Source organism: Bradysia coprophila, unplaced genomic scaffold (assembly GCF_014529535.1).
Source record: "Bradysia coprophila strain Holo2 unplaced genomic scaffold, BU_Bcop_v1 contig_232, whole genome shotgun sequence".
Classification (NCBI taxonomy): domain Eukaryota; kingdom Metazoa; phylum Arthropoda; class Insecta; order Diptera; family Sciaridae; genus Bradysia; species Bradysia coprophila.
In genome coordinates, this window is record NW_023503493.1 from 12,902,546 (window position 1) to 13,190,903 (window position 288,358).

A 288,358-nucleotide genomic window follows, 5' to 3' on the forward strand; every position below is an offset into this window, starting at 1 on the left:
GAATTTTGACTATTCGAACTTTTTTGATTTTTTTTTATATTCGCTGTTGGACATCGAAGCTGGGAGATTTTATTAGAAACAAAAAAATAACAATACCTGCAAGTGTGGTGGCACAATATAGTGAAAATACAGAAACATAACATTTTCAGGATATTACGCTCCTCAATCAAATACCAAATATGAGCCCGGTGTGTCGATCCCAATGTTGTGTTTTCTTTTGTTGACTCCAACGAATCAAAGAAAAGGCTCGTATTACAGTAGGGGGCTAGTTAATGGCGGTTTTACTTTACTTGACTAAAAAAAATTCTTCACGGAGTTCGTGAGATATAACTGTATCCGGTCTTTGTGCATTGTTCGTTTCTATCACCATCAGTTCTTTGTTTGGTATCTTTGAAAAGCCTAAACTTTAGGCTAAAACATGAGTAGGACATTGTGCTAGAATATGTCTACTGGTACAGCCAACGTTCACCGAGATTATAGCGTATATGGTCACTTTTCTGAAAAACCTTGAAAGACAAATTGACAAAAAAAATTGCTATACAATTCGAAAGGGCACATCAATCTTGTCTAGAATTGCCATTACTTTACTTCGTTAGTCGTTACTTCGTCAAGGAGATATCACCCTTTTCAGATGTTAAAATTTTAACTTTCAGCTGCTATATCACCAAGACTGTAAACTTTGAGGAGATCACGCTTATCGCTATTTCATTAGATACTCGGGAACACACCACTTCTGATGATAATGTAAGAAAAATGCACCATTTCATCACAGTGACGACAATTCAAGGCTGTAAGCATTGGGTAGATCGAGATCGCCATTTTATTAGATACTAGGGAACACTTCTTCTGATTTTTTATATCACAAAATTCACCACCGAGAATCATCACGGGAGGTTAAATTTTTGTAGAAAATATTATCAAATATGGTGTGTCACCCACATTTCTGCATGACCCCTAAGTTTACAGTCTTAGGTATTCCTCCAGGAGGAATATTTTGGGCACGTTAGAGTTTGTCTCTCTACCAAATCCAATTTTAAACACTAGTCCAGAATCGTTCACCGGGCCAGGGCTTTCCAGTTTTTTTTTTGAAATGAAAGGATTTTTTGTTTAAAATTTGTGGATTTGGAGAGTATACTTATAAGCCCCTAACTCAACCATCAAGAAGGGCCATTGTGTCAATAACGGTCGAAAGATTCTAATATGAAGGGTTGTAAAAGTTTGAGTAAAACGATAAGCCCCAAATCGATGATCATTATTCATTAAATTCTCTCTTTTTTGCATAGAAAAAATTAATTTATTGTATCGATACCTACACATTTAGCAGGTGATTTGACAAATTTATAAAAAAAATATTTAAAAATTAAAACCAGTTAGAACGGACCCGCAAATACGATCATTTAAATAGGCAGATGATGTTGATTTTTTTACGTTCAAAAACTAATAAGTGATCATTGAAACTGATGAGAGAGTAAAACACGGTAAAAAAAATGGGTAGTGGTAATAAATTCGGTGGCTAGAATGGGCATGTAACGTAACACCAATAGTAGTGTTGGAAATGGAGTCCGTCTATCACAATATTGTGGTTTGAACATTACCATTCGGGAAGATGTTATTCGAACGCGTTTTTCTATGAAAACTTTTCCTTTTCTCTGATTTCATTCGTTTTTTAAGTTGGTACCACAATTAGGCATAGTGAAAATGAAACCGCGGTTGTGACGACTTGGATATTTTTTTACCGCAGCTCTCTCATGAACTGAATAATGAATACTTGCACCGCACCTTTAACATATCTTCTTTTCCTTGGCTTATTGCTCATATACTTTTTCGTGATTCGTCTGTGTCGACGTTTTGTTGCCAAATATATGTCATTTAGATATCAACGCGAAATTGCAACCGTATCTCTAGTGTATAATTCAATATCTTTAGAACGGTGTTTAAATCGAGTGTACTCTACCTCAATATCGTTAGAACAGTGCCCAAAAAAAGACAAACTAAATAAATTTGCTTAAGTGAACCGGTACTAATATTGAACTATAAGTGTCACTATGTGAATCATGTTGTGTCCGTTTTTTTTTGTATGGTATAGTTGGTAAAGTTAATTCAAAAGAAAATTAAAAAATTTATATCTAAACAAATGCGTGTGACATGTTTGTTCATATGATGTTGTTCATTGACACGTTAATTCGCCGAATATTTTGTGTTGCCAACGTAATGAATTGAATTAGTGAGTCTTTAACTAATTAGGACATTTTTTTCGATCTCATAAGCTTTGTCTTTAAAAAAATAATTTATTTTTGGAAAACGATCGAACATGTACTGAACAAGTGATCCAGGGCATGTTTTATTGAAATTTTGGAACTAAAAAACCTCTCCGTGATAATCAATAACTTCTAAAGATAGTAGGGCGATCAAAGTAGTGCGTTAATGGGTGTCTCATATATTTACGCACTAGTGCGAAAAAGTGATGTTTGTAAAAATGAGGATCCCACTGTTGTACATAAAATATTATTTCTAACGTGTGCCTTAACTGGAATTTTGCATACTGTCAAACTTGACAGAAGAGCAAAATCAAAACTAGAATTAGGTCTCCTTCGCGTTACTTTATTTAAAATTCAAATTTTACGGCGCACTTACAGCGTGAATTGCATCTGAAAAGATGCAAAAATGATCGATCCAAAATGTTTTTAACGAAAAAAATCTCCAAATTTCAGGCAATCACCAAATTTCTCTAAAATAGGCCCTGGCGTGATGTAAAATGTAGATTTTTCATCTCAGTTGGAAAAATGTCATCTGATCGATGACGATTCGGTATTTGTATCATATGGTGTAAAATTCCGTATAGTCATATGACATTTATACAACATTGGATTAGTTGGAATCCCGTTTCAAACACATGCGTTGTTTGGGATCTTAAAAAAATGGATTCCTAGAGAAAGGGATGGCTAGGTTATTCGATCTAAAATTAGGAATCCTTCGTCTGGTTATTTAGGAAATTCATAGACAAACTATGGGAAAGTAATTGTTGAGTATTCAGCGGGAAAGTTTATTTTTGTCGAATTTGTCAAATTTTAATGTTAATCAAATTAACTTTTCTGAAAAAAGGTTTTTATTTTCATACGATCAATGATCGTCGATCACACGATTTAATGTTAATCAAATCAAATTTTTGCACGAGCTAAACAACAAGACAATTATTGTTGTTTCATGTAAATAGTTTAATTAGTTCCCTGTATCTGAATATTTATGTCATTTCTGATACGCATGCATTGGCAAGATATTTTCGTTCATCTCAAATATACTGCCTACTAATCTCTCAATGATGTCTTGAAGTGCTAATACAGTCGTAGGACTTACAGAAGATGTTATTTCGTCACAAGATTTCTCTTCAATCATCACACAACCATAATTACAAAACGATTCATTGAGAATATTTAATTATCATACACAGCGTGATCGCTGCCATTTTTTCAATTAAGTCAGGAAGTCAGGTGATTGTTCGCAGCAATCTTATTTTCTAGAAATTCATTTGCTGATCAAAAAAAAAATAATTCAGTTAAAACTCTTTAGCTTCCAAGAATCAAATTACCGGGACGAAAAGAATCTTAGAAAAGGATGCGGACGTGAATTTTGGCTTCTTGCGGTAGTGTTGTGGCCAAATTTTAATTCTAGATATAAATTTGAAGTGAGATTTACTGTTTCAGATTATTTTTTAGATTGCGAAAACGCAACTGTATTTGCTGCAGAATTGAATTTTTTCCCTTATAAAAGAGATCAGAATGAGTAAGAGTCGTATTTGAAAAAAGGCTACTCAACTAACGCATGCTTGCTATCATTTTGGAAAGTTGAGACTATAGTAATGTAGCAGCAACCATTTAGTTGCTTTGCAACAGGGCCTATTTTTGGGAAATTGATTTCGTAAATTTGTTAAAATTTTCCGAAATTTGGAAAAAAAATTCAAATTTTGTTAAAATTTACTAGAATTTGCCATTAGCAAATTTGGCAAATTTCGGAAAATTTTGGAAAATCTTAGCAATGGTTGGCAAATTGTGGAAAATCGATTTCCCAAAAACAGGCACTGCAATGAAGGGTGAATTGTCTGCATACACTACCGAATGTCTTTTTCGAGGTGGCCTCTTCCTGCATGAGATTGATTTGTTGATTCGTTGATGAGCGAAGTGATAACATCTAGTGACAAAAACAATCCGATTTTGAAACTTGTTGCATAAATAACTAATACTTCATTCGTTTCAACATGTGTTCTACTATAAAAGACGTTTGCCCTTGTTTCTTTGATGAGATGTGCCACTAAATCTATGGTGGTTTCGGTTCACTAGGTTCCACCTTTTGGTCTTTTTTTCAACTCAGTGACGAAAAGTAAAACTTTCATTGTCTTTTTTGAGTAAAACGCTGAATGCAACTCAGTAAAATAGTTACTACGTGTGATGTTATCAAACGAGCGAAGCGAGGTCATTGAAGATTTCTGGTCATATATTCATTCATTTTCAGTCACAACGAACATTTTCGAGTGTTTTATATCTGAAAGAAGACCCTGACTTTCAGTCAACGGAAAAGTTTGTTCACTAATGTTCACTATTGTTACTATTGTAACGATCGAAGATAAAGTCATGCAACGGGTTCGTTCCAACAGGTACTTGGGGCTTGTTTCGGACGAGAATTTGACATTCTACCTTCACATTGACCACGTTAAAAAGACGATACGTCCATTCATTGCGCTCATGTGGAGACGTCCTGACCGAAAAGAGGAAACAACTCTTCAATGTCTACGTCCGAAGTCACATCGTCTTTATGTTTCCTGTCTACAGTCAAGGCAACAAGACAAAACTGGATGAATTGAAGATAATTCAAAACAAGGGCATTAAAGCAACACTTCGACTGCCTATAGAAACACCGACCACCTATCTGTATAGTTGCAACTTGGTGCCTATTCACCAACTGGCCACAGAAGAAAGAGTGGTTCATTTGAACCGGATGCTTAATTCACTCACGAAACATGGATTTGACATTAGATTGAACAGAGATATTTCTTCGCGATCGTCTAGACGACTAAGTCGAGTGCATATCGACAATGATCAATGATCATTCTTCACTCATGAATTCCATCAGGGAATATAATCGACTCATAAAGTACATAATATCCACACAAGGAAGTAATCCACTGTCTCCATGCTTTTATGATTAAACAATTTTGTTTTCAAATCGTTTTCAATGTGTTGCAAAAAAGTTTCACAAAAAAATATCTAATTACAGTGCAGGCCCGAACTGCCAAAAGGCGGTTCGGGATAGAGGACTGAAAACGCTAAAAATTAGTTCTAATATACTGTTCTAGTATCGTTTCAGCTAGACACAAAGGGCGTATCAGGACTTGCCCGATCCGCTCATGTCTCCAGTCCGGTCCTGTAACATTGTTGTACATCGCCATACACTGCGAGCAATGCTTTCCATTGTTTATCGTAATATATGCATGACAACAATCAAACCATTATTTGCTTAATTCTAATGCATTCTTCCGTGAAATCAGTTCACATGTGTGCACTGACAGCGATGATGACATGACACAACGCACTTCAAGCATGAGTAATACTCTAAATAGGGTACTGCAACTGGACAGTGTATCGCACTGCTACAAAACACCATAAAAACAATTTCATACAAAATAGTACTCTATTTGACAGCTGTCAAGTCATGATCATTTTGCTTGAAATGCGTTGCATCACACGATCATCTATTTTAGTTTGTCGCTTGCAACCTGTTCTCAACGGAACTTATTTATTTCGTCAAACTGAAAATAATTCGATGAGAATATACAACCGCGAACGCAAATAAACTTGAATCGTCATCCCAATTTTCTATTTAACTTTCCATTTCTTAATTTACATGTTCTGATGAACTGTTGCGTTTCGTTTCTTTTTTTTCATGGAGCAAATCTTGTGATGCATGAAAATATGATACTTATACAAGAGGGGGCATTCAACAAATTCTGGAGCTTGCAATAACGTTTGCAGTTAATAATGAATGGTACCAACGCACTCTGCCAGCATGAGTGACAGTTAGTGTACTATTTGGTTTGAAAATGTTTTGCAATTTTTTTACAGTGTAAAAATTTGTATGATACACTGTCCAGTTTCAGTACTATACTTAGAGTAATACTCGCTCATCGTTGAAGTGCGTCCATAGTACATTTTGTCGGATGCTTTCACCCACAGTGTATCAGACCGATGTTGACCTTGAACTTCGATCTTCCTTTCTCCTAACATATTAATAGAACATTCTAAGCATTCCATTCTAGTCATCTATTTCATTTCGGCACAAAGGAACAAGGTACGATAGACGATAGATATTGTTCTCTTACTATTACAACAGTAAAAGGAAGGATGGTCCGCTGTTCTACTTTATCAGTATGTTCTACAATCAACATTTCAGTCGCTTACTCTAACATTTTTATGAAATTCGATTGACTTCAGTGGATAAATGTTCTGAACTTTACCAACGTACCCTCGTAGTGAACACAGATTTTTACAACAAATCTAATTCAAACGTAAATTACGACAAGCAAAAACAATTTTGATAAATCTGCCTAGTCACATACATCATCACACAAAACTATTATTATTGTGACGAAACTGGTCAGTTTATCCAATTATGTTCGCGTCTTTGCAGTGTAATATGAATAGATGGAAATTAAGCTTACTCTTGAATTGTACATTTAAATCGAAGTGAAACAGTTCAGGACCCAATGGCCGAAGTAAAGGTTTCATCGAAGCAAAGTATTAGAAATCAATATCTCGCCGCGTTCACAGGTTTGTGCCAATTTCACGTTGTGAACTTGAATTATATGTGACCGCGACGATTGAATGATGTAATTTTTGCTCGATTAAAAAGCGCGCAGTTAAATTTTGTGGAAATGGATTTTGAACTGGAAAATGCTGGAAAAGAATTTGAGAAGTTGTGAGAGTATTCGCGTTAACAACGTGAAAGTAGTGCTGCAGATACAGGACACAGAATCGTGAAAATTACACCCTGATTCGGACTAAGTTTTCCTTGTTTCGTTCTGAAAAGTACTTAACGTGTGCAACGTTAACGTTATGCATTTCATAAAGAAAAATGTCGTGAAAATACAGATATGATGTGTCGGGCAATGCTGGGTGGAGAAGCCGACAACAATCTTATAATTAATTTTTAGAAATTACAAGTTTAGTTCGGTTTTCATTCAATTCCCTGTCTCACTGAATCCAGCTTTTTTGCCAACAAAAATTTCTAATCCGATAGCACTGAGATCACAATTTCACCAAAAAAAAACAAACAGAAATGCAGTCATCCTATCCAGGATGGCCCACATATCATCTCTGACACAAATCTTTCACTAATTTCGATCATAGTATTAGAATACTGGCGATAAATTGAAAAGAAATCTTTTACTTCATTTGTTTCAACAAGACATATGGTAAGACTATCAAATATGAGCCTCTGCTGTAATACGATCCCTCTTTTACTTTGCTTGTATTTGGTAGCTTTACTCTATTCATTGTGGTGATGTTTGGTTTCTGGTTTGAAATTTTTTTACCAAATTGAACCAAAGTCAGAGCAAACTTCGCACATGATATGTATATTTCAAGTTTCAATTGATAATGCATTGCTATTGCACAAGAAAGCATCAATGATATTTTAATCTTTACAAAGATCGTTTTCGCAGTGAGCCTATACCCAACGGCCTTTGGCATTTCGTACGGTTGGGCGAGTCCAAGTACCTTACTTTTAACTTCGGATGATTCACCGTTACCATCCGGGTGGGTTTGAATTAATGCATTTTTTCAACGTCGAAAATTAGATTGTTTCTTGTTTGCCAGGAAAATAGATATCGATGAAGCATCGTGGGTGGTATCACTTGCTTGCCTTGGTGGCTTAGTCGGGAATATCATTTTTGGATTTGCTACATCAACCTTTGGTCGGAAGAAACCTTTAATTTTCTTGGCCATACCGTCAATTGTAAGCCAACGGGATGGAAACAGATGGCGTTAGTCCGGTAGAGTAAATTATTTTCACGGGCAAACGGGCAAATACTTCATCGAAAGTTCAGAATTTTAATTTCTTGTCCAGTAGCGCCTGAAGGACTACCATCTGTTTTCCTATCCCACTGTAAGTTATTCAAAAGTAAATTGCATTACTTATCAAAGTGAGTGGTCAAGGTGTACCACTAGGGCGACCAATTTTTTCTTTTTAAAATTTTAACAATAAATTTTAGATTAGCTGGCTGCTGATTTGGTTTGCTCAAAATGTTTACTACTTGTATGCAGCGCGATTTCTGAATGGAATGACCGGTGGTGGCATGTATGTATATTCACTACCTCTCGAAAAATAAACTTCTTGTTGCACTAACTATAAAAGGAAATATTTTCTGAAGGTACATTCTCATTCCATTGTTCTTAATTGAGATTGCTAATGATCGGTAAATTCCTAATTGAAAATAATTTGACGAGAGAAAAAATGGTTTAAAAACCTGGATTTTTTTTAGGGTTCGAGGTACGTTAGGAAGTCTTGTTATATTGACGACCAATTTGGGACTTTTATTGTCGTTCATTCTGGGAGAATTCTGCGATTACAACACAACACCCAAAGTCACAATCGTGTTGATCATTATCTATGCTATTCTATTCAGCATATTCCCCGAGTCACCATCAGCCCTGATGAAACAGAACAAGATAACAGTAGGACAACTCATATACATCGAACAAGTTCTTTAACCCTTAATCGGTGACCAATCACCTTTTCAGGAAGCGGAGAAATCGATTCGATTCTATCAACGAATACCCGAGTCAGACAAAGACGAGTCACTTCAATTCGAAATGAATAAACTGAGAACAACTATCGGATGCGACAAGATTGAAGAAAATTCATTCAATTGGTCCGATTTGACGAAGAATCCGGGGCGAAGAGCTTTCATAATGGGAGTTGGCCTGGCCATTTTATATGAATTTTGCGGTGTTATTGCGATGTTAAACTATAGCGCCATCATTTTCCAAGAGACGGGTTCTAGTATGTCGCCCAATATGTCGGCAATTGTGATTGGATCAATTCAACTTGTGGGGAGTATTGTGACTACGAACTTAGTTGATCGTGCTGGTCGAAAGGTAATTAATTATGACCTAGCTCATTCATAAGCTCAAACATTAAGTTGTTTTCATCAACAGGTGTTATACGTGGTGTCAACAACTGGAACGGCTTTCGGTCAGATAATCTTGGCTTCATATATGATGCTCAAATCTATGGGATACAATGTAGAAGCCTACAATTTCGTGCCAATTACCTGCTTTTCACTCGTGCTGTTCCTTGCTGCTTGGGGCATTCTAACACTACCATTTCTGGTAATTGCCGAAACGATGCCTGAAAATCTGAAAGATTTGCTCACATCATTTTGTGTGGCTTTGATTTGGGCCCTTGAATTTGCTCTCATCAAATTTCTACCGTTTTTGAACGAGATTCTCGGTTTTCATGGCAGCCTCTTTCTGTTTGCCGGAATTTGCCTAATTGGCACCGTTCTGATCATTTTGTTTGTGCCCGAGACGAAAGGGAAGAGCTATGAGGAAATTATGAAAATGCTTCAGTGAATGTGAAGCACTCATCGTACGGCCTTGGTGAATGTTTAAACCAAAAATGTTGAGATTATTGAACTCAATTCAAATCGTTAAATTTCTATCAAAAATACGTCATCAAGTGAATTTAATAAATTGTCACAATCAAAACAGGTAATCGAAAAATTTAGAATTTCACTTAAGGAACCAACCGCAATGAATGAAATAAAATTTGTAACGAGCTGGAATTTCAAGCAAAAATAAATTGTGTTTTCATATCTATTCTCGTTTCATTGGTATTACGCAAACAATTTGCGCTTATAAAACGTCGAGTTTCCATGCGTTAATCTCATTAACCTTTTTCAGACATATCAATAGTTTCGGATCGACTTCATTTGATCTGAGTGATATTCACGCCGTCGGTGTGCCTAAAATTTGAATTTTAAGTGAACGATTCGATGAAAAAGTGAACCGAAAAATACATATAAACGCTTCATTGTATGAAAATGACGCTACGTTAGAAAGACCTCCGCACTTACGGCGTGAATTGATCTCAAATCTTGTACTTCAATTTTTTTAACATGTTTTTTTTCTGTATAAGACAGCATTATTTCTGACGTTGTCGCTTATTCGATAAGCCGTAACGGTAACAGGTTAAATAGCCAATGTAATGTAGAAAATGCCAATGTAGAAAATCGCGAGGAAAATCGAATAAATGTCGAAGATAATCGTAGTGTGACGTCAGTAACACATGGCTTTTTTTGCACTAATTAGATAAAATCCCTTGCAAATCCTTTATCGCACTAGTGTGATAAAATCTAAGAGTAATTATACCTAGAGATGAAATTTTGAACAAAATTACGTAAAATATGTGGTCCCTACATGAAATGCTAAATGTTTTTTGGTATGTGTTTGTCCGCTTAATGAAGACTGCAAATTGAACTATCAAAAGCGTCAACGTATACATGTATTGGTGTAAAATTATACTAAATGTGTATCTTATACAAACTAATGTTGGAACCACATTTCGTCGTACAAATTTCCTCTCTAGGTCTTTCAACCGAAAAAAGACTGAAAACTCACACTTTTCTTACAGAAATTTCTCGAGGTACACGAAACGTACATGGTCGTGTGAGGTGTCATTAGAAAGGTAATTGCATATACTTACAGGGTAAGTGGAGCTTACGGAAGTTTAGTAGCATCTACGATGCAATATAAGCACTTAAACATTTCAACTTCTCATATTTCGTCGTAGATGCTTCCAAACCCTAATAAGACCCTTTTTGCCCTGAAAGTACAAACAATTACCTATCTAATGACACTCCACACGACCATGTACGTTTCGTGGACGTCAACAAATTTCTGTAAGAAAAGTGTAAGTTTTCAGTCTTTTTTCTATTGAAAACTTCAACTGTACATATCTCAGTGTGGATGAATTTTAAACCCAATGAGACCCTATTTGCCCCGGAATTACCTTTCTAATGACACCCCACACGACCCTATACGGCTCGTGTAGCTGGAGAGATTTTTGTGCAGTTTTTCGGTTTTTGATCACCTGACACTAGCCACACAAGCTAGGAAGAATTGTTTTGAAAGTGGTTTTGGCTTCTGGGGTCGAATACCTTACTGGGTCCATATAAAAAATTCAAATAGAAAATGCGTCCGAGTTCGGTCTTCTGTTTTTCAGAAGAATCCCTCAGATTGACAATTATTTTCAAGGAAAGTTTAATTTAAAGATCGTTAATGAACATGTTTTACGAATAATCGATGAAATTCCACATAATTTTGTTCCAGAAACTGATGTACTTAAAAAGGAGCAAAGGAATTGGGATCTTCCGAAGATCAAACATCAATTTAATGAATTGTTCGAATCTGGTGATCTTAAGACTCGTGCACGATTACTTGCGTCATCAACTAACTAAAGAATCTTCAAAGTGGCTGCAGGTGATACCATCGAGTCAATTAGGATTATTATTGGATAATAATTCTGCTAGAATTGCTGTTGGACTTCGAATGGGTTCACAATTATGTGAGGAACACAAATGTGTTTGCGGCAAAATGGTAGAAAAAGATGCTTTTCATGGTCTATCCAGCGCTAAATGTGCAGAAGGAAAAATAGTCAGACACGATACCATGAATAACATCTTCTTTCATGCTTTCTCTAGTGCTGGTGTTCCGAATATAGTACAGCGCTAAATGTGCAGAAGGAAAAATAGTCAGACACGATACTATGAATAACATCTTCTTTCATGCTTTCTCTAGTGCTGGTGTTCCGAATATAGTACAGCCCCAGGTATTTCAAGAGATGATGGTAAAAGACCATGGAGTCATGGGAGATCACTCTTGTGGGATGTTACCGTCCGGGATGCCATGGCTGCATCATCAATTAATGATTCATCAATGAAAACGCTCCCAATTACAGACAAAGCTGAGAGACATAAGCACAACCATTATATTTCTTTGAAACAGAATTATTTGCTAAGTCCCATTGCGTTTGAGACTTTAGGCTGTATTTATCGACAAACTGGGTTCAATAATGAAAAGGGCTATGGGTGATGTCAAATCAAAGGATTATCTGTTACAAAGAATTTCAATCGCAATACAACGTGGAAACGCAGCCCGCATTTAGGGAACATTAGGGAAACGGAAGATTTATGACTTTTATTTATTGTGGTTATGAAAAGATCGATTTTTTGCTGGCTGCGCCATTATTATGAGCAGTCTTTTTTGTCGCAATTCATTGAAAATAAAAACATTTCATTTTCAAGGAAAATGTTCGGTCTCAGTTCTTCAGATCTCTGCTAATTGAAATCTCAGTCTTCTAATCAAGAATTTGTTCACAGGATGATCAAAAAATGGATAAATAAAGTTTCAGTTCTTTAATTGCTCAGCTCGTGTGCCAGTTCGAGACTGGAAAACAATCGCCACTTCCTCAAAGGAAATGGTTTTGTTACCAAGTAATCAAGCGATGTGTATTAGTGCGTTCACCAGTCCCATATCTATGTAGAAACAATAACTCCGACGACGTTCTTAAACTCTCTGATCCGATATGCCTTTCAATGAATTGGAAATTTTGATAGTTTTGTAATCGCTGCGAAGCTGGATGAAATTCAAAACGACCGACTTGTCCAGGTAGTTCTAAAATCGAAGAAAAAAAAATCATTTTCACGCTTCGTACATGAACGATAATAGGGAAGAGCATACCAAAGTATCGCCACCGCAAACTTCGGGTAGATTTTCGTGTTTAACGAGAAGCAGATTGCACAGAGCATGCAGAATGTCGAATAACTGGATGACGAGGGGACTGTTCAGCACCCTGACACATTTTCGATATTCATTCACATCGCAAATGGCACACATTGCACCTGAAATCAAGGACAAACCGAGTCCAACGAATCCTTAACATCTCATGTAAAAAATGAATTTACCCGCTGTATTGAATTCAAAATGCTGGAAATGTTCCAAAATCACCCGATGGAATCGCACACCAAAGTCCTTCATAATTGCGACCAAATTCTCGCCGTCCATGCACTTTTTCATTTGCAAAATGATTGGCATAACATTCTGAACAACATGCAAGCATGCCGGTGATGCAACCGTATCGACATCTGTCTCCGGACGAAAATCGCTCTTCCGTTGCTCGTTTTGCAGGTAGACTTTTATCCATCCGATCAGTGCGTTTATGGATCGGTCCAGCCCGGTATCCAATTTCGATTCGATCTGGTCGAGCATTATGCGCTTTTTGGACAAACAATCGGCGTATTTAGTGGTCGATCTGGATGCATTCAAAGAGAAATTATGACGACGAGAGCCTTGGGGAAAATAAAATCTGAAGAAACTTACTCAACGCATGGAAAGACACTGGCACTGTATAGTTTCTCCAACAGCACAACAATTGTATTGCACTTCTGTACCACGTCAAAGAAGTAAATCTGCGGGAAATTCTTATTCTCTCCTAATGGAATGGATTGAAGGCCCAAGTCTATAGCATAGTCGACATGTTCGTGCATCAAGTACCGAAGTAGTATGTCAGCCAGACGAATAATGTTGGCTGGCAGTTCGGATTCTTTTGATAACTGTAATGGTTTGAACGAAAATAATGTTGACAAAGAGACACAGATGATGCGGTATGAGATGATTTCCTTACCAGCCTACACCTTCGGAACGCTGCTTTAGACTCTTGCAACAAATTAATGGCCAGTTCTTCGGATAAGAACGTTTCGCCACCGTAATCCTCTATCTGGGCAATATTGATGTTGGCTCTGGTACCGATCAATGCTTGGACGTCTCTCCGCAAATCGTGAAATCGTTCCGCCTGCTTCTTTTGATGCTTCTTCCCGTCGTAATACTTTTTCAATTCGTTGCTGCATTTGGTGTCCAAGTTCTTCCTTTCCGTTTCGAAGTAAACGGCCAAATGTTTGGCAAAAATGTTGGCCGACAATTTGGCCAGAAGATCTTCGTCGCTGGCAACCAAAAATTCAGCCAATTCGGTGCTCAATTTCGTTGTCCTTGAATACAATTCGAACAATGTCTTCAGATACTTGTCCTCATCGCGGCGATCTTCCAGTTTTGTCTGTGCGTACTGGTACAGCTTCAATTGATAGATGTTCAGAATGAACTTGGCCATGACCTGATCGGGACTGGCAAACACCTGTTTTATAACGCCATGATGTAGACGACACATCGGCACAATGCCGACGAAAATGTCTTTGCCGCCGTACGGTGTCATCTGACTCTGTTCGATGTAAGCGTCGATGCATTGAGAATATCCCTTGAATTGGCTGAGAATCGTGGCGATGATTTTCATTTTCTCAATATTTCCATGCTTCTGGGCCGTTGCGAATTCTTCGATCAGACCACGTTCGATTTCATCGTATTTCGCTTCGATTTTCTTTTTCGCATCGCCGAACTTGTCAACTGGTAAATCTTGGGCGATCATGTACAGCTTCTGGATGATGTCGGCCGATTCCAGTAGCTTTGTTTGATCGTTGAACAAATCGTTCACAATCGGACCGGGAGTTAGGAATTCAGTCATGTGGTTCAGTAAGCCTAACGCTTCAACCGTACGACTCCGTGGTGTGTTCACATTTTCTAATTGTTCGCCCAAATGGATAATCTTGCCAGCCACCGAATTGATTTTCTCATCCAATTGATGGAACCAATCGACTGACACCTGATGACGGTCCTGCAAACCATCGATATTTTTGGCGAACAGTGACTGCTCATTCTTCAGGACGTCTTCCAAACGTTCGCATTTCCGTTGCTGTCGTTCCTGCAGAATCTTCAGATCTTGTATCGTTTGGGTGAAAGTGTCGTGCAACAGAACTGGGTCGAAATTGTCCAGACCAATCTCTTTATTCGTTCGCCATGTCAGTCGCTCGATGAATTCAGCTGCATCGAACGGTTCCTGATGAAACGAATGTGAGCAAGGCATAGGTGGATTTTATCGTTGAAATTGTTTACCTGTTCCAGCTCTTCCATATACTGTTGCATCATTTTTGATGGAAAATATAGGCGTAAATCGGATACAGCAATATATCCAATCTGTTGGTCGAAATGTCATAACAAAATTTATTTTTTACGTGATGTCATCATCAGTGTTGCTAGCTGTAACCAAATGTCAATTATATTGAGCGCTAACGAAATGTTTTGCTTTGTTTGATGGAGATTTTCATCTGTGATGAGTCGCAGATAGTTTCTAGATTATGAGCAGGAGTTTTACCAGTAATTTTGTAACTGTGCCGATAGTTGTCTCCAGCCTTGCTCAATAAACTAAACTGGTCTCGAGGACAATGTCAAAATGAGAAGGCTAGTACACAGTTCGTGAAAAATGCATGCAAAATCGACCTCTGCAAAATGCTTGCAAAATATGATACAAAATGTATGAGCTATCTGTCAAATATTTTGCCAGCTCGGTGTAAACCTGATGTTTACTCTGTGCTTGTAAAATTTTTTACAGCTGGCTCATACATTTTGTGTCATATTTTGCAAGCATTTTGCAGAGGTCGATTTTGCATGCATTTTTTACGAACTCTGTACTCATCTAGAGAACCACATTCATGCACAAACGGAATTTTGAAAACCGACACATTTTCTGTTTCTGTGTCTTACTAAAATTTCTGATTTCTCCTTATAAAATGCATGCAAAATTCTCAAAAAACCATTAAACCACGAAACAGAAAATGTGTCGGTTTTCAAAATTCCGCAAGTGTACTTCGACAATTCAAACTTTGAAGTTTCATTTACCTTCATTAATAAACTTGTGACATCGAGGCCAGTTAAATTTAACTGATCGTTGATCTTTGTTAACACTCTATTGACTGTTATGATGAGAGTTGAGCTTAATCCGCACTTCATTCCGTTTTTTACTCATCCTATAAGCTACGACAATGGAAAAAGCAGTGTTGGTTGTTTCTTTTTTTGTAAAGGGACGAAGTGAACTATACGGATTAAGCTTTAAAGAAATATAATTCGCCCGAACTGGGACCAGTTATTTTGACCTGTTTAAAGGTTGTATCAAAATGTGAATATAGTGTTCATTCTTGGAGATCGATTTCATGAATCACACGTCAGAATGAGAGGCATTATTTTCAAATTTAAACTGGGCTTAATCTGAAAGTTTTTTTATTCATTCATGAATTTTTGACAGATGACACTCTCCGTAAACACACCACAAGCTGTTATGATGGAAATATGATTTGGACCAGTTTTTTCAACTAGTCTTGAAAGATGTATCGAGAAGAAGAGAAGACCAATTAATATTGGCTTATCCTTGTATCGCTTGCTTTCACCCGAAGTGAAAAACTACTTAGTTGAGTTGAGCTGAGTTTATGGAGATTGAAATTGATAAATTCAAGTGAAAAATTTGCTAAGTTTTTTGTATTTACTGTTTCTAGCCATGATTATGGTTCGCAAGGGATAAACAATAAACTAGTCACACTGAACTGAGTTTTTCATTTTGGGTGAAAGCAAGCGATACAAGGATAAGCCATTATTCGTCACCAACCCGGCAATACAAAAATCTTGACAATTAATATTGACTGGCCTCGAGGACATTGTCGAAAATTTATCAATGGCAATAAATCGAAATTAGAAGTTAGAATTTTCGAAGTAAGAATTGTGTGTATATTCTGTCATATTGACATTTACTTCCAGGCCAGTTAGGTTAAACTGATACGGAATCCCTCTTTTTTACAATGTTCGTCAAAAGACAAATAGTCATAACAGCCTGTAGTGTTGGAGACTCTAAAAGTGAGTGATTAATTCACGTCAACTGATCTCGGGTCATACAAAAGTGAAACTAAGCCTAGCTCTCACTTTATTTTTCATTCAAAAATTTTGACAGTTTACTTCGAGATCAGTTAAATTTAACTGGTTTTTACTCTACATTCATGATAAGGTAGCTATGATTTTGATCTTATAATAGCTTATGGCAACACTGGCGTGAGTATTTAACAAAATACCGAGGGTCTGTCACGTCTGTCACCAAAATAACAACAAACCAAAACTTAACTCTTGTCATCCTTGTCGCTCATATTTCATAACAGAGATCTCTTCGTTTTTTTGTTTGCATTTTTCGGCATATTTTTATGTAAACATGGGTTACGGCATAGTTGAGACAACCAATTACCTCCTGTTCACGAACCCGGTCAGTGAAGGTGTTTTCACAGGACTATCAGCAGTCGCTAGAGGATTAGTAAGCTTAAATCAGCAAAGAGGATGGATTGATGAAGTGTTGTCGACTAACAAGATTCTCTCAATTTGTAACAGGGAATTACACCGAAGGGCTCATCAGACAAGCAAATGGCGTCGGCTCCAATCAAAGCTGCAACAAAATATCCTTTATACGATTTAGCTGGACATAATTTACTGTTTATACGAATTGCCGGTGTCAGCGGAGCGTCGGCGATAGCCATTAATGCCTATTTCACGCATTATCACAGATCCAATCCACACAAAGACAAAGAACTGAAAAAGATATTTGAAAAGACGAACCAATTCCATTTGATCCATTCGCTGGCACTGCTCGCTGTTCCATTAGTGCGTCGTCCGTGGCTGGTGAGTAAATCAAAAACACTTTTTTTTGGTTTTGGACAATAAACGTTGTCTGGTTCTAGACCGGTTCGATGATGATCACATCGATGGTACTGTTCTGTGGCAGTGGCTACTATCATGCAATCACTGGCAATTCCAAATATCGTAATGTGGCCGTCATTGGGAATTGCTTTTTGTTCGTTTCGTGGTGGACGATGCTGTTTTAATTGATTGAATTTTAAGAGGCGACTGATTTTTTGTAGACCAGCCAGCTAGTCACAAATCGAAACTACTTGATTCTCATTGCAAAAGGAAACTTTTCTTTGTAAATACACAGGCCGAGACAACGGCATAAGCTTTCGAATTATTTCATTTTTCTCGTTCCCTTTCCAACAGCGTCAGCAACATTCCTGTAACCATTTTCCTTCAACAGGCCATTCAACTCCTTTTTAATCTTAGCCACAACCGGAGGCCCATGGTAAATGAACGAGGAATAAATTTGAACAACACTGGCACCGGCCAGTATCTTATCGTACGCGTCTTTCCCGGAAAAGATACCACCAACTCCAACGATCGGAACATTACCACCGGTCAGCTGATACATTCGACGTATCAATTCAGTCGATCGATCAGTTAACGGTGCTCCACTCAATCCGCCAATTTCTTTCCGATTGTCGTTCATCAAACTGAATGGTCGGTCCACGGTTGTATTCGAAATAATGACACCATCGACCACACTCCCCTTTTGTTGGATCACCTTGGCAATTTGATTCAATTCATCGTCGGTGAGATCGGGCGCTAGTTTCAACAGTATCGGTACATACGGATAACCGCTCGCTGTGACTGCATTCCGTTTTTCGATAACATTCGACAGAAGTTGCCTCAATTGGCTCTGATGCTGCAAGTTTCGTAGACCGGGTGTGTTTGGACTGCTTACATTTATCACCAAATAATCGGCAATCGGTGCGAATCGCTCCACGCCCAGAACGTAATCCTTCGAGTTGTCCGTTGATTCCTTATTTTTGCCTAGATTGACACCAATCACTGTGCCAGTTCCTTCTGAACTTTTACGAATTGCCTGAATGCGTCGGTATACCTCTTCATGACCGACGCTGTTGAAACCGTATCTGTGAAATCAGAGCCATAAAAAATGGTTCCAAAGAATGTGAAGGTCGGAAGTCTGGATGGATTACCTGTTGATTATTGCTTTGTCTTCACTTAGACGAAACACCCTCGGTTTTGGGTTTCCATCTTGTGGCAAGGGGGTAACCGATCCAATTTCAACGAATCCAAATCCGATGTCATTCAGTCCAACGACCGCTTCGGCATGCTTATCTAATCCAGCAGCTACTCCTAACGGATTGCTCAAGACATGACCGAAGAATTTGACCGACTAAAATAACGTGGAAATTGGGAGACATATTCGTATGCAGCAAGTGTATTTACAACTCACCAACGAATTAGGATCACTCTGTTTCTCTCTGGGGAACAAACGATATTTACACGCGAACACAGCCATTCGGTGGCATGATTCGGGATCGAATAGGTGAATAAATGGCATAAGCAAGTTGTCGTAGAACTTATCGCTGCCCTTGTAGATATTAATGCCGACGAAAGCACCGGTGCTGAATGTTGCAACAACAGCGGTGGATTTAAGTTTTTGCTAAATAAATGGAGGTCATTACGGAGTTGATTCTGAATGAAAGTAGCAAAATAACTTACGACCAAGGTCATCTTTTGCCGGACACTCATCATGAAAAACTAAAGAAGTATCTTGTAAATTCAACCGATAAAATTAGTAGCTGAGTCTATCAGAAAACAAGTGAAACGTGCGAGTGTTGTTATTGTTTTGATTGACGACAAGTAGCGTAAGTTTAAAGTACTATACTCAGGCTTAAATACACTGCAAAAATCCGATCCAGGTACAAAACGATTTAACCTCGTACGAAGTATCGATGATGTGAACCAATACAGTGGTATATAATTTAACTAGGTTAACACTCTTTTTGACATTATCATTTCACACTATACTATACAGTGTTAAAAGAGCATAAAACAGAAGAAACTTAACTGGTCTCGACGGGTGATCCGTCAAAATTTGAATGGTAAAGTTCAGTTTACAATGAACAAACCAGTTAATTTAACTGAGCTCGATGGGTGAATACTCTTTTTGACATTCTCTTTTAACATTGTATAGACTGCTACGATGGTAGAAAACGAAATATAATTCAGACCACTTATTTTAACTTGTCTTTTGGGACGTGTCAAAGTAATATAGACTATTATGATCAGAGCGAGAAAACCGAAGACTAGTTGATTATAACTTGCCTTGGGGTACTTGTCAAAATATTTGCTTCTCTTTCAACATGTTACGATGCGAGCGAGACGACCGAAGACCAGTTTATTACAACTTGCCTTGCGGTACTTGTCAAAATATTTCTTTCTCTCTCATCATAATAGTCTATATGGAAAAATGCAATGACAAGTTCAACTGTTCCACAAGGCAATTTATAATTAACTGTTCTTCGGACTTCAGACTACAGTCTATATGTTATTTCTGCTCTTTCTACTCTTGTCAGAACCTTAAAAACCTTATTAAAATTAGGATTGAGTTGTTGGACTTTTAGCACACAAGACACAAACAAATTTTCGGTCATTGATCAAGTCAAGATTTTCTGACAAAAGACAATTTTAATCTTTGCGTTGACTAAGGTTCAGTTCAGTCGAGGCATCAGCGGCGTAAATGCATTGTATCTGCTGAGGGAAAGATAATACGTAAAGCTTCAATTGACAATGAAAGGACTTGACACTGAACATGAAATTGACCGGTGTTCAGCTTCAGCCTCATAAGGTAGTCTTGACTGTTAGTCGGTTGAAAATTGACCTGATCCGAGTTTTGTGGGATGGATACAATGGATACGCACTCTGAAAAAATGTTCATTCGAAAAGACGAAATTTATGGGATGAGTGTAGTAAATTCCAATTTAACGTCACTCAGAATAAAAAAAAGTGGAAACTGAATGGGATTTAAAGCTTGTCCAAAACCGAAGACAGTCGTACTCTTCGCTTAAGTAATCTTAACAACCATGTACAATGTTAAACGCATAAACTATAATCCAGGAGACGTCAGAGAAATGTAGACATGAAATTGCTTCAGCTGTTTTTCGCCTGGTACACTTATACAAACAAAAATGATTGTATTTATTTATACGGGCGGGCTAGTCTCATGGACGTGCGTGGCAGTGGTAAAATCTTATAAATACTGAAGGTGGTCTCATGGTCATCCGCACTGACAAAAAAGTTTCGAAAAACTCAACTGCTGCAGGTAACCTTGTCTCCAGGTAATCTACTATAACTGCCACAGCTGTAACGCCCCATACAAAAAATACAGCTGCGGCAGATAATGTAGATTACCTGGAGACAAAGTTACCTGCAACAGCTGAGTTTTTCGAAACTTTTTTGTCAGTGTACGAAAACAGACGAAATCACATGCCGAAAGTTATCCGAAACCATAGTTTATTAGTTCTCTCTGAGCAGACCTCGTAAACAGGTCTAGGGATATAGATGACGTTTTACTCGCATGCGACCTGTTTTGAATTGATGTATACGAAAGCCGAGCTAACTCTCTCACTTTGTTTTTTTTGTTTTTCGTATCATAAAGCGTATAAAATTGTGTTCATCTGGAGAGAACAAACTCAATCACAGTATGTCTGTGAATTCGTATCCCACTAGAATTATGTTTGCATACGTTTGTGTGTTGCGTCTCGACTTCGTCTCGACGAAACATACATACTTAAGCTGTCAGCGGACTTACGCCGTTTAGCACTCCGTTTACGTGTGAACAATGGAAGCTCTTCCCACTTTCTATTGTTAAAACGTAAACGGAGAGCGAAACGGCGTAAGTCCGCTGGCAGCTTTATGCAAAATAGTTCACTCGGCATACGAATGCACACGTATACTGTAATTTCGTGGTTTCTCCTTATGATGAAAATAACTATTGATCCATCCGGACCATCAAAAATTTCAAAATTATCGTTCCCGCTCACCGCTAGTCGATGTCGATGTTTCATCAATCGCGAATTTGACATTTCATGCATCCGCACACATCCATCGCAAAAATTCTATATTCACATCATTCACATCCACGACAAAAACACTGCCGAGACAAAAACAATAAAAAAAAGAATGAATAATACTAAATGAAAAAGGGGGTGGTTGTGCAGTAAGTTTCGTGTCAATAAACTTTCACTTCTATCAAATTTTGCTGTTGTTTACACAAAGGATCATTTGTCGTGCGCTTTTTACTTCGTGAATCATTAAAGTCTGCATGTAACAATGTAGACTATTGGAATTCGATTAGTGTTTTGTATTTTATACTCCAGTTTTGATTATGGCATTGTTTTTCATTGAACATTGGTCGATCGAGAGTAGTACGCTCAACTCAGCGCATGAAGTGATAATGTTTGATTAGTAGAGCAAAGAACCAATGAAATTGATTAAATTTCAACACGCTTGAAAACAAGGAAGTGGATTTTACATTCAAATTCTATTGAAGGTAAGTTTCATTGAACTTGTTAGCAAAAAATGTTTTGTCAGAGTAAGTGAACGAATTGAATTATGAATTAAGGTCTCATGATGTGAGTGTAAGTTTCGCAATCTACCTTCTTGCTGTATAGTTCAAGTTATAGTTAAATTCGCCTTTGACACCGTTTCTTGGCTCTTGTCCAATATTTTGATTAATTTTTCTCAATTTTTATTTTGATTTTGTCACAAAGTATATTTATAATACTGATTGCATGAGAGACCGAGTGACGAGACTGGAATAATAAGAAAAAGTTATAAATAATAGTCAAAGTTTTCAACTGAGTTGCACAATTCTGGGTTGGTTACAGCGGATTGTTTACACGATTTAAGTCCGTGTTTTCCGTCTTACAAATTCGTACGATCGCACTGGAGGTGTTATTAAATATTACAAAACCACTGTAGTGTTGTAGGACACTCATTCAATAAGTAAAAGTGATATTGGAACTGACAAAAGTGACAAATCTTATAATTGAGTGATTAGACGTAAGATGTTATCTTGGTCTATCGACCCTCTCTGTTTTTGTTGTCTACACTTTACACCAATCTCAGATTTCACACCTTCGGTTATTGTGAACTCCAAGATGAGGATCTATCATCAGACGGCTTTTAACGACTTTTTATCGAAAAGTGGGAAAATTTCCCTGATAGAAGTAGTACGGTCAGTGAGTAGGGAACAAAAGATCTTTGATCTCGGTTGCTGCTTTTAAATTGAAGAAGCCTACCAACACTCTAATCCATCTATCTATGGGGACTTATAGTTGGGAAACAGAAGCGATAACTCAAAGTCCGATAGCCAGATGAAACTGAGACCCGAATTAAATTGTTGAAATCCGAGAACCCAATCCCCAAATATATTATTAAGTCGGGTCGGGATGGGTTAGGCTGATTGTACTGAAAATTCGACGACATGAGTATCGACGGAGAAACGGCGTCCTACTGAAGATTGACAAGCAGTCGACGTTTCTTCAGGAAGTTGTCGTTTTTTCTCGCCATTCCATTTACAAAATACATTCCCGATGGAGCATTTAGTGACTGACGTTACAGACGGATTGCCGTTATTTTAGAAAGTCGTGTCAATGCTCACTTCGTCGTTCTTAGACAATGCGAATCTTCGTGTTTGTTTCATTGGAAGACGTTTGTAAAATTTCACTTGCTGTTGCCTATCTTCCAGGCTTATTTTAGACTTGAGCTTCCATTTGATGTCATTTCCCGTTTCAATTTACAGATTTAATGTACTACTAACCAACCGACCATGCCGTCACTAAGGCAGCGCATGACCACATATTTTCGTCAGTTAAGTTTCATTGCCGAACCACGAGACGATTCGCGCATAACTGCCACGCTAAGTCCTCGAAATCGTCCAGATGATGGTTCGTTCATCACAAAGTATCTCGAAGGGTAACATTTTCAAATTCGATTTGCCTCTATTGCCACACCATCTGAACATATTTCTCATCCGTTACAGGAAAATATCGAAAACATGCACAACGTCGTGTGAAATACAACACGGCAAGGATCCGAATGAACTTCCAGACATTAAATTGAAATCTTATGAAACTGGTGCGAGTACAATCACAGCCGCGTGCACTGGTCCTGACGACGGACTGACGGCCGTGAAACGGTCCAGACTGCATCTGAGTGCGGGACCGGACACTGACATTGATTTCATCGACACAAATCAAGATCAGGACTTGGACATTCGCAAAAGTTCCATCACCACAAAGCCGAAGCAATTCTCGCGATTTCGTTCCGATCAGAATGCGAACAAACCATTCACTCGACCGCGTAAGGGGTCGAGAACGCATGAACAGCAACAGGAAGCCATTGCAGCGGATACTAAAAGTGAAAAGAGCGAAAAGGCTACAATCAATGTGATCGTGAGTTTAGTGAGTACAACAACGACGGTGAAATCGATGGATACGACAAAGAGTAAAATCGAAAAATCGTTGAAACTGAGTGGAGGTGATTTCAACCGAAACGACGTTACTGGCACCGACAATGCTACAGTCATAAGCAATAGCAAAGAGAACTTGCCGAATCGAATCTCTAACGACATTAAGGTGAAAGATATTGATGAGGTGAAGGACGTGCCGGTGGTTAATCCAATAGAGTCTGTCGTCGCGGGAGTATCCAACTGGAAATATGAGAACGATCATGCATACGGAATCGCAGTGTCGTTGTACGAAAAAAACTATTTGACAAAAGAGCACGCCGGAAATCCGATTGCCGATTGTTTCGGTCTAGTGGTAAGAGGCAACTCAGCTGCTATGTCAATCGCGGATGGGGTTAATTGGGGTGAGTATTTGTCATCCATCAATATGGAGTGAATAGTAACGTTGACATTAATTAATAGGCGAAGGTGCACGACTCGCTGCTCGCTCTGCCGTTCAGGGAAGCTTAGAGTATCTGGACACAGCTTTATTTGGTCAAGTTCCTGGTAAGAATCGGACTCTCTTCCCCTGATAAAACGATTTTTACTTAACCATGTCGTCCTGAATTTTAGGTGGAATGGCAACTACCACACGAGAAGTGTTTGTAAGCCTCTTGAGGAGCTTCTGGGAAGCGCATGCATGCATTTTAGAAATAGGCGGAGCCTTAACTACACTAACAGTAGCGGTAGTGCTGCCACTGCAAGAAGAACATTCGAATGGGAAGTATGTTGTTTGTGCGTGTAATGTTGGTGATTCCTTCGGCTATGTTTACTCCAAGGAATATGGAGTGCGAGAGATAACCCAAGGTAAAAGCAATGTTCTTCGTCGGTGGTTCCGTGAAATTTTATTAAATTTTCAGGCTCTCATGACATTACGTCGATGCGTGACATTCGAGATGCAATGGGAGCTCTGGGTCCGGTGGACGGAAATAAGCCTGAACTCGGGAATCTCACTCTATCCATGACAGTAGTAGATGCCGGTGATATAGTATTTCTAACATCCGATGGAATTAGCGACAACTTTGATCCGGTTGTTGGCAAATTCGCAGAGCCCTTCACCACCGAAGCTCTACAGATCCCAAATCAACAATTAGCACCCAAAAGACAAAACAAAAGCACATCTGCCATTCAGTCCGGTTCTACCAATCGCTTCAGTCTCCCACCAATCCAAAGCAAGCCTTCGAAGCAACCGAAAACTACAGTACCATCCGCTCCAGTTCGGCCACCGCGTCACAAAAAGCAATCGTCAAACACGCAATCATCGACTGCAGCCACCAATCATGAATCAGTACCATCGTCCAACCGTCCCAAATTTCTTCGTGCACATACGGTCATAGAGCCGCGAAACAGCCTTACGAAAACGCCGGTGATAAAATTTCCGAAATCAGCATCCGGTTTGCCACTTGTAACCGGACCGCAACGACACACTCTGACATTACTCCGGTTGGAGGATCTATTGTGCTACGGCATAAATGGAACGTTGCAACCGTGTCCGTCAGCCCGAAATTTATGTCACCTGTTGGTTGATTTTGCCAAAATGATCACATCGGCCAAACGAAACATCCTTGAGCAACGCGAATTATTTTACCGCACCACGATTGATGCGAACGGAGTGAAACGGGAAGACGAGCTGACAAGAGCGCAGCAAAGATATGCCAGGAAACGGATTGTGGAAGGTACAACCTTTTCATCGCTACCGGGAAAATTAGATCATGCGACCGTAGTTGCTTTTACAGTTGGCTCGCACATTGCCGGCGAGGCTAATCGCAATTCAATTTATAACGAAACCGACTTTTAGTTTAGAACTGAAGTGTGTGCGGGGGATTATAGACGGCTGATTGGTAGAGCTTGCCTTTCTAGATACAACGTGAAATGAGTCCGCAATAAAAACAGAGAATTAAATGAATGTCTATTGGATCAATATATTGTAACGCTTTCAATTGTATGAATTAAAACAAAACATTTTTAAGTCAACCAAATACGTACAAAGAGTTTGGTGCTTTCGCTGCTACGACTAGATGCCACTGCAAAATGACGAGGAAGTCCTAGTCCATAGAAGAGAAGCGCTATCGAGAGAAATAAAACGAATTTAGTGATCTATGATCACACTAATCGAGTGAATGGAACGTCTCAATTAAGTTTTCACAGAAAAAATATTTTCTCGTACAAAATACACTTTGGAAGCAATGACGACTCGTAGTAAGTAAGCAATTAACCGATATTGGGATAAGGATTAGTTCAGGTGAGTTATTTTATTAAAACCAACCTAACTTCTTCTGTGCCTGTCTTCATTCAAAGCCATCAGGCAACACACTCTACTTTTGCATAAAGTGCGTAGCGTCAGGTCAAGCTAAACTTAAATTTTAAAACAGAGCTGCCACGGTTTAAAATGCCTCATATTTTAGGAATTTATGCGGCTTGATTTTAGGAGTTTTTTTTAGACCCGTACGAAGTACTGGGGTCTTATAGGTTTACGCATACGTTTGTAACACGTCGAATTGGACTCCCTGAGTAAGGGGAAACCTATTGTGGTTGTCTAGAGATGCCAAATCCGCGAGAAAAAAAAAAGTCCGTCTGTCTGTCCGTCTGTCTGTCCGTCTGTCTGTCTGCACGATAACTTGAGTAAAACGCATCCGATTTAGAAAATTCTTTTTTTTCCCGTTTGGTAATGTCAAAAGACAGGCTAAGTTCGAAGATGAGTGATTTTGGATCGACCCCTCCCGAGCTGTGGCCCAATAAGTGCTTTACGGTTTTTCGAAGATATCTCCGGACATTTAAACGTTAAACTTGTAAGTGATACGTCAAATAAAAGGTATTTACAATACCGATCGACAAAAAAAAAGTTTATGGAAATCGGATGACCGACTCGTGAGTTAGACCCCTTGGTGTGGAACAGGCACAGGGCGGCAAGCAGTTTTTGCTTGTAGGTCGGCCACATTTGAACATATTTCGTCTGTTTTAGCTTTATTAGATAGGTATTGACCGTACCAATCAGGGAATTTTTTTTTTTATGAAATTATGTTCTCCGGAGCGTGAGCTAGGTCTCTTGGAGTGAGCTCTTATCTGGCTACTCGGAAGTACAGTGAACGTGGTGTATTTTGACAATATCTCGAGTAAATTTTGACCGAATTTCATGAATTTTTTTTTGTTTGAAAGGTATTAACGAATGTAAAGCGTCGGTACTATTTCCGGTCTCTTAACAAAATGGCTGCTGGCGGCCATATTGGATTTTATTAAAAGTGATATATCTTGGGAAAAATGGTACTTAGAGAGTTTCTGTTAACATGGAAATAATTTGTTATGTGTGTGGGGTGCTTCAGGCATTCCATATATGGACATCTATATATACCTATACACAGCTATATTGAGCTATATACAGGCAGATAGAGTTATATAATAGCATATTCATCTGTGAAATGTTTATTTATAGGTAAATATAGCTGTTTAAATAGGAATTTATGAAAGGTGACTTCGTACGGGGCTGTCTATATTGCCTCCGGCAATTTATTTGTGTATGATAACAAGGCAAAGAGTGGATAATGTAAGTAAAACAAATGAAGAGTTTCACATTAAAGGCTTTTGATACGAATAGGTGTTTCGTACGGGTCGGCGTTAGCTATGTTTTTATTGGTAATTCAAGGAGGATTTTAGGAGATTCTGGTTTGGTTTCGGAAATGTTTTAAATATTATTTCGAGTATGGAACTCTGAATAACATTTACAATTGTGAGAGCATTTAAAAATGAAATTTTAAAATGTAAAGAGTTAAGCAATACCTCTACTCTGCAGAGGACAAATTTTATGAGGATTGTTGACAGCAATTATTTTTTAAGTTTCGAGTTCCATTTTAGCAGTTTTAACAGCTTTAAGGATGATATTTTAGGATTGTAAGGAGTTGTAGGAGTTGTGTGTCAGAGGTGTTTGATCTGGTTATTATATCAAGGTTGCAGGAAAACTTAGGTTGAAAACATTACATCGCAAGTTGTAATGTTAACCAAAGTATATAAAACTACTCACCTCCATGGAACCTAAGAATCTTAGGTCCTAAGTTTAGGGGGAATTTCAGTGCAGTGCTCAATCGATTTTTTGTTGCGTTAAGATACTTTTCCAACAATTAAGCAAGAATTCGCACCAATAACTTCGAAAATTCCAATTTGTCTTTCAATTTAATTGTTACGTAATGTTGACTGTATTTGTGGTACACACAAACTCTGCCATGGGTGAAAATAGGTTCAGGTCAACCTGATCTGTTACAACTTTGAGTTAAAATTGCCGGCAAAATAAATGGAAACTTTTGCATGCTATTCGTATTCGAAAGAATAGAAAACACAAAAGACAATTGCATCGAACCCGAGACGGGGAAGGGTTTATACTTGATTAAAAATCGATAAAGAGCAGAACTTATCGTACAACGAAATCTTTTAACTTAAAAATAGAATTGTGAAATGGAAGAACATTCCTTTCGTATCCTCTTCATTTCCCTCGAAACAGTACACAAAACAGGTAGGCAACTTATGTTCAAAAGTAGAATGTTCCATTTACGTGAGTGTCTAAAATAAACCGTCCACGACGTATGCGTATACAACTTTATGCTGAGGGCCTAAAGGCATGAAAATGACTAATACAACCGACTGACTGTTATTTTCTCCATATCATAGATGCCACCTACCGATTTACTAGACAACCTTTTATAGAGTCTTAACAGTGTTTCAGGGGCGCACTTCATTTATGAGTGATACTCCAAACAGGGTACTGAAACTTGAAAGTGTGTCACACAACTGTAAAACACTGTAAAAAAACATTTCATACAAAAAAGTACTATATTTGACAGCTGTCGATTATGAGCACTTTTGCTTGAAGTGCGTTGGATGTTTTCAAGAGTTTTTTCAGAATTAATTTCTTTAAAATTCTTATTCTCAAAAATTCTTGAAAAATTTTCAGATTTTTTCGACAAAGTTCTTAGAAATAGACCAGGACCAACGCACTTCAAGCAAAATTGCTTCGAGTGACAGCTGCCAAATTGAATACTATTTTCTCTGAAAAAATTTTTCAGATTTTTTTACAGTGTCAAAATTGGTTCGATACAATGTCCCGTTTCAGTACTCTATTTAGAGTACTATTCATGCTTGAAGTGCGTTGCCCGGACTGCTATCTTACAAAAGGTTGTTAGGCCTAAACTGTTAGGTTAAATTAAATAAAAATCTAGCACAAAAGCACTCCCTACTGACTAGCAGTGCTAGTACCGCTCGTTCGTAGTTTCATTGATTCCAAGTGGTTTAAAATTGCGATGTTCCAAAAGTACATAATGCAAAAATGATAAGAATTGTTGCACAAATAGCCAAACTGCAACCAAAACATTTACTGGCAATATCCGCAAATGAAGTACTTTGCTTCATCGTCACTTTCTGGAAAAAAATTCAGCAAAATTGTCATAAATTTGCATCTTAATGGTGGATGTGAACGTAAAAAAATTGTGAATTTACAAAGGCAATCATCGCTGCCGTACACAGTAATTGTTCTTCGATAGTAATTTCGGTTCCGAGGTGAATCGTTCCAATGAATTTTTCCGAGCTGTAAACATCAGCATGTGGCATTTGTATGTTACATATTGGACTGGACATTGAATTGGAGCGGTATATCTGCTTGTAACAGAAAACCGTCAATCGATGAATGGATTCTAAGATATACTTACTGCAAATTCTCCAATTTTCAGCGATAGTATGCACATTTGTGGGTGGGAACCATTGTGATTGATTCGAAGACTACCATTGTCGGTAACTTTTATAGTTCCAATGATCCCATTCGGTTGGCTTATTTCAAATGCTTGTACATCCCGAGGTACGTACAGCTCCTATACGAAATACGGATTCATTGTTTTAATTTAGCATTTTGGCTGGTGATATTACCGTCACATTCGCTTCATTTCTTTTGGTGATTGTCATCATTTCCGTTCCATTCACATTCCTCAGCTTTGTGTTAGAATGTCTGTCGACTTCACCTATAGCTTGAACACATCTATGTGAGTCACGGATCACAAAGGAATATCCTGTAAAATCAAGTGTGAGACAGAGTGCAATCGACAAAATATATGGTCCTGAGACTGAGAGTACCGAAATCGACAGAGTTATCATATTCGAAACTGAGCTTCGTGGCACCATTAAAAATACTTGAAGAGGGAAGGGGGACAGAGGCTAAAATTTCACTGTTTGAAGGCTGTTCGTCTTTAATATCGACAGTACATGTAGTTGTAGATGAAGCAACTTCGACTTCAATTGTCGATGCTGTTAAGTGAACTTAGTAAATGGACTATATTTGCACTAATAAACTGAAGAACACGATACAAACCGGAAGACAACATTGCGTTCTCACACTTAAAATGTATTTGCGATCACTTACTGAATGGATTTGATGATCTTAAATAATGTGTTGCTTGGTACATTATTTTTGGGTGTATCTGGCAGGGCCGGACTGGTTGTCGAACGGAAAATTTTGGGCGATATTCGGAAGAGAATTTATAAAAACTATTTAGCCCGGCCCAATGTACAAAAGCAAACGGCACATCGCCCGATCGGTCCCTGGGCACAGTTCGCCTGGTATATGTGATCGGATGAGCCGTGCTATTTCATTCATAAAAAAGCTATTTATATAGTCGAACGTTATTCACGTCTGATAAAATAAACCAACCAATTCCGTTGCTCTTCTGATTTATTTCTTTTTCTTCTTCAATTCGATCAATGTTTATTTTGAATGAAAACCTGCAGCTTAGCTCATCGATTTTTTCTCACTATAATAGCCAGTCATAAAGTGTATCTGAATGTCTATTGTTGGCATAGCACTCTAGCCCCAAGTACAAAAGGTCAGATTTTAGATGACTTCTATAACAGCACTGCTTCTAGCGTAAACACAGAGGCTGATCACAATGGGCATCGCGTTTCTTTTGTGAAAAAAGATGACTCGTTTTCGTTGTATGAGTTAAAACATACAATACAAACAATCCTAAGATATGCTCTTTTCACTAAAGCCTTTGAATCTTTGACGCTTGTCAATTCAGTGTTCATGCTAGGAACAGTGCTATGCTCCCATATATACGAAAGTAACGCATAGTATACTATGATTACCGTAGGAGTATACCTCCAACTATTTCTAGGTTAGTGTTTAGAAGCTATAGTGCTATGCTGTTGGTCATGTTGTCGAAAATATAATTTTAATTTAACTTCGATCCAAAATATTTTTTGCAAAAATTATTCAACTACATTTCCAGCACCCTAATTTATAAATTATAAAGTGATTAGTTTGAATTTTGATTCGCGACATATCGAAGCGTTTTTCTATTGATAAGGTAAAAGAATAGTAGACGATAAAAAATGACTGCCGTAGTACCGTTCCAGATGCTGTTCCAGCTGTAGAGCCCTCAGAAAGAAGGAAAAAATCTGCATTTTGGCACCAACTTTTTTCCAGGACATCTGTGGGATTGCAGCACAAAAGTACATCATTCATTTATATGTGCAACGATAGTGGGTGAGGCCAGCTACAACACCTCATACTCAGTTCCGTGGAACAACGAAGCTGCAGAGAATCCGGACTCTCCGAACATTCACTATATCTTTAGTCATAACTCTCGTGGATGTACTCGCACCAAGCAGTGCGTATACTCTACCTGTAGGTCTTTCCAAGGCCGACATTCGTATAAGATTACAACAATTTAAAATATTTTTTTCTTGAGTTCTTGCCGAAAAACTGTTTTCGGTACCCTCTGACATGTCTTTACTTTTGAGCTCTTTTCACAGAAAACAATTTTTTTTTAGAAAAAGTGTAAGATAGGTGTTTCCTAGAATTGAAAGACGAATCCAACGAGCTTTCACTCATTAAAATCGGAGACCGCTTGTTCCCAAAGTTAAAAAAATCGCCTCCACGACTCAATAATCCCAAATTCTCATTCTTGTTTCCAATTCTGCACTTTTGTCAAGCTTACAGATATCTTAGAATTATCGTCTGTTGGCATTGTATTAAGAAACTCAAATACAAATTAATGAACTCAGACCTACTTCAGTTGTTCTGTATCTGTCACAGACATTTATTGTCCAGTCTATAGACAGACTTTTATTCAAATTTTTTTCAGAAATGCAATGATCTCATCATCTTGAGATTGAGGACTGGCAACCTTTCCAACGATATCAGCTTGTTCTTCAGCTGTTAAAGTACCTTCACGATGACGCCACTTCTTGCCCATAAGTGCCTTGAAGTCGCCAACTGTTAGATCTTTCACTGCCTCGAAATTGAAAGCTAACACTTCGTCAGGACGTACTTTTGGATTCAATTTGACGTCAAGATCTAGACAATTCGTATAAAAATTTCGTTAGTGCCATTCTTACCAAAAACTGTAACGTTAGCATCGCTATACCTGGAGCAACAAAGAAGACCGCAGCGTTTCGTCGAGAAGCGAAAACTTCTCTTCCATCAGTTCGTGTTGTCACAACTCTATGTAACGGGGCTTTGATTATTCCGTTGGAAAGAATAGCGGCCGACCAGCCCCATAAAAACACCACGCCAACAGTCGGTGGAATAGGAAGCCATGATCCGTTGCTGAAAACCTCCAGTCCACCAACAGAGCCGTCCTGGAAGATCAGTGTGAACGTGCCATAGTCTCGATGCTCTCCGCAGCGACGACTCTTGCTATGCACCGGATAATAATCGACTAAACGATAATTGTAATTCATCTGCTGATGAATATTCATGTCACTTCCATTGTTGATTGCCGTCTCAGCCAGTCGGATAAGACGTGGTATGATTTTGTCTTGTACGTTACTGTAAAATGTCAATATGTCACGGAAATCGTCTCCCAGATCGTGTACAAGTTCTGTATCATTTTCAACAATGGCTCGTAGCCGAGCTGGACTTAAGTCAAACGGAACCTTTTGGTCCACATTTTGTAGCGATTTTTGCGAAACATCCTTGAAAATTCCGCGAGCTGGATACACGTCATTCAGACGCTGAGACAATTGGGGATCGCCATATATTTTACGAAAAGTGTTTTTGATCGATTGCATTGGTGCTTCTAGCCCAACATCTTCGAATAAACAGATTCCTTCATCGAGCTCTACGAGCTGTTTACACAACATACTATCTTGGGTGCACCAAGACAGTTTTTCCGGACATTTGTGCACCATTTCCAAATCAAATTCAATATTTTCTTCACTTCAAAAAACGTTCAGCGAAAAAATCGATTTGACACGTTGCTTCTTTGCTCTCTTCGCCAAAATCACAGCCGATTAGGCTGCTAACGTTAACCTGAAGTTGTTGCACTTTCACACCGTTATTGCGCTGAAAATTTGAAATGAATGGAGAGAACGGATGGACTCACGTAGTGTGACTCACGGTTTCAGAACCTTGGTGTGACTGTAGTTCTTCGATGAAGTGAGTGGAGAGTATTGATTTTTAGCCCCGTACGAAGTACTGGGGGCTTATAAGATTAATATGCCGTTTGTAACATGTCGAATTGGAAGCAGCCAGTAAGGGCAAAGCATTTGGTTATGTTCATAGATGACAAATCCGCAATAAAAAAAATGTCCGTCCGTCCGTCCGTCCGTCCGTCCGTCCGTCCGTCCGTCCGTCCGTCCGTCCGTCCGTCCGTCCGTCCGTCCGTCCGTCCGTGACCCCTCTAGCTAGAGTAAATCACAACCTTTTTTCAAAATTCTTGTGATATATCAAATGAAAGGTATTGACGAGTAGAACAAAGTTGCTGAACATTGTTTTTGGGTAAGATGCAATGTGGGCTTGTTGGGATGGCTCAAAGGTCGTTACTCGGCCCTAAGTGTTTTTTGCACATAAATCGAGTAAATCTCATCCGATTTTGCTAGATTTAGTTTTTTATGAAAGGTAATTGAATACCGAAAAGAACGTGGGGAAAAAAGTTTCAAATTCGGGCCCTTGGACTAAGGTCGCTACTCGGCCCTAAGTCGTTTTTGCACATAAATCGAATAAATCTCATCCGATTTTGCTAGTTTTTGTTTCATTTGAGAGATAATTGAATGCCGAATAGAATGATGGCAAAAAAAGTTTCAAATTTGGGTCCTTGGACTAAGGCCGCTACTCGGCCCTAAGGGTTTTTTGCACATAAATCGAGTAAATCTCATCCGATTTTGCTAGATTTAGTTTTTTATGAAAGGTAATTGAATACCGAAAAGAACGTTGCGAACAAAGTTTCAAATTTGGGCCCTTGGACTAAGGCCGCTACTCGGCCCTAAGTAGTTTTTGCACATAAATCGAATAAATCTCATCCGATTTTGCTAGTTTTTGTTTCATTTGAGAGATAATTGAATGCCGAATAGAATGATGGCAAAAAAAGTTTCAAATTTGGGCCCTTGAAGGCCGCTACTCGGCCCTAAGTGTTTTTTGCACATAAATCGAGTAAATCTCATCCGATTTTGCTAGATTTAGTTTTCTATGGAAGGTAATTGAATACCGAAAAGAACGTGGCTAAAAAAGTTTCAAATTTGGGCCCTTGGACTAAGGCCGCTACTCGACCCTAAGTATTTTTTGCACATAAATCGAGTAAATCTCATCCGATTTTGCTAGATTTAGTTTTCTATGGAAGGTAATATAATACAGAAAAGAACGTGGCGAAAAAAGTTTCAAATTTGGGCCCTTGAACTAAGGCCGCTGCTCGGCCCTAAGTGTTTTTTGCACATAAATCGAGTATATTTCATCAGATTTTGCTACTTTTTGTTTCGTTTGACAGATAATTCAATACCGAAAGAAAATTGATAAAAAAAAGTTGTAAATTCGGATTCCTAAAATTACATCGTAAACTTTTGTTTTATACTTGAGAAGTACTTCGTACGGGCTTTTGTAATTGCGCTAAGCGCAATTTTAAAGATGAACGCTTACAGTTTACAATTTGCAAAAATAGACAATGATGTCAAGTACGCAATAAGGTTACGGAAGCATTTTGATATCGGACGAATAAGGGTTACGGGCTTATTAGGGCTATGGACGTATAATGGTTTCGGGCTAAATAGGTTTACGGGTCGTACGGGGCTCAGTCGTAGCAAACGCTCCGACTGTTCTGATGCCTTGTTTGTTATGATTTATGCTGGAAAACTCATTTATGTTCAGTTGTTTTATGTTCAGAATTTTTTAACAGAAGATCGCCCGTTTGTTTCATCCTTAAAATTTAGACGCAGTAACATTACAACATAGTTTATATGAGAAATTTTGACTAGTACGTCGAAGAGGCCTCTATTGAACACTCTAATCTCGTGCTTGGTTAGTCCAGGTACTTCAGGTTAGGTTCTCTGTGGATGATTTTTGACATTCCGACCTTAGATCCTAACTTTAATTTAGAATCATAGCACTGAACTGAACCAAGTACTAGAACGGAAAATCGACCCTCTTCTCATGTATAAAATTGCGACGCAGCAGCAGAGGAATATTCTGCTCTTGTGCTTGGTTCAGTGCTATGTGAGAATGAATATGAATCGAATAAAAGTAAAATTTTTAACATTCATAAAGGTCTTTATTTACTTGCAAAAATAAGTTCTCTTCTTAGGAGTATAAGTGCTCGCATATTCCGAGACAAAAAGCGATAAGTACCTGGTCAGTTGTGCTGAAAACGTTTCTTCCTCGGGGCGTTGACACAACATTAAAAATTCAATAAATAATTGACAAACTTCCCCATCAACACTCTCTGTTTACGTAGTTCGAAAAGCCAGCAGCCTTCCTTCGTAAACAGTTTCCTCGTTCCAAGTGGCTAATCCAAAGTACCACTGCAAAAATGATGAGAATGACAACAGCAATACCCAATCCGTAGCCACACGCTTTACCAGCACAATCTTCCATTGTGGTCTTTCGTTTCATGGCCACTTTCTGTAGGGAAAAAGTGCATTAAGAACAGTGCCATCCCAAATGCAATCTTAATGTAGACGATAAGAGAATGATAATTACAAACGCAATAGCTGCTGCTGTACACAGCAATTGTTCATCGGCGTTAATTCCCGTTTCGCGGTGAAAAATAATCGTTCCGTCATATTCCTCTGAGTTGTAAACGTCAGCGTTAGGCATTTGTATGTTACATATTGGATTGGACATTGAATTGGGGCGGTATATCTGGTTGTTGCAGGAACATAGAGGATTATTTGAATCAACGGACACGGACACTCTAACTCACAGTAAAATCTCCAATTTTCAACGATCGAACGCAATTTTCTGGGTAGGCACTGTTGTGAATTATTCTTAGGCACGTTGAGGCAGGACCATCTACCGTAACTTTTACTGTTCCAATGCTCCTATTCTGGTGGCTTATTTCAAACGTTTGTACTTTCGGTTCCTGCAAAAAAGAAAAACGGATGCGGTGTCTTTCACTGCAATTTCGAATGGTCCCTCTATATCGTCATTACATTCGTTTCATTCCTTTTGGTAATCTTCAACATTTCCGTTCCATTTACATTTTGTAGTTTTATGTTAGAATATCCGTCCACTTCGCCCTTGGCTTGAAGGCACCCGAGTGAGTTACGGATGAAAAAGGAATATCCTGCAAATTTTGAAAGGTATGAACAAAGTCGACGAAACATATGGTCTCAGTGTGTACCGGAACTGTTCGACTTATCATATTCGAGTCTGAGAATGGTTGCTCCGGCAAAAATGCTGGAAGAAAATGTTTCGTCTAGAAGCGGAGCAGAGGTAAAAACATCGTTGTACAACGGCAGGCCATCTTTGGTAAATGTACTTGTGAAAAATGAAGAAAATGCACTTGTTGATGCTGTAAGGTGAATTTATAGTGAATGGATTACATTCATAAATTGAACATAAGATGAGATACCAACCGGAAGACGACATTGTGATTCTTTTAAAAATGTAAAATTTACACAGGACCACTTAATGAAACGAATCGAGATTTTTGTTCAAACATGTTCAATATTGTACAGTTCTTTCGACAATATTTTTGTGAGTAGCGGGTGTGTCGCGCTACTTTATTCAACAAAAAAAAAACTATTTTTAGCCAAACGTCATTCACTTTTGCTCTTATTCTTCTTCTTTTTTCCATTCATTTGTTTCCGTTCATTCAACTCTTGAGTTTTATCAAAATTCGTAGGGTAAAACATTTAAACACGAGCAGTGTCTCTTTTTACTTTCATTACAAGTGTTGCATTACACGATCATTTAGTAAGCAAATCAATACATAATACCAGTACCGGCTTGTCGTTTAGTTTACTTTAATTTATTGTGGCAGGTTCATGCAACGGTATACGAAGGTGTTGCTGGTGTATTCTAATCTTCAAAATTATTCAACTTTTGATAAAGTAAGCCAATTGTGTTGCTTCTTTTAGATTAATAGAGTAAGGCTTAGGGTCAGACTTAAAGCTTACAAAAAATGAAAAATCTTTAAGGCCAGGTGAAGGTGTTTACTATCGCAAAATATATAAGCAACTTACCTAGCAGATCAGTTCATAAGAATAAAAAACTAGGAGTTAACCATAAAAATCGTCTGAATTCTCTGCAGTTCGATAGTTCCAGGAACGGGAAGACAGTGGATCATGACGAGAAATATTCAGCTGATGTCAAAAGCTACTATGACTCTAATTTTCTGGTGAATTTAAGCGGAAAGTCATATTTCGTTAGGTGTAGTGCCAGCCTTTGATGGAATGTGGTGAAATGATGGCATGAATATTGGAGAAATGTTAGCGAAAATTCTAAAGAAATCGAAAGTGCTTCATTGGTAAATCAAGGTGAGCAATCCCTCGAAGTGTCACTGCACTCGGACTCACCCTACGCTTGGATTCTGTGGTTTTTTGCAGATTGCATTACCTTCAGGGGTTGTTATAGTTTTGGTCAAATGAAGAATGAAATCGAAGAATAATTTTTTCTGAAAAACCTGTCGTGTCTGATAAGTCGACAATTTAAAGTATGACCCGTCACGCCAAGTGTACCAACGAAAATTTTTTATGTTCCACCAACATTCTTCATTTGTCTCTAAACCTTCATCTTAAGACCAATGAATAATTTCTACGATCTATGACAGACGGCTGAGGTACCCGTGGCGTAGGAGATGTAGAACACAGTCTTACTCAATAGATCCGCGATATTTTTTTTTCTTTTTCTGCGAAATAATTGCCCAAATGACACCAATGGTGGGCCTTTTTTGAATTGAAATTCCCAAAAAAAGCACATTAAATGGAAACGACTCTTCTCTTTAATTTCCTTTTTTAATGCACTGACTAGCGGCTAGATTTCATTTAAAAATAAATTTGTTTTCTTTACATTATGAACAATACTTAGAAATTAGAAGACTTTATGATACAAAATGAATGGAATTAAATTATTATCGATTGCAGTACGTACGGGTTGTGCTAGGCAACATGTAAACCGATTTAAACATCCGCAATCGGTGCCATGTATGACATCGGATCCGATAAAAACGATCGCAAAAATGACAATCCACTGGGTAGCGCTTTGAATGCATCGGTAGTTTCCCGAAACGGATCGAAAGTCACATTGCCAGGACCGACCATATCAACATTATCGAATTCGATTTTCACCTCTTGCATCAGCAGCTTCTTGATGTCGAACAATGTCTTTTCGACATAGCACGTTCTGGTAATTTGGGAATTTTTTAAATTACGACCGGAACCGTCAAGAAAGAGTAAAAAAAATCTCATTACCCATCCGTTCCCATGCGAACCAATGCACCGTGTCGGATTGTGATTTCATCGAATTCCTTTATTTTCACAATGACGCTCCGGAAACGTTTTTCGATTTCTTCCAGACCGCGGAAAATGTTTTCGCTGCTGGACATTAACGATAATAAGTTGGAGGGCAATAAACTGAACGAATTGTTATGCTTCAGCAAACCTTCCGTTGATATTCGTCTAACTGAAAGTGGGAGTTTGTCGATGAGTGTGGCGCTGTAATATCAAAGTTAAGGAGAAAAATCTCTTCATCCTAGGAGTCAGCAGCGGGCTCTTCGAATTATCGGGCATGGATATTCTGGCGACTGAGTCAACGGGAATTTTTTTCCTCGTAAAATTTTGGTTACCTGCGGTATTTTTATGCCGGAACGACTAGGATAAATTGATACTTACGATGTGTGGGACACTGTTCAATCAAAATTCTGCTGAAAAGTAGCGGCATATTAAACTGCTCCGCTTTCATCGGCGCATCAACTTCGAATTTTATGTGTATTACAATCGAAGGAATGTCGTCGTAACGCAACGCAATGGTACCGATTTGAAAGAAATTGTCGTTGTACTTCCACTGTGGATATTCGCTGAAAAATGTCCGCGGTTTACAAAGTCGAACGAAAATTAGACGAAATGGCACCACTTACGTTTTCATTTTATTGTTCATCAGGTACTTGATGTTCATGCGCATCGGATAGCAAATCAGTGGCTCAGGTACATACACTGGCCGAGGTTCAGCGGTGCTGCAAGTAAAAATTTTCCGGTGAATTTCACAGAGTCGGATATCAAAGTATGAGCTTACGTTTCGCTGCAATTATTTAACAGCCACAATCGGATGTCAGGAGCTTCGACATTTTGATCGACCAGCAACAGATCCTCCATCTCCCTAGCCGCCTCTCGTTTCTTTCGCGCTGCAATCACGTCTCTCATCGTAGGTAATCCTTTGAGCTTTTCATACATGCTGAAATCCAACTTGGGTTTATCATCCGATTCACCCACACCGGCGAACGTTGCATTTCCACCGCCCAAACTTTCACGACAGTTCATACATTTTCGACACCGCGGCAGCTTATGAACATCGGTTGTAGCCTCGGCAGACAACTCGACAATGTTTACTGACTCATCGGTTGAGGCAATCAAGTCCATTTTCGTTTCGCTCAGCATGTCGTTGGACGCGTTTTGAGATAGGTTCATGAAATACTTTTTCGCTGCACTCATTCTAGACTCGACGGGTAGATCGTTTAGTGACTCAAAGTCGATAATGTCAATCGAGTCCGAATTCGTTTCGCTCAGCATGTTGTTGGACTTGGTTTGAGACAGATCCATAAAAGATGGTTTCGCATCATTCGTCTTTTTCAATTGATACGGCTCCAAGTTGCACAGTTCATCGGTGTTATTTTGTAGCGACGTAGCGGAACGCATATCCTGAGACTGTCTGGTGTTTAGGGTTGGACAGTCGTTGAATGTAACGCTGCTGCAGTTGGCCTTCTGATGTGTGTCAATGTTACTGAAGTTCTGCGGAAATTGGTTATTTGGAACGAATCTGGTCGAGCTGAGGGGATCTGAGTGAGCAGCAAAGCTGAATTCAGTCGCTAGCACTTGATCGTGCGAAGTGGAATAGTCCAGAAATTTGGCTTTCGGTAATTTTTCATTTGCCGAATCGTATAGAGCGGTGGGATCGAATGTTGGTAGCAGAGTCTTCTCTCGACAAGCGACATATTCTATCGGATTCAATGACAAATCTTTCGAAATTAGGTTGGTCAAATCTTGCGTATTTTGACCGTGTGAAAGTTGAGCTGAACTATTCGTAAAAACATTTTCTTTATTTGCAGCTCCCGGCAACTCGTTCAACGGCTCACGATTGCTTAGGCTTAGAGGTTTCAGCGAACTATTTTTCGTGCATTCGCTCGGCGATCTCGAGCCAGCCAATTTACTCATCGCACCATCATCAATCTCACCACTAACTTCTGCCTGGAAATTCGTGTCCAAAAAAATGGTCAGATCTTCTATGGCCGGCTCATCCGGATTCAATGAATGTGGTGACAATGGATGATTCTTAAATTGAATGTCCATCGAAATCGTCAGATCTTCTTCCAACGTACGATGACGACTGATACCGCTAATCGATTGAAATGCTGGCTCATTGCCACCCATTTCATGGTCGCCGGCAGTTTCTTTCTCAGTATCATCAAGTTTATCCGCTCCATTCCATCCAGCAGCGTTGTCCTCCTGCAACGGATTCCTTACCGCAAACGTCTGATCGATTGCAGCGCTGATATCTCCACGGCCAAAAATGTGAGTCTTCTGGCTGGTTGGAATGGAAGTGTCCGAGACGAAAGAGGTGATGGATGGCTCATCAATAGATGTCAAGGCAGTAGTCCTCTCGAGCCGTTTTGACGGTCTAACTGACTTGTCGTCGGACAACTATCGAAAATTGGAAAATTAAATTAATTTACCGAAATGGACCGTTCACAACATACCGTGGTTTGAGGCAACGAAACATCCGACATCTCAGCATCATCGAACATCCGTGTCGTATTCAGGTTCACCTGCGATTTAGTTCCAGACTTTCGGTCAGGGCTTGAAACGCTCATATTGACGTGATGTAGAATTGTGTTGTACATTCCCGGCTCCAAGTTTTCGTCATTCATTTTTCGAATTTTCACCGACTTCACGACATCCGTAGCTACCGTCTCCACCGAAATGGTGTCAATTGTTTTCCGTTTGTTAGCATTTCCCACAATTCCGGACATATCCACAAGTTTACAGTTAGTCACCGATGTGGACGATGTGGACACAGTTTCTTCGACGATCATTGTTTGATTGAAAAGTTTCGTGTGTGACACGCTGTCACGCTGTGATATTTCCATCTAAAAAAATGTAAAATAAAATTTCAGAGACCAGTCATGAACCGAGTCGTTGTTCCAAATTACCTCGGCCGAACCATTTTCAATATCAGCGAACAAATCGATTGTCGGTGCAACAGCTACAGAATTCGATGCAGTTGCCACAGAATCCAATGTCGGTATTTGTGATACGGAGCCAGAGTTGCTTAAATTTTTGGCCGTGTTACTCTTTTCGTAGGAATCACCCCAAATGGTTTGATTGTCGACATCGGCCACGAACTCTCTAAAAAATTATCGGTGTCATTTCGGCTGAATAATCTCTGATGCTCAATCGACTTACTTGACATTGTTGACATGTGAAAAGCTAATCCTCTTCGACCGTCGGCTGAACGTTTGTGTTGGACTTTCGTCAGAGGTCACCACATTTTTCAGAATCTGTTGAACAATAAAATTAGAGCTTAGCAGGCAGTTCGAAGTATTTAACATTTTAACGCGAATTCTGAGCCGAACACTGTCTCAATTGGTAGGCTCATTACACGATTTTAATATGTCGTCGTGACAACTAATTTAGTTCAGCGTTCGGTAGCTTCATTTCGACTTTTGTGCAGATCGTTCATCATATACGTCAATTGGGACGACATATCGAATTCGGGGCTGTATTCAACTGTTAGATAGGTAGAATAGAAGGAAATTTGGTTCGACGTAAATGCTATTCTAAATAAATCTGAAAACGGAACCGGTCATCGAATTTGGGCAAAGAATTTAGCGTAAAATTTGACGGTTTATTGAACCGACTAGGACTAACTACTCGAACTTCGCAATTTCATTTTTAAAGCTGCGAGAAGGCCGCTTAGTTCTCTGTTTACGATCAAACAATGAAAACTGAAAACTCATCCCACATTCGATTGTTAAGTAAACAGAGCGGCTGGCAGCTTCAGTACTGCAGGTGGGATGCATTACCATTACTTGAAACACATATTACCCAGAGTTTATCATCATTTTTGTCGGCGTTATCGATAACAGATGAATAGCATCTTTTGCTATTTACTGTTATTTTGGGCTATTGTTTGGTATTAATTTTTAAACGAATACCGATCACTATTTCACACTCACCGATGATATTCGACGGGTTTGTCGCCTGTTTTCTATGTTGTCACTCATGCTATTATTTTTGCTTGTTGTTCACGGAACAAAATTAAATTTAGAAAATTTTCAGCAATAACAACGCGTAAACATCAGTTACAAATTTCTTTTTCTCTGACCTTTCTGACGTTCATTCAAAAGCCGTCGATAACACAGTCCCGATTTTGATTCACACCGGTCGCGCCATCTCTACTTATTTTAGCTGCGTCGGTAAGGCAGTAGAACAACCGGAATATTTTGAAAAAGAAAAAAATTGTGCATCGAATAGATTGTTGTTTCAATTTATATATTTAACAATGTTGTTTGAAGTTTAAATGTTAAGAAACGTTAATATTCTTGTTGGTTCGCTTAGTTTGTTCTTTTATCATCATAACATAATTTTTTGATCAACTCAACAATAACTACACCCACCAAGGTACTGTTAGGTTGCGCAGATCACAACGCAAGATGCAAATGTCCTGACATGCTGTGAACTAGCTGTCAAAAAAAGTCGATTCGCTCGTTTTACGGTTTTCGTTTTTAATTTTTTTATCGCATACGTGTGTGTATTGTTCGCTATATACACGACGTATATACGAGTAATAGTAGATCATTCGCCTTCGGCTCATGCAATAACTTTCCAAGTGTCTAAATAAACATGTGGACAGAGGTGAATAATCTTCTATTACTCTTGCTCAAGGTGAATACGCTATTTTATCTACCAACGGCGAAATGATAGCACTTTTTCACCTAGGTAGATAAACAAATTTACCCTAGAGTGCTAAAGGTTTTGCAAGCAAAATTATATCACTATAAAAAGAGATGTTTGTCTACTGCGATAAACTACCTCACTGATATAAGGCTGTGTATAAGAGACACTTATACTTTCGCAAGCGCTCGTATACGTACACGTCTCTTATATACAGCCTTTTAGCAGTAATGTACTATTATTTATGTCATGTGATCAAACATTCCCTGAACGCAACAGAATTTTTCGAAAGTTCTTTTTTCCTCGAAAGCCTGATCACGTATCAGACCTTTCGTGGAACAATTTGGGTTTTTCAATGAAAAACTGACACTGGAAATTCCTAGACTTGGAAGATGCCTCACCCCCTCACACCAGCAATTCTCAACCGATTTTATTAGTACAAACCATACAAACCGGAGGAAATAGCGAATTCATACACCTATAAAAAAAATATTTGGGTATGGTACCCGTGCAGTTCTTTTTACTACACAGCTGAACATTAGTTTTCAGCATATCTGTATATTGTACGTAATTGCTGAATTTTGAACGTAATGACAGTACTATGTACAGCTAAGATGTACTACTGTTCTGTTACGTTGACAAATATACTGCTACGTTAACAAATGTACTTGTCCCGAATTTGTACAGCAGAGCAGTACATGATTTATGACAGATTCAAAGTACCATTCAGATGGACAACGTACACTATAGCTGAATGAATGCCAGTTTGAATGTAGTGGTCGTGAAAACTTCCATAATGTTAAATGAGACTAAACACTGCACGAACTTTCGAGACAATTTAGGAACTATTTGTAATTAGTAGAGGGGCATTTGGTGTCTAGCCATCCTAAACTATTAGCGAAAATGTTTTGATGGGATTATTTTGAGTATTATTATTAGTAGTCAAAAAAACACTAATTAGAAATTTTTTAGGTCGCGGATCAACAAGGTTTTTTTAACAAACAAAATTTCGACCACCAATATAAAATCGGCGGTACAATATAAACAATCCGTTTCTTCGGCGACATTCCATGATTTTCAAAAGAGATTGTATATAAAATATAAAATTAATTAAATAACGCGACACTTACGTGGAATCCGAAATATGAACGTTCGCGAGCTTTGTTAACGTAAGTACAAGATGCACTTAATGACGATTCTTCTTCTTCTATACGTCGGTTCTTCATTCATGCGTGCATTTGTACATACGAATAAAGAACCGACGTATATGTAGAAGAAGAAGAAGAATCGTTTTTTCGAATCTAGTACCTACGTTAACAAAGCGAAAGTTTAATTTTCGATGATGATTCCACGTAAATGTCGTGTTGTTTAATTAATTTTATATTTTATACACAATCTCCGTTGAAAATAATGGAAGAAATGAAGTGTTTATATTGTACCGCTGATCTTATATTGGCGGGTGAAATTTTGTTTGTTAAAAAAAAACCTTGTTGACCTAGAATTTTTCTAATTAGTGTTTTTTTGACTACTAATAATACTCAAAATAATCCCATCAAAACATTTTTTATAAAATCCATAGGAAGGCAAATCACTTTTTTTTGACGAAATGCCCCCCTACTAAATTCAGAAATTCAAGTTTTGAATAATAACGTATTTGAATAATGAAGGCTCAAGAAATTTTTTCAATAAATGACTTGGTAAATGATTTTGTTACACTATAAACCTATTTTTTGACATTCGTAAATATCAATCTTTCTCTTCTGTTCGAAAGTTAGCACTTAAGGAGCACACGTTATTCCACGAATTTTGTCATAAATGTAGCCGGCGAAAGAACTCAGCCTCGATGCTTGTGAGAAAAAGGCACTGATTAAGTAAATCCACGCAATCGATTCTTAACACATTTTCAAACAGTTTGCTCAAAAATATGAATAAACAGCTTTTCCTAAGAAAAATTTCTCACTTTTAGTTTTCATTCGCATACAAAATCATGAAATGAAAAAACTGAAGTCTGCAAACAAAGGATAACAAATTTGACGTACACATGTGTAGTACTAGTTGCGTTTTAACCGCTTTTGAGCGAGACAGTAATGACGTATTAGTAAAATTGACTATGTTGCTACCCTTAATTTTAATAAGCTTCTGTCAGACTGTTGGGTGTCTAAATAATATGTGACAAAAGCCCATCTGCCGGAAACTTAACTTTTTCTTTCAAAATATTTATTCTTAGAATTATAGAATAGGAGAAGAAGTCTTACAATTTCCTAACAAATAATTTACAGAAAAAAACTTCCTTCTTGAACATTTGGAAATTACATTACCACACAACAGTATTAAAATACGAGAACTTTTAAAGTTCAATTTCATAATACTGATCAATTGAACATTAATGTTCAGCAAGACAGTACAGTGGAGACGTACGATGTATAAGATAGCTTTCACAAAATGGCTTCCAAACACAAGTACTGAGTTGGGACATGGGTAAGGTGGTGGACTGGAGTGTCGGAGGTCCCGAGTTCGAATTGCACGGACGGCGGTTTTTTTTTTTTTTTTAAATAAGTTGACGTAAATAAACGTACTAAATAGTTTAAAGATGAAAATTTATGAACTCTGAATAATATTTTCTGTACAACTTTTATTTTTCGATGAGACAACCAATGTTCGCCCAACTGTACATTGATACAGCTGTACTGTAAATATTACTGCTACGTTAACATAATGTACTTGTCCCGAATTTGTACAGTACATTCGTACAACGACTACAGCTGAGCTGGACAAAATTTTTAAAGGTGTATAAAAAAATCACCTTTCAATCGCTATTTCCTCCGCTGCATACAAATTTTGACATTAGACAATACCTATAGAGTATACGTTCATTGACAAAAATAGCTCAGGATGTTTGGGATGCCTGTTAATAACAAAATTACACCAAAATTCTTATAATTCGATGTTTTACCCATTCCCTCTCAGCGCTAGAACCTGAGGATTTTACGTGTTTTACCGGATTTCTTTTCGATCTTTACTGGATTTTTGTCATTCTTCAGGTTACTACCGATCAGACCCTAACACTTTATCATTCTCTATTGGTCTATTAACTCCAGAGTCCTAGAAATCTGAACTGAAATGTTTTTCTTTGGGGATCATCTAAATTTTTCGGACTTTAGTGATGGTTGAGGTAGCGGCGTGTAGAAAAGTAAACGTTTTCGATGATTTTTTTACCAGCTTACTTGTGGGATTTTGGCATATTCTTTGAATTCTGACTCTTCTGGACTGTTTGTTATAAAGCGTCGGTTTTGGTAACGTGAATCTGGAGGAGCTCTTACTGGATAGCAAACATGTTTTACAATCTTGATGCTTTCTACCTACCTCTTCAACGATTCATAAACTACAATAATGTAAATCCGTTCCACATATTCCACACACTAAATCCAAAAAGCGCCTTACAAAGACACTTTTTCAATTTTCCGTTATTTCCCTCCATTGTACTTTAAAACCATAAAAACGGAAGAATGAAAAAAGGGAGTCGAAAGGGAATCTCAACAGCAAACAGAGGCTTGCTGTAAACTTAATTCGTTGATTTTTTTTTTCTTCTTTTAATATTGGTTCTTGTATCCAACACAAGAAATTATATTCAATTCAATTATATGCAAATATTTTCGCAAAAATAATACCGTCGCTCTACATAGTGAAATGGGGATGCAAGTACTTAGAAATTCATTTTCCTTGTTTTCTTCAATGGTAAACAGATGTTCATGTTAATATAATATGCGCTATGTGTGGATATGATCGTGAGAGTCACGATTCATAAAATAAAGTTGCTCTTCGTCTTCGTGGCTCAAAAAAAAATCTTTTTTTTTATTCTAAAATCAAATATATATGTAGTACACACTCGTACCGCATTTTTTATGTCATACCATGGTCTATAATATGTATATTTAATATTATGCATGGCAAAGTTTCGGTACTACGTTCAAACGAACATAAACCATAGACAAGAGAAGAGGAACAGTCAAAAACAGGAAATGAATTTTCCCTTAGCTTCGGAAAAACATATGCTACGCTGCATATAGATGAAAAATCATTTTATTTTTCATTTTTATTTTCAGATTTTTGATTTTCTTGGAACGAAAAGCCTATTAGAAAAACATTTTTTTTCCTGCGCCATATAAAATATTATTTTTTTTTCTTATGCGAGCGGCGTAAGTAGAGGATGGGAATGAACGAATTGTGGTTAGCATATTTAATCAAATGTGAAAAGATGGTAATTTGGTATGTTTGAGAATTGTGACTTTGATTGAGCAAAATAAAAAAATAAATGGAAAAGGAACGTTTCCCTTCTATCATTCTCTCTCGCTCTCTCTTCGCTTCAATTATGATTGAGTTACATTTCTGCCTTGGGGACGCACTTAAAGCTCTTTCGAATAAAAGTTAAATAGCCCCGTTGTATTGCCAGCCCCAGTATACATTTGGTGAAATAAAAGTTTGTTTTTCGTTAATAGGAATATTGTATGGATGGGTGGAATACGGTTGTTAACAAGAAATAACACATTACCAAGCGACTCCATCAAAAAAATCGCGGATTTAATTTAAATGTTTTTCGCCATTTTATTGATATTTTCTGGAAATTTAATTCTCTTTTTCGTAAATTTTAAATGATTGTTTGTAAGGCTTCGGTACTAAAACGAGAATCGTTATTCGTTAACCCTGGATGGTGAATCCATTTCAGCTTATTTTTCATTTACCGGTAAAAGGTAGAGACCGGTAAATGTGAAAAATATTACCGATAACAGAACCTCTAATGGGTTTTTCATGTAGATGGGTGGAAACCCGGTATTTTAGTGAGTTTTGAAATTAATATTTTCGTTAATTAGTGCTAGGTGAGGATCTCTTTCAACAAACCAAACTGAATAATCTTCTAAATGAAAAAGCTTAAATTTGTCAACAACGCACCGACGAATCACAAAACTTATGTGAAATTGAGATCTTAGAGATACTAACATCCAGTGCCAAAATCCTCAACTTTCTATGCGGCCATTTGATGTCGTTTTTTCTCGCACTACAAATGAGTGCCAGAAAACTCCGCTTTGCCTCATCTACTTGCGACGAAAATTCCTTAATATCGACTGTGTCTTGATTTTCGGAAACTAGACTAGACTAACAACCGAATCAATCAATTTTTGTGGAACGAACCTTACAAATATTCACCAAAAATAAATCCCTTTCGCTGGAGAAATATTTTTTCAGGAAGTGTTTCGTCAATGTCGCAGAAGCCTTTTTACCCCACTGGTAGTCTTTCAATATTGTCTTCAAAGAGCTTCTTTTTTAGGTTCTTACATAAGTTTGCTAAAACAATAAGGCATTGTGATGAGGCCAACACAATAAAACTTCTGTCAAAGCCAAAACGTTGTTGACCGATTTTTACCGGTAAATACGGTTGACCGGTTTTTACCGGTAAATACGGTTGACCAGTTTTTACCGGTAAATACGGTTGGCCGGTTTTTACCGGTAAATACTGTTGACCGGTTTTTACCGGTAAATATGGTTGACAGGTTTTTACCGGTAAATATGGTTGACAGGTTTTTACCGGTAAATATGGTTGACCGGTTTTCATTGACAGGTTTTTATCTGCAAATGAGGTTGACTGGTTTTAACATGTAAATGCAGTTGACCGATTAGACACTATTTCAAATTCGAATAGGGCTGCTCATTGAGCTGTTTTTTGTCCATCTCTATACTTATATTCAGTCAGACCTATCCGATGGTAAGTTTGGATTGCTTCCTATTCTTCCAGTATCCTTAAAATATGTCAATGAAACACGCTGATACCAACAAGAATTTATCATATAAAAAGCTGTATACACACAAAGACGAACCCGTTAGCACTTTTAACATGTTACATAACAATAAGAAACACCAAAATTTTACTCCTTCTATAAACGGAAGCGAAAAAAGTTACACAAAATGTCGGTACACCGTCTTCAATCAATTTCTAAGCTCTGCATTTTAAGCGATTTAACTTCGTTTATCTTTAAATTATCGCTGGCATTCTTAGCGTTATTGTTTCGTTGATCCTCTTCAGCAACAAAATAGTCACGCAAATCATCCAATTCCTTGCGAAAATTTGTATGCATTTCAGCTACGGTTGGCAAATCTCCACCAAAATCGGATGGCAAACACTGCTTCGGTATCCAATTTTTATAAAATTCATCGTAGTCGATGTCGGATGTGTAGGTATACAGCTGAAAGTTATTGTGACAACAAAAGCGATAAAAAGAAATTTTTATAGGAACGCAATTTCAAACAGAACAGAACATACACATTTGAATATTTCAGCTCGCATGAACGGTTTGACCATCGCTAAAATTTTACCAAAAAATGACACCACATTAAGGATGTGAATTTGGCATAGACGGGCCGGTAGGCCTTCTTGAAGATAGTAGAAGAATTTCTTAATGCTGCTGATCCTAACCCGTGTCAGATGGCTGAGGCGCACGTCTCTCATATCAAATAAAAATATTATTCCGGGTGCCGGTCCATACTTGTAAAGACATGCATCTGTGTAAAATGGGAATAAATGTAACAAAGTTTGATGAACAAACTTTAAATTGTATGCGTCTTTAATGCCTAGCTAACACCCAATTAGTTCAAACAAGTTGTCTTAGTTTTCCTCATCATCTGTCGAATAATTTTTACAAAAAAAAAATTGGATTTTATCTCTAGCAATATCATTCATCTTAGAAATTATACTACAAAGACTACGTCATATTTTTCTCGTAGAAATTTTGTTGGGATATCACTCGTTTTGGAAGTTTTAGGTCAACAATTTGACGAAAATCGAAAATTTGACGAAATTTAAAAAAACACGACGAAATTTCACGAATTTTAACAAAATTCGAAAATTTGACAAAAATAGAAAATTTGACGAAATTCGAAAATTTGACGAAAATCAAAAATTTGAAGAAAATTGAAAATTTGAGGAAAATTGAAAATTTGAGGAAAATTGAAAATTTGAGGAAAATTGAAAATTTGAGGAAAATTGAAAATTTGAGGAAAATTGAAAATTTGACGAAAATTGAAAATTTGGTGAAAATCAGCTATGCAATCGATACAGTCGAAGAAAAATAAGAAACTGGCAATACAATCCAATCAATGCTATTTATCCCACATGTATTACCAATGTTACGATATTTACGTATGTATATGTACTATAACTTGTAAATCGCATGTGGATTATATAACATCGTTTGGATTGTATTCGTTGAAAAAACGTAAATCTATTTTTCTTCGACTGTAATGATGAATGAAACTTAAGTTCTAATGGCCTGAATAAGGTTCCTGCAAAGTTTCATGGAGATTGGCTGCGGATTTTTCGAGATCGCCCATCGATAGATAGACAGATAGAAACATACAGAGTAAGTTGAAAGATTTTGATTGTTTGGAGAATGCCATTTTTCATGTATTTGTACTGAAAATAGTGAAAATGACGACTTGGAAAAAGCAATATCTCCGGTTCCCGAGCACTTTGGTAGGCGTGTGATAGCTCGTTTTCTTTGTATTTCAAGTGAAAATATTTAAAAAATAATTTAGTTAAGATATTGGACATTTTGGCGAAAGTAGAATTCTCGCCTATACATAGCGGCAACTAGTCTCAAAAAAATTTCTTCGTTCTTTTTTTTGGGGGTTAGACTGCGTCAAGTCCTCCGCTATCGCTCCGCACATGATAAACACGATTTTATGGCCAATACCAAGTTCAGGGTGAGCCACTAGATATCTCGCTTAAATGTAGGCTTCACAAATTCATGACATTTCGGCTACGTAAACGAGTAGCACACAATCAAAAACATCTCAATTACCCATATAATCAAACTTAAGTGCAACTTAGGACAATTCAGATGCGATATAATTACGAATTTGAATTCGTTACTATATTCAACATCCCTTTTACCCAATCAATTTCGAAATAAAATAATAAATGCTCTGATGTGTGTTGTACGGTTTTTAGAAGAGCAATATGCAGGCGCTCTTCATCTGCTGTTCCGTAAATAATGCTTCTTTGTATTCCAAGTCGTATTTATATTTCTGAAAACAACGTTTCAATTGAAAAATCCCCACAATTCAATTCAAAGGAGCATTCGTATACTATCACTCATCAGGTATTATTTATTATTAAAAATCTTCAATATGATCAACAAGAGTGCTGTTGTAGTTGGTTCAACAATTTCCACGGAATAAACACTCAACCTTACGATAAAATATAAAACGGTTTCTGTACGAAAACGAGTACCAGGTATTGATTCTATGTACGATAGGGAGTCACATATTTTATCGTATATCCATTGCATAACATCATAATCTACATGTATGCCGCCCGTTTCGCTAATAAAAATGCTAGGATATGCATACAATAATATTTTTTTGCACCAAACACATTCTCATTCCATGGTTTATGGCAGAATTGTCGTTACGTATTGTTGGGTTACATAGAAAATAATATAAGCCCCGCAGAAAAATGCATTTGACAAACAACAAAAAAGGCACAAAAAACAACAAAAAAAAACGGAAAACAAAAATAAAATTAAAACAATTCGAAGTTTTGTTGCCATTCAACATTATTTGAATTTATAAAATCGTTCACCTAAATGCTTGCTTTATATACATTGGAATAATGCGATACCTACACCGCCGTCCACCGTCTCCTATAAAATATATATGCTGTGTATTTATCCACATGCCGTACATATAGATATAATGGAATATTTAATCAAATTCAATGCGATCATAAAAATATTATACTTTTTTTGAATTAAAAAACGATTTCACGAAATAGTCCAAATATTCGAGCCAAAACGGCAGGGCCGTAGCGAACGGCTGGCTGGCACGAGTTGATGTGATTGAAAATAATTAAAATATAACTAAAAACAGAGCATTCATCAATATGGTCGCAGTTTTCTTCAACTGATCTCGCCATCACACGTCAAAATGATAGAAATCGAACACAAATCGTAAACTGAGCTTTTAGAACTCAATTTATTTTTTCTTTCAATTTAACTGGTCAAAGCTGACTTCAGAGTTTTCTATCCGCCTTCGGTACGCAAGACTAGTTTTACTGAGGCTGAATGTGAAAAGGTGGTCCGGATGGGTTTATTGGAAACCCAGGGTTGAGTAGTTGTGGATATGATAGAGTTTAGAGTGACTGAGTTAATTTAGCGCCTAAAGATGAAAAATGATTTAAGAACACAATTTTGCTGTAAAGGGTCAGAAGTACATTTTAACTGAGATGAACACATCAAAACGGCCTGCTGAAGTAAAAGCATGTAGCCTTTAAATTGAACGGACAGCTGGACTGGCAAAAATGTGAACATAAACGACAAATAATAGATTTTGAATTGAGTTGCAAATTTCCTATCGATAATATCGCATCGGAAACGGCTTAAAGTTCACTGAAGCTTGTTATGCTCCTGAGTATCCTGGAAGTAGTTAACATATATACTTTAAAGTGGGGGGGGGGACATGGTTTGAGTCTGTGCTAAAAAAGCTTTAAAAAAGAGTATTAGCTTACGTCGAGGCAGTTGAGGAAGGAAACATATAACTACAGAACATTTCGTCGTAAGTCATGTTAAACCTATCACTGCTCCTTATTAAACATAAAATCCCATGTACAGTTATTACAGTTCTTACAGTTATTATGCAGTTATTCTGTTTTCAACAACGACGACAAAAACATATAAAAACATATAGCTTCGTCTTAAAAGCAAACAAAATGTTAAAACAAGTGAAGTCATAGATTCTTATTAAAATCTGCCGAAGATACTGAAGACACTGTTCGTACCATTATCAGAGGAAATATTTGGAGATTGATGTTATCAGAGAAGCTTTGCATTTATTACGTTAGGACAGGAGGAAGCAGTGCTATGCTTAAGACCAAATCAAGTAGTAGATTCCATACATGTTCATCAAATGATATGTCTGTGAAAGATTTTAAAAATATTTCCTGCAGCATGGATTTACATATTCACAAGCACTAGATATTATACGCAGTCTAGCTACTACCCTGTCGGCTTATATATTCCAATGATACGCTCCGCGGGATGTAGAGCTTCGATAACGTTTATTGAACATAATGTAGTTGGTAGTAATGGTTTGTATTCGGTGCAATACACCAGAAGTGTGCTGAATTTGTTTTGATAAAATCAGTGACATTTTTTTATTCTGTATGGGTGGCTCTCATCTGTTATCGACAAAGACTTCAGGAATAATGAATAACGATAAACTCGGGGTGATGAGAACCAACGTATCAAAAATCAGGTGCAAACACATGAAGTAAATGACTTGAAAAACAATCTTTTGAAAATACTTAGATCAAAATGATGTAATAGATTCGATAGTGTAAAGGTGCTCATATGCTTACCCTCTGTGAAAGGTTAACTCTCATAAACAATTGAAACTCTAACTACATTCTACAAAATCAATAAAAATTCGTTAATTATACACGATGCAAATCTTTACCTAACTAAACGTCGTCGCATCATATACACCGCATTGTGAAACCCATTCCATTCATATCAACTGGGAACATTTCTGAAATCTACGGAATGTACAAATTTTTGTACTGTAAATATCATGTCACAGTGACGATCATCATATTTATTGAGGTCATGTGAATGTGAAGGGATTGATTAAAATGGATATTATATACCCTACCACCACGATTGAACGGACAAGCCAATTTCCCTTTTTATTGATTCTGTTTGTTTGTTAAATGTTTTTTTTTTGCCATATTTACCAATCGACATGAAAAACGTTTTGATAGCGTTGTCGAAGCAATAATTCGATGCAGTGGAATTCGACAAACGATGAAATATCACAGGAAAACCGCTTGGTGTCGGTGGTAAATAAAAGTAGTCTCTGCACAAAAAAAAAACGGAAAATAATGAAATTAATGAAAAATCAACAAAATTTATTTGAAAATAATTTTTAATTTACTGATTATTCAGGCACTGTTGAATTTCATCCGTGCGTGGATCACGATTTTCGAAGTGTTCGGGCGATGTTTGCCGCGTACGATAGTAAATTGACATAACACTTTTTGTTTCATCCAAGCTGTCGCAGGCATCAAGGAAAAGAGCTATCTGATAAGTTTGTTTTTGAGTTAACAATTCTTTTGAGAAGATAATTTTAAAATTAACTCACCAGCTTATCGGATATATTGTCTGGTACGTGCGGTATTTTAGATTCTCGAATTGCAACAATATTTTCTTTTGAAATGTTTTGTCTTTTGATAGCATCAGCCAAGTCGAAACCTAATTCATATGCCATTGCAAGATTCTTAAAAATAGAAGAGAAAGAGAAATTCAATTTACTGTAAATAAATTTTCATATGAAAATTGTGTATTGCATCAATGACCCAATATCATACTAATATATAACAGTATGTACATTGGATGCTGCGGAAGTAATTCATTACATGAGGTCAGTTTTGTACTAAAAACAAACTCACAAACGTTTTTTTCGAGCAGCAAGCTGCTGTAACTGTCCTTTCAATAGAGTTTGCATATCCGAGCCGAAGGCAAGTTGATGAAAAACACACGAGTTTATGCTAGTATCATAAAATTGTTTCCTATTGAATGAATTTAACTTAGTGCGACACCTGACTTTCACGAAAGAATTCATGAAAAAAAAGCAAAAATATTTGTCATGTAATCGATCATTTGCGCAGGGTGCAAATTGCTATGTAATAGTCAACTTTCGCATCGGGCATGCGGTAAAATAATAGTATGTTTAGTAAAGTTGGTGTCACCCGCCGATACACGAGGGTAATTGCGAATTAGCGTTACCTTCAATGTTTATTTGCTTTTATTGTCAGGTAAATATCAGAACTTATGACACTATTAGAATGATGTAGAAATATTTAGAAATTGGAAAATTCAATCACCAATCAGTTTATGAGTTTTATTTCCAAGTAAACCGGCTAAGTCTGTGGAGTCAACTCATAATTTCGTAGCTCAAAAAGACTTTGTCTTCTCTAAATAGAACATTAAATTGATAGAAATTTCAACCACAAATGTGAACAACATTTTTGTAAAATCACATTACACCATGATAACAGTGTCGAATGTTAAATGAATCTTTAATGAATTATACCGAAAGCGTTAATTTCTGAAATTACGAAACTCAAGGTTAAATCCATTAAATGTACGTGATTAGACGCGGTCTTTTGTTTTTAACAAAATATACAAAATATCAGTTGTATGGAATTTTCAAGAGAAGTGTGGTTAGTTAACGCTATTTGAAACTACAGCGGCAACTGCTCAAACAAATGTAACGAACTTCCAATGATGTCAAGCGATCTATGTCTAATTTTATCGAAGACAGCCCGTTATACAATTTTCAGTTGTTAACATTTCAAGCGATAAAAGTTGATCCGAATCCGAGACGAAGCAGAGGAAAAATGACTTTTTATTATTATCCCGAGTTACATATACAACATGCAGCCTTACACAACAATACAAAGCAAGAAATACTTGACAACTACAGTGGATTTAAAATTTTTTGTTCAGAAATACTAACTCCATCAAAGTATAAAATATGTTTGAATTATATACGCGAAAAAACGTCGAAACAATTAAATGCCGACACGTTGGAATTAGTCTGGTTTAGTTAAGATCTAACTCTCATTGAAACAACTTTTTTTTCTGTGAAGCGTGAATTTTTCATTTTTTTTTTCAATTTGGTTTGCTTTTCAATTTTAATTCAATTTATCGGTAGCAGTGTTTGCAAACAGAAGAAAATCCACCGGTAAGACATGGCAGTTTTATTTTTAGAATTTAAAAAATTTATGAATAGAAATCCGTAATCCGTTAGAAATGCTCCAGTTAGGTTATCTGTCGCTAGGTGTTTATGAATGGGGCTTATAGCTTATTCAACAAAAACAAACTTGAAACAGGTTATGGTATGAGATGTTGACAACTCAATTCCGTAATGGTTAAGACTGATGTCGCGAAACCTTCAGGTGATTGGGGAACAAGAGTCCTCCGATTTATATGATAGCACGATTCATCATTCAATTCTAGAGAATGCGTATCTTTAATTTTTTCGATTAATTTTGTATTGTTGATGTAAAGCGTTCCTAAGTGAAGGCATATCAGGGAACCTCAGGTAACGTCTATCAGGGAAAACTGTTTTCCGGCAATAACTCAGAAAAATATTTATTTAAAATTATTGTAATGGTGGACTAATGTAGGCCATAGAAAGACCAACGGGTGGAGTATACGCACTGGTTGATGCAATGCATCAATGATGCATGTACATCCACGAGAGTTATGACCAAAAGTTTGGAGAGTCCGTCTTTCCTGCAATATTGATGCGCCGCGGAACAGACTCTGTTCCAGCATAAGAGCCACCAGAAAGAAAGGAAAAATCTGCAATTTTGCAACAACTGAGATCTTTAGATGTGTCAAATCTCTTTTTAATAGCTAGATAGGGCCGAAACTTGATACTGAAATTGCTAACACTTGTTGTCCATACAGGACGTCAATGTGTAAGACTCTCTGTTCAGACGAATTTTGTCCGAATGTGCATGTGCACTATAGACTTCTACGATTTCAACTGATGAGACATCTTATTCAATCATTCAACTAAAATGAATTTGAGATGGGGTATATAAACATTCAAAGACATTTATTTATATATTCGGTATGTTTACAAAGCTTGGATATTTTTCATCAGCAAATTGTATAAACAACGTCCATATTTTGATACATTCCGACGTTATATTTGATTTGACGTCGAATCCATTTAATTTCAAAGTAAAAATGTTTTTAAGTTTTGCTTATTTGTTTGATTTTCTTCATATTTTTTTTATATATTTTGTTACAACACAGCGAGCAATAGTATTTCTAAGTGAATAGTGTGTGCTTTCATCATTATTAAAATTCATATTATACTGCGAGACGATGACATCGTATATAAAAGAAAAACTAATGAAAAAAAATAATAGTCAAACAACTCTATATTAGGGTGGGTCAAATCTGTGTGGATTTTGAAAACATCCTTCGAAACTTAAATGCTCATCACTTTTTTATCACTTTTCGGATTCTGAACAAGGTACATCATTAAAATTCGGTTTGGAGGTGTCGCAACGAAGTCTGTCATTTTTTACCGCCATTTTGAAGTTCCTAAAGTTCAATCTCATTGCAAAGTCTCTAACCATAATTTTGTCGATGAACAGTGTTCTAGATTTCAGTTCAGAATCCCAAAAGACATCCAAAAAAATCGATGAAGTCACATGACGTTCTAATAAAAATGTGAATTTTCATGAAAAATTGACCCACCCTAATTGCAATTTCAGGGACGTTTGTGCGTTTGTTATACCATTTCGCTGATTACAAACAATAAATTACATTTCCAGTCGAAAAGGACTGTAAAATGGAAAAGGGTGTCACCAATAAAATTTGTGTCGACTGATTTATGAGCTTCAATTGACTATACACTTGGTTCGGAGGCATGTTTGTCTATATCGTTCATTAGAAGTCAGATTCGGAATAAAATTCGGTCAACGGCTGCAGTATCTACCCATCATATCTAGCTAACGGAAAATTTTTAACATAAATTTATCATCCGTCTCCGAAATGAGATCAACACATTGATAATGACAGTTTGTTGTCTTTTAGTTCTTGCACTACGACACACAATTAAAAGGAAATTTTGTGAAGAAATTTTGGTAGTCATCAAGGCCACACAAATTTAGCGCAAACAACTTGTTATTGTTTTACCAGATAGTTTTCTGCACAGTTTATCCTTTGTTTCTATGCGATAAGATGTTGGAACGACACGCTGGTTCACTGTATTATAGCAAAAAAAATCCGAGAAAATTCACACAGAGTACAATTAACAAAATCTACAATCACTGCCACTAAATAGCTACAAACTGACTGGACAAAATTTGTTAGCCAAAATATTAACACCGAAAACAGCTCAACGGCCCAGATTTAACAAAAAAAGCACGGTTGCAATAAGCCATACAACTAAAGTGAAGAAAAAAATATGAACAATTTGTACTTTAATACTTACATACACGATAGACCCAGGTAATATACGCGAGTGTGTATATAGGAGAACGAAAAATACGATTGAAACTATCTAACAATAGTCATTGATGTGATATTGCTTATACTTGCACTTTCCCTCAATTTGATCTTGTCGTCATTCACTTCGTTCGTTATAAATATTTATGTGTGCCATAATATATCCATCCATTTCATAACAAGTATTTTGTTTTGAAAAAAAAGCATTGATTGCGTACAGTGTGAGCCGATAGATGTTGGCTGACAATGAATGAATTGATCGAAGATGTGGCGTAGAAGAAGAGTGGTAATGTTAGACATGTTTAGGTAGATACTAATTGATTTGGTGAAGGTTAAAGACATATTTGCTGTGAATCGTTTCTAGTTTTCGAGGGACATTGTTGCCGAATTTGCTTTCATTTTATTTTACTTTAATCAATTTTAATGTGGTAAAAGCATAATCACCCGGTATGATTATCATATTCCCCTTTGATATTAGTAGATTCAATGGATTCACACGAACTTGGGCAAAATTTATGTGTCAGTTCGGTCCTGGATATAGAACAGTTCGTTTGGTGGTCAACTTCTGCGACCATTGGTATTTTTGCAAAGAAAAGTTTTTTTTTGTCAAGTTGGATATTCTTTGTAAAACTACTAAATGGTCCCAGAAATTTACACAGTGCTCCAAATACGCCCCTCATTAACCTCATTCATTGCTTATATTTGACGCCGATGTAGCTGATGTCCTAGCCTGTCGATACTTGTAAAACATTTATTTATTCGTCGAAAGACTTCGGAATTAAGTTGACGCAAACAATTTATTTTTAATCGATGTGAAACGTTGTTCTAGGCAAAAAATTGTTCGAAACGGTCAGCCGCTCATAAAAAATTACGAATGGCGGTCTAACATTTTTGATTCTATACCGTTTTAAGATTGCTTGAAAATGCTTCATATATGTCTTTCTAGCTACCTAGCTAATATAAGATTATGCACCTCTTGCGAAAATTGTTGTGTGGGACGTGTGGGCATAGCTGGTAGAACCGAAGACGAGAACCGTAATGACCACACGTCAAGATTACAATTTTGGCAAGAGCACATATACGAGATAAACAAAAATGTTCTAGAAATTATTGGTTTAGGCAGATATTAGTACTTTGTTTCATATGGAGTGGGATCCTCAAGCGGCAGCGAGAATCCCACTACACATGAAATACAATGCTTTATTGCATGAGAGAAAACGCGACAACAAGTGAGACATTTCGACCACTGTTTCAATCTGTGGGAACATTAAATACGTCTGTCGACGTTTTGCGTTAATATGCAGTTCAAAAATACCATTTCTCATCAGACCATGGCGACAGTGGTACTCGATACAGTGCTCTATAGAACACTATACCGATTTGCACACAAATAAGTCTAGCGAATCACAATTGAAATAACATTTCAATTTGTTCCTAAACTCAACCATTCGTGGCCAGTGTCTGTGTGTGGTTAGCCACCACAAAGCTGGACATACCAAGTATCGTACAAATACACGTGCTGAAACTTGTGAAAGTTTTTTTTCCAAAACTTCATAAGTCACACGGATACATGTAACGTGGGTGATTCTGTTATAGTATGACGTTTTTCTTTACGAAGGAGGGAAAGACTTTTCCCTAGGGATGGAAAGTCCATTTTCCTTCCCTAGTAAAGTAAAAAACAATTTTTATCTATCGCGAATATGAACGGCCTCAGTGAAGATTAAAGCGGCTGACAAAATGCGGTGTTATATTGTAACAAATTAGCTGAGTATTTTAGAGACATATCACCTTTTTTTGCTTCAAATAACACTTTGAAATGGTTTTAAAATTGAAGTACCGACAAATAGATCAATTGTTCTAAGTCGTCCAAAATTTACAAAAATCAATTATCGGAAATGATATCGGTAATCACTGACTTAATAGCAAAACAAATGAAGTACAAGATTTTGCATCAAACACTTTGTCATACATTGAATTATAGCAATACGATTGCCGTCTCTAACTGATTAAACGTGTTCAAGGGCTGGATTTTTTTAAAACTCCTCTTACTTCTCCATCAGTTTATTAAATGGACACCACCGAAAGTGGATTTGTAAGCCGTTGTGCTTACTGCAAAAAGCTATAAGCTTAATTTGTCAGACATATATTTCCACGCAACTGGTACTCAATTTGATCTTTAGATAAATTTTTTTTCGCAATTCAGTGACGAAAAATGCAACTTTCTTTGCGCATTATTAAGACAACTGTTGTTCGTAAATCGGTGATCAATGTTCTTAATTGTATTGTACAATGCCGGGCAGAGTAAAATAAACCAGGCAGTAGTGCTTGATTTGAACCTGAATTATCAAGGAGCCTTATATTTTGCGAATGAAATTAATTCAATATGTGTTCATTTGAGTTCATTTCCGTACAGTGTATTACGTGAAAATAAACATGACAATGCCTCAAAACGCAGTTATCGCCGAGGTGCATACAACGTTTTTCTCATGGTGAGCCTAATAACTTTCTTTGCATAAAACAACGGAGTTTTAAGTTTGCGAACATTATGATGCTGAGTTGCATAAATAACTATTTTTCGATGAAATTGTTTTTTTAAATACAAATAAGTTTTGAATTGAAAAGTTTTATGTTTTAAAAAAAGAAAAGCTTAGAAGTAGAATATTCACATGATTTTATGGGTTAACTTTTCCCTTTTTATAACAAAAAAAAAACTTTTTTTTTCAATTCGTTTTTTTTTCATCTATCGAATAAATTTTAAAACGATTACACATTACTCAAACGCTAGAATGTAAAGAAAATATATGTATATGTGAAGTTCACTTACCGAAACATATAGAGCCGAATAGGTAAATGGAATAATAATAAAAAAAAACGAAAAGTTCATAAAAAGGTTAATACACTTAAATCCACATTAAGAAGTTTTATTGCACAATCGATGTAATGAATGTGATTTAATGTGTGGAATTGTTATTGGATGAGTTGTAGCGTGTTAGTTTTCCGGAAAGTTTACGTTTCGGTAGTGCAATGCGATGAAAACTTTAATTGTCGAGTCATCGTCGATGCTATAAGAAATTAAATCGAAATGACTACAAGTACCCTGATGCATATATAAATGGACAACTCATTCAATGCTACCAGAATTCATCTGCTGAGTTGTGTGACTGTAAGTATTATTACTACACAGGTCCTATTGTTGGAAAATTAATTTGCAAAATTTACTAACATTTTCCAAAACTTGCTGAGATTTTCCAAAATTTTACAAAGTTTAGTAAATTTTGGAAAGTTTAACAAATTTTCTAAAATGCTCCCTGATGCTAACATTAATAACATCTAAAACAATTCAGTAAAGAGAGTGTAAATGATGTAATTTTGCAGTTTCACGAAATAAATGGCTGTTTGTTTCCATTCAGAGGTTGGATTTTGTTAAACAATAATGAAAGTATCGAATGAAATCATAAAAAAAGTCTTCAAGACAATTGGATGCACCTAAGAATAAGCGTTGGAGTTGTGGAACATATCTGATTTTCGTCTTCAAGGCGCGCTGACAGTAAAGGAGCTAAATATCTACCTAACATTGGAGCTTTAGATAACTTCTATAGATCATCTTTAAGGACAAAAGAATGAACGAAACATTTAACGAAACTTAAGTGGGGTTACGTCTGAAAGTACAGTAACGTGAAGATGATCTATGATCGCTAACAGTAATATCAAATCAATTGTTTCAATTTTAACATTTAGAAAATCAAAGCTGAAGTTCTTATTTCCATTAACACCAAAAAACAACCAAATAAATGGCATATGAGTTTCAATCAATTTATGGAACTGTTCGGTTTCGCAAAGTTTTTTTTTTCATTCGATAAGATACACCACATGACTTTTGATATGTTTGACCTTCTTCCCCTCGTCTGAACTCATTACCTATAACATGACGAGTCCATGTTGACGTCCTTTTTGAATGGATTCGATGGAGGAACGAATTACCGGCTACGGATTTCTATATCTGCATTGAGACTAAGTAAAAGTTAAATGTTCAACTCACCTGTTGGCATTTTTTGTTTGATTTCTCGTTCCTTCTTTTTTTGATTAACAATTTTTAGTTGTGTATATGTGTGCTGTACATTAAGATTGCTTGCGCTTTTATGCAATCGATTTTATTTAATCGACTCAGCTACAATTTTAGAAAGATCTTTTCCTCGTAACGCAAATATCGAAATTATTCAACTTTCGCTTGTAATTGCATACTGCTTTTGCAACGAACGAATGGCATTGGTATTGGTTTGTTCAATGTTTTATGATTAGCAAGTCAATGAAAAGTTTTGTTTTGATGTTATTGCCGACGTTATTGCATGCGATGAATATGGTTCTCACAGTCTTTTCGACTTGAATATAGTTATCATCAGCAACCAAAATTCTTAATTCATTGCTCCATAGAGTAACCATTGTTTTGCCAATTGTGTAAAAGTTTAAGGGTAATATTCGTAAATTTCAAACTTTGGAGCTTTGGACAGAAGTTATTTACCGTTTAATGAAAAATACTGAAAGACTGTTGGTGCTTTTTTGCCATTTTTCGCGAAAACTGATGAAAATGCCGTTGTTCAGTTTTCAAAATCAGTGTTCACTTTATGTTATTTTCCTAACGTATGCTAAGGAGCGAGGTTTCCAGCACACGCCGGATGCGAGTTCTGGAATCAAATTCGCTAAAAAAGCCTTTTAGCATAAGTTATGAACAACGTTTTTTCTGAACGGCTAGTTAGGAAAACCCCTATATTCACTTCATGGAAATAGTTCATTACCGGATGACATTTGCAGTAATGGTCATTTCCTCTGGGTTTCGCGAGTAATATTAGATTATAGAATACTCAGCACAAGTGTGTATGGGTGTCAACAACTACCGAGAGTTCCATATAAGGAGGACAAGCAGGCCCGCAACGAGATGGTGATCAAAATTGGCATTTTTTCGGAACTCACTCACAATATTCAAGTAAAGTAAACGCGAACACCTAATGAAATTTCTACGTTTTAACCACAGGTGATGAAGACGTCAATTTGAACTTAATCTTGTAATGACGTCTGCTAACGATGTCAGCTAATTTTTATATAATCATCTTGTCTTCTCAATTCATTGCTCTCGCTTTTTGGACTTAAATCCTGTAATAGTTCGGAAAAGTTTACAGAACAATTCATAAATATTTTGCCGGAGGAAAAACATTACCTCCTTCATTATATTCGCTGTGCCGGGCAACTGAGATGTAGTTCTTGCATTTATTATTGAAAAACGTGCAGATGGGAGATTTCTTACGCCAAGAAGTGAGTTGACTAAGTTAGACGATGATTTCAATCAGAATATAAAAACATGGATGAAAAATTTTTTTCTTCTCGCAATGAGCGTGTAAGAGAAACGAAGGCCAAGTAAAGTGCTTTGTGAATGAGTTTTTACAGAAGTGTCAGACACACGCTAAAAACCAGCTTTCCACCTTCGTAAACTCAAAAGTAAAAATTTAAAAGCTTTTCCCAAGATATACTTTTCTAATAGACTGACAACCTGCATGTAACGTTTTACCATCACAATGTTTATACCTTAATTTTCTCTTAAAGAACCGTAAAATGTACCAATTCTCTTGAAGATTTAACTTGTATATCTTTTGTTTCGTTTCTTTCTTATATACACATCAAACAATTTCAAGCAGCAACGGAGAATACACAAAAAAAAAATCATAAAAGTGTTTCCCGAAGAAATTATATTTGAACGATTTGATTCTAAAAACATTTTCGTTGAAATAAAAGTTTTCAGAAAGCTTTCAACTCGACCACAATATACGAATCTAAAATGGTAAATTAATAACGAATTCAATTTTACATTTATTTTCTTCTATGAGTATATCTATATACACCGTATACCACCCATGTGTACCTTACTGAAATGACTGAAATGTTTTCGGAAAACTGTTTTTGGAAAGACAATATAAATCTCACTTAAGAGCAACAAGAACATTGTTAAAGTAATGATGGTTTTACGTTGAAGAGATCTCTTGTTTGAAATAGAGAATCCCTAAGAGGCCATCCCTGAAGTACGTCCATATTTTCTTTAGACTTTTTAGTAATTTCTCGTTCCATTCAAATCCGTTCGCACTATACATGTATACCAGAAAGAGCGAGTAGTATCCGTTTTCCCAATTTTTCCACCCGGAAAGACAGCAGTCATTATGAGTGATTCCTATGAGCATTCGCAGCGTAAAGTAAGATTCAGCATTGAAGTTACACTGCAAAAAAAAGTGTTGAAAATCTTACCTGTTACAGGTAACTCTGTCTCCAGGTAACCTACAATTGCTTCCACAGCTGTAGATTTCCATACAAAAAATACAGTTGAAGAAGACAACCTAGATAGATTACCTGTAGATAAAGCTATATGCAACAGGTAAGGCTTACAACTTTTTTTGTCAGTGTATGCTTTTGTATAAGCTCAGCTGGCCGTCTCATCGTGTCATGGGGCACATCGTATGTAATCTTGTTTCTTTGTCCACACGAAAGACCGAAGAAGAACAGAGAAAGCGCGCCTATGCACTGTTATGTGAAGACCAGCTGATCCGAGACGATGTTGAATGCCCTTATTAAAAACTGCATCCCCGGAAAATGGATCCGGCTACAACCCTTGCATTTAGCAATAAATAAATAATCCGTCTATTCAGACGTATTCTGCTATTGCATCAAAATAGAACAAACGAATAACGGAAGAGTAGCAAAAAAGAATACTTTCTACGTCCATCACAAAATTTTATTTCATTTTAAAAAGTGCACATTTGATCCAAACATAAAAGTTTCATTCAAACACTCGCGGAAAGTAACGTCCGACATTTTTTCTGATTTGTAAGTTGTTTCGGTTTGTAATTTTTCCCACGAAAATTTCGTTTAACAACGGTAAACCTAGATTTTAATTTTCTGAACTTTTGCTGGTAACTTGCACTGCACGCGACAACAACACTGAAGCCAGACTTTGCTAGACTTTTATGTGGAAGAACAATTACCGTCCACAACGACTCCTAATCAGAAATATGCCGGAAATATTTCACTTTTCTGCGAACATAGACTGTGGATCTGAGCACTATTTCACAGGACTCTCAATGATTGACGCTGTCGGCAAGTCGGTCAGTTCTGTCACTTTATCGAACAATATTTTCATGGACAATGTGATCGAAAATTTTATTTCCTAACAAATGCTTTTGATTTTTAAATTTCGTATCTCAAAAGACCGACTTGAAGGCAGTGCCATCGCTGATTTTTGTGGTAGTGACGATAACAATTTCCACAATCTATTGCGTTTTGAATGGTAAAATCCTCTGCGACGGATAATAATAGAACTTTAATGCCAGTCGCAATAAAAATCAATTATTGCATTAAATTTAACATAATTTTTTTATTGATAAGGCTAGTCATTTGTTGTCAACAGCGAGGGCTAAGGACAAACTTGCAGTTTAAGAGGTTAGTGTAATTGGTTTCCAAATTTGACAGCGTAATTTTTATCTAGAACACTAACCTCCACAGTTTGGACAACTTGTAATAAGTACAAGATTTGGAAAGCAAGGTTTCTTGATTTAGGAAAAATATGAATGACATTTCAGTTTGCCGTACTGTCGTTTTCAACAGATTCTATTCTACATAAATTCTAGATCCACAAATTTGACAGTCTTGATATTAAATGGTTCTTATCCCAGTAAACTTGTCATTACATACGTGTGAGACAGAAAAAAATTAAAAAATAAATTCACAATTTTCTCCACGGCAGAGTAAAATAAACCAGGTAGGAGCGGTTCATTTGCGAATCTAATACACTGTATGAAAATGAACTCAAATGAACATAAATTGGAAAAAATTATTCGCAAAACATATAGGGCTACTAGATTATTCAGGTCTCTAGTCAAATCAGCGCTCCTGCCTGGTTAACTTTACTCTGTCGTGATTTCTCTCAATATAATAATAATTTTTACTTTACTAGTGAGGTAATGTGGCCTTTCCCTCACTAGTGAAGACCCTTTCCCTCGCTCGTAAAGTAAAACGCCATACTTTACACGTGAATTAATTTGATATCTCATATCACGATGAGTAAAAGTACCTCGGGCTGAAGCCCTCGGATACGAGATACGGATCTGGATACGAGATTTCAAATTACTTCACTGGTATAGTAATGTACTATTTATATAATAATAATATAATTTAGAAAATGTTTATATCTGTCACTCTTTCATTGGTATACAATTCGTCAATAATTTAAACAAAAGAAGTAACAGATTATTTTATACACTTTTTGATCGTAATAATATAATGAGCTGACGTTTATTGCGAAAACTCTGAATGGAACGGACTAATGCAATGTTAGTCATTTCAATTCCAATATATTGAGAATGAGCAGCAAGGTTCAGAACTTTGATGAGAACGACATGATCAGTTTAGTATAGTAACAAATCGAAACGTGATTGAAAGAATTTTATATAGGGACACGAACAAGAAATGAAATCTATCGATGTCATGGTCTGTAGAAAATTTACAGATAACCTTTAACATGCAGCTCATCAAAATAAACCGGAAGATTTTGCAAATAATTTCATACGCTGTCACTTCTACGCTTCGTTGAAATCATTCTTCTTTTTAAGAAGCCTAACTTGTTTATAATGGAAATCCATATATTTCGAGGGGAAAACAGCTAGATAGAATTCTGTCCGACAACCGTTGGATATTCCTTTAGACACAAGTAAAAAACACTTTCAATTTGGGAGACAGTTCCCGTATTTACCCAAAAGTCAAATGCTAATTGGACCAAGGTTGTTTTTGAAGATGTTACACAATCAGCCAATATTTTACTAGAGTTGTTTCGAAAAAAAAGTATTTCATAACAAAATTTCAACTGAACGGAAATTGTAGTAACATTTTTGTACAGTTCAGCGGATCTTTAGTGATAACGGCCCCAGCGATCGGCGTAGCCTCTTCATACACAACCTCTGCAATTTTTTTTACTTATGTTCCCTCAATTTACCAATGATTAGACGTACTTTACGGAATATTCAATCAGAGTTGTGACCGGTTTTAACCAAATGTTCCCTCGTTGATCAGACAGTAACTTGAATCTTCTATCTGTTCAAATGGAAATGAAGCCCCTTCCACTGTCTACCCAATTTGCTTCCCGTTAGAAAATTTTCATTGTCTGCTGTAGCAGTTTAACAATACCATGGCACTGCTCCAGGAGACAGGAGACAGTGGAACTTATTTCTTAAACGGCTAATCATTTGTTACAGACAGCAATGATAAGTCGATAATCATAGGTAAACGTGTTTTTATATGGTTGCAGATGTACGTTAAGACTTATGAAGTAAAAGATTTTGTACTCTATGAGATACTTTAAACAAAAGAAGACCTAAGGGATCATGGGAAACATCGACATAATTATAAATCGTTGGACACCATTGGAAACAGACGAGTATTGCAGTTTTTGCCATCTCCTACAACTAGGTGAAACTTTATATTCAATAAGGGGAGTGTGTAACTGGTTCAATTAAAAAACCATCATACGTCTTCCTGAAAATGCTACACTAAATGAACGAACTAAGCAATTACACAATAAGAAATAAAAATCCAAATAACACAACGAATTTCTCCATCCATTCCGGTTGTTCAAAGAAATTCACTAATAAAGAAATTTTTTTTTTTTTTCTTTTAAATTGAAAAGAGTTTGATCATAAACCATTTAATGCTCCATCGTTCGGTAACCAAACTATTGACTGTCCATGAGTCCATAGATAATACGCCTCTTCTTTGGATATACGAACCTAGTTTGCAAAGTGTTTTTGCTGAACCGTCTACGGTAAAATATGAATGTTAACACTGGTACATAAGCAAGTTAAAATCATCGAAGTTAGTTGAAGCGAAAGTGTACGTATGTACAGACGTTTCTTGGAAAATATCGTAAATCTTTTTTTTGCATTAACAAGAGCCGTAGTTTCTTGTTTATAGTTTTTTATTTCGTTGTTGTCTTGCTGGTGTATGTTTTAGTGTTAAAAAACTCATTTCTGTTCAGTGCTGTTCGAGTGAAGTCAACAAGTGAAAGTATAGTACGTTTACGAAGCATTTTTTTTCTCTACAAAATATTTTCTGATATAAAATGTTGCAAAATAGCAAGTATACAAACGCTATCAAAGTGCTGGGACTGAGTTTTTTTTGTCTTCCATTGATGTTAACAATGAAGTGCAATTGCAATTGCTTTGAATGTGACCTAGATCTTATGTTTGTAATCTCTTCTATTGATCTTATGTTCTATGTCATAAGCAATAAACTTTGCAACGAGTTTACATTAACAATGTTTTACACAAGAAGTAATCTCTAAAGAAAATAATCAAAGAAATTACCGTCTCGTATGCATTAATAATCAAAGAAAAATTCTTAGAACTGCATTTCAAGACTGTGTCATGCTTTGCTACATCCAATATTGCATTTTTTTCCATTCTGTTCGATGGTTTTCCTTCGTTCATCAAGGTTGTTTCAATTTATATTCACTCAACTGACATACAGTTAAAATTTACCCAACTAAAGGCAGAACTTGTTGTCATAATTCCAATTACCATACGTCGTTCGTTCGCAACAACCTGTCTATGTATCAAAGTAAATGTTAAATCAAATGAAGTAAAGTAAATTTCGTCTAAGCTGTTGAAAAATAGTTCGATCAAAACAGGTAAAATACTTGATATGATTATGTCGAATAGCATAGATAGAAGCTCTGAAAATGCATCACTCTCACACACCGCTATGTCATCATTATCAAAGAAATCGTTCTGTTTTCCAATTTTCAAAAACATCCACAACTCAATTTCATCGATTATTGCAATAATAAGTTGAAATAATTTGAAATTGAAGTGGGAAAATGACATCGGTTATATAGTTAAGTGAAAGGCTAAACAAATGAAGTAAAAGATTTCGCACACATTTTTTGAGAAAATTAGTTAGAAGTAAAAGTGACCATTTTGATATGTTAAACAAATACTTGTCGTCGTTGAATTTCGTACTCGGTCCCTACAAACGAGTGGTATTCACTCCACAAAAACCACCGCTCACATAAGCCTTTACGTCCACATTACCAGGATAAATAATTTTGTTTACAATGTCACAAGTTTCAAAAACATCCACAACTCAATTTCATCGATTGTTGTTGAAATAATTCGAAATCGGAGTGGAAAACTGACACATTCGGTATCATTTTTCCGATCATTTGCGAAAAGACAACGTCCAGTCACTATAAAGTAATTCAATTACATATGGCGTAAACACTTCGAGCAGTGTGCAAATTTAGCTGACTGTATCTGCTGCATTCCAGTTTCGGAATTATTTCGCTATAATAATGTCTCGTGCAATACGTTCCAAGAATATAACGTGTTTTATTCCCAGTCAGGGCATTTATCACGTTTAGATATGATTTTTACGGAGAGAGACAGAGTGGAGTGTACATGTATAGTGTTCAGTTATAGCGACATTAGTCAATAGGGAAATTGTAAAAAAACGCAGCATCAGAAATAAAGCATAGACGAACTGAAAGTTGGAAAATTATTTTTCCAAGCGCAGGCAATATTTCACTGGGGAAAAAAATTTATTGCCATACCACTTTTGAATTGGGTAAAAACGAAACGTTAACGATATTTGATATATAAATGCAATTGCGTTCGGCTATTTGCATAGCTCTTCTTTTCTTGAAACGAAAAATTTTCGAACAAAAAAATTTCTTTTAACCTGAAATAACATTTTACGTGTGGGCAGAAATGGGTCTGGCAATATCGTTAGTGATGATTGTGATGAACGATGCCATTCCATTGTACCTTTATTCCAATAGAGCAAGTATCATTTCAAATCCATCAATCGTACAGTTAAAAGTGTGGATTTGTATCGAGGGGTACTCACTTCCTGTTTATCATTCTAAATGAGTTCATTAAGAAATGCTACGATTTGAGCTAGATTTTCTTGTAAAAACGCCAAGCGAATTTCCAGACTGAATGTGTTGTTTGAAGTGGATAGGTAATGTCATTCAGACCCTGAGCACATTAGTTCGATGCTTATGAAACCTATTTTTAAAGTGGTTGACTTGTCCAAAATGGATGGCCCGCGTTTATATACATTTTCTTACTTATTACGATAATAAGAGATGGCACTGCTGTCGTCGTCCCAGTGAAACATCATCACCTAACATAATTTCTAACTATATCTCGAAAATGATATAGAAGAAGATTCCTTCGCCATGATATAACTCATTTCGCGGGAAACTGCGTGTTCTTGCTGCTGCTCATATAATTTGATGATGAATAACATTACCTCCCCACTATAATCTACCTTGATTTTTTCTTTGTTTGTATGACATTTAAACACGAAAAAATTGCATTGAACCTTGACCATGTATTTCGATATAGGCACAATATTCTGTCAAACACAAACTCATAGTCAGCCATTTCTATTAAAGGTGTCATTAGCATCGAACTAATAGCCTCTTAATGACATTACCTATCCACTATGTCTTTCTTGGATTTTAGTACGAGTCGCCATTTGCTTACGTTGCTTTAGGGATTCATTATGTACTGAGTTTCAGCGATGAAATTACCCGTTTTATACTTTCATTGGGATTCTTTCCAAAATTTGCATCATTTCCCAATTAAAGAAGATCTGATTCGACAATGCCATAAGCTAACATTCCAACATTGGTATAGTAATTACCCCTTGATATCTCTTGCCCTATTCATTTCATTTACATACAGAAGTAGTTTGGAACCGATATTCTGTACCAATATTCAATTCAATATTCGCATACCTATTATGGCAATTTCGCTAAAAAAAACGAAAAATGAAAAATTTCATCTTGTACGAACTTTGTTCTCTAACACCACTTATCAGCTTTGGCGATCAAACTGCACCCTATATATGCATATGGGAAGCCATTGAATGGTTTCCATCGCATAAAATCATAATTAAAATTAATTTCCAATCAACTGATATAATGAGCTATTCGATCAATGGTAGTGTGTGCATGTAAATAGAGTTGCTGTCAATTAACTCTTCGGCGCAAAGAGATGCGAGATCAACAAATTGAAATTTAAATTGGAAAATTGTACGGTGATTCAGAAAACACTCAACGGATTTTGTTTTTGCACTTCGACAGGCTCTCGTTACGCTGCTGACCCATATAACAGTTTCAGAGTCCTTTTTTTTCAATTTACCGTGATACCCATTGACATCGTGGTTTTTTCAGGTAGTTCGGGAACAAGAATTCGTTCATTTAAACGAGCGATTTTTCATTCAATCCGAAAGACCAACAATATAGATTTTAGGTTTGATGTCCGACCTCTGATGAGGTTGTCTCACCTTCAACCCAGTTTCTGTTTTCAAAAGGTGAATTGTAGCTTACCGCCATAACAGACTATCTGAGTTGCGGAAGCAAATTTCTTTATTCCTATCCTTTCACAATACAATCTTTTTGAAGAATACAACCGTCGGTACCTGTTCGAAGGTAACCTTCATTGCACTGACACCTTCTGCAATCGCGTGAATATGCTTCGGTGCATGGATATACGACTGGAGTGCATTTCGATTCACATGAACACGGTACACAAGTCTCGTTTGGCCCACATTTTCCTATAAAAAAATTGATTTTGAGATAATTGTATCCGAAGATTTGTATTCTACGTTTACTGTCGCCACACAATTTCGAGCATCCGCATTGACTTTCGATGGATAGGATCACAGTAAAAAGAATCAGAACTGCAAAGGCAAAACGCATTTTGGATGTTTCTTTTACAACAAAATTACAACTTAATAGGGCAGTGGCTGATTTAAAACTGAAAATTAATAAAAGTCGCTAAAAACGTCGACGTTGGTTGAGACAATAATTGTTTACGTTGAATACGGAAATTCGGAAATGTTTGCTGAACGTTTCTGAACTGTGTAGCGTTCTACATTGTGCAGCTGTTTAAATAATACTTTGGACGACAAGGTTTTATTGCTTTAACCAGCTCACTTCAAGCATGAGTGGTACCAACGCACTTCAAGCAAAAGTGATCATAGTGGTCAGCTGCAGAAAGTACTCTATTTTACATGAAAATTTGAAGTACCACTTATGCTTGAAGTGCGTTGGTGGTACTATAAATAGGGTACTGAAACTTGACAGTGTATCACACAAATGTGAAACACTGTAAAAACCAAGGTTCTGAAACAGGTTAAGACACTTTCGCGAAGGCGGTGGCATCGGTTGCATCAAAATTTTCCTGTTTCCAACTAGGTTTGTAAGACTTTATAGGACGATTTGAACCACTACAGAGTAAAGTTAACCAGGCAGGAGCGCTTGTTTGACTAGGGACCTGAACAATCTAGTAGCCCTTGATATTTTGCGAATAAAATTTTTCAATTTATGTCAGTGTTCATTTGAATTCATTTTCATCCCATGTATTAGGTCCCTTATTTGACGTTTCGAAAATGAACCGCTCCTGCCTGGTTTATTTTTTTTTTTTTTAATAAATTTATTCAGTTATCATTCCTTAGACTATGCCCGTGTTTGAACTCAACAAAAAAATATTTTCTTTTCACACAATGAGTGTTATGTATTAATCTGTTCTTTCAGAACCTTGGTAAAAACTATTTCATACAAAATAGTATTCTATTTGGCAGCTATCGACTATGATCAATTTTGCTTGAAGTGCGTTGATTTAACTTAAACTCCTTAAACTCCACGATGACAAATACGACAGCCAATCGATTCATTCAAATCAATTCATTTAAATCAATTCATCGTCGGGTCTCCTTTCTTTTGCATTACTCGAAACGACAACTCATTCTTTCCGATAAGAAATTGCTGTTCTTTTCATTTAATTTGAATGTGCATTCCAGACTACTTTTCAGTACACTTCTCTGAATTACTTCTTCTGCAGCACCATTAAACAAATATTTGCAAACATTTTTGATGTGCAGATAGAGACTGTTGCCGTCTTTCACATTTTCTGATTTTTTTTTTAGTGGAGTGATAAAAAATGTGAAGGGTGTACATCGCGATATGGCTGGATGGTAGTTTCTCTCACGTGTTATTTTTTACCACTGCAAACTAAGTTATTTTGATTTTTTGTTGTTTCCTTTTTTATTAAAAACCAAACCACTGTGGATGCTCTTACATGTGCCTCATGACAAAACGTGTTTTCCTATTGACGATGTTGTAGCGCGTGTATCATTAATACCTATTTGGCTATTAAATATTCAATAAACATTTTTTTATATATATAGGCAATGTAGGTTCTCAATTAGAATTTACAGAACTGATGTCTTGAATTTATCAAAATCATACCTCACACGTTTTGCTAGGTACTTTGCAAAATTAGAATCCAACTGTTTTACTTACACTTAGAGCACTACTATATTGTAAACGAGTGAAACGCAAGAGATTTTAAGAAGGATTGGAGAAATACACGTATAGAGCTAGACAGGCAACAAATTATATCGTCATCAATCCGAAATTATCCAAATACCTTCTCTCTCTTCAAACATGAACAATATTAAAAGGTTCACTAACGCCCTAACAGCTCACTGCTATCTGAATCACCACATAAGATCAATAGGCTTCAAAGACTCACTGTGTCTCACCCACTTTCTACTAATCCTTATCCTAATACTTAGATCAACAATATGCACCGAAATATTGTGGCTTGGAATGTAAATCTATCGATCACCCAATTCACCTTAAAAAACGTCACCTAAAATCTATAATTCATTCATCTTTCAGAAACGATAAATCATTTGTTATCGACACTTACGACAAAGATAATCCATGGCCTACCTAAGGTTAATATGGTCTTATATAGCAAAATGCGAGATAAAATGGGTGGTGTAACAAATGAAGTACAAGATCTTATATAAAGCACTAGGTGATACTTTGAACAGCAGACGTGCTACGATATTCTTTGACATTTCTATATGGTTATCTGATGAGATTTGTCGCTTTCACTTCTCTTTATCTTTCCCTTTCAATTGGTTCATAAAAGTATAACAAAGATGATGGCTGACAATTCTTTGCTGAAGAATGTATCTTTTTGGAAAAATTACAGTCGGCGACTTTGCCATACACGACGTGTTTCGTTTCAGCTGTTTTTCAGTTGACCCACTTATTCAAACAATAGTAGATTACCTTGGATCCTGCGAAAGTAATTCATTACATGAGGTAACAATTTTGTGATGAAAGCAAACTTACAAGAGTGAGTATTTTGAGCAACATCTACATTTGTCGAGTTACCGAAGCAAGTTGCTCAAAAACACACGAGTGAGGTTGCGAGCATCACAAAGTTTTTTCCGAATGAATTAATTACGTAGCAGCATCCAAGGTATTCTGTTTTACTACCTGCCCCATGCGAAAGTTGATTTACACAAATAAAAATGAAAAAAAACCGAAAATATACCACCATGTAATGGATCATTTTTGCAGGGGGCATATTGCTATGTAATGATCAACTTTCGCATGGGGCAGGTAGTAAAAGCATTTTTGAGTTTTTCACCGGTTTTTATCATACTCTTGTTTGTATGAGTGGATCAGCTGAAATGATATGCGCCCTTTATTTCAAAGTCGCCGACTGTAGGGAAAATATGACAAAAACTAATAAAATGTAAGAAAATATTACTGTATCTGGCCAAGTAATATTTGAAGTTGGGAAAAGATTTGTTTCCATGTGTTATTGTTGTTGTTGTTGTTGTTGTTTAATTAATCAAAAAATTAACCTTGCAATAAAAGCCAAATAATTTAAACAGAGGTGTTTGCCGTTATTGAAATTAATTTCACCTGCAAATTATCAAACATGAATTATTGGCAAACATCTTCCATTGTTTGCGTGGCAATAATTTAAATTTTGTCTGAACTAAAACTGGAAATGTGTGCATAAAGTTGATGGTGGAGAGGAACTTATATAATCGTCGAACTTGATATAAATACCATAAATCGATGAGAGAAGCGTCAGAGTTGGGTTTTTCTTTTCGGGCAGCATTAAATTATTCGACTCACACCTCGTCGTCAACCGTAACCGTTAAGTTTGTGGTTAAAATCAAATTAATTTAAAATGATAAAATATTCAGCATGATAATATATATATGGGCATGGGCACCGCAACGTAAATGTGTGGATGTGTGGCATATTGAGAATTTACACAAATTTATTCTGAAGTGAAAGTATGACATTGAAAATAATTACAATACACCGAGAGTTTTGCTTGAATATCGTACATCTGAACTTAATGTTATGCGATATGCAAATTAGTAAAAACTGAATCTGAATTAACCGTCAAAAATCGTACGAAGATTTACGCATTCATCTTTTATGGCGGTCACATATATATACGAGGTGACTGTTTTAGAATGTGTCTGAAAATATGATTTTATATCGGTCGAAAACCTCCCATTTTGTCTGCGAAAATAATGTACGGGTCAAGACAGCCCAACAATGATTCTTAATAAAAGTGAAGATGGAGAAGGAAAAAAATGCTTCAGAAAAAGCGACAATAAAAATGTAACATCATTTTCGTTATGAATAAGTTAAGTATCGTCGGGCATCATAGATTCCATTTACATTACAGACGGTGACATGAATTGCTATATAATAATAGGCAGACGAGACGATGGTGCATACCTTTTGAATTTTGGTAAATGAAAAAAAAAATGTAATCAATAAACTGGGACGCCCTTAACAGACGCATTGCAAAAACTCCCAGAGCTACAAATTTTAAATTCCGTTTTTTTCGTATTGAAAAACATTGTCGCTGTGCCGGTCGATAATAGTAATTTATGCAACCGAGGTTGCATACAACGTTTTATGCCACAGAGGCATCTAAAGTTTGCAAATTTTGCATATTATGATTCTGAGTGGCATAAAAGTGCTTTTCATACCTAGGACCCGAAATCCAATATCTATCCAATATGAAAAATAAATCGCCTTCGGCTCTGTCTGGAAACTCTCACACGCTAAAAAAGACTTTTAGTCCTAGGTACGAAATGTACTATTTCACAATGCAAGTGAGAAATTAGTCATTTTTCTCAACTCAGTGACGAAAAGTAAAACTTTCGCTGCCTCGATTGAGAAAAACGTTGTATGCAACTCAGTGATATAACTGTTTTACCGAGAGATAGATGCTTTTTAGACGTTATATGTGTAGGTACTTGATCAAAATTGTATTAGGCACACTATGTGTATTGTCACACTCGGCCTTGATTCACAATCTACACACCTCTAGTGCGTAAAAAGCAGAAATATTCTCACGTTAGCTGAAACTTCAGATGCCGTTGTATACGAGAAATAATTGTATTATTATGGTATTAATCTCGAGAGAAATACCTATGTCAACAAATGACTACTGCGTTATCTGCGAGTACACTCCTACACCATACAGGTCTTTTTCTAAAGAATATAAAAATGATCAATCGTTTGGAGAGCTGTATGTTCAAACTAAAATCCGAAGAATAGTGCGTTGTGATTTATGCAGTGATTTTAGCGTGGCTAAATAATCCGTCTTAAGTGAATTGTTATTTGCATGAAATGATGAGGTGTGGGGTGATCTGTCAATTTTTGTGATTGTAAAATTGGCAAATAGACAGAATAAGCTCGATGGCAATTTAGAAATTGCTTTCTAATTTATTAGAGTTAGGTCAGGCCCACGAATTTCCAGTGCCGGACTGGCCCTATGAGCGTTCGGGCGATTCCCGAAAGACCTTTTGATTTTTGTATGGATAAACGGCAAGGAAGGGATTTTTGAAAAATTTCTTCATACAACGCCCGAATGGCTTTTTAGAGCCAGTCCGGCACTGCGAATTTCTACAACATCTACTACAAAATGTACTTTACAGAAAGAGTGAGGTGTGAGGTCAATCCGATAAGCGACAATAAACAAGCAACTTTAACTAACTATTAATAACAATAGCTATTAACAAACACTTAGCGTACCCATTGGCCGAATGGAACTGGGCGCACCTGTGAAGAGTTAAGATATATTTCATTTCGTAACGTTTTGATGATATATTGCGATTGAAATTAATACTCAATGACATACGTTTCATACGTATCTAAGGCTCGGAACGGGTCGGGTTCGGTCAGACCGGAACCCGAACTTGATTTAACCCGAACCTGAAAAATTATTTCGGGTTCAACCCGAACTTGACCCGAACTTGAATTTTCGATTTCGGGTTTAACCCGAACCTGATCTGAAGCTGAAATTGTTCAACCCGAATTTGACCTGAACCTGAATTTTCAATTTCGAGTTCGACCCGAACCTGAAATTTTTGACTTTTTTTAGTGTAATAAACGCTCAAAATTTCGGGTTACCCGAACCCGACCTGATTAAATTTAAAATTTCGGGCTCAGTTCAGGTTCGGGTCGAACTCGAAATTGAAAATTCAGGTTCAGGTCAAATTCGGGTTGAACCATTTCGGGTTCAGGTCAGGTTCGGGTTAAACCCGAAATCGAAAATTCAAGTTCGAGTCAAGTTCGGGTTGAACCCGAAATAATTTTTCAGGTTCGGGTCGTGAATCCGGTTCAGGTCAACCTGAACTAAAACAGGTCAACCCGAACCCGTTCCGAGCCTTATAACGTATCATGATATAATCTATTACGTTTTCTGTTTAACGATCGCCTGGAACAACATCTTTTGCTTCATTCGATTTACCATATATTTGAGGACTATATAAGAAGGCGCTAGGCGGATCACATAGCTTACTTTTTGGTGTCATTGTCGATAACAAATTTCTAATATCTTCAAATTCCAATCAAAGTATTTACAAAGAAACATAAAATAGTAGAAGCCCCACAATTCTTTTCGGTACTTCCTTTGCGCTCTATTTTCAGGTGATGTACTCTGGTAAAATATACATGAAATGTCATGACTGTGAAGTTGGTTGACTAAAAATAGATCGCTGACATTAGTAATTTACGACTATAGATGTATGTAATAGAATTATACGAAAATCTATTATATTTGAGCTTTGGTTTCCAATGATTTATTTGATCAACTTAATGAAATTGTTTTCAAAATTGTATTTTCGCATCATGACGCGTCTAATCAATAGGTCAATGTCAAATAGCGGTTTCTTCTCTCAAATAAGCTGTCAATTTTGCAAACCTAACCTCAAAAAATGAAAGCATCATGAATGTTTTTTGATATTGTCGTCATCGTCAGTCTAATGCTTGACTTCTACTTACCAAAAAAGTACTCCGTGTGATAGACAAAATTGATTTTTTTTCAATTTTTGCATTATTTCCTTGACAGCTTGCTCTTTCACGGCTCTCTAACGAAGTTTTGTTAAGTGGAAACCATACTTAAACGTGCCGATCAAACCAGCGACGCACGCCTCTAATCTTGAAAACATTTTGCGACGAGCATTCGTTATAAATTGTTGTTTCTTCCGTGTAAAAAAAAACCACCTACTTAGCATTCAGACGCTAAATGGTATGACATAGGAGAGGATTATTAGTTTTAATTGTTGTTTATCATTATTTCATTATTATTTTTTCCTACTCAAATTAAGGAACACTTACCTACACAACAGAGAATTATTACTACCACCACCAACAACAATTATTAACAATTATTCTCTTCTACCGAATATATACGCCCATCCATGGTATACGGCCGCTGGTTATACCCGTAAATATCATGTAAAAAGAAAATATTAATAAGATTATCATCAAAACACCGAAATGCTTGCATTAACTTCTTGTCGGTTCCAGCTGAAGAGTAATTATTTCAATTACGGCTGATAATTAATAACAGCCAACATCCAAGGCTATAAACATTATACCAAATCAAAATTAATTAAAACAGAAAATGTATTAGTGTTTTTTCGAGCACCATACTAGAGATAATGTGAAAAAGAGATAGAGACAGCCGAAAATTATAAATAATTTATTTTCCATCAGAAAATAGCTGGGCCGAACCCTCACACAGTAACAACGAGAGAGAGAGAGAGAGGGAGTGAAATATTCAAGTGGTACATACGATGACCAAGTTACTCCATCCATTTCTCAATCATCCGGTGACGACGGAGAAATTGACCAGCGATCAGAATGCATTAGTCGATGACTTGTATAACTGGTAAGAAAGACACCTTTCGGTGCAAACATTGTATGACTAATCATTAATCAATCGTAAGTTAATTAAATAAATTGATTTTGTCATTGTGAACAGTTAATCAATCACATGATTATCTAATGAATACCACAAATGCATTATGGATAATCATTTTACCATTGGAGTTTCTAATCGACATACTGGTTTACATGTTCTACAGATTCAACAATTGTATTTGTCATAACAATTTGCAGACATGTCACAACTACAACAACTATCGAAGGATGATTCACAATCTATTACTTCATTAATTTTTAACGTCATCGTTTGTTTATGTCGATATCCGACAACATAATCGGCTTCCAGTTTCTATTATGTATTTTCCCAAAGTACAGAGGAAGTATCGATAGCCATTTCATTAGACATGTGCGATGGGGAAACAACAATGGAAAATCTTGTCCCACCCATTATTCGCCTTCATTCGCTCATTATTCACCTTTATTCGCTCATTATTCGCCCAACACTGTCCCACCATTCGCTCGTGTTGTTTTCATAATATCTCTGTAACTCTACGTATTGTATCATACAAAAAATCATCCTCTCTACTCTTTAGACTTAATGTTAACTGTTAAATTACGCACGTAGATGGGCAGGGCATTTAGTATTGACGTAATTTCGTGATATATGGCACTTTTGAACATTAGGCTTATTATGCCTAAGAAGCATCCATCCACACATATTTTCCGTTGTACCAAAGGTACCGTGCAATACGTATCATCAAATTACGTAAATACGAAATGCCCATTTACGTACGTTATACACCATTGTGATAAATATTGACTGTCGGTGAGATGTGTTTGAATTCGAAAAAGCCCATTCAAATTGCTAAGTTCATTGCAGGATCAAAGATCAGCCAACATATCCAAACCTAAGCAGAGAGCATGCTCACCAATTTCTGCACGCTTGTTATTGGAACACACTAAAGGCGAAAAAAGCACTTCAAAACTATTGCGAAATTCGAGCCAACTCTCCACTCATCTTCGCTAATAGAGATTCGATGAGTGATAGCGTTCAAAATGTCTTTAACATGACGTAAGTGATCTTCCTTAGGCAATGAGGTAAAGCCGAACGAAAAATGTAAGAAAAACATTCTAATTCAAGGCAAATGGTGTCAGTGCCCAAAACAACGCCCGAAGGATATCACCTCCTTTTCTACAGATTAACAGACACCGATCCAGCCAAAATGAATTTCTCGGATGCTGTTCGAGCGTTCTGTATGTTCAACGATTTACGAATAAGTGAGGATGGTCTCACCGAAGGATACATCGTTGTATTCGACATGAAAGGACTTAAGCTCGGCCATTTAGCTAAAATTCAATTGGGTAGTTTAAGAGCTTTTATGTCGTACATTCAGGTTAATTAGTTGCGAATTGTGGACAGAGAGCCTCAGAGTACAATGTGTTCAAAAATTGCAGGAAGCTCATCCCGTCCGGTTGAAGAAAGTATTAGTCATACATGCAGCGTCAATCATCAACCAAATCATGATGATTCTTCGACCATTAATCAAATCGGATCTGCTGTCATTGTTACAGTTCACCCCAAATGGACCATTGGAACTATTCAGCGAAGATATAATACCAGAGGTAACAGACGGATGTCACAAAATTATGCTAGGAAAATCTTCTCAAAACATTTACATTTTGCAGGACTACGGTGGCAAACTCAAATCCATGGCAGAGTACTACAAAGTCGAACGAAAATTGCTAGAGTCGAAATACAGAGATTGGTTGATTGATTCCGAAGACCTGAAAGAAATCCGACCAAAGAAAGGCAAAGACACCAAGAGTGTTCAGCCAATAACCAACAGTTTTTCGCAATTAGAAATTGACTGATGAGCAGTTACCCTCCGGTCGTGTCTATGCTATTTGGTCGAGATTTATGAGCGTCGCTTATATAATGCTTCTCCTTTTCAGTCTATATGGTTTTGTTATGTGTTTCGGATTTTGTTGATTAAACAGTGGCTTCAGTTTTTGCCAAATAAAAAGTTTTGAATTTCGAGTTATGGGAACGTTTCCTTCTTTTGTAGAATATTGGAGAAAATAAGAGTTTTTATAAATGGAGAGAATGAGTTTTATTATCGAAGAGAGAAAGAAGGGCAATTTTTCTGGTTTAAGATATCCAAGCACTACACTCCTTTTACTCGCCGTTTTCAAAATACAATGAAGACTGGTCTCTCTTTCAATCCACGCCATTAGTCGTATAAATTTATATGTCAGAGAGAGCTTTTTTTTCCCTTGTTACGATCTGTCAGTTTTTCTATTTTGCGATTTAGTATGGAAATGAAAACTAAAATGGAGATATCTTTGCTGTTTTAAGTGGTTTTTAATGTTTTTTGGACCAAAATGTTTTACAGTGTGTTTGGAATCGATTGACATTAACATAATAATAAAATAGAAAAAAATATTTTCACACAATCTGTTAATGCCAATCGATTCCAAACACATTTTAAAACATTTTGGTCCAAAAAAATATGAAAAACCACTTAAAACAGCAAAGATATCTCCATTTTAGTTTTCATTTCCATACTAAATCGCAAAATAGAAAAACTGACAGATCGTAACAAAGGAGAAAAAAGCTCTCTCTGACGTATAAATTTATACGACTAATGGCGTGGATAAATGGTAAATGGCATTTATCCTAAACTGCAATTGTCAAACACGATCTTTCTGTGAACTTCTTTGTGTTGGTCTTACACGTATAGTTATAGGTAAACGCATTATAACTGGTACTTGTTCATTTGAATTAGCTCTTCCATCAAAATAATAGCAATCCCATTTCCCCAATGCTGAGCTAAGCAATCTAAATATCCAAACAATTCGGATAATCTCATTTCCTTCAATGTTCAGCGTTTAATTTTTCCATTATGTTAAATAAAAGCCTTTTACACTTAACTTCAATCCATAAGCTTTCTATCTTTAGCTTTTGTCTTATACCTATCACACTATAACGGCGCGTCTATATAACACCAATAACATTCTCCAATAAAGCTGATCTGCAAAATCACAATAAAACCCACCTTTAACGACTTAATACACACATACACACACAGCGAAGCTGCGGGAATGAGATAAAACTTCAATTTTCTGTAAAAAAGAGACCCGCCTGAAGTAGTTGCAAAAGAAGTTGTCTCGAAAAGCGGAGCCACTTCAAGAAGTCGCAAAAGTAGTTGCAAAATTTGAAAAGGGATTTTTTCACCAACTTCTGCAACTACTTCAAAAGGCTGAAAAATGCATTCTGTGTGATGCCGTAAAAATTCTGGAGAGACCAACTTTTTTTTTGTCAGAAATGAAGCAAAATTATTGTTTTAATTTCAAAATCATCATCAGTCATACGATTTCGGATTCGCCAGCAAGATTCACAACACAAAGTGATATTTTCCTTACAAAAAATGTGTTATTGCCATCTTAGAATTCAGAATTCAAATTGAATTTTTAGGCAAATAAAAAAGAGCTTTCCGATTATTGTTTCGGAGCCGGAGTCTGGATATCGATTATCAAAAATCAAATACTTTCTTCGAGCAATAAATTTTTATCGAATTCCCGCAGCTCTCTCAGCAATTCTATTGTTCTCTTTTTTGTAGCGTTGTAATTTAACTTAACGTCTTTACAACACCGAAATCCAAAATCTTTTATAGTTGTACGGTACATTGTACTTTATGTGCCACCAATTCATATATATACGGTAGGTTTGAGCATACAGAAACGCTTCACACAGAGCCATCACCGACAAGCAATTTCGAAATGTGTACGAGAAATACTACTCCGCGATGTATGCTAAAATAAAAACTTGGATTTTTCTTCATATATGCAACTCTTGTCTCACATTTATTCAAAAGATGTTTTCTTTTCGCTGGGTGGCATATTATGCATTGTGTGTTCGATAGGAATATTGTGTACAACAAGTACATAACTGGTGTACACAAATGTTTGAACAACTTACGCTCAGATTGCCGTACATATTTATGGAACACATTCTGGGATGAAATTTTAAATTCGAAACTTTATTTTCGTGGGAAATAACATCGGAAACAACAACATAAGTAAATTAAGTTAACTCCGTTTTATGTTCGTATGGCGACAGGATTCAGTTTTCCGATTGTTGAAATTGCATATCCTTCAAAAATAATGTTGAAAATTTTCAAACACATACCCAGCGCAGCGGAGTGACAGATAAATCCAGAAAAGAGTGAAATGTTCTTGAGACTTGATTTTAATTGCAGAAACGAAGCAAATGTGGGTGGATTTTGTTAATTAAAAAAAAGTCTTCAGAGAAATTTTTAATCCCTTCAATACTCACATACCATAAACTTAAATGAAATATTCAGATAAGAATCCTTTGGGGGACATGAAATTAAAAAGAGTTAAAAAAGGAGGAAAATATTCTGCAAATAAAATCAGATTTAAAAATGAACTCTCACATTCTCTTAGCCATTCATTTATATGATATAAATACGAAGAAGTCGTTACGGAAGCATCCCAACTAAAATTCTGTTCGCTTTTGAACAAATCTCGGCACATGATAATAATTATTATTATAAAGTGGAACATCCTTGGGGAAGTGTGATGTGACATTAACATTTGTATGTTATCATCAATGCTAGTTTTTTTTAACATGTTTTAGAAGTAGAGTAGAAATAACCGACCACCTAAAAGTCATGCGACTTGAAATTACGAATTTCTCGGCATGTCCCGGGAATTTTCACAGTGAATTTTTCTCGTCACCACTCAACCACAGACCACAACAGAAAAAAACAAATGGCCAGACAAGCATATCAAACACAGCTGATTGAATCGGTTCAAAAATCTATTGTGGTCACACGGCTTACCAGTCAAGACCTACTAGTACACTAGATGTCACTAGGTTAGTCGCACGGTTTACCACTGAGCACTGTAGACACGATCCGGTATAAAAGGATCTCGAAAACCTTAAACGCCAGCCATTTCTGTTATTAATCATTCATACCTTTAGTTCTAGGTGAGACTCTGGCTAGTGTATAGGTAAAGAAAAGAAATGATTACAGATGGTGTTGAAGCGCCTGAATTTCCCACTGTTGTTTTGACACGGAAGAAAATAGACATTTTTTCCACCGAACTGTCACTCTCCGTGCCGATCGAGAAACTCCGACCTGGTTGTAATTTCCTATTTTCTTCCCTCGGCAAACGAATGATCCGTATCTTGACATGTTATGCACATCCAATCTTGTCGTTGAATAGATCTTTTTGACCAACCCAATTTAATAAATAGATTGCAATAAATAGAACTCATCTATACACGACTGCAAATGAAAGGTCATTGACCGTACGTTACGCGTTACGTTACGCACAACCTAATACAATCAAACCATTTTCGAAATTGACGCCTGAATTTCAATTGTAAAGATTACCTACCTTTACTTCCTTGTGCTGTTTTTTTCTTCTTCTTCTTCTTACATTTACGTAATAAAGTTCTGATAATCTCACCGTCTTTAATACTTTTATGAAGTTTACCAGGTAAATTGTGTATAAAATTGAATGAATAGAGAGTGGAACAATGACTTGACTGAAGTCTATTTTATTTACAATCAACAACTCTTGCGCTGCCTTTCTTTCTTTCTCACCGTGAACAGGAAAAGCTTGGTAATTTCTTAAAACTTTTCAAATAATTCAATCGCTTATTGCGAAAGTTACATAACTACACTTCCCCTGTCGTTGCTTGTTTAGTTGGATAATAAGCGAAAGGGAATGATGCTGTAATGGCAGAAAACTTCTACTATGTAAAGGGTTCAAGAGAAAATCCTCTTAATTATCTATGCGCGGGGTTAACAAAGTCGAAATTGATTTTTTTTAGATTTAATTGACTAATTTTTGGTGTACAGATCTACGAATTGAAATATCAATTTTCTCTACCAGAAATGGTGGTGTTTGTAACGAATTCTAATTCCATAAACTTCTCCGATGCGTCGATTACTGCTTCGACAACCTTGTTGCTAATTCTTTCCATTTCCGCTAAATCAAAATTTGAAAACGCTTCCAGAAATTTTTCGTTACAGTCATAGTTAATGTCCACCACTCGCTGCTCAAAAGTGAGATAGATATTTATGGGAACTTCGGGATTTTCCAGGAATATATCCTCTATCTCGTCAAGAGTAGCTCTGATTCTCTGAACTGTCAACAAATACGCATCTGCAATTTCTGGTTTCATGAAAAGGAAATTATTCGTTCAACACAATGCAGATTTTTCGGATAAAGTTCATTTTACCTTTTCTCACTTCTTCTTGATTTATGGCAACGCCCATCGGAACTGGTAATTTAATTGAATTGATTTTTTTAAAGATAAGAAGTGATTTAAAAAAAAACGAATATAAAGTAGGACGACTGATGACGTTACGAGCTAAAGTTTATTAATTGCATGGTAGCTTTGGTGTAAAAGGACAAATCGATGGATAAAATTAGAAAGTTCATATACAGAGTGAGAATTTAGAAGAATGGTCCATCGATCCAATTTATGTTATTCATTTCTATAATTAAGTAGCAGAGTTCCCACTCCTCCTAAAATTCATAAAATTCCTAAAATGGACCAAATCCTCCTAAAATCTCCTAAAATCTTCTAAAACTCCTAATATTCCTAAAAATAGCCCACACTATCAAAGAATTTTTTTAATAAAACTGAAAAACAAGTTATTTTTTTAATTACGCTGCAATGAATTTGAAAACAGTCCTTTCTTTGAGTCATGCAAACAGCGATCCTGAACGTGGATTTAGCGAAAACAAATATATTCTCGAGGATCTCAGCTTGTTAGTAGATGCGACTATCGTCGCACTTCGACCAAAATTATGGTGAATCTTGTTAACTTGAAAGAAGGGTCCAGTCGACAAGAAACAACTGATAAATACCAAGTTGCTGGTCTTAACTGGCGTCAAAAAAGTGTAAACCATAAAAGTTTCAATTATTGAACTACATAAGGAAAACGATGCTTTGATAAAAAAAAAACTTTTTGTCAATTAGGTGTGTACGATGCAGTAAGGATCGAGACTGGCGTAAATTTTAAAAATTTATTTACAACTTGAGACAAATCATAGAAGCTAAATTTTTTAGTTTTCGGTCTTCCACCTACTTCGACTTCTACCAAAAACCATCTTTGAGATCTTTGTTAGCTGTATTAGTCTTATTCTACTAATTGGAGTCCAGTGCTACAAGAAAAAATTAAATCCAGGCGAAGTTTGTCGAGAAGGTATTTTTGGTGAGTCGTCAAAGTTTGCCGACTATGAAAAATTGAGTGGATTTTAAACTTGAAAATTCGGAAATTCTATCAAGAAAATAATTCGATCTTTGCTCAAGTGGGCTTAAATTCTTGCGAATGTTGTAGGCTATCTAGAACAAAAAAGTTTTTGAAAATCACGTGAGAAATGTTTGTTTCGTGAGTGTTTGTTTGGTCTAAAATTGAGGCAAAATGGCTCAATTGAGAAAATCGAGTTTTTGACATCTAGGGATGATAACAATTTTTAGTGGACTATGCCTGTCTCGATCCTATATCCATCGCACACCCCTAATTGAACATATTAATTTTCTGAAACACTTTTATTATTTTACGAAGTGTATGAGAAACAGAAAGATCTTGAGGCTGCAAAAATTCCTCCGGAAATTACTTATAAAACCTTTATCAAATCTCCTAAAATTACTTGCAAAATCTCCTAAAATTCTCCTAAAATTACCGTTAAAATTTCCTAAAATTCCTAATTTTAGGAGCCTTCCTAAGTCGTGGGAACTCTGTAGTAGATAAGAGGTAGAATCCGATTTTCACTTCAGTGGACGTACAACTTGAAAATTATATGTTCACTCTCCACTCCATTATACATACCTCACATGGAGGAGTTATGCTTATGCACGGTGTGGTTGAATGGAGTTCAATTAAACATGTCGGCACTCAATAGAACGGTACGGTTGACCAGATATATAGCAAGTGGGGTGTTGTTGGAAAGCTGAGACTAGCAGCAAAACAAAATTAAGCAGTTTGGCTGCAAAAAATTATCATGAGTGTGACTTAGGTGTGGCTAATTTTCACTTTTATGGCCAAAAAAGAGGGAATAATTTTGAACCACTATAAAGTTGCTGTGTAAACAATTTTCAAAAAGTAATTTTTTGGATATTGGTAGACCTAATGTCCCTTTACTTGTACAACTAATTATCACCTCTGTGACTCAAGTATGCCTGTCATTCATTGGCGACTTCACGACAATTTTCCAGTCAACAAAGTGATTTTTCTCAAATGAAATACATTGAGTGGGGTATCGTTAGAAAGGTATGACCCCTGACTATAAGATAAAAATTATCTTCGATCAAAATATGTCCACTCACTGAACATTTGTGACAAAACGGTTTCAGAGAGGTGTATGAAATTTCATGAAATGAAAAATTTTGTATGAGGAAGGAACTGGTCCGATTTTACTGAATGCTGTTTTGAGCTCCCAATAGGCCCCTGAATCGATGTGCGTTCTTAGTTTTTGGGTGGATTTCGGAAAAACTTCTTTTTTGTTAAGGAGGGGCGTGTCCAGGTTATGTTATTTTGGAACAAGATTTGAAAATCCCTTTGGAACTTTTTATAGGTACCTAGAAAGGACTTCGACCCTAGAAGCCAAAACCACTTTCAAAAAAATTCTTCGAAGCTTTTATGGCTGGTGAAAGGTGATCGAAAGCCGAAAATTTGCACTTTTCTTACCAAAATTTCTCCAGGTACACGAGCCGTACAGGGTCGTGTGGGGTGTCATTAGAAAGGTAATCACATGTACTATTGAACCGAATAGAGACTTATTGGGTTTAAAATTCATCGACACTGAAATATGTGCAGTTGAAGTTTTCAACCGAAAACTTGCACTTTTCTTACCAATATTTCTCTAGTACACGAGACGTACATGGTGGTGTGGGGTATCATTTGAAAGGTAATTTTATGTGCAAATTTTCAGCTTTCGATCACCTTTCACCAGCCATAAAAGCTTCGAAGAATTTTTTTGAAAGTGGTTTTGGCTTCTAGGGTCGAAGTCCTTTCTAGGTACCTATAAAAAGTTCCACTAGAAAACACGCCCGATTTCGGTAGGCTGTTTTTCAAAAGAATCTCTCAAGGGCTAACAAACTGTATTTTGAATATTTACTTCGAAATATCGGACCCTTTCCCCACTTTCCAATGAATCTATAGTCATGCAGGTCACCGGTATTCAAAATACAAACCCAAAAATGTCATTTTTCGACTTTTAACTGTCTACCAGTGCGAATGGAGGCAAAAAAAATGAGAGTGGTTTCAACGGCTGGCTCTTAAGAGTATCTTAAGAGCTAAATGCGCTTCACTAAAATCGTTACATACATTTGAGCGTTTCATATTGTATTTTCGCTGATATTTTTTAACAAAAATTGTTTTTGAAAATTATGACACTCCACACGACCACAAATGACTTTCAACTAAAAATAGATTCGTTTGTTTCAGTTTGACAAGCTTTGAGTAAAGTCAGTATGCAAATTTTGGCAATCTGTACTGAGCTATCACAGACCTATCATCAAACTACAACAAACGAATATATTTATTTACTGACAGTGTTCTAAAAACGCCAAACGTTTAAATATAGGCTACATCCCCCTTAATTGGCGATAATCACATTTTTGTTGTCAATACAATCATTACAAGAGCACAAAGCCACGGTAATTTGAAAAACTGTGCAGAGTGGAAATAACAGTGTATTGTGAAATGAAACGTTCATTTTTGATTGTTTGAAGTCACCTCATTAAATTTCCAGCCCATCAATTAATTTTACATAATCTCGTCGTTATCGTTGATTTACGAATTGATTGGTGGCGCAAAAATGTATAATGACTATAATTCGCGTTGAGTGTGAACAAAAGAATAGTTAAATGCAGAAACAGGACATGTCACACATTAGCGAATTATAATAAAAATGAAATTTCAATTTATTACACTCCGAACACAGTTAGTTCTATTGACATCGTCAGCATTAACCTATTCCATATTATGGATTGTTAATGTGAAGCAAATTCATGCCGAAACTGCACTGCCTCTAGCTGTAATATAATTTCACCAACCAAAACATTAAATTTAATCAAAAAACAATATCTGCGGCATAAAACTCAATTTTCTTTTGAAAATCGCCATTTAGTCTTTGTCATCATTGCGACGATAGAAAAATATCGCTGGAATAAGTATGCAGCGGCTCACTTTGCGAAACTGTGTTCTTAAATTACCACCTTTATTCTCATTTGCAGCGTAATATATTACGAACCAATACGGTTCCGTATGTGGATCACGTACCAAACAATCCAAAGTATACATCAAATTGTGCCTGCAAGCTAAATTTTCTTCGAAACGAAAAATCCTTCACGGAACATTGTTTAACATCACGAGCCCAATTGATAAAATTGGCTAGCACATATAAAACTCCCGTTTACTAGAGATTTAGAAGTTTGCCATGCTTTGGAGATTTATATATGTGTGCGAGCGGTGAGTATCGTGAGAAGTAAAACTGGGTCAAGACGACGACGATATTGTTTCTTTCTTGTATTTGCATAAGAGTGATATGTGGAATCCACAGTGGATTTGTGGGACTGTTCAACATTATTAAGATATTATCAGACCAGAATTCTATGTAAATGTGTATAATACCCAACAGGATCAGTGTACATTATGGGAGACAGCAAGTCTGGACTATAGTCTTTATTTGAAGTAAAAAGCGTATCTTGTCATTCCATAGGAAATATTCGTTCATCATTTTAATCATTTTAATAATTTCTTTTGCATTTGTTAAGCTAAGTGAATAACTAGAATCTATTGCGGACATGACTCGATGTTTAAAGTATATAATAATCCACACGCTGAGACGGACAATCTGTAAAAAGCAGCTGTCATCTGCGTGTAATCCGAAAGATTAAAAGCGATATGTTCTAACATTTGATTTCCTATGTAGCAAAATGTATGCTGAAACTAATGAAGTAACATCGAACACCTTGCGATATTTTAAAGTTTCTTTGAACAAAAGAAGTAACAGATTTAATGAACAGTTCGCAACGCGGCTATTGTTCGTAAAAGCTTTACAAACTAAGAAAAAACATGGACTTTAAAAAGCCCTTGTTGGCTTTGTGATAAATACTTTCTTATACACACGCAGTCAACAACCTCTAGTAACAGTGTTGAATTTCTCTTATAAATCATGTATCTCTAAGCGACACAAATAACCATTCTTACAATTTGGCCTTGGTCAATTCATCTCCGAAATGATTATTCCAGCTAAAAATCGTTCGTTTAATATGTTCGCTTCACTGACCCGCTCTCAAAATATAAATCAAAAATTCCATTTAAATGAAAACTATGCACGTTGTGTGGGAGTGCCCAGGCGTCATATTTACATACAAAATTAATGATCCCTTTCATAGACTAACAGACTTTCATTTGTTTCGCTACACATTTTCCCATTGTGTGATATGTGCAACCACAACCAATTACTAGCGCGGTTTCACCATCACTTCTGTTATTCCCAAACGAATGTTTTCTTAAAATTTCGATCGTTTGAGACAATAAATTCCAAGCGCACGAAGCATATATCTTCCGAAGAATTTACAAAAAGCAAAATTGTACAGCGAAAACTGTTCAAGCACATTTACAATGAAAGTGTTCGTATTCATCGTGACAAGAATAAGACGTTTTCAGTTTCTAAGCATTTTTTTTCTAACGAATGGTACAAACACGACAAGACAATGCAAAATGTATTACAATACATATGTGGTGTCGCTAAAATTCGTCTCGAGGTTATATTTATATTGTATGCTACAAACGCAGAGAGCAGGGACGTCCTTGCGATTGATACGCCCCGCGACAATATTACTTTCTTCGTTTCAAATTTTACAAACTTTTTCTTCCACTGGAAGTTTAGAATGGATTGGTGGCGCTGAGTAATATTAAATCACTTCTTCGCAATACATGGCAGTTTTCGTCCATCCAACAACGGCAGTAATTGAACAAAAGAAAAAAAAACCCATTAACTCCAGTAAAACTTTATGACACACCCAGGGCATAGTTTCAAGACTTTTCTCAAGACATCACTCAGAGAGAAAGTATGTCACGCGTGAATACTATTTACATCTCTTTTTATCACGTTTTCAACTTCTTCTTGCATCTTCTTTGTACATGTGACATATTTTATGAAATTCTAGAATCTACTTGTTCAAAAGACTCTTTACTAGAGAGACTCTAGTGAGTGTGTTTTTATCTACTATTAAATGCTAGCGGGAGATAAGTGTATTTTCACAGCCACAAGCAGGGAAGTAATAGTAGATTACATACTTGAGCGGAAAATCTTTTTTTTTTGTGAAGAGTATGGAGTTTGTATGCTGAGCCGATTGCGAGATATACAACCACACTAGTCAAAACAACGATTTTTGCACAATTATGTAGCAACACATAGGAACTTATCGTTTACTCTTCACTGGAGAGGGATTACGGCATCAATTCTCTTTCCTCTATCCTATGTCAACTCCACCGATAGAGTTTCCACATAGTAGGATGTTGCTGCAACAAAGCCAATGTCAACAGAATAATAATTAGTTTTTTACTCGACGAACCGAACTCTATCACCTCAAGTAACGCCTAACAGTAGACTAGTGGCGTGATTTGTTTAAGTACTTACCCATCTGATTCCATTTGAAACTACAAATTACCAATGATGAATTCAAAAAAAAACTTTCTGCAGCGCCCCTTGTCCAATTACCCAATTTGTTCTTTGTTGGCTAAGTTGGCACCGTTTTCAAGTATACCGAATTCACTCATCCGCAATTTAAGTCATTGTGTTTTTCCATGTCCCATTCCGAACCATTTTACGCCCGATATGTGTGTGCGGAGCGAAAATTTACAGCATTCCAATGTAAATATAAGAACAGACTTCAGACATATTTTCATTTTTATTTTATTTTGTTCATTTTTTTATATAACAGTACTTATATTTTTATGATTATTTTTTATATACAAGTTATAACTTGTTTTTGTTTCTTACACTTTCTTTGGTTTTTATTTTATTATTTTTCTTTCTTTTTAAATTAAACTTTAAATTTTCTCTCATAAATCTTTTTAATTTTTCAACTGAATTTTCATTAAATAAAGTCAATTTTGGTTATAGTTTAAAGCACTTAATAAAATACCTTCTATTTACATATAAAAAATATTCATTTATTTTTTCAGTTTTAAATTCTTTTCCATTCCAATGAACGGGATTCTTCTCCTCCACCTCCTCCTTGTTCTTCTTGTTCCTTTCTTTTTTATTTCATTTTTGTAATAGATGTACACAACAATATTTACATTGAAAATAATAAATCGTAAGCTTTGATTTTCAAAACTTATTCCAAAGTTAAAGTATAAGAGAAGGAAAAAATTTAAATAAATAAAAAAAATGGAGCAGAAAAGGAAGGGAAAACGAAAACAGAAATTATTTTCAATGTTTGTTTTGCAATTGGTATACTTATGTGAAAATGGGTAAAGTGGAAAACACCTTATTATTTCAAAGTTTTAGCTTTTTTTCCTTCTTCTTCTTTCCTCCTTTTTCTCTCCTCTGAAACAGTTCAACAGAATGTAACCAATATCTCGTGTAGCACATGTATTATATATCTATAGATCCGTATTGAAATTTATACCAATTCCGAGTTTATTATATATATAAATGACTTTAACCGAAAACCTTTTTTTTTGCTCCTCTGGTTCATAGAGGGTTTTTTTTCCTCGGCTTCCTATTCTCGTATATGTTTACTCGGTGTGTGTGTCTTTATTTATTTTTGGTTCAATTTAAAAAAAGAAAAAAGGACTGAAGAGTTTCGATATTCTCTTCCTTTATATTTATCTATTTTAAATTGAACCAAAAAACCAATAAAAGGAACTGAATGGATGGTTGCCGTACCGTCATTCGTGTGGATCTTAGAGGCGGTTATTTCGTTTTTATCATGGCAAAAATTGCACTCATGAAAATCCCTTTTCTGTATCGTCTACTCTTCGCTGTGAATTTGAAGTGATTGCTCTCTATATAGATGACATGATGGCGCAGTTTCTTTTTCCGGCGTCGTCGTTCGATTGTACATTTTGTTTGCACAACATATGAAATGTTGAGTTGTAATTGAACTAGGTCTAGAGTCGAGAAACACTCAGGAAAAATGGGTATATAATTGTACTAGAATTGTACTCTGGGTAGCGTTGTACAAATCAAACACCTTACGCGACATATTTTTATTTGAGACAATCGAACGACAGCCCTTCGTTATCGTTAACCTTCTTCGCTATTTTTTTTTACTTCTCAATGGAATAAGTTCGCATCAGATCCATTAATCTCTTATTGACAGACGAACCGATAAATCATCTTTAAGATTAAATTGGTTATAAAGAGGGATTTTCGATGCTTCACAATATATAAATGGTTGTTCGTATACGGTTCTCTTGTCTGAATAATCTTTCAGCGAAACTTCAATTCCCCCCTATGAATTATCATATACATGTGAGCGAAAGGAAAACGTTTCTGCCACAAAACGTGACCGAAAACACATTCCTCGTAAACGTTGAAATTGTATCGGAAAAGCTTTCGATTGACCCATTCAATGCGCTTCTTTTTTGTGTATAAATGCTACAGACAAGCACATATTTGCACACATTCCACAAACAGAATTAGTTGAATAAGTGCAACGTCTACGAGTTTTTCGTTTTTCTATGTTTGTATTATGGAAATGTTTTCATTTCGACTTTCCGCATGATTCAATGGAAATACTTTCGATAAAAACCAATTTCTAAATTGAATTGGTTCTTCCAATGAATGCGTTCGACTAGACTAATCAATTTTTTTTGTGTCGGGGTGGTGGTGGTGGTGTTAAGGGTACAATGTCACGTAAACGTAAAATATTTTCGTTTGACCTTGACTCTTTCATTCGGCGTTACACACTTTTTAAATGCAAATTACAATAATGGAAATTTCGGTCACAATTTTTTTTTTCTCTGTTGAAATAATAAGACGAAGGTTTTCATTTTTATCAACGTTACTATGGCATTGACGTGACACACAAAAAAAAGAGGAAATTCGTCGTAGAACATTCACCGGATTCACATTGAGTGTGCTATCGAGCACACACAAACGGTACGGATATTTTTGAATGGCGGAAATGGGAAAACAGGCCAAATGCTTTTATAGTCTCAATTTCAACTTAAATTGATTGTAATCAGCAATGTTAAACGAGAGAACCAACCAAATTTTATCATTCATTAATTTGAATTGCGAGATGGAATTCGTGTCATAATGCAGATAGCCTTTTTAAGATAGATATATACATATACCGAGACGCCAAGTTCGTTCAGCAGGTGTGTCTGCCCGAGTTATCATGGAAAAACGATATTTTGTTCCTTTATTTACTTTATTATAGCCCTGGCCGTATTAAAGGCACATACCCCTAATCTTGTTTAAGTTATGAACCAACAACCTTTCCTCTTACTGGATACTTTTCTTAGAAAGTGGTAAGTCTGTACAAGTGTGTATATATATGCGGGAGGAATACGTATATATATATCGGAAAGACACGAAATATAAACACAAACATTATATTGGACGACGGGAAAATTAAAGAAACTGCTTTTATTAAGACAAACACTTGGAAGTTTTTATCTATCGCTTTAGATATATACTTATATTCTGTGAATGGAATTGAATCGTTAAAATGGAACACAAAACATAGCCGGGACCGGGTCATAACGAATTGTATGTATTTTGTATGTATGTATATATATATGTGAAATGTTAGTCTATATAACATTGAAAGATAAACTTTTTGCTGAAATATTATATATTATATACACAGAAGTTGGTTTTGTTAATTAAACTTTTTTCTTTCTCTTTCTCTTTTTCCCATTTAACATATAATATCTTTTTTGAGCAATATATTTATCTCTATATATATATATTTAAGTCATCTTTATCTTTATATAATTTCTTCATTTTTTTCTCGTCTTCTTTATTAGCAACAATTTAGCTGTTTCTTTTGTTTCTGTTAATTTTTATTCATTTTTATAATTTTTATTTATCTTCTTTTTTTGTGTTTGTTTGTGGTTTGGGTTTGTTTTTTTCATCTTTTTCTTTTTAAACTTGAAACAATAAATAAATTTTATTGTAATTCATTTATCTACGTGTGGATGCGTATACACGAAAATTACCATTTATTATTGCAGCTTTTTCTTTGACAATATAAAAAAAAACACTTTTTTACCACGGATTTGGATAAATTGCCTCAATTGTCTAAGTGGTACTGTACTTCGTATGTACATTACACGTATGTGTGCTAACAACAATGGGATTTGATTCAATTGGAGGGATAATTTACTGGTGTATAATCTCGGATTGCCCAGTCATTGCCAATATTTATATCACAACTATTTATTCCGAAAACAAGTGGAATCCACGATCCACAATTTTGGAATCATATCAAAATAAAATGGAAATTAAAGTAAATGAAAACAAAAAGTTTGGGGGGAGAGAATAAAAATGTTTTTGGAAGGAAATTCTCAGTTTTTCATGCGTTGAACGTTGAACCTTTTTTTGTAAGTAGTGTGAAAAACCGTGTTGTAGGTGTCATGTAAAGTCATTTTTTCGCACTAGTGTTTTCCATTCACAAAAAAAACCTATTGAGTCAATATTTCATTTCTTTATCGAATGGTAACCGTATGTGCGACTTTACAACACACTGTGTACATATCAGGAAATTTCAAGCATTTCCGGCAACTCTCCGTCAATTTTATCGAAAAAGTCTCATTGAGCCGACAAAAATAGCCTAGAAACATTGATCTGAATCGAATCTTTTTTCTGTATCCACAATCAATGTGCACGTTTTCTATGTACGTTTCAAATCTTGTACTTCAAAGTCTAAGAAATTGGTGGATTTTGTTCAAATGGAGAAAAGTTTCCGACTTACAAAGCTGAACAGAGTTGGTACAAGTGATATCCAATTAAACATCCAGTTGCCAGTGGTTGGATTCGAAACCCAACCGCAAACAAAAATAGTTATTTGATTACCAATGAAAATAGTTGGAACCGGAGAAAATGAAATTTCTTATTTTTTCCCAAGGTCAGCACAACGTTTTCCACAACAAAGGCTGCCAAAGTTTCAGTTGGTAATTTTGGGATTGATACCGGTTGTGACATTAGTGTTTTAAGATACTAATTGACAAATTTTAAAGGAAAATATGCTGAAGAAACTGCAGGAATTTGAAGGTCGTGGTTCGGAGGGAATCCTCAGCTTACATAATTAGTTAGTGAAATCATTAAAAATGTTTGTTTATGACAAACTTTCTCATCCGTTTAGTACCCAACAAATAACATTGTAAACCGACGATGTTTAACATTGCATTTTTTACGTACTCAGTCCCACTAGTACGATTAGTTGGCAACACACATGGTACTTTTGGAATTAAATTACAATCTTTATAATCTAGTGGAACTTTTGGAATCTATTGGAGGGTTTTGGAACTTATTTGTAAAATTGGAATTTAAGGATCAAAATTTTAACTCTCTATATAATCAAATTCGCCTGTACAGTGCACTTCCATCTGCTTACATCAATAGTTACTAGTTCTTCGCATTTACATCCGATGATGTTTTGCTAAATTATCGAACTGAAGAACTTTTTTTTTTGTTGAATGGTATGTTTGCAATTTTATATTTTCCCTTAGGGTATCAGTCGATTTTCACATATCACAAAAATGTAACGGAAGTCTACAAAAATTAAATTAACAAAAACGGATGTTTGTTCCTTTACTAAACTTTTCAGGGGGGGAAACGAAACAAATCGATGTATTTTTGCAGAAAAAATTCGATTCATCCATAGGTCGTGATTCAATTTAAAAAAATTGAATTTCGTTTCAAGATTCTCTCGCAATTTTTATATGAAAATGTTACGTTTTCCAACAGACGCTTCAACTTTTGATATAATTTGAAAATGTAATAACAATGAAATTCTTATGCATACAGAATTGTCGTACAGAGTCGGATATTCAGTTTGCTGTCCTTCTTGCTATTCAAATCTTATTAAATTTTGTTGAACGTTAGTACTTTTCTGTGTGCTTCTCTTTCTTCCTTTTTTGATTACCATTTTATATGCAGTTAAACAACCTACGATTTTATGTTGATCGGTCAGTAACCGGGACATTTTCGAAGCATTTATTAGTGATGTCAACCCTAGATGTTCAGTTCTTGACCTTGACCTTAATCTCAACAGATTTTATTTAAGGTACTTCGCACAAAGAAAAAGGAATTGACAATTGGTACCTCTTATGAAATTGTCTGCGCATTCTATTCTAGTCTTAAGTCACAAATGAATGGTAAAAAAATCCAATTATCTTTGAAGCAGTGAAAGAACATGAAACAAGTTGAAATAGGAAATTTATGTATTATACGGCTGGAAATAACGTATTTATGGATACTAAAATGCGCTATTTTAACTTGTTTTCTATCTGTTTCTTATGATTCCGGAGAAAATTGGAATTTTTGTAGACTCAACAGACGTGTATCGTTTCAACAGCAATTTCGAAGACCATTTCCGACCATTAAAAATACAACAATTGGATTTAGATTTAATATCATGGCCATGAGCATGCTCTTTTAAAACCTTGAAAAACAGTTCGAAATACCTTTCACAGCATTTGTTTGACACATTTACTGTCTTATATGATAGAACGGAACCATATTATAGGTCTGTAATGAATAAACCGTTTAAAGTTGCTCTTTTTTCCCTTGGCGAGCTGTACCTAGCAAGCTTTATATACATGACACTGCATGCATCGAAGGACTTTCATGCTTCAAGCACTACTTTCGACACCATTAGCATGTAAAATTACATAATTCGGGATAAACATGAAAAGTTTTCGTGTGAAATTTGTTAATCCGAGGCGCAGCCGAACTAGAATTTTCATTTTTGTAATTTTGAGCGATAGATTGTCTCTTCTGTCAAGTAATTGCTATGATAAACAATTTATAATTTCTCGTGTATTTTCAGCTCAAGGCCAGGTTAAGGTGTGCCATAATTTCACAAATTCTTCTCGAATCGAGAACTTGATTAAAAACAAAAAATATTTTTCGCAGAATTATATCGATGCTGAAAAATTGACCAATCGTAGAACTTACTCAAAACAGAACTTCTGGTGGATAGGCTCCGATTTTCTTTTCGTATGGGAAATGATAAAAATTGATGTGTCGAATGGAATCTACATGATGTACGAGAAAGGAATCCTCGGGACTAATTGAATATATCTGAAGATAAATAGGTAACCATATTACGTGTACGTATGTGTACACGCATTAGTCATGTAATACCGTACTTATATGAGTTTAACCTAATTTATTTGTTTGATTGGAATTCTATTTGTTTGGTGAAAATGAATGACTATTATCGATCGTATCCGTTCATGTTCACGGCAATGATATTATATTCTCAAACCTCTTACACTCACACAACCCTCTCCTCCCACTCCCCCAACTCCTAAATATGTAGCGTACAAGTATGTAATCTCGTTGTCGTCATGTACGAAAATAAGGTGTTAAGATATACGAGGAGGAAACGCTCCAGTGGAACCCTTTTACGAAATAGTCGCTGGTTATGCTAGAGTGTGGATATTGAATGGTACACGTGTGTGTGTAGTTTGAATATTCCGTCTGTTTGATTTGTTCGTTTGATGTTGTTTGAAATATTATTCTGAACACAAATTTGTATTCGTATATCGGGGGGTGCTGTACGTCATGGCGTTTTGCTTTTCATCGAAGCAAGACGAAAAATGAATGAACGAAAAACAATATGAAAAAAATGGAAAATTTGAAGACGACAAAAAAAACAGGAAAAAATGGAAATTTAATAAATCATATGCATGGATCGGCGTTATATGTGTACACGTCTGTAGGTTATAACAGAAATATCGAAAATCTATATCAGATTTTCGTTGGCAGCGACTGGGTTTCTTTTTCGTCTATACAGTTAAAATATTGACTTTTCAACGTAATAATATTATTTCAGATTAAAGTTGACATTTTGCACATGAAATGCTTATTTATTGTAATGGAAAAAATACACGAAATAAAAATTCAATTTTTTTAGTGATTGAAAAGCCAAAGAATGTTTTGCTTTGGCTTTGATGTTAAGATGAATCGAAAGCGTACAGTAAGTGGTTTTAGCGCCTATCGCAATGAAAGAATGTTTCAGTTGACGGATAAATATATTGCAATTTTCCTGAGAATACAATAACTAGGTCCCACCCACTACGAAAATATTTCATTTAATTAAATTAAATTTTTTTTGCCATTCATACTTCTGTACATGTACATATCTAACGAATCATAAACGAAATGAAATGAAAGTAAACTTTCATGGCGTTTTATAAGCAAACATGCAGGTCTGTATGTACAACAAAGCCTGTTTAATCCAACAAAGAACAAGTGTTGTGACGAACAAATGAAGAACAAGACCTTTATTTGCTGACACCGGTACATAAGAGATGCTTGGTTCTGAGACATCGACATGTTTCTGTATCGTTGGTTCGGTTCACTAAAGTCAACAATATCTTTGAATAATAGCTATACATTGTCTGCTGGCACGTATACGTTCGGTTTGTGATGTTTTTGTGCATAGTACACACATAAAACGTTGATAGACGAAATGTACGTGCCAGAAAGCAGACATAATGTTGAATCAATAGCGAATAGTTGCCGCCACTGTTTTAATCTCTGTGATGATGTGTTGCATATTTCAGTGCACTTTTCTACTGGAGTTATTCCTTAATCTCAATATTATGTACTATGCACCACTATGTACTGGGGATGTGTGAGTTGTGATAACTTTGAACAGAAGAAGTAGGAGATTGCGTTTGCTGCCTGTTAAAGCGTAATATAAAGACAGATTTGTTTAACTTATTCAATTTCCTTCCTTTGCTCCATAAAAACGAAAAACCTGGGAAATGATAGTGAAGTAAAATGTAGCAATTCGTCAATAATATTTGTTGAATATGTTTCGCTTATTTTCGTTCGCAGCCGGGACGAATGAAACCTCAACTTTTGCCTGATTCTAATTTGAAACTTTAAACATTAGCATGGATCAGGAATATGTCGCAACACTTTTAAAAGTAGCATTTTCACACGTAATAATTTTTGGAATGAACAATTTACCATTTTTTTAAATTACATTTTTCGATTACATTTCTGTCTTCGTCACCGTCACAAGCAAACATTAAAACGCAACGGGATATGTAAAAGAATGACGTCATTGCTGAATGCATCACGTCATTATTCGCAAAGAGGAATTTTTCAGCGAAATGTAAACCGTAAATACGGTCTCGTTTCGTCAAAATTTATGAACGTCTGCAGAGCTGATTCACATATCAACATTGCCATTTTCATACTCAATTTACATTTCAGGGTAAAGAGTGCCCTTTCAACGTCTACAAACCAAAATACCACTCATCCAACTGCGATGACGTTGCTTTTAATTAATTTTTAATCGAATCGAAAGCAACATAACAACATCCAAAATATCAATTAAGTTTTTTTTTGTTTCATTTGCAAATGTTTAGTCTTTGCTTGCCAGTGCCTACACAACATGAACGGATTGTTTGTTATATATAATGGTTCGGTATGGGTTATATCTAAATTTTGTTTGAAATTTGGAATAATTTTCTACCATTTTGTTCGGATGTACAGAGTTTAGTTTATACCATTCGGTACATATATAGATGGAAAAACACATCGTATGGTTGAAACAGTTATACGATATATTTCGGGAAAATGCTGTTTTATGCAAAGACCTTGAGTTCCGTCAATTTAATTAAACTTCCAATTACGTGATTGTCAAACTTAAATATTGTTGAAAATAAAGGTCACAAATAATATGAACGAAGAAATGAAAAATAAAATAAAAATAGGAAAACGAACAAACAAACAAAGTATAAAATTGGGAAAAGGAAAACAAAAAGAAATTTGTAAAGCTTTTGTTTTTTTTTTTGATGGAGAAAGAAAATTTAGAATTTTCCTTTTTTCCACTTCTTGTTTGTTTTTTAAAAATGTCTCGGTAATTTCACATAATCTTTTTTTTAATCATAATATATATATGTATCTCTCTATATATTTTTTATTGATTATTATTTATTCATTTAGTTTATATATAATATCTTTATACAGTAAAAAGCCTAATATTAAAAGAAAACAGAAAATAAATTTGAATGGAACAGTGGCTAACTTTCAAAAACCGGCCAGTTAACAGGTATTTAAAAAATATGTAAATCCACATACATTCCATAATACAATTTTGAAGAGTTGTCAAAAAGTACTAGTTAAATAACTTGGTCTCCACTTTTCGAATACCAAATAAATTCGCTCCGAGTCAACAACAGTTTTTGTATTGATCGATTAATTTTGCTGTTTATTTTGGAGCACGTACAGCAATTATTCGTCAACATTCAGTGGCGAATTTTTGACATTTTTAACAAGGTTACCCTACCCACATCGAATACAATGGGAAAAACGAGAGAGATGGATAGTGAACTTTGACAGTTGTCACTTAACGAAAAACAATTGCTATACGCGTGCTTAGTAAGTAAGTCCTGTTGAGGAGGGAGCATTTTAGGGAAATTCTTTGAATTTAAGAAATTAGTGACACTTTTGGTAAACTTAAGAAATTTTAAAGAAACTTTGAAAAAAATTTGAGAAACCTTTTTTCAGAATAGTCCCTGATGTACGAAACGTACTCCACAAATTCAGTTCACTGTCAAAATTCATGTTCTATTGATTTGTCAGATGTTAAAACTATATAGAAACCATACATTTATTGTGAGGTATAGTCCATCTCGCCGACAATTTACTCTAACATGTAAATTGAAATTTTATTTTTGTTACACTGTCAAATTTGACAACAGAACAAAAGAATAATTTTAAATAGGTCTCTCTCGTGTAGCTGTGGATAGATCATTTTCAACATACGGTACTTTCACACGTAACCTCGCTTATATTTAAATGTTTCGTTCATTTACTGATTTGTATGAGATTTTTTTAACGTCGATGGCATTTTAAACGGCCTTGAAGATGATCTGTAGCTGAATTTCGAATATTTTACAGTAATGGTGGGTAAATTTGACTGGTGAAAATTTTGACAGTTCTTTCACAAATCTACAACATGGGTACAGTTATGAACTTTGACAGTTTCACTTAACAAAATAACTTCTAAACGCGCTGTTACTTGAGTTTCGTTAAATAGTTCGTTCATTAATTATATGTATGCGAACTTTTTAATGTGGAAGACGTTTCGTAGCTTGGGCGACGTTTCGAACGTACTTGGAAAGCGTACCGTCAATATTACGTTAAGTTTAAACTGTCAAAATCGACAAATTTTCCTATATGAACAGGGGACTTGTAAAAGAACTGTCAAAATTGTCAACACTTAACTTTATCAGACATTAATGTGAGGGCGTAAAGTCGATCTATTCGTTAAGTCGGTTGGCATATCGAAGCTGTAAATTTTTCAATAGTGCTTCAGTCTCTGGCTGCTATTTTCATGTGATACAACTTCCATTTTCAGAGTAAATATCACGTAGTGAAGTCTAGTCTTATGTGACATAAACGGCAAAGAAACAAATAAAAACATTAGACATTTTATGACAGAATGTACTAAAACGTAATAGAGTAGAAGAAAACTCTATCACATTTTCCGGTAGTTTAGTAAAGTATAGCTTAAGTCAACACTATTCTCACGTAGTGCGGACTAACTACTAAAGTAAGCATCAAGACAAATCGATCAATGCAGACCCTGACGGGAAGGGAATTTATTTGACGTTTGAAAAGCCGCGGCCAAGATAATCATCCAGTACTTCTTGCCATCTCTGCAAAATATTTTATGGAATGTATGTCCATTCACATTTATTAATAATTTTCAACTAGGCCCCACCACTTGGGTGGGTCATTTCCCTTGACTGACTATCAATACTTTCAATAATTCCAGTCCCAGTTGTCTTACCATTTTTAAAAAAGCTGTTGTTTTGAAAAACACAAAATTATAGTCAGATGAAACAGCGAAACAAGAATGGTCTCTTTACTACATCATTAATTGAGTATCTCTTTTATTTTCACTGGGCGTTTAGAAAACTCAAAATTTATTTAATTTTCCTAAGAGCTGCGTGAATCGAAGGTTCAGCGAGCGATGTTTTACATCCAATAAGTATGAGTACTTAAAAACGCTTTTAAAATGACATATTTTTTTCCTACCTCTTGAATAAATTAAACTCGTGTGAATTACGGCCCTCGCTTCGCTCTGGCCGCAAAGTTCACACTCGTTCAACTAAAAGCGCTGAAAAGATGGCGTATTTCTTGCCTACCTCTTGAAAAAATAAAACTCGGGTGAAGATAACACTCGTTCAAACATTTTAGGAACGAAAAAAATTCTTTTGAGAATACGGATTTCACGCAAAAATTGTCGTATATCCCAGATTACTAGTCCAATTAAATTCCAATGTTCGAGTTTAACCACATGAATTACGCTACTAGTCGAAATTTATTTTTGAAGACTCTGAGAATTACTCGAGCTATCGGTTTCTCAAGCAAGCAAAACTCTTTTGGGAAGTACTTCTTAATTGTTAGACCAGAAATCCAGAATTTCACAACTCGTCAAATAAGAAATTTTTCTGGAAATCCGTTGCAAAAATGTCGTGGTATAACAAGTTATGTTTACAAAATTTGAAAATTGGGTAAAAATTAATCAAGTTATCGCGCGGTAACAAGAGAAAGCGTCTGTGTAGAATTTCTCCCATCTCGTTGTTCGAACGGATAATGTTCTGCAAACTCAGCCTCAAGAGTTTCAATCTTCGTCGAATAACACAAAATCTTTGAAAATCTTATAAGAATTAGGGAAGTTATCGCGGTAACAAGGAATAAAATTCTCTTGAGAATTACTCCCATCTCATTACCCCTATATTGCCCATCTACGAACTTAACCTCATGATTTTCATTCTCCGTCGATTAAAACCAAAATTTTGCAAATCGATAGAGAATTACTCGAGTTATCGAGTCCACAAATGTACGGACGTTTTCTGTATTTAACGTTTTTTGCCAATGTAGAACATTTTCAAAATATCAAAGTGAACTTAGCGTTACGGACATTTAAGGGTATTTTCTTTCATAAGACCCTGACTTTCAGTCAAGGGAATAACTTGCTGGTTTTCAAACGTTAGCCACTGTATCGTTTTTCTCAATTTAAATCCTCTGGGTTCTGCTGCTGCTCTCTTTTTATTACATACTTTACATCTTCATTTATAAATATTTTTTCAGTTTTTTTATTTATTTATTTTTTTCTGCTAAAAATTAATTTCTTTTCATATTTTCATTTTTCATTATATTTTACCTAACAGCAAATTTTCCACGCCACAATATCAGCAAATATCGCAATCGATTATAATTTAAACATCTACTGGCATTACATGCATTAATACATAGTCTATATGTTCGTTTGAAAAACAGCAAATGGTTTTTCCGTCGAATATTAAAATAATAATTAGTTAGTTGGATGTGCGTTGAACTGATAAAAAAGAGCTGGGCATTTTTCAACAACCATCTATAAGCCAGCACCATTATGTGCGCAAGCATTTGTAGTGGTTGGCAAATGCCAAAAACCATGTAGAAAATAGTACTGAAATGCATACAAATAGGTAGTGATTTGATGACATTGGATGATGAGGACGCGCCGCGCGCTGCATTGCTGCTGGGTACTCCCCTGGAAACAGAATGCGAAGCACCTTTTTAATTTTACTCTTTACTGCTCTTAGACAATTTGAATAAAAGGTCATTCTAAAAGCGATCGTGCATCCGTTAAATAGAACGATTTTGTTGTTACTTTATGACTTTCGTCATCGTTCTTTTTAACAAGTTACACTAGAGGTAAACCAAATTTTGCCATATTTCCCATATAATTTTCTATGAACTTCGTAAAAACTGGATAGATGGGACTGTCATTGTCTGACTAGTCACCTGTTATCGACAACGACGCCAAAAAATCTGAATAGACGTTTCTAACAAAGTTTGTTGAAATAAATGAAGTGAAAGATTTGATTTTTTTTAAACAAATACGTACAGTGAACGACATCTTAAATGTCTCACTGTCAAATTTTTCTGAGAATTTTATTGTGTCATTGCAAATTCACAATGATATTCTCTGAAAAAAATGACAGTGAGACATTTGAGATGTCGTTCACTGTAACAGATTTAACAGTTACAAAAACTTCAACGGCTTCCAGAGCCTAGATCCCGATAGTATACTCCGAACAAGAACTTTAATCCTTACAAAGCATCAAGAAATCATCTGGCATAATCTTTAGGTTTACCTCGTCAAATACATCGCTTGTGCAACTAGATTAACTATATTTACCATTTAGAACATGCACCATCACACTCTTGCTTTTTGCATTGGACGGATTGCATTGATATTGTCCAGAGTCTGATGGTCGTGCGTTTTTGATCAGCAGAAACGATGTGGTGGTTTCATCCTTTTTTGTTAACACCGATACACCGCCTCTGGGTGATTCGTATGTTATAATCTGAATGAAGTGGAAAAATGTTTTTATTTTTTATCTATGTAATGGTGCTGGTCTGCTGAAAAATCAAAAACATTGGACGGATTTAGATTGGAAATTTTATCGATTATCCACAGATACTACCCGTGCATTGCTCGACAGAAACGAATAGTTGAAATGAAAATGTTGGACTGGTTCGCAGTTTGGTCTATTGTTGAATATAATTTTCTTTGATTTTTTTTTTGTAAACATTTCTCTCTGGCTTATTCAAATAGTTTAATTGAAGAAAAGTCATGATAAATTTCCCTTAAAGTGAGAGAAAGGTAACAATTGGATTTTCCGACTGTTGAGGGCTTTGTATAACTTTTCCTACTTCTCGTATTTAAATTAATTCAATTTCCTTTCTTTGAATTTAAAATCATAAAATGTTTATCCCTATAAAAAGCATCTTTTGTATTTTATTAGTGAAAGAACAACACCTATAAGTAATCCGGATATGAAATAGTTCTGCAACCCCTCTAAGACGAATACGGAGAAGAAGAACGCATTGCATTGTGTTCATTCTCTTGTTGAAATTTCTTGAATAATTTTGTTGTTAAATACTTTTTTGTATAACGAGGTGAAAAGGTGTGTGAAGCTTGCAGAGAAGGGCGTCAATCGGATAATTTCATTCTTTTACGGAATACTTTTGTGATTCAATTTTTTTTTTTTTTTTCTAAAATTTTACCTTCTAACAATCGAATGACGGAATTAAAAGTGGAACAAGCCACATATCAATTTTGTTGCCTATTTATTGGCGAAAATGTAAGCGGGTCGAAAATCGATCATTTCAATGACATTTTCTTGTTTTACGATTAGTTAATGTGAACGGAACGGAACTGACCTTGGCAACAAATACGTTAGGTAATGCAAATCTTGAGCAGATGACAAAAAAATACGTAACCCAAGTTTCGGACGATTATGAGTGCAGCATCATATTTCGTTTAGTGCCAAGCTGAATTATGATAGCATGAATGTTGGCAAAGTATATTTCAGCACTGCGCAGAATCTTAGGTTCTACAACGAAATTGAGAATCCACCAACCTGGGTTCTTTGTGTGTTGCGGATTTGCAATTCCTACAGCCTTCAGTTGTCTGTATACTTTGACTGTGCGTAGTTTAATTTTCGTAATTGTTTGCAATGAACGTCAACACAAGGTATGGTCAAATGTCATACTTTGTATGGAGCGGAGGACATAGCGATTTCATATATGTTTGTATGAATAGACCATACTTTCATTTTATACTTTCATTGATTGTTTGGACCTATGTATTTTGCGTTAAATAAAAATTCTCCTCAGACCAAATGTTGAACCATTGCATTTCAAAAGTTCACTTTTAACAGCTGGTTGCAGAAAATGTTGTATGCAACAAGTTGAGAAATGGGGTTGTTTTTGACACAAGATGTCTATCAAACGAGCGAAGCGAGTATCTAGTGGCAAAAACAACCCAATTTCTCAACCTGTAGCAAAATAGCTATTTATACTTTTTAGGCACTAGATGTGTACATTGCAGCTCGAGTGTGACCATATACATCCTAAAAACACATTTATCACTGAGTTGCAGTTACATACAACGATTTTCTCAAAAAAGGCGATGAAAGTTTTAGTTTTCGTCACTGAGTTGAGAAAGTTACTATTTGTTTTGCTGTTTATTCGTTGCTAGAGACTGCAAAGGTCACTGTAAAAACAATGTTGGACTTTGACTTTGAAATTGGAAATTCCATCAAACCGTACATATGTGGTGACATATCCACTTTCAGCCCAGAGACTAACTTTTAATTTAAACAAGTGACACGATATATGAAAATTTTGCATTTGGTTCCATTAGTTTAGGTCATGCCAGTTGATGGCATAAAAATTGTTAAAATGAAATACTCTTAAACCATTTTTGTTGTATAAATTGCGTCTCAATCGACGTGTAAATGTATCCTTCCACCCCCACACCCAAAGAAAATGTCGCCAGCATTTTATCTTACCTGTTATCTCAAATATCAAAGTAGAAGTAGTCGAAGATGCTGAAGAAAATGTAAATCAATCTCTCCGTCTTTCCGTGAGAAATAACACAAGAAAGTATATTCAAGACTCGTTCAGTCGTATAATTTATTTGCGATTCACTTGTTTTTAATTCAGCTATTGTGTGTAGCAGAGAAAGAGAGTATAAACTTTCTAGCATTTTAGTACTATACTACACTCTTCGACAATAATTTATTCAAAACAAATATACACAAAACGTAAAACTTTGGCATATAAAACGTTTTCCCAACAAGCAATTGAAAATGAAGTCTCGACTTCTTCAAATCGAATACTTTTGCCTCCTCATTTTATCGACAGATAATAATAGCTAGCACACTGGGATTTAACATTACCTTACCTTTATTGTCTGTACACACTTATCGTTTTAATTGATTAAAATTACAATGCCTTTTGAATGAAATGGATGAGAGTTAGAAAATGCGCTATGTGTGTTGTATATAGTGAGTCAAGAATGGTCGAGAGTTTACGGGAGATCAGGTTATATTCAAATCAAACACAAAATGAGTAATAGTGGAAAATATGAAGTGTTAAATGAAAATCCAATGGTTTTCAATCGTTAATCCCATTCGATGTTGCCCAATCAAAATAAATTAAATTTACGTATTGTATGTCGTGTATAACCAGGTTACAGTGAGGAACATTTTATTGATGAATATTTCCATATATATTGGGTACAGTATGTGCATGTATACTCACCGCATTGTTGTGATTCCAAAAAATGTATGCTGGTGGTTCCGGTGAGTTCAATATAACGCATGTTAAATTTATAGTTGAACCGCTTTCAATGTATAAATCTGGAGCACCAATAATTTCTGTGGATGGTTCTGCACAAAAAAAATAAAAACATTTTTCGAATGAAATAGTGGGATACGTTAAAATTCGGTTATTATTAAAATACTTCCACTGGTGATACAATGTCAGATTGGAAACGGATTTTGTTATATAAATGCAATTGTCGAGATTTAAACGGCTCCGAATAAAAAAAAATTAAATTGTTTTCTGAATTTATATATTATTGATTTGGGAAACATTTAGCGCATTTTCATGCATGCGTTTTTAATCCAATTTAATTTAATCGAAAAAAATGGATAATGTGAATTCTTCGTGTGGTTAAACAATTAAAATGCATTATAACCAGTGCACGGTATAGTCGGTCATATGGAAAATAGTCCATAACATCAATTAGTTTACTCAAAACCACAAATTTACCGACTGACACGACCATCAGTTTTTCATAATAATTTCTTTTCGCTACAATAAACAGTGGGACTGTCGGAACTTATGTATTTACATAATTTATACGGTATCATTGGTGTCATGGGTCTAAAGGAATTGTCATACAGAAAGAGAACGGGGTGTTCATAGTACATTACTTACCAATGGGACAAACGATGGAAAAGGTACTAAAAGGTACTAAAAGGTGTGAATTTTACGGAACAGAGGCGAAGGCAAGACGCCATTTCCATAATTTGTCCCATTTCCAATTCACACGTATACTGTAATTTCGTGGTTTCAATCCAAGTGATGCAAATAACTATACTCGTTGCATACACCGGAAACTCGTGGTCGTTCAATAACAATAGCGTCGAAACTCGAGTTACGAGGATCTTTGCGAGTACAACATACTACCTAATGGGTCGTAGATTGTAACTTTGATTAGTGTGGTTGCATCCTCACCTTCTTCTTCACGTGCAAATACAACACTTGGCAAAAAATATTAATCTCAAATTTTGTTTCTTTCAATTGGTAACGAGTTTCCGGGGGGTGCAGAAGTAAAATAATATTTCAAATTCAAATTTCAAATTGCTTGATGTGTTGAATACGAAATTAAAAATGTTAAAGCACGAAAAACCACCATAGAATTTGTGTCATATTGGAGATGAAATTAAATCTATTCCAAGTACATAAATGTCCAGACGCTATAATCATCTTACCATTTCTGTAACTCGTAATTTGTATAAAGACGAAGAAAATTGTCTGAATAGGAAATATTCTGATCAAAGACGAATGTTCAAATGTTTCGATAGGAAAACTTGACTTGCTACTACTTCAAAGTAGCTCAACTTTTAACGATTCAGATATAACTACTTTCTCCCGAGTTATAGATTTTATATTAAAAGGGTTCCAAATGTCGCTTTTTATTTCGATACTTGTCATCGCCCATGCCAATTAACTTTATTTTACGAACAGAATCATTGAATCTTGTATATCAAATTATACGAAGAAAAAAAAGTTACCTCGCCTAGGGATCTTACGAAAAAAAGTTGCAATTGTCCAATAACCGATGTAAAAATTTAAATATTGAACGAAACTCCGAAAATTAAATTTTGGCTGCAACAAAAAAATGGCAAAGTTCGATGGTAACTTTTAACGTATTTAATATTCTGTCAGCACACTTCCATTTAGTAATAATTTCTGTTTGAGTGTGAGAATAGAAATGTAAACTTTTTGAGTTTAAAATGTTACAGTGCCGATCAATATGCATTAAATTTTCAGACTCTCCATCACTAGCTTCTAAGAACTTTGTCTAAAATAATCATCCCACTATTTGGGTGGGTCGGCCCACTTGACTACATATTTCGAGAAAAATATAGTGTCGCTCAGTATTTCAATTCTTCGTCTTTAATAAATAGTTCGGACGAAAATCCGAACAATGGCAAATAAGGTAACAGCAAAATAAAATGATCGAGTCTAGTTTTTGACAATTGAAATCATTGATTGAGCTTGGCACTTTAGGTTCGTGTTTATTACATGGGTGGAAGGACGGAGTGTCAGAAGGCTTTGAAGTTTATTTTCTATATGTTGTCATGCTAATTATTTGTTCAAAATCTTTTAGATTTATCAAATGTGATGACAGAAGTTCGTGCAAACTAAACGCAACTAACTTCACTAAGTCGTTTACAATGTATTTGATAGCAACAATAGATCTCATCGGTTTGCGAAACTGATGACAGCACAGCTCAGTGCAGTGGATTACTTTGACGATTTTGCGTGCAAACTAATCATAGCCAACCTTGCAAAAGCGGAAAATTATTTAAATTCCTGCAAATGCAGCAACAAATATTAGACATTTTTTCAACGCTTTTATTTTCCTTGACTTCAAATATAAACATTTTACGGTTACTAAAAGGGTTTAATTCAATTTTATATGTTAAGTGTTATCTCAAAAAATATTTCAAAAACTTTTCCTCTTTGCGAAGTTGGCTGTGGTTAGCAATGGACGTCAACACAAGGTATGGTAGAATGTCAAACTTTGTATGAACAGACCATACCTGGTTTATACTTTGATTGGGTGTTTAGTTTGTACACAATTTTTGGCATGCGATCGCACGGTTAGTCTTCAACCGAAGAGATCTGTTGAGTGCGTTCAACTACGTATGCATGAAGGAAAAAGAACTGAGTGAAAAACCTAGAGAAATGAAATTGGTATAGTTTGCACACAAAAGTGTATAGTCGATCGTCACGCTGGTGGCACAATTTTTTTTCCCTTAAAATATCCATGAAATGCATGAATAGCAGTGAAGTTGGCTTACAAGAAAAATAGAGCGATGACATTAGTAATTTAATGAGGAAATGTACTAGAAATGTAATACAATTTTACAACAAGTTTTAGGTTTCCAGACAGCATTTACCTAGGTTAGATAAGATATCTGAACCATATAAAATGCACATTCTCATTAAAATAAATTACAGTTTCTTACATCCTCAGTACATAATTTCCTAGTTTCCTCAGTGTATGGGTGAGCGCTTTAGGTACAAACTTCCGCACACGAGAAAATTGAGAATATTGACACCCCTTTTGAAAAGCTCTTCACACACAAGCTTGTAAAGTTTGTCGATTGCAATTATTGAAAACATCCGATGACTGCCGATTAAAGAAAATTACACACAAACACAGCCTCGAACACAACCCACTTTCGAAACTTCAGTAGAAACAGTAACTGCTAAAATTGAAATTCCTCAAAAGGTTTGTCGTTCAACACCAGTAATCTAGTTTGGTTTTTGGTTCGTTTATATACGGTGACAAAAAAAGAAACACCATCCCGACCGACCCAACATTATTAAATACCACATTAAAGCACCCTCAACTTCACTTTATTTTAAAGACCAACAATAAAAATAACCACTTCTGACAGACTGCACCTATATACCCTCCCCTACACCCTACCCATTATGACATCGCCGTACACACAGTAAAATGTATCTTCTCGAAATGTTTGACAAAATACATTAACGCCATCATGATTAAAAGACATCAATTAGTTATCATTGCTCATGAAACGATGTTAAATCGACGTGGTAATGTGAGAGCAAAGGGATTTTTAATTGGTCAAATAAATTTGTGCTTGTTTAGCGTTTTAGTTGAACCGTGTCCACTAGAAATTCCCATAAGCCAATCGATTTGTTAAAACGTATGCACGCACTGGAACTACAACATCAATGGATGCTAAAATTCTATACACAATGCTTCGCAATTACTCAATCGATTTTGTCATCAATTACGTTGACCTTTTTTTTCCATTTCTGAACTCTATTCATCTCGGTTCCATCAATTGATGGCGTATCAGCGGGTGAGTTATTTCGCCTTGCATGTGTGTGTGTGTGTGTCTGTTAAGAAAGGTGGAACATAAATCATTGTTATCTTCAATGCACGGTGCAAAACTCATTCCGTCGTTGCTCTAACTCTCTCTCTGGCTATTCAATAAACAAATTTCATCCGCTTCTTGTACGTGTACAATGTAGTGAAGCTTTTCCAAGCGGAAAAAGTTACCATCATAAATTGCAATGACACTTAGCATTGGCGGCGGCGTCGTTTTTCAGCTTTTCTTTTTATCTATGACGTGCCTGAACTGAAGATACCATAACATTTCTTCCTTCCTCTCTTGCAAACTTCTCAACAATTCTCCGTTAGCATGAACCAAGATTTTACCCAATGACCCTCTTCAAATTCACGCCGCTGTTTCAAACAATACACCTCGGATGAACCTCAATTTTCATGATGTACATTCAAAACTCGCTACACATAACTATACATGATGGGTATACGACGTTGAAAAACCCATAAAGTAATTTATTTTCTCATTTTCAACGCTATTCAAAATTACTCGCTGTTCTCTGAACTACGAATTCTTTTTTTTCTTCTTCTACCTCGGAAAGCTTTTCGTCATTTTCATTTTGCATTTATTTGCACTTTTTGTCTGTGGTTTTCTGGTTTACCTGCTATATGTAATGTTTTAGCTTGATAGAATGTGCAGCTCGGTATTTCTTTCCACCGTTCTTGTTTTAAAATGTTGAAATTATTTGCGGTAGAGCATTTGGAATGGCAATTCACAGTTGTACAACTAATAGAAGTCGTAATAATAATCATAATCAAGTGTAATTAATTCGCATAAATGCTAGAGAATTTGCTCTAATTCAATTTAGAAATGTTTATTATAATTGCTGCTGGTGAATGCAGAGTTGAATTTGCCATACCGAGCGAACAACTTGAGTAGCGATAAGTGGATCAGATCCACAATGTAATTTCGTCGATTAAGATTATCTTTTCATTACACCCTTTATGTCGTCAACAGACAGCAAACATACATGTATTGGCTATCGAATCTATTACTTCATTTTTTCTCAGTATTTTCGAAAAAAATTGACATAAAATCTCTGACATCATTTGTGTGAACATGTAGCAATGTAAGAAGACGACTACGTAAAAGGTGAACTCGCACACGATTTTTTGATACCAAAATTTTGTAAAAGTAGTCATTAAGTCGATGACATGGCTAAAAAGCATTTGCAGCAATAAACTTGCGTGTGCGAGTTCACCTTTTACGTAGTTTAAAAATGCGTTCTTTTGGCACTGTGTGCCAGATTCCCCGATGCCGCTCACTAACAGATGATAAATTGAGAACAAGATGTCATATCGTCCGAAAACTTAAGAGCGGAAACGCTAAGGATGTTGTCACTGGCGCTAAGCCATTCGATAGCCGAGTATTGTTGCTCAGTTTGGTCTCTACACATTAACGTAGATTTATTAAAAGAAGAACCCAAGTTTTTCATCGAAAAAACCGTTCTGGATCAAACAAAATTGACTCATTCCCAATTCGATCCTGAACCATTCTAACAAAAAAAAAAAACAAAAACGAATGCATCGGTGCACATAATTTCATAAAGAAAAACGTTCAGTTTATGTGCAAAGCCCAGCATTTAGTTTCTACAAAGTGAAAGGAAATATTCCGTTAATCCCATGTTTCCCTTATATATTTAGCACTTTAATTGTGGCTGGTTACATTGAATTAACTTGTTTCATTTCGTAGAAATTGCAGTGAATTCGGAAATTGTATAGCTTTAGGTTTCATTTGGCAATTACAAGGTTCGCCCTGGCTATTTACATTAATTTATAGAATAGATCTCAACTTCTGTAGAATCTGAGGATTTTTCTTAGAAATTTCAGAGATTATTTGTTAAATTTACACGGTTTAGCGAGTAATCTGCTAAACCGTGTAAATTTAACAAACAATCTCTGAAATTTCTAAGAAAAATCCTCAGATTCTACAGAAGTTAACATATTCTATCTATTAATGGAGTTGTATTCAAGGATATTTTTTCGGATTAAAACTTAATAAACTCCACTATATGTGTACACTATTAGTAGTATTCGTTACAATAGTAACAAAGAGGTCGAAATACCTGTGTTCCATGGGTATGGCCTAATAACACCCAAAAAAATATAAGTAACCAATTCTCTGTCGAATTTAAGGAGAAAATCAGGATATTCGATGTAGATTTCCCAACAGCAAATGGTACAGAAATAGTAGGTTATACATTTGATGTTGCGAAGTAATTCATCTCACGAGATAACAACTGATAAAAACAAACTCTTGAGCAACAAGCTTCAGTAACTGTCTTTTCTTAAGAGCCGAAAGTGAGATATACAATTACTCTTCTCGAAAAACAGTTGCGGAAGCAACTTTTTCAAAAACACACGGATCGATTCTTTTGAAAAACAGCCGACCGAAATCGGACGCATTTTCTGGTGGAATTTTTTATATGCACCTTCAACCCTAGAAACCTTTTAAAAAAATTCTTCGAAGCTTGTGTGGCTGGTGAAAGGTGATCCAAAACCGAAAACTTGCACTTTTCTTACAAAAATTTCTCCAGCTACACGAGCCTTAAATGGTCGTGTGGGGTGTCGTTAGAAAGGTAATCACATGTACTATTGAGCCGAATACGGACTTATTGGTTTCAAAATTCATCCACACTGAAATATGTGCAGTTAAGTTTTTACGCTGTTCTTACAGAAATTTCTCGAGTTACACAAAACGTACATGGTCGTGTAGGATGTCATTAGAAAGGTAATTTTATGTGCTTTTGGGTTAAATATGTTCTTATGTGGTTTGGATGCATCTAATGAAATAAAAGTTGAAATGTTTAAGTGCCCATATTTCATCGCATCCAAACCTCATAAGGCCCGATAGTACATAAAATCACCTTTCCAATGACATCCCACACTACCATGTACGTTTCGTGTACCTCGAGAAATTTCTGTAAGAACAGTGTACGTCTTCGGTTGGAAAACTTCAACTGCACATATTTCAGTGTGGATAAATTTTAAAACCAATAGGTTCGGCTCTATAGTACATGTGATTACCTTTCTGATGACACCCCACACGACACTGTACATTTTTGGTTTTTAATCACCTTTCAACAGCCACACAAGCTTCGAAGGATTTTTTTAAAAAGTGGTTTTGGCTTCCAGGGTCGAATACCTTTCTGGGCACGTATAAAAAAAGTGCACTGGAAAATGCGTCCGATTTCAGTAGGCCGTTTTTCAAAAGAATCCCTCACGAGTGAGTTTGTGAGTATTAAAAAGTTGTCTTCGAAGTAATGAAGGACGCAGCAGCATCTAATGTATTCTGATTTTAGTCCATGCCCCATGTGAGAGTTGATTTCTACATAGAAAAATAAAGGTAGTAAAATACAGGAGCAGATCAGATAAAGTTTGCGAGACCAGATGAAGATGAAATCTACTTAGCCTCACATAGAAAAACCACTAGCTCGCACAGTTTTGTTAAGTACAATACTAAGAATTAGCTCGACTCACATCCAACCAAAGTATCGCCACACAAAAAACCCCATTAATTAAAATTAGACTTAAAACTTTGCTACGATCGAAAAGTATATCTCAAGCAAAGTAAAGTTGTTCACAATTAAAAAGTTCTCAGCTTGAACTTGCCTATATTAAATGCAAATATAGTTTTCCCTGTTATGTGGAACAAAATATGTCGATAAAATATTGGTCGTTAGTGGCTTAAAAGTTTATCGAACCGCACTAAACTTTTAAGCTTCTTCACATGTACCATTCCCAGGGTAACTATTTGCAAATTTTCTATTACAAAATTATTGAACTAAACGTTCCCGAGACTCCGCATTCCATACAACCGATGGAAAAGTGTAAAATGTTTAGCTTCAGTTTTCACTCTTAAACACTTGAACGATGGACTACACTCTACGGTGTGTGGTGTGTGTATATAGTTTAGTTTATAATGTGCTTGGTTTCGGCACAATGAAGCCCTACATGCATATAAATCAAAAATTTTCACCTTAAAATTTATTCAACCTTGTGATATGCATTACACAACAATTTGATATGTATTATACCTTTAATAATATACCCCCGCACTCATTCACAAACTATATGTAAACTTGTCATAAACTTTCCTTTACACATTCATAAGATAGTTGTGTTGTAACCACTCAGCATTAAGTATACATATATACTATGTACAATGTGCCAACCTATGTGTTATTGTTATGTAAATTTATTTTATATCCCGAGATAACGTTCTATTGAATGAATTTGTATATATATAACGTGTGCACAATATCTATAATAATAACAAGCTTTTTGCACACACAAGGTATACTAACAATACTACAACAATCAAAAGCCCTTAAAAGAGTAAGAGGTGACGCAAGTCCCTGTGTATATGTCGGAAACATCTGATATCGTTGTTTGTGACGCATTCTGCGCTTGTACGTACAAATTGTAAAAACAAAAATTTTTCACGAATGGCAAAAGAGTTGCATCGGAGTTGAACGCTGCACTGACAGGTAAGTTTGTCACCAGGTAATCTATGTTATCTGCTGCAGCTGTATTTTTGGTATGTACAGCTGTAGCAGCTATTGTAGGTTATCAGGAGACAAAGTTACCTGAACAGATAAGATTTTCAACACTTTTTCGCCTTTTTGAAGACTCAAGACGAGAGTTTCACTGTAAAAAGAGTTGCAAAAGAGTTGCACGAGATATCGAAAAAAGAGTTGTACGTTGAAAAATTTCTTGTAATGTCTTTCACGGCTTCTGCATGTTAAATAAAATATACCAATGAAGCAAATCAGAAAAAGTTGCTGTTTTTTTTAGATGATATTCAAAACATTTAATTAAACAATTCAACGCAACCCGCCCACTCTTAATGAATAATTTCTATTTTCATGCAAGGTAATACAAAAATATTGTGCAAAAAAGGCACAAATGTCTTTTGTGCAACATTCGGTTGATATTCTTTGACGTTTTGACACACGAGGCATTGAAAATGTGTTTCGACCAAAATTTTCTTTGTTCTTTGATGCTTAACGAAACTATAACAAGAATTTTGATTGAAACACGTTTTTGATGCTAGTGTGTTTTGGGCTCAAAGAATTGCAGATGTGTTGCAAAAGAGTTACACAGAAAAAACTTACATCGGAGTTGCATCCCTCAATTGGGACCAAACAAATGTTAGAAAGAAAATTTTACAAAAAAAAATTGTCACACAGTGACAGATCTACCACAGATGACTCGCATAGACGCCCAGTTTTTTAAATTCTAATTCGGAACCACGTTGAGTTGAATTTACTGAATATATGGTTGGCAGTCACAATTTTTTAAAAGTTTTTTCTTGTAGTTGGACTTGCGTCACGGGAGCTATGCTAACGGGTGCCCATGATATAGGTATATCTAACTCATACAGTGGCATAAACACATTCCTTTTACAATAATATAGCTGTTGTATATCTGATGATACACAGCAAGTTTAACAGCCCTCGTAATCCCTCTTTTTGTTGTATTGTATTTGTTTGTACACCCTCCAAAAAACCTATTGTATTTATGTTTCCTTATGAAATATGTTTTCAAAATATGGTGAATAATTAACCTTCTGTGTAAGTACAAGACAAGACTTTTGTTGTTTATGGATATTTTCGAAAAGACTAATTTTACTTGTAATAATTTTTGTTGTTGGCAATTTTACGTAGGTCTCTCTTTCTTTCTCTATGTGTATCTGTTATACTTATTCCAAGCAAGCATACGTTCATGTTTTACAGTTCAGTATTTTCGCAAATATGCGTTTTTCGGTTTTTATTCAACAATTCGACGGTTGTATTTACGAGAATTTTCGCAGACGTAATGAAGAAACGTTGGTATTACACGAATTGTATAATTTTTCATTCATTTTGTAGCAAACAGTTGAAATAACAATGAAATATCAACGGGAATAGACAGCATTAGCAAACTTTGAGTAATTTAAAGAGATATTTTCGCTTTAGATGATGGTTTACACAATTTCGGAATGTAAAATTTTGTGTTGATATTAAGCTTTAAGTGCAGAAGTATAAGCGAAATTTATTGTTTTAAATGAAATTCGGGGAAATTGTAGTTATAGATCGCTTTAAAAACAGAGCAGTAGCGAGTCTACCGAGGGCGCAATTTTTTAACGAATTTCAAAATTAGTTCGGGCTAAAATTCTACAGATGGATTCATAGAGCTTCAGATTAGTGATCGTTCTCACGCTTTTTATGAGTTACTTTCAGAGAAATGACAGAGTCGGTACGTGAGCTGCCGGTATCATTTCCCTGGTTAGGCTACCCTTTTGAGTTTTGGCTCCAGCTGATCGTCGACTTTGTATTCATACATCAGGCTCGTTTTCTAATTCAAAAACAAAGATCAGCTGCAAAAATTGAATCGCGCTTTAATTGGTTGGGAAAAGAAAATATTTTTCAAATATGATTTCTAAACTTGTCTTCAAGCTGAGGGAGGTGCGGGAAATGTTGATATTTTCTGAAGACAACACAGCAACATCAGAAGATTTCGCTCAGCTGACTGAATGACATTTACAAACAAGACTTACATTTAACAGAGCGATGCGTTATCGCTAATAAATCCAAGACACAAATCAAATGAACCAATTCAATCCAATGTTGTTGTGAAGTCTCGACTAACACACAATGCTCTAGTGAATTGTTTACTTAGAAGAATGCATAAAATTCACGCAAAACTAGTACTGACGTGGAAGCCAGGCGTGGATAAAATAAGCAACTCAAAGAAACATCGAATCACCGTCTACACATTTACATATTGAGATCATGAAAGTATGAATCAAAGCGATTTAGACTGAAATTTTCATCATTTCATTGTTTCTCTTGTAGAGTTTATTATTTGAAATCCGTCAGAATTCAAGTGACTTACCAATTCAATCTTTTCTCCAATAATTGTCTAATTATAATAGATACAAGCATACACCACCCAAGACGTAAAACAAAGTTATTGTTGTTTCTGCTGGAGAATTACCGAACATTTTCCAATAAACTAATGAGTTGGGCTTTCAGTGAAAATTCTACATTTAGTTCGATGCTCATGACTAAACCCATTCAACTATAATCCGCCGTAATTGATGCATTAATGTTAAACATTTTCCTATCGCATCAACAAAGGCATACAGTTTACATCTTCCTTTTCATAAATTTTGTATTCGAAATTACAGCTGAAGTACATCAAATGTACCAAGTTACGTATACACAATTTAATGTAAGCTTCTCGAAGGGCACACGTTTTCAACTTCAATTTATTGCCCTTTGTTTAGAATTTTGATTTAAACAAGTTTCATTTCACAAACGTTACAGCTTGAGAACTTTGTTCTACCTTTTGTCTTTAATGTAGAAACTTCACTAAGAGAATAACGAATGATGGATGCTTTTCGGCATACACCATTTTCGGCGGCTAAGTGCAGCCAAAGAAGATTAAAACATTTCAGGGCGCACAGCATGCAATCAAGAAACTCATATCGGTAACATGTAGTGTAGTATGCACTGCATATTCGCATACATTTTCACTTAACACTTTTGTTGAAATAAATCATTAAGTGCACTGTGCATTCAGCTTGTTGTTGTTCTTGTGTTTGTCTTTAACTTTTATAATACGAATTCTTTTGAAGTGTCTATTGAAAGCGTACTCCGTCAACAATACATATTCTTATTAAAAGTTCTCAATTAGAATTAATTACGAAATATTCCTTTGTCAGAACATACTATCATTTCTTCTGGGACGTTCAGTTTTCGAACATTGTCACTCCCACAGTTCTGAAGCTACTAGCATCTAAAATATCATTAAAAAGTCGATTTTACGTGGCTTTCTACGAATTTTCAGACGGTTTTGCTAGTTTGTGTTTAAAATATCCTTACAATGCAATCGACCTCCAATTTTTTATACGTTCATGTTCGTACTGTCAAAATTTATAGCTTTAACCAGTTATACAACTTTGACCAACTATACAACTTTAACATGTTATACAAATTTGACCAGTTATACAACTTTGACCAGTTATACAACTTTGAACAGTTATAAAACTTTGACCAGTTCTACAAACTTTAACATGTTATAGAACTTTGACCAGCTCTACAAATTCGACCAGTTATTTAACTTTGACCAGTTATGCAACTTTGACCAGTTATACAACTTGAACATGTTATACAGATTTCATCAGTTATACAGCTTTGACCAGTTCTACAACTTTGACCAGTTCTACAAACTTTAACCAGTTGTAAAACTTTCACCAGTTGTACAACTTTGATCAGTTCTAAAACTTTGACCAGTTCTACAACTTTGACCAACTCTACTTTGACCAATTATTTAACTTTGACTAGTCATACAACTTTTATACTATTGAAGATTTTCACTTGGCACTAACCTGATATTAAAAAGAAGTCAGCCTGTTGTCGAGTTGAAATTTAGTCTGTGATAGAAAATTGTTGGAGGCTGATGGTATCAGAATATATCGGGAAGATGATTCAAGCATGAAATGTTCTCTTCCTTTGAATTTTTCGTGTGCAAATATGGTAATTATTTTGTGAGCGAAAATGAAAGTCTCAAGTGAGATTTTTCACTACTCCACAGTTGATTTATAAAAAAAATCGAAAATATCTCGATATTTAAATCAGATGATATTTGTCAGGACCAAATCACAAGCTAAACGGATCAGAAGTTTTTCTGTCAAACAAATCCTAAAATCGAAGAAATAAATAACAAAAAGTGCAGACTAATGTCACATTAGTAAATGTGTGTTATTTATTAGAGATCCCATAGAGCGTCCCAGGAGACAAACTCACAATAAAATTACCCAATTCGGTAAATATATTGCCGAACGTTTTATTCAATACATCAATTTATTTGACGTATTTGGGATTTGGTGAAATTTTTGTTTTTCGATGCGTTTTTCTTTTTGATCACTAGATAAAAACGAAAAACACCAGCCAGGTGATTGTTGATTTTTAAAGTATTTGACGACGAAAAAATTATCTGGATTATTTGATAGCTGAGGCGATCGACATTTGACAATATGGCCCATGTATGCAACCGCGATTCATGTCCGACGGCAAATGTTACTGGACCGAAAACAAGTTGCATCAAGTGCAAGAAAATGTGTTATTTGCTGTGCTACGGTGCTGAGAAATCATCGATTGGAATGATACGTTTTAAACTGCTGCAGGATCTGACGATTTATGTTGAAACAGCAAATGCTCAAGTCGCTTGTGGTGATTGTGTTTCGGAAGGCAACGTAGCAATACAAACGAAAATACAACTGACCCAAAAAACTGAAGCGAAAGAGTCTGGAGTGGATGACGTAACGAATGCCCAATTGATGGAAGCACTGAAGACTGGATTTATGGATCTGAAAGAGCATATAAACGTCAACGTGGAAAAGAATAAATCAGACGTGAAGCAGTGCATGAACGAAATATCGGAAACGGTAAAGAAGGCATCGACGGTTACTGAACCACTGAATGGATCCTTCAATAGGCCGTTGTACTCGTCTGTTTTACAAAGCAGAAGGAAAATTGTTTTTACGACACCGGCTTCCAACAAACGTAAGCGACCTGATGAAAATGAAAATGGAATCGACTGTGATAAAAACAAGACGACGAAAAAACTGAACACTGCGGTCCCGAAGCCAATGCTGGGGCGCAGCGAAGCTGTTATTGGACTGAAACCGAAAGCAATGGAACGAAGAAGAAATGGTTTAGAAAAATCTCTGCGTGTTGGCGGCTTAGATCCCTCAGTTACAGTGGACGTGCTTTCTGATTACATAGTAAAGAACACTTCGCTTACGGACAAATCTAAGTTTCGTTGCACGATGCTGGTTAAAAGAGGACAAGACCTAAGTGAACTTACGTATGTGTCGGCAAAAGTTGATGTGGCATCTGAAGATTTTAATATTCTGATGAATATGGACCTGTGGCCGAATTATGTCACAGTGCGTGAATTTGTGCGAATTAACAAACGAAACCAGCGACAAACTGAAAACGATGAAATGAATCCAAATAAGGTTCAACGGATGAATGATGAAAATTTAGACGAAGCATCGACGAGCTCAACGAACGATGCTAATTTAATTGACTTGAATTCTCAATTGGGGTTTCGAGAAGGAGAAGCTATGGAAGTGTTGAATTAAGTAATCAGAAACGGACAATTCCAAATGAATCACGACCCATGGTACAATCACTGATAACGAGCTTTATTACAAATAATGAAATTGACGAGAATCTGACAAGTGGATTACATCCGAGATTTGATGATGTGACGATTCTGATGAAGAGAACCAGTGAAACGAAAAATTTGGTAGACATTTCATACTTACCGATTTATTATAACAATGTGAGGGGCGTCACTAGCAAAAATAATCTCTGCACGAAAATTGAGCTGGCAATATACAAAATTTTGATTTTTACGGAGACTTGGCTAAGTAGAAGGATATCTAGCAGTCTATATTTTCCTAGTACATTTAAAGTTTATCGTAATGACAGAATTGTTCCGAATTCAATGAGAAGATATGGTGGTGTAGCAGTCATCGTTCATCAAGAACTACGACATCAACGTTTAAAGCTTAAAGAACAGGACGAAAGTGTGGAATGTGTAGCGGTTGAAATAAAATTGAAGCCGATATCATTGATTGTGTATGCTGCGTACATGAGAATTTTCGATCCAGAAGTGGCTGAGAAACATATCGTAAATATAAAAGAATTGTGTAACGTACGGTACACACAGAATTATGGTGATTGGAGACTTTAACATGAGTTCGGTGAGATGGAGGCTGGATGAAAGTGCTGAGTATTACCTGCCGACGAATGTTGATACGAACATGGAACATTTCTTAGCCGAAATGCACGATTTGCCATTCTTTCAATTGTCAAATGTAAAAAACAAGTATCACAACGTTCTCGATTTGGTTTTTGTAAATGACTTGGGAGATGTGGAACTGTCAGTTGATCAATCGAAAATTATTGGAACAATTCAACAGGATGTATCTCATGTGCCTTATGAAATTGCTTTCGAATATTGTAAGAGGGGTACTTCAATGAACACCGTTGAGAAAGAAGTCATCTGCTACAAAACTGGCAACTATGAACGCATCATAGAGGAACTGGGTGCAGTGAATTTCACGAGTGAATTAAACAACCGAGATGTCGATTCTGCATTTGATTTTTTCTATTCGACGATAAATGCTTTGGTAGCCGCCAATGTACCAAAGAGAAAAATTACAGTCAATCTGAATAGACCGGAATGGTGGACAAATGAATTACAACGACTGAAAAACAGACGAGACAAACTGTTTAAAAGAAATCGGAATAGTACTGAATATATGGAGGTGCTAAACAAGTTCGACGAACTGTCATCAACTTTGTTTGATCATTATGTTGATGAAGTGCAAGACAGTATAAGTGACGATCCAGCGGCGTTTTGGAAGTTTGCCAAACGGAATAGCAGATCATCGTCTTACCCTAATGAAATGTATTATAAAGACACTACAAAGCAATCAACCGAAGGAATAGTGCAGTTATTTGCTGACTTTTTTGAAGGAAATTATGTAGAAGATGATGAGCAGTGGCTGTTTGAAAATGTCTACAACGCGCCAGAGGCACCACAAGAAGTTGACATTACTCGCGAAGACATCGAATTAGCGATCCATTCGCTGAAGTGGAAGGGAGGTATTGGTCCTGATCAAACGTCACCCTTTTTTCTCAAAAAGTGTATCGAAGTTGTAGCACTACCGTTGTGGCTGTTGTGGCAAAAGACTTTCGAGACTGGGAACATTCCTCAGAAGGTAAAACTTTCGCGTGTGATACCGGTGTTTAAAAAAGGAAAAAAGACAAACATAGAGAACTACAGGGTGGTGGCGATTGGTTCAAGCATTTTAAAGATTTTTCAACGAGCCAGTAAGCTTCACCTTACAATGATTGTAGAACCGCATGTGAGTGACTCACAACATGGATTTCGACCAAAAAGATCTGTTACGACAAACCTATTGTGTCAATCAATTGCGACACATGAAGCGTTCGAGCGTGGAATTCAATTGGACACGTTTATAGGCGATTTTGAAAAGGCTTTCGATCGGGTGTTTCATCGATTTTTGGTTGGTAAAATGGCAAAGTTTTCCATTGGACCAAAGACAGCTAGATGGTTATATGAAAATGTTCGTCAAATAAGATATTATGTCCAGATTGGTGAAACAAAATCGCGTGAATATGAAGCAACATCGGGTATTGTTCCTGGAAGCATTTTGGGACCAATTTTGTTCACAATGTTTATCAATGATGTGGTGGAAGTAGTGATACATGCGATGGTGTTGTTGTTTGCAGATGATATGAAAGCATCAATGATGATATATGATATGAATGACAGTCTGAGATTTCAAAGCGACATAGACAGGATTTATCAGTGGACCGTGACAAATCGACTTCTGTTCAATGTTGGAAAGTGTGCCACATTCACGGCTTGCAGAGCATCGAATAATGTGGAAACGAAGTACAAGCTTGGAAATCATGACTTGCAAAAGAAAGAAGAGGTTTGTGATCTGGGACTAAACGTTGATAAAAGATACAATTTAATTCATCATATGGAACTAACAACAATGAAGGCCCGTCAAATGGTTGGTTACATAAAGATGAAGTCGAACGGAAAGTTTAAAGAAAAGACGCTAAGAATACTGTATTGTGCATATGTGAGATCGAGGCTAGAGTTCGCATCTGTAATATGGAGTCCATATCAAGGAGTGTATAAAGATGACATTGAATCAGTGCAAAAACAGTTTATGATTGATTTATTAGACGATAGAAGTCGTGCCGCCTCGTACAGGCTTGCACCATATGTTGACAGGTGTAAGACGTTGAAATTGCAGCCTTTGTACGTGCGAAGACAAATCGCGGACGCCATGTGTGCTTATGATATTTATACGGGACACTCAAATGTTGAAATTTTGAAGTCGAAATTCGTGAGGTCAAGGTCGGTGAGACAATTGAGGCATAGTAGGTTGTTGGAGGAAAAGTTTTTCAGTGTAGACTATTTGATGAATCAGCCCATATCTCGTTTAATAGCTTTTGTAAATCAGTATGCGGAGATGGTTGTAAATTCGAGGTCGAGGTGTGAATTTAGAATTAAGCTTGAAAATGTAATGTTAAATCTAGTGATAGATTGATGTAAATGAATATTCAGCCAATTTGTTGGCGGTGAAATAAAGAAAGAAAGAAAGAAAGAAATATGGTAATTATTTTGTGAGCGAAAATGAAAGTCTCAAGTGAGATTTTTCACTACTCCACAGTTGATTTATAAAAAAAATCGAAAATATCTCGATATTTAAATCAGATGATATTTGTCAGGACCAAATCACAAGCTAAACGGATCAGAAGTTTTTCTGTCAAACAAATCCTAAAATCGAAGAAATAAATAACAAAAAGTGCAGACTAATGTCACATTAGTAAATGTGTGTTATTTATTAGAGATCCCATAGAGCGTCCCAGGAGACAAACTCACAATAAAATTACCCAATTCGGTAAATATATTGCCGAACGTTTTATTCAATACATCAATTTACATGGAAAATACAATGGATATTCTTGCTGCAAATATTCAAAGTTTTATTTTAAATAATGGAACACGATGACATTGTTCGAATTCAATGCGAACACATACAAAATTTCCTATTTCCATTCAAAAATTCTATTTTTAACAAAACGCTTAGATGGAGAGAAAAAAAAATGTCGAAAGTTCAAGCATGTGTAATGTGTGTAAGTATATATGAGATGCAGATGATAACAAAACACAGACACTGAGTCTCTCTCATGATTGTGAGCTTTTTTTATCCCAACAATTCCAACAATTTTCTCGTTCTATGTACAATCAATTTCCACAGCCGTACATACTGCTGAACGTATACAGAAATCAATCGATATATGTAATTCGTTTGTATTCTTTGCTGTGACAGAATTGCAAAATGGAAAAAAGCGAAAAGATTGAAGGGATAAAAGATGAATGAATTTAAGTGCCAATGTTCTTCTGTTACGTTGCGAAATTGCAATCATTTTAAAATAAATGTAAAAATTTATGCTATTTAACGTTGGCACCCGTCGTTGATCGGATTGCTCAGATATGTGTACTTATTATTATCACTAATTTTAGCACAAAAACCGCAATGTACAACCCGACGTTTCTATGGGATAAATCACGGAAATTACTTCTTATATCTGTAGCTCGCCTTCGGCTCAGATTAACAATTTTTCATGCTGGAAGCACTATTTTTAACCCAATTATCCAATGTAATGTAATAATATTTCCTCTTATTATCCGACCGGAAGTGTTGTAAATCTAATATCGTCTTTATCTCTAACGTGAATAGGCCTTTCGGTTTTGATGGATAATGATGAGAAATATATTTTGCAACAATCACAGTCTTTCAGCACTAAAATTTTAACATTTCATTTGACAACTAATATTAACAGTGAGTTACAGGAATTCGAGATAAAGTGTTCGATATAGATTCGAGTCCGTTTTCAAACATCTCAAAAGTTCTGTTTGATATGCCCTAAACATTTGGGATGAGCCACGGGATGAGGCAAATCTTGTATCTAAAATTCATAGATATCTGCAACATTATATTATTCGAATTTCGTCAAAATTAATTTTGCCGCTAAGTTAAACGAATCTGGATTTTTAATTGTTATATCCATGCCGCGGTTATTATTGTTAGACTCACTAGACCTACGAACCTGTATGTTCAATACAGTTGTAAGAAAATGTTTCCTTTAATACTCCGTCGGCAGTGTTGGATTTCGTAATACAATGGGCATTACGTATTTCGTATTACATTTTCCGGATTACGCATTTCGTATTACGTATTTCGTAATTGTTTGGATTAGTGGAACCCCTTATTGCTCATGAGAAAATTATTCTTTATTTTCTCTAATTTTCCATAATTTTTGAGCTTTCATGAATTTTTTTGAAACCTAGAAAATCAAGAAACACCGAGAAAACAATGTAAATTGTCTAAAAATTCTCTTTTCTCTAAATTTTCTCGATTTTTTTTTTAATTTTTTCAAATTTAATCGAAAAATTTCTCTTAATTTTCTTTATATTTTATTGAGTGTCGCGAATTCATTTTCACGAATTCTTAAAGACATATACAACATACAATTAAAACATGAAAACAAATTCGTTTGCGTTACAGAATCGGTGTGTTTCTAACCTGTATTTAATCTAACTAATTTAAAGATGTAACTCTTTACCAACTTAATAAAAAGGTTCATATTTTTCTACGTATAGCTCACGACGAGATTCACATTGAATGTTTAGCATGGCCCGCATGTCCACATTTGAACGACCTACTGGTTAAGTATTTCATTTTCTCAGTATTTTTTATCTCTAAATGTTTGATCTAGTGTCAGACATAAACTATTTGTTTTTCCTCGTACAAACACAATTCATCAATTTATTTGACAATCGACATCAAAATTCGCATATCGCAATGGACTAATTCCATTTCTCATTCGATCCAGACATGTTTCTCTATCCATTTTAAATGTTCATTTTATTCAAAAATTATTTCAATTCAAAAGCGATGCGTCTGGTATGGTTTTTGCAATGATTTTTTTATTAAGATAAAAGCACCATATAAAACGTATTTAAAATGTAACTTTTCATCTTTGCTTTGCTCGCTTTCTGTTAAAAAAACACATTTTTTTAATGGATAACTTAGTTTAAATTCAATTCGTAGTTGAAGTGGCTGTGTAAATAGTTCATTATCAACAGATTTTAATTTACATTCTGAGAATTTACCACTGCTTGGATAAAAAATGTGTTCGATAACCTCTATCAAATGGCTTTCTCAACGTTATTGAGTTTTAGATGGTGAATACTGGTTAGCGGTGCTTTTTCATGTAGCTTAAATCTAAATTACCCTTATTGTGTACGCTCTTTATAAACGTACTTTAATAGTATGTTGTGTTACAAGTATTGTAATGTTGATTTTTTCAGCACTAGACCCAAGTTTTCCTTACGAGCGGAGCGAGTAAGGAAAATTGGGTCGTGTGCTGAAAAAATCTCATTACAATACGTGTAACACATCATGCTTTGTGCCAACCGAGAATTGAAATAGACAAGAGCACAAAAAATCATAATTTTCATTGTAAACAATCACTCTTCAAATTTGATCGATCACATTGCTTTGCATTTTCTCAAAAGAATGCTGTAACAACTCATACAAATTCCATTTCAACACTGCTTTGGGTGTTGTAATATCACATCAAACGGGTGCTGAAATAAGTCACTTTACAACACTAAAAAGAGTGCTGAAAAGAGTCGTATTTCAATTCTCGGTGGCACAATAGTATTTTTCGTTACGAGTGATGAAAGGTGGGCTTTTATCGCGAGTTACTAACTACGTTTATAGTGCCGTAATGTTCATCATGAGACGAAACACACAAACCATAACAAAGAAATCACTCTACAACAAAATATGAAATTCCATTGTTGACTTTGTTTACCGGCAGACAAAGTTACTTTTCAGGACGCACATATGTCGCTGTATAAACAGTACTTTGATCGAACTTTTCGATCGTAGGTGCAGTGACGAAAAACGTCGAATTGTGATCGTAAGGCACAAAAATATTTTTTGCGCTTTAATTTAAAATAAAATTTGTGCCAGCGATTTACAATGAAAATTATGATTTTTTGTGCTCTTGTCTATTTCAATTCTCGGTTGGCACAAAGCATGATGTGTTACACGTATTGTAATGAGATTTTCTCAGCACACGACCAAGAAAACTTGGGTCTAGTGCTGAAAAAATCAACATTACAATACTTGTAACACAACATACTATTGAATTCGAAAATATTTTTGCGTGAATTTTTGCGTATTTATGAATTCATTGGATTAAAATACTCTTCTTGGAGGACACTCCGGTCTCTGAAAGTTTCCAACTTCATCCCCAAGGTAATCGTTCCATTTTTTTTTTTATTTTTTTTTAATTCAAAAGATTTATGTAGCAAAAAATTTCGAATTCTTCGCGCTAATTTGCCCACCAATTCTCACACTATCAAATATTTCGTTTTTTATGTCGGGGACACAATTTTTACGTAATTTTGTTCGTAATTTCCGGTCTATATATAATTCGTCTAAGGTGTACACTGTACACTGACCATTATATTTAGGCTAGATATCAGTTATGCGTCTAACTTATCTCAGAGAGTGTTTGCATACTTCTAGGCGTGATTCGGAAGTCACGTTAAGCAGACTGTACTTGTCTGTGAAAAGCTGTTAGTGAGGTCTCGTAAATCTATCAAAAAAATTAAAATTGAGCGGTGACGAAACTTTACTTCAAATGTGTGAGTAAAATGGGTTACTTGTCGACCTCTCCTCAGATCTGCAAGCTTCACCCAAGAACTACCAATTTCATTATTTTGCCTTCGGCTCAGAACATCAATTGCCTTACAAGGAGGACTCCATCTATCATCAAGAATCATTTTCAGGTCTCTTTTGTTTGCTGTGCAATTGATTCTTTCTTGTCTGTTTCAACGTAATGCCAGAAGGGTTTTTTTTAGAATGAATGAAGTTCAATGAAGGGTCTTTTCACACACACGGAATTTGGAAAACCGACACATTTTTGTGGTTTACTGATTTTTTGTGAAATTTGCATGCATTTTTATATGGGAAAATCAAAAACTCAAGTAAAACACAGAAACAAAAAATGTGTCGGTTTTCAAAATTCCGTTTGTGTACAAAATTTCGTCATACAACGGCCGAAGGCCTCTTTCGAGTTCGGCCCTGAATAAGTCAGACAATTTTCCTTGTATGTAATTTCCATAAAGGTTTTTTTTCAGGTATTTTTTCACCCTAGTGTTTAATAGGCTACTTTGTAGCCCATTTCGTCGTCCAATTACGAAAAAGTTAAGCGTTAGGTTAGGAAGTTTTTGTTTCAAAAGCTTTGATACCAACTATAAGGTCCTTATTACTAGAGCGGTTGTAAATGAGGTGAAATGCTATGTGCCATAAACAAATGCTGCAATTTCCAAAAAAAAAATCGGCATTACGCAGTGGATAAAACAAAAAACAGAGGCACGATCTAGTGCAGAACAAAAGAAACAATATTAAAGTAATGCTCAATACGACTGATTGATTCATAATTCATTCGTAAGAAATATCAAACCAGCCAAGGACTGTTCCACATATACATCCACTCAACATTCATAACCGGATTATGTTGCTAATATCAGGACAGACACCGACCTAAAATTTCATTGTAGTTATTTTGTTTGTTGTATCTCAAACTCAAATATCCCTTGGGTCGTTTCGCCCACATGCGCTGCAGTTACCGAAATGTTTTTCCAACTGAAATCCATCTGAAGGAAATGAGTCTCACTTCCGACGAAAATCGATAGAAGGTATATATTGTGCCAGGAGTGTGTACCGTCGTCTCTCGTCTATCCGTAGCGATACGAAAATCATTCGTAAATAATTCCCTTGACTGAAAGTCAGGGTCTTATGAAAGAAAATACCCTTAAATGTCCGTAACGCTAAGTTCACTTTGATATTTTGAAAATGTTCTACTGGCAAAAAACGTTAAATACAGAAAACGTCCGTACACTTGTGGACTCGATAACTCGAGTAATTCTTTACCGATTTGCAAAATTTTGGTTTTAATCGACGGAGAATGAAAATCATGAGGCTAAGTTCGTAGATGGGCAATATTGGGGTAATGAGATGGGAGTAATTCTCAAGAGAATTTTATTCCTTGTTACCGCGATAACTTCACTAATTCTTATCAGATTTTCAAATTGTTTGTGTTATTCGACGAAGATTGAAATTCTTGAGGTTGAGTTTGCAGATGGATAATGTTAGAACAACGAGTTGGGAGGAATTCTACACAGACGCTTTTCCTTGTGGACTCGATAACTCGAGTAATTCTTTACTGATTTTCAAAATTTTGGTTTTAATCGACGGAGAATGAAAATCATGAGGTTAAGTTCGTAGATGGGCAATATTGAAGTAATGAGATGGGAGTAATTCTCAAGAGAATTTTGTACTTGTTACCGCGATAACTTCCATAATTCTTATCCGATTTTCAAAGATTTTGTCTTAATCGACGTAGATTGAAACTCTTGAGGCTGAGTTTGCAGATGGATAATGTTCGAACAACGAGATGGGAGAAATTCTACACAGACGCTTTCTCTTGTTACCGCGCGATTTGTTGCTGCTTAGGGAAATATATTCTTTTATCAACAAAGAATATAGTTCCAAATTAGCAGTCACTGTCATATGATATTTATTTGCAATGTAGAATATGCCTATGATGCGGATATAGCCAAATTGAGTGCATGTAAACATAATTTAGGTTTGCATGCATAAACAAATGGTTATGTTCCGTGTTATGGGTATAATCAATGAATCGTAAAAATGCTTCGCTCGGCATTGCAAATATATTCATATGCGATTGTAACATTTAAGTTTGGTAAATAATAATTTTGTTATCACTGGTCAGTTATTGCAATGAGTAGGTCATAGCATAACTGAAACAGTATATATAAGAGTGATAGTAAGTAGGAACCGGTCTGTCGTACAAGTTCGTCTTAATAAGTTCATTGTGACAAGTTCGTAAGAATAGTGTAACGAAATCTTATAAAGTCTAATAAAACGAATGAATGTATAATGTATTAAAACAGAGAAACTCGAAGTGTTTTCTTTACTAAGAGTGATTTATACCACGCAAGTGACGAAAAGTGAATAAGCACAAATAGAACAGAAAATAATTCCTATGAATACACGGGCTTACTATTAGACCCGATATTAGGAATTTTCCTATTGCAAACCAATAGGTAACAAAGTGGTGACCCCGACGTGATCATTCACTGATCCGCGTGGAACATTAAAATTATTCTTCGGACGGCCGCCTTAGAATAATTTCTAATTTTGTGGGTTTCGCAGTGTGTTTTGTTTCCGGAAACAAACAAGGCAAACCATTTCGTTAATCGAACGAAAAAAGTAAAAAGTTCACGAACAATAACCATTAAATTAAAGAAGTGCACAAAGGTTTGAATATTGGAATTGTTGCGAAGTATTTAGAGCTCAAAAATAAATAAATAAGTGAAATTAATCCAATCACTAAAAACAATCCAGGACGTCCAAGCAATTTTGGTAGTTGGAGTGGTCCAGTATAACAAATTAAAGTTATATTTCGGAACGTTATAGAGGCAACAATTGAAAAACAAGGTAACGAATACATTTTTATCTCTATTTCAAAATCAGAGGAAACAGTGAAAAAATCGTGAACAAAACTTTTAAAAAAAATGTCATCTGCAATTGAAATGCTGTTGGAGCAGCAAAAATCGATTGGTGAGGGGATGCAAGAAATCTTGAAAATTTCTAATAGGCAGAAAGTGACAAGACAAACGTTACCAGCAGTGATGAAACGGCTAGGAGCGCTCGACAAGGATTGGCTATTGTTTAAGGCCAATGACTTGAAATTGAAGGGGAACGCTGATATGCCACATGATCACGAATATTTTATGGATAATTACTACGATACTATTGCTACATTGGTAGTAAGTATCACAGAAGCCATCAGCGCATCGGTAGCTGATGTTACAGGTGTAAATCCGCGATACGATTTAATACACCGTGGCAATATGGCCACAACTAGGATGTTCGACGACAACGGAGTGGATCTGCGCCCACCCGTCAACGGACAACCGGATTCGCTGGTTACTCCTACTGATACTACGAGTGGTTCAACCAGTTCATCTGATGCTATTGGCAACCCGAACCATGAAAATTTTTGCCTTCACAATCACTGGATTTACTAAGCCCAGAGGATCAAATAATTGAGCTGTTTCGGATAAAATCGTTCTTTTAGTTATTTTATTATGCTCCTTCGGTTCGTATTTGAGTGAGAAGATGTCGGAATGCGGTATCCACTTCATGCCCAAGGCCTTTGTTTCGGTCACGTCTGCATTAATATCCAAACTAACAGCTCGTTTACTTTTAGGAACTTGGTCCAATATCGCTGAATGGTTCGAACACCATTTATGGAGATCAAACCTTCCCAACTTCATCATATCTATCAATTCGGCTTGACATTGAATTGCTTCTGCTAAGTCATTTGAACCAGTCATCACATCGTCCACATTGAAATCACGCTTTGCCACAATTGATGCCAATGGATAGTTTTCCGCTTCCATGTCTGCCAATGATTGCAGTGATTTTATGGCGAGGTATGATGCACATTTTGTGCCATAGGTAACCGTATTCAATTTATAGTATTCCAGCTTTCTTGTATGGTCATCGCGCCAAACAATCATTTGCCAGCGACGATCTTCCTCAGCAATCAGGATTTGCCGATACATCTTGCTTATATCTGCGGAGAAAACGTATAACCATGTTCGGAATCTCACCATTATGCTGAACAGATCTTGTTGTAGCATAGGTCCGTTGGACATAATATCGTTTAGCGAGATATTGCTGGAAGTTTTGGCTGAAGCATCAAATACTACCCGGAATTTTGTTGTACTACTTTCCGGATTCAATACCGAATGATGTGGTATTAAATAACAAGGTTCACCCTGGTCAGGTTTTGTTGTTTTTTCCATATGACCCAAATCGTTGTACTCCTTCATAAACTTGCAATATTCTGCTTTCAGTTGATGATCACGTTCGAAACGTCGTTCCAGCGAAAGAAATCGTCGTATTGCCATGTCGTGCGAACTGCCCAGTAAGGATGGTTCTTTCGTTAGCTGCAGCTTTACCACAAATCTGCCACTGGATTGCCTGACGGTTGTTCGTTCGTACAAAATTTCGCATTTACGTTCCTCATCCGTCATGTTTCCGCGCTCTGTGGTGCCCTTTTCTTCCACCTGCCAAAACCGTTCCAATTGCTGCTGTAATGTCGTATCTGAATTTGAAATGCCCACGCCTGCGAATGCCTGATTTGATTTCAAACCCAAATGGCGCCCAATAACAATCCATCCGAAGACGGTGTTTTGTAGATCTGGTAATCCTTCACCCAATTTTGTTAGTCCGTTAACTAACAAACGGTAAAATAGTTCGGCGCCAATCAAAATATCGATTTTGTCTGGTAGATTAAAGGCTGGATCCGCCAGTTGAACAGCTTTCGGTATCTTCCAATCACTCACGTTGACTTCCTTCAGTGGCTGGCAGGTAGTCACCGTTTTCATTATGAAAACTTCGAGTGAAGTTGTAAAATTCGAGTGCATTGAAGCCATATTGATAGTGGTCCTTTTGCTGGATGAGGCCAGAACTTCTCCCAATCCGATTATTTGCATGTTAGCTGGAGTGCAACTCAAGCCAGTTTTTGTAACATTCTTTCGGACATTACATTGAGCTGAGCTCCTGAATCCAATAAAGCTCGCATCTTTATTGGGATTCCGTTGGCGTTCATCACATGAATGATTGCAGTTCCGAGAAACACATGATCGATACCTATATTCTTGATAGTTGATCCCAAGTGAGCGGAGGTTTCTTGGCGAACAAAATGTAATAACGTATGATGGTGCTTTTCACAAGTGAAGCATGGTTTTCCAGAACATTGTTTGTACATATGCCCTGGTTTTAAACATTGTAGACACACGGCTGCTCGTTTAGCCAGTTTAAAACGCTCCTCGACCGTCAATTTGGTGAATTTGGGGCATTTGGTGATGGAATGCTTCTCCTTGCAGTTGCACAACTTCACTTTGTTGTCGGTGGCTGCAGCTGCCAATACGGTAGATTTTTGTCTTTGAGCAAAATTCTTATTATTCACCTGTTGCTGCCCATTTCGAGATACAGCATCATCAATGCTATACTCCAACGCGCGGAACCGTTTCGTGATAAATTTCATTAAAACTTCGGTTGAAGCTGGTTGCCTCTCGTGGTCCAAATTTTGCTCGTAAAGTGTCACAGTAGGTTGGTCCATCGTGTTTAGCAGCAATTGATGAAAAATCATATCGTTGAGTTTTTCCTCAGTTTTTGCGGCTATTTTTACTGCATACATTCCTTCTCTAAAAACATCAAGTCTCTTTTTTATTGAACTGGAGTGGTTTGACTTCGCTCTGATATGCCACATGATCACGAATATTTTATGGATAATTACTACGATACTATTGCTACATTGGTAGTAAGTATCACAGAAGCCATCAGCGCATCGGTAGCTGATGTTACAGGTGTAAATCCGCGATACGATTTAATACACCGTGGCAATATGGCCACAACTAGGATGTTCGACGACAACGGAGTGGATCTGCGCCCACCCGTCAACGGACAACCGGATTCGCTGGTTACTCCTACTGATACTACGAGTGGTTCAACCAGTTCATCTGATGCTATTGGCAACCCGAACCATGAAATTTTGAATCCTAATATTCGAGAATTCTTCGAGCAAGTCAGCAACGGGTCTTTTGGGCAAGGCGACACGGATCCTCAACGAGGCTCCTCTGCCATGCAAAAGGCGATAAAAAATGTCGAAGTGGCATTAAACGAATGCAAAATGGCTATTACAAACGGTCTGAATGAACGGAAACTGCGAGGAATGATAGCCGCCGCAAACGACCGTTACGAGACGGTAAAGAAGCTGCATGCCGGACTGACTAGCAGGGACTTGGATCGTTATGATCCATCTGATTACTACGATTTTGAGCAAAACCATCGGGACATATTGGTAGAATTAACAGAGTGTTTGATCGATAACACGTCGCACCATGACATTGGGGGATCGCGAAAGCAAAAATCGATCAAGATGCCGCAAATCGAAATTCCAAAATTCAATGGGGATTACGGAAAATGGACTAATTTCAAGGATCTTTTCAACCAAATGATGGAACAACGAGATTTGACTTCCACTGAAAAATTTATGTATCTACGGGGAAACTTGACTGGCGAACCACTCGCCTTAATTGAATCATTGCAGGTAACTGCTGGTAACTATATACTAGCTTGGGACCTCCTGAATGATCGATATGAAAATCCCAGACATATCATCAAATCATTACTGAACAAATTGCTCTTCAACACGGAAAGAGCGAAGTCAAACCACTCCAGTTCAATAAAAAAGAGACTTGATGTTTTTAGAGAAGGAATGTATGCAGTAAAAATAGCCGCAAAAACTGAGGAAAAACTCAACGATATGATTTTTCATCAATTGCTGCTAAACACGATGGACCAACCTACTGTGACACTTTACGAGCAAAATTTGGACCACGAGAGGCAACCAGCTTCAACCGAAGTTTTAATGAAATTTATCACGAAACGGTTCCGCGCGTTGGAGTATAGCATTGATGATGCTGTATCTCGAAATGGGCAGCAACAGGTGAATAATAAGAATTTTGCTCAAAGACAAAAATCTACCGTATTGGCAGCTGCAGCCACCGACAACAAAGTGAAGTTGTGCAACTGCAAGGAGAAGCATTCCATCACCAAATGCCCCAAATTCACCAAATTGACGGTCGAGGAGCGTTTTAAACTGGCTAAACGAGCAGCCGTGTGTCTACAATGTTTAAAACCAGGGCATATGTACAAACAATGTTCTGGAAAACCATGCTTCACTTGTGAAAAGCACCATCATACGTTATTACATTTTGTTCGCCAAGAAACCTCCGCTCACTTGGGATCAACTATCAAGAATATAGGTATCGATCATGTGTTTCTCGGAACTGCAATCATTCATGTGATGAACGCCAACGGAATCCCAATAAAGATGCGAGCTTTATTGGATTCAGGAGCTCAGCTCAATGTAATGTCCGAAAGAATGTTACAAAAAACTGGCTTGAGTTGCACTCCAGCTAACATGCAAATAATCGGATTGGGAGAAGTTCTGGCCTCATCCAGCAAAAGGACCACTATCAATATGGCTTCAATGCACTCGAATTTTACAACTTCACTCGAAGTTTTCATAATGAAAACGGTGACTACCTGCCAGCCACTGAAGGAAGTCAACGTGAGTGATTGGAAGATACCGAAAGCTGTTCAACTGGCGGATCCAGCCTTTAATCTACCAGACAAAATCGATATTTTGATTGGCGCCGAACTATTTTACCGTTTGTTAGTTAACGGACTAACAAAATTGGGTGAAGGATTACCAGATCTACAAAACACCGTCTTCGGATGGATTGTTATTGGGCGCCATTTGGGTTTGAAATCAAATCAGGCATTCGCAGGCGTGGGCATTTCAAATTCAGATACGACATTACAGCAGCAATTGGAACGGTTTTGGCAGGTGGAAGAAAAGGGCACCACAGAGCGCGGAAACATGACGGATGAGGAACGTAAATGCGAAATTTTGTACGAACGAACAACCGTCAGGCAATCCAGTGGCAGATTTGTGGTAAAGCTGCAGCTAACGAAAGAACCATCCTTACTGGGCAGTTCGCACGACATGGCAATACGACGATTTCTTTCGCTGGAACGACGTTTCGAACGTGATCATCAACTGAAAGCAGAATATTGCAAGTTTATGAAGGAGTACAACGATTTGGGTCATATGGAAAAAACAACAAAACCTGACCAGGGTGAACCTTGTTATTTAATACCACATCATTCGGTATTGAATCCGGAAAGTAGTACAACAAAATTCCGGGTAGTATTTGATGCTTCAGCCAAAACTTCCAGCAATATCTCGCTAAACGATATTATGTCCAACGGACCTATGCTACAACAAGATCTGTTCAGCATAATGGTGAGATTCCGAACATGGTTATACGTTTTCTCCGCAGATATAAGCAAGATGTATCGGCAAATCCTGATTGCTGAGGAAGATCGTCGCTGGCAAATGATTGTTTGGCGCGATGACCATACAAGAAAGCTGGAATACTATAAATTGAATACGGTTACCTATGGCACAAAATGTGCATCATACCTCGCCATAAAATCACTGCAATCATTGGCAGACATGGAAGCGGAAAACTATCCATTGGCATCAATTGTGGCAAAGCGTGATTTCAATGTGGACGATGTGATGACTGGTTCAAATGACTTAGCAGAAGCAATTCAATGTCAAGCCGAATTGATAGATATGATGAAGTTGGGAAGGTTTGATCTCCATAAATGGTGTTCGAACCATTCAGCGATATTGGACCAAGTTCCTAAAAGTAAACGAGCTGTTAGTTTGGATATTAATGCAGACGTGACCGAAACAAAGGCCTTGGGCATGAAGTGGATACCGCATTCCGACATCTTCTCACTCAAATACGAACCGAAGGAGCATAATAAAATAACTAAAAGAACGATTTTATCCGAAACAGCTCAATTATTTGATCCTCTGGGCTTAGTAAATCCAGTGATTGTGAAGGCAAAAATTTTCATGCAAGAACTATGGAAGGAAGATATGGACTGGGACGAGGTATTGGCTCCAGAAGATCAACAACGATGGATCAAATACAGAGAACAGCTGCCTAAGGTTAAGGACATTTCCGTACCACGGCATGTGATGATCGAAGATGCGGTCAACGTACAATTGCATACGTTTTCTGATGCATCCGAATTAGCATATGGAGCAGCAGTCTACGTTCGATCGGTGTCAAAAACTGGGGAAGTGAAAGTTCAACTATTGTGTTCAAAATCCAGGGTGGCTCCAGCCGGAAAGATGAAAATGTCTCTTCCCAGATTAGAACTTTGCGGTGCCACAGTGGCTAGCGACTTGTCAAACAAGGTGCAATCGATAATTGGTATCGACGTACAGGACGTGAAATATTGGACGGATTCGGAAATCGTACTTTCTTGGTTATACAACGACATGTCATTGAAGACTTTCGTCGCCAACAGAGTCAACCACGTGAAAAGAACCACAAAGGCGAGCGACTGGAAACACATCGATTCAAAAAACAATCCAGCCGACACATTGTCCCGAGGCTCCAGCGTTGACGACCTGGCGAACAATCAACAATGGTGGTATGGTCCAGAATTTCTGAAAAAACCTGAATGCGATTGGCCACAAACAAAACCAGCCTTTAAAAGGGAGATTTCCGAGGAAAAAACGATCAAAAGTATACTTACAGCTTCACCAACCGTGGAAAGCATAGTCGGAACAATAAACCATGGAAACTCCATTGGCAGGTGGCAGCGTATTTTAGCATACTGTTTGAAGTTTTTGCAACGAAACAACGAAGACAAGAACCACATTGGACTGCTTTCAATCACCAATCTGAAAAAGGCATTAATCATGATAATTAAATATGCTCAAGGTTCCAGTTTTAGCAAAGACATATATTGGGTGAAAGAAGCGCAACCAGAGAAAACCAATTTTAAAACAATGACACCAATTTTGGACGCGGATGGAGTATTACGAGTTGGAGGACGATTACAGGAAGCAAACTTATCGTTTGAACAACGACATCCGGCCATATTACCATATCGTCATGACGTCACCAGGATGATCATGCATAAAGCCCACATTGACAACATGCATGCTGGACCACAAGCTCTCTTGGGCATAGTTCGGCAGCAATATTGGCCCATAAAAGGTAAAATAATGGCTAAATCCATTGTGGACAATTGCATGTTGTGTTCCCGTGCGAAACCAAAGCTTTTCCAACAAGTGATGAGCAACCTACCAAAAGAACGAGTGGCAACTGGGCAATGTTTCACAACAACCGGAGTGGACTTTGCTGGACCAATCGTGATTCATTACAATGGACGAGGACTAAGAACAACGAAAGCATACATATGTGTCTTCGTGTGTTTTTCAACGAAAGCAGTCCATTTGGAAGCAGCATCAGACTTGTCGCAAACAGCCTTCATTCGTTGCCTAAAACGATTCATTGCACGTAGAGGCATACCCCAAAAGATTGTCTCTGATAACGCTGGGAATTTTAAATCAACAAGCAAACACCTGGTTGAACTGGCAGAACTACTAGAGTCAAAGGAATTTCACAACCAAGTATCTACCTATTGTAGCGATCACAACATCGAATGGAAATTCATACCTCCAAGAAGCCCACACTTTGGCGGATTGTGGGAATCAGCGGTAAAATCAGCAAAAAATCTTCTGACAAAGGTACTTCACAATCATCGGCTGACATACGACGAATTGGCGACCGCATTGGCAGAAATTGAAGCAATCCTGAACTCCAGACCATTATCATCAATGAGTGACGACCCAAATGATTTACAACCATTGACAGCTGGTCATTTTCTTACTGGTTCACCATTACGCAGCATGAACGATTCTGTGCTAGTTAGTTCATCAAAGATCAAGCAATGGACACATTTGGTCGAAATCAGAAACGAATTTTGGAAACGCTGGTCTAAAGAATACCTGTGCGAACTTCAGTACAAAAAGAAGTGGAGATCAATTCAGCCAAATGCAATTCTGGGCACATTGGTCACATTGAAAGATCCCAACTTGCTACCATTACAGTGGCGCGTTGGACGGATAATTGAACTTGTGCCGGATAAAGATGGCGTGGTGAGAGTGGTATACGTAAAAACATACTCAGGAATTTTTACTCGAGCTATTCATGAATTGGCGCCTTTACCATCAGTGGAAGAAGAAGAAGAAGAAAGCGAGTCGGCGCCCATTGACGAAAAAGTGAAATCCAATCTAAATGCGGAAGCACCAGAATTCGAGTGGAATCTTAAGACAAGCAATCCAGATAAAGAACCAATCGACGTGAAAGGAATAGCGAAGCAGATGAAACAAATCCAAAAACGTAAGAAAAAGGTAACTTTTGCTCCCATTGACAACACGCCTAGAACCACCCGATCAGGTAAAAAATTTGGACCTGCCAATCTGCTCGCCGTGACAATTTTTGGATTACTGCTACTGGCAATCGGAGGGAGTGCTCAGCCATGCAATACCACGAAGTTCCAGAACAACCCCGGATTATTTTTTGAAAAAATGGGACAACTCAGCCTAACAAACAATGCATGGACAATCGTTTGTCATATGGACATGAAGCAGTATTGGCTACAAAAAAGCACGTTGGACATATTGTTGCACCATCTGAAGACGGTATGCCCGCATGTACACCCTGATGAACACTGCGCGGTAACTCAAGACCAACTGTCAACGCAACTGAAGAAAATTACAGACCGAAATGAATTGATACTATCTTTTTCGAACGTGAAGCATACCAAACGATCGCCTCGCAGTACAAATCCAGAAAAGACTTTTTCCGCTGAACGGAAAAATGGGGGATGGTTTAATAATATCGGTCAAGCAGCGAAAGAAATGTTTAGAGAAATGAACTCCAATGAAGCCAAAAATTGTATGGAAGCATTGGCAGTCCTGCAAGGGGCCCATAGACGAATGAAGCGAGGATGGTTTGACGGTGTTGGAAAAGGGGCTCGAGAAGTATTTGGGATCCTGAACGTAGATGATGCAACCCATTACGACAACGAAATTAAGCAGCTAAGAGGAAATGAAGATTACCTAAAGCAGCTGATCTACAATCAAACATTGATCCAAGAAATAACTGCGAACATCATCAGAACCAACAGTGCCAGTGTCTTCAAACAAATCCTATATCTGAACCAAACCATGGCAAATCTCGCGAACAAGGACGAAACTGGAAAAAATCATTTGTTCAATACAATTTCATTGCAAGCGTTGACAATGATGAACAACTACCAAGAAACACAGGAAGCAGTAATTCACATGCTTACTTCGGTATTTCATGGTAGGATTCCACCAACCATCATCTCACCAAGTCAACTCCGTCGGCAATTGCAAACCATCGCAGAGAACATCGGAAGTGATTTGATGGTACCGGGTGACGAACATAGAGGACAAATTTCACAGCTGTACAACATGCTCAGCGCCAAAGTTAGTGTAACAACTGAAAATCTCATTGTGAAGATCACTGTGCCACTGATTAGTCGAGAGTTTTACCATCTATACCACATCGTACCAGTTCCATTTCTGCATGACGGAACACTGCATACAATCGTTCCATCGGTACCATATATGGCAGTAAACCTGAAACAAGACCACTTTTACATGCTATCAAAGGAGGACAAACAAACCTGCAAAGTTTTCGAGGATGAAAAGTTGATTTGCAACCAAAACAAACCACTTTTCAATGTACAAGGAGCAAATCCACAGTGTGAAATGGCAGTGTTGTTGAATCCAGCCAGTGCTCATGACAACTGCAAAGTAATAGAAATGAATCGTCAACAAGTATGGACAGCATTGGTGTCACAAAATAGTTACCTGTATACGATGAAGAACTCTATGGAAGCTAGCATAATCTGCGAAACCAACACTAAACACTGCACATTAACTGGTTCCGGCATAATCACCGTATTAAACCGATGCATCATAAAAATCGGTTCAATTGAGGTGACAGCACGAAACATCATGACAGGCGACGTTGAACCCGTTATGTTGGTACCACCAGTGAATATTTCAACGATCATTCCCAGGCGAAAAACCTTGCCGACCAACATCGAGAATTGGGACGAAATAGTCAACAATCCAGAGCTAGACGTATTGACGAAGGCCATTGTTCATCAAAAAGAAAACAGCAACATTCAATTTGCAAATGGTCATGACATTCATCACTATACCATTTCATACACGTTAGTATGTGCCGTGATCGTCATTAGTGCTGTGTTGTTTTGGTATCATCGACATCAATGCTTGCAACGACGACGAACCTCAGCTAGCAGCAGAGCAGAACCAATGTTTGAATTGAAGGAACGAAAACCAACGGAACTCAAATTGGAGACAGAGCCAACGTACAGCCAACCCGGACCTTTTGCAAGAGAGCGCTTCTTCGACAAGATTGTGGTCAAAAGTGAAAGGCAAGGGCAAGTGAAAATTTGAGAAATGAAAAATCGTAATTTTTAGGTTTAAAAGTGGCAGCAAACCCACGTGTATTTTCGAATGATTTACATATTTATTGTTACTCGGGTAAATGTACCTCTCGTCGATCCGCATGATGTATCACAGGATGATAGATTAGGTCGTATTGGAAGTCATGCGCTGCCTGAACCAGAATGTCATGGATTCGGGAGCCCAAATCACGCTTGTAATATTTTCCATCAACGGCATGATACCAATTTCGGGGGTCTACACAGTATACCTCCAATTTCGGGAGTAGAAACTCGCGCCGGCGGCCGCTGTAGGACACCTGCACGGGCCAAACGGTATGGCACTTGTCCACCAGCATTTGTGTTAGCAAGTAATGGGCACTAGCAGCAGCCCGTCGCTCCACAACTGCCCTCGCTCGCCCCTCTTCCAATGCTTCGATGGCTCGAGTGGCCAAGTCCGCGATTATTTCTTCGTCCACTTCATCCTCGACCCCATTTTCATCTTCCATCTCGAGAGTAGGCAGGAGGTTCGATGGAATTGGATCTGCTTCCACGATGAAATCTGGATTCTTCTCGTTAGTCATGACGGTATTGACACTCTTTTTGAAAATTGAATTAAACTTCTAGACTTTGCATTCGAGAATACACAAAATGGAATGATGATTTGCTGACCCGATACTAGCGTTTAAATACAAAAACTTTTTATACAAAATTACTATGGATAAGCATATTTTAGTGAGTAATTGGGGTTAAGATAAGTTTTTGTTATCAAAACTGAGTAACAACAAATAATAAGGCGATTGATATTGATCGGAATTTTGACCGTTCAATGCCCGGGAGTTTGTTGCTGCTTAGGGAAATATATTCTTTTATCAACAAAGAATATAGTTCCAAATTAGCAGTCACTGTCATATGATATTTATTTGCAATGTAGAATATGCCTATGATGCGGATATAGCCAAATTGAGTGCATGTAAACATAATTTAGGTTTGCATGCATAAACAAATGGTTATGTTCCGTGTTATGGGTATAATCAATGAATCGTAAAAATGCTTCGCTCGGCATTGCAAATATATTCATATGCGATTGTAACATTTAAGTTTGGTAAATAATAATTTTGTTATCACTGGTCAGTTATTGCAATGAGTAGGTCATAGCATAACTGAAACAGTATATATAAGAGTGATAGTAAGTAGGAACCGGTCTGTCGTACAAGTTCGTCTTAATAAGTTCATTGTGACAAGTTCGTAAGAATAGTGTAACGAAATCTTATAAAGTCTAATAAAACGAATGAATGTATAATGTATTAAAACAGAGAAACTCGAAGTGTTTTCTTTACTAAGAGTGATTTATACCACGCAAGTGACGAAAAGTGAATAAGCACAAATAGAACAGAAAATAATTCCTATGAATACACGGGCTTACTATTAGACCCGATATTAGGAATTTTCCTATTGCAAACCAATAGGTAACACGATTACTTGAGTAATTTTTACCCGATTTTCAATTTTTTTGTTTTAATTGACAGAGAATGATATTGGAGTAGTGAGTTTGGAGTAATTGTAAACATAACTTGTTATACCACGACATTTTTGCAACGGATTTCCAGAAAAATTTCTTATTTGATGAGTTGTGAAATTCTGGATTTCTGGTCTAACAATTAAGAAGTACTTCCCAAAAGAGTTTTTGCTTGCTTGCTTGAGAAACCGATAGCTCGAGTAATTCTCAGAGGCTTCAAAAATCAATTTCGACCAGTAGCGTAATTCATGTGGTTAAACTCGAACATTGGAATTTAATTGGACTAGTAATCTGGGATATACGACAATTTTTGCGTGAAATCCGTATTCTTAAAAAGAATTTTTTTAGAGGTAGGCAAGAAATACGCCACCTTTTCAGCGCCTTTAGTAGACTATATAGGAGACTCATATCAGGAGTGAAACGTACTTCGCTAGACCTTCCACTCATTGCGCTTTTTAGGAGACAATATTCAATCGTTGTAAGTATTGTTTGTTTGTATTCTTCTCAGTATATGTATAACATACTCAAAAATGCCTCTCCTGATCACATCGTGTTATAATTTCCTATTTTCCATGCTTAGGCTTATGAATATTTGAACGAGTGTGAACTTTGCGGCCAGAGCGAAGCGAGGGCCGTAATTCACACGAGTTTAATTTATTCAAGATTAATATTATTATATTATGCCATTTCAAAAGCGTTGTGATGATGTAGCAAAGAGACTAAGAGGCTTTTTCATCTGACTATAATTTTGTGTTTTTCAAAACAACAGCTTTTTTAAAAATGGTAAGACAACTGGGACTGGAATTATTGAAAGTATTGATAGTCAGTCAAGGGAAATGACCCACCCAAGTGGTGGGGCCTAGTAAAGTAGCGCAAAATAATAAAGGAGCACAAAATAAACAAGTTCATCCATTACCAAGAATGAAAGCAAATGAAATTTAAACAATTATTTATATTACATTCGAACGATGTGAGTAAATAACATTATGCATGAGTTGAGTGGTACATTGTATACCACGGGTGTACCACTTTATCATAAAAATTGTCGTAAAATACCATCGATTTTAGGCAATTGCCAAAGACAATTAAAAGTTACTATTAACAGAAAATCGTTGTTGCCGAAAACTATAACATTCAGAAAATTAAAAAACGAGTCGATGTTTTTGAACGACATTCAACAGGGCTGGTACAAAAATCAAAAACGTTCTAGTACACCCCTGTGTTTTGTATACACATTCATCGCAAATAGACGAAAATGAGAATAAATTTTCAATTTATTTTTAAACAAAAAAAAACCCATTTTCAATGCACATTGCATATTGTCGTTATAATGCTAAAATGTGCACGTTCAATGGCATTCCGTAAATAAAAACTCCTTATCATTGGCACAGGGATAAAATGTTTATAAATTTATTTGCACATTTTAGAAACTATCATCACTTATACACACAGAAGTTTCGGAGAAAACAAAACGGAATCAACTAAAACAATTTAGCGTATTCCTGATGAATAATAGTATGAAAGTTTGATGATTCCTTCGCGCTACAAAATGCTAAAGAAAACTTTTAATTGAGAAATTCAAATTGCAAAAGTATATATATTCGCAGTTCGGAGTTATTATAATGCAGATAATACCGACGTAATAGCATTGAATAGACATTTGATATTTACTGAATAAAGTTTAATTTAAATAAAATTTGAAAAAAAAAAGAATTGGAAAGAAAGAGAAAAGTTACATAGTTTTGTTAGTTTTGTAAGGAAAACTTTTCGGGCTTTTCAACGGTGAATATTGTTTGAATAGCATTGAACACGAAAGCTCAATTTAAATTTAATTTTTTTTTACCAGTAAGAAATCAAAGACAATGCTCCTTTCAAATATATGTGTATAACTCAAACAGAAGAACTCAGTAAAGTATTCTCCATTGTGAAGATGTAATATTAAGTTTTCATCGTTGTAATGATTCAGCCTTACAACTAATAATCAGACATGAGAGCCGCCAAAGTCCTGTCGCCGCTGGCCGTTTTAAACATTACAAATAAATATTCAAGTTGTTAATGTACACGAATAGCATAACCATAGTAAAAAATTGAATTTTCAAAAGTTAAAAATGTTAATCTATCGGTCTCAAAGAATCGTAAGACTTAGTGACTGAGTGGTGGCCTCGACATTTTTTAAATCGACTTTTCATCGTGCAGACATGATGGCACATTTTTTGCCAAATGAAGAAAAATGTCTCTCGGTGAAAATACGGCTAAAAATCGAAAACACTTTTCTACACGATTTGTTACACAATTTTTCAAAACAAATGTGACAGTTCGAGTGAGAAAATTTCTATTTTCTACCCTGTCAAAACGAGAGACATTTACTCCCCGAACAGCCATCAGACAAAGCGTCAACAAAACGTTATTTTCTTAAGTAAGTTGAGTGGAGAAAATAAGGTTAATCATACCGCGCATATGAAATAGTTATCTGTTAACCTAGGGAAGAAACGTTGGAAATTTCATATCGAGGGTGTTGTTCGTGGCCAGAGTGCAACGAGTAAGTGAAATTTCTTACTTTTTTCTCGAGGTCAACACAACGTTTTTCACAACACAGGCTTCCGAGGTTTCAGTGGTGCGAAAATGTTTATTTTCCCACATGCGTTGTCAAAAAACATTATTTTAGATTTTCTTTTCAATAGTTATTTGTTACCAAGCGAAAAAAATAGGAATTTTCTATTGCTTCCCGAGGTGAAATTATTATTTTCTCACCTAAAATGGCGACAACAAAGCGTCATTTTCACATCGCTTCATAGTAGACAAAATAAGGATTTTCGCATCGCTAGCATGCTAGCATATTTGCTCCAGACGCCGAAATTGCTCTCATATCTGCTCACAACTAATATTGTAATAAACACTCATTTCCTGCATCGTCAGACGACTGAGCACTTCAGATTCCATCAATAAGATGCTTTAGAGTTTTCAGTTAGAAACAATTAAAATAGAATCACAAAAGTGTTACAGTCTACAACACAAAGAACATTCACAATTCATGTTTCCAATATATGGCAGATTTTGCCACTTGACCTCATATTTTCCCTTCCACATATTAAAATTGGATTTCTTTTTTTGAGTTATAGCGTGCACGACTGACAGAAATAATGTACTGTGTGTAGTATGTACTGTATTTTGTATGCATAATTTATCCATACACATGTCGCTGCATATTGATAGGCCACTACAAAATTAATGATAATTTATTGCTCGTAGCGGTTTATTTATTTACTTAATACACTTACATCGTGTTAGCGAAGGGAAATAATTACGGTTCATTATTTGTACGGGATACTTATACGTAGATTTACAAGTAGCAAAAGTTTAAAAGCACTAGTCAGATTCATATCCACTATCCCCAGTGGAAAATAAAGGTCTCGAAAGTATTATACGAAAAACGTAGGGTTTCATTTTCACCGTGGATGACGCAAAAGAAAACTAAATGAAAATCTTTCATGACAAGGAAATGTTGAGCTTTATTGTCAACTCATACAGTGATGCATTTTATGCTCACCCTATAGAGAAATACGGTTAGCAATCATTGTTATAATTGCGAATTGGATTTTCAATTTATTAAAACTACTTCCTATGAAAGAAATCAAAAGAATTTTCTCTTTTCACAAAATGCTTTTCATTTCAATGAAATCGATTTTAATTAATTTAAATCAAAATTGATTCTATCAAAAAAATGGCTCAATGAAAAGCTCATGGAACACAGACGTTTCTCCACAATATTGTATAGATGCCTAAGCTTTGACCAGTCATATGTGCTGAAAACATAACCATGAAATGAGTATGAATTAAATATGGTCCATTTGAAATCTGTATACAGAAATGTTCGTCCCCGTCCCCAATCGTTGGTAAAGAAATATATATTTGAAAGAAAAAAATATTCTTTGCAACGGTTTCCGTTTGTATGCTTTTTCAACGATAAAAGCTCTGAGGACGTTTTCTAGGAAAAACAAATACGGAACTGTTTTGATGAGTCCTTTAAAAGACAAATTCCATCGAATTCTCGAGTTCTATTTCTAAGACACGGAATCAGGTCAGGTATAGTTCAAGCTGGGTTCGGGTCCGGTCAGGTTTTCTTTCCAGTAGGTTGAATGAACAAAAATTCAAGTCATCACTTGTCTCTGAATTAGCTTTTTATGTGAATTTAGTCAATTTTGTAGATCATCTCAATTCATCATTGGAAAACTACTACAGGTGAATCACCGTTACGTTAGATGTACGAAAGGTTATAAAAGCAATCGCTGACATTGTCAGTACCGTTTATTTTTCTACTTCAAAAATTCAACCCTAAACTTGACCTATCAAGGCACCTGGCTTCAAAACGAAAGATTTAGTCGTAAGAGGCTTTAATATACAGGAATTCTTACTAAAAATAAGAGGCGCAATTGGTTCTGTCCGATTTCAACATATGGCCAGTCCACCCCTGAACATAAACGATATTCCAATAACTTGAATACCCGACCGTCTTATGACACAAATATGAATTTATAGCTTGTAATAATAATTCCTTCCATTCTTTTGAGTCTGCTCACCGGTCGAGTGTTATTCTTACCACATGTGTGTATATGCAATGCAATACCGTTTTCTGTTACATGGAAACGTATATGACTAAAACCCATTCGGTCATCAACTTAAAATGCAAAGCGTTAGTGTTTTAGTAGCAATATATGCACTTGTGTGCCGCCGAAAACCAGCACATAAATTCTACAACTTTCCATTGTCAATTTATGTTCACCATTTTGTGAATGCACTTCTATTGTTAAGCCTCTTATGAATAACGATGATATTGAATTCACCTATTAAACAAAATAAACATGATAGTCTGCACAGTGCCCAAGCGCTACTGGAAAACGGTCGTATGATAATTTCAGGCATGGGAGTTGAAAGTGATGTATGTGTTTTGTAAAATTGTTTTAACTTATATTCGAGTAATGAGCTTTGACGTTGTATTTGCGGCAGGAAATTGACATTACCATTAGCTTGTTACCTTATTTAAGCCTGGTTCGGGCCAAAAACCATCAAAGAATGAATTTCCCAGTCGTTTGAATAGGTTGAATGCTATTAGTGTGAATGTGATGGGAAAATTGAATTTGTCTGAAAATGACGCAAATTATTTAGGTGTTGATTTAGAGATGAGAGGGTTGAGGCATTCCTCAAAACTCGACCGGACCCGTAGTGCGTTTTTGAAACACATCTCGTCGAATGTTTGTTGAGGCTGTCTCAATTTGCGGCGGTGGCTCTAGGACTTAAAAGCCCGACCGAATCCAGCCCAACCATAAATTCGTTTTTTTTAAAATCCGACCAAAAGTTAATCCGAAGCTTTCGGGTCATGCAGCTCGAATGAAATCTAGTTAGAATGAAAAGTTTAGATATACCACGTATAGTGTATGCATATGAAGGTATTAGTGTGAATAAGCCACGTTATCTACGACATTTATCACGCGTTTTGTGGCTATGTATAACAGCTTCAGACTGAAATGAAAGCTTAAAGCTCCCGAGTGATATTACCAAAATTCATGAATGATGCATAGCAAGTTGGCTACTAACAAAGGTGATATTTTTCAAGCATGTAGATCGGCTTCGGTGGAAAAGTTTTACAAACTGGGTCACAGAATCATAAACGAAACGGTTGAAGTATAGCACATGGGATTACTTAAATGGATCGGAAATATACTCTTCCTCATCATTATGTAACGAATGACAGTAAGAACAGGTTAAATGGTGGGATTTCAAAAAAAGTCGAATCGAACTTGAGACAGCTAGCTTTGGTTGATTGATTCATTTCAATCATCAATATTGCCTAGCTCTCGCAAATTTAAAGTTTCAAAACAATTTGAATAGGCCTAAAAACAGAAGAATTTTGTGTTAAACTCGCGTTGGTATGTGTACAGCAGTAGACTGATCATAGACATAGACTGGTATTTCGTACGATAAAATGTGGTCCCCACACCAGTTTGTATACACATTTCGTTAAATTATACGTAGATTTTGTTACTAACATTAACATTAAAATTGCTTGCGCTAATTTGCCCACCAAATTTGCCCACTCACAGTTACAAATATTACGTATTTCATGTCGGGACCACTTTTACGGAATCTGTTCGCAATTTCCTGTCCTGGCATGATTAGTCTAAGGAATCCAAAACTAAAAACGGAAAAATCCGGCCCGCACTGGCTACCAAAAGGCACGTTGCTTAAACAGCTTCACTCAGCAAATAAGAAAAAATGTCCATCTGGGTGTGGGTATGTCCGTTTAGCCCATAAAACTAACCCAAGGCAAACGGTTTCCGTTTGGTAGAAAGTTGACTGTGAACCATAGTCTGGGAACTTGCAGCACACCGTGATTCGCACGATGATATTCGACTCTTCTGTTGTTTTTCAAGGGGAATGCAAAGGCTGCCTTTCTGAACTTTTAATTTACGAAACGGAGATCGGTGAAACAGGTGAGACCAAACTGTCGGCCCGTTTTCTAGTTTACTGTTGCATCGGTTTTATTGCTTTTGTTGTTAATTGGAGGTCTACGGTTGAGTCTAAATCAAAATTTACGATCATATTCAGTATATATATCAAATGAAGTGGATGCTAAAATTTCAGCGTAAACCATCCATTTTCTCTTTGTAAATAAAATTGATAAATTAGTTGCGATATCCAATTTCACTCCGAGGCTAAAATAAAACTTTTCATCGAAAACCTGTTAATTAACTTGATTAAATTTTGAAGCCGAATATAATAGCAAATTTATTTTAAATTGAACATCGTCTCTCGTTTCTAGGGTAATTTGAATGGATATGATTGAGTAAATTTAAAAAAAAAAATTCGGAAAATCAGGGACTGTTTTTAGTGAAAGACTTTCCCATTTTTATCAATATTTTCCTACACTTTTCCTAATTTTCCAATATGGAAAATTCTAAGAAAAATGTGGGAAAATTCTAAAAATATGAAAATAAGGTTTTCCCAAAAATATTCTCTGCTGAAAATGCTGGTAAATGAAACCTAAGATCTAGTGGAATCTTCACAGGTTCACTGTCTAGCTTCCAGCTTGTAGACACTTGATATTTTGTACTTCAGATGCCCCACAATGAATTCGCTGGGCCGTGTTTCGGTCATACTTTCGATCCGGACTGAAAACCCCACAGCCTGTACAGATCTAATTACCGCCTCTTTATAGTGCTCGATGCGCCTTGTAGTAGCAAGTACGGCCCTGGTTCTATCTTATCTAGACGGCAAAAGTTTTTCAGACTGTCTTCCTACTCCCTCCTTCCTAATGGTGGTTTCGAGACGTTGAAATTGCCAAACCCTCAGGGTACAGGTATAATGAACGTATGCGAACCAATTGTTTATAAATTGACATTTAATTTTTATATGCAAAATCTAATCAAAACTGTTCGGTCGGATTGGCTTTCGAATAATGAATAATAAATGTCATTCAATTGTGATGCATATGCTGATGGGAAAAACCAAATTCATAATACACCGAAAATTGGAGACATTTCATGCTAGTTAGACTTAATTCATAATTTTCTTATCGAAATTACCACTCCCCATCCAATAAGTCTGCTAAAAGTGTTTAGTGATTTAACTTTAATAAAAGTATGCAGCCTCGTTAAAACACTGGGAGACGCTAAAGTACTTCTAATAAATAAATTCCACCAATTGATGTTTATTTTATGCGTTCGTAATAATCTGCCCAGCCCTTTTCTACGCTAATTAGAATAATTTTTATGTGCTTTGCACGAGGCGGGCTCATTATGCACGAAAACAAAATGTAAATTGATGGACTTTATTACGTTCGCTCGATCGTACAGCTCTTTTCTACGTAAATATTTTCCTCCGTGTCGCAATATTAAATAACGATTTATTCACAGTAATTTAGTTCTATTGATGTTAACGATCTCCGGCTGGATGATTTGAAAAAAAGATGTGTCTAGCCTTGTAATGATATGAATTGGGTATAGTTGACCCAACTCGAGTATAATTTTTCAAAAAAAGGGTGTATTGCAGTTAAGGCAGTGCCGCTTGGCACAGGTCAAATTCAGCCTAATATAAAAATTTTAAAGTGATATAAAAATCATAGCAAATGCTATCCGTAGTCTGGTTGTCTAGGTCTCTAACACTTTATTCATTTTGAATAACTTGAATTTGACCTGGAGAGGGATTACGGCATCAATTCTGTTTCCTCTATTCCATGTCTGTAACGTGTCAACAGAAAAATTATTAATGTTTTACTCGACTGATTTTAGTCAAATAAAATGTAATCATGTAGCACATGACCTCAGGACTCCGGAACAGTAATCAGTTTTTCAATCGGTACTATAATCTTTTTAAGGGTTTAAATAAAACGTTTCGCATCGTTTCATCATATCTTTTTTCAGGACTCTCATCGCCAAGCCGGTACAGAGACGATAGATCGTGGATTTGAGCAAGGTTCTGAAAGAACCAGATTAAGACAACTCTGAGTTGATCACGAAGGCGATGACACACAAATTGAGTTCAGCGGCTACGAAGTTTATATGAAAAAGGCAACGTAACAAAAACAAAATTCCAAATTTTCCTAAAAAACATTTTCTTCGAGTTGATTTCACACACAATCTGTACTGAGTGCGTTTATCGATTTCGGTGTCACCTGCCCTTGTGGGTGTTCTTTGAGAACCTGGGCTTTGAGCACTATTTCACAGGACTCCTAATGATTGACGCTGTTGTCAAGTCGGTCATTTCTGTCACTTCATCGAACAATATTTTCATGGATCGAAAATTTAATTTCCTAACAAATAATTTTGATTTTTAAATTTCGTATCTCAAAAGACCGACTCGAAGGCAGTGCCATCGCTGATTTTTGCGGTAGTGACGAAAACAATTTCCACAATCTATTTAAAAACTAAGTTCCAGAGTTCTGAGGTCGTGTGGCAATTTATTTGACTAAAATCCCTTCGTTGACACCAGGTGACATCAATCGAAAAATGACGAGCCGTACTCTATCAGGTAGAATTGAGAAAAGAGAACTGATTCCGTAATCCGCCTCCTGTTCCAAGCCCTAACTTTAACTTAATTCATTACTCCGGATACAATTCTGCGATACTCGCCAACTCACTCGTGTATTTTTGAGCAATTTGCATGAATAACTCGCCTTCGGCTAAGAGATACAAACACTTATCTCTACTTTCTACACTTGTCGAAAAGGGAGTTATCGAAGCTTGTTGTTCAATAGAAGTTTGCTTTAATCATTTACTTACTTAGACATACAGTGAATAAGTGAAAAACGATTTTCCCTGCCATGCGACTGGCGATGAAACACTGCAAGGGGTGAAATGTTGAGAAATACAGTTGTGAGTTTCGTTGATTCGAGGCGAAGCCGACGTTAGTAAACATACGAAAACGTGACTTTTCAGTTTTATACCGACTTTTGTAATGGATTTTACATGATAGAGCCGTCGAAAGTTCACAAAGTACAATGATTTTCGACCCGCATGTAAAACATTTTTGTTTGGTAACTTCTCAATGTAAGTATCAGAAGACCAAGGGTGTACGCTATATATTCCCGGGTGCATCAATAAATCAAGTTAGTACTGGAGGGCGGATGGAGTTTACCCACTAGTAAAAGTGAATTTTCTTTCGTTCTGCGGGAAGAATGGGTCAAGTAGAGTTCTGGAGCCTTTTGTGGATATGCATTGCCTCATAATTTAAAATATTTTTGCTGCAACTTTTGTGTCGACCAGAACTAGCGTCACAGCCATTATGCTAATCATGGACCATGTAACTGCCATAACGTCACTTTATCATGAAGCTTCCAAAAAATAGTTTCGTTTTTGGCTTGTTATGAAATACTCCACCCCATTTTTAAATAATTATAATTTGGAACCGCATTTCGAAGTAAAATATGAATTTTAACTGATACGGAATATATTATAAGATATAATGCTGTGCATATAACTCCAAGCAGCACGAGCCACACGAAAATATTTCTCGAAATGTGATTTTCATTTTCTGATAAATTTTTCAATTCCATATTATAATGCGGAGAAGCATGTATTCCGGAGCCCACCGCAAAAACCCCATTACCTTTTCTACCGAAAGCCATAACACGGTTAGTAAATCGCGGAAAGGAAAAATTTATTGCATTAATATCTATGGCAGTTATTGCCCTAAAACTATGGGTTATTAGATACCTATTTACACACACCATATTGTTTCGGTTGAAGGCAATTTTCGCAAAATTTTATTATTTTAATGGCCAAGTTTATCAAAACGGCAACATTATTACCGGGGGGAGGGTGACTGTAATGCATAATCGTCTGACACACACACCATACCTTTACCGATCCCTATTAGTTTAGAATAATTTCAAAATTTGTATTCAAATCATGACTCACCAATAACATTCAGGTGGATGTAATGGCTCATAGGGCTGCTCGTAGACACTTGACATTCATAAATGCCTAAAATTCAATTCATTTACGATTTACATACCAATATAACGTATATATAGATATGCGATGTGTGTTTTACCTGAATCTCTGTGCTGTGGATATTTGATTTGAAGTATCCAATCCTCCGAATGTGGATGATGTAAAGCACGAAAACGTTGATCAGATGTGTATGTATATCGGCCGACAGTTAGCAAATGAATATCACGATGTCGTACCCATGACACCTGTAGTATCGTCTGTAAATAAAACAAAAATAAAAAAAAGATAAATCACATAAATGTAACATACAACAACACACTTTTCATTAGGCTTACATCCACACAACGTGGACCATTATATTGGCTATATGTGAAAATGTGACGAGATGGGAAAATTGGAGTGTGATGGTTGGGGGTGGTGGTTTGGGTAGAAGCTATACATATATTGTTGAATATGATACGATTTTGCGATTTAGCATGCATATATGTGTGTGAAGACATAGGAGAATGTTGTGGATTTTCAAACTGATTTGTTTTTCCTTGTGAACTTGTTTCATTTCATGTCATGTGAACATTAATGTAAAGGCAATGTGTGGGATTTTTTTTTCCAATATTAAATTTGTCTGTTTTTGCAATATCAAAATTTCGCCAACACGAACATTGTTATTTAATTTAATCAATGCAATACCCCCGAACATTCCACATCGGAATATCATCTGTATTTTTTGTTCTCGATTCATATAATTTTTTTAAAAATATTAATTCAACACAACATTCAACGTCAGGCATTTTTAACCGTTAATGAGTGATAGAATTGTGTATAAATAAATGCGAAAAAAAATGTTTCATTAAAATCACAGTCTGCAGCAGGAATATTAATATAAAGTTTCTTGAGAAGCAACTTTTTTTCTCATTATAACAGTATACTGTGTTAATGAGAAAGAAACTGCTTCTGCATCAGACTACTAGTAGTCTGATGCAGAAGCGAACTACACCCTTCTGTGAATCGATTGACGAAACCAAATTAACACCGGAAAGTTTTATTTTTACACCGTTTTGAGCAGAATTATCGTCAAAAGTCTCAACACCAGATATATTTCAACAAAAAACCACCGCACTATTGATCTGTAGAAAGTTTTATGGTAAAAAGCAGATAAACGTTTACCACCCCACCTCCCAATCACAAAATCACCATAAATTAATTCTATAATTCAGTTAGTACAATTTACAATTTTAAAGAAAGTAAGAGCTCAGTAAAACTCCGAGTGTTTTGCAGGTGACATTCAGGAAATGCTTGAAAAAAACTTGGATAGAAAATAGTAGAGAAAGGTTAAATTATTAACTGAGATGAATACAGTTAATAATTTAACCTTTCAGAAACGGCTAGCGTATCTCAGTATAATCTGTTACTTCTTTTGTTTAATATAAATCAGTGCAAAGACTTCGAGTGAGTATCCTATTTGCTTCAACATTATATTTTGATACATATAATGGGTAATTTGAAGGAGAAAGAGTTCAAAGAAAAGCGTGCACGCTTCATACATTTTAGAAATATTCATCATATAGTTTTGAGTACGTAGTGAGTGAGTCTGAATATATTCATTTATTATAATAACTGAAGTGTGGGGCTTTTTGACATACATAATCAGAGAGACGCGAAAATTGATTTTTTAGGTAGCCTGCTGGTCTATTTATAAATCGATTATTTGGTAGTTGACTACCAAAGTGGTAGTTGACTACCAAAGTGGTAACTTCGTATCCAGGTTCTTTCTAAAAAAAAATTTAAGTGTCAAGAACTATTGACTGTTGACTTTGAGTAAGAATGATAAATGTTTCTGGAGATGTAGCCTGCTACCAAAAAACTCAAAATTTGTGCCGTTTTTTGGCACAGAAATGAGAAAAGTACACTGACAAAAAAGTTTCGAAAAACTCACCTATAGCAGGTATCTTTGTCTCCAGGTAATCTACATTATCTGCCGCAGCTGTATTTTTTGTATGGGGCGCTACAGCTGTGACAGCTATTGTAGATTACCTGGAGACAAAGTTACTAGCAGCAGGTGAGTTTTTCAAAAAAAAAAATTGTTACAGATTTTGACATTTGACCCCACTGGGATTGAAGTCGAGTTTCTTGTTGAGAGGCTAGTACGTGAAACATCCGTTTACACACTTATACACACCAAAACCTCATTCCTAAGAGAAAATAATTCGGAAAGCGACAAAAAATAATTGGAGCCGAACTGAATCAATTCCATTTTTGCACTCAATGTGAATGTTACCTGCATTGCATCAGCCAAGTCTGTATGACTTTCATATTTATGGCGATTTTGCCGTTTGCATGAATATTTTCCGAGAAATGTCATAACATCTTCATATGTTTTTTCCAGATATGTACATTATGCGCTGTACATTATTCATAGTCATATTCCATATCCAATCCATTCACAAGTCAACTTTAAAATGTCACCAATTAGGAAGTCTAATACAAAAGCCATTCAGACATCATATATGTTAAAGTTAAGAAATTCATTTAACTTTGGAAACTATTTAAGTTATTTAAGTTGTATAAAAAGCCGGAATATTAAGATTGACGAGGGATGTCTCTTAGCCATCCAAAGTAAAAGTTTGACGATAACAAATGAGATTTTATGTTCTGTTCACGCCATATAAAATATCGTTGGTATATATATATCAGTATACGTATTAACCAATCCATCATAGCGAACGAGGAACATGAAATAGGGAAGAGCATATATTTTCATAATTTTTGTCGTTTTTTTCCCCTAACTCCCATCATCAAAGCTGACGTACATTTACGCTACTTTAATAAGTTTAAAGAACGACCCAGAGAAAAAGCCTATGACAGCGAAATATCGATTGAAATTATGATCGGATATGACGACGTGAATTTAGCCTATATTATCGAAATGTAGTACGTGTTAAAATGAATGATATGGTGATGAGCAAGATATAGCTACTGCTACACCACCGTCTGCACTAGATTAACATCGCGTGTTTTGTCTACTAATTCCACTAATAATCCTCACGTGAGTCATTGATTGTGGTTGCTGAATTATACTGTTTTCACGAACGATTTTGAAGGAAAATTATTGCCGGCGTATAATATATGTGAATAATGATTGGTAAGTCGATGGTAAATGCGGATAATTATTATGGATGTAGAATTTGAAGGCTTCATTACGGAAATGAAATGCATTTTATCAATTCGATCAGCTTGTGAACATGAGTGGTGAGAGAAACAGTACTCGAATAAATCATTCGACACTTCTTTCTTATCATTCAAGCTTTAAATCTGTGTGTCAATGAACCGCACACTCTTTATGGGTACATACAACATCAAGGTGTACACTTAAGTTAATAGCTAATCATCTACTCAAAAACGGCATGACCGATAATAACACATTTTTGACTGATATTAGGGTGGACGACTTTCTTATCTCAGTTATTTCTGATAGCAGTTGTAAGTCCCAACCCGAACTCGTAAAAGTCAAGAAAACAGTCGACGAACGGAAAGTTTTTCTTACATTATTCGAGATAAGGGCTGTTCTGGGAATAGTTATGCAACGGAGTTGGGAAACGTTATCCCTTTGGGTGCCGAGTGAAGCATCTTTTTATCACTCAGCGATGAAAAACAAAACGTCTACCAAGTACCAAGTAAAAATGCTTTTTCGATATGCATTGGCTTGCGGTCCGAGTCACAATTTAAACAACCACTGTTAAAACACAGCGACTTCGTCGCTTATTTCCCGCGGCGTTTAGGAAAAATGTTGTTCCTAACTTATGCTAACGGGCTTTTTTAGCGAATTCGATTCCAGCACTCGCCTTCGCTAAAATTCGCTAAAAATAGTTGTTTATGACATCGAGTGCAAAGTGTTTTATTACACACTAGATATGTAATTGTGACAGGTCACCGCAGGTCGAGTGTGCTTAATAAAAGGATGTCAAAAAGCTAGAAGAATAATTCAAAAATTATACTTCAGGTCTATGTTGTTGTCTCGTTTTCGCTTATATGATAAAATAGAGTACACACTTGTCACTATCAGTCTCGGCAAGTCTCGACTTCTTCGTGACAAGTGTGTAATATATATTATGCAACAGTGGCATAAGCGATAGAAAATGTCTTGGATTTTTATATAAAATAGGGATGGGCGTTTAAATCTTTGTCGTCGTCATACGAGTGAGTTTATCCATATCGCATGAACTTTGAGCCACCCTAATTTATAACATCAATTAGATAATGAAGCATTTATCATCTCTCGCTGTAATACATTTATAACGGGCCATCAAAAATATTTTTTTTGTCAGAAGAGTTTGGACTTTCGACAAATATACAATAGACATGGCTAAATATTCGATTATCATTTTAATGTGTTTCTGTGCAGTACTCGAATCGCAAGCAGCAAATCGCTACGTTGAAGTCACACAAAGTTTACAGCAATCACGAAGAAAATTGGATTTCAATTTCAACTTTAACACAAACATATCCAGCCGTCTGTGCAACACTCAACTCGCAGAATCGCAAGACAGCTTTGAAAAGAATGAACTGTGGGCTAGACAGATCCGGGACGCATGGGGTAAAGTACCGTCAGGAATGCTGTCGGGAAACTATTTTGATCTGGGAAACTTTGATCAGTGTATCGATGTTCGACATTATTCGAACGAAGTGGGAGTTATTGCTGGACAGCATTGCACTTTGATGATTCCGTACGACTTGGGACTTAGCGCTGAGCCAAGATTAGCAACGCCGAGTCGATCGTGAGTAAATAAATTGGAGTTTTAAGTAGTCAACTAATGAACAATGTTTTTAGAACTGACGTCATCCTCCGTGTTGGAATTTGTGTTCCACAGTCATGCTCGCCGGATGAAGTGCGAAAGTTTACCGAGGAAGCCCTTGTCGAAAATTTTAACTTAACTTTGGAGGCGTCCTACGACCAAGACATCATGTGCAGTGCTCGTGATCGCAATCTAACTTACGTTAGTAGTGGTGTCCGCGTGTTCGCTATGTAAGATTGACGAAAATTAGATTAAAAGAACGACTGATGGCATCATTTCTTCCAGTTCCTTTTTTGCCTTTATTCTACTGTTGGTACTGGCAAGCACAATATATGAAATCGTTAGCAACATCATGGGCACTAAGGTGAACGTTGCATTGAACGCATTTTCCATTTACACGAATTCCAAAATCATCTTGACGATGAAGCCTCTGATGCAGAAAGAGATGATGTTTCTGCACGGTATTCGATCGATCGCAATCATATGGATAGTTTGGGGACATGCGTTTTCGATCGACTTCTGGATGGCACCGTTGATGAACGCAAAAGGATTGCTGGACCAAAGTGGCCATCCAGTTGCGATGATTATGTTTGCTGGATATTTGGGAGTTGATACATTCTTGGTACTGTCGTCCTTGCTGATGTCGATGAGTGTGTTCAGGGAACTCGATCAAACGTGAGTGACGATGTCGTCGGTTGTAGTATGAAATAATTCGAAAATTTCTTTCAGGCGTAAGATTAACATCCCAGTTCTGTATTTAAAGCGTTACTTCCGAATCACGGTCCCGTTGGCGGCAGCAATCCTATTTAACGTCGGTATCTATATGAATTTGTCGGATGGCCCGTTTTGGAAACCCGTAGGCGATAAGTTGACAATTTTCTGCGTTGATGGATGGTGGACGAATTTAATTTACCTTGCAAACTATCTGCGGCCGGGACAGTTGTGTTTTGGTCACAGTTGGTATTTGATGGTTGACATGCAGCTGTACTTCCTTTCACCATTAGTTTTGTATCCAATTTGGAGATGGAAGAAGAGAATTGGTTTGATGATTGTGCTGATTTTCGCCGTAGCAAGCAGCTCCGTCATCTACATAATTGTCATGTATTTGAAGCACGATTTTCGCACATCTTTAATGTCAGACACAGGCTCTCTGAAGGAAGTGCTGGTGTACACAACACCAATTGGACGGCTCGGCTCATGGATGATGGGGATACTTGTCGGTTATTTGTTACATTTGTGCGAGGGTAGAACGATCACAATTTCATCGAAACTGGTATCGTTGGGATGGTCTCTTACTACATTGCTATTTTTTACGGTAATTTTCGTACAGTATCCATTGCGACAAGAGAACTATCTTAACAATCCATTAATTGCCGATGCGCTCTACGATGCATTCAAGCCAATTGTTTGGGGATTGGTGATTGGTTGGATTATCATAGCGTGTTACTTGTCACACGGCAACATAATTAAACGATTTTTATGTCTCTCCTTGTGGGCTCCAATTAGTAAACTCTCATTTTGCATTTACCTAATGCATCTACCGGTTCAAGCTTACTTTTTGGCTACATTACGAAGTCCTGTCTACTTCACACCCACTAATGGACTGTATCGTTTCTACGGGAACTTTACCATGTCTTTCTTTTTAGCATTGGTTTGGGCGCTAATGTTCGAATATCCATCATTAAAGATCATTACCGTTCTCTTGTCCCAACGGAAATACCGGCAACAGAGGGAAAATCATTCTCCTGCCGCAGTTCAAACTCAATAGCAGTTCTAAGATTAGTATCTTAAGTGTTACGAAAAATGAATCTTTGAGCGTCAAAGCTAGCATTTTGCACATTTTGATGTACATAAAATGTAATAAATATGGCGAAGACCAAGTACGATGTTTTGGTACTAAAGTCGAGGGGCGGATAAACAAGAAAATCCTCTGTCAACCAAAAATACTTAAGAAATTGTTAAAAGCTAGAAAATCCTTAAAATCCTTTTGCTAAAGCTTAAAATTTTGCAAAAATCAATCCTTGAAAATAGTGGGAATCCTTGAAAATCCAGCACAAACAGTAGAACATATGAAGATTTTCTTTTTGAAAATTCTTTGACACTGAAATTTCCTCGGAAATTTCCAAAAATTGAGATCTCAAAACACGTCATGTTCTTTTTCGTACTTCCTTCGTTCAAATTATAGCTCGGCGCCCACTAACGAAATGTTAAAGAAACTTTAATTTATTGCAATTTACAACCACAATATGGGATACTTTTCCGTGCAAGTGTGACTTTTGAAACTAGAGGTCAATATCTAAAAGATACTTTTTCCAAAGTTTCTGCAGATATTAGTCCGATTGAAAAACTAATTGCTTTATGCTCGATCTGATGGAATTCTTTGAACTTTTTCTTGCGTGATATAGTATTGAGGAAGACGCAGGTTAAGAGTGTCGCCTGGAGAGACTAACGTATTTAGACCAAATTAACGATGAAATGTTCTAACTGCTATGTGTGAGAGTTTCATCGAAATGCCCTAACATATGCTTTGAAAGGTAAAAACAATGTAAATGTTGCCGACAACAAAAATCGTGAAATTTGCCACGTCTACACAGGTAATAGCAAAAGTACTCTCATTACATAAAGATGCTAGCTTCATGCATGTGCATGTTAAGCGAATCATAAAAAAATGAAACAAAGTTTTTGGCATTCGGTTCATTCCGTCACAGAATTGCATAAAATGTTGTATGCTATGTATGCTATGTAATGTTGTATGAATCTTATTACATAAATATCTATTACCGAAGTTCTGAGATCAGTTAAAACATTTGGAGAAGAATCTGAGTTTGTAATTGGGTGAGTCAGCTGCCAAAGAACAAATTCGTTGGTGCTCGTTCATAAGACAATATCAACTTTGAGATTTTAATTTTAGTGAAATGTAAAATGTGAAATAAATTGCTATTAGAAATAAAACAAAAAGTTCTGACATCATGAACTACTCCAAGGCAGCTCTCTGAGAGCTGCCTTGGCTACTCACTGGAATTTTATAAATAACTATTTTTCAAGTGACAGTTGTCATGCTCAATATTTTTGATTATAGGTCGAGACCTGGAATGCCTGGAATATCATTTACATTTCGATGTTATCTGTTATAAAATCTGAACAAATATTTAATGTTCAAGCATTCAATGATCAAAATTTAGTGGGATAATAGTTTCTTCTTAAATTAACTAGCTCTAATTTTTTTCTTACCCTATTTATTTATATTTTTTGAGTATTACAATCACTCGTTACTTCGTCTTAAGAGCCCTCACCCATTGGAAATTTTCTAGCCTACATTTGTGCGCAAAAATATTCGTTTTTTGATGATTTCTCTACACCAAAATCTTTTTTTGAGAAAGTAAAACCATTAAAGCATGCAAAAATGTGTTACTTTTAAGGGAAAAATTGGTTTGTGGTCGATAACTTAACCCACTTGGAGAAACCGTTGCAAAACACATAAATTTACACATTTGCAAAGGTTTCTCCAAGTGCAATAAGTTATCATCCATCAAAAAAAGATTTTGGTTCAGAGTAATCATCAAAAAACGAATATTTTTGCGCACAAATGTAGGCTAGAAAATTGCCAAGGAGTGAGCGCTCTTAAAAATATTTGCACTGCAACAACACAAATAACAAAATTTCGATTTCGAGATCACCTATTTCACATTTGTAACCCAACTTGTTCCACATACCATATTCACGTTATTAGGCAACGTGAACAAGTTGGAATATAAACGTTGAATAGGTGACTTCTTGTTTTTCTCGGGCTGTAAGTGTGTAGATTATGTTTATTGAAAAAAAACGAATGAATCACCGGCTGACACAAATCGATAAATTATAACGCAAAAATGACTTACTTTAAAATTATATGACTTATTGCAAAAGAATAAGAAATATTTACTTTAATATAAAAGGTAAACAAATTTTGACAGCTCCGATCAAAGCTGTTCATTTTTATACTTTTGCATAGAGTACTAACGAAGAGATATTTTGGCTCAGTTAAACCATTTAACTTAAGAGAGCAATGTCAAAATGAGAGAAAACACACCAAAAATTTGTAAAATTGAAACTTTAAATCTCGATTTATTTCCTTCATAAATTTTTGACATTACCTTCAAAAGGCCAGTTAAGTTTAACTGATTTTTGCTTCCCGTTAAAAGTCTATTATATAGTGGTCACTGATTGACAGATACATTTTTGGTAGATTGGAAACGTATGGAATTTGTCATATATACGAGACATATATACAAAGTATTTTGACATTGAGTTTGTTTATACTTCTCCGTACATTTCATCTTTGTTCCTCAAATAATTCTGTCAGTCTTTACGCAGCGCTCAGTCGGTGAATGCACATTAACTAGCAAATATTACATTTTTGTTTCGGTATTTGGACTGATCCAAATTATATTAAATAGTAACTGGCGAACTGGTAACTGGTTCTTAAATAAGGGGAAAATTGAGCGTAAGGCAACTAAGAAACAAGTGGTCCTGTAAAACGAATACACCAAACACTTAGTATGCCAATAGGAAATATCGGTAACCACCTCCATTTACTGTTTCAATTCAGTGTTTAAAGAAAATATGACGTACAATTGCAGAAAACCGAGCTGCGGCTATCAAGCAGGGTCTAACGTACCTGTAGTTACAATTGGATACGAAGAAATTCCCTTTTTCATCAGACTGCTTCGGAGTCACAAGACATGATTTTCAATCACCCTCAAGCTTGCCAGAATTTCCATTCGGTGATCTTCACGAAACGTTTAACTTATATCTTCTTTTGCTTCATGTACACCAACATTTGCCATCGAGTTTCCGCACCAAACTCATTGAGGCAATGCGTCCAAGTCAAATAGCGCCTGTGAACTTTTTCGGCGACATAAACGGCGATTGTGAAAGATTTCCAAATGATCCGGAAACGACATCAGTTTGTTATCATGCGCTATTAGCAACGAACACCGTCACTCAATCGGAGCTTGCACCATTATCTCAATATGTCTGTAAAAATGTCAACGATGAAGGTGTGCTTCAATTGTACTGCGTTCCCAAAGGACATCCGCGTTACAATCGATTGGATGCCGTTTGCATCATCAATATGCTAAGATTTTCCTATGCACAACAACACGAGAGTTTTGTTCAACGTTCCGAAGATTATGTTTTCAACTGGTTAAACAGTGGAGACTACAAATCGGGTACGACCTACTATCCCAGTTGCTATACATTTTTGTATTTCTGTTCGTTGTTGGCATCCACAAATTATAAGACTAAGATAAGATTCATGGATACGCTACGACGTGAGTTCAATCAAATCAAACAAGAAGATTTAAAATATCCGCTGGACTACGCTCAAACCATATTAACGGGCGCGAAAATTGGATTTTATGATGAAAATCTAATTGAAAAATTACTGGACATGCAAAATAAGGACGGGAGTTGGCCGGCCGATGCCTTGTATGCAACAAATAAAACTAAAATCTATTTTGGATCGAAATCCATTTCGACGATATTATCGGTTTTAGCACTCATGGAAACAATCCAATTTCAGTAACTAGGTCATAAGAATACGTTTTAGCTAAAGTGTTCCGTACTGTTCTAATGTTCTTTGTAGAGTAGAGATGTTCTCCAAACCCCGATTCGTGTATTTGGATCAGCCTCAGTTTATTTTTACTGAGCGTTAAATGTTTAAAAATTTTGTTGTTGTTGTTGTTGAACTTATGTAAAAATATAAATCGATTCCAAACGCCCACAAACATTGGCTCCTTAAAATTTAGTTGCGAATGATATTTAGTAACTTGTTTCAATGTTGCGAGAACCGAGGACCGAGAGTTATTTAGAAAATCCTTTGTCAGACAAAAGAAAAGAAAAATCTTGAAATTCGTAGAAAATCCACAAAAAATCCTATGAAAACCACAAGCAAATCATATTAAAAGAAGAAAATTTTCGAAAATCGAAAAAAAATCCTTTGAAAATCCATCAAAATCATTAAAAAAAATCCTCTGAAAATCTTTGGAAAACGATAGAGAAATCCTCGAAAATCCATTTGTCTTTGTGGATGGTCAAGTCTAGCGAATCAGAAACGCTGTGAAAATTTTTCGTGACTAGTAATAAAATATCGCGCTAATTCGTCGCTAATTTCTAACGTCGTTTAGGAAAAGCTTGGTTCTTAACTTATGCTAAAAGACTTTTTTAACTAATTCGACTCCAGCACTCGCCTCCGGCTCGAGATGGAAAGCTATCATTCGCTAAAAAAGCATTTTAGCATTGCGTTAGGAAAATAATAAATAATTATTCACATCATTTCATCACCAAACATTCGAGCTGGGTGTGTAGGTTCAATGCGGTTTGCCTTCACAACTTTACCTTCATGCGTACGTTTTGAATGTTAGTTACATTGTAACTAAAACTATATTGGGATAATTAGTTGTGTAAATTTAAGTGCAACAAGGTCGTACATTTAGCAGTTATCTATGCTTATGTAGAAAAATAAATATTTTGTCAGTCGACTAAATTAGAATTTTTATTTTCAAGAGATGCAAAATAGTCTTACACGTGAACAATGATCTTTTATATTTGTAGGCATGAATAAATGATGATGTATTACTGTCTAACAATTTATTTACTATTGGGACACGTTAGTACAGTCAGAAAACAAGCAGATCTTACAATTTTTCAACAGAATGGTATACCTAGATTAGTGGCTCTTTAGTGATGCTGCTAGTTTCACACCACTTTGATCGATGTTAGCTTGTTAGTTATTTGACATGTAAATTAAACATTTTGACCTACAACTCGTTATGATTCTGATACAGTTTGATTTAAATCCACCTTCATGGCAAAATAATATTAGAGCGCGTACTTAAACTCAATGTCTTCGCGGAGCGACATTAGACCATACACCAGACGAAAGTAGCTTAGAAATCTTTGTTTTTCCTTTTTTATTTTTCTTCAACACACACAGAATCCACCAGACCCGCCCACCTGAAATAAATAACTGTCGCGGTGCTTTTTTTATCTGGATCGATTAAAGGCGCCCCAGTTCTTTTCAGTTCTTTATTCTTTGCGCTCGATTTTCTGGTGAAACAACTTCACTTTGCTCAAAATCCTTAAAATTTTACAGCAGTAAAGTTCATTGCAAATGCAATAGAATTATACAAAAAAAAAACAAGAATAGACCGACTAAAGCCTGGCGAGGTCTTTTTTCTTTTTCTCGATTTTTTCTGCAGGCAAGCAGGCATAAAGGTTTCATTAGTCGATATACAATAAACAATAAACATCTCCACCAACTTTCACCAATTTAGTAGGATACTACCACATTATCGAATTATAAATAGGCAAGCAGCCTAAATAATTTCATCAGTCGGTGTGCAGCTCTCAAACAGTAGAATTTTTTTTCCGAATTCACGTTTATTCTTCTTAATTTCTAATCATTAATACAATTCGTTGAAATTATAAATTTTGAAAAGAGAGATTAGAATAGTCTTCTTTGCAACTCAATTTTGGAATTGATCGAATACACTGGGAGATATTTAATTTTGGTGAAAAGTTATAAGTTCTTCAGTGGAAAATTGATTTATAAAAAAACCCACTTATGTTAATTGTCGACCCATTGGAGCAGCAGACATCTCTTCCAAGGCCGTAGCCAGACTTCAAAATCCGAGTGCGCTAGGGGGCGCAAGGTCCAAAAAAATTATTTTGTATGGGAAAAATTAAAAAAAAAATGAAAAAATGACTTCTCTAGGAGGGGCGCCGCCCCCCCTGCGCCCCATCTAGATACGGCCCTGATCTCTTCCACATCTATATCAGCATGGTCATCAACTACCAGTTTGGTAGTCAACTTCCAAAAATTAAGCTTTAAATAGGCGAGCAAGTAGAATCATTTCGTCAGTCGGTGCTTAGTTCTTCAACAGTAAACATCTCTGTCGAAAATTACGTTTGATTGTCAATAATAATCTTGGTAGTCAGCTACCAACTACCAAATTTTCGAATTGCAACTGTGATCAATCCAGCTACCAAAACTACTGACTTCCAAAACTACCAACTACCGAAAATACCAACTACCGACTGATAGCTACCAAAACTACCAAATTTGTAGAACAGACAGAGAGACAAAGCGGCCATAATGGGGTATTTTTGCTAGAAGAAAAAAGACCTAAAAACTATTAGTCCTCATGGTCTCGTATAAACAGGTGGCGCACCATATGGTCTCGTCACAGTTCACATACAATCCATACAATGTACGTGTCAAGCATGAGGTCTATAGCAATATTTAAATACGTATGCGATAGTGGATTTTGTGGGTTGGTAATATGTGGTACCTAAGTGAACGGAATTAGAGTTTCTAGGCTGATTTTATTTACTGTAACATTGTAAAACATTGGCTGGGCTACGGAACCGTTAGCAAAAACCTCTCAGAATCTGTATTGATTTATCAAAAAATATTTTTCTTTGATGATATGCTCTCATATTCCGGCAGATGTTATCCTTATTCGATTGATTGGTTCAAAACATAATGAAACGCAAAAGCGAAATAAATTCGTTTTGTTGTGCCGCGTTACGTAAAACGAAACGAATAATTTTTTTTCCGTTCCATTGACTAATTATTTTTTAATTAAAATTCTGCTGCTTCAACAACATAATCTGAAATTCTCATCTGGAAAACGAATTGAATAAAATTGATTTTTGAAAATTATTTTCCCCCGATTTACATTAATCAGTCATCAAAAGCGTTGTTTTTGTGTTGAACTGCAATGTAATTTGATTTGTATTCAATATACATATTTCAATGGTTCCATTCTACTATATTCAATTGTTAATTATTTACAGAAAATATTAATGACAATTCAAATATTGGAATAGTCGAAATCAATTAACATTTAATTTCTATAACAGGAGCCAATAAAAATTACACATTTTAAACCGAATCCAATAAAATAATCACCAAATGAAAATTGTGAGCCTAACAATGTCAAATAATAATGTTCATATGGCCCCACCAATCCGATATCATAAATAATATCCAGCAGCCGTTTCTACTAGGTATAATTTAAAATTCAATCGATCGTTTGATAAATTATTCTTTTTCGAGTGTGGGACACAATTATAACTAATTGTAAAGTATAATAGTGTAAAAAAGAATTGCATAACAATCAAATGAATACCGTATTCCAAATGTACTTCCTTCGACACAGCTATTTAACGGGAACGAAGAGGCTATAAGGATTTCGAAATTCCTGAAAATTCTCGAAATCTTATAAAGTCTCAAAATTCTAAAATTCGAGAATTTTCAGAAATTTCGTGAGTTTACAAGAATTGAAATTCTTGAATCTCCTACGTACATTCTATGGCCTTTGTGGAAAGAAGAAATTTTTGTTTAAGCTGAAGGATTCGGATCTACGTGTCTGCCAAGTGGTAAACGGTTTGGAACCTTATTTGAAACATCCTGAAGTCTTTAAGACATCGAATTAGAGAGAACTTGGATTTTTGATTCGCTCCGACAATTTGAATGATTTGCTCAGAGTAAATAGACATTGGTGGAGTATACATCGTAGACAGTTTTACGGAAATGCGAAGCTAGATTCGTAATGTGATTAAACAGTTTTCGTAATAGGATCTGGTTGATAACGGTTCGGACCACACGAAAAAAAAACATAGACGACAACAACATAGACGACAACAACAAAGACGACAACAACATAGACGACAACAACATAGACGACAGCAACATAGACGACAACATAGACGACAACATAGACGACAACAACATAGACGACAACAACATAGACGACAACAACATAGACGACAACAACATAGACGACAACAACATAGACGACAGCAACATAGACGACAACAACATAGACGACAACAACATAGACGACAACAACATAGACGACAATAACAGAGACGACAATAACAGAGACGACAACAACATAGACGACAACAACATAGACGACAACAACATAGACGACAACAACCTAGACGACAACAACATAGACGACAACAACAACGGCTGTTGAAATATTGTCTTAGAACATTCAAAAGGTGCTAGACATTCGTGTAATCTTTAAGGTTAAAACCGGTCAAATTTTAGCTCTTAATTCACACTCGGTTTAGAATCTTTATTGGCTGAAGCGATTACGGTCGCGTTACATTATGTTAACCGAAATGATTTCACGCCTTTAATGCCACTCGTTCCATAACATTTATTAACTTGCGACAAAAGTTCAACGATCCAACATATGAAAAATATTAATTACAAAAGGTGAATCAAACTAAAGTTGTTCTCCCTTGTTATAACTATCTTATATACCGTTTTTTAAAAGATAATAGAAAATAAGTGGCATATCAGCTTGCTATTGAAAACATTAAAGCGAGAAAGACTAGAGAAACAGGTATTCAATTGATACAACAAATTAATATGTGGAAATACTTGACGATAATCCTCAATCTCGGATTATGAGAATTCGAACATTTCGACACGACATCAGACATGATATGAACTAAATTTCATTTATTCATAACATGAAAATCTCACCGCAAAGCCTCAAGCATTTGTCATTTGTGATGTAAACACCAATTGTAATTCTATTTCATGTTTACAACATTACCTTAATAATTCACAGAAACCCATTAAATTTAAATTTATCGCTGAATTCTCGGTTAAATTACCTTGTAATGAGGAAACAGTCCAACTCTATTCCACAGAAAATTGATTGGGAAATTCGAACAAAGTCCATATTTCAGTCGAAAACAATTTTCCATATGTATTACGTAACCAGTTAAATTTAGCAAAGATTGTAACCGTCAGCGGATCTATTAAAAATTGAAACCGAAAAACAAAATAAGCTTGTCCATAAGCACGGCAGAGTAAAATAAACAAGGCATGTAGTGGATGATTTGACGAGATACCTGATATTCATAAGTAAAAAGTTGAAAAGTGAGTTTTCGTGCAAATTTTGTTGATCCAAGACGAAGTTAAAAACGAGACTTTTCAACTTTTATTCCGAGTTATGTAATAGTTATTTTCCTATGAAGCCGGAGGCGAGTGCTGGAATCGAATTCACTAAAAAAGCCTTTTAGCATAAGTTAGGGACAATATTTTTCCTAAATGACGTGGGAAATGAGCGACGAAGTCAATTTTCTTGTTAACTCTAGATGTGTAATAAGGAACTTTCGACCTTAGGGAAAACAAAAGCATGTAAAAAATGTTTACTTTACTAGTGAGGTAATGTGGCCTTTCCCTCACTAGTGAAGACCCTTTCCCTCGCTCGTAATGTAAAACGCCATACTTTACACGTGAAATAATTTGATATCTCGTATCACGATGAGTAAAAGTACCTCGGGCTGAAGCCCTTGGATACTTTTACTCATCTGGATACGAGATATCAAATTACTTCACTGGTATAGTAATGTACTATTAAATGTCAGCAGGAAGAACGGCAAATAAATATTTGAAAGCATTCGCCGTATGTGACAACAAAAACTTTTATTGCCTATCCACCCGGAATATTGTTGTTACACGTACATTTCCCACCCGCGGAAAGCGATCGTTACACGTGGGAACTTTTTCATTACATCACAAGTGAAGGAATATTCATATGAAAATTCATTACATATCAGCAGATTTTCATTACTTATCAGCAAAAATGTATCACATGAAATATTCTTTAGCACTGAAATCGAAACAATGCTCGCGATGTTATTTTAGTTTTAATATCACAAACTTTGTCACTTGAATTAAGAGCACACCAATCTAAGCAAATTCATTAAAAACTTTCGAAAAAAAAAAATAAAAACACAAAAATAAGTGACGGCGAGAGTGACGGCCATTTTGTCTATAGCCGTAATTTCAATTTTTTCAACTTCGACAAACTGGCCAAACAATTTTAATTTTAGCATTTTTCACTTATTCTCAAAAACAATCAACACTCTTGTCTTTATTATCATGTATTCACTTCACTTCACATCAAAATTTATTGTAACATCACCAAAATCGACAAATATTACGCAAAATATGAATCTAGCACTTCACAAAAACAAAACAGTCGAAGTAGTTTGTCAACATGTCATCAAAACAGTAGTGTTGCCAGTGATGCTTTCGGGATTAATGTTATGAAGAAGTGTGAGCCGATTTCGTTTATAAACGTTTCAATGCAACAACAGATTTTTTTGTTGGTTTTGTGCTATCGGTATTTTTTATGTGTATTATTAGTCTTGCAGTGAATGAAATAGCGCGACGGCGACATAAATGATGTGAAATTATACATTAATTTAGAATAATCTTATGGTATTCAAGAATCTGCTAGTGTCTTCTTGAACACTTTTGGTTTTGAACTGTTAGGTCCTTGGGTGGAAAAATGTACTCGTAACAACAATATTCCGTGTGAATAGGCAATAAAACAGAATACATTGGATGCTGCTTGGTAGTTCATTACACTTGGAATCAATTTTGTGAACTCGCGAACCCACTCGTGTGGTTTTAAGCAACAAGCTTTGGAAACGGTTATTTTGAAAAGTGTAGAGTTTGCATATCCGAGCCGAAGGCGACTCACACTTGTGAGTTCGGCTCGTATCACAAAATTTATCCCTCATGTAATGAACTACCTCCGCAGCATCCAATGTAATCTACTATAATTTAATTCCTCGATTATGGAACTAAGTTTTTTGTAAGTGGAAACAGAAAATATTTGCGAATTCATTCAAGTCCGTTCAAGTATAACTTGCCTCAGCTGTAATATGGTACGGAAATGTTGTGTTGTGTGTTGCAGGACAAATTGTAATGCAGATTGCACCCAAACAACCTTGCTTCAAATTTCCTGAACACGTTTGCGTTGGTTAAATATAATTGACAAACTGGAAAATTTAACACTCGAAAATAATGTCGACATCGGTATCTCTTACGCTTATTTTGTTCATTTTCAATAATGTAAACCCTAGATCCCTTATGTGACATTTTAAAAATGACCCTCTCCTGCCCGGTTTTTTTTTCGCTGCCGTGCCATAAAAGTCGCTTTAGCGAATTACATGTTGCCCTTAATTGCGTAACAATTCTGAATACATTTGAGAGCGCAGAGTGATAAATATTAAAAATATTTTTGGCGTATAGTTGTGCCTGGAACAATCACCCGGATTAGTGTCAGCAAATAATATGTTTAAAGGAAATTCGCGTAAAATGTCAAAACCACCTGTACAAAATTAAATAGAATTTTCTCAAGTAGGTACTCAGGTCGAAAAAAAAAAAAATTGTAGATGCAAATTGCATATGATTTCGAATGTAAAAAGGTATTCCGATTCTCGACTATACACTTTTAGAGCCAACTACTTATTTATAACATTGCCTTGGAAGAGCTTCAAGATAATTTTACATTTTATACGTGTGTGTAGGTACCACTTAATACTCTTTTTTCATACGATTTTCCACTTTAGAGAGAAAGTATATTCATACAAACACATTATATATCTGCGTACGTATACATCGTATAACGGTCATACAAGTTCCTGTTTAATGTGAAAATGTGAATAAATAACGCTGTGCTTTTTAGAAAATGGTTGCTAGCAATAAAGCTTGCCTTAAAGTACAGAAGTTTATTAACTCTTGTGTTACTAAAAAAAAACTCGGAAACATTTTCAAGTGGTCACATAAATTATAATTTCTTTCCCCCATTTCATATAGGAATTTTATAAGTGAAATCAAGTAGAATTTAGCCTATGCCAAAACAACATTTTTTTTAATGTTTTCAACAAAAAAAAAGAACGGCAATTGTGAGCATGCGATTTACCACCAGCAATGCCAATCGCAATTGTGTGGAAATGGTGTGTTGATACAAAATAATAAATTTTTCAAACGTTCCGTGTCATTCAGCCATATCAATTTAAAATATATCCTTTAAAAAAACAGCAAGCATTTTCACAATATCGTACGTTTATATTTCGAAGGTATGGCATTTAAGAGGTCTATGTTCTACCGAAAATAATATTACGAAAAAAAACGTTCTTTTTTCTTGAGCATTTATTATATAGCATCGCCGTGTATATTATGTGCAGAGAACACTACATGAAACACGATTCACACAAAATGAATTAAAAAATGGAAAATACTTCCATAGCCTGATCACGCACATTATATATGTGCCCAGAGGGTTCAGTTAACTAACGGCACATTTTTCCGGTTTCTAGTGAAATGCATGGAACACAATGTGGACGTGGACGTTTGACATATAATGGAAATTAAAACATGTTAGCGTCAGTGGAGGTTTTTTTTCTAAATCACAAAAAACTAATCACAGCCGGAAAAACAGTGCATGTACAAATGCGGAAGATATTTACATTGAAATGTAACAAATAGTAAACGCAAAAAGTCTGGACAATATAACGTTCGATTGTTCTTATTTGCTTCAGTCTGATATATTTCCGTCGAGACGACAATTATTGAAGAACTTTTTTTAAACTCTTATATGCAAAAAGGAGACATCTTGCATTAGCGAATTATAAGAAAAATGAACGTTGCGTTTTTACAAGTATCAATAATTCCAAACATAATGCAGAGCCAAGAATAAAGCAAAAGTATTTAGTTTTCATTTTTATTATAATTCGCTATTGGTAAACGACCTCCTATATTATTCTGCTATTCATGCTATTCGAAGGGCAAACCACTCTTTATAATTCCCTCATAATACTGTGCAACTCTCGTATGACACAGTCTAACTAACTCTGACATAACACTGATGCCACATAATTATTGGTAACTCCCACATAACAGATCATAGCTCATGCAGTCAACTCTTCTTAAATCTTTTGGGTGGTTTTCCCCCTCAGGGTACCTCCTATTCTCCGACCAGCATTCTATTTCATCGTGTGAATAAATTCTATATATTTAGAGCAATGAATCTTTGAGCGTTTATTACACAAATGTTGCCCTTCTAAAAATACATAGAATAAATGTATTGAACTCATTTCATGACGGCGATTTTATTTAATGGAATGTTGCTGTTCATCTCCACTTCAATGCATTTTTAATTCATTTTTCGTTGGAAAGATAATATTATTTTAGGAAAGTACTGCAATTTACTTCAGAATCGTGGCAATGAACCATAATGTCTCGAGCCTGATGTATGTTTGTTTTATAAATACAGAGTAGACAGAAAGTTCATAATGGTCGAGTAATCATGTGATCCTTTTTAGCAATTCAATAAATCGAAAAAGGACAAAGTTATTGAAGGTTCAGTTTGCTACCTACAGAATACTAAATAGCCTCAATATAAACAACGCGTTGTTTGTATTGATGCTATTTAATTTCTTGACCCACAAATTTGACAGCCTTGATATTGAATGGTTTTTGTCCCAGTAGACTGGTCGGACTGCCAGAATCTGTGGGTCTAGAAATATCAGATCCTACATAAAAACAAAAATGCGAAAATTCATTATTTTTTGTAACTGTATCAAAGTAGTTAGTATGGAAATGTTATCCATTACATCAGGCCACATACTAATCCTTATTTTCATTAATTGTAGAAAGCTGAGTGAAAATTGTTTCACGAATTTTCGCGTTCTTTCAAGATCTACAAAAATAATGAAAAATCGCTAAACTGTTAAATTGATACGATAGATTTCTGATTCCTGATCTACCACAAGTACTCAATTTGTATGTGGCAATTTGTAGACTCTCTATGCTCCCTCGATGTAAGATGGTGATGACGACCACAAGTACCCAATAAATCCGAGAGGTGTAAAACTTTATGGACTTGATCACTGATCAATGATCAGTTTGTCAGTCAATATCGGAGTCTATTTTCGATAAATTTCTTGAATTTATTGAAAGTTTCTTAAATTTCTCGAATTCGTTGATAGAAATTGTAACGTTTTGTATTGCTGGTTGCCACTAGATTCAACTAGATACAACACTGAGAAGTTAGAGGGATTCTTTTGAAAATCCACCTATCGAAATCGGACCCATTTCGCCTGGGATTGATATATACATGGTTTGAAAGGTCTTTACCAGTAGACCTTAAAACAGGCCTCACACAGTCTCGAGCCACACCTGCTTGCTGATGGAAGATCTCCGAAGTTGAAAAAATAGTGTTTTTTATCCGAATTTTTTGGCCATTATAAATGATCGTTCCGGGTGAGATTGGGCTCGTTGGAAAGCTGAGCTTAAGTACTTTCGGGTCATGCCTAGTTTGATTAGATTCATTGATATATGTTTGCAAAAAATTGTAAGAAAAAATTTCAAAATCTGTGTGAACTTTAGGCAGGTCTGGGCTGGTACTGATGACGCTTAATGTGAACCTAACATGCTCGTTGTAACATACATTGTCTAAGCTTTCCGTTGATACCTCATTTGTAGTGCTGGTGATTGCTGACATAACAGAACTTTATGTTAGTACAACCGCTACTCGTAAAACTCGGCAGCAATCACCAGCACTGCAAATGAGGTATCAATGAAAAGCTTAGACAATGTATGTTACGACTAGCATCTTAGGTTCACATTAAGCGTCATCAGTACCAGCACAGACCTGTCTAAAGTTCACACAGTTTTTGAAAAAAATTTCTTCAATTTTTTGCAAACATATATCAATGAATCTAATCAAACTAGGCATGACCCGAAAGTACTTGAGCTCAGCTTTCCAATGAGCCCACTCTCACCCGGAACGATCGGCCTAAAATTTCGGATAAAAAACACTATTTTTCCAACTTCGGAGATCTTCCACCAGCAACCAGGTGTGGCTCGAGACTGTGTGAGGCCTGTTTTGACGTCTACTGGCAAAGACCTTTCAAACCATGTATATATCCATCCCAGACGAAATGGGTCCGATTTTGATAGGTGGATTTTCAAAAAAATCCCTCTCAAATTTCTTGATTTTTTTTTTAAATTTGACAAATTAAAGAAAATTTTCAAGAAATTCAAAAAATTGCTAGAACTAAATTTCTCGAAAATAGGCCCGGATCAGTCTGTTACTAGAGCTGCGATTCTTTCTTGACAATTCCAATCGTCTCGATCTCGAGTTGCTACTTGGCTCAGTGTTTTGGAGAATGCATGTTAACGGCTTACTTTTATCCAACACAACGATGGATAGCAATAACTAGTGCGTCGTTTGGCCAACTCAGCGATCTGGATAGCCTTGGCATAGCACATAGCACACAAATTTTGTGTTCAAGTGCGATATCTAATGCGACGATTATGTTACTATGACAGTAGAATACACACATCTTCCAAGAATTTTGCTGGGAAGCAAAGCGCTTGACACACCGAAAAAAATATAAAATTTTGAATGTACACACATTTAAGCCGCGGAATTCCTAAAACTAAGGTGTTGTTCAAAACTTACGTAATGCAATAGGAAGGAGAAGGAGGGTTCATACATTTTTTTGAAATTCTGCTTTTTGCGTTACGTAATCTTTGAACGTTCCCTTTATGTAATTTACATGGTTAGGTTCTACAAAAAAATGTTTTGTGTGAGAGTAGAAACAAAGTTCTGCACTATATGTTTCATTGAAAACAACTATTTTCTATGTGCGAACGTTAATGTGCACAGTGTGCACAGCTTAAAACTATAAGAGGATTTAATGTAATACATAAATACTTTACAACGAGAAGAATAGGCAAGTGCAAAGATTTGATGCGATTAAAAGTTGATGTAATTTAAAATGGATTACTCTCAACAGCATAAGCACCGTGGCCTCATGTCAAAATATTCAATGGAAATTTCCTGAGAATTCCACTAGTAAAACACCAAAAACACTCAATACTAGTTATTTTGTAAGATAAATAGCTCAATCACTTAACGTTAAACATGATGTACTTTCTACCTTTCCAATGAATTCCACAATTTCCATAGTAGTTGGAAGCAAATCAGTCAAAATCCCTTAATAAGAGTGATGTGACACGAGTGCCATACATCCAAAACAACTAATTTCATTTTTGGTGACTCATTCTGCGCCTGAACGCAAACATTTTATCAAGAAAATGTTTTGTTAAAAAAGTGTCAAAAATTTTCAAAATTCGGGAATTTTCCAGATGGGAGCGGTGGAGTAGGAACCAAGATTTTTCATTTCGTTCGAAGTGCTGTAAATCAGCCAATTTGCATGTTAATTCCCTAGGTTCAAAGATTTGTATCTCGGCCAAATGACCACCGACTTTGACGTGTAGGTAGAGGTCGTTGAACTCATACGGATGTGTTTTGGTGATAGTTTAGGCTGTGTAGTTGAACTTGCGTGAAACCTGCTATGCTAACGCGAGGGAACGATTGATGGAAATAAAGATTCGATGAATGTCGGATGTCATCTGTTATCAATAATGACTTCCGAAATAAACGACTGGCTCTGACTAGTGCGGTCTTATACAAAAAACCGAGTAAAAAATTCGAATTCAAAATAAGTGGATCAAATGAAGTAATAGATCCGTTAGTAATTCTGCTGATATGCCAGACGGCAAGCAAGCAAAATGCTTTAATAGTAATTGCATCCACTCTAATTTCATTTTCAATGTAGTAATTGTGAAAAACCATAGAGTAAATGATCTCGTGTCGACATGGAAAAAGTGAAGTAAAATAATAATGAGAACAATGGAAAAAAAACGAACAACAATGCGAGTGTTCACACTAATTACAGTGTTTAATGTCTAAACTTTCTGAGTTAACAAAAATCGATTCGAAATTCGAATTATAATTGCGGTTTACCGTCGAACAGAAAATGTGAGCTCGTTTCGTTTAGTTCATTGTGTTCAACTTTTAACTAAAAAATAACGTCGCTCTAAACCAAAATGAAACCTCCCCACTGAAGGTAAAACAGTTATTATATTTACGTAATTATCTAACGTGTAAGCTGCAATAAGTGTTTAATGGATGGTTGTTGACAGGAGAGTGTTGGTCGAGATGATATAAATTGTAAAATGAATAATTGAAATGCACTTACCGTTTTGTTTCCTAAATTTTTCACTCTACAATTAAGGTAAGCAGTTTTTCCTAGCAATGCAGTCACATTTTTTGAGGCCGATTTATCAAAATAAGGTCCGTTTCGTGGTTCCTCTATTTCTATATTGTTCTTACTGTGTGCTCCATTATTCACGTATGTGCCTAAGTATTCCTTGGGCTTGGATGATTCCCGTTGAGCTCCCATTGCTAGAAAAATATTTTTTTATTTTAATTTCGAAATTATGTTTCATTATTCTTGTGTGTTAGAAAAAAAAGCGTTTGGCTTCAATTGAAAATATTATTTATCCATAGCGCAACCACTTACAGCAAGAAAATAATGTCTTACTTTGGTATCATTCGGTCAATTAATTTTTTAATTACCAAATACTTCTCACAAAGGCTTCATTAATTAATGTTCCTTGTCATTTCTTGCTTCTTCTGAATTCCTATAAATCTTTGTCATGGAATATGCTAATCATTTTTCTTACTCTACGTGCTCCCTGTTGGAAAGCTTCTTTCAATTTAAGTTTCGTTTACTGTTGACATTAATATTTTATAGTCTTTCTCAGTGCATCTTTAACACCAGCTGAGTACTGTGTTCAAACGAGGTGGAAGGGTTCGGTTTGTTCTATTTACTATGGCTACCATATATACAACGAAATGTTTTAAATTGAAAAGCATTCCTAGTATGCACATAAAATGTTCAAAATTCCGTTTGATTTGTCTCTGTATGTTGTAGTTGTTGTACATTCTGCTTGGCTGTGAAGATTGAAAAAAGGTTTAAAGGGTTCCCTTTGTGTTGTAGTGAAAATTCCAATTTTTCCATTGACATTCGAAAGAAGCTTTGTTTGAGCTTTAAATGCTCTTTAAGGATATCGATACAAGCTAACAGGATATTATTCGGTGTTTTCACAGCCATTGTGTACAATCATGTAATTCGTCTAGGTTTATGATGGCAAGACAAACTAAGTGAAGTCGGTTGTCGAATCACTTGTAATATATCAGCTTCTTATATGCAAAATTGGGAATGAGATTTAACATTAATGAAATCTAGGTATGACCAGTTCATACAAGCCGCAGAACAGACGAATTTCGCTTACTTTCGCCCAGAAGGAACTCATTTCTTGTGAAAATTTTCAATTTTCCTTCACCTTATGAAATTGCATAACTTCGCAGAGAACGATGAAAATTTTCAGACTTTCAGATGAAGATAGATTCGAACAAACAATAAGCTGGAACAAATTCTTTGCAAATATAAAGCTACAACTATTGCTAAACAAAGGGTATGAAGCAATGCAAACGATGCATCTTCATCAAAAAATAGTTTATTTCGTCGTCAACATTTTATATTTGAAAAGAATTTTTTACTATAACTTAGTTTGAAGGATATGTCCTTTGAATCATTTAGCCCAGACTCTTTTCTGAGCTGCGTGTTTTAAGAAATCTGAAATTTTTTTATATATTTTCTACTTGAGATGTTATGCAATTTTTTATGGATCATTGTCAAACAGCAGATGCAACTGTAATGCCTCATAATAGTAGATTTTTATGATTATCTTTTATTTGATGTTATTTTTTGGGCTATGTGAAATTTTTGTTTAATATGACGTATTAAATGAAGTCAACTTTGATCTATTTAAATGAATTTGACGGAAGCTTTCAGGAGAATAAGTTCGTTCGAGCCAACAAAAAGGCAAAATGCGTATTTCTATCTTACATTTGACCATAGACCATACTTTGTAGTCTTCTAACCTAATCGCTTCAGCCTGCCAATAAGGAGGGAGTTGCGGCAAACGATGGATTCGTCACGGAATTTCTGTTATATTTATGAAATTTCCATCTCAACACAAAAAGTGAAGTCTTTCTGTGGAAACGCTACAAAATTGCCATTCTGCAATATTTACAGTGAACGACATCTCAAATGTCTCACTGTCAAATTTTTCTGAGAATTTTATTGTGTCATTGCAAATTCACAATGACATTCTCTGAAAAAAATGACACTGAGACATTTGAGATGTCGTTCACTGTAGATTATTTTTAGATAATTTAGAATTTCATTAATTTTTTCGGCATTTTTGAGCATTTTTTTAGCGTGTCCCGTACCGCTGGACAGGATATATTTTATTTTCGGGAGCTCGTCAAAATCTTGCATCGATCTTAAAACAGATGACCCGATGTTCTGTACAATTTTGTGTTTTTAATGAGAGGAAGCGATTGCGTTTATATCATTTTATCAACCTTTCATGCTACCGCACATCTGATTCGGTTATAAATGACAGTACATCCCCACTATATATCTACCTTCATGAAGACAACAAGCGTTGGTAAATTTCATACGAAATCTTATCTATCATCTTCTGTCACAGTGGTATAGTCAAATGTTATCAATTTTCAATATCTAAACGGAAATTACGTGACATATTTATAGTTTCCCGCAGCTCCTTCTGGATTACAATTAACTTAACTTAGTTTGCATAAGTCGAAAATATTTTTTTATTAAAGATGATGTATAGACTGGTATGTAGTGTGGTCTTGTACTTAAAGAAAAATTAAATTGAAAAACTTCTTGAAGTTTAAAAACCCTCAAACTTTAAATTCCTTTCTTAACATTTCTTTAAAACCGTTTCGGCACACGCTTTTTCAGCAAACGGTTATACCCTTCTCTCCATAAAATGGGCACAGAAATCTTAATCGATTTTTTTTAAATAGAAAATTTTCTAATTAAATTTAACGACAACAATTCAATCAAAAGTTGGTCCTTTTTTCCTTAATCATTTTCTGGTTTCTATTAATATAAAAGAGTGTGTCGTTGAAATGTTGTTCGAAATGGTTTTTCAAATTCTACATTCCCAAACATAAGGCAATTAAATTAAAAACTCTTCAAATCTTCAACAATAATTTGATGACACACTCCAGACAAACAGATGAAAACATATAACTAATACACTTGTTTAATTTTAAATAGAAAAAGGGATAACTCTATGTTCCTCTGCCCCCCACTTAATAAACATACTTGTCTACTTTGCGGTTTCGAAAGGTTTTTGAACATGTTTGCCATTCAAACAACCTACAAAGAACACAAAATTTATTATTTGCGTTCTGTAATAAGTTTCCATTGAATTTGCTATCCCTTTAAGTGTCCTTTATTTACCATCCCATTATTCGTGCAACAATACTCATACACTTAGGCACTATTCAGTCGGAACACTTTCATGTTTTTAGTTTTGCAAAATATACCGAAATGGAAACTGAATGAAACTTTAAGCGAAGCGAATAAACGATGTAATTGGTGCTGAGTAATTGGTACTATTCATTGAGCCAGGCCAATTATGGTGTAATTAAAAAGCTTTCAACCAAAAGAATGCATAGGAAACTATGACTTACCTAAATAAGATGCACCAAAAAACAACATCGTTTCCATCAATAACACAAAAATAGTTCTCGCCGATGCCATACTTGTTCCCAGCTGTGCAATTAATTTGCAATTTACACAATCGAAACTACACAAAGGTATTCTTCGATGTAGCTGTACAAATAGTGTTTCTACTTCGAAAATGATCTTAATTTCGTTTTGAACGTTGCGTCGTTTCCACACCCGTTCACAAGCACACGGTTATATCGGTTGGGATTCGATTCACCACCACCCCATTTTCCATTGTATTGATTCGATGTTGTTAGCGAACATATTTTGATTAGTCATATTTGGTACAGAAATTTCCTTTTGTTGCGGATATTGTTATTCTTGGCAATATGTGTGTGGGTGTGCTGTGTTCTCAGGCTCGTTTATTATATAAATTGTTTCACATCACTTGCTCGTACACAACATCAATAATATAAATACTCTGGATATACATTGTACACACACAGCAGTGGTACAACAATGTTGTGTTTAATTGATAAATTTAATGCAAAATAATTTTTGCCGAATGGAAACAGCAATGGTATGCAGAATACATATGTTTATGGTTCAATTAAGTTGTATGGCATTGTTCGTCGGAGTCCATTTGGAAGCCTGGAATAGAAAAAAGAAAATTGGGTTCATTGAATATAGATGTTAACTGGAATTAATTTACTTTCAACAAATGTAACGGCAATAGAATACCATGCATTCGAGACTAAAATTATGAATTATATTTGTAAGCTTAAGATTTATTGAACATTTTCCTCCCTTGTATCTTGTGGAAAGTGTCTTGTGGATGATTTATGAACCAGAGCCTATATGTTTTCGCCGTATATAAATATAGACACAGCCGTTTACGTTTTAAGTGAATAGATACGGTGGTGTATCGGTTGCGTTAATAAATAATCATTTACTGTAAGTGAAGAGTCTGTTTACTTATAATTATGTTGAAAACAAATGAAAACAATGTTTTACGGTTTGTTTAATTATCACAATGAATATTAGTTAGCGCCAGTAATTGGAAACGTACATACCTACAACAAATAGTGTATATGTTTTTGGAAAATTTCCAGTCAAGCTTAGCGGATAATGGCTTTTGCTTTTTTGGCAGAGAGTGCTGAACATTATTTTATCTTTTGTGGCGGCGTTGTTTTGTTTAAAGAAATTTATCATTTTTACGCACCGAATGGTGTTCATTCGATAACAATGCCAGACGGATTCAGTTTCAATGTGTGTGGGATGTGTTAAGATCTTTTAGGAACGCCTGTTCAACTGTTATCGATTGAAGGGTGTGTCGATTTGAACCTCTTCTTTTTTTAGAGCCAGACTGTAGACCAGATTTTTGATTGTCTTGATTATAGTTTAAGGTGTGGCGACAGGCGCATATAATCGTTTATTCTTGGTGCAAAAATAGTTTTTAGAAGAAAATCCTCAATGGATTTTCTAACCAAAAATCCTAGAAGGACTTTCTAACAGGAAATTCTCAACGGACTTTCTAACAAAAAATCCTCAAAGGATTTTCTAACAAAAAATCCCAGAAGGACTTTCTAACAAGAAATCCTCAAAGCATTTTCTAACAAAAAATCCTCAAAGGATTTTCTAACAAAAAATCCCAGAAGGAATTTCTAACAAGAAATACTCAAAGCATTTTCTAACAAAAAATCCTTAAAGGATTTTCTAACAAAAAATCCCATAAGGACTTTCTAACAAAAAATCCTCAAAGGATTTTCTAACAAAAAATCCCAGAAGGACTTTCTAACAAGAAATCCTCAAAGCATTTTTTAACAAAAACATTTTCTGACAAAAAAACCTCAAAAGATTTTTTCACAAAAAATCCTCAAAGGACTTTCTGACAAAAAATTCTCAAAACATTTTCTAACAAAAAAATCCTCAAAGGATTTTCTAACAAAAAAATCCTCAAAGGATTTTATAACAAAAAACATTTTCTAGCAAAAAACCTCAAAGGATTTTCTAACAAAAAATCCTCAAAAGACTTTCTGAAAAAAATCCTCAAATAACTTTCAAACAATAAATCCTCAGAGCATTTTCTAACAAAAAATTCTCAAAGGACTTTCTAACAAAAAAATCCTTAAAGGACTAACAAAAACGTTTTCTAGAATTTTCAACGATTCTGAGGATTTACTTTTTTAATGTTTTTTTTTAATTTGGAATGTCGTGTAGGAAGCAACAGATTCCGTGCAGAAAGAAATTTTTACAAAAGCATCTGTAGAGACTGTTTCTAGGCATGTTCACTGAAAAATATCATCAATCGATGATAAAATTTTCAAATAATCGATACTATATCAATCGAATGTTTTATCGATAATCGATAAATATCGACTGATAATCAACAAATATCCACTGAAAATCGAATTATCAGTCTATATTTGCCGATTATCAGTCGTTATGTACCGAATATCAGGCGATATTTATCGATTTTCAGTCGATATTTATCGAATATCGATAAAACATTCGATTGATGTTGATTTTCTGAAAATATCGATAATCGATTCCAGGGAAATAATCGATATTTTATCAATCGAATGAATTATCGAACATGCCTAACTGTTTCTAAAAATTTAATGAGTTGGTCGAATGAATGTGGTCAACGCACTTCAAGGAAAAGTGATCATAGTCGACAGCTGCCAAATAGAGTACTATATTTTGTATGAAATGGTTTTTTACGGTTGTGTGACACACTGTCAAGTTTCAGTACCCTATTTAGACTACCAGTCATATTTGAAGTGCGTTGATGTGGAAAATTCATATGAAGGTGCAACTAAAGCCCATCGGATCAAAATATTTCTCCCATCTCGGTTTCTACATTAAATCCTTTTGCAGTTGAAAGATATTGACGATATCTTCTCAATAATTATCTAAATAACTTAATGAGATGGAAAATTATAGATTGATTGACAATTAAAATTCTACATCATGTCAATACGAATTAAATGTTTGGGCAACCGTTTAACCCGATTTCATTTAACTGTTCCGTTATTTCAGTTGATTGAAAGATGTCCCTTTCGAAAATTGTTTTAATTAAAATCAGTTCCGGCTTTACATGACGAATTAAAAGGTTGAAATGGGGAGAAACATACAAAATTCGACGACGAAATTTTTTTTTTATAAAGACATGTCGTTAGCAGGTAGTCAATTATTAGCTTTTCATTTATCGATACATAGAATTAATGACATCAGTAATAGGTAGTTAATAGCATGGATACATTTTATCAAATTAAAAAGCGGACGAATCAAAGAAAAATTGAAATCGCATGACAAAATAGTCGTTATATTTCAGTTCACTTGTTAACTATACTGCACAGTACATCCCAGTTAAATAAGAAAAACAACTGATAGTAAGGTCGACAAATGATGTTCTAATTGAAGAGCACGTTTACGCAATCATTTTTTAAACTTTGAGAAAGACTTTACAAGGTTTATTCGTCTCGGTGTATTTGCTGAGCTCATTATTTTTCGATTTTTCTTTTTGTACGTCTCCTTTGAAGTATGTTTTCTTAGCCATGTGTTTCAACGTGTTTTTACTGGATAACGACTGTAATGTTGTTTTTTATGTTTGTGTGTGCAACAACTGTACCTTTGTACATATCTCTCTTCTGTAATATTCATCAGGATTGAAAACAAACAAAGAAATATAAAAATGTAATTGTGCGACCTGCGGGTGTATATGCTAGAAACATAAATTTTCCGTTTCAAATTTTATAAGTAAATCCGTAATACTTTTATGATATATGAGCCAGATACAGTCTGGTTTGTTTTTATACTTTATTCGCCTTACAGCGGTTATAGCCGTTGCACAAAATTTCGGATACCTTAAGATATAAATCATTAGCCATAAAGAATTTTTTCATCCAAAATTTCAATATCAAGCACTTACATTGAAATACTTAAAAATTTACGAATGTTTGGGAAGAGTTTATTCGAAAAACAACAATTCACAATAAAAGTCTTAACAATTTTGGCACGAACGCTGAAAGTCCTTTATGACCAGCGTTACAATAGTATCTACAGCCGTTGAAAAGTGAAAACTAACATGTTTTCTGTTTTGGGCCTAGTTTTGGGTTGAATTGTGGGACAAAAATACTTAATTTCATGAACAACAGTGGCGCTAGTTGTCCAGCAAAGTTTTTATTCAATAAAATTCTGACACTTTTGATTCGGGGTGCTCACATTCGCACCATAAAAAATTCAAAGGAGCAGTTAACAAAATCGAGAACATAAATGTACACATTTTTTGCGATGCTGACCCTTCCCAAGAATTGTTGACATTGTGTCTTGAAATACACACAATATCCTCATATTTATTTCTGAAATTTAAAGTAAAATTGTAAAATCTTGATGCATTGGAATTGAAGCTGCTGGTCACATTTTTAAATGGTACGGTAATGAGCAGCCAAAATTCAAATGTCAGACCACTGTTCGCGTAGTATTGTTCTCGCATTCATTATTCTTGTGTCAATTTGATTCGGTTGTGATGTGAGAAAATTTCTGCTAAACTTTGTGCATTATTCGCGATTTTTAAGTGCGTTGAACATTGCAAATATTTTTGTGAACGGCTAAAAGTGTTGAGGAAATTTCGGAAATATACGTGTGTGGAAGATACACATCAAAACATTGCTGTCGGTTTCAAATTTAAACATCCACAGCCAATGTTTTGATCGTGTTTTCCCATTCAAATGATACGAAAAGTGAAATAATAAATTAACTAAGTATTTGGTCGCGGTTAATTGCTAATAATTTCTATTTTCTAATCGAAAATCTTTAAATCGAAGAATTTGACTTCGGAGGAATTTTCTGCTTTTGATGTGGTCAGAAATAAATTATTTGTTTTTCTTCATCTAAAAAGGTTTTTTTGCATCGCAAAAAATGTGTACATTTATGTTCTCGATTTTGTTAACTGCTCGTTTGAATTTTTTATGGTGCGAATGTGAGCACCCCGAATCAAAAGTGTCAGAATTTTATTGAATAAAAACTTTGCTGGACAACTAGCGCCACTGTTGTTCATTAAATTAAGTATTTTTGTCCCACAATTCAACCCAAAACTAGTCCCAAAACAGAAAACATGTTAGTTTTCACTTTTCAACGACTGTATAACTCTTCTAGTTACACTTTTTTCCTAAAAGGAAAAGTAACTATCTCTGCGTTTACATAAGTAGTTCCTGTTATAAACGGCAAAAATATCGCCATTACAACGATTAAATCTGCCATTTGTTTTGTTTGAAGTGTAACTTGGTGTAAGATACCAAATCTTGTACTTCATTAGATTTAGTAAGCATTCAAATATTGATAAGAGAATACACAGATTCACGGTCAATGCCAGACAATGCATGGATCAAAAACTCCGAGTTGGTTTTCGACCTGGTTTCCCGTATTTCCCTACATTTTCCAAATTTTCACAAAAACATTCAAGAAAGAATTGAAAAAAGAAGACCTTGATTTAAATAGTCACACAGTAAATGATGAACTGAAAGCGATTCGGTGTCGCCATGGGCTATCCAAAATTATTTAGTTGGAAAACTTTTTCATCATACACCTCAAAGATACCTTACTCGAGACAGACATTTTGGAGTGTCTTCTGTGTCTGACGACTAATTAATAATTCAACATCAATGAAGACCATCCAATATAAATGTATGCGATTAAGTGTCCCGGTAAATGCATTAACCAATGAGACAAAATCGATTCATTTTAAATCAAGCAAGCAAAAATTCATTATTTAGAGAGCCAAGTTTGACGTAAAACTCTTGGCACTGACTGCCATCCAACCCTCGTGTTGTCACAAACATTCAAAACCTTTGAGAAAAAAATGTCTGCTATTTTCATCTCATTAAAATAAATTTTCAATTTTCGAATCCTTTTGTTCAATAAACTTTATGCAATGATACTCTAATAGCAGCTGTTACCTCCATGGAAACTAATAAATCACGGAACATTCTTCATTCATTTCGAATCTTTTACTGTATTCGTTCGTTTTGCTGAAAATAATAAAGTTGTTTAAATTACATCAAACATTAATTTCGCCCATCTCTTTTGTTCGGGTATACTTCTTACTAAGTTGGTTGAAAACTTTAACTGAATCAATTTAAGTATAAGCATTATATTGCTAAACACCGGTCTTCAATCCGTCTATCTTATATAAAGTCAGTTATGCCCTCTATATCTATTCATTTCCCCGGGAAATCTCGTTAATTAAAAAAAAGAACTCCGAAAGTGTTCCACATTTTACAATATTGCGCTTTTTCGGTCCCGACACAACGGGCTTTGATGTTATACATTTTTCTGCTTTTAGTTTTCATTATATATTTTGGTAGTCGCTGTTCGCGATGTATATTTTTATGTGCCGATGGAATGGGAGGATGAAAGTGGATTTATTTTTCGTTTTTTGTCTGTTTTCGGTTTGATAAGACTAAAAGTGGCTATGTTTCTGCTAAAATATATGATGGCACTATGGTGGGCGTGCGATGGAGATTTTTTTTTTATTGTCTAATATGTTTTCGGATAAAGAGGATCACAATTTTATTAAAATTAATTTTGTTTTTCAAACAATGTAATAATAAGTCGTGAAAAGCAGCAGATTGAATCTTCATTTAATAAATTGAGCAAGATCATTTTGACGATGGAATATGGCGATGTGAACTTTCGGACGTTTTAATCGTTGCAGAAGTTCACATAACCCTCAGAGAATCAATGGTCTTGAGTGTTTTAAATCCAATCTGTTAGTTCTGAACAGAAATAGCATCCAAACTTGTGATTTTCGTTAAGTAAATGAGAATACTGTTACAACCGGTAATTCAAGAGTAACTTCATTTAATTGAGAGAATTGTTCAACGAACCGCATTACAGATATTCGATTTATTACAAGATTTCAATTAGTGATTAAGTGTCAAGTACTCTATCGTATAGACAATGCTTTCGAGGAGAGCTACCAAATTATTTCTGCCTGAAAGTAGATACAAATTAAAATGATCGAGTCATTAAAATACCTTTCGGAGAGCAATTGAAGTGTATGATGTGTAATCGAGCTTATGCCCCTATTAGTTGTATCAAACAGTTAATGGTATACAAATGGTTCAGATGCTAGCCAATCTAGATGCAGAATGGGAACATCTCCAATTAGCTAATTATAAAAAAATGAAATTACATTGATTTAACTTCGCTTCGAATAGTTGTCAATAGACGTTTTTCGATACACCCGAAAATTTTAGCTTGGAAACTTTTATTCCTTTTATTCACTTTAATGCTGTCTCACACGCATAAGCGTTTCCGTAATCGGGCTATGTTTCAATGTGAATTCATATGGATTGTATTTGTACATTGAATAACGTTGAAAAAAAATCTAAGCTAAGTTCATCGGGCGTATCACCATATTAGAATGAATCAATAAAATTTCACGTTTCATATAATTCGCTAATTTTTACCAATTCCTTTCGCTAATTTTTACCAATTTTGTATCCATTATCCAATTACCTGCTCAATTCCCTACAATAACTAGTTGAACATCTAAATGCAGAATGGAGATACGTCTACTACATTCTGATAATAGGAACAAAATTGGTATTACAACTAGGGGAAAATCGGTTTCCTATTCATTGAAAACAACAGATATATGTCGCTTTGAATGTCAATGTGACATAAGCTAATGCCGCATCGAAAATGGTGTTGGTTTCTACGCTCGGCTCACATGTGATTTACACTTAACAAAATGGACATATTCTTAATGTAGATTAGGTCAACACTATTTTTACATTTAGTCTGCACTGTTGTCGAAATAAATCGATTTTGGAGTTATTGTGGAGTTTCACAACAAAATCATTTTATTTATGTTTCTGGTTATACAATAATCGTTTGAATGTATAAGGTAAATGATGAGCGAACTTCAACTTATTGAACAGTGAATGTGAAGTCGTCCTATTTGACATGCTCCTCTGCTTCTAGCACGAATTCTCAATTCTTCAACGTCAAAGCTTCCAAATTTTCAAATATGTATGCGTGTAAGATTGCATGTATTGTGTGTTTTTATTCAGATCAAGAAATCTTGACTCTTTAAGAGCTTTGACATGATGTAATAAAAAAAAAGTTTGAGGCATAGTTATCGTCCATAAATGAAAAAAAATCATAAATTTTGAAAGTCCCTGACCCGCTGCAGCGTCTAAGGTGTCATGACATGGTATGTATGGGGAGAAAGCCTAGCCTCTGTAGTGTCATAATACGAATACCTATCCTTGAAAAAGTTGTACTGCAAAGGAAAAGGGCAAATCTACCAAAAATTCTAATGTACAGTGAACTCTGAAGAGCTGAATGCTCCATTAGGCCGTTTGACCTAAATGGAGGTATCTGCGCTTGAAAGGAAAATTTTTAAATAAAACTTTTTTTATATCAGGTTTTCTGTCTTCACAGTCCAACTTGGGTATGCAAAATACAATGTGAAAATTCCAATTTTGACACAGTAACCTTTTGAAGCCTTTTGACCTCTCAACCTCGGCATGGTAATAGTAGACTCACCATCATTTACCTTAAAAGATATTTCTCGTGTTGTTTAACATAAAAAAACGTTTAATTCGATCAATTACGTAATTTAATATAATTAAAAGCGAACTAAAATAGCTTCCATTCAATCACTTTAAAACAATTTTTTTTACTAAAACAACGAAAACTTTTCTTTTTAATTTTTCATTCAAAACTTTTTCGTCTATAAAACACTAAAAATACATTGACTATACGACTGCTTATAAAATACCATTTCTGTACGATATCTTACCATTGTGAAAATAGCAAGTAAATTCTTCGAAAACTTTTCTTTCTTTCTTACAACTCTGCAAGTATCCAACTCATGAATGTGCAATAGATGCACTGTTTAAAAATCAAACAGTTTTATCCATGTCACAGCACGAAGCACGGAAAGAAAGTTGAAAAACGAAATAGACGAAGAGCGAAGAGAAAAAATTACATAACAAAGTTACAAAACGTGACAGGATTTTCTTTTAAGTTTTTCTTTTGAAAGACAGCGTGCGGTCGAAGTCTATTGTCCAGACCGAGTACGCCAATAATCTGTTTATCTAGTTTCAAGATAGAGAGCTTGTACATTTCAAATAAATAAGGAAAATGTGCCCAAAGGGACACTGAATGACAAATAAATTTGTATTGTGACGAGAGTATTGATTGTGAGCGCAGAATGGTTGTAGTTTTGTTCAATGCACAGGAAAATAATGTTCTGTTGACTTTTGAATGAATCCTTGGCTTTGTTTAAATGTTTTGTTGTCTGTAAATTCAGGTATTTATACAATTCAGTTGCTTGTGATAAAAGCTCTGTGCGTGAAACTTTTGTCTATGAGCGGATAATGAACAGCGACACGGCTGATTTTCACAAAGTAATTGCCACTAAATTTCCATTAGTGATATTTTGTGGTGCATACGGAACTTAGCATTGATAGTAAAACTTCGTTAGTTACGTCCGTAAAAGCCAACGCGAGGGGTTGCTACCTTTGATTTACCAAAAATTAAGACGGTGATTTACCGTGATCTCCCGAGCTAAATGATTATATTTCATTGAGTAATCACGATTTCTTAGCTACATTACGATGTTACGATGATTTGGTCAATGGTAAATCAATGGCTAATCACTGCTTAATCATGGTAAATCACTGGAAAATTAGGTTAATCAAAAAGAGTGAGCAGCCCTTCGAGCCAGCGAACAAACAAAAATAGATAAGCTTGGATTAAGTGTCTCAGTATATCGTTGAAATATTGAATTCGAAAATTTTGTGGTTGGGGTTGTAGTTTAAAGTTATCTGTAATTGAGTGCTTATAGGTGCACTAAAATCATAACACCTAATATAATGTAATGATGTGTTCCATCCAAATAACCGTTTGTTAAATTCACGTTGCATAAATAAATTTCCTGAAAATGGATTTTATTATGAGCCAGTTTACCACATGGCTAAAACCAGTACCACGGATTCAATCATTGAATTTCAATGATAAATGTGACAGACGAAATTCACTAGTTCGAATAAGTACTCCGATTACCGCAATAGGTGCACCTATTCAACCTGGAAAACGAATGATGAACTCACATATACTGTTCATGGTATATAACAACCATTCCAATTGCAACACGTTGCAGTACAAACTTTATGAATTTATTCACCGAAATTATGATTTATTGGTAATTGTATTCCGATTACATAACATCAAAAATGTTAACGCAATCCACAAAAATGGGGTCGTGTATCACAGAAAGAGTTTAATTAAATTCCTGATAATGATAAATTGGAAACGGCTAAAAGGGGAGAGGACGGATAAAAATCCACATACTTTGTGTGTTGTTATGTGAGCAAACTGAATTGGTCCACTCTATAGTGAACAATTTAAGTCCGAATGCGACTGAATAAACAAACAGGGTTAGAACTGAAGCAAAAAATAGAGAAAGATTTGAACAGGTGAAACCACTCAATATTATTTTTCGTAGAAATTTTCCACAAGAGAAATAGTTTTAATTGGAAAGTAGAGTAGAGTTTTCGACTAATTTTCACAGCAAGTTTGTTTTTGCATTTCCACTTTATTTTTACATTTTTACCATTGTCATTGTTTCAAGTATATTCGTTAAGGTTGTTTCTCATCTGAAACTGGCAGGACCTATTTTCTAGAAAATTCTTGAAATTGTAGAAAATTCTTGATTTTCGAAAACGTTTTCTAAAAAAAGCCCTGCTCTCAATGGTGTATATTGCACAACAGAATGGGATATAGTTAATTTTAGTAAAAATATTGCGAAGTACCTACTTTGGCAGTGATGCGGATGGATTTCTCTACTTTGTAATTTTTATCTTTTTGTACATTGGACAACCCATACAAAATTCTTTGCTAAATTTTTATTTGGTGACATTATGTTAGGGTAAGATGTCGGGTATCGGATTCATACCGAAATTTAATTAAATTTCACAGAAAATTCTATAGAAAACTTTTGAACGAACAATATGACAACTAATTTTCACAAATTATGAAAATTTTTAGGGGCTTTTTAAGAGAGCCATGAGAGCCGATTGAAAAATGTCGGCGGCGGCTAGTTGAAAAAAGACTGAAAAACTTACTTTGAATTGAAATAAAAATGATCAAAACAAAGTCTCAAGAAAACATTAACTTTGAATATATTTTAATGTAATGCACTTTTAACGATAAAAAGCACTCAATGTGTTTATCGTTCTTATAATTAAATTTGACTCGTGAGCATACAGTAACTAACATTCTAAAACCGAACACTGCTTGGAATTTTAATTTTTGAAAGAATTCAAAATGTCAAATGTCATTTGTGTCAAAAATGTCATTAGAGCCAAGTAAAAAGACTATTACTTAGACATATACTATTTTTCATTCAGGCTGACTAAAAAATCAGATTCCGAACAAACCTGAACAATTACTTGAATAATTTGTTTACTGTGCGTACTCTGCGATCACAGTGATCACAAAATTTTCGCAAATTTTAACTCAATTTGAGTTCCAAACAACGATTTTATTTCGATTTAGAGCTTTATTATGACCAAAAAATCATTCTAGATGTTTTTAGTTTTTTTTATAAAGCTGATTTTGTGTTCATAACATGTACGACCCGATGGAGAAGGGTCATTTGCCAAATGAAGAAGGACATTTTGTTTACATCTTTGCTAAACATCCCGATTCTTTCACATGTAACTTTTTGCAATTTCGACTGAATAAAAAGATGGCGCGCTATGCACGCATGTTGAAGAAGGTTTCTGACTTCGATTATTTTCTTAATTTTTCACGATACTTTACTGAATTAAAAATTAATCATGCAAAATTTCGATGCATGATATAATGCAGAAATACTTCAAATAACGTTCGGAATCGAAATAAAATATAAAAATGTTTTGTTTGGAACTTAATTCTTCATAACAAATGAAATCCGAAATTGTTTCAACGTTAAATTTAAATAAAATTGACTGGGAACGAAAAGTGACGTGACTACACGAAACTGGACACGAAAAATGACGTGATTGGGAACGAAAAGTGTAAAAAAGTGAGAGAGAAAGTTGTTGTTTGGCACTTTATCTGGTGAAAGAATGTGACGTTTTTGGTCCGCCTGAATGAAAAAATGGTTTTTTATTGTCTCAATGATGTGATCTTTTCGTCAGAAAAAATTATGGGTTGAAATGGATGCCTATGCCCATCTGATCAAAGATCAAATATCTGTACATATGAGGAAATGTAGTTTTGTGTTTTGTGCTACGTACTGACAAATGTCTTAGCAGCGTGACAGTACAAATTTAACAACACGTGACCGTTAAACGTACATGCTAGCCACAGACTAAAATGCTGATTTCAACTAATTTTTTCGTGGTCGTCGTCTAACAGATCTCGACATTCCACCTTTGACAATAAATTAAGGAGCTTACCCTTCATGTACTATTTTATTACTGCCCTTCGTTTAGAAGAACTGTAGACTTGTTCGATTCGTAGAATAATTTTGTTTGTTTGTTTCAACAAGATTTTTCAGAATTTTTTCGAGAGATTCTTTTGACACCCCACACGACCCTGTACGGCTCGTGTATCCGGAGAAATTTTGGTAAGAAAAGTGCAAGTTTTCGGTTTTTGATCACCTTTCACCAGCCACAAAAGCTTCGAAGAATTTTTTTGAAAGTGGTTTTGCGTTCAAGGGTCGAAGTCCTTTCTAGGCACATATAAAAAGTCAACTGGAAAATGCGTCCGATTTCGGTAGGCTGTTTTTCAAAAGAATCCCTCTTCATTAAAGTTTTTCATGTATGAAAGAAGTGGCAGCAGAACACAGGCATCCCCTTTAACGAAAACGTTTTAATTAAGTGTCCTAACATGACTCTAACGGATCATAAATGTCCAGAGCATAACGGAATGTAACGAACTCATAATTAAAATAAATTTTCTAGCAGAAATTCGTGACATATACATACTGTGATTCACCGCATGTAATGTACTGTCTCAGAGATTTATAACATTCAGACAAAATTGGATTCAAAAAATATTTTTTGCTAGTAATGTATGTTATTCATTCATGAACGATTTAGGTTCATAAAACCTATGTGGGCTAGGTCAAATCAAGTCAAAAAAATTAAATAGAAAAACAATTCTCACTCAGTTACACAATTCTTTATGACTATACCGACCATTTCACATAACATTTAACACCCTGTAATTACACACGGGCTTATTTATATGTATTTCGCACACACACCAAATTAATTGGAAGGCCACCCCATCAGTGGCCACTTTAATAGATTCCGTGTTTTTCTTAAATAAAATAAATTACGAAAGAAACGAAAAAAAAAAATGGAAAAATAAAATTAAAGAATAAGTTAAACCAAATAAAATGGTAAAACCAAAGGTAATTAAAAATTATCGTCATTCCATCCTTGCGATCAGAGTGGTATAACGGCGCCCGTTATGTATAGTTTTTAATTTTCATAGTGGAATTTAGAACGTGATAGTGAAGTGTAATGGAAAGCGGTGGGTTGTTGTTTTTCATTTATGTTATGTGGATTTTTGTTTGTGCATGTACACACTATATTATGTTGTGTGTGTCTCTCTCGTATTTGCTGGTGGTAATTACCCAGCGATTCGTGCTCGGTTATCATTTTTATTTGAGATTATTATTAGTAGCGCGCTCAGCAATGTACACATAACATGGCAAAGTATTGTGCGGAGTAATGCGATCAAATAATATAATAAAATGTGTTGTGTGTATGAATGACATGAGCAGTTAATAAAATTAATTTTCGGTTTTAATTATGAAAACATGAGATTTTTATTGGAGGTAATAAAAATAGCTGAGACTATAATTAGATTAGAGGTATGCTGGAAACAGTGAACCGACTTCATAAAATTTAAGGGAAATAAAATGAAAAAATACAAAACTCTTATTCTAAGTGTTACAACACTTTGGGCTTTTCAATTGACCGAACAAAACTCTCACTTGTACCGATGCTAATTTATTTATTCGACTGAAAGGTCATGAGTCGTAGAAAATCCATTCAAAAGGTTTCTGATGTTTGAAACTTTGTATAACCTGATCCCCACTCATCTAAGGCGGAACAAAAAATCCGGTTTTATATATTATGCAAGTGAACATTGTCTACATGAGAAGCGTGCATTAACTACACCGAGACAATTTACGTGGGACGCTTACAGCCTACATTCAAATTCTTCTTTCAGTAAAAAGGGCTGTGTAACCTGACACACGACATCAAATTAAAGGTTGGATATCAATTCATTGTTAAAATTTCCATCATTTTACTATTATATATTGAGCTGATCGACAACCTATACAACAAGGCGGACATTATGTACCTGTCTCAGATACAAATATTTTCTTTAATGAAGAAAATGGAAAAAATTGTTGGTCATACTGAGTAAACTTTATTAAATAATCCAATTGTTACGATTAACCAATTACCAAGGACATTAAATTTTGTTCATTCTTTGCCATAGTTAACCCTCAAAAACTAATATTTTCTTTTTGTGCTATTTGAATGTGCCCGATTAACCCGATTCTGTTGTGAGGTGTAACAATATAAATGTCGATAAGCCGTATACATATAGACTGTGTAGTGTACACGGCTATAACTGGTGTACCATGTTTGACCTAAACCTCACACAAAAATGAAAATGTGCAAGCAATCCACCCAGAGTACGTTTTACGTTTATACAACATCGATCAGTGGCGCCGACTTTACGGGGACAACGGGAGCAGATGCCACCCATGACAACGCCAAAATTCTTTAAATTCCTCGGGTTTTTCCAAAAAAAACATTTTGTGCTCTCTGTCCCCCACAAGCCCCCCCATTAACAAATCAAAAGTCGGCGCCTCTGACATCGATAGTCAGAGTGAACAAAAATTCGGTAACATTTCAAATCAAATAAGCACGAAAAGGGTATACTATTATAGTATAATACTATCGTGCACGCAGTAAATCGAATATGTATATAAAACAACATACAATCTCGAAAGTTTCGTTCCCGGTAAGGAAAATTGGCTGTCGTTAAGGTAAGTTTTGTGTTGTGTAGATATATTTCGTTTCGTTGTTGATTCCTTATTCGATATGACGATTTCCCTTTATTCATTGAAAATGCTACAGGGTACGTAAGTAGAGTACAAGGTCTAGAGGTTAACAGAAGGATAATATCAATGAAACCTCTGATAAAATTAAAATTTACATTTAAAATGAGAAAACCAATACCTTCAACGCTCTATTGACTCGATACTGTAGAGTTTGTGCTATAGCACTGGTTATACACACACATTTTGTACCGTAATTTAATACGGTGAGCCAATTCTTTTCGTACTGATCGATTTAATAAAAAATAATGTCGTAATTACAGCCAGTGGTTGAATGTCTATCACCGAATTTTACTATGTGAATGACACAACTGTTTTTCTGTTATATTCGCACGATACAGCACATTTGATGTGAACACACACTATGGATTTTTCATATAATATGTTTGTTTTTACATTAAGATTTTAGGCATTTAATAAGTCGGTGTAACCCTTACACAAATGATTTATTGCTTTCTTTCATTCAGCTTAACTCCCGACCCGCCCTTCATTTTACGTTATTGTTTGTGACCCAAAAAAAAATCACCCATAGATGTATTAGAAATCGATCCTCTTCGACTGTCATTGAAACAGGCGATGGTAAGAGGTTACATGACCGTAAACGAAGTAATATTCTATGCCTTTTGAAGGTAAATAATATTGACGGCCAGATATTTAATATTAACATAGGAAAGTACACGTTGAAAAGAATATAGAAGAAGATACTTGATGGTAAAATGAGATTACAAAAAATGTGTCGTGACAGATACGAAGGTTTATGTTGAATTGCTTAATTAAGCTCTTCTAACAACAGTTAACAATTACAAATTATATGAGCACTGTAATATGAAAAGCAAAACCATCAACCTTTCAAAAATGGCAAGGATATTTTCCAAAATGTCTGCTAGGGGATACACAGACAATAAAGAGTTGAAAATAATCTTACCTGTTTCAGGTAACTTTGCCTCTAGGAAATCTAACTGCTACTGCTTTAGATTTTGTATGGAGAGGTATGCTACAGCTGTGTCAGCTATTGTAGGTTACCTGGAGCCAAAGTTACCTACGATAGGTAAGATATTTAACACTTTTTGTCAGTGTATTAGCGAATTATAAGAAAAATGAAATTTGTGTATCTTATCACTTTTGGCGCATCATTTCACTACATTTTTTCGGTTTATTCCGGTTCAACATCGTGTCGTGGTAGCTTTAAGAAAGGGACGAAAATATGACATTTTCATTTAACGAAAATTATTCTTAGAGATTAGACCAGCAATGCTAATTGATGGTTGGTGTTTATATTATTTTTATTAACTCAATTTACATTAATAATAATTTGTTCGGGATTATAAATAAAAAATTTCATTTAACTTTTTCGATGGCGGTATCGTCCCCAATATAGATGCAACATTTCCCTTTTGTATCGCTATGCTAATGCGTTGAATCAGGTACGATGTAGACCGTTTTTCGTTTGTCACATCTGCGATTTTACTGCCTATCTTCTTGATTAAATCTAACCCATGTTTACCAATAACTCCCGAAGTTTCCGAGCCGATGGGCACAAAGCAGAATTGATTAGACAAACCAGAATAATGGCGAAATTTCTTATCTTCGGCCTGTTTTGCAGCATATCCTACATGTCTTGAGGTTGATTCCACATATGAAGGGGCGAAAGTGTCCCGACATGTATAATCCCAGAGAAGAGATTTTCCACGTTCCCATGGTACGAGAGTTAAGCCGTCTGGTAATTTTCCATCTGGTCTTGAGCATCCGGGGGGTTCCAAGATTGCAGGAACTTCCGCTGATCGTAGAGCTCGCTGGAGGATATTATTTGCTGATGCATGTCGAATCCTTGTACCTTTTGCCTTTGAACAGGATAGTCCGTGTCTACCAAATTGATCGACCTTTTCTCCACAGATGCAAGTATGTGGTTGCACAATCGGTGTGCCTAAGCGTAGTGACATAGCGACTCTGAATTCATCATTTGATAGGTATGTTCCCAATTGTGGTGATGGAATCACCTGTAGCCATGCGCTGGTATGACACACTGAATTTGATAAAAGTCTTGCTTTATCTTCTTTGGTGTTGACCGATGAATGTATTGAACTGATTGTGTTGTTTATCATATTGATTTCCCAAGCGCTTTGGGACTTTCGTACTGCTGCATCTGGCAAGTCACCATGTTTGTCACACCAAAGTTCTTCTGCCTCCGATTTTGCAAAATCAATTTGTCGGTATTGTTCAGATAACAAATTGTCTAACAAGTCGGAAACTTCGTAAATTGATGATAAAAAGCACGGTAGGGCTATGTCAGATGCATGACGGATCCCAATTCCTCCATATTTAATTGGCAAGGCTGATTCGGACAAAGCTTGAGGTGTTAATTGAACGTTGAGAAGTGATTCTAATGATTCTTTCAAAACTTCGTCATAATGTTGTAGACCAATACTGTTGCGCCACATTGGTGTTCCACGGAGAAAGAAAATCAATCGTGGAGTTGTGATCGAAACTCTCAACAGAAAATAGGCGCCATGTGCACTGATATTCGATAACTTCCTGGATAGTCGTTGTAAGTCGATGATTTTTTTATTCAGACAAACCACAGCGGCCTGTTCGGTAAGCGGGGTACCCAAAAGAAATTCGTTGCCCGTTTGTATTTCTTTAATTCCTTGGCAAATTGATTGAAATCTTTTCATTACTTCGTCGATTTCTTTGTTTGAATTTGAACCGAGGAATGCAATTTCGCATTTTTGATGATTGAGTTCCAAACCGACTTCATTCGCCTTCTTAATGATTAATTGAAGTGCACACAAAACATCATTAGGGCTGCCTGCAATAGTACCATCATCAAGGTACCATAAATTCAAATCCAAATTTATTAATTGAAGCGACGAAATAATTTTTTGAATTGTAAGGCAAAACAAAATATGGTGTGGTATTTTAACCTTTCACAGATACCAAGCATATCATCAGTTTTACTAACGGATCTATTACTTCATTTGTTCTACGTATTTTTAAGAGATTGATTTCGAATCTAGTACTTCATTGAGCTTTTATGAGCGCTTCTGTCACAGCTTGCTGTACATTCCTGCAGTCATCATTCATAACATATAATGATAGTCGTCCGTAAAAGGTTAGTGGGATATTTTGCACTAAACATTACATCTTTGAAAGTGTCGGAAATATATTAATTGCATTAAGTAAGTATTAAACACCAACTTAAATGTACCACAGAGAATCGTCGGTGAATTATGCGTATCAAGTCATCTGATTGTGTTTTGTGGTGCTGGAGAATTTTGTACGTATCTCCTGGTTTTATTTTATTCGGGAGTTGGCCGGGTTCATTTTTTATATCAACTGCAAAGATAAGAGCGCCCTTTACAAATATTTTATGGTGCAAGGGGTTTTTATCTATGGTAAGAAAAGGTAGTATAGAAATTTCCATAATAAAAATCGAGTCCACAAATTGCCATTTCACGTTAGATGAACCGAGTTCAGTTATACTTCATCTTTTGTCTTAAAGACAATTTTAGATTCAAGAGAATTTTTAACAAATTGTTTTAAGCTTTTGATGAAAATATGCTAGCTCGTAAATCTGGATCTGAAAAAATTCCTAAAATCTGTCACTTCATTTGTTAAAACTATTTTTAGTTTATTTCAATTGTCTTCACATAAAATTCTTAGTTACTGTTGTCAAGGAATTTTGTGGAATTTGTAAGACAAGCCAACGGAGTTTTTGGAAATAAGAAAATGGATTTTTTGGAATTAAATGGAAATATTAGAATTTCGAGTATAATGTCCACCAAATATTGGAATTTCGAGTGTAATTTGGTGGACATATTGAAATTTTTAGTGGAAATTAAATTGAATATTTAGGATTGTTGCGTTGACGATTACATGGCTTGTTTTGATAATATCCCTTTTGAAATCAAGGAACTTTTTTTAACTGACTAGAGTTTTTGGAATCGAATCGAATTGTTACAATTGAATGGAATATTGGAAATTGAATGCGATTTTTGGAAGTTAGTAGAATTTTGGAATTGAATGGTGGATGTGGAATTATTGAGACAGATTTTTTACCAGTGATTATCGCTTCGCACAAGTCGGTTATTCGGAATGCGATTATCAGTAGCCCTATACATAAACATTCACCCAAATAATTTATCTGTGACTTTTCTCTCAATCTTTTGAAAAGATTCTTTTTGCAACTTTAATCACATCGGGCTATGGTAAAGTTTGAGAAAATTATCAACCGCCAATTTTAATCCAATTAATGTCATTCACAACACATGCGATATCGACATTTGTGTACGAATAGATTCGTGCGTGCATTACGCTTTAATCATCTGGTAACGACGTATGTGAAATGAATACAGATAATTGGATGAAAATTGTCAGTTCCTTCAATTCTCAAAGTGTAATGTCAACATGTGTTACAATGCTCCTCGTCAGAGTATAAATCACAAATTGCCTTATTTCGCTCAATATCGACGTAGCTCGTGTATTTTCCACATCCATTTCCAGACACTAGGGACTTACACAAACACATTAGAAACAACATTTACGAAACCATTTCCCTGATAAGGAGAGCTTTCAAGTTTCATAATAAAAAAAGATGGAAAACTTTGCCAGATCAAAACAAAGTATCAAGATAGAAGATGGTTCAAAATAGACAAATGGAAAACAAAGTTTTACAACCTTAGTCACCAAATCGTCGACACCGAAAAGGATTTACAATTTTACATACGTAAATGAACACATAAACGGAAAGACAATGTAAATTATACCTCGGCCATATTTACGTCCAAGAGATTTAACGTCCAATAAAAGTTTCTCGACGCTGTACTCGGTGTCCCATTTTCGAATCCATTTTATAAAATAAATTTTCCATCTAGCACAACTAATATAAACAATTTAATCGATTTAAATGAATTGCGACGACAATATCTCCGCTTTTCACACATAAAAACGTTTGGAAAATATAAATTTCGTAGCACATCGTATCGTCGTACCGTTTGTTTTTGTCTTTTAATGTATTTTTAAGAAAGTAAAATAGGTTATATGCTTGTTCAAATGGCTGACAAGACATCGTCGATAAGAGAGCACTTCCAAATGGTGTTGGATATATTCTGATAGCATATTCGGACTGATATAACAGACATTCGTATTACACTCAAGTATATATTGCTCGTAATACGGAAAATCGAAAACATTATATTACACTGCTGCAACAATTCGTTTGCACCGTAAAACCCCCAGTGGAGGACTAAGGACATCATATAGATTCGATCGTGGTTGGAATACATTTTCGGTTTATTTCACACAATAAAATTGATTGTTTCACACGACATGACTGTTGTATAATTGCATTATAAAAGTAAATGTAGAGAATGTCCGAAAAAAATTCTTTCTTTCTTTCCGTCCATTTTCCGGTCTTTTATATTGCACGTACCAAAGTTATAAAGTTAAAGGTGACGATATCGAATGTAGCTGCAGGTCAGTTTGGAAAACATACATATATACCACAGTGAATAAAAGCTTTAATTAGTTGTAAACCCTTAGAGGGTTCAGCATTTCATTTATGTTTTGGGGACTGGTGACCGAACATTTTAGAAAATTCGGGCAAACAATCTTTGTTGCCCCTTCTTCTTTTTTTCCTTTTCGAATGGGTAATGTGGAAGAATAACAAACAATGGAAGTACGTCTTAAGAATATCGACGATTTTGAAGAACTGTTCAGGCGTTTTCGTTCTCGTGATGATATAACTTATTAAACGCCTAGTCATCTGATATATATTCCAAAATTCAGCGAATATTCCAAGGTAAATATATGGGTGGAGGAAATGCCATATATAACCGATTCAGATGTGCAGTGACATGAAAGTTCGCTATAAATGCCATCTCTTTTCATTCAAATCACAAAATTGTTTAGAAACCTGGGCCATCTGTTTTTAGATAGGCACAACATTTTGTGAAACACAAGTGTACACTGCGTATGTTTTAGAAAAATTTTCTCGAATTTTCTTGGTTTTACTGAATTATCTAAAATTTTCGCTCTCAAAAAGTTTTTCAAGAAAATTCGTGAAAATTTTGGAAAATGTAGAAAGATCAAGAAAATTCGAGAAAACATTTTCTAAAACATAGGCAGTGCAAGTGTATCATAGTAATCAACCATTTTAAAAAAAGGTGTCATTAGCATCGAACTATTGTGCTAGGCCGCTCGTCTAAATCGCATCACCTTTTCCTCATTTCTCTGTTGGACGAGGGACTGGCCTTAAGACCTGAACCTTATTATTCTGAAATTTATTTCTTTTCTTTTTTTGAAAATTTCTGAAAATTTCGAAGGTTCAATATGTTTTCATATGATAAGATCTTGACACCACAGTACGTAAAGGGACAGTAAGGGACATAGAGGATATGTCCTCTTTTTTCGTCTATTTCTTCTTTTTTGCAAAAATTCTAATAACGTCACTTTTTGAGGAATATGTCCTCTTTTTTAAGTAAATTTTCGCTCACTGAGCCCGACTTCTTTGTCACCTCATTCATTTTAAAAGATTTTATTGTCCATCAAAGTAAAATTTAGTAATTTTACAAGAAAGAAATGTTGTAGAGTTGTGTCAGATACAAAATCATATGTTTTAAGAAATTTCTGTAAGGCAAACGAAGTCCGAATCGAGTAATATTCGGTGAATGCTATCACTGACAATGAATCCAAAACACTATAATGACATATCAGTACATATTGTACAACGGATTTTGACTTCTTTACTTTGGTGTTGGTGTTACACAATAACTGCACAAAGTGCATAACATTCGTTATAATTCCTCGGTAGAAATTCACTTTGGAAGGAGTCCTCTTTTTGTCCTTTTTTTGACGTCAAAATGTCCTCTTTTTCAAAATTGAAAAATGGGAACCCTAGACAATACCAGCTCTTATGGCTAAAAAATTCTAGCAACTCCGAAAAATTCTTAAAAATTTTTCAGAATTTTTCGGAATTGTTTCACGATTTACAGAATCAAAGTTACCAATAATACGTCCTGTGTGAAGCCCTAAAGACACTACTGGAGATAAATACAAACAAACAAAAAAAACCTGTAGAAAATGAGTGGTAGGAGGTAGGCGAAGAAAAACTGAATCCAACAGCAACTATTCATTGTATCCTTAATCCATAGAATCCATAGAAAACGGCATGGTCAGTTTAGGCCGCGATAATGACCGAGGTTTAGTGTTATACATTTCAATATAAAAATATGTGATTCATCACCCGGCAAATATTAATTTTGATTTTCTTTAACCGTGCACATCTGAGCAATATAGTAAAAGATTATGGCGCCCATATTTCAAGAAATTCCAAATTGATATTTTTATGAATATTAATAACACCCGACATCATATCCGATGAATTACTTCACTTGAAAATTCTATATATTTCTGTTAAAATTGATAACTTCGCTTCCATCTAAAAATTACGGATTTAACGCTACACCAACAGTATAAAATTCCAGATTTGGAGTTTTGTGTGAAAAATGTTTGCATGCTCCAAATAACTCGCATCACAAAATTTTCCAAGCCATAATCTAATACGCTTATCTATGCAAAAAAAAACGATTTTTTTATTATTTATTTATCCACAACACACAACACAACATTCAACGATTTATCAGTAATAATTTGAAAAATTACTTTTCCCCAACCGTTTCGCATAACATTCATGGTGCGCTTCATGTAGCAGTCGTATTTAACATCAGTTGACTGCATATCGTACAAACATTTTACGTATCAGTGAAGAGCTTCAATATAATAGGTAACGTCAGATTTTTCGACGCCAAATGAAAAGACGGTAACACTAACGTTAATCGCTAAATGTTTGAATGATGGACTGTCATCTAAACAATAATTAAATTTCCATTCGACAGATTTTGACCAAACACAATGCCAGAGTGTAGCGCATGGTCTCAGGACTCCGGTAAATCAATTAATTTTTCAATCGGACTTATAGCTGCTGTGCGATAAGAAAAGTCATTTCTAAGTCACTTTGGCATTGTGTTCGGTCAAAATCTGTCGAATGAAAATTTAATTATTTTTTAGATGACAGTCCATCATTCAAACATTTAGCGATTAGCGTTAGTGTTACTGTCTTTGCACTTAGCGTCGAAAAATCTGACGTTACCTAATACTTATACTACATGACCAACTCACTGTTCGTCTATATATAATTGATGAGTGGAACTGTGACTGTATGATATGGAATCACACCGCAAAAATGTTAAACTTATGATGAGTAATATCCTTTTCCTTGAGCAGTGCTTTTTTTCAGTTAATATATTGCAACGTACATTTACAGTTATACCGGTGAACGACTGGAATGTAACGTAACGTGCTCACATATACTCCCATCTTAACACCATAATAAAACTGCATGAAATATTCGCTGTATGTGCATTGTGCAAAAGAGATTTCATTTAATTTGGATTTATACATTTTTCCATAGAAAATTCAATATATTTCTGAACTGCATAATATACACAGTGTATATGAAGCAAGGGTATTGAAAAAGATAAATAAAAATGAGATATTGCCGACAAGAGTTCGTTGGATTTTTCGAAACGAAATATTTTCAAATCATAACAGTATGATACTGCTACTAGTCGAACATCGAAACAAGAAGAACATTCTTCTTTTTCGAGTATAAATATTTTGCCCGCGTTTGAAAACTAAATAAAGAATTGCGGATTTTTATTGAGTTTTATGTGAAAACTTTCAAAAGTTCCGATTCACACACAAAAGAAAACTCTGCTCCACTGGCTCCACTACACAGGTGAATATTGAAATATTATTTTTTTTTTGTTAAATTCCGTACACGGAATATTGTGGGCTGAATATTTTATTTGTACATTCGGCAGAAAAAAAATTTCTAGAGAAAACTTTAACTGAAACAAAAATTTGTTTTCATTTAAAGATAAACTACAAAAGCCCGCATATGATTGGAATGGAGGAATTGTTTATTTTTGTTGAAAACATTCCATTCCAGTTTGCTGTTTAAAATAAAGAATTTTTCATCGAAAATTCCACTGAATGATAATCAACCGTAAAAGTTGTTTCAGACATTCAAACAACTGCATATAAATATTGTGGTTCCAAACAAACATAAATCAACAGCTACACTCTAAAAAAATAAAAAATAAACTTTCAGTGAATATCCACATACTCATTTTTTCCGGGAGAGTCGATGAAACTCAATAAAAATCAGCATAAGGACTAAAATTTTCCGTTTCGGCGAGAAAGAAATGCATTTTCACAGAAATGAGCTTGAAAACAAGGAAACAACCAGTTGAAGCAGAAGCCTAAAAATGTAACGTTAGGCCTAGTATATACCTCGTGCGCGAAGCGTAGCTTTCATACAAATTTTCGCAGTACGTTGAAGCGCAAAAATTACAGAACGTTCATACATCTTCTGTCATTCGGTCGCTTCGCTCAGAGGTATACTCGGAGGTATATACTAGGCTTGAAATTGAAAGAAATTGAAAAAAAAAAGTTTCGTTTGATCCGGGTCGAAGACAATGTCAAAATGAGCGAATTTTCTTTTGTTGCACAATGCAGTTTGTGAAACATTATAAATCGAGACTTGCTGACTGGTGTGCAGTTATACTTCTTTCTCATGTAGGCAGAAATGTAGCCTTAGACGAATTATATAGGTTTCTTCCATCGTACGGTAAAAACGAAATTTGACAGGCCGAAAACAACCGACCGTCATCCACAGAAGCAAACATAACCGCAACTTAAACAAATTTGTTCGTTGCAATTTTAAAGTGAGGTTGTGTTGGCTTCTCTGTGGATGACGATTTTGAAAGGCCTTGGAAGAAACCTCTCTAGACCGGAAATTACGAACAAAATTACGTAAAAATTGTGTCCCCGACATAAAAAACGAAATATTTGATAGTGTGAGAATTGGTGGGCAAAATTGGTGGGCAAATCAGCGCGAAGAATTCAAAACTTTTTGCTACACAAATCTTTTGAATTAAAAAAATTTTAAAAAATATTGGAACGATTACTTTGGGGATGAAGTTGGAAACTTTCAGAGAACGGAGTGTACTCCAAGAAGAGTAGTTTAGTAGTTTAATCCAATGAATTCATAAATACGCAAAAATTCACGGAAAAATATTTTCGAATTCAAACAATTTTGACACAATTCACGAAAAAACACTTGACATTTTAAACCTTATCTTTTCTGTCTTCTCCTAATAAAGGCCGCACTCGAAAAAAGCGCGTCTACACAATATTTTCATAGTAAATTAATGATAAATTGTCCCGAATATTAAATAAAACCAAAACGTTACATTCGCGTCGCGATACAGGATTTTCAAGATACTAAACTGACGGTTACCAAAAACGTCATTGCCTACATTGTGTTGGTGTAAAATTCTACGTAAAACCGGTAAAACCGTACGAAATATACATATTATATAAACTGATGTTGTGGACACATTTTACCGTGCGAAATACCTGTCTAGTAATAATTCGTCTAAGGTAATAGCATGTAATCCTCACACCATGAAACGTATACACTTTCTTTCAGTGTACATGCTCAACACGATAAAATACAAAACAACAGCAGAGCGTAGCCATTTAAAGTTGTAATTTATTAATAGGACAAATGGGTGTATATTCTGTATCTGTATAGAATTTCAATGTATTTGGATTGGGATGCAGGTGAATTCAGAATTTGATTTAGCGAATGTAAATATTCATAGAGCAACTGAAAACACTTTTATGGCATTAAAAGAGTTTGTTGCATCTTTAAAACGTTTTGTATGGTTCGATAAGCGCAAAGCGACCATTAGAGCCATGCAAAAATTGAACATAAATAACACGAAAGCTTTTAGGTGTGTATATTAAACTACGCCACTGTGACAGCTAATCCATACACGGAGAAAAATGTTTTGTGTGTTTTTTGAGACTTCACTAACATGTTATAACATCCAATTGCGGTTAATAACAAGTTCAGACTGAACTACCGTCTTAACATGATTTTCCAACCACGCCTCGAAATATGCAAATACTATCTGAGGAATGTTAGGCGTATAACTGATATATCTCCTAAATGTAGGCTAGACATATATGTACACAAATTCATCGTATTTGATTTACGTCATACACATCGTTCAGCTTGTATTCATTCTGTGTGAATTAAATATGAGACTCAAACAGAGTAATCTTCAAGCTACACATTAATTCTACAAATTATTTAAAGCTAGTAAATTCCTAAAAGATAAAAGTAAAGTGAAACGAATCGGTGCACCTATTGATCCTAAAAAGAATTTCAATCAGACGGTTGTTGAACACGGAGAATTTGCTCTTCTTCTTCTTCCAACATTAAATCAATTCAAAATGAGATTAAAAATCAACGACTCAATGTTTCAATTGATGTATGGTATATATCGTGCAGATAAATGTTGATTGCATTACATTTTTACCAACGCTTCTAGATATCGGATATCAACCATTGCAAACACTGCACCGTGCTCCACTACGATTTTCTTTTTAATTTTCCGGGATTTCGTTTTTTAGCTCCGCATATTTCTCGGAATTCTTTTTTATGTAAACTTGAGACTAATGCCACCAGCAGTTTCGGATATTTGTATGATATGCATCTTCCGTTGCAGCCATAAGTCATACCAACTAACAAAATAAATACGAAGAAAGGATGTGACCTGATTCAGTTGAGATGTATGACATGTTGCTATATTTGGAATCGAAATTGAAACAGAGCTTCGGGAATCAATTTCAATAAACCATTCATCGAAAGCGTTGAATTATTTATGATGACAGAAATATGCTTTTGAATTGGGATCAGGCATCGATTTAGTATCGCTTTCGGTACATGAAAAGCAAAAAAAAAATAAGTGGTTACATTAGATTGGCAATGTTTTTGAGATAGTAGAAAATTTTGGTTTCTTTTTAGACCCGTACGAAGTACTGGGGTCTTATGCGTTTACGCATACGTCCGTAACACGTCGAATTGGACTCCCTGAGTAAGGGGAAACCTATTGTGGTTGTCTAGAGATGCCAAATCAGTGAAAAAAAAATGTCCGTCTGTCCGTCTGTCCGTCTGCACGATAACTTGAGTAAAACGCATCCGATTTTGAAAATTCTTTTTTTTCCCGTTTGGTAATGTCAAAAGACAGGCTAAGTTCGAAGATGAGTGATTTTGGATCGACCCCTCCCGAGCTGTGGCCCAATAAGTGCTTTACGGTTTTTCTCCGGACATTCAAACGTTACACTTGTAACTGATACGTCAAATAACGTATTTACAATACCGATCGACAAAAAAAAAGTTTATGGAAATCGGATGACCGACTCGTGAGTTAGACCCCTTGGTGTGAAACAGGCACAGGGCGGCAAGCAGTTTTTGCTTGTAGGTCGGCCACATTTCAACATATTTCGTCTTAGCTTTATTAGATAGGTATTGACCGTACCAATCAGGGAAAAAAAAGTTTTTGAAATTATGTTCTCCGGAGCGTGAGCTAGGTCTCTTTTAGTGAGCTCTTATCTGGCTACTCGGCCGTACAGTGAACGTGGAGTATTTTGTCAATATCTCGAGTAAATTTTGACCGAATTTCATGAATTTTTTTTTGTTTGAAAGGTATTAACGAATGTAAAGCGTCGGTAAAATTTCCGGTCTCCTAACAAAATGGCTGCCGGTGGCCATATTGGATTTTAATAAAAGTGATATATATTGGGAAAAATGGTACTTAGAGTGTTTCTGTTAACATGGAAATAATTTGTTATGTGTGTGGGGTGTTTCAGACATTCCATATATGGACATCTATATATACCCATATACAGCTATATTGAGCTATATACAGGCATATAGAGCTATATAATAGCATATTCATCTGTGAAATGTTTATTTATAGGAAAATATAGGTAAATACAGCGGTATATAGCTGTTTAAATAGGAATTTATGAAAGTTGACTTCGTACGGGGCTGTCTATATTGCCTCCGGCAATTTATTTGTATATGCTAACAACGCAAAGAAAGATAATGTAAGTGATTTTAAAGGGCGAATAGCTTTTCAGTAGAGAATGAAGTAAAAGAAATGAAGAGTTTCACAGTAAAGGCTTTTGATACGAATAGGTGTTTCGTACGGGTCGGCGTTAGCTATGTTTTTTTTTTTTAAATAGCGAGATCTGTATCCAAGCCTAGATATCATACATATAAATACAGAAAGATGGCATGTGCAATTATAGAGAATTATAAGAAAAATTAAATTTCATTGATTATAGCCTTTAGCCAATTTTTCTTGAACAACGCGCATCACTAAGTTTAAATTGCGTTGTTCGCTGTCTTGTGAACAGGTACGATGAAAACAACTGACGAAGAATAGTCCTAAACTATTCTGTGGCCGTCATCGTATTTGGAGACCGAAACAGCTTTCTGTTTGATAGGTTTAGCCTATTGAAATTGTATATTCGTTTGTAAGAAACGAAAAGTATTTTGTTGCTTTCCTATACCCTTCCTTTTTGTGATAAATATATAGAATGAAATGGAGTATTTGTTTCCTGGTTTTCGTTTGAAGCACGTTAATTAAATCAATAGACAGCCAGATGCTGGCGTGTGTATGTTTTTATTTTTGTTTCAGGAACCAGTGTTCTCTTGAACCTTATTCCCCTACTTAGGTTTATGTTTCTCTATTTTTGTTTGCTTGCTGTACGTTGTGTGATTTTGTTGGCATGGTTTGTTGCGCTATTTCCCGTCGCAACGTTAAAACGCCTTCAGTAATATTGTACTGGAAAATATTGATGATTTTTCCTTCATTCTCTTTTTATGCAACACTTACTTGTAGATATTCTAATAGTCCGTTGCCAATTCGCAACGTTAAAAATATCGAATGTCCTATTTTCGGGAAACTGTTAGGGCAAGATAAATTTTCTTTCATTTGTGTCTATGTAATATATTTGTCCACTTCCCAATTATGAATAGGTGAGAAAAAATGAAACTGGTCGACAACCGGTCGGAATTTCTTTTGAGTACTAGGTGACATTTTAGAAATTGCCCTATCTCTTATTGCCAATAGACCCTCCAACGCATGTTTTTATATTTTTAGCAAGTACCGAGCCTAAGCCTTCCTATGGAACCCTATGGAACCGTCAGGTTTGCTGATGCGCGCAGGCGTTATTAGTCAGAGAAAATGTTTCTTAATACAGTCACTACTGCCAGTACAGTCAACAGCCCGACGTATTTGATAGCTTATGTGATCGGCCTAGTCTAGAACTACAATCCACTAAAATTTGAACGAAGTCGACCCCTTATTACCCCAGATAATCAGGATGAAAAAATTTCCACCTGACAGCCGCCGATATTTCAAACAGCTCTACCACGAAAACGACAATTCCTAGAGAGGCGAGATATACCTCGTTGAACTCGTAATGCAGCCAGGATTCGATGGGTACCATACTCGTCAAAAATCCGGATGGCATGGCTAGCCGATTGTTCGAAGATTTCGCGATATCACTCTTAAGCTTCATTTCCATTTGACTGACGATGTTTTTTTTTCTGAATTATCAAAAAACTTTTATTGACACTGACCGACTATTGAAAACCAAGATGAATCAATGAAATTTCAATTTTCTTATAATTCGCTACAATTGGACATGTCACTTTGCAAATATTCATGTGCTTTCCTTTTCTATACCTAGGTGAAATTACTAGGTAATTTTATGTCCCGTCCGTCCATAAGGGCGACTGTCTTGACAGCGTCTTCTACCACTCTGTATTCCAAAAGTTTCTCATTACATAGTAGGTATGCACTAAAAACTACTTATAAATCCCAGGTTTCATGTCATTGCGTCCTAAAGTCAGACCCACTCAACAGATGATGTGTGTCTTACATCCAGACCCCAGTGAAAATGTCGGTCTCACGAGACCATGAAATACGTATTCTCAACGGTCTAATTCCAGTCTCAAAATTGCTGGAATTCTCAATTAGGTCTCAAAATATTTTTGTTTTTGCTAAAATCATTTCGGATGAACAAATGAGAATACCGTAGACCAAACGAGTAGTCTCTTTTCGAATATTATTTCGCCAGACTGTGCGAGACTGGATGAGTGGTCTCGTTGCAGTTATATGTCCAGATCGCTTGAGACGGAACAAGTAGTCTCTTTGCTAACATTTATTGGTGAACTGTGCGAAACTGGATGAGTGGTCTCGTTTGAAGAAAATATTTTCTTCGATATCTGAGACCGGTTGAGTGGTCTTGTTTGAAGAAAATATTTTCTTTGATATCTGAGACCGAGTGAGTGGTCTTTTTGGAAGAAAATATTTTCTTCAATTACTGAGACCGGTTGAGTGGTCTCATTTGAAGAAAATATTTTCTTTGATATCTGAGACCGGTTGAGTGGTCTCATTTGAAGAAAATATTTTCTTTGATATCTGAGACCGGTTGAGTGGTCTCATTTGAAGAAATAATTTTTCCGATTTCTGAGACCGGTTGAGTGTTCTCATTTGAAGAAAATATTTTTTCAATTCTTTGAGACCGGTCGAGTGGTCTCTTTTGAAGAAAATATTTTTTCAATGCTTTGAGACCGGTCGAGTGGTCTCTGTTGAAGAAAATATTTTTGGCAATTCTTTGAGACCGGTCGAGTGGTCTCTTTTGAAGAAAATATTTTTGGCAATTCTTTGAGACCGGTCGAGTGGTCTCTTTTGAAGAAAATATTTTTTCAATTCTTTGAGACCGGTCGAGTGGTCTCTTTTGAAGAAAATATTTTTTCAATTCTTTGAGACCGGTCGAGTGGTCTCTTTCGAAGAAAATATTTTTTCAATTCTTTGAGACCGGTCGAGTGGTCTCTTTCGAAGAAAATGCTAATTTTAAAAATAAATGCAACCGAATAGTTGAGGTTTTGCGTTCTTTTGGTTCGTTCTGCAGATCCAGTGAGACAACTGTTTTAAATTAAATCAAACGTTTTATTAACAAAGGAAATTGAATTGGTCAAAACAACGAAAAAATTATGAAAACGACGCTTTTTGCGTCAACAAAATGAAAAAAGATAAATGCGAATGTACACTAAAGGTACGAAAATGACGTTTTTTGCGTCAACAAAACGAAAAAAGATAAATGCGAATGTAAACTAAAGGTATGAACACGACGCTTCTTGCGTCAACAAAACGAAAAAAGATAAATGCGAATGTACACTAAAGGTACGAAAATGACGTTTTTTGCGTCAAAAAAGATTCATGCAAATGTACACCAAAGGTAAGAGACAAAGAGGTAACAATTTCTATTCAGGATCTTTGTCGCTCGTTTCTTGAAAATTTGAAAAAATATTTGCGTTTGGGTTTACACAATAAAAGATTGAAGGAGCGGTATTAGCTCGGAAACAAATGACAAAACGCAACCGTTTCTCAAATCGGAGTTTGACGGGAAATTTCAATTGATGAAATAAATGTGTTTGTGTCTCAGCTCTCTCCTTATATAGCGAAACATAAATGACGAAAATATTCAAGTGATAGATTTTGGATTTTGAAAAAAGTATGTACCAGATTTAATGATTGTGTTGGGATGGTTTAGAGATTTAAAACATAAAGGCTCTGGCAACCGAGCGGTATTACATTTTCCATCGAAAATTCAATTTCAGCTGTTTTAGTTTTTCATATCACACTGTTCATTATAATGAGTTTCATTTCTTTTTGGTGTTGTTGATCTTGAGGGTGTAGACAGTATCCATAATGCAAGAAAATATTTTCTGCAAAAGAGACGTTTCAACCGGTCTCAGATATCGAAGAAAATATTTTCTTCAAATGAGACCACTGAACCGGTCTCAGTAATCGAAGATAATATTTTCTTCAAATGAGGCCACTGAACCGGTCTCAGAAATCGAAAAAATTATTTCTTCAAATGAGACCACTAAACCGGTCTCAGAAATCAAAAAAAAAATTTCTTCAAATGAGACCACTCAACCGGTCTCAGATATCAAAGAAAATATTTTCTTCAAATGAGACCACTCAACCGGTCTCAGATATCAAAGAAAATATTTTCTTCAAATGAGACCACTGAACCGGTCTCAGTAATCGAAGATAATATTTTCTTCAAATGAGACCACTGAACCGGTCTCAGAAATCGAAAAAATTATTTCTTCAAATGAGACCACTAAACCGGTCTCAGAAATCGAAAAAATGATTTCTTCAAATGAGACCACTCTACCGGTCTCAGAAATCGAAAAAATGATTTCTTCAAATGAGACCACTCTACCGGTCTCAGAAATCGAAAAAATTATTTCTTCAAATGAGACCACTAAACCGGTCTCAGAAATCGAAAAAATATTTTCTTCAAACAAGACCACTCAACCGGTCTCAGATATCAAAGAAAATATTTTCTTCAAATGAGACCACTCAACCGGTCTCAGATATCAAAGAAAATATTTTCTTCAAATGAGACCACTGAACCGGTCTCAGTAATCGAAGATAATATTTTCTTCAAATGAGACCACTGAACCGGTCTCAGAAATCGAAAAAATTATTTCTTCAAATGAGACCACTAAACCGGTCTCAGAAATCGAAAAAATGATTTCTTCAAATGAGACCACTCTACCGGTCTCAGAAATCGAAAAAATGATTTCTTCAAATGAGACCACTCTACCGGTCTCAGAAATCGAAAAAATGATTTCTTCAAATGAGACCACTCTACCGGTCTCAGATATCAAAGAAAATATTTTCTTCAAATGAGACCACTCAACCGGTCTCAGATATCAAAGAAAATATTTTCTTCAAATGAGACCACTCAACCGGTCTCAGTAATTGAAGAAAATATTTTCTTCCAAAAAGACCACTCACTCGGTCTCAGATATCGAAGAAAATATTTTCTTCAAATGAGACCACTGAACCGGTCTCAGTAAGTGAAGAAATTATTTTCTTCAAAAAAGACCACTCACTCGGTCTCAAGCCGCCTGCCAATGAGACTGCTCATCCGACCTCGGAAATTGTAACAACGGTTCAAAATTAGAACTCCAAATAGATATATCTGATTTAGCAGCACGTGAACGTCGACGGCCGTCCAAATTGAAAGTTAAGCATCATTCGTCGCGGTTAGTACTTGGATGGGTGACCGGAAAAAACATTACAAATAAAAAAAGGTAAAATAAAAAAATTCAAATATTACTAACGATTCTACAATTTCAGTCAGTTTGGTCTAGCGAATTATAAAAAAAGTAAAAGTAGTGGCCATCTGTGAACTCAACATAGAAGTACAAAAAAAATCTTCCGATAAATAACGAACGAAGAAAAAAGTTCTAAAAAGAAATCAAATATGAAAAGTCTCAAACGGTCTAGAAAAAACTCAAAAATTAGAAGTCTGAAAAAGTTTTTTTTTTATGACACTCATTTATCCTCATCCAGTCTCACAAGGTCTAACAAATCCAAAATGAGACCACTCATCCATTCTCACAACGTCTAACAAACCCAAAAGGAGACCACTCATCCAGTCTCACAAGGTCTAACAAATCCAAAATGAGACCACTCATCCAGTCTCACAAGGTCTAACAAATCCAAAATGAGATCACTCAGTCAGTCTCACTACGTCTAGCAAATCCGAAACCAGACCACTCATCCAGTCTCACTACGTCTAGCAAATCCGAAACCAGACCACTCATCCAGTCTCACTACGTCTAGCAAATCCGAAAGCAGACCACTCAGTCAGTCTCACTACGTCTAGCAAATCCGAAAGCAGACCACTCAGTCAGTCTCACTACGTCTAGGAAATCCGAAAGCAGACCACTCAGTCAGTCTCACTACGTCTAGCAAATCCGAAAGCAGACCACTCAGTCAGTCTCACTACGTCTAGCAAATCCGAAAGCAGACCACTCAGTCAGACTAGAACATCCTCAAATGAGTCTAAAGAGAGACGTCTCATGAATTTTGGATGAACTCCGATGAACTATTTCGATAAATTCTCGGTCTCAAATATTCTCAAAGGCTCGAAATACGTAGTCTCACGGCCATACAAAAGTTTCGGTCTCAAAAAGGGTCTCAAATACGTTTTTTTTTTCACCGGGGGAGATATGTGAAACCTTTCGTATTTTTGTCTGTAGCGCCTCAGGATGATGAGGTTGATTCCTTCGGCAAGTTTGTTCCCAATCAAAGACTCTATACAACTGGAACCACCAAAATTTGACCATTCAAACCCCCATACCTACACTATTTCGTACAAAACAGCTGTGGTGGCATTTGGTAAAGAAACCACGGACTGGCCACGAGTCAGGAAATTTGGTGATGAGTTGAAATTTCATTTCAACTATGATTCGCTAGACTTGTTCGTGTGCAAATCGGTATAGTGTTGTTAGAGCATTGTATCGAGTACCACTGTCGCCATGGCCTGATGAGAAATGGTATTTTTGAACTGCACAACGTCGAAGGTCGTATTTAAGTTTTCTCTCAGATTGAAACAGTGGTCGAATGTCTTATGTTCGATTCCAAATTATGTCTGTCTAATGGCACGGATTCGTTGTTGATGCGCTGAATCCTTAGCATTCGATTCAACCATATATAATTGATGACTCAGTCATCTGGTGGTTGAAAATTCAACAAATGTAGATGCACTTCTTATATATTGAAGAATCAACCCAAGTCGCATATGTGTGGCTTGAAAAAAAAACTGTCATTTGTTCACGTTCAAACATATGTGCAAACTATGCTTTAAACAACAACCAATGTTCGTTTTTCACTCTTTAGCTACATTATCTCATTACGTTCGCAGTAATTTTCCCTTCCATTCAACTGCTAAATGTGTCCTAATTTCCAGCAATTAAAATTCAACGTACGATGAACTCAATAAATTCGATTCCGTGTATTTGTTTAGAGGAAATTTACATCATGTTTTGGGCCATGTTTGGCGATATTCGTGTCGCTTTATTTAGTTTAATTCAACTTTACAATTTGAAACTTGTTTGCTGTAAGCAGCCATTTCAGTACACTGATATTTAATTTAAAATTTAGTACGGGGCCAGTCACAAAGTACAGACGCGATAAATGGCGAATTTCAGGCTCATGTCTCTCTGCGTATGCAAATTTCAAAAATTAATGAAGTTAATGAATGTCCTTGGCAGCCACCACCTCCACCTAAAAACCGTACGTTATTTTTGAATGGGACCATATGGTGGTTAATTATATTTTTTGGGAAAAACTACTCGAAGGCCGAACGAGTAAACTAATAATAGTAATATGACTGAAACAATGGATGGATGACCTTATACTACTGGACGTACAAACAGTATTGAGCTCATCCCCAGTTGAGTAATTTGTAATTCAAAAATAGTCAGAACTTTATTTGTGTAACAGAATGTGACGGCATTGCTTTTTATGGTATATCAAATTACAAAAATAATAAAAAAAAAAAAATAGAAACCAATGTGAGTGGTTGGACGCGTCGTAGTTTTGTCAATCTATTTCGGTCGCAGACATTATTATTAAAAGAACAATGAAACCACTTTCGGTGGAGCAACTACGCGATAGATTTAAATCGGAATCGGTAATGCGAAGTACTATAATTTCACCCTTCAATCACGAACTTAAACACCCACTCAAGTACGTAAAACGGATTTCGGTTCAAAGAGATGATGTCGATTGTTATAATACGTCGGGAATCGAATATTACAAGTAGCTGAAACTTTCAAGGCACTGAAAATTTCAATATCAACAGATGTCTGTACAATGAACAACATAAAGAGCAATTTGATCATTTTAACAGTTTCCATTTCGGTGGTTCGGTTGTACACTTTTTGGTATAAATTATTGGCAAAGCCACGGATATCGTAACCAAGCAATCTTCCAGTTTGCTATTCGGTTAAATATCAAATAACTTGATTGATATCCTTCAGGCGATGTATCATTGTTAGATTGAATTCCCAGAGTATATAAAGAAACCACCGCACCGATGATAGGAATATTGTAGGTGTACACAGAAACCAATCATTGTTATTATGTGTATGACATACGTGTACGTTCCTAAATTAATAATCTACATTCTGTTTCTATGCTTCCATTCAGTTGGATGATGGAATGATTTTTGATTTCAAAACAGGACTTACGAGATAGACGTGTGTCTGGTCTTCTAGATGAATTATAATTGTGACCACACCCATTGAATGATCATACTGTTTGCAGTAAAAGATTTTTGTGATTTGATTTGTTTAGAGACCTCACAGCCAATAACAACTGGAGTTGTTTGTAGTCATATTTCCGCTTCTGCCAGGTCATCGAATGATGAAAATTTGTAAAACGGTTCCTTGTTTATACAACAAATCAAAAAGTCTTTCGGGTCAGTGTTGCCCTGACGCCTGCCTTCATGTGATTGAAAAAAGTGTAGACTTTCTGTCTAAGCAGAAAATTATCTTACTTCCACACACTACCTGACAGATTATCGATTTTACTGGCTAGGGAAAATTTGCAGGTCTGACACGCCTAACCAGTCGATTTTTCAAATTTTCAACTTATCAAGCAGGTCTAAAATTAAAATTTGCACATTGACTGGTCCTTTTTGGCACCAATTTCACTTGTGGGACGACGTTTCACCCAAGGTACAGACAGTGTGAAGGTAATACTACATTTGTTTAAAAAAATTGAATAGAAAGTTGGGCCATCTGTTGTGAGATAGCAAAAATATTTTGTGAAACACAAGTAAATCATAGTCAACCATTTTAAATGAAAATGATGTTAGTATCGAACTTATGTGCTAGCCCGCACCACTACACTATATCTACCTTGGTTTCACCTCTAGAGTAAATATAGTGAGGAGGTAATGCCATATATAACCGAATCAGATGTGCGGTGGCACAAAAGTTCGATGCAAACGCCATCTCATCCCTTCGTTGAAAGCAAAAAATGGAATAGAAAGTCGGGCCATCTGTTGTGAGATAGCGATAATATTCTTGTAAAATACAAGTAAATCGTAGTCAACCATTTCAAAAAAAGATGTCATTGGCATCGAAGTTATGTGCTAGGCCGCGCGTCTGAATGTCATTACCTTCACTATATTTAACTTGGTTTCACCTTCGTTTCCAATTTGCTTATTTACGCATGCTGATCAACTTAACTGTGTTGGTATGTACCGTGCTTTCTAAATTACCTAGTTCTGGGACTCGCGTAAAAAAACCATTCGTCATCACCTTTTATCGACAAGGACGACGATAACCGACAGCTCTGTTCAAAATCTCTTTATAGAATGGATTGGAAAACATGTGTTTAAGCTAATGAAGTTAAAGATTTTCCATTAAACATCAGTTGATTGTTCAAACAAATGAAGTACCGGATGGCAATACGCCTATTGACGCAATTACGTAGATAACATCCGTTTTCTAAATAATGTGAGAACAATTCAAATTGAAAATAACTACCCCACATGCACCGCAATCAACCCTTTGGATACGTTCACGAGGTGTTTATTTGATGTATAATGTAATTCATAATTCCTGTCATCATATTTCTTATCAACACTTAATGCAAGTGTATTATTACCTAAACAGGAAGCCATTAAATTTCTCTCTTTTTTCCATTTTATCACAAAGCATGCTATATTATACACCTCACACCAAACCGAAAATGATGGGACGGAGTAGCGTGTGCTGTGGTATCGATGCATGACCAACATTTAATTTATCGATTCCTATCGATAGTTACTACTAACGTTTCGAACGCACACACAATTTGCAAGCTCATTGAATTGATTTATATTCTGATCTCTCAGTTAGATTTACTTTGTATGATTTAACAATATGCCAACGCCATCCATGAATGTTACGAAATTTATCTTAATTTGATAATAAGAATGGAAGAGTGTGTTTGAGCACTAAACTGACAGTGGACGTATATTATGTGGGAATTATAGAATTATATTTGCAATCGAATTTCAACGGAAATGTTATGTTCGGTTAAATATCCTATTCCAATTTTCTGAAGTTTTTCATGCGGAACATTATGGAATCTCTGGCAACGGATGAAAAAAAGACGTAATTTGCCGTAAAAAAGATAAAACTAGATCTCTATGGAGCAAAATCTACACACACAAAACATGAAACCGGTAACACACAGAAGCTTAAAGTTCGGTTTTACGAATAAAATCTAACAAAAACTCACAAAAGCTAGCGATAATCGGGATATAAGACGAAAAACTGTCTGCAGAGGTTAACGGATATACCCAGCGACGGCTAACTTCTTGTTGTTAACTCAGGCATGTTATTACGTTTCCAAGAAAAAGTGTAATTCCTGTGGCAATTCAATTACATTTCGTATTAAGGGTATTCACGGTTGCGAGGTATATCCAGTATGTTTGAGTGATGTATATCCAGTATGTCTGAGTATATCCAATATATATCTAGTATATCCCATATTTATCGAGTATAACGACTGTCAATTGAAAAATAATTAAATTTAGAGTTGACGGATTTTGGTCACACAAATTGCCAGTGTGGCCAAACAGGACATAACGGTGAAGCACTTAGTTTTTCAATCGGACCAGTATCTGACAAGCGATAAGACTTTGAAAACATGATGTGAAGAACATGAAAATGAAAATATTTTTCCAAAGTCTTATTCCTTGGCAGATATTTGGTCGGATTGAAAAACTAATTGCGTCACCGGGATCCTGACACACTGGCATTGTGTTTGACGAAAATCCGTTGACTCGAAATTCAATTATTTTTATCGCATACGGTGTGTGTGTATTGTGCGCTATATACACGACGTATATAAGAGTAAAGAAATTTACTTTACTAGTGAGGTAATGTGGCCTTTCCCTCACTAGTGAAGACCCTTTCCCTCGCTCGTAAAGTAAAACGCCATACTTTACACGTGAAATAATTTGATATCTCGTATCACGATGAGTAAAAGGGCTGAAGCCCTCGGATACTTTTACTCATCTGAATATATCAAATTACTTCACTGGTATAGTAATGTACTATTACCCTAGAGAGCTAAAGGTTTTGCAAGCAAAATTATATCACTAGAAAAAGAGATGTTTGCCTATTGCGATAAAATACCTCACTGATATAAGGCTGTATATAAGAGACTCGTACTAATACTCGCGCAAGCTCTCGTATATGTACACGTCTCTTATACATAGCCTTATAGAAGTAATGTACTATTATCATACTCGCGCCATTTTGTGACGTCACAGTTATTTATCTAGAGGTATAAATCGGTAATTATTGACAAGTGGAACTGTTGTTGTCTCGTTTTCGCTCATATGATAAAATAGGATATGGATACATGAGAGGCCTGTATGGATAATCCAATAATTTAGTAGACAGTTGTCGTTATACGCGACATATGGGATAATATTTGATATACTGGATATACTCAAATATACTAGAAATACACGAGTATTATAAGTCGCAACCGCGAATACCCTTAATTCCCTTAATACCTTTATTTTTCGCTAACCAAAAAAAGATAGACCAATTCATAAGCACTGTATGGTTGTCATGAATGTGAATATGAATTCGGAAAATATGGAGACTCCATGATGCTCATTATTATTGCTGAAGTAATTTTAGTAATTCTTTTTTGAACACAAGTTGTTGTTCAAGATTTCAGATTACTAATTTAGTATAAATCAGCTTACTATACGATATAATACGTTATGTTACAACCATTCAATTGCTAAAAGACGTAATTATACCAATTTGAATTATACTGTGACCCAATTACATTTTCAACTCTGAGAGTCGAGGAAAAGGTAATTACATAAATGTGTGTATACCTATACATATTCAGCACACGTTTCTTTGGCAAAGAATGTCCTTGTCGAAAATCGTCGATTGTGTAATGTGATATTCTGCGTAAACAGACGGAGTAAATTGTTGTCAATTTTATTTGTTTGTTCGGTTGTTATCGGTCTAATTTTGTTTGCGTATTCGATTACATTGCTTTATTTTCAGTTTAAATCACTTTATTATTCGGGTAAACAAAATTAGAATCAAAATTAAAATAATAGTTTGTTGTTGGTTGGGAAACAAAACACGGTGTGGGCAGCGGACGAGGGTTGGCAGTATGGTTTATATTGAAATGTCACATCAGCCTCAGTTATTCTGTCTATCAGAAAAAGGTAATTTCTTGGAAAATGTTGAACTTTTCGAAAAGATTTTTCCTTTTTTTCGTTAAATCGTGTACCGAAATCAGGCGCGTCGACTTCTTGGTAGCATGGATTGGGCGCTGAAGGAAAAATTCCGGCACCACCACACTTTTTCGGGGGTTTATATAATCCCAAACAGTTGCGCCGAGTATACGGGAACGTGGGGGCCATAAAAACAAAAACAGTCTTGCAAAATCAAGACCTAAGCAATAGATCGAAATTAGTATGATCCGTAGTCGTCGTCACAAGCTTTCCATTACACATATCGATACTACCGTAGTAAATGTATCCAAGGGTGAGTCTTCAACCATGTCAACGTCAGGTTGACCTGTCAGATTGAATCTGAAATTAGCCTGTTCTCAGATCTAGGTTTGTGGTGCCGACAAAATGTTACAAATGAAAGTCAATAATGTCGACCACAAATTCACTTTTGAGGCGATCTTTCTATGAGACACTAATATCGAACTAATATTTTTGATGATCTGAACCTTGAACCAACATTTTATATCTCAAAAACGCATATTTACGACCTGTATGGCAACACTGAATTAAGGACGTCCTTTACAGGAAAATATAGGTAAATTCAATAACAATACCCCCGGCTAAACTTAAGCCAACATCGCTTGTTTACACTCCATATCATTCAAAAATTGTACCTCGCACACCTGACCGAAATTCATTAATTTGAATAAACTTTGAAACAATTTTGTCCATCACTTACAATGACTCTGATTTTCCAGCACCTTTACACCTTGATCATTTATTCAAAATTCTGTTTCGTTCTACAAGTAGAGTACATTCTGTGACGAGAGGTCGTCGGTTCAAATCCACCCTAGAACAAAAACAAATTTTAACTAAACAGCTCCCAGATTGTACGTTACAGTCACGTGGTAAATGATAGTTAATAAGTTAATGCACCTGTAGAACTGAAAATGAACATTTCGTATCGTTCGTTTATCCCACCGAGACGAAATATATCCATTTACATCAGTCAGGTATAAGCTGGCTACTCTCTGTGTATTAGTTACAGAGATTTGAAAATTATGATTTGCTGGATTACAAAACTCACTCCGCTACGACACATTGATATCATACAGAGCCATTCTTATCGAGTTACATTTTCAAATCAAAACCAAATTAATTTAACTCGAGTATACCCCGCATCAAACAAACTTACGCTAATTAAGTTAGCATAATATGTCAGAGCGACTCCTTTTTCGATGTTTTAATTTATTAAAAGTTTTCACGTGACAGTTTGCTAGAAATCGTTAATAATGCGAGCGTTCAGAAATGTTCCGTTCCACGTGGGTTCGTTGCGTGGGTTCGGTATACGTCGAGAATCGGTAAAAGTGATTTGACAATAAAAATAAATTTTTAATTTAAAGTTAGTCGTAATAAAGCAGCAATATGTATGTATATATACCCCCGGTGGGGCAATTATAAATTGAAGACTCCCACAACGGAATTTGATATTTATAATTTAATAATTTCAAATTTTACCGTCTCGGCTCGGTTACTGGATTAGTTGCATAAAATATGGCATTTTACTTGACAAGCACATCCCTCCCATATGATTTATCGTTTTCGTGGTATAAATTGATATTCATTATACAAGCCACAAGAACTGATTATCTTTAATTTTCCTTTTTTTAAGAGCAATGGTCTGACTGTGAGCTGAAATTATAACCGACATTTTTGTGCGTATCGTATTGTATTTTCAATGATGTCCTTTTTATAGAATACTTCTTGAAACCCGCAAATCCGACCACAAATGTGGTAGTTTCGAATAATAAATTATTTGTGTCAGTTCGACCAGCTCTCCGAAAAGTGAGCAAATAATTACGACTATTATAATACCTTACTTGGCAATGGGAAGAATGATGGAAATGGTACTTCTTGTGTAAAATTTACCGATCGAGGCGTAGCCGAGTAATGTACTATTACATGCCTGTGAACGGTAAGTGCATTTTAACTGTCACAAACAGTGACATTCTCTCACTAGATAGCCAACCAAAACAAAACAGTTTTCCCACTTCTTCGTCCCAAGTTTTGTCAAGCTTTGTCCGGAGTGTGACATTTCGACGCGCCTGAATATAAAGTAGTTACACGGACCGAAAAGGTATAATTTTTGAACACGTGAGAGTATAAATGTGTATAAATGACATGAGAAAAAACGAGACAAAGAATGACAAGTACAACTGTGGTAATGGTCGCCCGATTAAAAGACGTTCTCACAAAATGCTAAATTTGACGAAATTAGACTTCATACTGACTGAGTGAGGAATTTTTTTTATGAAAAAGCCCACTGAAAATCTACATTTTGACCGATTTAGGTTTTTTATCGTAGCATTTTGGCATAGTAAACGGTACCATTAAATATAGGAATAAGGATACACCAAATATTCTGTTACTGTGATAGATGCTTTGGGTCGTTATTAAAGTTTTAAAATTTTGTAAAATGATTTTCGTAAAACGATATCATCAAAAATACAATAAAATACTTACAAAATGTAGACTATAATTTCGGCGTAATAATTTTTGCTCTTAATTTAAAAAACATTCAGTACCTAGCTGAAACGTTATAGCATACATTTTGGTAATTAAATGCAATGTAAAACGATAACGCTAAGTACTACACTCTACGATGGACAATGTATTTAAATCTAAATTCTATTATTCCTTATTTTGACGACTAAATCTATTAATTCTTTTGTTACAAGTATAGAGCACACAAAATCTATTACTTCATTCGTTCTACCATACATTTCACTATTTAAGACCACATTAACCAGAAGTTCGTCGCTTATTTTTGTTAGTACTGTTGATAACATATGATTAAACATTACTATGGAACATATTTTTCCATAAGTGCCTGTTTTCATTCAAAACAAGATGTTTGACAGTCATTCTTCTTCTTTTTTGAAACTATCTGAACTGTCAGAACTATCTCTAAAAGCGTTTCTTTCAACGCACAAATGTAGGCTACGTGGCATGGTAGGGAACTGATTCGAAAGAAATGCCGTTCAGATACACAATTGGAAAACCCCTCAATTCCATCACCATTTCAACGGTCAGACAATAAAGGTTCATCCGAGTGGGTTGATCTATGAATTTATTCCATCCATAACAAACAGAGATCTTGCAGATACAACATGAATTGTATTGCATATATCATCACCAGATTTGTTTTGGATTTTCTTTTTCACAAACGAAACCACAGCCATCGACACGTAATACATAAAATTTATGACTTATTGTTCTATATAGTCAAGTTTACGTTAGAACAATGTTTTTGTTGTGAGCAACTTTCTTTACGTGCGGTTAAATGTATTATTTTTGCTCTATTTGGAGATTAAGTTTGAAATCTTCTTTGTTTTTCTTTTCGTTTTAATAAATTATATTGGATTCACAGTGCCAACACCATAGTGAAGGCGATGTAAATGTTATAAAATCTATGTGTTTATCTATGTAATTGGGGATACGGTACGCACATTTATACATTCGGCAAGCAAATATCATATTTTGTTATGTTTGTTTTGTGAGTTGGTTTATTTGTTTGGGCCCTCCGTAGGAGCCCAGACAAAGGACCTTAGGGACCTTAGGGACAAAGGTTTATTACTTTGTAGCAAATCGATTAATGGTTTGTTTAAGCCTTAAATGGCGAGTGAAGGGAGTGAAAATTTTAGTTCAATGACAAGACACACCTATTACCATCTAATCACGTTAATTCCTGATCGCTGTTCGTTCTACACTCATTTCCCTATTTTTCTAGTTTTTCAATCAGTTCTTAATCAAGGACCGATTTTCCGTTTTTTGTTAATTTCTCTATTTCGGGTCATTTTCCAATTTCTGGTCATTTACCAATTTCTCGTCATTTCCCGTTTTCTGGTCATTTCCAGATTTCTGGTCATTTCCTGATTTCTGACCATTTCCCGATCTCTTTTCTCCTTTTCATTTTGTTCTTCACCGCCGCGTGTGCAAATTATGTGTATCCGTGGTATCCAGGATACCGGGAAATTTCTGAATTTTTTTTTTGGATACCGGGAAATCGAATAATAGCTGCACAAACCAGCGGGAAACGTATGTAGCAGGAAGTCACTTTTACATTTTTGGATACCGGGAAGAAAACATAATTTGCACAGGCGCTTCACCCTGAACCGGGTAAATTTTACGGTATCCGGTTTCTCGTCAAAAAAAATTCCCAGTATCCTGGATACAAGGATACGCATTATTTGCACACGCATGAAAAACGTTGTATTTACCTCGGTAAAAAATTTGAAATTTTATTTTTCTCGGGTGACTTGTGACCCTTGACACCCGCGACATACAATTTCCAACTTGTCTTCCCTGGTTAAACAAATAACTATGACATACTGCTGGAAAAAGTTCGCGCCGTTTTGGTTTTCATTTCCATGCGTTGTTTGACGTGTGAATTTTTTTTTAAATGTTTGCGTCGTGGATCCATCTCTAACTGGTAAAAAAAAATTGTAACGCGGAAAGTTTATTTTTGACGCGTGAAAATATTTTAGGATTCTGAGAATCCCGAGCGAAACCGGGGGTACTAGTTATATAGATAAAAGGTATACGCTACGCATACATTTATAGAAAAGGCAGGCATAGATATAATAAATGGCTTTAACGAATACGAAAGCAAATGATAATGTAATATCTGGCCAAGATCCAAGAAGAAAAATTGAAATTGAATTGGAATGGAACGGCCTGAATAGAAATATAAGAATAAAAGGATAGGATATTACATGCATACACAGAACTCGTCTGATATGCCATCATTACATATGTAACCATAACAGTTTCAATTAAATATTTATCATCTTTTTATACACCCATCGCATACTATATACCAAAATCGATATCATTCAGTTAGTAAACTAGGTGCAGAGTCGATAATATCTCTTCTACTTCGTTCCAATCGGCATCGGTACCATATCAACATTAATAATGAAATGAAATTTTACCTTCAACAAACTAAAAACTATTTATTTTTATTTTATGTACACAGCTATGGAGTGGATTGTAAACTGGGAAAGCCAAAATCGGCAGAGTCAGAGAATGGGAGAGGTAGAGAGTTCTCAATAAAAGGTGTATCCGTTCATATTATTGTGTGTTATTTGTATAAACTAAACAAATAACACTGTTCGCTCATAGGTATGTGTATACGGTTCGGTTTCAATTGGGAACAGTTCGTGGATGTTGTGTACATGGATAAATACTTTCGGTCGATCCCCCAGAGTTTTGCCTTTATAGTTTTTGCCCGAAAAGTGGTTTCTACTTGAATCGAAATTTTTGATTCGTTATTATGCGAGGTTAACGTTTACTTTTTGCCAAATGGGTGTCATTAGGGAATACATCCATGGTTTAAATTTTCATTTTGCTGTGCTGTTGTTATCCACGAATAACGGTTTGGAATAAAATTAATTGCAGAGAAAGAAAAAAACCAACCCCGGAATGAGTGAAAAAGCTCAAAACAATAATCACTCGTAAGCACATACATAATTATGGTAGATTTTGCTTAATTCCGGTTTTTCAAATTTTTATATTATGAAATTGATGACGAGTTGAAATTGTGGGTGTAGAAAAGCTTAGTAGTGGCAGAAGTCAGGAAAATCGCTTATACTGGGGGATAAAGAAGAGTTTCTGTTCTTAAGGCTACTTAAAAATGAAAGATCGTGGGCCTTGATCGTTTGACGTTCTGCTCAGCATTCTGCCCCTGAACGCAAACATTTTATCAACAAAATTATTACCAAATGTGCATCACAAGTGGATGTTGAGGAAATCAAAGTTTTAAAAAAATACAAAAAGGAGACAAACATGTCCAGAAGGAAACACAAGACACCGACCGAATCACGAAGGCTACCGTTTGGGCCCAATGAATGTGTCTCTCGTCCAATGGCTTGATAACACAATCATTCGTTTCCATTTTCCACTATTTCGCCGATAGATACGTAATCTACTAATAACTTATGGTCTCAGAGGAGTTCCACAAACACTTACGCATTGAAATAATACTTCGTCATTTTTAAAAACGAATATGCTATTGGCACCGGGTGCTAATAGTCTCTTTATTATACTGTGGCTAATGGCACCGGGTGCCAATAATCTCTTTATTATACTAATGCTAATCGCACCCGGTGACATTAGCCGCAGTATTATAAGGAGACTATTGGCACATGGTGCCATTAGCCACAGTAGTATAAAGAGAGTATTGGCACCCCGAAAAATTTAAATTTGAATAAAAAATCCGGATATTTTGAAAATTAAACTTGTTTTGTACACAATCATAGTAGGGAATCAATATCGTTACGAAATGTAACATAAAGGCGGATTTTTCGATCCTGAGGAATTCATTCTTTTACGAAATGTAATGTAAAGGCGGATTGCTCGATACCTTTACGTTACAATTCGTAAAAGAATGAATTCCATATGAACCAACAAAACGGCTTAACGTTTCATTTCGTAGAAGGATGAATTCCCTAGTATTCTACAAAACGCATTTACGTTGTATTTCGTAAGGGGATTAATTCCAAGGTATCGAACAAACTACCTTTACGGTATATTTCGTGAAAAGATGATCTCCCTAAGATTGTTTACAAAACAAGTTTAATTTTCAAAATATCCGGATTTTTTATTAAAATTTTAATTTTTCCGGGTGCCAATACTTTCTTTATAAAACTTTGGCTAATGACACCTGGTGCCAATACCAGGCCTCTCACACCTCCTTATTTCCTTATTTTTCCTTATTTTTAAAGCACCTCCTTATTTTATTAAAAAATCCTTATTTTCTTCATTTTTCGCAAATTTCATCGACGGAAATCAAAATTAAAAAAAAAAAATTCGCTGCGCGGCAAAAATTACAATTTTTTATTATTTAACACAAAGCACTCTAATAAAAAGGTGGTGTCATAGCTCATGATCGTTCCAACATGACTGGTTTAACATATATTTTTGTGGTTCAACGCCGAATCTCGGCTTGAGAGTCTCGAGTAAAACTATTTGATTTAACATGTACATCTCTCTCAACATTGTCTCAGACATGGATGCTTAATACAATCAATTCAAGGTTTTAGTCTTATTTACACTTGCTTAAGAGGTCAAGTGGGGGCGTGAGGTCAAGTAAGAATTCACGACGTAAGTACGTTTTAAAATTCAAAAATTTTGTCGCATCGAAAACTGATTGAAAACTGTCACCCTACAAAAACGATGGTACGTCAAAATAAACAGTGATACGTTTTATTTTGAATTTAAAAGCCCACTTACAGTTTGGTAAAGCTAAGCTTTGCTAAGAATCTAATTCAAGCCTTAAACGCGCCCAAAATATTCAAATTTTCATTGTGATAAAAGTGAATTTTACGATACAACTTTACAAAAACGATACGTCAAAATAAACAATAATGCGTTTTATTTCAAAGTTGACAATTTCCTTATTTCTGCTTATTTTTGTGCTAAAACGTCCAAATTTAGAGTGAGAGGCCTGCAATAATCTCTTTATAATACTGTGGCTAATGGAACCGGGTGCGATTGGCATTAGCGACTTTTAAAAATACTGGTAAGACTTTGAAGGCTCATTTATTGCTGCCGTAGTTTTGAAAAAACTGGAACGGCCTAAACAAGCTCTCGTCCCAACAAGGGATTATTCATAAAGGATGTCCGTTTTTTTCAGTGCTTCCAGCAGATCTAAATCATTTTAACTCGCTAACTATGCGTTGTGGAGAGTTCAATGTGTATTCTACCATCCCAATTAGGGGATATATGTGGGGATAGAACACATATTTGACTCACGAATATATTTATATCGACGATTATTAATGATTTAAGGCTGCTGGCAGCACTGAAAAAAAAGGACGTCATTTAAGAATGATTCCCAATATACCAGTGAAAAACTATCAATTGCATTTTGGTTTCATTATTATCGTACCAAATCGCTGGATTTTGGTTATCTGTATACGAACAATTTCGTTTTGTTTATGGATTTGGCATTCTTGGTATTGCAACCCGGGGCTTGGAATTTGCAATGAAATGACATAAATTGATGTAAAAACCCATTGCATTTTGTACCAGAGCCAATAACGTTTTGGATCGGCCAATAATTTTTACATCAATAAACATAATGACCGCGTTACATAGAATTGTAACGAAACGTTTGCTTCAAACCAAAATTTTATCCGAACCACAACTCATAAGCATTAGTACATTCTGTTCCCACAAAATGACTAATTAGTATCGAAATTCTCGTACGCATCAAATTTCAGAAACAGGGTAATTCCTCCAATTCACTCTAGAACTAATCCCCTCTGCTAATGCGATAAGCTCAATTCTGTTCGAACAGAAATCGACATAAATTTACCAACTTCCTCGAAAACCACAATATTGATGCGTGTTTCGTATATCAATTGGTTTAAAGTCATTTAGTGGGATCGATCTATTTGTCCTTGATTTAGAAATAACAGTTAACCAAAACCGTATACTAACAGTTGATTATTATCTCAAAACAATTATACGGCTCACCAATTAATTCCTTTGTACTAAAGACTAAATTGGGACTTATTAAATATTGAATTGTAACATACATAAGTTCAGGCCCACACTGGCCATAGGGGATATGAGGCTGTGTCCAATGGGCTTTTTTCATTTTTTCGAAAATTTTCGCCGTCACACGAGATTCGTAGTCACTTAAATGTGTTTCGAAGCTTTGATTAACCAAATTACATTCTACATGTCTGATGTTACGTTGGAGGAATTCCATAAACGTGCATGATACTTGCTGACAACAACACGAAGTTTCACTTATGCCAGCTATGAAAATATAAAACTGGTAGGGTAAGCGTACCAGTCTCCGGAAATGCATAAGTAGTCCGGCATACATTGGGGGAATTCCTTTCATATATTGCGAGTAAATAGCATAACTTTGACAATCGTCATCTGAAAATAATTAAATTTCGACTCGAGAGATTTTGTTCAAAGAAACTGCCAGTGTGTAGCGACCGATCTCAGGACCCTGCAAAAGTAATTAGTTTTTCAATCGGACCAAAATCTGCTGAGCGGTAAGACTTTGAAAAAGTTTTTTTTACGTATTGATCACATCACGATTTCAAAGTCTTATCGCTCGGCAAATGTTAGTCCGATTGAAAAAAAAAATACCGGAGGCCTTAGATCGCGTACTACATACTGGCAGTTTGTTTGACCAAAATCCGTCGAGTCGAAATTTAATAAGTTGCAGGGGACTGTCAAAATTATGTTGTTTATAAAAAAAGAGTATAAAACAAGGCATCAGAACAGTCGGAGCGTTTGCTGCGACTTAGCCCCGTACGACCCGTAATCCTATTTCGTCCGTAACCATAATACGTCCGTAGCCGTAATACGCCCGGAACCCTAATACGTCTACAACCCTCTAATGCGTCTGTTACCAAAATGCAAGTCAAGTTGGGCATGGTCAAATTTACTGAAAGTGTTCATTTTTAAAATTGCGCAGAGCGCAATTACGAAAGCCCGTACGAAGTACCTCTCAAATAAAACCAACAATTTACGACATTATTTTAGAAACCCAAAATTTTTTGCCAACTTTCCATTGGGTATTCAATTACCACTAAAATAAAACAAAAATTAGCAAAATCGGATGATATTTACTCGATTTATGTGCAAAAAACACTTAGAGCCGAGTAGCGGCCTTAGTCCAAGGGCCCAAATTTGAAACTTTTTTCGCCACTTTCTTTTCGGTATTCAATTACCTTCCATAAAAAACTAAAACTAGCAAAATCGGATGAGATTTACTCGATTTATGTGCAAAAAACACTTAGGGCCGAGTAACGACCTTTGAGCCCTCCCAACAAACCCACGTTGCATCTTACCTAAAAACAATGTTCAGCAACTTTGTTCTACTCGTCAATACCTTTCATTTGATATATAACAAGCAGCTATTGCGTGCGAATTTCGGTAGATATCGTCGAAAGACTGAAAAACACCTATAGGGCCCTACCATGCCCATTTTCGAACTTGACCTTACTTTTGTCGATACCAATCAGGGAAAAAAGAATTTTCATTCTATTCGGCATTCAATTATCTCTCAAATGAAACAAAAACTAGCAAAATCGGATGAGATTTACTCGATTTATGTGCAAAAAACACTTAGGGCCGAGTACCGACCTTTGAGCCCTCCCAACAAGCCCACGTTGCATCTTACCTAAAAACAATGTTCAGCAACTTTGTTCTACTCGTCAATACCTTTCATTTGATATATCACAAGCAGCCATTGCGTGCGTATTTCGGTAGATATCGTCGAAAGACTGAAAAACACCTATAGGGCCCTAGCTCTGGAAGGCCCGACCCTACCATGCCCATTTTCGAACTTGACCTTACTTTTGTCGATACCAATCGGGGAAAAAAAGAATTTTGAAAAAAGGTTGTGATTTACTCAAGCTAGAGGGGTCACGGACGGACGGACGGACGGACGGACGGACGGACGGACGGACGGACGGACGGACGGACGGACGGACGGACGGACGGACGGACGGACGGACGGACGGACGGACGGACGGACGGACGGATGGACGGACGGACGGACGGACGGACATTTTTTTTATTGCGGATTCGTAGTCTATGAACATAACCAAATGCTTTGCCCTTACTGTCTGCTTCCAATTCGACGTGTTACAAACGGCATATTAATCTTATAAGCCCCCAGTACTTCGTACGGGGCTAAAAATGAAAGGGAATTCCCCTATTGTTCTTCCATTCATGGAAAATTTATCGATGAAATAACAATAGGTTTTCGTCGACTCACACATATCCAGAGACTGGTACATTGACCCTATGGCCGATCGGGCCATTTATCTTCGACAGTCTATCAATTTATGTCAAAATCAGTAAAATTTAGTGCGTTCAAAAAATATCTATGTCCTCCGGTCCGACATTAGACGATACCTGTTTTATACTTTCATTGGAATATGGAATATAGGAGGGCTGAGGAAGCAATAGTTACATTTCCTTGTTCACAAAATCAGCGAATTATTTTCATATAAAAACTCCACCCTCTTAAGTCCACTATTTAAATATTTTGATTATGTAACGTTGATGGGAGTGCTGTGAAATGTGCCGCTGTTGGTGAATGAAACTAAAGGTCAACTGTCACACTGTGGCCTTTAATTTATGGAATTTATAAATGGTAAGTTTTGGAAAGTTCCTTTGGAGTTAGAGGAGGTGACTGTATTATCTTCTCAGAACCGTGCAAATAATTTTTCCGTTCCCATTAGTCAGACAAAGCAGGCAAAATTATAGATGGAAACAAGAAGAATTGTTTTTTGGTTCGAAGTTCGTTTCAATCGCTCAGAAACTATTTTTGGGAAAACTATTTCCCAAATTTTCTTGAATTTTCCTACATATTCCTAGATTTTCGAATATATTCCTTAAAAAAAAGATTTTAACGAAAAATTGGAAAATTTGGAAAATGATGGAAACTTCAGGAAAATATGGGAAAATTAACAAAAAATAGTCCATGCAATTAACGTTTTCGGTATTTCGCTGAAATCCTGCTATAAGGATTAAACTAAAGGACCTACGGAACTCAAAAAAAGCTACTGTAACGTGATTTTCTTTCATGTTTTTACTTGCTAAGAAGGTAAAGTTCTCTATTTCCTACACCTCCATTTGTGACTTATATTTTATTCTCGAACAAAATAATTTAAACTTCGTAACAGAATTCATACTGAATTATTTAAGAGCCTTTTCGTTCTATCTATCTTGGTTGGTTGGACAACGGCAGTCACAGAGAACGGACGTGTTTATGCGTTGCTCTCTAAAAGTGTTTCTTTTGTGTGGCTGTGTGTGAATTCATTTTCGATTTTGTCTAATTTCTGTGCCAACTTTTACGGCTTTGGTGTTTTTATTTTGCTGTAATGTTTAAATGGTGAAATTATTTTAAAGGTTTTATTAACGAAGTCAAAGTGTTGTTCTCGTAGGTCATTTTCTCTTTGATCAATAAAGTCGTTCTCGCCTCATTGTGCGATATCAACAATTGTGTTATTTCCTTTGTTATTTAACATGTGCTTCGTGGCGTCGGTTTACGGATTAACAATCGACTCTACCAGAAGCTAATGCTAAATTACGTGCTCGATTAATGTACGAAAATGACACATTGCCGTATGGCATCTGGCAGTCAATTTTAGTGCAGGTAAGGTACAAACGCTTCGGGTTCTCATTTGACACCCCAAAACCACATAGCAAATTTTTACAAATTTGCTGTGGTACAATCCCAAGATACAGAAACTATCTTGTACTCCAAAATGACCGCGAGGTTTAACAGATCTATTGATTGATACGTTGTATGGATGTCAAGGGATATGACGAAATACGAATCATTCAGACGCTACAACCTGCAACGCCAGAACGAGTTCAGTCACATGGTGGCATGGCGATTTATACGAAGAGGCAACTCATGGCCTATGGTGATTAGACACTTGCTATTACCTAAAACTAATAGCCGTAACCGTAACAAAGTCGGAAATATCAAAAAACCCAACATTCGCTTTCTCCATAAAAGAAACCATATCGACATAATGTCAATAGTAGAAAGAGCTACAACATGACAATGTTGATAGCGCCATCTTTGGGAAAATGTACAGGTCAATTAGTGATGGTTGTGGTATTCGCATACCACCCACGGCTTGGAGAATTCACAACGTATGGGACGTTAACACACGGTCGATTTGTGAACAATCTAAGTCGGGAGAGATATGATGTAAAATCACAGTCCATATGATCAAGAGACTTGTACAATAGCACAACAGGCCCATCTGAGGCTTAGGTGCTGGGCTTACACCCTCCCATCTAATCTAATCTAATCTAATCTATCTATCTTTCATTCTGATTTCATCTGACAAAGTTGGCGGACTATAATTAATTTGGAATTTAAATTCATAAATTCTTAATATGAGAACGTTGAACACTCATTATATAACATGAAACGAAAAATTGTTGTATTGAAAATAGCGGCAGCGATTTAATGTATTCCGAAAATAATTTGAATGAATACGAAATTCTGGCAATGAATAACGAAATCAATCTCAATTTTAAAAAGTTTATAGCTTGTCTCCGTTATGTTATTTTCAGAAAACTTTTAATTAAAAGCTAACATCACTGCATTGATGGACAATGTGCTTGATGAAATGGTCACTGGCCGAACGAATTTATAAAGGAAATTCTAGACAGATGACAAACTAAAATTTGAATGACAAAGAATTAAATAATAAACGGTCGGAATTCTGTTCGTCGTTTATAGTAATCTAAACCAGGCAGTAGTGCCAGATGTTTAGGAAACCAAGAGAAAATTAAGTCTAGAAAGACAAACAAGACGGCCGAGACACTTTCTTTATAAAATAAATATTTTTTTGACTTTCTCTTTACGTAAAATGATATCAGCTGTTATGGAACAGGGACTTGCGTCACTTGCGTCTAGACAGATGACAAACTAAAATTTGAATGACAAAGAATTAAATAATAAACGGTCGGAATTCTGTTCGTCGTTTATAGTAATCTAAACCAGGCAGTAGTGCCAGATGTTTAGGAAACCAAGAGAAAATTAAGTCTAGAAAGACAAACAAGACGGCCGAGACACTTTCTTTATAAAATAAATATTTTTTTGACTTTCTCTTTACGTAAAATGATATCAGCTGTTATGGAACAGGGACTTGCGTCACATTCCTCTAACGGCCTTGACTGATACAATTTTCTAAAAAAGCGCTATACGAGTTCATGTAACAACCCGAAGAAAAGAATGAGTTGCCACCCGCACACACAAAAGAGTTTAATCTATTTTAACACAATGAAGAAGTCACCGAATAAGCAACGGAAAAGCCAGTAACACAGTTGAGAGTGTGAACCAAACACAGTTTCATTAATTCAAGTCATTATGTGTTATTGAGTTTCGCCGGAACAATAGTAATAAATTTGGGCTCAATTTCTAGAGACAACAATCACCGAAGAGTATTGTATTTACCTATGGAGTTCATTAGAAATACAATGAGGAAACGTGGTCTGGATAGATGTTAAATACACTTTCGAAGTGTAACGACCACTACACAGAATATTTTATGGGAAACAATTTTTCATCTACAATGACATTCGAGTTTAAGTTCTGTTAAAACTAATGAAGTAAAAGATTTTGTGTCAAATCAAACAATAGAAAATAGTTTAAAACTACAGAAGAAACATAGAAATAGTATCATGCCTTGTCACACTTATCGTTAAGTAACGGGATATTAGCCACTGAACACCCCAGTGTAAATTTCATTTTGTTTTCTTTTTTTCCATCAGGCTCTGAGCGCTCCGAGCACAACACATCTTAAATGGAAGAATCGAACATTTATAGTGTGGAAGTATACTGGACACATTTTCCAATGGGTACAATGAAATTAGACTCAAATTGTTGGGAAAGGCCCAAAGTTTGAAGAAGAAATCGGTTCCCAGCGAAAAGTTGCTCAACTTTGAAATCTCGGACAGATGGTGCATCATGACCTAGGTCAAATTAAGCGTTATTTAACTCACAATTTCATGAGGAATTCACAACAAAAGAGTTTTTGAAAATTGGATAGAAAATGTCAAGAAATTTGCAACGCAAAACCAAAAATCACGTAAATAATGCTCTACTCAAAAATTGCTCGTTACCGTACGAGAAAGAAAAAATCTTTTAGAAAATGATCAAGAGAAACAGTCATGGAACACGATGTGATTTTTTTGGATGAAAATCAAAATTTTAAAATCGATCCACCCTAGTACACATACCCTCTGTCCACGAGGGCGAGCATTCAAAATAACGGTGGGCATCGAATGTCGTGGACCAAAAAATTCTTTAGTTCGGGCAAAAGCCACTCCACTGAAGCTAACAAATGGACGGCAATGTTGAGTTAGTGTCAATTCCATTCAAATTTTTGTATGAAGTATTCACTGGCGGCTCAGTTCAAAAATGTATCCATTAGTGAAATTTTAAAGATCCCGCTAATGGATACGGAATTGTCAGTCGGATTTCGTTAGGGCAAAATTTACAGACAAACTAAAGTCGTATCGTAAAGGTGGCCCCACAGTCATCCGTTTTGCCTCCGTTTACGTGACAGTTGTCATTTCAAACAAAATTGTATGAGAAGCAAACTGTCATGTTCAGACTAAGTGTGTCAAACCTCGAGCGTTTTCTTTCTAGTCTTTCTTTCAAAACGTCGTTTGGCTGGCAGTCGGTTGAAAACGGTTGACTGTGAATTCAGTCTAAGTGTGTCAAACCTCGAACGTTTTTTTTCTCGAGTTTTTCTTTCAAACGTCGCTTGGCTGGCAGTCCGTTGAAATTGTGTTAATTTGAATCATAATAAATAGAGGGTAAATATCCTCGGTAATATCAGATGAGAACTTTGTTGGCATGGAAATAATACTTTCGAGCACTTTGTTTTACAATTGCCGCATATATACATCGGCAATTAAGCTATCACACACGAATCGCTACAACAATAATTATCTAATTACGAACAATAATATTTAAATTCAAATAAAAGATTATAGAGGTCAAAACATGGGGAGCCCATATATCCACGTATAGAATTCGTGAAATGTATATAAACGGTGTAGCAACAACAACAATTATAAAACACACAGTCAACATTGGATATCATAAAAAAAGCAACCCTTAAATAATTACCTTTTATTATTAATCCCAGCACGATGATACTTGTAATCCTTTTTTTATATGAAATTTTTCTTTTACTTTTTTGTTTTTATTTATTTTCAAATGGAGAATTTACTTTTCTACAATAACATCCATTTATGGAATTCACCGCAAAATGAAAAAAAAAAACTCAACCCGAGAATTATTTTCGGTTTTTTAATTTTGTTATTCTCCTCTCTGTGAAAATTCGGATCTAAAAAGTACAAAGTTCTGTTCGCATCCGTTCACAATGAGTAAAAACAGCACATATATATATTTATATAACAGCAGTAGCAACAACAACAACAATAATATTTTTTTTGTGTCGGGTATAACGAAAATAAAACAGAAAATTTGCATACAATTTCGATTAATTTTCCAAAATACCACCAGTGAAAATTGAGTTAGCGCATTAACTTACAAACACACTTTGCGTATAATGGTTCGGTACATAAACGAGTGAAATTGATAAACATTGCGGCCCATTTCACTTAAAAACGTTTCATGATTACTTCGCTAATCGGGTAATTCGGTTGTGTCTATTTGTCAAACCAAAAAAAAATTTTCGGGGATTTTATGTTTCGTGAAAAATAGTTCTCTCGTTCAACGCTTTCAAAGTACTTCACTGTGAAATTGTGCACATTAATTTAAATTAGCACAACACACCGAAAAATAAAAACAGCCATCGCACATTCCTGGTACAAACATTAATCAAAAGTGTATTATCCACCGGAGAATTTCTCCGTATTATTTATCGTTTTATTTTTATCGATTATTGAATTTTGAGAAATTCATTTCATTCGGTCGGTCGTTTGTCTGGCAGCTTATGTTTTTTCTTCTTTTCAAATTACTTTCACACATAAAAGCACACATTTAACCGTTTTTTCACACTGCAGAGAATTTTTTTTATCCAATTTTACACAGATCCATTTTTATGTTACGTGCTTTATTATACCATTCCTTTTTTCTTTTCACTTACAAAAAAAATCTATTTCACCGACAGTTAGTTATGTTCAAATAAAAGCGGAAAAATTCCAAAGAAAAACTCAAAAATTTTCTAATTGACACTAATTAACCTATCCATTTGGGGTAAAAAAACACATCCTTCCAGCGAATATTCCGTGCATAATAAATACATTTAAATAAAATCTCTCTCTCTCTCTCTCAATGTATGTGTTGGTTTATGTGTTCCGCTAGCAAATTAATTTTTTTTTTATACAGAATAAACCGTCTAAACCGAAATCTCGGCAATGTTATGCTTCGACGTTTTTGGAATAATATTTTCGGAAAAAAATTTCTTGTCAAAAAAATTGTTTAGTCTCTGCTTTAATTACCCGCTCGCGACGTCTATAAGTTTAATACTGCCGATAAAATTCAACGTTCAGTTTTTAGCATGTTCGTTAAGAAACGCGACGCCCAGTCATGTATGCGCATTGGGGCACAACGCACTTCCATGTATATGTGCTTTCAGCCAAATCTTTCTGAATTATGGATGGTGATACTTATATAGTTCCATCTTTTGCGCAAACGATATTTTTACCCCTCATTTTCGGCTTATACGTGTGTGGCATGTATTATACACACACATATCCTGTGAGACACAGAGAGGGTGACACGTGTGTGTATGGATCTATGGATGGATACGAAGCCGTATAATAGGGGAGCTTATGACCTCGAACTTTTCTCTGTGTTTATTCATGACGAAAGCTCCAGTGGAAATTGCGAGACATTTTAAAGTATTTCGATCGTGTATCAATACGTGAAGCTGGCGGTATATTTTGCCGGATTGATGTTTTATGGACCGTCCAACGAAATTTTAGTTTTTGTCAAATTTCATCAGTTTAATACCGGAAAGCTACAAACAAATAAAACCGAACGTACGAAGTGCTGGCTATTCGATTCCATTTTAAACAGACTATACAAACTCCCCTCGAATTACAAAAAATTTTTGTGCATAAAACATGTACAATACAAGACACAACATCGTCGTCGTCGACGACGTTCTGCAGTTGTATGGTGTTCTAAGAGAAGACGATAAGCATAAAAGCTGAAAGAAGTTAGATATGAAAAATCCGAAAGTATTATAATATCTGCGATATACGCGATGACGGGAATATAATAGGGGAAGTGTTTATGTCGAAAATTGGCAGCGAGGTTTGCACACCGAAGGTATCATATTCATCCTACACGAGTCTGAAAAACTAGGCTGCCCAGGGTATAATGGAAAAAAATGTGATGCTTTGAACACATAACGATATAACGTGATGTAGAATAGGGAAAATATAAAATTTTCGCATAACCTCTGTGATCGTCGTACACGTATTATATACAACACGTATGTGTGTACATATACAAAGCAGTGTATAAGTACCAAAGTTTATATAAAATTGTTCAGACTTACAACATTTGCATAATAGCGTAGCGAAGCATAAATTATTTGTGTTTATAAATATTTACATACATGCTCACATATATAGAGTGTACGGTTTTGTTATAACTATATGTACAGAGCGCTGGTACTTTCGATTCGAATGCAAGTTTTATATTGTTTTGGATTTATACGATAAAGGATTATTTTGCTTAAAGCTTACTTCCCATTTTAAATTGCTTACCTTCTTTCACGTTAACGTTAACCCCGTGCCACTAGAATAGTCAAGACTTACACATGTTACACATCGTTGGACTATGAAAGAGGAGTGGGGAATATAATAGTCGTTATTTTGCAGGGAAATAATTTTTTTTTATTGCAGTTTCAGTTGGTCGATAATCGGTTTGGATTTAAAGATGTCAAATTATTTGATTCAATGAACTTTCATTGATTTTAAAGCGGGGAGAATTTAGTCGACCCCTATGCGATTAGTTTAATGTTGAAATCTTCTTATTGCAAATCTTTCGCACGACAATATTTGAACAATAAATTTTCTGGGCATTTGTATTTGAATCAAGATTTGATGAGTAGATATTGTTGCTTAGACATTTTTATTTCAACGGAGTGAGTAGCCGAAGGCAAGGTCTACAATTTTAGGTCAATAATGTCTAAACGATTCACGTCGTAAGTGTATTTTGGGTTGATGGACAAATGATATGAGAATAGGGGTGTTCCAAGGTCATTCAATATGTCAAACTTTTACCACAGAGGCCATAACCTTGAAAATATTTCATTCATTATATGAAACGGCTGCTCAAACACACATTTTTAGCCGAAAATAGTTGTAAGAATAGGTGGTGCCGTAGTTTAAAATAAACCTATAGGAATTGTCAAATTTCTATTAAAGACATAATCTCATCAACATTTATATGTAAAATCGCGTAGCACGGTGGGGTTGAACAAAACTTAAATAGAGTCGCGACACCACCTTTGATTTTTTTTTCATGTTCTGGTTGAGGGACTCGAGTACTACACGAAACTGTATTCAGTTTCCGGATCTGTCCGGTAGTTTCGGAGAACCGGCACACGTGGCCGTGCGGGACCCCACGAGTCAATTTAAATACAGATTGTTATAGCAACGGATAGAGGGACTAATTGTAAGTTAATTCGTGTCAAAATTGCTTCTCTCAACAACCTGGTCACGAAGCAACAGCCAGCTAAAGTCGAGATTTCGACATTTCTGAATGGTGACATGTCTCAGACGAACAAAGTTTGAAACTCTTCGAATGGCGATATTGGTAGAGGATTCCATGCTCTATTAAACGCCGAGAATAGATTTTACAAAATTTGTCTGAATTGTACACTATTTGAAAAAGTTTATTTTCACCATCCTCGACGAAACTTCGACGCATCTGTAATACACAGATTGACCCTGTCTGCAACAAAACAATAGTGCCTGATCAGCCTGCAGTCTAAGCTTTACAACGATACCACACTCGCCATACCAGCCTCACAACAAGTATCTGTTACGACATTTTGTTTGCAGCAAGGTCACTCTCACGACGAAATTTTCAATTTATCATCCATCTTCAAGTGCCCGTTCCTTTGGGATGAGTGGTATTGTTACCCATTCTTCATAAATAAGTGGTTTAAGTTATTTGAAGCGACTCTATTTAAGTTTTGTTCAACGCCACCTAAGTAGGTGGATAGTGGATGAAATCGTTGCCGTTCGTGTTGTCGAAGTTCAGATTTACAATTATTTGAAACAAACCTATACCGTGAACGAGATTAAGTCTCAATTCACAGTCATCCGTTTTTATTCCGTTTTGCCTCAGAGTACATGACAGTTGGCATTTCATACAATGGAGCACATTGTGAGTTTTCTCGACTTTTAAGAAAACGTGGGAATATCCCAAAAGTGGTCTCTAACTATTACTCAATGCTATCAAAAGAAAAGCCTACTCTGTATCTATTCATCACATTATACTCTCTCTCTCTCACCCCATATTCAGTGCATTGATTTTCCTTAGAAAAATCGTGTAAACGATTTGAAATTTGCAAAAGCGAAATTTTGCTCTTAAGTAAGATTTCCGATTAGCCCAGTTAGTACTTTCTGCATAGTTTAATTTACAGGACTTTTAAATACTTTCCGAAAAGATTTAAATCAAATCCAAAGACTATCGTCTCTTTTCCATCTAAGTTCATTTCATATCATATCTCGATCACTTCAACAAAACTTAACATCGAATGGTGTGAAGGTTGAAGGTATGAAATAAATCAACTTGATTCGGTCAATTTATTTCGACAATTTTCCGAAAAGTTTGAAATTCTGTGCAATGTCAACTGGAACGACTTGGTGCATTGTAACACGAAACGGAAACAGTTTCTGTGAAATGCTAACTTGAACGAAACGTTTTTTATTTTATTTTTTTCAAGATGGAAACCAATTAAAAGTAAATTGAGTTAGTGTCGAAGTCGATGGTTGAAGGTTTGGAAAATTGTTCTGCGTATCAATTTAATGAAGTTTTAATGAAAAAAGTGGACGAATGCAGTGAGAAACTTTTGTAAAATGTTGTAATTAGTCGGCAAAAGAAGTTTAATAAAAAAAGGAATTTAATTCCTGAATTAACGATTAAAAATTGAATAGAAGAGACATAAAGTAGAAAGAAGGAGCAAGTAGCGAATATTGAAATAGGTTCACATTCCTCAGTTTTACATTTCAAAAGGTTTTGCTTCTGAATTGGAAGCGATGAACTTAAAACCAAACTACTCGTATTTACTCACCACAATAATGTTGAATAATTTCTATTCTGAAATCAATGTTTAGTTGATGTCGGCTCGGATGTCACAACAAGTAAGCTCTTTCGAAAACTAGTGCATCCAACTGATGGAAGCACTCAAAATATTGAATAATCATGCCCGCACGTTAGTTAGCGGGCGTGACGCAAGTCCACTACCAAAAATGTTTTTAAAAAAATTTTGTGAGGACGGCGGAGCATATTTACAGCAACTTTTTGACTTCTCCCCCTTAACTCCAACGACCCCCAAACTAGGATATCTGGAATCTAGGAATCCATACGAGTTCAACGAGCTATCACACGTTACTGCAGCTTCAAAATTGGCCGAGATATTGAACTTCGAAATATTGATGTTTGTATGAAAATAAGCAAAATTTCGTTTTTTCAGATAACTGAAATCGCCTACGTTAGTTAGTTAGTTACTTAGTTAGTTAGTTAGTTCCAGGATTCCGGGATCCAGGAACTCCTAAACGTTTCTATAGATTTTCCTGAAATTTTGGTTATAGGCTAATAATGGCCCAAAAATAAGAATGGAATTTTCAAAAGTTGGAAAAAGCTCATATCTTGGGAGCTCCTCAAAGTCTCCATATACAAATGTCATATAAAAACCAATTTGTATGTGTGTGTGTGTGTTTTGTATATTTTAGTGCATGATATGGATGGTAATGTGGTGAAAGGTGTGTGTTGTTTTTGGATGTGTTTCTTGTTGGAAATTGTGTGGATTATTAAATATTAACTTACACCAGGTCGGTTCCCAAATTTTGGGATGACAGATGATTCCTCTGGCACTTCCTACCTTCCATCGGATTTTTTGATGGATTTGGGTTATTTTCGACATAAGTGAGGTGTTCCAAGGTTGGTTCCTAAATTTTGGGATGACAGATGATTCCTCTGGCACTTCCTAACTTCCATCGGATTTTTTGATGGTTTTGTGTTATTTTCGACATAAGTGAGGTGTTCCAAGGTTGGTTCCTAAATTTTGGGATGACAGATGATTCCTCTGGCCCTTCCTAACTTCCATCGGTTTTTTTGATGGATTCGGGTTATTTTCGACATAAGTGAGGTGTTCCAAGGTTGGTTCCTAAATTTTGGGATGACAGATGATGATTCCTCTGGCACTTCCTAACTTCCATCGGATTTTTTGATGGATTCGGGTTATTTTCGACATAAGTGAGGTGTTCCAAGGTTGGTTCCTAAATTTTGGGATGACAGATGATTCCTCTGGCACTTCCTAACTTCCATCGGATTTTTTGATGGATTCGGGTTCTTTTCGACATAAGTGAGGTGTTCCAAGGTTGGTTCCTATATTTTGGGATGACAGATGATTCATCTGGCACTTCCTACCTTCCATCGGATTTTTTGATGGATTTGGGTTATTTTCGACATAAGTGAGGTGTTCCAAGGTTGGTTCCTATATTTTGGGATGACAGATGATTCCTCTGGCACTTTCTAACTTCCATTGGATTTCTCGATGGATTAGGGTTATTTTCGATATAAGAGAGGTGTTCCAAGGTTGGTTCCTAAATTTTGGGATGACAGAAGATTCCTCTGGCACTTCCTAACTTCCATCGGATTTTTCGATGGATTTGGGTTATTTTCGATATAAGTGAGGTGTTCCAAGGTTGGTTCCTAAATTTTGGGATGACATATGATTTCTCCGGCACTTCCTAACTTCCATCGTATTTTCGATGGATTTGAGCTGCAGTCGACGTGAGATGCTTACAAAACTAGTGACCCTTACCCCTAAACTTCCAAAAGAACTGATATCCCCCAAAAAACCCAGAAGGGTAAATGTGACGCAAGTCCTTTATCTTACTTACAAAATAACTGATATCGCTGAGGGTGACGCATTCTGCGCCTGTACGTAAACTTTTTATCAACCGAAAAGTGACCCAAAAAGTCTCAGACAGAAAATTTGACAAAAAAAAAATTGCGTCACAAAGTGGCAGATGTTGAGGTAACCATGGCTATGAAAATAGGACAAAATCCGTCGTGAAATAATGGAATTTAAACGGAAGAAGGCCGAATCATCTGCCACTTTGTGACGCAATTTTTTTTTTGTCAAATTTTCTTTCTGAAACTTTTTGGGTCACTTTTCGGTTGATAAAAAGTTTACGTACAGGCGCAGAATGCGTCACCCTCAGCGATATCAGTTATTTTGTAAGTAAGATAAAGGACTTGCGTCACATTTACCCTTCTGGGTTTTTTGGGGGATATTATAAACCAAGTGCTGGTGTTTTACCTACCAGTTACGGTCTGTTTTTATATTTGGCAAATTGTTATTTTCAACGTGTTTTATTTCAAATTACAGGTCCACAACCACCACTAGTATACACAATAACAATTACGTATTATGATCCCATGATTGTCCGTTCATAAAGCGTGACGTTAAAAATATCGACTGACCTTCGACAATGAGGCTTCCAAAAGCTCGTCATCAAAGGTGTTTTTTTCGACAAAATTTTCATTGATGTCGACATGTATTTGCTTCACCTGATTTTCAGCTCGTCTGCGCGCTTGTTTATGATTAATGATGTGCTGTTGTGCTGATTATTTATTTTACATCGTTTTCTACACTTTTACGTAAAACGTAATAGTTTTTTATGTCCCTCAGCATCATCATATGCAAACTTTGCAAACTTTCGTGTGAATTTTGTTGACCTGAGGCGAAGTCGACGTCAATTAAGACACGAAAACGAGACCCGACATATGTAATAGTGACATGCTTTTGAAACCTAAACCAATTTTCTTGTTTTCCCAGGTGTGTGCTGAGCCTAAGGCTCGGAACGGGTCGGGTTCGGTCAGACCGGAACCCGAACTTGATTTAACCCGAACCTGAAAAATTATTTCGGGTTCAACCCGAACTTGACCCGAACTTGAATTTTCGATTTCGGGTTTAACCCGAACCTGATCTGAACCTGAAATTGTTCAACCCGAATTTGACCTGAACCTGAATTTTCAATTTCGAGTTCGACCCGAACCTGAACTGAACCCGAAATTTTAAATTTAATCAGGTCGGGTTCGGGTAACCCGAAATTTTTGACTTTTTTTAGTGTAATAAACGCTCAAAATTTCGGGTTACCCGAACCCGACCTGATTAAATTTAAAATTTCGGGTTCAGTTCAGGTTCGGGTCGAACTCGAAATTGAAAATTCAGGTTCAGGTCAAATTCGGGTTGAACAATTTCGGGTTCAGGTCAGGTTCGGGTTAAACCCGAAATCGAAAATTCAAGTTCGAGTCAAGTTCGGGTTGAACCCGAAATAATTTTTCAGGTTCGGGTCGTGAATCCGGTTCAGGTCAACCTGAACTAAAACAGGTCAACCCGAACCCGTTCCGAGCCTTAGCTGAGCCACTTTTGACCCTAGGGTAAACAAAAGCATGTAAAGAGACCTGTCTCACTCACTCACTGCGTGTGAAATGGGAGAAATGTACAGAGTGAAGTCTCATGTAGTAGAATACATGCGAATTGAATGGAGCAACAAAAACTTATCAAAAAGGAGAAAACTTACTTTGAGTTGATTTTGCAAGCGACAGTGAAAACAGAAATTCAGTTTCGTAATTATGCAATCGCCTCATACGTCGGGTCCAATATAACTAATGCTGAATAATAGACTTGTAATAACTAATATTACTCTACTGGTTTATAAACTTTAATTGCGTGTTAATTTCTAAAAAACGTATTGCCTGAAGGCTTGTTGCAGTTGCAAACAAAATATTCTACTCAATATCCCTTTACAATTTAGAGATGATGATGTTGAATTACAAGTCAAAGTACAGTTTGGAAACTAAATTTATTATTCCAAATAATACTGACCATTTACAGAAAAGTATGCACCCGACAAACGTATGAAGGAATAGTATATTATATTGGATGCGGCGTAAGTAATTCATTCCTTGAGAGATCAATTTGTGATACGAGCCAAACTCATGATCGTGTTTTAAGCAACGAGATTTGGTTTGAAAATGTATTTTCACAAGGGTAGAGTGTGCAACTACACGAAATAACACTTCCCAAATCTCGTTTCTAAAAAACATACAAATGAGTTTGCGAGTTCACAAAATTGATTGAATGAATTAAGTCGGCGCATCCAATGTCGTTTAATTTACTGCTAGCCCTCAATTCAATCGTTTTCATGTACATGCATTGTTTAAAAGTTTTTTTTTGTAAAATGTAATGATCACGAATTTATTTTTCGTTGAACATAGTTCACAATAGCGAGGTTCCGGATGGGCTAGTAATAAAATAAAGTGCGTTGTACATAAACATCGCCGTCGGCTCGGATACACAAACTCTACACTTTTCAAACCTCGTTGCTTAAAACAAATGAGCTTGGCCCGCATCACAAATTGATTCTTCATGCAATGAACTACTTCCGCCGCATCCAATGTAATCTACTAAAAAAATGGATGAAGTGTACAATATTTTCGGAAAACCCATGTCCTCTAAAGAGCGAGCGTAATTTATAAATTTACAAATTCTCGGAATGTGTGTCGACCTGTAATGTTGCAAAAATGAAATTGCAATCTTTCCGATTAGCAGTTTATTATTATTAAAAGTTATGGATGAAAGGGTCTATCTAAAATTCGTATGCAATTAAACTAAAATTCATTAGGTTTTCCGTGGACAGATCTCTCTCTCCCTCACTGTTTTTAATTGCATTTATTTTTCATTTTATGTAAATTTTTACATTGTTTACAAACATTTTTAGGTAGTTTATTGGAAAAGCAAGAATTAATTTAATTTTGTTGAAGCCACAGCCGAAAGTCTATATCATTTTTGACTGGTTTATGAGTTTTCGGAATTAAAAAACAGATTGGCAACTAGTTTAATGAAATAATTTAAATTTTGTAAATATTGCTTGTTTTATGCATTATTACCTTTTTTGAATGCATAGCAGTTTGAGGTTAAATAATGGAGAGTGGCAATAAATTAACTTACGTCGATGTTCGTCTTAATTGTTTTCGTTATTTTCTGTCTATGTAAAGAATTCTATGATTCGACGTTTGCATCAAATTTCTTTTGTTCTAGTGTCAAATTTGACATTTAGAACAAAAGAAATTTGATAAGTGAGTCGCTGTGTGTGAGGCCAGTTACAATCGGCTATTTTTTTATTTTAAACAACTTCGAGATAATTTAGAATGTGTTTCTCAAAAATCAAATCGTCTTAAATCGTAGCAGATTCACAGGAAATCATTGAAAATCCCCAGGAGATATTCTTTTGGAGAATACCTCTTCAACGAAATTTACAAATATCCACCACTCGACTCGGATACTGTTTTGTCATGGGATGGCACGTACAAATGGAACTATAAAACTATGAAACAAAGACAGCCCAGATTACATAAAAAGTTGAAATCGTTCGAAATATAATTAAATTATGATTACGATTCCAACTTTCTATGGAAAAGATTATACAAAATCAGTAATAAATTATGTAATAGGTGGAGATGGAGCCATTGCCGAAATTTTTCTTTTGTGTTTTTGTGCGTATAAATGTACCAATTATTTTATATCGCTTCTCAAAATCTAGTCGTTCAAAATAACGTTTTCAATTTTTTATCGATATAAAACTTAAATCTGAGCATAATATCGTTTTACCGTAGCTCAAAGCGTAACCACTTCTTTTAAATCTGATATAAAAGACAAATGCACTCAGCAATGCCTGTAGCTGTATGAAAGTTGATTCACTTTATAAAAGAACAACTTTCAAATAAGTGATGCATTTTGTTTCAGCTGTTTTTCAGCTGATCCACTCATACAAACAAATGGGATAATGCTTGTTTATACAGGTCAACAATGTGCATGTATGCGCGTGGTAATGGTAAAACCGTTTAAAGACGCACAAACATTTTTCAAAGTCGCTGACTGTACGTCGAACTAAAAAAAAGGTTCTCCGTCCGTTATGAAACCTCTCTCTGTGCAAAAGAATGGAACAAATGAAACCCACAAAAATAAAAACGTATCTTGAGCTTAGTTCAACATATCCGATTTGATGCTTCGATGCTTCGACATTTTCCAGATTTCATTTGTGGTTCGCAAACCTTTTCGTTTGATTTCAACCACCTACGTGGAATCAAGTGATCTCCACTCTCAAAACCATTAAAGGGAAATTATGTTACCATTTTTACCGAAAAAAGTTCCTCTTTCAATTTGCTGCTGTTTCATATAAATATAAGCGAATACATCAAAGCAAAAAGGGAAATCTTGCGCACACCTAAAATGCAATCCTTTTAGAATAAGAAGTTTTCGGAAAAAGTTGTTTGTTGCGAGGCTTATTGTATAAAATCTCCGTTTTTTTTACACACAGTTCTTTGTAAATAAAATTTTCTTGAAGGAGATATTCTTTGAATTTCTGCTTTACTGTGAACTGTGTGAACAAATTTGCATGAGATGTTTTTTAACTTTATGAATTTATTAACAGAGTTCCATCAAAATCGCGGTCCTGTTGACAGTGATAAAGTATTTTTTGTATTATGGGATAAAGTAATAAAGATAAAACATAATGCATTACAGACTGCAGGTGACATGAATCGCGAATGTCGTCAACAAGAAAATTTTTCGTCAAAACGTTCATTGTCGTTAAACTAAAATTTAAGAACTTCCTTCCTCAAAGCCCGTCAGATATGTCTCATTTGTCAAGGCAGGCTTCATTGAATTTCATTTTCATTCATAACAAGATATCAACTTTTCTGAGACAGACGGGATTCAATAAAACTTCTTATGACTATAATCTCTAATATTTTAAGGTATAAGAAAATAGCGGCCATATCAGAGCAGCTCTGGGAAAAGTATACGTCTTTTATAAACGACGGCATAGTTCCTAAAAACACGACACAACAAAAACAAGCAGGAGCACGGGAGCACCTTCATTTACTATGTCGTGATAAAAAATCGCACACACATGACGTCACGAGCCTAGGTTATTCCTAAAAACGTGATCTAAACGAATGGGGGAGTGGAGTCTGAAGTAAAGTCATGTTCATTTTAATTGATACAACACTACTGAGAAAAAAGTTAACCGTTGCGTCCCCAGGTAATGTAATTTTTCATACAAAAATCACATTATCTGTGACAGGTAATGCTGTTTTTGTATGAGAAATTACATTACCTGGGGATAGATTATCTGTGACAGATAATCTATCCCCAGGTAATAATCTGAAAACTTTTTTGTCAGTGAAGTGGATAACGTAGCAGACGCTGCAAAGTTGGTCCTGTCCGATCCAGTATACCTAACTTTGGCTCCAGGTAAAGTTGTGGCAACCATTGTAAATTACTTGGTGACAATGTTACCTGCAACAGTGGAGATTTTCAACTCTTTTTCGTCAGTGCAGCTCAATCACGAAAGCCAGTATGAAGTAACGTTCGTGAGGAGCAAAAACCACTTACGGGCAAAAAATGATGAAAGAATCTTAGGAACCAACCTGCTGGAATTTGAGAACCTAAACAATCGTAAAAGTCCAGAGGGTAGTCCAAGAAAACTCACAAATCCTTCAAATTACTTCATTTCTACAACTAGTAGACTACTAGTGATAAGATGATGGATCATGCAGGTTAGGGGCTTGCATTATTCAGAGAGTATGAACGCAGTCTATGCGTACCGGAAGTTTGTTACATAATCTAGACCTCTTGTTTTATTCTATGATTGACCCTTGACAACCAAAAACTGGTAAAAATAAAGGTTTTTCATCATTGGTAAAATAAGTTTGACGAGGGGTCCAGACTAACTTTGAATACCTTTGCATACGCCCGATAGAATAGCGATTTTGGTTTGTTGGAAACCTCACATTGACTCACAAAGGTTAAGAGAACCAACTGTTTTTTAGAAACACCCTTATACGTGGTGGTGGTATTTTGGGAACCAACATTGTGCCATCTCAATAATTCCAAACTAATTCAAATTTCCCGAATCTTTGAACTGGTTGCGCACAGCGTCCTTCATAAAGTTTCTGTAAAATCTAAGCCAAAGGAGGCACTTCCAGAACGCCCCATTTACCATATCTCAATGTGTTGTTTGTAATTTGTTCATCTGATTCTTCACCAAAAGCTCAACAAGATGTAACAAAAGTAATGACAAAATCAATGTTACATAACTTGTGGCATTTCCTCCACCACCGTACAACTTAAATCAGTTTCAAATTGAAAATTGCAAACCCTGCTTGCTGACAAACTTTCATCTCTGCATAAATGCAAAGAAATCTGAAACGAAAATGGGAAAACTTTAAACATTTTCCCAATGATAATATATAAACCTTTCGACTGAGGTATTTTCACCCAATAAAACCACATCACAGTCAGATTGAAAACCCCGAACAAACAAAATATTATTTTGCAAACCACAAAGAATAGAATGGGAAAATATATCGGATTCAAAACATTCATTTTCTACCTTCCATCTTCATTATTCAATTTATAGACCCAAGGAAAAACCGTATATTGAATTGAAATATTACACCTTTGAATTAAATAAAACGCAAGTCTTTCAACAATTGCGAAAAACCCAGCATGAAAAATGAGTGGATATTCCTCATGAAGTCATTAACACACCGATGATTTATGATTCCAAGAAAAGTTTGTCATGCTGGTGGATTTTCGGATTTTTTTTTGTATTTATTGTTTAGTTTAGGTAAAACTTGTCTGGAATTTCGCAGCCGAACTTACAATCTATGAAACCCATCGCATACACATACTGCGAGACATAGCATCAATGTATTATATGTCGTGAATTTTCGGAATTTCCTTCAAGTAACATCACAACCAACAATGTTCCATAAAAACAGTGTGTTTATCGTTCGATGTCAATAAAGTAAATTGAGCCACCATTATGGTGCATATATAATTTTCGTTTGTTTGACGATAACACATAAAATAAAACATTTACCGAATGGGGCTTTGATGTGTTAGGTTGGATTCTTTTTTCGGCATAAAAAATTATTAAGTGGCAACCACTTCAATTTACACAAGAAATTATCGGCGGTTAGATATCTCTAGATAAAATGGAATATCATACGGTTCACATTGTCACGTAGTTAAAGATCAATGGAAATTGTTTTCATTTGTTCACTTAATGTTGATTTGACGTCATGTCACCCATGACTTGCTTCCCACTTCTTTGTATTTATTTCCGGTCAGTTCAGGGTATTCCAAATTACATTTCTTTCGAACAGATGTCTCGGAGAAGTAACTCTTACTAGCAATCTTATTGATGAGCTGGCTATACGAACTCGATGAAAAAAACCTGGGCTATTGAGGAAACATGTTTGAAAAATTTAATTCGGGCTGGGTAGAACAAAAATCAATTTCCAAAAATGTAATTTGGGTCAGGTTTCTGTGTCATTGGGTTTTGGGCTATCGGATTTCAAACACTTATTTCAGGTTTAGGTTTGGTCGGATATACCAAATGCTATTCTCTACTCAGACAAAAAGAGGTGACAGTCGCACCTGTTTTGGGTAGCTTTGTCCCCGCACGCATTCACTTGGCAGGGCTAACATTTGGGGCTTAGGAAAATGTCAGAATTCCGCCCTTCCAAGTTAACGCAGTAATCTATAGTGACTGCCACAGCTATACTCTTCCTATGGGGTGCTACAGCTGCAGAAGTATTTCTAGATTACCTGGAGACAAAGTTACCCAAAACAGGTGTAACTTTTACCTCTTTTTTGTCTGAGTACTTATAGATTTCGTCAATTTTACTGGGAACCGTTCGAACAGACAGCCATACTGCTAGGCGAAACCTATTCACCAATAGCTATAGGTATATAGTGCGTCGAAATGTAGACTACGTTTTGTCTCCATTTCGCTTTCAAATATCTATTTTTGTTGATTATGTCGGACAAATATATGGGACGCCCAAATGTACGGTAAATATTGTCTACATTTACATGCGCTTCCAGGGGCTATTTTTGGGCGATAGACTTGCTAAAAATTTTCAGTATTTGCTCAAGTTTTTCAAATATTTTATTTATAAGCAAATTTGGAAAGTTTTAGTTAATTTTAGCAAATTTATGAAATCAATTTCCCAAAAATAGTCCCTGCTACATATTGTTCTTAATTTGGTTAGTTTTACTAATTGTTATCGTCAATCAGCTACGATCAATTCGAAAGCATATATTTAATCCCAAAAATAACAGTATGACCATCAAAACCGAGCAAACAATGGCGAACAAAATCAATAAGCCTTTCGGAACATTTTCTGTGCATCGAAATTATTATATCTGTCCCAAAAAAAATGAGTGTTAAAATTTATGGTGAAGTTTGGCCTTATCATTCATTGGATTTGATTCGAAGTCAAGTTAATATATAGTGTGTGCTTGGCAATTTCGTTTAATAAACAAATAAATGTTCGTTCTCGTTGCCTTTATGTACTTAAAGTTTACAAGCCAAAACAACGTTCATTCCTTTCATAATTAATTAGACACAATTCATAGGCTAAATTTAAGACTGTTAAGTCACAAGTCAGTGCCGGCATGGCTACGGGTGAAACGTGCCAAAGCAAACTCGAAAGGTCCAATATGGCCAGTTCGGGTCTGTCACAAATACCATTTCTACTTCGAGTTACTTCTTTTAATCTTAGATTTCTTGGCACCAAATCTTTTACTTCATTAGTTTGAACAAACCTATACGTCCTTATGAACCAGAGCTCAACGATCATCTTGTGGGGGTATACTATACAACAAAGGCTTGCACAATTATGCAACCAGGTCAAATGATAAATTCTGAGGTTGTGTACAGTAATAACGAGTGCTAAAATAAATGAAATGATTGATTGACTTAATTCCTATTTGTGTTTTTCTACTTGTTAGTCATTCAAAAGTTCTTGGTTCTTGGTTACTTTCTTTAAAGGAAAGTTTCAGTTGGTTCCTAATTCCTATTACAAAAATGACTTGTTTTGTGATTGAAAATTAAATTTTTAGTGAAACAACTCTCAATATTAGGCACAAAAAATCACTTGTGTGGTCATTCATAAAATATGTCACGCTCCGAGCGAGGATGAGTGTGACAGAATATACATTGTTTTTAAGTTATCGGCTTTTTAAGTTGTTGACTTTAGTTGGACATTACTTATGATAGAAGGGATCAAAAAAAAGTTAACTGAATATATGCTAGGAGTAGTGCTATGCTTGTATTATTCAACATTTTTAAAACCGGTTTTTTGAGGCTGTAAACTTTGGAAATGTCATGCAGATGCAGATTCCACACCTCGTTTGATACTAAAATTTCACCACGTCATACAAATTCCATTTTGGTGAATTTGTTTGTATGGAAAGGGTGTGTTCCCACGTACCTAATAAAATGGCGATCTGCGTGACCTCCATAAAGTTCACAGCCTTGCGTTTTTTGACTCAATATCAAATTAGGTTTGTAAACTAAGATGGATCAAAATCAAAAAAAAAAATCGTGCAAACTTGACATTTCTGACAGCTGTCAAAATATGGAAAAAATGTAATGCCATCATGAAATGTACCTTTTATACTACCTAAAAATAACTTCCCAATCTGCTTACTCTCGAGAAAAGAATTCAAATCAAAATCAAAATTTCATGAGAAAATCGACCACCGAGAACCTAGAACAGGATGTATCACCAAAATGTTGTATGTTTTAAGAAATCCATCGTACCCGTCATCCTACGCAGTTTACCTATTCTTTTCATACAGAATCAGAAGGCCAACAACGCATGATTTTCACGTTTTTCAAATGAGTCAAGCAGTGTGAAACGTGCAATGTTAGAATATGCTACCATACATCTAGGTATATTAAGGACGAAAAGCATCTACTCTACATGTTTAATTTATTTATGCTTTTTTATGGTGACACAAAGCACGTTCTTTTGTCCCATGTTATTACCTTCTATGAATTTACTAATTTCAACAACTTAAATTGTATAAAATATGCAATATACAATTTTGTAGGGTTTGAGGGATTGTAATATAATAATTTCATACTTGTACGTTTTCGTGCTAACCGGCACCTACAACATGGATATATCCCCGAAAGCGTATATTACATAAGCATGTTAAACAACCGTTGTCGTCCCACACCCTTCCCATTTCATTTTAAAACTTGAAAATATTTTGTTTATATCAACCACACCATTTTAATTCCGCACACAAAGACCATGGGTTTTCTAATTCCAACACAAAGACCAAGGGTTTACCCAGCCATTAAAAATAATATAATCCAACGTAATAAATCCCCTATTTTGCTTTGTGCGGCTGCAGGATTTGCCTTTGCCTTTGCGGATAGAAAGCGCGTTGTGGTCGTTTGTTTCTGAACGATTGCAGAATATACATAATCAGAGTATAAAAAAACACAAAAAAAACTTTCACAAAAAAAAACCGATTTTCTTTAAAATTTATATGAAAAATAAAACACATCGAACGAGAAAAAAAAAACTAGTGAAAATGTGGTCGTTTTACATTAAACGGTTCGCTTTGAACGCTGGCACATATCGATTGTGATGGGGCAAAAAAAAAGAAGAAGAAGATATGGCGTGGATTAATCTCCATGGATATATTCGCAAAGTAACTTCGGCTTGGTATAATATTATATACCAAAGTCAAAGCTTTCAATATTACAACGTTGCTGTGAAAGTCTTATAATTTCCTGGGAAAGATTTGATGGTTCACTTTTTCCAAATATAAATTCTTACATCAGAAAGTTGGAGCAAAGTTTTTCAATTTAAATTAAATGTAATTTAAGGTCTTTTTGTTTACCGTGTATATAAACTTGCAGTTTCAATTTCAGTTGTTGTATTAGTAAATATCCTGCTTAAGCATTGAATAGTTTATTAAACGAAGCATACTAAGCGTTCCTCGGGAGTGTTTTATTATTGGAAATAATATTCGCATACAATCCTCTTCTCAATACAAACGTAGTTTTGCTCGGGCTCATCTTGTGCTTCTTAAATAGATCAAAAAGTTACGTTCATCACGTTAAACTTTATCGAAATTTGCTTTTAGTTGTTCTTCTACTTTCAATTTTTCGTTTTTACATTTATGGTGTTTTCAGTAAGTTAAAATTCTTAAAAGTACAGTTAGTGGCAGTGAAATTTCATCACGAATTTGCTTCAGCTGTTTTTCAGCTGATCCACATAAAAAATCGTTAAAACTGTCTTTACTGCTACCACGATCGTGCGTGTAGCAGCTTCAACCGTATGAATAATTATAAAAAGTTTCGATTGTATGGGTGGATCAGCTGAAAAATAGCTGAAGCAAATTCACGCTGAAACTTCACTGCCTCCAACTGTATGCAAATCCTTGTAATACGCTTCCTAAATGTAGATATTGTTCTATTGTAGCTAGCCGTTGTAACGTCTAATTTTTGACCAGTACTTGAATTCAACTTTGTGATCGGTTGTGTTAAGAAATTCAGAATTTTTTCGGAATTATTCAAAACTTTCTGAGAATTTTTCGGAATTTTGAAAATTAAAATTCTCCAAAAATAAGCCCTGCGCTAAACAGTGTTAATCGTATCATGAATTGACACTGATGATTATAGACAATAATATCCAAAAATATTTAGGCGGCTAAATCTTCAAAAAATTCTGAATTCTTTAAAAAGCAATTCGTTCGTTTTACTAAATTTCCAGCCGTGAGAATACAGATAGCGATGGGTCATTACTCTCCCGGATACGAAAACGATCGCTAATTATTGCTTTTAAAAAATTTTTCTTTTGCCTCCGTTGTGTGGCTATACAAGCAAAGCTTTTGTGTAGCATCAGCAATAACACAATGAAAAGCAGCGGCAAAACATCAGAAAGACGTACAACGAACACTGTTCAGTGGAAGCATGTACACTGTCATTACAATGAATTCATATGAACCTGTTACAGACGGCTGTCAAGTTATCGACAACGACGGCAATAATAAACGTCAAGGTACGACTAATGAGGTCTTAAATAGCAAAAAAACATGTTTGAAACAAACGAAGTAAAAGATTTCTGAAATCAATCTATGAAAATTTTCCATCAAATAAAGTAATAGTTTGAATATTAAAACTGTTAATATGCTAGCCGTCTTTGACAGGTTCTGGTCCTGTTAAATAGCAATTAAGATGAGTGTTATAGGCAGGGACGCCATATTGCTGTTTCATGCATCGGGCCAGTCTAGATACATAGATGTTGCAGACCATTTAGGAATATTGCCTAATGAGACTTTTGATAGCAATAACGATAGCAGATGACCTCAGGACTCCGGAACAGTAATCACTTTTTCAATCGGCCCAATATTGAAAAACTAATTACTATTCCGGAGTCCTGAGGGCATGTGCTATACGAAGGCAGTTTATTTGCTTAAATTTGTCGAGTAAAAATTTAATTATTTTTCTATTGGCATTGGCTTTGTTCCAGCGACACCTTTCGGTGAAATGAAAATATTTTGGCTTTCGCTACATAGATCACTCGATTGGCCGTCAGGTATCCAGTTCGGTCCTGAATGCTGGTTGTCCTTGATATTCTTTTCCTTTAATCAAAATTTTACCACAATAATGTTTCGAAACATTCGATCCCACCGAAACGAAAATATATCGCTCGAGTTGTACATAATGTAACTAAAAATTTCGCTTCCTTCAGCCTTTAAAGCCTCACAATAATCTTGGGTCGAATCCTTTATAATTTGTAAAGGCAAAATTTATTGGAAATATACCAACTGGCTTTCCCTTCCTTCCTTTGTACTTGTTTCTTGTTATAAAACGGTATATATGAAATAGGGCTACAAAACAACGCAACGGATAATGATGTTAAATCTATGATTTGTCGCAGCAATTAACTACGGATGCATTGTGCATTCATAGAAGAACAAACAAAAAAAAAAACTTTCTCTCACAAAGCGATGCACCATGTTTGGCTAAAAGAAATGCAGCCAGCATGTAATGTAACTGACGGTTATTCAAAAAGCGATAAACGTAACATTTGTTGATAACGCGAACGGTCCTCTCGTAATGATGCTACATGTCGGTAACAGAAGGATTTTATTACACCAGATTAATGTCAAAATGTATACAGCTCTCCTGTGAATTTTACGGCAAGGCAATATTTTTTTATCGGATACAATAAACCATAAAAAAATTCATGGAGCATGTAAATGATGCAAAAAAAGGGAAGAAATATTCAGAAAAATTAATGAACACATACCATAAAGTGTGCATTTTTATCGGGTGTACTTTGTGTGTGTGTGCGGAGTGGAAACTATTATATACCGTATAGCTTATAGCGGGTTTTAACCGAACAAAGTTTGTGCTTCGTTATGCTTTTAATATGATGCAACGCTATATATAACTCTTATAAATTCTGAATAAGTTATCAATTATTATATGAGTTGCATTGGACCATTCGTAAATTACGTAACGGAAAATGTTAGAATTTGACCTGTCACAATTTATATATGTGAAACTTTCTAAAATAATACTGTCCAATGTCACATACCGATAGCCATGATAGCCATGAAGTATCGCCAAAGTCAAATCGCCAAGATTTTTTTATTTTGGCAATTCGTCACATATTGGGGCTTTTCCCCACACTCTATAGCGATCTTTCTTGGCGTTTCCTCACACTTTGACTATTTTTCTTGGGAATTCATCGTTTTTGTTTGATTTGTTAAATTACCAAGAAAAATCGGCAGAAACACCAAGATATCACCAAAGTGTGAAGAAACGCCAAGATTAATCGCCAACCTTTGAAGAAACCTTAGACTAAATAGGTATAGACTGGTGATAAGTATACGTAAAATTTACATGACTAGGGATAAAAAGATGAAAAGTAGAGTTTTCGTGTGAATTTTGTTGATCCGAGGCGAAGCCGAGTATACTGAGTTATGTAATGGATTTTGAAACATGAAAAGTACGGTTTTCGACGCATGTAGCATGTAAAAAGCATTTCATCCCTGATGACGCAAACTGACACATATTCTAATATTACTGAATTACTCGTAGACGTAACTCGAACACGATAAATTTGTATACGCATGTCTAGCCTACATTTAGGATAGATATTACTTCTTCAGAGAATCTTTGCATAACTCAAGGCGGGCTTTGGAATTATTGACGCCGTAAGCGTGACTTCGAATTTGAACTTTGAGATGAACGAATGAATTAAAAAGTAAATTTCAGTGCTTACTCACATGAGAAATTGGGAGTTTGTGATGTGGCGTTCCATATCAAAAATGCAGCTGTTTCAGATAATATAGATTACCTGTAGACAAAGTACTCACTGCAGGACCTGTAGTACAGGTGATATGATCAACTCTTTTTTGTCAGTGTAAGTCTAAAGATCAGAGTCGTCTGAGCCCAAACCTCTACATCCGACCCTTAAACATCTTTCCATTTATTCTTGAACAGATGAATTTAAAACTTTGTTGCATATGCTTCGTGTGTAGTATGTGAGTGCTGTCTTTTCTGCTTTGTCTAAATGTGGAAAAATGCGGTAAATATTCTTTTGTTCTTTCATTTTAAATGAAACTTGATACCAGATACACTGAGGATGCCCCTGTATATGTATACATTTCAATTTATTGGCGAAATGCATTCGTGTGTTTTTATCATCGTTACATTTGTCATAGCAAAATTGAAATTTATTGTCCACTGAGACTTTCCACTCGGTGAAGCAATGCCATACAACACTCCACTCGTCCAAAAAAAGTTCGTCTGTGTGTGCAAGATACTTTTTCAAATTTTGTCATTTTGAAAATTTTCAATTTGTTTGATGTCTGCATTGACCGATAATAAATTGACGTCTACAACTATCCAAAGACTGCAATATTGTCGGAATGGCAGATTATGTACAAAAAACATGAATGCTTTTTTTACAGCGGCTCACACATTCATTGAACATGTAGTCTAGTCTATTGTGTGTGACCATTTTAATACAGCATAAATAAATGATTCATGATGCACGCTTTTCCATATCGTGACACGGATCCCAAGCCAACACAATTCGAAAACTTTTTTCATTTATTTAAATGACCCAAATTTATGTCATAATTAGCAATGCCATAATCTTGCAGTTCTTTTAAACATTTTGCTGTTAGCGTGCAAAGGTGTACTGAACACAACTTTTGATTATTAAGAACACAACTTAAGTTTGTCATTTTAAAGCGAATTATAATTTTGTCAAAAAGAGAATTATGATAATAGTTCCAAAGTAATCTTAACTGGGATATGCCTTATGAATATAGATAATATACCATCAGCGGTACATAATATATTATAGTCGTCACGGGTTGAGCGCATAAACCAAAATTGTGTCAATCCCTTGTGAAAACCGCACATCCTATTTATCCTATGACAGTAAGGGTAGAAAGGATTTCCAAGTATTGAGCTGAGATTTTAGTTGAGAAACATTTTCTTTTTCTTGTAAATTTATTTCGTGAAAGCATTTTTGTCGATCTACATTAAGTTTCGTTACGTACACACACAATTGAGAGTCGATAGCAGACATGACAGCCGAGGAAAAATTTCTAACAGCGGAACGCTAAATACAAAAACTTCGGTAATTTACGGCTCAAGCTGTTTTGAAACCGATGTTTACAGAATTTCGTGCTATCCTAACCTAGATTTTGTAAGAGCATGTGAAAGAGAGATATATGCAACAAAATTGAATATTCGTTGTGTGTTATCTGTTGGCAACACTGACATTTTCAATTTTGACATCTAACTAGCTCAAAATCAGTGTTACCAACACATAAATTTTAACAACGTTTTTCTTCTACGTGTTGCATATATCTCTCCTTCATACAACTAACCTATTTGCTTAATAACTGAGACAAAAAAAATAATCAAAAAGTGACATTCAGTTGATACTGAGCTTTTCTTAGAATGTAGAATTGATAAAGTACGTTCGCACGAGTCAAGGAGGCTTTGACGAAGTGCCATATTCCAGGAGAAAGGGGGTGCTTAAAAAAATATCGGACGTCCTTTATGGATAATCCTTAACACTTTGACAAATGTGCCTAGTGTATGGAAAACTAGTTGAGTTTCTTGTAACCAGTCAGATGAAGTAAAGGTTGATTTCGTAAATTTAAATGGAAAACATGAGAGTTATTTTACGAATAATCCCTTCCTGCTTTTGGCCTGTGGAATGAAATTCACTAAGAAGCTTATAAGAATAAGTTTGGAACAACATTTTCCCTATTGTGCGTCGAAGACAATTCTTCCACTTATCAACCGACTTAAACGTTTTTAAACTATTTTTCGAAAGAAGTCTCCATTTCATTGCCACATTTAAACGTAGATATTATTGAGGCACTGCTGCCAACGGTGCCTCAAGCTGCAAAAATATAGCATAACTGCCGCCTAATTGGTTTATTGGTTGTTGAATATTGAGTATTGGTAAATAGTAGAAGAAGAACATTTTCAAGCAAAAGTTTACTTTTGTTCATCGTAACAACAATGAATAATAGAATCAGTACAATTAAACAATCGAGCCGAAACCAGAAAATGTAATTCCCTTCATTTAAGCAATGGTTATCGGAGATGTTGATTTAATTCTCCATTGCACAGGAAAGGAAGTAAGCAAATTTACATAGTAAAAGAATTGGCTATCTATCGAAACCAATAATAAACAAGAAAATATAAACAAGTTATATGCTGTTTGGGGTGGAGGAAGCCTGAGCGAATTCATCGAAAGATGAAAAGAAACCCGAAATTCGTTGAACAATTGATAAACTTATCTGTCGGATGGATCTTATTGAAATAATGATTTTGTGTTTCAGATCTATTTTGTAAATGGATTAAAAGTCATCGTACCATCCGATTCGGTTATGTACGATTGGTCGAACAACTAAAGTTCATCGAATACCCTAATTAGACTCATCTCAATAGCGAACCTGGTAAAGAGGAAAGTTAATCTAGAAAATTGTGTGAAGAGATTTTAATGCACTTACGAGAGACTCTCTACACAATCAGGTATTGACCTATGCTGCTATCGAAAATATGTATCAGATGTAACATAATAACATAGGACTTGATAGACCATGATATTAAAACTTTGTTACCAACGATGCCCAAAATAAAACTTCATAATGTGTCACGTCGGTTGGCGGTTATCAATGAATAATAGGAAAATATGTTTCGATGTCTTAATAAGCAACGAAACTTTATCGAGATTAAATTTTCAACTTACTGCTTTGCACACGTAGAAAATGGCGTGGGGTAATCTGGCACACCATACAAATTGATGGTGTGCCAGATTCACCTCTAAGGGGGGAATCTGGCACAGTCAGGACTTTTCGTTACATGTAGTAAAAGGGCGCATACTATGATCGGGTGTGCCAGATTCCCCGATGCCTAGAAAATCGAATTTTCCCATAAAAGCTGTTACTGCTACTCCTATTCATTTCTCTGAATTCGTATGCTATTTCAAACGGCAAATGAGAGAAATCAGCTTGGAAACGAAAGATAAAAAGGTTTTCGTGTGCAAAACAGTACAATTAAAATTAAAAAATCTCAACTGGAAATTCATAGATTTTTTTGTCCAATTTGTTAAAATAATTTCCAAAAAATAGGCTAATTAAATTCGGTGGTCATTTGCCCAACGGGTTTTTTTTTTGTACAATACACACGCTTCATATCAACGAATACGATCTGATTAAACGTTCATCATCGACAAGCAATTTTTTAATTACAAAAAAAATTACGTGCACTGCATTATTAGCGGCCCGTAAATCAACAATATTGATTGTTCAGTGCTTGTGGTGATTGTACAATATCCTACTCGCCAATTTATTAGCTCCTACTCATTTTATTGTTATATATGTTTGTTTAATGAGGTTTAACCGGCGGTGTAATAAATTGAAAAACGGATGCAAAATTGAAATTTGTGGCTGCGTTTCGAAACGATGAAAAGTTTTCCATTGTCGCATTCATTGAGTTCCCGTAACTTTTATTAGTCGAATACCAGGAATATGAACGGAATTAGAAAAGTTTGCTGGAAAGATAATTTTCATTTTTAGTGGTAACAATGTGTAGAAGTAAATAGTCAAATCGCTGCAGGTAACCCTTTAGAGTAAAGTTTTAGAACTCCAACTCACTCGAAAATTCCATGAAATGCTTACGATATAATGGGACAGTCGTTTCATTTTGACTATGAACATGGCAAAATATTTCAATGTTTTAAATGGCATGAATGCCAACAATATCAAAGTACAAAAGATATATTCAAAAAACATTGACGACAATGGCCGATCGCTGTAGGTATTACTTGGAGACGTGTAGCAGGAAAGATAGTTTGTTATCACGTCAGGGATGAGTTATCGAAAGTTTTAGCTCCGATCCAGATAGGATTTGGTGTGAAAGGGGGCGCTGAAGCTCTTATCCATGCGGTTAGGTGTTTCGCTACAGCAGGACACGAGAAGGCTATGGCTATAATCAAGTTTGATTTTAAGAACGCTTTCAATATGTTGTTTAGGAAATTGCTCTTGTCTGAAGTTGAAGAGATTTGTCCAGAGATGTCTCCGATGATAAGGCAAGCTTATAGTCGTTATTCAAATTTGATCTACGACGAGGAGATATTTCTGTCGAAGAGAGGCGTTCAGCAGGGCGATCCTTTAGGTCCACCTGCTTTTTGCATAGGGATAATGAAGATGACTCATTCTTTAGTTGCAAAGTTAAATGGTTGGTATCTCGATGACGGGACAATAGGTGACGAGTTAGAGGCCCTCCTGTCAGATATTAGAAGGATATTAGAGTTTTGTGACTATTCAGGAATGGAATTGAACACCGAGAAGTGTGAGGTGTTTTTTGTGAATGCATCAGTAGAAGAGGAGGATGAAATGTATAGGGAAATATCGGGTCTTTTACCAGGCATTCGTAAAGTAGATAAAGTTTCTTTTGAGTTGCTTGGAGCTCCCATTTTCGGAGAAGGTGTCCATGGTATGTTTTCGACTAAAGTTGAAAGCGTTGAGCTGTTATCGAAGCGTTTACAGCTTTTGGACGTTCATCCTGCTTTATGTGTTTTTAAGAGTTCTCTTTCAGCTCCTAGGTTCAACTATCTGCTGCGTACTTGTAAGTCGTTCTTAGTACCCGAGGTGTTAAACAGGGTAGATGAGATGTTTCGTACTACGCTTGAAATTATTACGAACACGAAGCTTGGAGTGGTTCCCTGGAAGCAGGCATCTCTTCCTCTTTCGTTCGGAGGTCTAGGGATTAGGAAATCCTCGGAGTTGGCCTATCCGGCGTATTTGTCGTCTGTCCATCAGTCTTCGAAGTTATCGGATGAGATCCTCAGCAAGTTTGGTTTGAAAGTGCTGAACAGTGACGTTTTGTCAGTTTTGCAGAGTCTTCCTTCTGAATACTCTTTGTTGAGCGAAAAATCTAAGAGTATTCAAAAGGAATGGGACTTGGTAGGTGTGCGAAAGGTTTTTGACGAGTTATTGGCTTCTAGTTCTCCAGTGGACCGTGCTAGGTTACTTGCATCATCAACAAAAGAGTCTTCAAAGTGGTTGCAAGTTATACCTTCAAGTAATCTGGGGTTACTTTTAGACAATAACGCGGCAAGAATTGCCGTGGCACTTAGATTGGGTTGCAAGGTATGCGAAGAACATCGTTGTGTTTGTGGGAAGTTAGTAGACGAATACGGTCGTCATGGATTGTCTTGTAAGAATAGTAAAGGATGGATTCCAGGACACGATGATGTTAACAATATCTTCTCGCGTGCTTTTTCGTCAGCCGGTGTCCCTAATGTTTTGCAACCACCAGGGATTTCGAGGGACGATGGGAAGAGGCCAGATGGAATGACGTTAATTCCGTGGAGTAGAGGAAAGTCACTGATATGGGACGTGACAGTTCGAGATACCTTAGCTCAGTCTTATTTGTCTATTTCGTCGACTAAGGCTGGAGCTGTCGCTGATCAAGCAGAGCGTAGGAAACATAATCATTATGTCGGTCTGAAAGAGAATCACTTGTTTAAACCAATAGCGTTCGAAAGTTTGGGTAGCTGTGGCCCAGAAACGAAAGCGTTTCTCGTAGTTTTAGGAAAGATGATGAAGAAGGCTTCCGGAGAGAAGAAGTCTTTAGATTACTTGCTTCAGAAGATTTCTATATCGATACAGAGGCGGAATGCGGCTTGTATATTAGGAACTTTTGGAAAAAGAGTTGATGATTTTTATTTAATCTAGTTTTAATTTTTAATTTTTGTTTTTTCGTAGACATACTAATGTTTTCTTTTTTTTTTCTTTTCCATGTTTTTCATGAATTAACTCGAGCACAAGATATGAAAATTTAATGAAGAAATTTTATTCAATTCTTGTTTCTTTAGTTTTTAGTTTTTTCTTTTGATTATTTTAATTATTTTAATGAATTGACGACACGTGCGCTATTAAGTGTTTTTCTATCGGAAAATATCTTTTGGTAATTTCACATTCTTGACATTTAACACTTTGAAAAATCAATAAACACTGAAAAGTTGCTCATCTTCATTCATCCCACTACAATGCTCAAACAAGGAATGAGTGACGCAGTTCTCAAAAATCCTTCATTGGAGCACCTTGATCAATAAAACTGGTATTGAAGTGAGGTTTTTTTTTAATAATTTCAGATGTAAATTGATCAATGTAGAAAATTTAAAAAAATCTTCTATAAGGTTTCTTGTTGTATTGGCAACCTGCGTCACGAACTCCGCTACCGCTACTTTTACAATAAAATGAAACCTCTAAATGATAATTTTTGAAAAGCCTTCTGCTTAGAATAATTACAACAGCTAAAAGTAGAATAAGCTCCATAAACTCTCCAATTTTCCTAAAATACAGGCCACAAAACCTACATATTGAGTTCGGTGGGAGTTCTGAAGATTACTGAGTTTTTGAATGTTGCACATTTCGTTGTTTTGTTAACTATTTAATGAGCTGTAATGAACATAATCCAATTTTTTGTCGTAGATGCTAATGGAACTGTGCTTTTTGAGTTAATACGAATGGATTTTGAATTTGCTTTTCATTGCACTTTATACTTTGAATTGTGAAGGCAATGCGTACATTTTGTAATTAATGGATTTTTTTCAACTCTGCGACCAAAAGTAAAACTTTTGTTGTATTTACCGAGAAGCACGTGGGACACAACTCGGTGATAAATACGTTTTAGCGACGCAATATGTATTGTTACACTTGACCTATGGCCCGGAGTGACAATACCACATCTGGTGCATACAAAAGCATTCACCACTACTCCGTGACATAAATAACTATCCATTCAATGTATTCATCATACAGCTTATTACAGAACAGGTACGGTACATCCATCGATACAATTTTTAGATTACTTTCTGTATGGTCTGTAGTGCTTGATTTGTTTGAATAGAGTTTGTTTAAAATTGAAATAAAAAAGTTTTATTTGGCTTCATTTCATCAAAAAAGTTCTATGCATGGCTTTAGACTAACGTATATGAAATTGCTGGTTGGAAACTAACGCTCAATTGTAATAGATTTTTACATGCTTATGCACGGTAAAATGCACTTTACATCACTGCTTGTGACAGGGAAAATGCACTTACCGTCCACAAAACATGTAAACTGTGTTACGTCCCTGCTTGTAAATGCTTGTTTAGACACGTGTGATTACTCCACTCGCCTTCGGCTCGTTCCGCAAACCTCACACTTGCCTAAACAAATATTTACAAACAGTGACGTAACATACTATTACGTGTTTCTGGTCGGTAAAAACATTTTTCGCATTTACCGACCAGAAGCGCGTAAAGCACTGTGCGTACGATGTTTCAAATTTTTATTTTGAAGAGTGAGAATACAGCCCTTCCTCCTGACGTAATGTACTATCACGGTGCGGTTGAACAACTTTTTTTCGAAAAGTTCGTAAACATGGGGTTTTCTTGTTAAAAATGATTGGGGTGATCCTAACGATTATTTTTCTCCTAAATTTAAAATGTTTTGCCCGGGCCTTCTCGAGAAAAGTTGATTTATCTTTAAAAAAATGAGTCAAAAATGACCCTTTTTGAAATGTTTTCTACTAGGAAAGCTTGTTTTTGGTTTTATAAGCACAATTATAAGAAGTAGAGACTCAAACCTTTACAACGGTACCTTTTTATTTATTATTATTAAGGAGATAGCTGATTAACTACTGTGAGTTAAATCGCGCACGGAGGCCTCCGTTGGGCCTATTGTGCTACTATCGATGATTTGTTACGGTTCTATGCTGATTCCTGGAATCTACCTGAACTAACGATGAAGTTCAGGACGTCCTTGGGTAGCAAATGTTTGATGGACTGGTATTTAATGGTGTAGTTGCCCAGATGCTTCATCCTGTTTAGGATGTAGGCAGGGCAGTCACACAGAAAATGCTCAGCTGTGTCAGTATGGTGACCGCATTGGTCACAGCTCGGATCAGAACGTTTGCCTATAGTGGTGAGGTGTTTGTTGAAGCCGTAGTGTCCAGTGATCACTCCAGTGTATAATTTTAACCTCGTACGACTGACATTAATTAAGTACTTGGTGTTGATCCTGCTGATGCGTATGCAATGTTTGGACTGTCGACATGATCTGATATTAGCCCAGTGTTCTCTGAATTTCTTTTCTCTTAAGGAAAGTATCTGTCGTTCAGCTATCGACGGCGGTACGCTAGTTATGGGTTCCGGACCATATGTCTTGCTCAAAGCTGCCGCCTTGGCTAGCGTATCAGCTTTTTCGTTACCCTCGAAGCCCGAGTGTGCTGGAACCCATACTAGCTTCACATTGTTTACCTGCGCTATTTGGTTCACTAGGTGCCAGCATTCTAACGACAGGGCAGAACTTTGCGTGTACGACTTAAGTGCTTTTAGGGCTGCTTGGCTGTCTGAACAAATATATATTGATTGTCGAATGGAATTGTCATCTACCAAAGAATGGCCAGCGGCCAAGATAGCCCGAAGTTCGGCAAGAAAAATCGATGAAAACTCTCCTAGTGGAATTTGCATTTCGATATTTAGCTTAGAGCAATACATGCCTGCTCCAGCATTGTCCTTAATAACTGAACCGTCTGTATATAGAACAGTGCCTATCTTTGGTGGGAATGTGCCATTCAGCCATTCTTCTCGGCTAGGGACGACGACTTCGAAATCTCTATCTAAAGTGAACACTTTGGTAATTTTATCTGAAGGCATGGACAGAACAGGTAGAGAATCCTTAGCCTTAAACCAAGTGTTGGTATGTTCAGTAGGTGTCAAGTTTTTGTCATCCAAGGATGTGATTCTACCTAAGGTCTTAATTGCTTCCGATTGTATAAGAATGTGAAGTGGTGGTAGATTTAATAAGGCTTCCAACGCATCTGTTGGTGTGGATTTCCATGCACCCGTAATGGCTCTGCAAGCCAGTCTCTGGAATTTTTTGAGCCTGTCCTGTACATTTTTTCTGTCTCCAATGTGGTTCCATACGAAAGAGCCATACAGAAGGATAGGTCTGATAATTGTTGTATAAATCCAGTACATTACCTTGGGGGAAAGGCCCCATCTGGTTGCATATGCTTTACGACATTGCCATAGAGCGATGGTACATTTATTCAACCGGTACTCCAGGTTAAGTATCCAGTAAAGTCTATGATCAAGGATAACTCCAAGGTATTTTACGTGATCAGCTTTTTTGATAGGGATGCCCTTGATTTTAGGGATGAAGAGGCCACTAATTTTCCTCTTTCTGGTAAATAATACCATGGTGGTTTTATCAGGGTTGATACTAAGCTCGTTTTCGTCACACCATTTAGAGACTGTATCCAGCGTTGACTGTAGCAGGCCACATAGGGTGTTAACGCACTTGCCTCTTAAAATAGTAGCTAGGTCGTCGGAAAAACCTTCAGTTTGCATGTGTAGGTTATTCAGCAGAACTAGGAGTTCGTTAATAACTAAGCACCAGAGAAGTGGCGGTAGAACACCTCCTTGAGGGCAGCCTCTAGTAGTGGTTATATATACAGCTTGTCCGTTAAAATGTGCTGAAACTATTCTGCTGCGAAGCATGAAAGCAATCCAGTCCGAAATGCCGGGGTCGATATTAAATTTAATACATGCCCTTCTAATGGCTAAATATGTGATATAATTGAACGCTCCGGTTATATCAATGAAGCAACCTAGAGCGTATTCTTTTGCTGATAACGAGAGTTCGATCGTTTGTACTAAGTTATGCAGCGCATTTTCGGTAGATTTGCCTGCCTGATAGGCGTGCTGTTTAATATGCAGTTTAATAAGTGAAAGTGGCCCGTCTCTAATGTATCTATCAACTAGTTTTTCGAGTGTCTTTAGCATAAACGGTACCTTACACACCATATTCGAACCTTTGATATATGATTGGAATCCCGTTTTCGACGAACTTTAAGGAAATTTCGATGGTTATGTTGGTTTTCCCGGTATTTTTTTTTAGCTAATAGGTCCGAGCTATTTTTTTTAAATTGTTTCATAAAGATGACATCCATACCTTTCGATTGATACCAAACAAGACATAAAAAGACTCGAGTAAGGGAGCCGGAACTGATTTCCTCTCGAGAAATAACGATTTTTTATGAAATAATGGAACTCGGTAAAGTGTTTTACAGCAGGAAATCTCATTAATTCAATTTTTTAGGTTTCTTATTACTTTTGCAAGAGAAAGAGACTCTAATGTTCACAACAGTACCCTACACACGACGTTTATACTTTTGGATCAGGAGTAGGATCACTTTCTTCGAGCAGTTTTAAGGGAGTTACAAACATTTTGCAAAAAAAAAAGTTGGTTTTATACAAAAATTTAGTATTTGTTGTCCATTTTCAATGTGTGATGTTAAAAAATGAAACCAAAGAGTTAACAATATTCACACGAGAAAAAGAGACGAACTACACTATACTGTAGCCTATTGTTCTTACAAGTATAACAAGTATAATGGACAACAAATACTAAATTTTTGTATAAAACCAACTTTTTTTTTGCAAAATGTTTGTAACTTCCTTAAAACTGCTCGAAGAAAGTGATCCTACTCCTGATCCAAAAGTATAAACGTCGTGTGTAGGGTACTGTTGTGAACATTAGAGTCTCTTTCTCTTGCAAAAGTAATAAGAAACCTAAAAAATTGAATTAATGAGATTTCCTGCTGTAAAACACTTTACCGAGTTCCATTATTTCATAAAAAATTGTTATTTCTCGAGAGGAAATCAGTTCCGGCTCCCTTACTCGAGTCTTTTTATGTCTTGTTTGGTATCAATCGAAAGGTATGGATGTCATCTTTATGAAACAATTTAAAAAAAATAGCTCGGACCTATTAGCTAAAAAAAATACCGGGAAAACCAACATAACCATCGAAATTTCCTTAAAGTTCGTCGAAAACGGGATTCCAATCATATATCAAAGGTTCGAATATGGTGTGTAAGGTACCGTTGTAAAGGTTTGAGTCTCTACTTCTTATAATTGTGCTTATAAAACCAAAAACAAGCTTTCCTAGTAGAAAACATTTCAAAAAGGGTCATTTTTGACTCATTTTTTTAAAGATAAATCAACTTTTCTCGAGAAGGCCCGGGCAAAACATTTTAGGAGAAAAATAATCGTTAGGATCACCCCAATCACTTTTAACAAGAAAACCCCATGTTTACGAACTTTTCGAAAAAAAGTTGTTCAACCGCACCGTGTACTATTACATAATTCTAGTACATTTCGTTATAAAATTACTAATGTCAGCGCGCTATATTTTCTTGTGAACTTCACTGCAATGACATTTCATGGATATTAGAGTGAAGTTATTTAAGTAACTTCACTCTGGTGAATATTCATGACAGCTTCCGAAAGCTCTAAACTTCTTTTAAAATCAATTAATAAAAGGGAAGACTTCAGTGAAATGCAAAAGAAGCTCAAACGCCGCAAAAGCTCTGCAAAAGCAGGGTTACAAAGTAATGCGTTTTTTTTTTGTCTGAAAAGGGAATAATAGGCAAAATAGAGAGTTGAGATTCGTAATTGTATGACGAAATGTACTAGAAATTGTTTTAAAGCAGCATTTCCGTATGTAGTACTTTTAAAAGATGTGGGGCATCTACAGGCCAACGAAGGTTTCTTACAGTAAGTCAGAATACATAAAGATGTCGGTTGGCACGTGGAGGATTGTACTCGGAATTAGGTCAATATCTGTAAATAATTTTGCAGCGAAAATCTTGCGGAATTTGCGTTTCTTGTTTGAATAACATTTCGCTTCAAATATTAACATCGATTTTTTTTTTTGGAGCAGGGACTGAACGCTATTTCCATTCCATGCAATATTTCCAAAATGTATAGCTATAAAGTCGTCAAACTGAAGTGGATATTAAGTTTTAGCTCGTAACCCGATTCCATATTTTCATTTTTCGAAGAAAGAAAAACAATTTTCCCAATTTTCCCCTCTTTAGAAAGAAATAAGAAGATAATTTTCTCTCGGTTCGATGGTATATCATCCACCATCCTTTAAAAAACAGATGGTCGTCATTATATATTTGAGCGAAAAATACATTTTTTTTTCGACTATTTTACCAGACATTCAATTTTAAGGGCTAATAACCATAGACCGAAAATATTTTCTACCAAGCACACATAGTTCAAAGATTTCAACATTCCACTGACAAATTACCATTTGAGTTAAGTGAATGGACTCTCCTATAACCATAATTTAAACATAAAATTCAAGTAAATTTACAAAATAGAGAATGTACATTGTGCATACTATATAACATGTATCTCGGTACTCGTTTTGTGTTTAAAAGTGTAATACTGTGTATAGTAAAGTGGGTAGTATACAACCGAACCAACTCAAACGATAAATATTTTCTATTCAAACTCTAAGTACATGAGATAAGGACATATTGTGTAGTGTACTATATAATAGAACGTTCCATTTTGTATACCAGTGGTGTGTGCATTTTTTTTCCTTTCTTTTTGAAAATATGAAATGAAAAAAAAAACTTCAGCAGCTTTTTTGTTATAGTCAGGACCGTGTAAAAACCCAAGTCAGTTATTTTTGCAACACACGTTTGAATGTACTCGATTTTTTAAATATCTACAGATCTCTACCACTTCGCTATAACCGAATAAATCATTCGGTTATAGTAGGAAAGGAACGGGGTTAACAACAACAAAAAACAAGGCTGTATGTGTCTCGGCTCTTCGCATACAAGCAGCTTTCATTTAAGTTTTATGCTTAGATTTTCTCTTCGACTACAGGGAACGGCAAGTGAAACGTTAGGAAAAGTTTGTGAAACTTTTTTCTGATCGTACTTTGTTCGCTGCTGTGATAAACAAACGGGTGTGCTTACAGGGAACGATATTAACTTCGGCACACACATATTTTATCCCATTTTACAGGTATAGGATGTATATGCATTGGCACAGCTACAGCACTAATGAACGTGTTGTGTCCACCCTAATCGTCGCAACATATTTATGTGTTTATCGAAATGAATTTTTTTGTTTGTTTCATAAACGGCTTGTTTGCTAGATAAATTACCATGGCTTTGTTTGTTAATACAGCTTAAAAACTACTATCATAACTGAGGTTTTTTTTGTGGATTTTTACCCGTTCCAATGAATCGCTAAAAGTGTTTCCACTCGTTCCGTGTGGGTTTCATATTTCATTTAACACTGTGATGTTGTTGTTGCGACGCACGATTTACAATTATTTATGTTAGCAGGGGCTGTTAATGTAATATATCTGGCGAGAATTGTTCTTGTACCGTGGAGAGTGGAATGCAAAGAATTTTTGTGAATATATTTGAGACTGTCCAAAGCTGCCAAGCAATGGCATAATGTAATATAAACAGTGCATAATTTCGTGTTTGTGTGCGTTTATGACGCTCTCAAACAGACGTAATACATTAATAAAATTCGGAACGAGTCGCGGTCGGTTTGATCGGAACCTGAATTATGATTTTAGGTTAGACTTTAATCTGAATTTTCAATTTTTTTTGTGGTAATTCAGTTTCTGACCATTTTCGGGTTGTGCCAGAAATCCAAGCAGAAATCGATATAATTTAGGTCAGGTCGTTCAGATTCGGTTCAAACTCGGGTTGAACCAGTGCCTATATTCGCAAAAAGCTTGTCCACCAAAATGAAGTAAAAGACGCGAAACCTCTTCGAAACTCAGATCAAGCGAAAGTAATAGATCCGACAGTAAAAGAGATGATTCGCTTGTTAAATGTCCAGCAACAACACTGCTGTAAATGTACGTTTATGGTCTGCATATTTTTAAAAACAGATAAAACGTCCGTTGAGACGATAATGGCACAATAAAATATTGAATTTCACTTCTACCAATTCATTAAAAAGTTTTTCCCTTTTTCTCTCTTCTTTCTCTTTCGTCGTTTCTATTTTCTATTTTCGTTTTTTTTTCAATCAATTTAAAATTGGAAAGTTTGCCATCAATGTTTTTGTGACTTTAAGATAAATATTTATTTTCCAAATCTAAAAATTTCGATTTTTTGTGTTGTGTTGTGAGAAATAATAATAACCCGTTCACGTTTTGTGCGAATATATTAAAAAGTTAACTTTTGACTTTAAGAGGTGGGAACTGGGAACGCGAATTCCTTAGGAAATTTTTGGAGAACGAGAATAATTTAGATTGGAAGATTGATTTACAATTTCAGATTGGTTTTGGCTCTTTGAAAATAAAATAAAAATGGGTCAATACAGTCAAAGGCAGTCAATTTTCAGCATAAATTTGCTTCAGCTGTTTTTCAGCTGATCCACACATACAATCAAAACTGGTTTTCCTTGTTCATACGGTTGAAGCTGCTACACGCACGCGCATGAAAGTGGTAAAACCGTATAAAGACGTATAAACGGCTGTGATTGTTTGTATGGATCAGCTGAAAAACAGCTGAAGCTAATTTATGCTGAAAATTGACTGCCTTTGACTGTAGCTGTAATTGTTGCAGAATAGAAACTATAATCAAACTTTTCCCTCTAGCTTTTTAATTGGTGGGACATTTCGACACGGTCAATAGAGAACGTCAGATTTTTTTGACGCTAAATGCCACACACAAACGCTAACGCTAAATCCGTACGGTAATGGCAAATGCCGACGATACAGGCAACATGAATGAGTTAGTCGACGCCATGTTGCTTTTAAATTTAACATCTGTGAGGCCACTAAAAAATCAGGCACTTTTCATCTCTGAATTGTATCAGCAATCACTGTTTGAAATTTAAAAATTAATTTATTGCCATAATTCTAAGATCCATCCATTAATATGAGATTCGTCATTTATTTGCAAGAAATTTACTAAAATTAAAATTTTATTTATAAAACATGGATACATGGTCGGCCATTTTTGATTCCAATTCGAATTAATTCTATTCCATATTGCACTACATTCGAAGTCTTCAGTCTTACATGAAAATGGCCGACCATGCATCCATGTTTCATAAATAAATTTTTAATTTTAGTAAATTTCATGCAAATAAAGGACGAAACTCATATAAAAGCAACATGGCGTCGAGACTAACTCATTAATGTTACCATTACCGTACGGATTTAGCGTTAGCGTTAGTGTGTTAGCGTCAAAAAATCTGACGTTCTCTAATATCGTCAGGAACGATAATATCGTTTTTTGGACGATAATATCGTCTATAAAGACGATAATATCATCCAAAAATACAATTATCATTTTTTTAACGATAATATCGTCCAAAAAAGAATAATATCGTTCTGGCAATATTTGAAAAAAAAATCATTTTAGACGATAATATCCGTTTACGAACGATAATATCGTTTTTAAAACGATATTATCGCTTAAAAAACGATAATATCTTTTTTTGAACGATATTATCGTCGAAATGATTTTCATATTCGTCTATTCGGCAGATAGCTCGTAGTCGTCAATGGTAATGGACCCTTTGTAAATTTGTAGTCTACATTAAGGCGGAAAATATTTTTTTTGATGATTTCTCTGAACCAAAATCTTTTTTTGAAAAAGTAAAACCATTAATTAAAGAACGTAAATATGTGTTACTCTTAAAGGAAAAATTTGTTTGTTCCTTGAGAGAAATCATCAAAAAACTAATATTTTCCCCCTAAATGTACGCTACAAATTTGCATGATCGACTTATGCCAAGATAATTGTGAAAGGCAATGCCTGGACAAAATATAAATAAATCGAGGTTTTACAACAAAAATAGTCATTTCTAACCAACTCATTTCTGTCCGTGATTAGTTGGTTGGTGGCACGTTTGAAACGATCAAAACCTCAACTACGCGGACCCGTAAGATATAGTTTCGAAAGCCTCTTCATTATTCACCTCGTTTTTTACTAATTTCCTTTTTCGTCATCGTATCTCTCCTTCGTCTAATTTATTCTACATCTCTCATCACTCATCCGGTTACTTTAAGTAGAAATTCCACAAAAAAAAGCATCAGATGTTAGGAAACAAGAGTTATGTGACTTTCTCATTCAGCAAAAGTATATACCTTTTGCTTCCAGGAATGCGTACCTGTGTATTAATACGTAACAAATCGAATCGATCTATTGTGTAGTGCGAAAATCCCCGTCCCCGTTTATTTACAAACTGAATTTTTAAATTTGAATTATTGATTTAGAAATAAAAACAAAAATTCATCGATGTGACTTTTAGTCGGTCTCTTCAGTTCCGTAAATAAACACTCATAATGAAGGTTAATCTTGTTGTCATAATAATTTAAATAATTCTAATCGTTCCGCGCTTATTATTAAAACGACAACAATCAGAATAATACACAATATTGATTATGAGTTTGTAAACACGGTGCAGCGTTGTGTTGATTATATGTTACAATATGGAGTGTGTATGCTTTTACTTGAAATAACGTTCTTCATATGCACTTAATATCGTCTCGACAACGTGGACTTTGACTGTAGTTTCATTTTAATTGACTTCAAAGCAACATCGACGACAACATAATAAGTACATTATTTATATGATTATGCTGTTGCAGTGGATAAAGTACAAACATCACAACAATTTTGAAGCAGATTGTCTATGATGAAACTCTTATCAAAAGAAAATAGTTATTTATGCAACAAGTCGCAAAATGGGATTGTTTATTGTCACTAGACTCTGATCAACACAGAATATTTGTTTACATTCAATGGCTCAAAATGAGTGATAAAAAGCACTGTTGATGGCATAAGCAGACTGGTAAAATAGCTGAAGAAGACCTTAACCCAAATTGACACTAACTCTTTATAGGCGCCACGCACCAACCGGAACATAAACGAAAAAGTTCACTTTTCGCAACGGAATTTCATATTTCTTGTATCAATTGTAATCTATTTTTGGTAAATTTATGTATTTGATTTTGAAATTCACTCTAAAAAGTTACTGCTGCCCTACAATCTTACGGACATTTTGAATATTAGTTGTGAGCGAGTGGTGAACTAGAGATGTTATTCTTACTTCTGTAATAATTAAAGATCGGAAAAGTGCGAAAAAAAACGGCAAAATTGGTTCAACAACTTTGTTTTTAAATTTTCGTTGATTTGGTTCGAAAAGTTCTTCGTTTGGACATTTTTTTTTAAATTGGAAAATAGCGCTTTCCTGCGGCGCTTTGTACTCGTGAAAATAACAGTATTCAAATTAGGACGCTGTTCACTCTCGCATTTCCCTTGTGATTTATTACAAAAGTACTTGATCGCTCCAGACCCTCTCTACCCTCTCTAGCAACCAAACCAGGAAAATTAAGGTGGTAAAACTGTACAGTGTATTCTGTCATAGAAAATTTTACACTTTTAAAAATAAATTAAATGAAGTATGAGCAGCGATGTCATTTTTCGTGTTGAAAATATTACGTCTACTCTTACCATTTCGGTGTTCGAAAATGAATAATTTGTGATTGTGACGTGTTTTTTTTGTGTGTTGCTCCGTTATTTTGGTGTTCAAAAATGAAATAAAGTTTAAAATTTATCTTTTTCGTGTGACGTCGACATTGCTTTAAAAAAGAGCGCGGCACGGTAACTCTATTACAAAAAAAAAGTCAGTGTCACATTTGTCAAAATAAGGTGATATTTTGACTGCGTCAAAACAAAGTTTGGTTGCTAGAGAGGGTATTGCTTCTGAACAATTTAATATGGAAAGAATAGATGCGAAATGTAAATGTGTGTGATGATTGTTTTCAAATCTTTTACTTCATTTTTTTGCGATAACATAAGCTTAAAATCTATGAATCTTCAACTACCCTCGCTAAAATTCTCGTCAAGTGATTTTGTTAGAACTTTCTATCAAAGCGGACGCTCTATGGCAGTCCCATGACTCAACAGTATCTCACTACCCATCACCAATTGCTCCGTAATATCCTTTCACGAGACAGCAGCAAGAATTCTCTATTGAATGAATGGATCTTGTGGATGCTTTGAGATAATTTGCCATTTTATGTGAAAGTTCCGATTCAAGGAAATCATTATTATGAATACCGAAATGAGCCCAACAAACAGGAAAAGCGGTATGAAATATTTCAGAGAAGTGATTCAAAGAGAAAGTCCATAGAAAACCGTATTTGTCTCGCATAAAGATTAAATTTCAAAAAATTATGAAGAAGTGCTTTGAGGAACAAAGTTGGGAAAAAATGTAAAAAAAAAATCTTTACAAAAATTATGAAGTACAAACGATGTAGACCACGCACATATGTTCTAACAAAAAACATTTTGTTTCAGTTCTTCAACGCTTTCCTCGAATTGCTCACATTTTCAGATTTTTAATTTAAATGGAATTATTGTTATAGACGTATACATGCGCATCTAATTTTATTTTGCTTATAATTGATGAAAAACTGCTCTGAGAAATAAGCTCATTATGTCTTGTGCATTAATTAATTTACAAACCGGTTGTATGGTAATAATATAATTCAACTTATTCCGCTAACACTAAAAAAACAATAAAAAATTAAATACTTACATCATTAGCTTAATCAGTTCAGGAAAACATTAGATTGAATGAAAACAATATCTAAACGATATGGTACTTAATCCACTATTTCGAATTGAGGCTAGAACACACCGAGAGCGGTAAAGTAAGTCATTCTGAGGTCTGAGTAGACCAATTTATGACAAACAAAGCAACTGCTTTTCTGAGTGACGATCTCGGAATATAAACTGTATTGTCAGGTTTTATCATGGTGATAACCTCAAATATGACCTATCGTCATTGTTCTGATCTATATAAACAACTACGAATTTTAAATAAGAGACGACGTGTCTTGACTTGGTGTAATTCAAACCAAATGATTTAAATTTTGCTATCGTTTGTCGAATCAGACAGATAACTGGTAGTTCTTAAATATGTTTTGCCGTGACCGATTACCAGATTTAAAAAAGAGGTTTCCCAGACATGAAATTATGCATAAGAATCGAATTCTTACAGAAACGAGTCACTTCCAGCACACTCCTTCAACAAAGTCAAGAAACAATGTAAATCAAGATGTTTTCTAAGTTTTATTTCAATCTTAGTAGACCCCAGAGTTATGTTTTTCTAAGACTTCCGTAGGATATGAATTCAACGGGATTGATATGTATTACGGAACGAGCATGGATGAGTTCAGCTACAACAACCTATACTCAGTTCCACTGCACATCTATGTTGCAGAAAAGGCGAACGCTCTGAACGCTGGCCATATTTTTGTTAAAAACTGTGGATGTACTTGCACCAACCAGTGCCTATACTCTGTCTTTCCAAGGCTGACTACCATGTTGTCAAATACTTATTTCTTGTGTTATTTCAAAAACACTGTTTTTAAAACTATTTGACAAGCCTTCACTTGTGATCGTTTTCCACCGAAAATTAAAGATTAATTGAAAAAATAAAGGCTACCTATTGTCAAGAATTGAAAGACGAATCCAACGTCACTCATTTAAATCGGCGACCCTTTGTTCCCAAAGGTAATAAAATCACCTGAAGTTTTCGCGTTTTCACTCTTAATCAATTTTGCAGTGTTTAACTCGGACTCGCAACTCATACAATTCAAATAGTTGGGTGCTTCTGATCTGCTGTCCCTAAATCCCTAAAAAAATTCCTTACAGTTCAGGACTTTTTAAACTTTTTTTATATGTAGTTTAGGACTTGCGTCACGGTGCCATCTACCGTGGCATCGTGAATCCAAGTAGGAAATAAACATGTTGCCTTAAATCATCATCATCATCGTCATGCTACAATTCATCATCTGTACCGATGCCGACGATCACTCACTTTGTATCATTTATCATGAAACATTACACATTCAACATTATTTTCAACCGAACCAGTCTCAAAAGTTTCCACATTTAGGGATTTCCACAATACGTAAGCTTGCAGCCGACTTTTCTACGAATTTCTATCAATTTCACCGTTTTTCACTTGAAGATGTGCGCGGACCGCTTTATATTAATTGAATTAAACAAATCTAATTGTTTAGACACCTTTTTGTATTTAAATCATTTCCATTTAATTTTTTTATTTCCAATGTACGCCGACAGACCGATAGGTTTTAATTATTGTTATATCACTGCACTTATTATAGCTTTCATATTCTTTAATCATCTCGATTGTTTTATTATAAATATAAACGAAGAACTTGAGAACATTATGTTACAGTACTAACTAGAAGGTGTGAGAGTAAATAGCACAGTTCAACGTTTCAGAATAGACGCGTTAAATCGAGATAATAATAAAAAAGAAATTAATTTTAGTTCCACAAACCAAAGAGTTAAAGCGTGAAAAATGTCGTTCTTACTTTTAATTTTAATCGGGCTGTTCGTTTTGTACATCAGTCAAATCAACTATCGAAAAATCTATTTATCACTCAAACTACCCGGACCATTTCCTCTACCGTTCATTGGAAATGGTTTACTTTTCTTTAACAAATCGCCAGCAGGTTGGTTGATATTTTTGTGAAACAATATGATACCAACGAACTGGATTCATTTTTTTAAAATTTAATTTAAAGAAATTTGGAAAACCTGTGAAAAATTGGTTAATGACTATGGAGGCACTGTATCCATTTGGGTCGGTTCGGAGTTTGGAGTTCTGTTGACAAATCCACGAGATATAGAAGTGAGTAAAAACAACTGATTTCAGATTGTGTGGATATAGTAGTTACAGTCACTGAGTCAGTACAGTCTTATGGAATGAATTGAATAGTGAAAAGTTATAGTACATTAAGGTACCGGTGAATATACCAAGAATTAATACTGTAATAGAGTATTAGTGCGTGGTATATTCACTGGTACCTTATAATGGTTTATTGTATTGCGGAAACGATCAACTTATCGATATATTAATGTAGTATATATTTACCTAGATAAATAATAATGACGTCATATCAATGGAATAATTGAGAGAAATAATGTTTGGTATAATACTCCGAAAAACAGTGTTTAATGTAGATATATAGACCGCAATGCAATAAATATTATTAAATCACGATTTCCGGCTGTTGCAAGACAATCCACCATTGCTCTATTGCATTAAAAACTCGATGAAATAAGTATCGACGACTTTCTGAGGAAATGAGAAGTAGTCGACGTTTCTTCAGGATTTTACCGTTTCTTGATGAAGTAGTTACTAAAGCTTTTGTAAACGGAAACTTTTTGTGATATCTGTATATTGTCGATACTCGTCATTTGTTCAGAAACTCACCGTTTCTTCAAAGGTCGACGATACCTATGTTGATATGCCGTTAATATAGCCGTTACAGCTAAGTTGTAACAAAACGACACTAGCTACAAATATTTCATTTCAACTATGATTCGCTAGAGTTCTTCGTGTGCAAAATGGTATAGTGTTCATCGAGCATTCCATCAGTACCACGAGCAATTGCATTTTTGAACTGCATAATAAGTGCAAAACTTCGCAAAACTTTTTTTGATATCTAACCAGTGGTCGAACGTCTGACTCTGCATAGTTTAATCTTCTTTAAGCGGAATTTTAATTCGATAATGTGAAAATCTACCGTCATTCTGTTTCAGGTGCTGCTAACAAGTTCTAAGTTCATTGAAAAATCCGAGACTTACAGATACCTGAAACCTTGGTTGCACGATGGTTTATTACTCAGTTCAGGTATTTTCGAAATTTAATCAAAATATTCAGATCGGTAATACTATTGTTGTTTACAGGTTACAAATGGCTCCAAAGGCGCAAAGTATGCAAAATTTGACAATCTTATCTAAGTGTCACTGTTTCATTTTTGATCCTTCTAGCTTTTAACGCCTGCATTCCACTTCAAAGTTTTGGAGGAGTACACGAAAATATTCGATCGGCAAAGTTCCGTTTTTGTCGACATTTTGTCCAAATATAAAACCACTGACAAAGTAGAACTCTTTCCGCTGGTCGGCCTGTGTACACTGGATGTTATTTGTGAAGCGGCAATGGGAATCGAACTTAACGCCCAGCGAAATGCCAATTTGGAATACGTTAATGCAGTTAGAGAGTAACTACTTTTGAAACTATTTTGTTCATTATGTGTCCTGTATGGATGAATTTCCAGGATTAATCACATCATCACATCTCGCATAGCTAGTAGCTTCAATCGTTCAGACATAATTTTCCGGTTCAGTTCATTGTACAAACAACAGACAAAGACATTGAAAATTCTTCATGGATTCACGGATGCAGTTATACGAGAAAGACGACAAAAGCTTTTAGCCCAAAGAAATAGTGCTCAAAGCGATAGTGTAGTCAGTGAGGATGAAGCTACAAAACCGACAACGTTTTTGGACATCCTACTGCAAGGAAACATTGACGGGAATCCGTTGAGCAATTCAGACATTCGGGAAGAAGTTGACACATTCATGTTCGAGGTTTGACTGCCTTATCCGAATGGTTATGGATGTTGTTTGTTAATGAAAATTTAATAGGGTCACGACACAACCAAATCAGCAATCTCATTCTGCTTCTATTCACTGGCCAGGTATCCCGAAGTTCAACAGAAGTGCTTCGAAGAAATCAGAAATGTCTTAGGAGATGATCGATCGAAAACGGTGTCGTGTAACGACTTGAATAATTTGCCCTATTTAGATTTAGTCATCAAGGAAACACTTCGACTTTTCCCCTCGGTTCCAGTAATGGGACGAATGTTGAGTGAGGAACTAACCTTAGGTATGTCGACAGATTTTTTCTTGGATTGGTTCAGGTTTGAGATACTTTTTTTTTGTTTAGGCAATTTTACGATTCCAAAAGGGACAACCTTGGGATTTTCTCCCATTCAGTTGGCTCGCCTTTCAAATTTATTTCAAGATCCACTGGAATTTCGGCCGGAACGTTTTCTAGAGGATACTACTACAGAAAAGTTCACGTTTTCTTATGTAAGAATTTCGTTCTTGTGCTTAAAGGATTAAATGATTAATTATTTATTTGTTTGATGACAGCTGCCCTTCTCTGCTGGACCAAGAAATTGTAACTTTATTTGAAAATATTGTTCGACCGCGATCATCTTATTCCCTTCTTAATTTCAGGTATTGGACAGAAATTTGCAATGTTAGAACTGAAAGCTGTGGTGTCGAAAGTGGTAAGACATTTCGAGATTTCCTTGGCCGAAGACAGTATGTCAGATCCAGTATTAATCGGAGAATTGATCACAACTTCGGAGGATATAATTAATTATCACATTAAGCCAAGATTGTATTAAGTAAATAAAATTAGTTAAAATTCAGATGGCGCTACTGTTTTCATTCATGAGTCGCAGATACAATCCACGCCATTAGTCGTATAAATTTATACGTCAGATAGAGCTTTTTTCTCCTTTGTTACGATCTGTCAGTCTTTTATTTTGCGATTTAGTATGGAAATGAAAACTAAAATTGAGATATCTTTGCTGTTTTAAGTGGTTTTTCATAATTTTTTGGACCAAAATGTTTTAAAATGTGTTTGGAATCGATTGGCATTAACAGATTGTGTGAAAATATTTTTTTCTATTTTATTATTTTGTTAATGTTAATCGATTCCAAACACATTTTAAAACATTTTGGTCCAAAAAAATATGAAAAACCACTTAAAACAGCAAAGATATCTCAATTTTAGTTTTCATTTCCATATTAAATCGCAAAATGAAACCACTGACAGATCATAACAAAGGAGAAAAAAGCTGTGTCTGATGTATAAATTTATACGACTAGTTCAAGTTTGTCCCACGGCATCGTCATATAAAAAATACCGAAAGTGAACACGTAACTCATTTTTTGTATGATGTCCCACGGCATAAAAGTGAACTACATCCGAAATGGAACACTCTATATGCCGTGGGACATCATACAAAAAATGAGTTACGTGTTCACTTTCGGTATTTTTTATATGACGATGCCGTGGGACAAACTTGAGCCATCTCCGAAATGTAACACTATTGCGTGGATTAGAGCTTTGGAAATTGGACTAGAAATGTTGACGAATCGTTGAGCGAATACAGACAGCCAGAGTTTTTTTGATTAGTCTTTCCAATATGTCATCTATTGTGAAAATCCGGTACCATTCAAATTTCTGGCCCTCACAAAGTTGTGGCAAAGTTGACGAAACACAGATCGAATAATTTTTAATGATATGCTTTCAAGTATGTTCAAGTATTTTCCCATGTTAAATGTGTAAGATAAGCAACGTTTTCTCTCTATATTATAACAAAGAAAACCGTCAGTATCTTCAAGTCCACACTTATTGCTAAAAAGTCTTTCTATATTCAGGCGGACTAAAAACCAGATAGAGAGCCAAAACGAAAACAATTTTTTCCACTTTTTCGTCTCAGTTATGTCAACTTCTGTTCGGAATGTTGCTTTGGTGAGCCTAAATATAAAATAGTTATGTCACTTGGACCAAAAATGGTGTAATTTCGCTAGCATCTGTGCGATATATGAGACCATAACCTGACCTTAATGTTTTAATTCTTTTTGTATCTGCAAAATCATAATCATTCATCAAATAGGAACGACTTTTCATTTTTGTTTGGTGGGTTTTTCCTCTTATAATAATTTTAGCTTTTCAGTTTTATCGTATTCATAATTAAAATTTTTTATATTATCACATTAAAAGGTCAAAGGTTGTAAAAAATTAAGTTCTTAGCAGCGACTATTTTTGGTAAACGATTTCCCCAAATTTTCCCACATTCTTTTACCAAAGCTTTTCGTGAAAATTAAGGAAAACTTTAACAATTTGGAATAGACTCTTGTTCTTACTTTTAAAAAACTTACAATAATGGAAAAGAATTCACAATTGACTACCCATAAACGAAAACAAAATCAATTTTTTTTTTGACAAATGTTCACATCAGGAAGATGCGGTTAAATACAATTTAGTCTTGTTTTGCAGTATTAACTCAGCGCGGATTAGTTTGTTTAACTAGGAGAAAAATTGGAGGGTACGCTAACACTAAGTTTGGAGCTAGAAATGTACGGACTAAAAATGTCAACTTATTTTAGAATTTTGAATTCTTTTGAAGACACGGCTTAATGTGCCGAATTGAATCTGATGAGTTTTTATTGTCTTTTCCCGCATCTTTGTTGTACGATTGGAAACGAAAGCAGATTCAGCTAAAAATTTAGGTTTACGTGATTTTATCAACAATCTTGAATCTCTTCATAGACACATTGTGTTCTAGAATGCGCAAATATTAGTCGTACCCCGAATAGTCTATTACTCCAATTTTTGATTACTCATTTAAAGCCAATAGTCAATGTTTGTCCACCCTGCTCTTTCATTTCAATGTCTAAATATTGGCATGGCACAAATTAATGATTTGATTTCGATTCAATGCGAGAATATAAATCTTTAAACAATAACGAGCACCTCACATTCCCACGAGTTACGTAGTAGGAAATTTCGAAGATAGTCTTGACTATGGTGATTCTTAAAAATAATAATGTAAAGTCAACTGTTTCACGATCAATGCTATGAATGAAGTGAATGAAATGCAAATTAACTGAACGGTGCATTGTTTAACTTGGCAATTGAATGAATGAAATGGAAATTTTCAAGATGAAGATCATTCCGGGTGTGAGAATCGGTGATGCCATGATTAATTATGGCGAACAGATGTTACCTACGAAAAGCTTTGTACGGTGACGCGATCCAGACTATTTAATTTGCTTGAGACACAGATTGCGTGCAGCGTTAACACTAATTGTCGCATTGTTTTTAACGAAGACATAGGGTAAATGGGTCAGTTACGAGTTCCTTTTCTTTAAGTTACGAGTCACTAGTATTAGTATTCCTAGTCAAGCTCACATCTGTGTAACTCGATTTAATCTTTCAGTGATCGTAACTGGCAGTTGGGCACTTAACTGACATGTTTACCCTATAACTAACAGCTAATGGTATCAATATGTAACCATTCTTTGTTCTTTTTTCTCCTTTTGAACTTTATTTGCGGCTTAACGCAAGCGATTACCTTGCTTTTGGAGACTTCGTCTCATGTCACGAACATCGCGAGACGTCCAGACAAGGCAACTCTGAACTTTTTCCAACCGTTTGAATATGACCACAAACAATGGTTTTAGCCAATTTTTTTACCATTTCGAATATTTTCGTTTCAGATAGCAATACAATGTGAAACTCGATGTGAATGTTAAAATATATGAAAAGCTTTAGACAGGCTGATCCATCATTCATCGTATTATTTCGAGATAAACTCTTTTAGACACACGTTTATGAACGAATGTTATTGGGAATATGCAGTCTCTCATAAAATCCTTCAAGTTCAGAAACATAGCGGGAGGAAAAACGTTAATCTTCCGTAGAAAGATATTATCCAATGTATTCATGTCAGTGAGATGTAGAAGGTGTGAAAAGAATTGTTTGCGTAAATCATTTCATTTTCTGATCGGCATTTCTGATCCATCTGTTATCGACAGCGACGGAGAAAATATAAGCGTCGAGATGTGGTTTATATTCTCTTTCAAACTCCGTACGGTAAGACAAACGAAGTAAAAAGGCATGTGCCATCATGGTGGTTCCGATAAATTTGAGAATTTGATTTATCTAGCATTTCTAAACTTTCATCGGGTCTATTTATGGATTTAGGTTATTTTCGACATAGGCGTCCTGCTCTTATGGTCGTCTTAGATTTTGGAATTTCAGCGGACTTCTCTAGTACTTGGCAACTTCCATCAAATTTTTAGATGGATCCAGGCTATTTCTCCAGAACGTTTCAACTTCCAACAGGTTTTTGAATGAATTCGGACTATGTCTAGCATTTCCAATCCAATTTAAACTTTGCTAGCCCTGTCCTAACATATGTTATCTGAAATCAGTTGCACGATTTAATTTTGATGGTCACGCTAGTCACGTAATTTATACGTGATCACGAAAATCTACACTCAAGCCACTCGTGTGGTATAAGTATAACTAGCAGGTAACGGATCGAAATTAATCTAGTTTGACAACTGAATTAACGAATGTGAGAAGTGTTCTTGAGCAGATTATAGAAACGACAATTTTTGCTAACAATTTCTTTTCAGATGTTCCCAAGCAGACAATTTATCAACTTACTCATCATCTCTGGTTTTTTGATTATTACTCCCTTAGTAGAGGGTATAAATCAATATGACTGCTATTATGGATGGTGTCGTTCTTGGTGTAATACCAAAGAATCGGGATACTGGTGTTACACAACAAAAGGTCAAAAGCTCGACGGAGGATATGTTAAATGCAGTTGGAGTGGGGAATGTAAAGAGAGTTGGCAATGTGCTGGGGCTTGTTATAAACCACGCCTGTAAATAAAAGAACTTGAGGTGCTTTAGCTCAGTTGGAAATTTTTTTTTGTTTGCTTTTAGAACCAGAGGATACTTGTTTTGAGATAGGCTGATCAAATTATCTAGATATGCCGATCACGCAATCTTATAGTTAGGCTGGTTGAACTGGTAAAACTTCATGGATCACTTAGATCCACACACTGATAGAAAACTTAACGTTTGATATATGGCTGCCAGACATTCTTTTTCTTACCTTACTTCGTACACGTATGGTTTCTACGTGTGACATGTACATTGTACACATTCGACGTATAAACACGCTAACCATACGTGTCCGAAATAAAGGCAGGTAAAACGATGTCTGGCAGCCAGTTATACGTGACGTTAACTTTTCTATAAGTTATTCAATAGGAAACCTCCGTTGGCCTGAAGAGGCGCCACAAATACTTCATTCTTTTCTTCATTCTGGTATATATCAATTAGGGAATGCATTTACCGTCGATTTTGAAAAACCGGGAAACGGGAAAAACGGTAAATGAGAAAAAATTTCCCGGAAAATGAATAGTTACATTCTGTACTCGTTTAGACATTTTTTTGGATGAGTTGGGAGTTTGTAACTTGCACCGATGACAAATGCTTTTATCCTACCCCAACTAAGTGGCTTATTGTGCTCGCGAAGCCCTTCAGAAATGAGTTTACCGTTCCTTTATTTACATTTTTCAGGATGATAAAGAATTTCATATCTACATATTTCAACAGAAATATCGGAAATCGATCGTGTGAACTAGTTTCAAAATTTCTGTTGGACAGTGTAAAGATTGAATTTTTTACTATGCTGAGCGAGATGCTGAGAAAGGAAATAAATGAAAGGTAAGCTCCTTATTGAACTGTTTTCATGAATTTTTGACGGACGTTGCTTCAA

General features: G+C 35.7%; 14 protein-coding genes and 4 long non-coding RNA genes across 28 annotated transcripts in view; 8 read left to right on the plus strand and 10 right to left on the minus strand.

The window, feature by feature from the left end:
- Positions 1 to 669, minus strand: part of LOC119076733 (sodium/potassium-transporting ATPase subunit alpha-1-like) — a 7,258-nt gene extending 6,589 nt beyond the window's left edge. The window contains exon 1 of the mRNA XM_037183649.1: positions 542 to 669. The gene's annotated coding sequence lies outside the window, so the exon portion shown is untranslated. The remainder of the gene's footprint in view (positions 1 to 541) is intronic.
- Positions 670 to 5,508: 4,839 nt separating this feature from the next.
- LOC119076765 lies at positions 5,509 to 21,549 on the minus strand. Its single transcript, XR_005087691.1, has 3 exons — positions 21,411 to 21,549; positions 6,041 to 6,047; positions 5,509 to 5,524 (listed from the first exon to the last, which is right to left on the minus strand). It is a non-coding gene; the product is annotated as an uncharacterized LOC119076765 (long non-coding RNA).
- On the plus strand, positions 6,652 to 9,643 carry LOC119076750 (facilitated trehalose transporter Tret1-like). Its single transcript, XM_037183697.1, has 8 exons — positions 6,652 to 6,818; positions 7,712 to 7,805; positions 7,866 to 8,004; positions 8,261 to 8,346; positions 8,420 to 8,464; positions 8,531 to 8,723; positions 8,790 to 9,146; positions 9,207 to 9,643. The coding sequence occupies exons 1-8, from the start codon at positions 6,755 to 6,757 to the stop codon at positions 9,621 to 9,623; spliced, it is 1,395 nt and encodes a 464-aa protein (XP_037039592.1). The 5' UTR covers positions 6,652 to 6,754; the 3' UTR covers positions 9,624 to 9,643.
- Positions 12,452 to 15,203, minus strand: LOC119076743 (exocyst complex component 5). The gene is made up of 6 exons (XM_037183688.1): positions 15,051 to 15,203; positions 13,735 to 14,994; positions 13,431 to 13,663; positions 13,016 to 13,362; positions 12,792 to 12,952; positions 12,452 to 12,725 (listed from the first exon to the last, which is right to left on the minus strand). The coding sequence occupies exons 1-6, from the start codon at positions 15,081 to 15,083 to the stop codon at positions 12,618 to 12,620; spliced, it is 2,142 nt and encodes a 713-aa protein (XP_037039583.1). The 5' UTR covers positions 15,084 to 15,203; the 3' UTR covers positions 12,452 to 12,617.
- On the plus strand, positions 17,119 to 17,973 carry LOC119076761 (transmembrane protein 256 homolog). Its single transcript, XM_037183719.1, has 3 exons — positions 17,119 to 17,283; positions 17,358 to 17,645; positions 17,705 to 17,973. Exons 1-3 carry the CDS (start codon positions 17,185 to 17,187, stop codon positions 17,846 to 17,848), a joined length of 531 nt encoding a protein of 176 aa, XP_037039614.1. The 5' UTR covers positions 17,119 to 17,184; the 3' UTR covers positions 17,849 to 17,973.
- Positions 17,922 to 19,567, minus strand: LOC119076751 (dihydroorotate dehydrogenase (quinone), mitochondrial). Its single transcript, XM_037183698.1, has 4 exons — positions 19,344 to 19,567; positions 19,075 to 19,284; positions 18,815 to 19,014; positions 17,922 to 18,748 (listed from the first exon to the last, which is right to left on the minus strand). The coding sequence occupies exons 1-4, from the start codon at positions 19,374 to 19,376 to the stop codon at positions 17,986 to 17,988; spliced, it is 1,206 nt and encodes a 401-aa protein (XP_037039593.1). The 5' UTR covers positions 19,377 to 19,567; the 3' UTR covers positions 17,922 to 17,985.
- Positions 21,550 to 21,712: 163 nt separating the features above from the next.
- LOC119076742 (PP2C-like domain-containing protein CG9801) lies at positions 21,713 to 26,109 on the plus strand. The gene is made up of 6 exons (XM_037183687.1): positions 21,713 to 22,176; positions 23,431 to 23,603; positions 23,671 to 24,500; positions 24,559 to 24,642; positions 24,709 to 24,942; positions 24,996 to 26,109. Exons 2-6 carry the CDS (start codon positions 23,458 to 23,460, stop codon positions 25,931 to 25,933), a joined length of 2,232 nt encoding a protein of 743 aa, XP_037039582.1. The 5' UTR covers positions 21,713 to 22,176; positions 23,431 to 23,457; the 3' UTR covers positions 25,934 to 26,109.
- Positions 26,110 to 32,178: 6,069 nt separating this feature from the next.
- On the minus strand, positions 32,179 to 33,401 carry LOC119076754 (1-aminocyclopropane-1-carboxylate oxidase-like). Its single transcript, XM_037183703.1, has 2 exons — positions 32,535 to 33,401; positions 32,179 to 32,464 (listed from the first exon to the last, which is right to left on the minus strand). The coding sequence occupies exons 1-2, from the start codon at positions 33,298 to 33,300 to the stop codon at positions 32,238 to 32,240; spliced, it is 993 nt and encodes a 330-aa protein (XP_037039598.1). The 5' UTR covers positions 33,301 to 33,401; the 3' UTR covers positions 32,179 to 32,237.
- Positions 33,402 to 35,626: 2,225 nt separating this feature from the next.
- LOC119076758 lies at positions 35,627 to 37,149 on the minus strand. Its single transcript, XM_037183715.1, has 6 exons — positions 36,955 to 37,149; positions 36,720 to 36,890; positions 36,529 to 36,662; positions 36,300 to 36,458; positions 36,077 to 36,238; positions 35,627 to 35,998 (listed from the first exon to the last, which is right to left on the minus strand). Exons 1-6 carry the CDS (start codon positions 36,965 to 36,967, stop codon positions 35,810 to 35,812), a joined length of 828 nt encoding a protein of 275 aa, XP_037039610.1. The 5' UTR covers positions 36,968 to 37,149; the 3' UTR covers positions 35,627 to 35,809.
- Positions 37,150 to 38,312: 1,163 nt separating this feature from the next.
- LOC119076737 lies at positions 38,313 to 42,949 on the minus strand. The gene is made up of 9 exons (XM_037183654.1): positions 42,768 to 42,949; positions 41,995 to 42,089; positions 41,742 to 41,937; positions 41,289 to 41,678; positions 39,611 to 41,232; positions 39,456 to 39,551; positions 39,211 to 39,395; positions 38,791 to 39,001; positions 38,313 to 38,722 (listed from the first exon to the last, which is right to left on the minus strand). The coding sequence occupies exons 1-9, from the start codon at positions 42,813 to 42,815 to the stop codon at positions 38,500 to 38,502; spliced, it is 3,066 nt and encodes a 1,021-aa protein (XP_037039549.1). The 5' UTR covers positions 42,816 to 42,949; the 3' UTR covers positions 38,313 to 38,499.
- A 6,353-nt stretch (positions 42,950 to 49,302) lies between these two features.
- On the minus strand, positions 49,303 to 58,699 carry LOC119076757 (alpha-tocopherol transfer protein-like). Of its 6 annotated transcripts, none has more exons than XM_037183708.1 (6): positions 58,254 to 58,514; positions 54,673 to 54,807; positions 54,466 to 54,611; positions 54,266 to 54,387; positions 49,799 to 50,037; positions 49,303 to 49,721 (listed from the first exon to the last, which is right to left on the minus strand). In XM_037183708.1, exons 2-6 carry the CDS (start codon positions 54,796 to 54,798, stop codon positions 49,461 to 49,463), a joined length of 894 nt encoding a protein of 297 aa, XP_037039603.1. In that variant the 5' UTR covers positions 54,799 to 54,807; positions 58,254 to 58,514; the 3' UTR covers positions 49,303 to 49,460. The 6 variants fall into 6 exon arrangements, with proteins under 6 accessions (XP_037039603.1, XP_037039608.1, XP_037039606.1 ...); XM_037183713.1 differs by lacking the exon at positions 58,254 to 58,514 and adding an exon at positions 58,577 to 58,699 and having other exon boundaries at positions 49,309 to 49,721; positions 54,673 to 54,827; XM_037183711.1 differs by lacking the exon at positions 58,254 to 58,514 and adding an exon at positions 58,552 to 58,688 and having other exon boundaries at positions 49,309 to 49,721.
- LOC119076756 (retinaldehyde-binding protein 1-like) lies at positions 56,153 to 81,780 on the plus strand. 3 transcript variants are annotated; one of them, XM_037183706.1, is made up of 8 exons: positions 56,153 to 56,276; positions 56,342 to 56,347; positions 65,827 to 65,834; positions 79,526 to 79,684; positions 80,561 to 80,752; positions 80,822 to 81,074; positions 81,136 to 81,303; positions 81,367 to 81,695. In XM_037183706.1, the coding sequence occupies exons 4-8, from the start codon at positions 79,590 to 79,592 to the stop codon at positions 81,550 to 81,552; spliced, it is 894 nt and encodes a 297-aa protein (XP_037039601.1). In that variant the 5' UTR covers positions 56,153 to 56,276; positions 56,342 to 56,347; positions 65,827 to 65,834; positions 79,526 to 79,589; the 3' UTR covers positions 81,553 to 81,695. The 3 variants fall into 3 exon arrangements, with proteins under 3 accessions (XP_037039601.1, XP_037039600.1, XP_037039602.1); XM_037183707.1 differs by lacking the exons at positions 56,153 to 56,276; positions 56,342 to 56,347; positions 65,827 to 65,834 and adding exons at positions 68,461 to 68,665; positions 71,529 to 71,538; XM_037183705.1 differs by lacking the exons at positions 56,153 to 56,276; positions 56,342 to 56,347; positions 65,827 to 65,834 and adding an exon at positions 68,409 to 68,662 and having other exon boundaries at positions 79,510 to 79,684; positions 81,367 to 81,780.
- On the minus strand, positions 72,006 to 72,517 carry LOC119076763. Its single transcript, XR_005087689.1, has 2 exons — positions 72,267 to 72,517; positions 72,006 to 72,215 (listed from the first exon to the last, which is right to left on the minus strand). It is a non-coding gene; the product is annotated as an uncharacterized LOC119076763 (long non-coding RNA).
- A 10,160-nt stretch (positions 81,781 to 91,940) lies between the features above and the next one.
- LOC119076767 lies at positions 91,941 to 111,409 on the plus strand. The gene is made up of 3 exons (XR_005087693.1): positions 91,941 to 91,950; positions 100,401 to 100,407; positions 111,283 to 111,409. It is a non-coding gene; the product is annotated as an uncharacterized LOC119076767 (long non-coding RNA).
- LOC119076752 (zwei Ig domain protein zig-8-like) lies at positions 105,010 to 240,059 on the minus strand. Of its 3 annotated transcripts, none has more exons than XM_037183699.1 (9): positions 238,711 to 240,059; positions 223,744 to 223,854; positions 182,794 to 183,421; positions 179,411 to 179,616; positions 155,797 to 155,953; positions 155,661 to 155,726; positions 109,063 to 109,190; positions 106,148 to 106,316; positions 105,010 to 105,518 (listed from the first exon to the last, which is right to left on the minus strand). In XM_037183699.1, exons 3-9 carry the CDS (start codon positions 182,861 to 182,863, stop codon positions 105,124 to 105,126), a joined length of 1,191 nt encoding a protein of 396 aa, XP_037039594.1. In that variant the 5' UTR covers positions 182,864 to 183,421; positions 223,744 to 223,854; positions 238,711 to 240,059; the 3' UTR covers positions 105,010 to 105,123. The 3 variants fall into 3 exon arrangements, with proteins under 3 accessions (XP_037039594.1, XP_037039595.1, XP_037039596.1); XM_037183701.1 differs by having other exon boundaries at positions 105,062 to 105,496; XM_037183700.1 differs by lacking the exon at positions 223,744 to 223,854.
- On the plus strand, positions 160,029 to 162,513 carry LOC119076744 (nose resistant to fluoxetine protein 6-like). The gene is made up of 4 exons (XM_037183689.1): positions 160,029 to 160,468; positions 160,522 to 160,716; positions 160,772 to 161,161; positions 161,216 to 162,513. The coding sequence occupies exons 1-4, from the start codon at positions 160,053 to 160,055 to the stop codon at positions 162,252 to 162,254; spliced, it is 2,040 nt and encodes a 679-aa protein (XP_037039584.1). The 5' UTR covers positions 160,029 to 160,052; the 3' UTR covers positions 162,255 to 162,513.
- A 40,229-nt stretch (positions 240,060 to 280,288) lies between the features above and the next one.
- Positions 280,289 to 283,434, plus strand: LOC119076768 (cytochrome P450 4d1-like). Of its 2 annotated transcripts, XM_037183720.1 has the most exons (10): positions 280,289 to 280,640; positions 280,713 to 280,819; positions 281,734 to 281,824; positions 281,881 to 281,906; positions 281,965 to 282,194; positions 282,252 to 282,564; positions 282,622 to 282,862; positions 282,923 to 283,068; positions 283,132 to 283,159; positions 283,219 to 283,434. In XM_037183720.1, the coding sequence occupies exons 1-10, from the start codon at positions 280,487 to 280,489 to the stop codon at positions 283,389 to 283,391; spliced, it is 1,509 nt and encodes a 502-aa protein (XP_037039615.1). In that variant the 5' UTR covers positions 280,289 to 280,486; the 3' UTR covers positions 283,392 to 283,434. The 2 variants fall into 2 exon arrangements, with proteins under 2 accessions (XP_037039615.1, XP_037039616.1); XM_037183721.1 differs by lacking the exon at positions 283,132 to 283,159 and having other exon boundaries at positions 280,344 to 280,640; positions 283,219 to 283,389.
- Positions 283,435 to 287,108: 3,674 nt separating this feature from the next.
- On the plus strand, positions 287,109 to 287,483 carry LOC119076769. The gene is made up of 2 exons (XR_005087694.1): positions 287,109 to 287,141; positions 287,203 to 287,483. It is a non-coding gene; the product is annotated as an uncharacterized LOC119076769 (long non-coding RNA).
- The last annotated feature ends 875 nt before the right edge of the window (positions 287,484 to 288,358 follow it).

Bases quoted from the DNA above. Each gene is read 5' to 3' on its own strand.
- LOC119076750 (XM_037183697.1), top strand. From the start codon at position 6,755: ATGGCCGAAGTAAAGGTTTCATCGAAGCAAAGTATTAGAAATCAATAT. The intron at 8,465-8,530 runs GTAAATTCCTAA...GATTTTTTTTAG, and splicing joins ATTGAGATTGCTAATGATCG to GGTTCGAGGTACGTTAGGAA. The intron at 8,724-8,789 runs GTAGGACAACTC...TCACCTTTTCAG, and splicing joins TGAAACAGAACAAGATAACA to GAAGCGGAGAAATCGATTCG.
- LOC119076743 (XM_037183688.1), bottom strand. From the start codon at position 15,083: ATGATGCAACAGTATATGGAAGAGCTGGAACAG. The intron at 14,995-15,050 runs GTAAACAATTTC...TCGTTTCATCAG, and splicing joins ATATGGAAGAGCTGGAACAG to GAACCGTTCGATGCAGCTGA. The intron at 12,953-13,015 runs GTAAATTCATTT...CCTTGATTTCAG, and splicing joins TTTTGAATTCAATACAGCGG to GTGCAATGTGTGCCATTTGC.
- LOC119076761 (XM_037183719.1), top strand. From the start codon at position 17,185: ATGGGTTACGGCATAGTTGAGACAACCAATTACCTCCTGTTCACGAAC. The intron at 17,284-17,357 runs GTAAGCTTAAAT...AATTTGTAACAG, and splicing joins CAGCAGTCGCTAGAGGATTA to GGAATTACACCGAAGGGCTC. The intron at 17,646-17,704 runs GTGAGTAAATCA...GTCTGGTTCTAG, and splicing joins TAGTGCGTCGTCCGTGGCTG to ACCGGTTCGATGATGATCAC.
- LOC119076751 (XM_037183698.1), bottom strand. From the start codon at position 19,376: ATGATGAGTGTCCGGCAAAAGATGACCTTGGTC. The intron at 19,285-19,343 runs GTAAGTTATTTT...CCATTTATTTAG, and splicing joins GGCAAAAGATGACCTTGGTC to CAAAAACTTAAATCCACCGC. The intron at 19,015-19,074 runs GTGAGTTGTAAA...ACGTTATTTTAG, and splicing joins AGAGTGATCCTAATTCGTTG to TCGGTCAAATTCTTCGGTCA.
- LOC119076742 (XM_037183687.1), top strand. From the start codon at position 23,458: ATGCCGTCACTAAGGCAGCGCATGACCACATATTTTCGTCAGTTAAGT. The intron at 24,501-24,558 runs GTGAGTATTTGT...ATTAATTAATAG, and splicing joins CGCGGATGGGGTTAATTGGG to GCGAAGGTGCACGACTCGCT. The intron at 24,643-24,708 runs GTAAGAATCGGA...CCTGAATTTTAG, and splicing joins TTTATTTGGTCAAGTTCCTG to GTGGAATGGCAACTACCACA.
- LOC119076754 (XM_037183703.1), bottom strand. From the start codon at position 33,300: ATGGTGCACAAATGTCCGGAAAAACTGTCTTGGTGCACCCAAGATAGT. The intron at 32,465-32,534 runs GTATAGCGATGC...CGAATTGTCTAG, and splicing joins GGTCTTCTTTGTTGCTCCAG to ATCTTGACGTCAAATTGAAT.
- LOC119076758 (XM_037183715.1), bottom strand. The intron at 36,663-36,719 runs GTACACACTGAG...CAAAATTTGCAG, and splicing joins TGATAAGTCGAACAGTTCCG to GATATTCCTTTTTCATCCGT. The intron at 36,459-36,528 runs GTAATGACGATA...TCTTTTTTGCAG, and splicing joins CCAAAAGGAATGAAACGAAT to GAACCGAAAGTACAAACGTT.
- LOC119076737 (XM_037183654.1), bottom strand. From the start codon at position 42,815: ATGAGTGACAACATAGAAAACAGGCGACAAACCCGTCGAATATCATCG. The intron at 41,233-41,288 runs GTATGTTGTGAA...AATTTTCGATAG, and splicing joins TTTCGTTGCCTCAAACCACG to TTGTCCGACGACAAGTCAGT. The intron at 39,396-39,455 runs GTAAGTGGTGCC...GACATTTTTCAG, and splicing joins ATGAACAATAAAATGAAAAC to CGAATATCCACAGTGGAAGT.
- LOC119076757 (XM_037183708.1), bottom strand. From the start codon at position 54,798: ATGGCATATGAATTAGGTTTCGACTTGGCTGATGCTATCAAAAGACAA. The intron at 50,038-54,265 runs GTAAATATGGCA...CATTTTACACAG, and splicing joins AACGTTTTTCATGTCGATTG to ATGCATGTCTTTACAAGTAT. The intron at 49,722-49,798 runs GTATGTTCTGTT...AATAACTTTCAG, and splicing joins GAGCTGAAATATTCAAATGT to CTGTATACCTACACATCCGA.
- LOC119076756 (XM_037183706.1), top strand. From the start codon at position 79,590: ATGACCAAGTTACTCCATCCATTTCTCAATCATCCGGTGACGACGGAG. The intron at 81,075-81,135 runs GTTAATTAGTTG...CAAAAATTGCAG, and splicing joins CTTTTATGTCGTACATTCAG to GAAGCTCATCCCGTCCGGTT. The intron at 81,304-81,366 runs GTAACAGACGGA...TACATTTTGCAG, and splicing joins GCGAAGATATAATACCAGAG to GACTACGGTGGCAAACTCAA.
- LOC119076744 (XM_037183689.1), top strand. From the start codon at position 160,053: ATGGCTAAATATTCGATTATCATTTTAATGTGTTTCTGTGCAGTACTC. The intron at 160,717-160,771 runs GTAAGATTGACG...CATTTCTTCCAG, and splicing joins GGTGTCCGCGTGTTCGCTAT to TTCCTTTTTTGCCTTTATTC. The intron at 161,162-161,215 runs GTGAGTGACGAT...AATTTCTTTCAG, and splicing joins TTCAGGGAACTCGATCAAAC to GCGTAAGATTAACATCCCAG.
- LOC119076752 (XM_037183700.1), bottom strand. From the start codon at position 182,863: ATGGCATCGGCGAGAACTATTTTTGTGTTATTGATGGAAACGATGTTG. The intron at 155,954-179,410 runs GTAAGTGCATTT...TTTTATTTACAG, and splicing joins AAAATTTAGGAAACAAAACG to ACGATACTACAGGTGTCATG. The intron at 109,191-155,660 runs GTGAGTCATGAT...TTTTTTGTGCAG, and splicing joins CATCCACCTGAATGTTATTG to AACCATCCACAGAAATTATT.
- LOC119076768 (XM_037183720.1), top strand. From the start codon at position 280,487: ATGTCGTTCTTACTTTTAATTTTAATCGGGCTGTTCGTTTTGTACATC. The intron at 281,825-281,880 runs GTATTTTCGAAA...TGTTGTTTACAG, and splicing joins TGGTTTATTACTCAGTTCAG to GTTACAAATGGCTCCAAAGG. The intron at 282,863-282,922 runs GTATGTCGACAG...TTTTTTGTTTAG, and splicing joins GAGTGAGGAACTAACCTTAG to GCAATTTTACGATTCCAAAA.